The sequence below is a fragment of the Drosophila rhopaloa genome, unplaced genomic scaffold, assembly GCF_018152115.1.
Source record: "Drosophila rhopaloa isolate 14029-0021.01 unplaced genomic scaffold, ASM1815211v1 contig_184, whole genome shotgun sequence".
Classification (NCBI taxonomy): Eukaryota; Metazoa; Arthropoda; class Insecta; order Diptera; family Drosophilidae; genus Drosophila; species Drosophila rhopaloa.
In genome coordinates, this window is record NW_025335066.1 from 63,374 (window position 1) to 351,731 (window position 288,358).

A 288,358-nucleotide genomic window follows, 5' to 3' on the forward strand; every position below is an offset into this window, starting at 1 on the left:
TGTTCAGTTTTTTCTAGTAGTGTTATTGAATTACTCGAGGTCATATGTTGGTTATATTTTAATTTCTTCTTTAACGCAACGATTTATTCCACTTAACTTTCATCACACTTACACTCCCTGGGGAGTGAACCCGACTATGATAGGACTAGCTAGTTTCGTCTGCACGTCACCTCAGACTCATCAGCTATCTACGGGGATGGAAGCAGAGCGTCAGAAACTCCCCAATGTTACGATCAGATAAGCTTTTTGGCAATTGTGAGTTGCCAAAGTTCATTGGTTTTAACATAGGTGGAGTTCTGTCGTTAAAGCTTCTATCAGTGTGTGAAAGTTTTCAGTGTTTTGTCTGTTGAAAAACCCCTCGGTTTTTTTTTTTTTTTCGATATGCAGACTGGTAAATACAACAAATAGTTGAAGATTGTTTTTAATTGCTGAATTTAGGGCGAGTGGATCCCTTTTGTTTATGTTGGTTTTGTATCGACCTTGTAAACAATAATTGTAGTGTTATTGAATTACTCGAGGTCATACGTTGGTTATATTTTAATTTCTTCTATAACGCAACGATTTATTCCACTTAACTTTCATCACACTTACACTCCCTGGGGAGTGAACCCGACTATGATAGGACTAGCTAGTTTCGTCTGCACGTCACCTCAGACTCATCAGCTATCTACGGGGATGGAAGCAGAGCGTCAGAAACTCCCCAATGTTACGATCAGATAAGCTTTTTGGCAATTGTGAGTTGCCAAAGTTCATTGGTTTTAAAGGTGTTGTGTTAGTTCTATCAGTGTGTGAAAGTTTTCAGTGTTTTGTCTGTTGAAAAACCCCTCGGTTTTTTCGATATGCAGACTGGTAAATACAACAAATAGTTGAAGATTGTTTTTAATTGCTGAATTTAGGGCGAGTGGATTCCTTTTGTTTATGTTGGTTTTGTATCGACCTTGTAAACAATAACTGTAGTGTTATTGAATTACTCGAGGTCATACGTTGGTTATATTTTAATTTCTTCTATAACGCAACGATTTATTCCACTTAACTTTCATCACACTTACACTCCCTGGGGAGTGAACCTGACTATGATAGGACTAGCTAGTTTCGTCTGCACGTCACCTCAGACTCATCAGCTATCTACGGGGATGGAAGCAGAGCGTCAGAAACTCCACAATGTTACGATCAGATAAGCTTTTTGGCAATTGTGAGTTGCCAAAGTTCATTGGTTTTAACATAGGTGGAGTTCTGTCGTTAAAGCTTCTATCAGTGTGTGAAAGTTTTCAGTGTTTTGTCTGTTGAAAAACCCCTCGGTTTTTTTCGATTAACAACAATGATTCTTTAATGAAGAATTCGACCAGTGTTTGATGTCTTGTTTATTTGTATAAGTTTCAGATGGGTTGTAGGGGCTAGCAAGGCAGTGAATTTTTATGTGGGCTTTGATGCCACAGAATCTATAATTTTTATACCATTGCAGATGGTATTCAGTCAAAAGTTTGCAAAGTTTATATATTCTTGATAAGCATAAACAGGAGAGTCGATCTAGCCATGTCCGTCCGTCCGTCCGCCCGTCTGTCCGTTTCTACGCAACTAGTCCCTTAGTTTTATAGCTATCTGCTTGAAACTTTCACAAAAGTTGTTTCTTTTTACAGCAGGTAGTATATAAGTCGGTACGAGCTAGATCGGGCGACTATATCAAATAGGTCCAACAGGAACAATCCGAAAAAATTTCAAAAAAAATTTTTTTAATTTTTTTGTTTGTTTTTTGGTGTTTTGTAATATTTAAATATTATGGATTTACGGTTTTAATTAAATTAAAATCGGACAACAATATCATATAGCTGTAATAAAAACGATGGCAAAATGCAGCGCAAAATCGACATAGCAACATTGTTTTTGGTAATATAGACATAGAAATGGAAATGTAGTCGATTTGTAATAACTGCAAGGGTATATAAACTTCGGTTTGCCGAAGTTTGCTTCCTTTCTTGTTTTTCTATAATGCTGGGATGGGGGCTTGTGAGTTTATGTCTGAGGTGAATTAAAATAGAGCTTTGCGTTTTTTTTATTTTTATTTCTCGTACATGGTCTGCATGGCTATTTTTATACCCTTGTAGAGGGTATTATAATTTCAGTCAAAAGTCTGCATCGCAGTGAAGGAGACATTTTCGACCCTATAAAGTATATATATTCTTGATCAGCATCACCAGGTGAGTCGATCTAGCCATGTCCGTCTGTCTGTCCGTCCTTCTGTCCGTCCGTTTTTACGCAAACTAGTCCCTTTAGTTTTAAAGCTATCTTCTTGAAACTTTTCGAAAAGTTGTCTTTCTTTTGCAGGTTGTATATAATTAGGAACAACATAGGAACAATCGGAAATAAAATTCAAAAAAATTATAACTTTGTTGTTTTTATCTTTTTTTAATATTTAAATATTATGGAATTACAGTTTTAATTAAATTAAAATCGGACAAAAATTTCATATAGCTGCCATAGAAACGATGGCAAAATGAATCGCAAAATCGACATATCTTCATTGTTCTTAGTAATATAGGCATAGATATCGAAATGTAGTCGTTTTGTAATAACTGCAAGGGTATATAAACTTCGGCTTGCCGAAATTTGCTTCCTTTCTTGTTCTTAATATTTTTATTGTGTTAAGATAGTTGTCCCACCAAGGGACTTGTTTAAATGTTTTTGGGTGGTATTTCGGGATAGTTAGATCTGCGCTGTGCCATATTATAGAGTAGAGTTTAGCTGCTTCTTCGTTTATTTGTAGACTGGGTAGCCTATTATCAAAGAATTGTTTATCTATATTAAATTTTGGTTTAATTACGGGGGAGTAAATTGGTTCATTTTCAAAAAGATCAATCGAGATCGGGAAGTGGTCGTTTCCTGAAAGGTGACTGTCAATTGACCATTTGGAGTGTAGTTTTATTTGCGGAGAGGCGATAGAGGGATCGATGTGGGTGATTGTGTGGCTTGTAGTAAAGTGGGTGGGGGAGCCATTATTAAGTGTATTTGATAAAGACTGGTTTATAATTATAGTTTCCTCGTGGGTTATTGCTTTGTAACACCTCAACGGGGGACGTACTTGGACGTTCTGGACGACTTCAAAACCTATAGTTTCTGTAGTTTTATTGTTGTTTTTTTTTTTAGGATTTTTCGGACTTCTATTCCGTAGGTCGTTGAAGTAAACGACCCCTTTAGAAGCATTAAGAGTTTTGTGTTCTTTGGCTCTAACAGAATGTCGTGAAATATTTTTAATTTAAGGGGACCTCCTCATTCTCGGTTTCAAAAAATCGATTTGTTTTTTTATTTAATTTGAATGTTCCTTTAAGATTTAATGTGAAAACTTCAAATACTTTTAAAGATATAGCCGATTTATAGTGGAAGCGTCAGGCGACTGCGAGAGCTTCTCAAAACTTTAAACTCGTTTTTCTCGAAACAGTATTTTTACGACTGGCGTATGAGGTTACTCAAAAACTATTAATCCAGTTTTAATACGTTATTCTATACATATAAAGCTATGGCATGAACTAGGATAAATCAAATCGGTTAAGATCTTCTGTACTTTTCAACTTGATTTGTGAATGAAAAAAGGCGATTTTCAAAGATCCGCCATTTTGTTAATTTTTGTGCGAAATTAATAATCCTAGTTCATGCCAGAGCCAAACATGTACTCTTCCTAATCCCGTTGGAATTTTTGGTTTCAGATGTTCCGGTGAGCGGAAATCACATGCGACGCCGAAAAGCCAGCCTTATGAAAATAAACTGTCGCTTGGGGATTAAATCGGTCGCACGTCTTTGAAGCTCGTAGTGAAACTGTATTTTGAAGTTATTTTTCCATAACATTATTAATTAATTAGTAACATAATAAAATTCGTTGCTTTCAGTTATTTGGTTTTAAAATTATTTTTAAGTTTGTTTTGTATTTTTATTTTTTCTAACAAAAGTTCAAAACAACATTTTTAATATTTATGATCTTTTTAAAAAAATTAGTTATGTAACAAGAAAGGAAAGCTAACTTCGGGCGGAGCCGAAGTTGAAATACCCTTGCAGAATATTCTGTAAATTATATTCTCCAAAATTATTCATATGATGCATTCTTAACACTCATAAAAATCCCAACTTCCTAACTTTAAAAACACCAAAGCTATGGCATTTCCAATCGTTTAGTTATAGGGCAGCTATAGAATATAGTCGGCCGATCCATATGAAATTTGGTAGGTCGGATTAATTGGCCAAAAATAAAACCCATAGGAAATCCCAACTTTCTAACTTTACAAACACCAAAGTTATGGCATTTCCGATCAATCAGTTATATGGCAGCTATAGGATATAGTCGGCCGATCCTTATGAAATTTGGTAGGTCGGATTGATTGGCCAAATATAAAACCCATAGAAAATCCCAAATTCTAACTTTACAAACACCAAAGTTATGGCATTTCCGATCAATCAGTTATATAGCGGCTATAGGATATAGTCGCCCGATACTTATGAAATTTGGTAGGTCGAATAAATTGGCCAAATATAAAATCCATCAAATCCCTTACAACACCAAGTTATGGCATTTCCGATCAATCAGTTATATGACAGCTATAGGATATAGTCGGCCGATCTTATGATTTGGTAGTCGGTGTAAAACCCATAGAAATCTTACTTTAAAAGTTGGCATTTCCGATCGTTCGTATATGGCGCTTGATATGTCGGCCGATTGGCCATTCCGACTATATCTGCGTGCAAAGGAGAGGGTGTGCAAGTTTCATTCGATATCTTTAAACTGAGAGACTAGTTCGCGTAGAAACAGACAGACGGACAGACGGACGACGACGACGACGGACGCGGACATGGCTATATCACTCGGGGTGATCCTGATCGAATATATACTTTATAGGGTCGGGATGCTCCTTCACTTGACCTTTTGACAAATTATAATACCTCTGCAAGGGTATAAAAATAGGTGTTTTGTAATGGGACACGTCAAAAATTTGTAGTTACTAAAACAGCTTTAAAATGTGTTATTTCATTCTTTTTATACCCTTGCAGAGGGTATTATAATTTTGGTCAAAAGTGTGCAACGCAGTGAAGGAGACATCTCCGACCCTATAAAGTATATATATTCTTGATCAGGATCACCTCCTGAGTTGATATAGACATGTCCGTCTGTCCGTCTGTCTGTCCGTCTGTCCGTCTGTCCGTCTGTCTGTTTCTACGCAAACTAGTCTCTCAGTTTTGAAGCTATCGAGTTGAAACTTTGCACACACCCTTCTTTCCTTTGCACGCAGTATATATGTCGGAACGGCCGGGATCGGCCGACTATATCATATAGCTGCCATATAACTGATTGATCGGAAATGCCATAACTTTGGTGTTTGTAAAGTTAGGAAGTTGGAATTTTCTGTGGATTTTATATTTGGCCAATCAATCCGACCTATCAAATTTCATAAGGATCGGCCGACTATATCCTATAGCTGCCATATAACTGAACGATTGGAAATGCCATAACTTTTGTGTTTTTAAAGTTAGGAAGTTGGGATTTTTTATGAGTATTAAGAATGCATCATAAGAATAATTTTGGAGAATATAATTTACAGAATATTCTGCAAGGGTATATCAACTTCGGCTCCGCCCGAAGTTAGCTTTCCTTTCTTGTTTTTATACTATTATTATTATTATTATAATTTTGGTCAAAAGTGTGCAACGCAGTGAAGGAGACATCTCCGACCCTATGAAGTATATATATTCTTTATCAGGATCGCGTCCTGAGTTGATATAAGCATGTCCGCCTATCCGTCTGTCTGTCCGTCTGTCTGTTTCTACGCGAACTAGTCACTCAGTTTTAAAGAAATCGAATTGAAACTTTGCACACACCCTTCTTTCCTTTGCACGCAGTATATAAGTCGGAACGGGCAGGATCGGCCGACACGCTTTATTTGTTCTATCAACGACTGTGTAGCACTGTCAACGAGAACGTTGCCATCGCACGCACACATATGCAAATTAAATTACCGCTTAGCGACTTTGTTAAAAGAATATTTTATTTTTTACTTCACTTATTCACTAGTTTACACAACCTTTTTTAGTATTGAACTTATTATTTTACACTTCTCACAATACTCTATTTGTCAACTGATCTATTCGGATCCCAAAACTGAATGACTGCTCAAGGGACGATTATCTGATAAGCAAACCTCGGTTTATTTTTTTTTTTAATATTCAAGCACAGAAAACCGCCAAAGGCGGACCTGAATTCATTTATTCACCTTGTTACCAAGGGCAACCTCAGTCCATCGGAATAAATTGGATGATCAAATTATTAATTTGATTTTTGAAATTGATTAAACAGATTTTGGGCTTCGCTGGATGCTGACCGGATGTTAATGCTTACATTTGGGATACCCGGCTTAGTTTACAGTATAAGGCCAGCGGCGCAATTGTTTACAGCAGAAGGATCGCGGCGCAATTGGTATTGAATTAATGAATTCTTATTGGAGTGGGGAAGATAAATAAGAACTCTGGATTTAGTGGGAAGGCTGAGTAAGAAGTTCCAAGCTAGAAATTGTTTATAAATTTGGTAAAGAGCCTGGGTTCTTGAGTTTGGTAACTCCCCCCATCCTAAATTGAATCGTCCTGATTCATTGGAACTGATGGATAAAGCGAATTTAAATGAGTGGTTAACTCGACTACAATTTCATCTTTAATGGTATTTGCATTGTTGGATATAATATTTTCGGGTTCTGTTTCAATATGAGCTTTTCTTGGTTTACTTATTAGATATTTTTTGAATTTTAATAAAATCGTGATAAATAAAAATATATTAAAGTAAATATGATCAATATTAACGTTATTGGGATTTGTGTTTGTTTAATTTGAATGAAAGGGCTTATTATGTTAATGCTATCAAATGTAAGTTCCGAATCATTTGACATAAAATGTTCGGATAATAAGAAATTATTATATTGTTTAACAGTGATATATTCCAATATCTTATGGTCTACATTAGTGTAGGAAATATTATTTATTAAAGTAGCGATATTAAAAGTAATTAAAAATTACCCATTAAAATGAGTATCATTTACAGTATTATGACCATTTATAAAAATGGCTCCTTCTTGGATTACATCAATTTTTATACCCGTTACTCGTAGAGTAAAAGGGTATATTGTATTCGTGCAAAAGTATGTAACAGCTAGAAGGAAGCGTTTCCGACCCTATAAAGTATATATATTCTTGATCAGGATCACTAGCCGAGTCGATCTAGCCATGTCCGTCTGTCCGTCTCTCCGTCTGTCCGTCTGTCCGTCTGTCTGTCTGTCCGTATGAACGCTGAGATCTCGGAAACTATAAAAGCTAGAAGATTGACATTTTGCATGTAGATTTTAGAAGTTCCTACGCAGCGCAAGTTTGTTTCAAAATGGTGCCACGCCCCCTTTAACGCCCACAATCGCTTAGATACGATTTTAAAAATTTAAATATTTCGGAAAAGTAAAAATGCAGTTTTATTGTGTTTATCAATACCTATCGAAATGTAGAAGAAATTTTTCAAATCGGACCATTCGTTAAAAAATTATGCGTGATCAAAGTTTCTATCTCCATCTCCCTCGCACTCCCTTTACCTGAGTAACGGGTATCTGATAGTCGGGTGCCCCGACTATAGCGTTTTCTCTTGTTTTTATTATATTCTTTGCTTTTATTACATAGAGATTTTTCTCCATTTAGTAGTCTGGTAAAACAAGTGCTGTCTGGGCTTAAAGTGCCATAATTGTTAAATAATTCTGTCTTAAAATTAGAGATTACATAATACTTATTTTTACATGATTATCAATTAAGAGTTCTCCATCATGGTGTGAGATGGATCGTGCGTTATACACTTCACACCGGATTGTAATAATGGGGTATTTTATATATACTATAATTAACTCTTGGTGTATGGCGATTTTAAATTTGGAAATATCTAATATGTCTGTAATTACTAAAGGTTTTTGTTCGTGTGTAAAAAATTCCTGGATATCTTCAGTGCTTAAAATTTTCGTGTTGAAAACATCTATTTTTGCTAATGTAATTGTGTCCATTATATTCATAAGATCGTAAGTTAGCAAACGAAGGCGGTGTTTTCTAAGCGGGTATTCTTGTTTTGAAAATACTGATTGAAGATTTTTAGTTAGGGTTTTTATTTCTTTGAATAATTTTGAATTAATTACAAATTGATTGTTATTATTACGGATTAAATCATTAATATTATTACGAACTGTTATGAAGTCATCATGATCTGGCGTTCCTGCTATCCATTTCCAAAGTGTACCTAATTCGTTGATTCCCCTTTTAGCTCTATTGGGTGTAATTTGCGAGATTTTAATAATATATAAGTCATAGGAAATTTCCCACTGTGAATTCTGGTTGATTATATTTAAGTGAGTTGATTCGAGTTGAATTATATTTTTATATAGACTTAGATTAGTTATATGGAATAGGTCAGCGTAAGATTTATAAGTTAGAACATCTTTAGTATCCTTGTAAAGAAAAAATCATGGTTCGTATAGTCCATTATTTCGGAATTGGTGGCGACTATCATCAACAATACGTATATTATTGAATTCATTTTCTGCAATAGTACGGTTTCTTTTAGTTATGATAACCTTATTAGGTAGATTTTTCTTAAGTACTTGTCTCTAATATCGAGAATTAAGCTAATTTCTTTCCCCATGCTTGTTTTTCAAAAATGACTTCCCCTACGAGATAGTCCTTCTCCTTTCTGTCTTTGTTATGTCCCTCTAACATTTTATCTTGCGTAGTTTTTAAGAGTAGAGGAATAGTGCTCGATTTTATTATAAAGAATGTCAAAGGGTTTTTGGTTGGTTAATGAATGAATAGTATTATTATATTCTTGCGCGGCTCAATTTCGGTAAATTCGGTTAAATTAAATTGCTCTTTAAGGCAGCGGGCTAATTCTGTTAATGTCGAATGTGCCCCTTCGACTTGACCATTTGAGTTTCTGTGTCTCGGGTCTGCGTAATGTAAAGTTAAACCGCTTCTTTGTGCAAAAGATTTAAATTGAGCAGAAGTAAAGCTTGGCTAGAGGAAATTGTTGAAGTAATTCCATTACTTTATTTTCAATATTTAATTTATTTTGGATTTCTTTAACTACTAAAAATTATGAATAGGCGTCAATACAAGTTATAAAAATGAGACCTTGCGCATAATATATATCAAAATGTAAATTTTTGCCCTCTTTAGATGGAATTAGGGCTTCACCAATCGAAATTTTAATTGGGTGTCTGTTATATTTGTTTTTATTGCAAATATTACAGTTTTTAATATATTCTTTTAGTTTTGAAAATAATACAATCTACAGATTTGTTTGTAGTTTTCATCTAGTCCTCGGGGAGCTCAACTGCGTGTTTTTTCTATTATGATAGCCTTGTCTTCATTGTTTTCTACATCTTGAAGGAATGTCCTTGTGTAAAGGAATTTATTAACGAAGTTTTCTTTTAAAGGTTTTTGAATTATATACAAATCTTCAAGTGTGCAATGTATACCGACGGTGACATTTGGTTGTAAATATTCTCCTAGAACCAAAATTTCCGGACTGTCTTTCTCGATTATATGTCTGGTATTATTAAATACGTTAACAGGTTCAAGGACTGTGAACCTAGCCTTTGCTATTAATAATTGAATCATAACTGGTTTAGAGGTTTTTTTGTTTCTTCAATTACATTTTGGAAACTACTTTCTGCTGAGTGCAAAGTATTTTGATCAGACTAGGATGGTCTCTATTGGACAAATTGTTAATCTGTATTCGTGATAATGCGTCGGCAACTACGTTAGTTGCACCTGGTTTATATACGACCTTTCGAGTGAAACTTTCTATAAATGAATACCAGCGTTTCATTTCTATATTTATCCGAGATTGCAAAAGATAATGGTTGATGATCGGTATGGTAATTTCTCAAATTTTTCAGAGCCCACACTATTGCCAAAAGTTCCTTTTTGTTAGTTGCATAGACTTGTTCAGTTTTAGACAGGGTTTTTTAAATAAATGTTATTGGTTTACCTTCTTGAGATATTACCGCACCAATAGCGACGTCTGAAGCATCTGTGGTTAATGTATATTTTGAATTATAGTCTGGTTGGAACAGTTCTATTTGCGCAACGAGACTTTCTTTTAGCTCGTTAAAAGCTTTAATAGCTGGGTCATCCAGCTGAATAAACATTTTAATTGACATTCTTTTTGAGTAAATACTTCGATAGTGGTTTAGCCTTGAAGGCATAATTCGGAACAAATTTTCTATAATAGAAAGTAAGGCCGAAGAAACTTCTTAGTTCCCGAATATTTTTTGGAGGAGGATATTATATAATGGTGTCAATTTTTTCGGGGTCCGTCTTGATGACGTTATAGGTACAATGTATCCTAGAAAACTTGTTTCGCGTTTAAAAAACTTAGATTTCTCCAAAGATATCTTCATATTAGCTCTAAATAATATATCAATTATTTTAGTTAAATCGACATAATTCTTGGTGCATTGGTCAATCCAAATGCCATCCTTAAGAATTCATACTTCCCGTTATTTATGGAGAAAGAAGTATTTCCTACATCTGTTTCTTTCATAAAAATCTGATGAAACCCTGAATCTAAGTCTATGGTTGAAAAATACCTAGCCTTTCCCAAATTAGCTAGAATTAAAGACGGGTCTTGCATGGGATATCTGTCGGGTATCGTACTTTCGTTGAACTTTTTATAGTCAATAACTAGTCTTAATTTAGGACTTCCGTCCTCGTTTTGGCCTTTCTTTGGTACCACCAATACAGGATAACTGTAAGGACTGCGACTTGGTTATATTATTCCTTCTTTAAGCATTCTACTGATTTCCTTATTAACGAAATCGGCGACTGACAACGAGTACGAATATTCTTTTCCATATATGGGTCTGTCGTGAACTAAAAGATGTCCTCTTTTATATCTGTACGAAATGAGATTTACATGTTGATTTTCGAATGCTCAGTTTATACTTTCTTTAGTATTCGGTATCTCATATCGGAAATGTTTGTACTGATTTCACAATTGAGATTGTTTAGATTGTCAGTGACGGATACTTCAACTTCGGCGTGTTCATGATTTTTATATCCCAAACTATTATTAAAGACTGATAACTCAACGTCGGCGTGTTCAGGATTTTTGTATCCCAAACTTGTATTTTTGTCGGATAATTCTACGACGGAGCGTTTTGGATTTTTGAATCCTAAACTTGTATTCTTGTCGGATAATTCTACGCCGGCGCGTTCAGGATTTTTGAATCCCAAACTTGTTATGCTTTGATTTACTTCTTCAGAATCAGTTCTAATTTAGGCCTTTTCATCAAAGTATTTTTTTATAATAAATTTTTTCAATGGAAGAATGGTTTTTCTTCAGATAATGAAAGTTGGTTGCAAGAGCTTTCGCTATCATATATCAATTTTTCTTCTTTGTCCCCACATTTCGTTACCACTTTTTCGGTGTTAATTACAGCTCCGATTTTTTTCAATAGGTTGTAAACTATTAGTAAATCTGAATTTAACTGATCTATTTCACAGAATGTGTAACGCGTATCAAATATCGTTACCATGTGATAATATTTAATTATTAATATCCATTAACCGTATATACTCTTTTATATATAGGAAGTTCGTTATAAATGCCCGTTTTGATATAACATGAGGTTGCCCCTGTGTCAATTAAAATTTTAAGTTTTATATTTAGCTTACTATCATTTTGTATTATGTAGGGTAATCCTACTCCGGATTCTGGCCTAAAAAATGGTCCTCTTCGATGTTATTTAAACGCATTGTTTTATTAGCCGGTTGGTTAACTGTCCCTGTTGGTTGTCTTTTACTCTGTGGTTGATCTTGCTGAGTTGCGTGTGCCTATGGCTTTTTATATTGATTTCATTTATTCTGGTTATAATTAGTGTCGCTAAAATTTGTATAACCCTGATTATTCTTATATGTTCGCCTATTCTGAAATTGTATGGATTCGTCAACATCCATCGGTTCAGGTTTATTCTGTTGAGGTTTATTGGAATTCCATTGATTTTGAGTATATAGTTGGGGATAATATTATCTGCCCTGATTCCAATTTTGATTTTTATTTTGATTATAATTATATTTATTTTGATTATCATGTTGATTAAACCTCAAGTTGTTAGTATTCCTAAAATCACTATTATAGTTATTATAGTTATTTTGCCTGGGCTTATTATTTGAGTTATGTTGCCCATATAAGTTTGACTCATTAGTCTTTCGTTGTGATTTTATAAAATTGTTCGCGAATTGGGCCCTAAAATTATTGTACTATTACCATTGCGTTTGGTAAATCTGGTGGATTCATTGAAAATATTACATCTGAAATACGGCCGTTGTGAACACTCGTAGTGCTGTCTTTGTATGTTTTTCATTAAGTTCAGATGTAATTGGCATATTCCTTCCATGTGTTATAATGGTTTTCTTAATTAAGAAAGTTAATTTTTTATTTACCAAATTATAAAATTCCATAATCGACAGTTTCCCCTGACTTTTTACACTTAAGTCCTGCTCTAAAATATGTATTGGTCGCTTGTCACTAAAAAAAAATTCTAGTCTTACCATTATGGCAGCAAAATTCAATACGGTTCCATTATGAGTTAAGGCATCATTGGCATTGTGTATTTGCCTGGCTGCTAGAAGCCATTAATTTTTTTTTTTAAATATAAAACTATAATTAAACAGCTCAACAATTTTCTTCTTAGTTTTCTTGGAAATGGGATGTCTTCTTTGTGATTGATGATCCTGTTTGGAGTCGTCGTATAGCGAGGGATGGCCCTCAGCTCTTCCTTCAATTTATTTCTGTGTAGCGAGGGATTGCCCTCAGCTCTTCTTTTTTGTTGAATTTTTTATTTACCAAATTATAAAATTCCATAACCGATAGTTCCCCCTGGTCGCTTGTCACTAAAAACTAAATCTAGTCTTGCCATTAAGGCATCAAAATTCAATACGGAAAAATCCATTATGAGTTTAGGCATCATTGGCATTGCCTGTAAATTTATTTCGACGGATCGATAGTACCGAAAAGTATTTTTCACTTCCCCTTTTGTATTGTCCCTTTGCTATTGCCGCCGATTCTTTCCAACTAACATAACTATCTTCTTCGCCTTTATATTCTCGGACTGACTCAATGATTTCATAAGAAGTATCGCACTTTACGTTTGGATCAACATCTTCTACTTGATAATCCTCAATCTTCTTTATATTGTGATTTAATTGTGACTTTAAACTCGCGATCTCATTCTTCAAAGGACTCAATTCATTATTAACTATTTGTGCTAATAATCGCTTACATTAAATGCCTGTGTATTTGCCTGGCTGCTAGAAGCAGCAGAAGAAATTTTTTTTTTATATTTAAAACTATAATTAAACAGCTCAACAATTTTCTTCTTGGTTTTCTTGGAAATGGAATGTCTTCTTTGTGATTGATGATCCTGTTTGGAGTCGTCGTATAGCGAGTGATGGCCCTCAGCTCTTCCTTCAATTTATTTCTGTGTAGCGAGGGATTGCCCTCAGCTCTTCTTTTTTGTTGAATTTGTATTTGTTTTTTTATTTATATTGTTTAGTTTTTATTTATCCGTTTGATTTATTTATTTTTGTTTGATAATTGTTTAAGAGAGTAATAGTTTTTTGAGCAGTGTGTTTTTTTTTTGTTACGATCACTAATTAACTGGTTGTTGCAAGCAAAGGGGGAAAATTGGCGCAAATTCCCTTTTTGTTTTTGAAAACTGTTTTGTATTAAAATTTATTTCAGGAATTTTTTAAATAGCACCGCCCCAAGTTGGGCGCCAATTAATTTACCGCTTAGCGAATTTGTTAAAAAATTATTTTATTTTTTACTTCACTTATTCACTAGTTTACACAACCATTTTTAGTATCGAAGTTAGAACATCTTTAGTATCCTTGTAAAGAAAAAATCATGGTTCGTATAGTCCATTATTTCGGAATTGGTGGCGACTATCATCAACAATACGTATATTATTGAATTCATTTTCTGCAATAGTACGGTTTCTTTTAGTTATGATAACCTTATTAGGTAGATTTTTCTTAAGTACTTGTCTCTTATATCGAGAATTAAGCTAATTTCTTTCCCCATGCTTGTTTTTCAAAAATGACTTCCCCTACGAGATAGTCCTTCTCCTTTCTGTCTTTGTTATGTCCCTCTAACATTTTATCTTGCGTAGTTTTTAAGAGTAGAGGAATAGTGCTCGATTTTATTATAAAGAATGTCAAAGGGTTTTTGGTTGGTTAATGAATGAATAGTATTATTATATTCTTGCGCGGCTCAATTTCGGTAAATTCGGTTAAATTAAATTGCTCTTTAAGGCAGCGGGCTAATTCTGTTAATGTCGAATGTGCCCCTTCGACTTGACCATTTGAGTTTCTGTGTCTCGGGTCTGCGTAATGTAAAGTTAAACCGCTTCTTTGTGCAAAAGATTTAAATTGAGCAGAAGTAAAGCTTGGCTAGAGGAAATTGTTGAAGTAATTCCATTACTTTATTTTCAATATTTAATTTATTTTGGATTTCTTTAACTACTAAAAATTATGAATAGGCGTCAATACAAGTTATAAAAATGAGACCTTGCGCATAATATATATCAAAATGTAAATTTTTGCCCTCTTTAGATGGAATTAGGGCTTCACCAATCGAAATTTTAATTGGGTGTCTGTTATATTTGTTTTTATTGCAAATATTACAGTTTTTAATATATTCTTTTAGTTTTGAAAATAATACAATCTACAGATTTGTTTGTAGTTTTCATCTAGTCCTCGGGGAGCTCAACTGCGTGTTTTTTCTATTATGATAGCCTTGTCTTCGTTGTTTTCTACATCTTGAAGGAATGTCCTTGTGTAAAGGAATTTATTAACGAAGTTTTCTTTTAAAGGTTTTTGAATTATATACAAATCTTCAAGTGTGCAATGTATACCGACGGTGACATTTGGTTGTAAATATTCTCCTAGAACCAAAATTTCCGGACTGTCTTTCTCGATTATATGTCTGGTATTATTAAATACGTTAACAGGTTCAAGGACTGTGAACCTAGCCTTTGCTATTAATAATTGAATCATAACTGGTTTAGAGGTTTTTTTGTTTCTTCAATTACATTTTGGAAACTACTTTCTGCTGAGTGCAAAGTATTTTGATCAGACTAGGATGGTCTCTATTGGACAAATTGTTAATCTGTATTCGTGATAATGCGTCGGCAACTACGTTAGTTGCACCTGGTTTATATACGACCTTTCGAGTGAAACTTTCTATAAATGAATACCAGCGTTTCATTTCTATATTTATCCGAGATTGCAAAAGATAATGGTTGATGATCGGTATGGTAATTTCTCAAATTTTTCAGAGCCCACACTATTGCCAAAAGTTCCTTTTTGTTAGTTGCATAGACTTGTTCAGTTTTAGACAGGGTTTTTTAAATAAATGTTATTGGTTTACCTTCTTGAGATATTACCGCACCAATAGCGACGTCTGAAGCATCTGTGGTTAATGTATATTTTGAATTATAGTCTGGTTGGAACAGTTCTATTTGCGCAACGAGACTTTCTTTTAGCTCGTTAAAAGCTTTAATAGCTGGGTCATCCAGCTGAATAAACATTTTAATTGACATTCTTTTTGAGTAAATACTTCGATAGTGGTTTAGCCTTGAAGGCATAATTCGGAACAAATTTTCTATAATAGAAAGTAAGGCCGAAGAAACTTCTTAGTTCTCGAATATTTTTTGGAGGAGGATATTATATAATGGTGTCAATTTTTTCGGGGTCCGTCTTGATGACGTTATAGGTACAATGTATCCTAGAAAACTTGTTTCGCGTTTAAAAAACTTAGATTTCTCCAAAGATATCTTCATATTAGCTCTAAATAATATATCAATTATTTTAGTTAAATCGACATAATTCTTGGTGCATTGGTCAATCCAAATGCCATCCTTAAGAATTCATACTTCCCGTTATTTATGGAGAAAGAAGTATTTCCTACATCTGTTTCTTTCATAAAAATCTGATGAAACCCTGAATCTAAGTCTATGGTTGAAAAATACCTAGCCTTTCCCAAATTAGCTAGAATTAAAGACGGGTCTTGCATGGGATATCTGTCGGGTATCGTACTTTCGTTGAACTTTTTATAGTCAATAACTAGTCTTAATTTAGGAATTCCGTCCTCGTTTTGGCCTTTCTTTGGTACAACCAATACAGGATAACTGTAAGGACTGCGACTTGGTTATATTATTCCTTCTTTAAGCATTCTACTGATTTCCTTATTAACGAAATCGGCGACTGACAACGAGTACGAATATTCTTTTCCATATATGGGTCTGTCGTGAACTAAAAGATGTCCTCTTTTATATCTGTACGAAATGAGATTTACATGTTGATTTTCGAATGCTCAGTTTATACTTTCTTTAGTATTCGGTATCTCATATCGGAAATGTTTGTACTGATTTCACAATTGAGATTGTTTAGATTGTCAGTGACGGATACTTCAACTTCGGCGTGTTCATGATTTTTATATCCCAAACTATTATTAAAGACTGATAATTCAACGTCGGCGTGTTCAGGATTTTTGTATCCCAAACTTGTATTTTTGTCGGATAATTCTACGACGGAGCGTTTTGGATTTTTGAATCCTAAACTTGTATTCTTGTCGGATAATTCTACGCCGGCGCGTTCAGGATTTTTGAATCCCAAACTTGTTATGCTTTGATTTACTTCTTCAGAATCAGTTCTAATTTAGGCCTTTTCATCAAAGTATTTTTTTATAATAAATTTTTTCAATGGAAGAATGGTTTTTCTTCAGATAATGAAAGTTGGTTGCAAGAGCTTTCGCTATCATATATCAATTTTTCTTCTTTGTCCCCACATTTCGTTACCACTTTTTCGGTGTTAATTACAGCTCCGATTTTTTTCAATAGGTTGTAAACTATTAGTAAATCTGAATTTAACCCATCTATTTCACAGAATGTGTAACGCGTATCAAATATCGTTACCATGTGATAATATTTAATTATTAATATCCATTAACCGTATATACTCTTTTATATATAGGAAGTTCGTTATAAATGCCCGTTTTGATATAACATGAGGTTGCCCCTGTGTCAATTAAAATTTTAAGTTTTATATTTAGCTTACTATCATTTTGTATTATGTAGGGTAATCCTACTCCGGATTCTGGCCTAAAAAATGGTCCTCTTCGATGTTATTTAAACGCATTGTTTTATTAGCCGGTTGGTTAACTGTCCCTGTTGGTTGTCTTTTACTCTGTGGTTGATCTTGCTGAGTTGCGTGTGCCTATGGCTTTTTATATTGATTTCATTTATTCTGGTTATAATTAGTGTCGCTAAAATTTGTATAACCCTGATTATTCTTATATGTTCGCCTATTCTGAAATTGTATGGATTCGTCAACATCCATCGGTTCAGGTTTATTCTGTTGAGGTTTATTGGAATTCCATTGATTTTGAGTATATAGTTGGGGATAATATTATCTGCCCTGATTCCAATTTTGATTTTTATTTTGATTATAATTATATTTATTTTGATTATCATGTTGATTAAACCTCAAGTTGTTAGTATTCCTAAAATCACTATTATAGTTATTATAGTTATTTTGCCTGGGCTTATTATTTGAGTTATGTTGCCCATATAAGTTTGACTCATTAGTCTTTCGTTGTGATTTTATAAAATTGTTCGCGAATTGGGCCCTAAAATTATTGTACTAATACCATTGCGTTCGGTAAATCTGGTGGATTCATTGAAAATATTACATCTGAAATACGGCCGTTGTGAACACTCGTAGTGCTGTCTTTGTATGTTTTTCATTAAGTTCAGATGTAATTGGCATATTCCTTCCATGTGTCATAATGGTTTTATTAATTAAGAGAGTTAATTTTTTATCTACCAAATTATAAAATTCCATAACCGATAGTTCCCCCTGACTTATTACACTTAAGTCCTGCTCTAAAATATGTATTGGTCGCTTGTCACTAAAAACAAAATCTAGTCTTGCCATTATGGCATCAAAATTCAATACGGTTCCATTATGAGTTTAGGCATCATTGGCATTGTGTATTTGCCTGGCTGCTAGAAGCCATTAATTTTTTTTTTAAATATAAAACTATAATTAAACAGCTCAACAATTTTCTTCTTAGTTTTCTTGGAAATGGGATGTCTTCTTTGTGATTGATGATCCTGTTTGGAGTCGTCGTATAGCGAGGGATGGCCCTCAGCTCTTCCTTCAATTTATTTCTGTGTAGCGAGGGATTGCCCTCAGCTCTTCTTTTTGTTGAATTTTTTATTTACCAAATTATAAAATTCCATAACCGATAGTTCCCCCTGGTCGCTTGTCACTAAAAACTAAATCTAGTCTTGCCATTAAGGCATCAAAATTCAATACGGAAAAATCCATTATGAGTTTAGGCATCATTGGCATTGCCTGTAAATTTATTTCGACGGATCGATAGTACCGAAAAGTATTTTTCACTTCCCTTTTGTATTGTCCCTTTGCTATTGCTGCCGATTCTTTCCAACTAACATAACTATCTTCTTCGCCTTTATATTCTCGGACTGACTCAATGATTTCATAAGAAGTATCGCACTTTACGTTTGGATCAACATCTTCTACTTGATAATCCTCAATCTTCTTTATATTGTGATTTAATTGTGACTTTAAACTCGCGATCTCATTCTTCAAAGGACTCAATTCATTATTAACTATTTGTGCTAATAATCGCTTACATTAAATGCCTGTGTATTTGCCTGGCTGCTAGAAGCAGCAGAAGAAATTTTTTTTATATTTAAAACTATAATTAAACAGCTCAACAATTTTCTTCTTGGTTTTCTTGGAAATGGAATGTCTTCTTTGTGATTGATGATCCTGTTTGGAGTCGTCGTATAGCGAGTGATGGCCCTCAGCTCTTCCTTCAATTTATTTCTGTGTAGCGAGGGATTGCCCTCAGCTCTTCTTTTTTGTTGAATTTGTATTTGTTTTTTTATTTATATTGTTTAGTTTTTATTTATCCGTTTGATTTATTTATTTTTGTTTGATAATTGTTTAAGAGAGTAATAGTTTTTTGAGCAGTGTGTTTTTTTTTTGTTACGATCACTAATTAACTGGTTGTTGCAAGCAAAGGGGGAAAATTGGCGCAAATTCCCTTTTTGTTTTTGAAAACTGTTTTGTATTAAAATTTATTTCAGGAATTTTTTAAATAGCACCGCCCCAAGTTGGGCGCCAATTAATTTACCGCTTAGCGAATTTGTTAAAAAATTATTTTATTTTTTACTTCACTTATTCACTAGTTTACACAACCATTTTTAGTATCGAACTTATTATTTTTTACACTTCTCACAATACTCTATTTGTCAACTGATCTATTCGCATCCCAAAACGGACTGACTGCTCAAGGGCCGATTATCTGATAAGCAAACCTCGGTTTAAGAGAATCTAGGGACTCGTTAAGAATTGGATAAGAGGATTTGAAATCAATTAAACAGATTTTGGCCTCGCTGGATGCTGACCGGATGTTAATGTTTACATTTGGGAGACCCGGCTTAGTTTATAGTAGAAGGACCGCGGCGCAATTGGTATTGAATTAATGAATTATATAAATAAATAAGAACTCTGGATTTAGTGGGAAAGCTAAGTAAGAAGTTCCCAGCTAGAAATTGTTTATAAATTTGGTAAGGAGAAATATAATGAACTCAGTTTTTCCTTCGCGTCCCTAAAAAGGAGTCAAACAAAATACAACATTTATAAAAGTTAATTCTGATAAGTGTCACATATTGTATATATGAGGAAAAATATTCAGATTTAAGTGAAGCTTACGAATTGGATAGTATTATAAGAATTCTGTAATTAAGCTATATAATTAAAAATTCGTACCGTAAGTTTGATATAAAAAAAAAAACTTTATTTAATTTTTATTTAAACCGATACAATTTTGTTTTCTATTTGGAAGAACACCGACCTGATAGTTACAAGTCTCAAACTGAACTCGCTCTCTATTAGTCTGGAGTTTTTAATAACATGGAAATTTTCCATTGGTTTGTTGACAATTAGGTTTCGATTTCTCTGAGGGTGTCTTAAAGTAATGTGTACATGTGTATGTATGTGTGGGTGTGTAGACATTTACATAGAGGTTTGTGGTGCTATGGATATGTCACTCCCCCAACCTTTGAATTTGGCCTGTCCTCAGGTCGATAAATTTGGATACAACAAAATATTATCTTCTAAGTTTTTCGTAGGTTGATTTTTTCTTGGCTTTTTGGTGTTTTTTCCTTAGATTTTACATATTTTACAATTAGTTTTCTTGGTATATTTTTAAACTTATAGAATAGGTACAATAATATGCTTATGATTGTAATTACAAATGTAGTTGTGGTTATTATTTGGAATACATTACAATATTTTGTGTGTGCTTCTATAATTTCTTTTGTCTGAATATATGACAAGGGTTCTAATTTGGTTACATTATTATTTATGTAAATGCTTTGTGTGTATTCTAACATGGTATTTGAAAGTATGAATTCATATAGCTGCACTGAACAATTAAGTATTTTAATAAAATTATTATTTTAGGGATATTCCATGTCAATAAAATATTTGGTTCAATATGATTAATTTTGAGATTTTTATGGGTTTTAGTATATTTACAGCTTGTGGATTCTTGTTTAATTATTCCATTTATACATTCATCAAATACTATTTTTCCTATTTCTTTGTTATATACTTTTTCTTCGTGAAGGTAATATTTGTCAAATATATTTTCTGTTAGAATGGTATTATTGTCATCTGGATACGGAATGTTTAGGCCAGTGGCCCCCTGCATCGGGGCTGTTCACTGAGCTCTCCGAGCTTTCGCTCTCGCCCCTCTTGCGCTCCCTCGCTCGCTTCTCGCAACGTCCGCGCTCCAGAGTGCGAGCTTCGGGTTTCGCATCCGAATTCCTCGGACGGCCGCTGCCGATCTCCCGCCCTCGCTTCAGCGGAGTAAAGCGGGCGGGAGCGCGGTTTTAGTTTTAATTAGTCTCATGTATGCAGCTGAATAAAGCACACTGAATAATACCACGACGCCCCCGACTTCTTCATTTTTCTCGTCTTCCTTTGCGTTTGCGCCGTGGGAATTATTTCTGCCAACCAACTCTTTTTTGTGGAAGGATCGCCCCCCTACAACATTTTGGTCCTTCGAGCCGGATAAGGATATCCTTTTGCCATTCGACCAGCAGCTCTTGTGATTTTTCCGCAAAAAAAGATAAGTACGAGCATTTTCCGACTCCCTCTCGCTGCCGGTCTTTTGCAGTGGTTCGAACATTGAATTTCGTTCACACTGCAGTAAGATCAATTTTTTTCGTGTCAACTCCACGTCCGAGTTTTCCCGACCCAACGGCAGTCTAAAAATCTTACATTCCTTCAATTCCAAAAAAATTTCTATCCGTCTCCGCTTTGTGTGCGTCGCCATACTCCTTGCCGTTTTCCTTTTCGTTGCCCGTTGTACATCAACTTGCCAACGGTCAAGGCATATGTGCATCCAGACATACACATACACGCGCGTGACAACTTCTGTACATAGTGCAGTGCAATTCTGCCTCCAAAAAAAAAAATATACGACAAAAAGTGAAATTGTGTGGTGGAAAAAAAAATGGCATAACTAATATCAGCCACTCGGTGTGAAGTAATTTCGGGAGTTTCCCTGTTCGCCGTACAATCCGCCGCTGTCGAGATATTTTTTTGTCTTGTGTTTTTTTCTCTCCACATAATTTCATCTGTTCCGTCACTTCAAATACAGTCCACTCTTCGACGCTTTACTGTACCGATATACACTTACACACAAACGCATACATGCCCATATCTACATAGAACTATTTTCTGCCTCCACATACAGGAACATACACATATCCATAAACGCATGCATGCCCATATCTACATAAATATATTTTCTGCCTCCACATACAGGAACATAAAATAAAATAAATTCAAATCCACACGAGTGCGATTGTGATTGTTTTTTCTCCAAATTGCCGCAATTAACCGCCCCAACGGCTGTGTTATTATTGTTGCTGATTTTTTTCCCTTCTCTCTCTCTCCCGGGTCCCTCACGCATGCACTGCGCTGCCGACGGCATAACCCAGTGAACATTTCTCCCGAACCAAAGCCAAGGTTTTAATTCCACCGTTCCGGCTCCGCTCAAAAATAAGTATTTATAATTATAATTATTATTTAATTATAAAAATTATTAATTCATAATTATAATTACTATTTAATTATAAATATTATTTAATTATTTCCGGCAAAGTAATTAATTTATTTAATGTATTAATTAATTTATTTTTATTGCGTTTTTCCGGATTTTTTTTGCGATCAAAGATATTTTCCAAACCAAAAAAAAAAATAAATAAATAACTAAATACAATTAAATTATTTGGCAACAATAACTAAGGTAAAAAATTAAAATAAAAAAAAAAAACAGAAGTCAACAAAGGGAGTAACAAGATATACAAATATATAAACAAGATATATAATCAATACAGTTTCATCGATTTCCAAATATTTTCTTCCGATTCTTCTCGTTTTTTATGGCACTGTGCTTTCTACTCCGCACAAATTAACAGTGTGACCGTTCTCTGTGGCTTTTTTTTCTTTTGCGTGCGTTCATTTGCAGCGACGACCAACTCGTTGGCGACTCAGATCGCGCCGAGAGCTTAACGGTGAATATCCTCACGTTCTGAACGAAACGCCCCTTGCTCAGGTCAGTCGACAAGAGCTGATCCGCAGAGTTCGAGTCCGAGAATGCCCACGGGAGACGACAAGAAACCGAGGTCGATCCCATCTATCCGTTTGGACAGGTCCCAATCCGCGTCTCCGCGGCCGTCTCAATTAACGCCAAAGGCTGCCATTGCCATTCCAAGGGCAAAAAGCGACGAGTCCGTCGAGACTATCCCCGGTCCCCCGTCAAGGCTTTCTCGGTCGGTGTCCAAGATGGCTCAAACTGCGATAGACATCGCCCTCAAAAAGTTTATTGCCACAACAGACCGGGTTAGCCAATTTCAAGCGGATATTCATACTCCGAGCGCCGCTGAACCAGAACGACTTTCCCCTGGCATGTGCCAAGTCCATCGGGACCAAATCCGGGCCCTGTGGGAAAAGGTGGAGAAGAGCTATGAAAGTTGCTCCGATCTTCTTTCCGCATCCACCGACAGTACGGCCACCTCGACAGTGCTTGAATCCAAGTACAGTTACTGCTACTCCGTATATTCGAGATGTTTGGTCCAGCTTCAGGACATAATAGACAAGGCCGCCTCCCAGCCCACTCAGGCTTCTGTCAGTGTTCCAACACCCCGTCTACGGGCTGTCGTTTGCCACCAGTCGACACCGAAGTTTTCGCTGGTGATTACCTGCGTTGGCCCACCTTCAGAGATCTTTTTACCGCGATATACATCCACAACTCGCGTCTTACACCGGTAGAGAAGTTGTTCCACCTATTGTCCAAAACAAGTGGCGATGCGCACGCCATTGTTTCCAAAGCCCCGCTGACCAACGAAGGGTTTATCTCCGCGTGGCGAAGCCTCACCGACCGCTTCGAAAATCGGCGGTTATTAGTCAATAGCCAGTTGAAAATCCTCTTCAACATTCAGGCAGTACCCCAAGAGTCCGGAGCCGCTCTGAAAGAGCTGCAAGGCACAATCCAAAGTTGCCTGACAGCCTTAGAGATGTCCTCTATTCAAGTCGAGACTTGGGATTGTCTCCTGGTGTACATGGTTTCTTTAAAGCTTCCCAAAATCACGCTTTCGATGTGGGAGCAATCCATTCACAACAAGGCTGAGATTCCAACATGGAATGAGTTAGACTCGTTCTTGACAGAGCGTCATCGCACTCTGGAGGCTATCGATGACATCAGGCCTAGCAGTTCGGGTCAGTTTCCGCCAAGGTCGACACCTGCGAGCGCCCCAGCGCGTAGGCTTAATTCCTACGAGGCCACAGTGACTCCAGCCACAAGAGGGTGCGATCTCTGCTCCAGAGAGAATCATCCTGTTTGCTTATGTCCGCGCTTCCTTGAGATGGATGTAAATGGTCGCTCCGACTACATTAAGATAAAGCAGCTTTGCTTGAACTGTTTTGCACGAGGGCACCTGCAACCTCCTGCATTGCGGTAATCCATTCGCAGCCGCTCCAAGTCCGTCTGCGCAATCCAGGTCTCGACCCGCGCCTACTACAAGAGGCACGAGCGCCACAGAGGATCACTCTGATGTGCAAGTGTGTTTCGCTTCCGGCTCAAGAGCCGTCCTACTGGGCACAGCCCTCATTAACATTTGCCATCTAAGGTGCAATTTCCAGGCGCGAGCCCTGATCGACTCTGGTTCCGAGGCAACCTTTATTACGGAGAGACTTTTCAACCTCGTCAAACTTCCCTTCAAGACTATCCAAGCCCAAGTCTCTGGTCTTAATCAAACCGTTGCCGCTCAGTCCACGAAACTCTGTCATTTTTCTATTCGATCGCCTTCCAGACCCGGGCTGCATTTAGAAACTTCAGCTTACGTTCTTCCGCAGCTGGCCGGGAATCTGCCTTCGTATCCAGTCCCTCGAGATCTTCTTAAGGGAATTCCTGACATCCCCCTTGCGGATCCCAAGTTCTTCGAGAGCTCCCAAATCGATGTCTTGATAGGAGCCGACATTCTTCCGTCCATCCTCCTCGGCAACGCCAGGGCTAACATTTGCGGTTCACTTCTCGGCCAGGAAACCATTTTTGGATGGGTGTTGACAGGCCCCATATCTCCAGCGGCCCCCCGCAATGTGTCCGCCTTCTCCACTCGAGTTACCTGCGGACTCGACGACTCGTTGGATCATCTCCTTACCAAATTCTGGGAGGTGGAGGAAGTGCCCACACAGATAGTCCCCGAGTCTGATTCCGTCTGTGAACACAATTTTGTCCAGACTACAAGAAGGGACAATCGTGGCAAATACGTTGTGATGCTCCCCTTGCGCGATCCCGAGCATAGTGGTTCCGAGCTCGCATCTTCACGATCCTTTGCTCTGGCTCAATTTCTGCGTAACGAGCAGCGCCTAAAAAGAGATCCTCCCCTGAAGGCCCGGTATGACTCTGTGATCCAAGAATACCTCGATTTAGGTCACATGGCCGAGGTCCCTTTGACGAGCAGTTCCGCCACGTACTACCTTCCACATCACGCCGTTCTTAAGCCCGAGAGCACAACCACTAAAGTGCGGGTGGTTTTCAACGCCTCTAGCCCTTCCGCAAACGGGACCAGTCTGAATGACATACTTTACGCGGGCCCGGTCTTACAATCCGACCTCACGATTCAAATCCTGAAGTGGCGATACTTTAGGTTCGTTTTCAACGCCGACATCGAGAAGATGTATCGGCAAATTTGGGTAGACCCCAAGCATACTCCCTTGCAGCGTATTCTATTCCGCAATTCCGATGGGGAAATCCGCGACTACGAGTTGAAGACAGTCACCTTCGGGGTCAATTGTGCCCCGTTCCTAGCGATCCGTGTCCTGCAACAGCTCGCCGACGACGAAGAGTCGAGGTATCCGCAGGCGAGTCGGATTATCCGACAGTACATGTACGTCGACGACGTACTCGCGGGGGCAGACTTCAAAACCGAAGCGCAAGCGGCTATCCGCGAGCTCCAGGGGGCCCTGGATTCAGCAGGATTCCCTCTTAGAAAATGGACATCCAATAGCAAGGCGATTTTGGCCAACATCCAGAGTGACCATCTCCTTTGCGCGGACTTCCTTGAAATCGACGCAGAGAGCACGGCTAAAACTCTCGGAGTGCGGTGGAAGGCGACGTCTGACGAGTTTTTCTTCATTCCGCCCGAATTGACCTTGGGTTCAACGTTCACGAAGCGTCAAGTCCTATCCCAAATCGCCAAACTATTTGATCCAGCGGGCTGGCTCGCCCCCGGGCAAAGATGTTCATGCAGGACATTTGGCTCCAAAATCTAGGATGGGACGATGCCCTCCCTCGAGATTTTTGCCAAAGATGGGTTGACTTCCTGGAAAATTACTCCGCTCTCGATCAGATCCACATTCCCCGATGGGTCGCTTTCCGACCACATTTGAAAATTGAGCATCATGGGTTCTGCGACGCCTCGCAGAAGGCGTACGGCGCAGCCATCTACGTCCGAGTTGAGGCTGGGTCCGCGGTAATGGTGAACTTGCTCACGGCAAAGACGCGGGTGGCCCCAGTAAAAACGGTGTCGCTCCCGCGGCTCGAGTTGTGCGGAGCCTTGTTATTGTCCGAAATGGCCAACGCCGTTCTTCCGAAGATGCCCGGGCAGGCGTCCGCCCTGCACTGTTGGACGGACTCTACGATTGTTCTCGCCTGGTTGCATAAGCCAGCGGGCCACTGGACAACGTTCGTAACAAATCGTGTGACCAAGACCACCCAGCTCACCGAGGTGGAGAAATGGGCACACGTCCGCTCCGAGCATAACCCGGCAGATCTCGCTAGCCGGGGGTGGCGCTTCAAGACCTTGGACAGTCAGCTGTGGTGGCATGGTCCTGCCTGGCTGCAGTGGCCTCGCTGCGAGTGGCCCACACAAGGCTATGAACCCCCTGTGACTGAACTCGAGAACCCTGAAGACATTCTGAAGTGTTTTTCCACACTCGACAAGGCGTTGCGAGTCATCGCTTACGCTCATCGGTTCATCCAGCGCTCGCGAAAGCTCATGTCCCCGTTTGAGGATCCCTTGAAAGCTCCTGAAACTGCATCGGCCGAGCGGCTCCTGATTTCCGTCACGCAACGCAGGCACTTTGCCCTTGAGATTGGCTGCTTTAGCCAAAAACGGCCAGTGCCAGCATCCAGCCTTGTCCAAAACCTGAACCCGTTCATTGATTCCCAAGGGCTCATGAGAGCATGCGGCCGAGTCACGGCCTCCGAACTTCTCCAGTATGATGAACGGCATCCTGTCATCCTTCCATACGACTGCCATCTGTCTCGACTCCTCGTCCATTTTACGCATCGCATAACGCTGCACGGTGGCAATCAGCTGATGATCCGTCTGATCCGTTCCAAGTTCTGGATCCCGAGGGTGAGGAATTTGGTCAAGTCCGTCATATATTCATGCAAGGTCTGCATCATCCACAAAAAGAGGTTGCAAACGCAACTGATGGGAGACTTACCCAAAGAACGAACGTCCTTCTCGCGCCCTTTCACATATACCGGTGTGGACTATGCCGGTCCCTTTGACATCAAAAACTACACGGGACGAGCCTGTCTCATTACGAAAGGGTATGTGCTGGTGTTCGTGTGCTTCGCCACTAAGGCCATCCATTTAGAGCCTACTTCCGACCTTACGACTGAGAAGTTTCTCGCCGCCTTCGCCCGTTTCGTGTCCCGAAGAGGATGCCCCCGTCAAGTTCAGTCGGACAATGGGAAGACCTTTGTGGGTGCGGCTGCCTTACTCTCCCGCGAGTTTCTCCAAGCTCTCAAGGAAGCTGTGACAGGTGCCTATAGTCACCAGCAGCTGCTCTGGCAATTCATTCCTCCGGGAGCACCCCACATGGGAGGCTTGTGGGAAGCAGGTGTTAAGAGCTTCAAGACCCTGTTCTACAAGTCTACGGCGACGCGAAAATATACGTTCGAAGAGCTGTCCACGCTTCTAGCTAGGATCGAAGCATGCCTGAATTCGCGTCCGCTCGCGCCGATGTCCGAAGACCCCACTGACCTGTTGGCACTTACGCCTGGGCACTTTCTTGTTGGAGGGCCCCTCCTCGCCATGGTCGAACCCGAGATAAAGGGGGACACCACATCTATTATAAACCGCTGGCAGCACCTGAAGGCTCTTCATCAACAATTTCGTCTGCGATGGAAGGAGGAGTACCTCAAGGAACTCCATAAGCGGAATAAGTGGCGAACCCCTACAAGAAATCTCCGTGCCGGGGACATGGTGGTAGTCAAGGAAGACAACCTTCCGTCCAATGAGTGGCGATTAGGCAGAATCGACGCGGTGTTTCCAGGATCCGATGGCCATGTTCGTGTGGTCGACATCCGCACTGCACGGGGACTCATTAAGCGTCCCATAGCGAAGGTCGTCCTTCTTCCAATGGAAGAGTCCGCCTGCCCGCAATAACCAGTCGACCCTTCACTCCGGTGTTTCAATTCATCACTCCGATTCGTAGCGTCAATTAATAGTTCCAACCCGTAGTTCCAATTCGCAGTTCTTATCACTACTGATCCAAATTTTTTATTTTGTCCTATTCCGCCAATCAGATCTCACACGATGTCTCCACGTCCGCGCAGCGCCATCGCATTGGAACACAGACGAACTCGAGGTATGCAATCCTACCGTTGCCGAGTCTGTAGCGGGATCCATCCACTTCGGAAGTGTCGTCGGTTCCTCCGTCTGAGTGCCGAGAAGAGGCTCCGGGCTGTCCTTGCCAACCGGTACTGCCACCGCTGTTTGGCCCACGAGCACTCCGACGGAGCGTGTCGGCGAGGTGATCGCTGCAAAACGTGCGGCCAGGATCACCACACTCTTCTTCATCTCTCGGAACCACCGATGGCATCACGGCAGTCCCGCCCGGCAGCACGCCGGTCGCAGAGATCCGTTGCCACTCCACAACACTCCTCAGCCGCTCCTCGGCCCTCGTCCGCCACTCCCGGCACCCTTCAGCGCTCCTCGGCCCTCGTCCGCCACTCCACGGCATTCTTCAGCCGCTCCTCGGCCCTCGTCCGCCACCCCACGGCACTCATCCGACACTCCGCGGCAATTTTCTGCTACTCGTCGGGGTGCCACGCAGCCCGCGGTCGCCGCTCCGTCCTTAACGTCCCTCCTACAGCGGCACAGCATCAACCTCCTCCCGACGGCTTTGGTGCGGTTAGAGACCGGGAGTCGAGTCTTCGACACTGCGGCGCTCATCGACCCGTGTACGCCTATGAGCTGCATCGACGCTTCGCTAGCGTCGAGTTTCCGCTTGCCGACCACCAACGTGGGAGGCGAACAGATTTGTTCGGCAACCGTGGGGTCCAGAATCGACAGCGCTGTCCGGCTCGACGTAATTTTTAAAATAGAGCCTCACGTGCGCATCCGCACTCCAATCCGGGAGCTGAGCGACGCGGTAAGGACCCACTTCCGGGACATTACGCTGGCTGACGAGCGGTTCTATCTCCCCGCGACGATCTCCATCATCCTGGGCGCGGATATGTATCCGAGCGTGATGCGGCCGGGCTTCCTGAAAATTCAGGATGGACTGCCAGTAGCCCAGAGCACCGTGTTTGGGTGGGTCGTGTCCGGAGCCTGCCACCAGCCGTGAGAAGAGCAACCAGGCTATGTTGCAACCCGAGTAGTTGCAAGGGGGGCGGAATGTTTAGGTCAGTGGCCCACTGCATCGGCGCTGTTCACTGAGCTCTCCGAGCTTTCGCTCTCGCCCCTCTTGCGCTCCCTCGCTCGCTTCTCGCAACGTCCGCGCTCCAGAGTGCGAGCTTCGGGTTTCGCATCCGAACTCCTCGGACGGCCGCTGCCGATCTCCCGCTCTCGCTTCAGCGGAGTAAAGCGGGCGGGAGCGCGGTTTTTAGTTTTAATTAGTCTCATGTATGCAGCGGAATAAAGCACTTTGAATTACACCACACCGCCCCCGCCTTATTTTCTATTCGTCTCCATTTGCGTTTGCGCCGTGGGAATTTTCTTGTGCCAACCAAATCTTTTTGTGGAAGGATCGCCCCCTACAACATTTGATCCATTCGAGCCAGATAAGGATATCCTTCTGCCATTCGACCAGCAGCTCCTGTGATTTTTCCGCAAAAAAGATAAGGACGAGCATTTTCCGACTCCCGCTCGCTGCCGGTCTTTAGCAGTGGTTCAAACATTGAATTTCGTTCGCACTGCAGTAAGATTAATTTTTTCGTGTCAACTCCACGTCCGAGTTTTCCTGACACAACGGCAGTCGAAAAATCTTACATTCCTTCAATTCCAAAAAATTTCTATCCGTCTCCGCTTTGTGTGCGTCGCCATACTCCTTGCCGTTTTCCTTTTCGTTCCCCGTTGTACATCAACTTGCCAACGGTCAAGGCATACATATGTGCATCCAGACATACACATACACGCGCGTGACAACTTGTGTACATAGTGCAGTGCAATTCTGCCTCCAAAAAAAATACGACAAAAAGTGAAATTGTGTGGTGGAAAATAAAAAGGCATAACTAATATCAGCCACTCGGTGTGAAGTAAATTCGGGAGTTTCCCTGTTCGCCGTACAATCCGCCGCTGTCGAGATATTTTTTTGTCTTGTGTTTTTTTCTCTCCACATACGCTCTACTGTACCGATATACACTTACACATAAACGCATGCATGCCCATATCTACATAGAACTATTTTCTGCCTCCACATACAGGAACATACACATATCCATAAACGCATGCATGCCCATATCTACATAAATATATTTTCTGCCTCCACATACAGGAACATAAAATAAAATAAATTCAAATCCACACGGGTGCGACCGTGATTGTTTTTTCTCCAAATTGCCGCAATTAACCGCCCCAACGGCTGTGTTATTATTGTTGCTGATTTTTTTCTCTTTCTCTCTCTCCGCTCTACGTCCCTCACGCATGCATGCCCTATTATTTTTGCTGCCGACCGGCATAACACTAAGTGAACATTTCTCCCGAACCAAAGCCAAGGTTTTTAATTCCACCTATTCCGGCTCCGCTCAAAAATAAGTATTTATAATTATAATTATTATTTAATTATAAAAATTATTAATTCATAATTATAATTACTATTTAATTATAAATATTATTTAATTATTTCCAAAGGCAAAGTAATTAATTTATTTAATGGATTAATTAATTTATTTTTATTGCGTTTTTCCGGATTTTTTTGCAATCAAAGATATTTTCCAAACCAAAAAAAAAAAAATAAATAAATAACATTAATACAATAAAATTATTTGGCAACACTAACTAAGGTAAAAATTAAAATAAACAAAAAAACAGAAGTCAACAAGTAACAAGATATACAAATATATAAACAATCAATACATTTTCATCGATTTCCAAATATTTTCTTCCGATTCTTCTCGTTTTTATGGCACTGTGCTTTCTACTCCGCACAAATTAACAGTGTGACCGTTATCTGTGGTTTTTTTTTCGTTCGTTCATTTGCAGCGACGACCAACTCGTTGGCGACTCAGATCGCGCCGAGAGCTTAACGGTGAATATCCTCACGTTCCGAACGAAACGCCCCTTGCTCAGGTCAGTCGACAAGAGCTGATCCGCAAAGTTCGAGTCCGAGAATGCCCACGGGAGACGACAAGAAACCGAGGTCGATCCCATCTATCCGTTTGGACAGGTCCCAATCCGCGTCTCCGCGGCCGTCTCAATTAACACCAAAGGCTGCCATTGCCATTCCAAGGGCAAAAAGCGACGAGTCCGTCGAGACTATCTCCGGTCCCCCGTCAAGGCTTTCTCGGTCGGTGTCCAAGATGGCTCAAACTGCGATAGACATCGCCCTCAAAAAGTTTATTGCCACAACAGACCGGGTTAGCCAATTTCAAGCGGATATTCATACTCCGAGCGCCGCTGAACCAGAACGACTTTCCCCTGGCATGTGCCAAGTCCATCGGGACCAAATCCGGGCCTTGTGGGAAAAGGTGGAGAAGAGCTATGAAAGTTGCTCCGATCTTCTTTCCGCGTCCACCGACAGTACGGCCACCTCGACAGTGCTTGAATCCAAGTACAGTTACTGCTACTCCGTATATTCGAGATGTTTGGTCCAGCTTCAGGACATAATAGACAAGGCCGCCTCCCAGCCCATTCAGGCCGCTGTCAGTGTTCCAACACCGCCGTCTACGGGCTGTCGTTTGCCACCAGTCGACACCGAAGTTTTTGCTGGTGATTACCTGCGTTGGCCCACCTCAGAGATCTTTTTACCGGGATATACATCCACAACTCGCGTCTTACACCGGTAGAGAAGTTGTTCCACCTATTGTCCAAAACAAGTGGCGATGCGCACGCCATTGTTTCCAAAGCCCCGCTGACCAACGAAGGGCTTATCTCCGCGTGGCGAAGCCTCACCGACCGCTTCGAAAATCGGCGGTTATTAGTCAATAGCCAGTTGAAAATCCTCTTCAACATTCAGGCAGTACCCCAAGAGTCCGGAGCCGCTCTGAAAGAGCTGCAAGGCACAATCCAAAGTTGCCTGACAGCCTTAGAGATGTCCTCTTTTGAAGTCTCCTGGTGTACGTGGTTTCTTTAAAGCTTCCCAAAATCACGCTTTCGTTGTGGGAGCAATCCATTCACAACAAGGCTGAGATTCCAACATGGAATAAGTTAGACTCGTTCTTGACAGAGCGTCATCGCATTCTGGAGGCTATCGATGACATCAGGCCTAGCAGTTCGGGTCAGTTTCCGTCAAGGGCGACACCTGCGAGCGCCCCAGCGCGTAGGCTTAATTCCTACGAGGCCAGAGTGACTCCAGCCCCAAGAGGGTGCGTTCTCTGCTCCAGAGAGAATCATCCTGTTCGCTTATGCCCGCGCTTTCTTGAGATGGATGTAAATGGTCGCTCCGACTACATTAAGAAAAAGCAGCTTTGCCTGAACTGTTTTGCACGAGGACACCTGCAACGGGATTGCAGTAGCGCCCATAGCTGCTTCACGTGCCACAGCCGTCATCACACCCTCCTGCACCGCGGTAAACCATTCGCGGCCGCTCCAAGTCCGTCTGCGCCATCCAGGTCCCGACCCGCTCCTACTACAAGAGGCACGAGCCCCACAGAGGATCACTCTGATGTGCAAGTGTGCTTCGCTTCCGGCTCATGAGCCGTCTTACTGGGCACAGCCCTCATTAACATTTGCCATTTAGGGTGCAATTTCCAGGCGCGAGCCCTGATCGACTCTGGTTCCGAGGCAACCTTTATTACGGACTTTTCAACCTCGTCAAACTTCCATTCAAGACTATCCAGGCCCAAGTCTCTGGTCTTAATCAAACCGTTGCCGCTCAGTCCACGAAACTCTGTCATTTTTCTATTCGATCGCCTTCCAGACCCGGGCTGCATTTAGAAACTTCAGCTTATGTTCTTCCGCAGCTGGCCGGGAATCTGCCTTCGTATCCAGTCCCTCGAGATCTCCTTAAGGGGATTCCTGACATCCCCCTTGCGGATCCCAAGTTCTTCGAGAGCTCCCAAATCGATGTCTTGATAGGAGCCGACATTCTTCCGTCCATCCTCCTCGGCAACGCCAGGGCTAACATTTGCGGTTCACTTCTCGGCCAGGAAACCATTTTTGGATGGGTGTTGACAGGCCCCATATCTCCAGCGGCCCCCCGCAATTTGTCCGCCTTCTCCACTCGAGTTACCTGCGGACTCGACGACTCGTTGGATCATCTCCTTACCAAATTCTGGGAGGTGGAGGAAGTGGCCACACAGATATTCCCGGAGTCTGATTCCGTCTGTGAACACAATTTTGTCCAGACTACAAGAAGGGACAATCGTGGCAAATACGTTGTGATACTCCCCTTGCGCGATCCCGAGCATAGTGTTTCCGAGCTCGCATCTTCACGATCCTTTGCTCTGGCTCAATTTCTGTAAAGAGATCCTCCCCTGAAGGCCCGGTATGACTCTGTGCTCCAAGAATACCTCGACTTAGGTCACATGGCCGAGGTCTCTTTGACGAGCAGTTCCGCCACGTACTACCTTCCACATCACGCCGTTCTTAAGCCCGAGAGCACAACCACTAAAGTGCGGGTGGTTTTCAACGCCTCTAGCCTTACCGCAAACGGGACCAGTCTGAATGACATACTTTACGCGGGCCCGGTCTTACAATCCGACCTCACGATTCAAATCCTGAAGTGGCGATACTTTAGGTTCGTTTTCAACGCCGACATCGAGAAGATGTATCGGCAAATTTGGGTAGACCCCCAGCATACTCCCTTGCAGCGTATTCTATTCCGCAATTCCGGTGGGGAAATCCGCGACTACGAGTTGAAGACAGTCACCTTCGGGGTCAATTGTGCCCCGTTCCTAGCGATCCGTGTCCTGCAACAGCTCGCCGACGACGAAGAGTCGAGGTATCCGCAGGCGAGTCGGATTATCCGACAGTACATGTACGTCGACGACGTACTCGCGGGGGCAGACTCTAAAACCGAAGCGCAAGCGGCTATCCGCGAGCTCCAGGAGGCCCTCGATTCAGCAGGATTCCCCCTTAGAAAATGGACATCCAATAGCAAGGCGATTTTGGCCAACATCCAGAGTGAACATCTCCTTCGCGCGGACTTCCTTGAACTCGACGCAGAGAGCACGGCTAAAACTCTCGGAGTGCGATGGAAGGCGACGTCTGACGAGTTTTTCTTCATTCCGCCCGAACTGACCCTGGGTTCAACGTTCACAAAGCGTCAAGTCCTATCCCAAATCGCCAAACTATTTGATCCAGCGGGTTGGCTCGCCCCCTTCATAGTCCGGGCAAAGATGTTCATGCAGGACATTTGGCTCCAAAATCTAGGGTGGGACGATGACCTCCCTCGAGATTTTTGCCAAAGATGGGTTGACTTCCTGGAAAATTACTCCGCTCTTGATGAGATCCACATTCCCCGATGGGTCGCTTTCCGACCACATTTGAAAATTGAGCATCATGGGTTCTGCGAAGCCTCGCAGAAGGCGTACGGCGCAGCCATCTACGTCCGAGTTGAGGCTGGGTCCGCGGTAATGGTGAACTTGCTCACGGCAAAGACGCGGGTGGCCCCAGTAAAAACGGTGTCGCTCCCGCGGCTCGAGTTGTGCGAAGCCTTGTTATTGTCCGAAATGGCCAACGCCGTTCTTCCGAAGATGCCCGGGCAGGCGTCCGCCCTGCACTGTTGGACGGACTCTACGATTGCTCTCGCCTGGTTGCATAAGCCAGCGTGCCACTGGACAACGTTCGTGGCAAATCGTGTGACCAAGATCACCCAGCTCACCGAGTTGGAGAAATGGGCACACGTTCGCTCCGAGCATAACCCGGCAGATCTCGCTAGCCGGGGGGTGGCGCTTCAAGACCTTGCGGACAGCCAGCTGTGGTGGCATGGTCCTGCCTGGCGGCAGTGGCCTCGCTGCGAGTGGCCCACTCAAGGCTATGAACCCCCTGTGACTGAACTCGAGAAGCGAGCAGTCAAGGTCCATGTTGCGAAGGCACCCCCTGAAGACATTCTGGAGCGTTTATCCACACTCAACAAGGCGTTGTGAGTCCTCGCTTACGCTCATCGGTTCATCCAGCGTTCGCGAAAGCTCATGTCCCCGTTCGAGGATCCCTTGACAGCTCCTGAAATTACGTCGGCCGAGCGGCTCCTGATTTCCGTCACGCAACGCAGGCACTTTGCTTTTAAGATTGGCAGCTTAAGCCAAAAACGGCCAGTGCCAGCAGCCAGCCTTGTCCAAAACCTAAACCCGTTCATTGATTCCCAAGGGCTCATGAGAGCATGCGGCCGAGTCACGGCCTCCGAACTTCTCCAGTATGATGAACGGCATCCTGTCATCCTTCCATACGACTGCCATCTGTTTCGACTCCTCGTCCATTTTACGCATCGCATAACGCTGCACGGTGGCAATCAGCTGATGATCCGTCTGATCCTTTCCAAGTTCTGGATCCCGAGGGTGAGGAATTTGGTCAAGTCCGTTATATATTCATGCAAGGTCTGCATCATCCACAAAAAGAGGTTGCAAACGCAACTGATGGGAGACTTACCCAAAGAACGAACGTCCTTCTCGCGCCCTTTCACATATACCGGTGTGGACTATGCCGGTCCCTTTGACATCAAAAACTACACAAGACGAGCCTGTCTCATTACGAAAGGGTATGTGCTGGTGTTCGTGTGCTTCGCCACTAAGGCCATCCATTTAGAACCTACTTCCGACCTTACGACTGAGAAGTTTCTCGCCGCCTTCGCCCGTTTCGTGTCCCGAAGAGGATGCCGCCGTCAAGTTCAGTCGGACAATGGGAAGACCTTTGTGGGTGCGGCTGCCTTACTCTCCCGCGAGTTTCTCCAAGCTCTCAAGGAAGCTGTGACAGGTGCCTATAGTCACCAGCAGCTGCTCTGGCAATTCATTCCTCCGGGAGCACCCCACATGGGAGGTTTGTGGGAAGCAGGTGTTAAGAGCTTCAAGACCCTGTTCTACAAGTCTACGGCGACGCGGAAATATTCGTTCGAAGAGCTGTCCACGCTTCTAGCTAGGATCGAAGCATGCCTGAATTCGTGCCCGCTAGCGCCGATGTCCGAAGACCCCACTGACCTGCTGGCACTTACGCCTGGGCACTTTCTTGTTGGAGGGCCCCTCCTCGCCATGGTCGAACCCGAGATTAAGGGGGACACCACATCTATTATAAACCGCTGGCAGCACCTGAAGGCTCTTCATCAACAATTTCGTCAGCGATAGAAGGAGGAGTACCTCAAGGAACTCCATAAGCGGAATTAGTGGCGAACCCCTACAAGAAATCTCCGTGCCGGGGACATGGTGGTAGTCAAGGAAGACAACCTTCCGTCCAATGAGTGGCGATTAGGCAGAATTGACGCGGTGTTTCCAGGATCCGATGGCCATGTTCGTGTGGTCGACATCCGCACTGCACGGGGACTCATTAAGCGTCCCATAGCGAAGGTCGTCCTTCTTCCAACGGAAGAGTTCACCTGGCCGCAATAACCAGTCGACCTTTCACTCCGGTGTTTCAATTCATCACTCCGATTCGTAGCGTCAATTAATAGTTCCAACCCGTAGTTCCAATTCGCAGTTCTTATCACTACTGATCCAAATTTTTATTTTGTCCTCTTCCGCCAATCAGATCTCACACGATGTCTCCACGTCCGCGCAGCGCCATCGCATTGGAACACAGACGAACTCGAGGTATGCAATCCTACCGTTGCCGAGTCTGTAGCGGGATCCATCCACTTCGGAAGTGTCGTCGGTTCCTCCGTCTGAGTGCCGAGAAGAGGCTCCGGGCTGTCCTTGCCAACCGGTACTGCCACCGATGTTTGGCCCACGAGCACTCCGACGGAGCGTGTCGGCGAGGTGATCGCTACAAAACGTGCGGCCAGGATCACCACACTCTTCTTCATCTCTCGGAACCAACGATGGCATCACGGCAGTCCCGCCCGGCAGCACGCCGGTCGCAGAGGTCCGTTGCCACTCCTCAACACTCCTCAGCCGCTCCTCGGCCCTCGTCAGCCACTCCACGGCACCCTTCAGCAGCTCCTCTGTCCTCGTCCGCCACTCCACGGCATTCTTCAGCCGCTCCTCGGCCCTCGTCCGCCACTCCACGGCATTCTTTCGACACTCCGCGGCAATTTTCTGCTACTCGTCGGGGTGCCACGCAGCCCGCGGTCGCCGCTCCGTCCCTAACGTCCCTCCTACAGCGGCACAGCGTCAACCTCCTACCGACGGCTTTGGTGCGTTTGGAGACCGGGAGTCGAGTCTTCGACACTGCGGCGCTCATCGACCCGTGCACGCCTATGAGCTGCATCGACGCTTCGCTAGCGTCGAGTTTGCGCTTGCCGACCACCAACGTGCGAGGCGAGCAGATCTGTTCGGCAACCGTGGGGTCAAGAATCGACAGCGCTGTCCGGCTCGACGCAGTTTTTAAAATAGAGCCTCACGTGCGCATCCGCACTCCAATCCGGGAGCTGAGCGACGCGGTAAGGACCCACTTCCGGGACATTACGCTGGCTGATGAGCGGTTCTATCTCCCCGCGACGATCTCCATCATCCTGGGCGCGGATATGTAGCCGAGCGTGATGCGGCCGGGCTTCCTGAAACTTCAAGATGGACTGCCAGTAGCCCAGAGCACCGTGTTTGGGTGGGTCGTGTCCGGAGCCTGCCACCAGCCGTGAAAACCCGAGTAGTTGCAAGGGGGGACCGGAATGTTTAGGCCAGTGGCCCCCTGCATCGGGGCTGTTCACTGAGCTCTCCGAGCTTTCGCTCTCGCCCCTCTTGCGCTCCCTCGCTCGCTTCTCGCAACGTCCGCGCTCCAGAGTGCGAGCTTCGGGTTTCGCATCCGAACTCCTCGGACGGCCGCTGCCGATCTCCCGTTTTCGCTTCAGCGGAGTAAAGCGGGCGGGAGCGCGGTTTTAGTTTTAATTAGTCTCATGTATGCAGCTGAATAAAGCACACTGAATAATAGCACGACGCCCCCGACTTCTTCATTTTTCTCGTCTTCCTTTGCGTTTGCGCCGTGGGAATTATTTCTGCCAACCAACTCTTTTTTGTGGAAGGATCGCCCCCCTCCAACACGGAATTATTTCAAAAATTATTGCTTTCACCCAACTTCCCAAAACGTAAACAAAGAAACGCCCAAATTAACAGAATTATTCTATCTAGCGCAAACCTTTCCATCCCACAAACTTCACCAAATACCCATCCGTACAGGGTTCCATGGTGGAACAAACACCTCGATCAACTACGAAAACAAAAACAACTTGCTTGGAAAAAATTAAACCGAATAATTACAGTAGAAAATGTTATAGAATATAGACGCAAAAATGCCAAATTTAGGTTCGAACTAAAAAAAGTAAAAAAAGAAGCTTCCAACTCTTTCACCTCTACCATCCAACCCGCTACCCCTCATCCAAAATTTGGTCCAATATAAGACGCTTCTGCGGACTTAACCCAGTAAAGCAAATTCATGCTATCACAAACCCACAAAACAATGAGACAACATTAGCCAGCAACGAAATTGCTAACATATTTGCACGACACTTCTCAGACTTCTCCGGCGACTGGAACTTTTCAGAGGAGTTCCGAAACCACAAATACAAAAGAAACTTTCAATATTATACCCCCTCTGCAATAGCCCAAACCATAGAAAAAAACATAACATACTTAGAACTTACCTCAGCCCTACAAACATTAAAAGGACTGCCCCAGGACTAAACAGAATATCATACCAAATGATTAAAAATAGCTCCAATACAAAAAAAAAAACAGAATAACAAAACTCTTCAATGAAATATTTAACAATCACACACAAGCTTTCAAAACATCGATCTCATTACCCCTATTCAATGGAATTCCCCAAGGTTCGCCCATATCCGTAATACTATTCCTTATTGCCTTCAATAAACTATCAGACATTATAACTTTAAATAAAGAAATAAAATTTAATGCATACGCCGACGACTTCTTTCTTCTAATAAACTTTAATAAAAACAAAAATACAAACTTCAACCTAGACAACCTCTTTAACAATATAGGGAATTGGGGCTCTTACTCAGGGGCATCGCTATCCCTATGCAAATGCCAACACCTCCACATATGCAAAAAACACAATTGCGCTTGCAAGATAAGCTGCGGCAACACATAAATTCCTACCGCTACGTCATTAAAAATTCTAGGAATAACAATAAACAACAAATATAAATGGAACACCAATATAAATACACTTCTGCCTAAACTCCATAGTAAACTAAACATAATAAAATGCTTATCTAGTCCTAAATTTAACTGCAATTCATACACACTACTCAATGACGCCATAGCCAAACTAGACTACGGTCTGTTTCTATACGGACACTCTTCCAAAAGTATTTTAAACAAAGTAAAAACACCGTTTAACTCTGCAATCCGTCTAGCCCTCGGAGCCTACCGCCCTACTCCAATAAATAACTTACTCTACGAAGCAAATATTCCTCCACTAGAAATGAGACGAGACCTTCAAACTGCCAAACTATCTCAAAACTTAATTTTTTCTAAAAACACACCAATTCACAAGTTTATCAAGCATAAAAAAAACCAAAAGGAAAACACCACCAATAATAGACCAGACAATCAAACTAAGCCTAGCACTTAATCTACCTTACAAACCAATAAAACTTCACAAATTTAAACCTTCCTGGACACTCCCCAATCTAATAGACACATCACTCCGAACGTACAAGAAACATGAAACATCCCCAGAAACATACCGAAAACTGTTCGAACACACAAAGAATAAATTTAAACCACATAATCTCATATTCACCGACGGTTCAAAAATGAATGGCATAATAACGTAATCCATTACAACAGAAACAAACATTTTAAAATATGGCACACTGCCCCATTATTAATCTGTCCTTACCTCCGAAACAATCGCCATCCTAGAAGCAATCGAAATTATTAAAAACCAAACAGGCAAATTTATTATCTGTTCCGACTCCCTAGCAGCAATAGACTCAATACAGAACTCAAATAACAACAACTTCTACCTAAACAGAATCAGATCACTATTAACCCAATATGCCCCTAAAATAAAAATAATGTGGATTCCTGGTCATGAAGGATCAAGCCGCAAAGTCAGCAAACAATATGCCACTTATCTTCACCCCAAACATAAATAACGTAGACATAAAAAGATATCTTAAATATGAATATCCGATAAAACAAACGGAAAACATTATACATTGCAGTCGATGGTACCGATCAATTAATACGAATACCTCACACACGTGGGACTACTTAAAACAGTCCCACCAAAACTGGACCAGACTTGATTAAATAAAAATAATACGACTTCGACTAGGACACACAAACATAACTCACCAACACTATTTAGATCAAAATTTAACACCAATTTGTCCGTTTTGCCAAGGTGACATTTCAATAAATCATATCCTAAACTCGTGCCCATCACTCCTACAAACCAAACAAACCATATTTAGAAACACTAACTCCCTAAGCCTCCTTAGCAACCCTGACCCAGACAACATAAAAAAAATCCTACTTTTCCTTAAAAAAACAGAATTATACCACAACATTTAAAAAAAGTTCATAACAAACACAACAATCAACTAGCCAATTACTCAATGTTTACGCCGCTCTCCCCTCTTTTAAACTGCCCGCGCTTCCCTCGTAGCGAATGCCCACTCGCCCGCACTGGATGCTCGCGACTCCAGGCTCTCCCGCTCTCCCGCACTGGACGCTTGCGATTCCAGGCTCTCCCGCCTTCCCGCTCCCGGAATCTCTCCACTGCGCTTTGAAACGCAGCGCTCAATTAGGTTTAAGTTAGTCTTTCATTGTCTCAATAGTGAAATACATCGCCCGGCCGGTCCGCGCTATAAAACGAAAACCACATCGAGTTTTTTTCCTGCCTTTGCGCACCGCGATCGTCGAGTGTTTCTCTTCATCATCTATTCCACAGCTTGCCACCCGGCTACGTTCAACAGCCGCAACGCCCGCGAAGCTGCCCCCCAAGCGACGATCATCCCCGAAGCCCCATCTCTTCATTTTTTGGTCCATTCGAGCCAGATAAGTGCCAATTTATTAATTTTTTATTAACTGCCGGTCGACAGTCAGCCATTCGAAGAACATAATTCGTTTGACTTTCTGTACGATTTGTCTAAAATCCAAGTCCGATTTAATCCGACGACGGCAGTTAGTAAATTACAATTTCAATTCCGTCTTTTATTTCTTCGTTCTCTTTTAACGTGCGGCCATATTGCCTATTTTCTAATTCCTTTTCGTGTGCATATTGATGTACAAAATTCATATTCGCATTTGGCCGTACATCCACTAAATATACATCCACCATCAAATCGAAGAAAATAAAAAAATATAAATCCAAATTAAAGTGTGCAAATAAAAAGTCAAGCGTACAGTGAAAAATAAATTAATTTCAAAAAAATTCAGTGAACAGTGAAAAATAAATTAATTTCAAAATTGAGTTCCAATTAATTTTCCACAAAAAAGTGAAACAAAAATTAAGTGTTCCGCCAATTTCGGCCCACAAATATTTTTGATATTAATTTTTTATTGTACATCCGCTGTGACAATATTTGCTTACATTATTAAAAATCCAAATAAAGTCCACAATAAATCGAAAATTTACAACACATACCCGCCGGCAAAATTTACAATAAAATTTTCCGCCATATTGATTACATATATTACATTCATATTACATATATTACATCCATATTACATATATTACATATTTCATATATATATACATACATACATTTATACATATTTTTCTACATAACTACACCCCAATTCCGAAAGCTCAAGTATTTCCGTCGGCCATCCAATAAATATATATTAAATAAATTCCTAAAGCCGACGTGAAATAACTTTTGTGTCTCAGTGTGTTTTTCTTAGTTACATATTTTGGGCACTATCATTCCATACATCTACACATACACGCAAATTGCAGTACCGCAAAAAGCTCGATAATCCCGCGCATTCCAGCGTCACCAATACACAGCCCGCAAAAGTTCGGGCAGTTGTTTTTCAATCATCCCATAAATAAATTCCAACAAAATTAATAAACACCAAGTTCAACTCCAATAAAATTAAACAAATACTGAGAATTACTGCCAGTTCCAAAAAAGAAAAAAAAAAAAGGGGAGAAATATAAAATACTGTCGCCATCGCGGAACTAGTGGAATTAATTTATTAATTTATTGATTTTATTAATTTGTTTCTTCGGTTTCACATTTTTTTTTCCAAAAAAAAAAAAAAACGCCCTTTCCAGTATTTTTTTTTCTTATTTATTGAGCTTGGTAAATCTGCATATATGTCGATACTCAATTTTTTCTTTTGGGGATAAAAAAGAAAAATTCGAAAAAAATACCACCCGCATACCACTGAAAGGTATTATTTTTTGTTTCCGAATATTTTTAAAATAAAGAAAAACAAAACCAATAAACTCCAAACACTGCCGGGGACATCCAATCCCATCCTAATTCGGCCACCTACCCCCTATAAAATACTAAACGACAAATACCTCATCAAATACAGTATTTTTTCAGTATTTTTATTTTGTGGTATTTTTTTGGTATTTTTTTCCATTCTTGCTCCATCGTTCCACCAAAAGCCTGGGGAATATTTTAACCATAATTCAGCCACGCATATCGACTATTGTCGATACCCTATTTCCACCGGTCCATAAGTGGGTCCGTAATTGTTTCGCTGATTTTTTGTCCGAAATATCAGCGCGCACATTCCATCCTAACAACATCCTAGTTTGGTATGTCCGGGGAAAGTTCCAACAAACTATCCCCTGTTCCATCACCGAAAATACCAAAAATCACGGTAAGGACGCCCACACCTAAAAAGGTCAAGACGCCACCTCCCAAAAAGGCTCCTTCTTCCATCGAAAGAACCACGCGAGCCAGCACAAAAATGGTTGCAACGGCTGCCGACCTCGCTATGAGCCAGTTTATTGAAGTCTCGGATCGACTGTCCGAATTGGAATCGGGAATAAATATTCCCTCGGCGGTCCCTCCTACGTTATCCGTCCTCAATATTCGCCGAGACGAAATCCGAGAGGTATGGATCCGCATCAAAAAAGAATACGATGCCTGTACCGCATGCCTTGTAGCAGCCGGAGAAGGTGCAGCTGACAGCTTGCCAGTCCTCAAGGCTAAGTACGGGTATTGCTACACCGCGTACGAAAGGTGCGGCGCCCAGATAGCAGATATGATAGCGCAAACTCCGCAACTTCCGCAACCTTCCCCAACCTTCCCCAACGCCAGCTGATCCTTCTCAGACATACATTCCGTCAGGCTGCCGGCTTCCGCCGTGCGATACCGAAGTTTTTACCGGCGACTATATTTGTTGGCCAACCTTTAGGGATCTCTTCACGGCAATTTATATCAACAATCCCAGACTCACTCCTGTCGAAAAATTATTTCACCTTAATGCTAAAACGATATAGTTTCACAATATAGTTTCAAATTCACCCCTTACTAATGATGGCTTTCGATCAGCGTGGGATAACCTCACTGAGCATTTCGAAAACAAGCGATTGTTAGTAAACAGTCAATTAAAGATACTTTTCAATGTACCGTCCGTCACACAGGAGTCTGGGTCAGCTTTGAAAGAACTTCAAAGTACCATCCAGGGTTGCCTTACTGCACTAGAAATGTCCGGTATTCAGGTCGAAACTTGGGATTGCCTCTTGGTATATATGTGCTCGTCCAAACTCCCAAAGCTTACGCTTTCCCTATGGGAGCAGTCCCTCCATAACAAAGCCGAGATCCCTACGTGGCACGAGCTGAACGTTTTCCTAACGGAGCGTCACAGGACACTAGAAGCCATAGATGATGTTCGACCATCAGGTTCTAGTCAGACTCAGCCCAGGGCATCCACATTCAACTCGGCGTCTCGAAGAATAAATTCATACGAGACAAGGGTAGCACCTAGGCAACTTAGAGGGTGCGATCTCTGTAATAGAGAGAACCATCCTGTACGCACATGCGCCAAATTTCTCCAGATGACGGTCGACCAACGCATCGCATATATAAAAAGAAAACAGCTGTGTTTAAACTGCTTTGCGCGGACACATCAGTTGCGCGACTGCGAAAGCGCACATAACTGCTTCACGTGCCGCGGCCGCCATCACACGCTCCTACACCGAGGCAGCCCATCCCCAGCGCGCGCAAATCCAACGCCAACGCCCAGATCCAGACCAAATACTCTCGGTCCCTCGGCTGCCAGTGGCACGCAGTCAACGCTTCAGAATTATTTTGCGGCAGGCACTAGGTCAGTCCTCCTAGGCACCGCTATAATTAATATATGCCATCGAGGCTCCAATTTCCAAGCGCGAGCCTTAATAGACTCCGGATCTGAGGCGACCTTCATCACTGAGCGCCTTTTCAACCTGATTAAACTGCCGTTCCAGGTTATCCGAGCACAGGTCTCAGGACTTAATCAAACGGTCTCCGCTGAGACCAAAAAGATCTGTCAATTCACGATCCGTTCTCCGACCCGGCCTAGTTTGCAGTTAAACACCACTGCTTCCGCAACATTTCCTGCGAGACCTTCCCGAACTTCCGCTAGCGGATCCAAAGTTTTATGAGAGCGCACAAATAGATATTCTAATCGGGGCCGATATACTTCCATCCATTCTACTAAGCGGTACCCGAGCGAACATCTGTGGCTCGCTTCTCGGTCAAGAGACTATTTTCGGCTGGATTCTAACAGGACCAGTAGCAGCTCCGAGGCATGATCAAATATCATCCTTTTCCACGCAAGTTGCACACACGTATGAAGCGTCTCTCGATAAACTCCTCACCAAATTCTGGGAGGTGGAGGATCTGCCAGTAAAAGTGGCAAAAGATTCCGACGTGATTTGTGAGGACAATTTTCTTCGGACCACCACAAAAGACGAAACCGGCAGGTATGTCGTGAGTCTCCCTTTTCGAGATCCTGAGAGCATTAATTGCTCCCTGGGACATTCCAGATCCCAGGCGCTGGCTCAATTCTTAAGAAACGAGCAGCGGCTAAAAAGGGACAGTACGTTAAAAACCAAGTACGACTCAGTTATTCAAGAATATCTCGACCTCAATCACATGAGAGAAGTCCTTCCTACCCACGCAGTGTTAAAACCGGAGAGTACGACCACCAAACTTCGAGTGGTATTCAACGCCTCCAGCCCTTCAGACAATGGGGTCAGCTTAAATGATATCCTTCATGCTGGCCCGGTCCTACAGTCCGATCAAACCATCCAGATCCTGAAGTGGCGATATTTCCGATTTGTGTATAGTGCTGACATCGAGAAAATGTACCGGCAGATCTGGGTAGATCCGAAGCAGACAGCGTTCCAACGTATCTTATTCCGCGATAGGGAAGGGTACATTCGAGATTTTGAGCTAAAAACTGTTACGTTTGGGGTCAATTGTGCACCGTTCCTGGCAATTCGGGTACTGCAACAGCTGGCGACCGACGTGCAACTAACCCATCCGAGGGCGAGTAAAGTTATTCGTGGTTGCATGTATGTCGATGATGTCCTTTCGGGAGCTGACTCTGCAGAAGAGGCTCACCTCACCATTCGCGAGTTGCAGAGTGCCCTCGATTCGGCTGGTTTTCCATTAAGGAAATGGACCTCCAACCACAAAGAAGTTCTGGCTCATATCGGAACCGATCATCTTTTAAATGCCGATTTCCTCGAAATAGATACGGAAAGCACGGCGAAAACTCTCGGAGTCCGTTGGAAAGCAACATCCGATGAGTTTTTCTTCGCCCTCCCCGACCTATCCACCGAAGCTACACTCACAAAACGGCATGTTCTCTCCCAAATTGCGAAGCTGTTTGATCCAGCAGGCTGGCTCGCCCCTTTCGTGGTCTGTGCCAAGATTTTCATGCAGGAGATCTGGCTGCGTGATCTAGGGTGGGATGATGAACTTCCAATTGAACTGTGCCAAAAGTGGCGTGATTTCCTTAAAAGCTACTCAGTCCTAGATAAAGTCCGAATTCCCAGATGGGTTTCCTTCCGCCCAGAATTCCGAGTGGAACATCACGGATTCTGTGATGCCTCTCAAAAGGCGTACGGTTTTTTTTTATTTTTTTTTTTATTCATAAATTACATATATAGACAAAATAAATAAATATAGATATGATATCCAGGCTTGCGGGACTGCCGTGAAGCATTGCTTCGCAAGGCTGGCTGGCCTGTTTAGGACCTCTCGTTCCTTATGCGTTCCAGCCGCCTCAGTTCCGTCGTGACTTCCGCAGCCAGACTGCATACAGCTGTCCAGTTATCCTGACTCTCCAGCATACTAGGAACAAGTCCCTCCACTGTGATCGGGGTCCCCAGGATTTGTTCAGCTCTTCGGCGCTCTTCTCCGAACCTGACACATGTGGTTAGTGCGTGTTCGGCATTTTCCACTGTTCCGCAGGTATCGCAGATTTGGCTTATCTCGTGTCCGAAGCGATGTAAATACTCCTTAAAGCATCCATGTCCGCTCAGCACCTGTGTCAGATGGAACGTTAGTTCGCCGTGTGGTCTGTTTACCCAAGCCGCTATATTGGGGATGAGTCGGTGCGTCCACCGGACGGTTTCTGCCCTATCCCATCTTTGCTGCCAGTTTTCAAGGGACTTTGTTCTTGACCTTAGTTTTGCCAAGCGGTGGTCCGCCTGTGTGTCAGTTATTTTTTTTTGCTTCAAAGTTTCTTGTCAATGCGAGCTCGACTGGTGTTATACCACTGATGACCAGAATGGCCTCTGTAGCGACGAAGGTGGAGGCTACCCTAAGAGCTCCTATTCTGTAGTCCGACTCTATACCCTTTATGTAGCTCTTTTTTGTTGTCGCCTCGGCCCATATTGGTGCTGCATACATGATGGACGACTTTGCTACGTTAAACAGTAGCTTCCTGCTCGTGGATTTTGGGCCTCTATGGTTAAGCATCATTCGGGACACTGCCATCGTGACTCCGTGAGCCCTCTTATGAGTCGCCTGCAGGTGCTCCCTGTAGGACAGCCTGGTGTCCAGCATGACACCTAGGTATTTTATAGCCCTTTTCGTCTCCACTTGGGCTCCGCCCACAGTGATTCGTGCCGTTTCCACTTTTTTCCTGCTGCTGATGAGTACCGCCTCGGTTTTCTGCTCAGCCAGTTCAAGTCCTAGGATTTGTAGCCACTCACTTATCATGCTGATTGCTGCGTTTGTAGAGCTTTCTACCTCAGCTATGGACTTTTTGACCACTATGACCGCGACGTCGTCCGCGAAGCCAACAACGATTACGCCCTGCTGGAAGTTTAGTCGCAGGATACCATCGTACATGGTGTTCCACAATAATGGACCTAAGACGGACCTTGTGGCACTCCTCCTGTGATTTTGTAGCGTTGAGGTCCTTCGTCCGTGTCATAGTGGAGCCACCTGTCGCTCAGGTAGTCGCTAACGATCGCCTGCAAGTACTTTGGGATGTTCAGCATCCCGAGTGAGGCCATTATTCTGCTCCAGGATGCCGAGTTGAAGGCGTTTTTGATGTCCAGAGTTGCCACCAAACAGTATTGTTTGTTTCCTCCCAGCCACCTTTTGCCTTCTATGGCCTGCCTGGCTATGCGGTCCACGGCTTCTAGTGCATCTAGGGTTGAGCGAGCCTTTCTAAAGCCATACTGACTTTCTGAGAGCCCTCCGGCAACCTCTATTGCCTCTCCGAGTCTTGCACTGACAATACTTTCCAATATTTTGCCGGCCGTGTCTAGAAGGCAAATGGGCCTATAAGCCGACGGTTCATCCTTGTCTTTTCCTGGCTTTGGAATAAGCTCCAGCTTTTGCTGTTTCCACCGTTCTGGGAAGCAGGCTTGGGCCAGGCACTTAGTGTATGCACTGGCAAAGGTGCTCGGGTACATGCTGATGGCAAGTTTGAGTGCCCGATTTGGGATCCCATCTGGCCCTGGTGCCTTATTGTTTGGTACCTTCTGGGCTATGTTGACCAGCTCCTATAGGGTAACCGGCGGTATCTGGTGGTCCGGGACACCAAACGCTTCCGCTTGCCTCGTTTCCTGCGCTGGGAAAAGGTGCCTTATAATCTCTCCCAGTTTCTCGGAGCCTGTTGGGGTCACGTTTTTAACGGCGTTGGTTTTTTTCATTACCTCCTTGTAGGCCTTTCCCCACAAGTCGTTTTCTGCTTCATCGCAGAGTTGCAGGAAGCACCGCCTTTGCTGCTTTTTATTTTCCGCTTTAGGATCTTCCTCTTTTGGGTGAAAACTTCCATGAGTATATGGAAGGCTTCGGTTCCGCGGGCCCTATGGTAGGCTCTCCTAGCGCTTATGCATTCGCGGCGTGCCTCCTCGATCGCTTGGTTCCACCAGTAGACTGGCTTGCGCCCCTTGAAGCTTTTACTGCGCTGCATGCTGGCGTCGCAGGCTTCCTTGACCTTTGCCATCAATGCCCGTTCGTTTTCCGCTAATTCCATCCCTTCCAGGGCCGCTCTAAATGCTGGTATGTCGAGCGTATTTTCTTTGTAGTGTCCTCGAGTAATTGTCGGTGTGGCGGTTCTTCTCATGCGGATGGTGCTTATAATTGCACTATGGTCGCTCGCCGTGTAGGTCTCGCAAATTTCCCAGGTCGCCGTCGCCGCCAAGCTTGCGCTTAAGTAGGTGAGGTCGATTATGGACTGCGCTCCCGCTCTCCTAAATGTAGGGGTAGAACCCCTGTTTTGTAGGAGAACGTCCAGCGATGCGAACGTCTCAGTGACCACTCTTCCTCTGGCGTTTGTTGAGGCTGACTCCCACTCCGTTGACCACGCATTGAAGTCCCCGGCAACAATCGCAGGCGAGTGTGCTCTTATGTCGATTGCCAGGCTGTCTATCGTCTCGCTAAACTCCTCTAGTGTCCAGCTGGGTGGAAAGTAGCAGCTAAAAATCCAAAGGTCTTTTAGCTTCGCCCTTACGTAGCCTTTTGATGCTTTCACGCATGCTAGATGTTGGGCCGGTTGCCCACATGTCCAGATTGCTGCTTTTCCCAATTGATCCGTGACCCACGTGTTGGATCTAATTGCTTTATAGGGTTCGCTCAGAATTGCCAGGTCTATTTTGAGCTCGGAAATTGTTTGGGTGAGAAGGTCATGGGCCACCCTGCAGTGGTTGAGGTTTAGCTGCATGACCCTTAGCATCTTTGTTGAGATTTTACCGCCTCGACATACGCTGGGCATTTAAAGCTCCCAGACGCGTGGTTTGTTGGAAGATCTCTTTTCTGCGCGCAGAGTAGGCAATGTGGGTCCCTATTGCAGCTTCTGGCCTCGTGGTCTTTTCCACCACACTTGAAACATGCTCCGCGCAAATCCGTTTTTTCCGTGCAGTTCGACGAGATATGGCCGAACGCGAGACACTTATAGCAGCGTTTTGGCGAAAAAATGGGTTTAATCCGGCAGATCACCCATCCAATCCTTATTTTCCCCAAGTTTACCAGCTTTTTTTGTTCGCTGTGGGTGTTGGCAACATTAGTGTGGCTATCTGCAGGCCGTTTCTGGTGGCTCTCAGCGACTTTACGACCTCCTCCGAAAGAGGGGTATCGCCTAGCTTACTGTTTAGAGCCTCCACTATCTCCTCCTTGGTTGTGACTTCGTCTAAGTCCATGACCTCAAGTCTGGTTTGCTCGGTCAGGGCCCTTACAACTGCTTTAACCCCGAGAGCGTTTCCGACTGCCTTTTTAACCTCCTCCGCGCTGTGGTCTGGAGACTTCTTCAGCTGCAGCAAAAGATCTCCCTTGGCCGTCTTACGGATGGTCTGTACGTCCCCACTGACGTGTTTTAACGTGGAGTCTCCTTTAACGGCCTTGAGAAGTTCCGCGTAGGTAATCTCCCCGACTCTTGCAACCACGATGGCGTCTGGTCTGGCCCTGAGCTGCCTTTTGGAATTTCCCTTAGGGTTTCTGTCGGCTACTTGCTGGAAAACTTCGTGTCGCTTCTCATGTATCCGTTCCCGATGTACCCTCTTCATTGGTGGCGCCCTTTTTGGTGTCGCTACTATTCTTTCTTTTCCACACAGCTTGTCACGCTGTTCGGCTCTCGGTGTGGTTTGCGTGGCACTTTCCCTGCACTCCTTTCCTGTGGCTTCCTCCTGCTTGATGGAGGCCACTGCCGTTTTATGCAGCTCTACCAGCTCTGTTAGGAGATCGCGCATCGGCTGTTTGACGACCCTGTGGTCCTTAAACAGAAGGGGGAGGCCATTCACGGCGAGGCCTATTTTCGCAATAATGTCCTCCAGGGACGTGATTGCCTCCGCTTGTTTTGGCTGCTGTTCAACCTTATGCTGCGCCTGCACCGTTGGCGATCTGGCCATCGCTGTGCTTTTTGCGAAGGGGTTTGCCTGGTCCATTGGTCTTTCACCGTCCGCGACAGGGGTTCCCTCGCTGGTCTCAGATTTCTCCTAGACTTTCTAACGATGGGGGTTATACCGCCCCTTTTCGGTCCCCAGAGCCCCGTTTGCTGGGGCACCGCCTAAGCGGGGGGGTTGGAATTTGTCGGATCCTTGACTTGCTGCCCCTAATTCCCCTATCTAGACTAGTGTAGAAGATCGGCCTTTTGAACTCAACGCTTCGACCCTTTCAGAAGCTGACTGCTACGAGTTGAATATCTACTGGTTGAGCTCGGCCTAGAATTATGCAATTTTTCCTAGCTGATAGTAGCGGCTGGTTTCTGTTTCCGATTCTGGCTGTGGTTTGAGCGCTTTCCAGCACTATCGGAGTGATCAGCTGTTTGTCCAGTTGCCAAAAAAGGGAAACGCGCAGATCGCCCGCGGGAAAACTTTGTTTTTGTTTTCCCAGTGGAAAGAGAGCGGGAGAAAACAGAGTCTTGGTGACCCCTCTACCCTCGGTGGAGCACCAGTTTTAACTGATCTAAACGCTAAAATATGGTGTACTCAACGCACAGACCCACCCTGGTACGTACCGCCTCCTATGGGGATCACGCTGTTCACTTTGTTTACCTTTTCAGGGCTGTTTAAGGCTTTTTAATTGGAAAAACTCAGGAGGTAATTGAAAACACGTCTACACTCACTGACTACTACTAACTCGTCTCCAAAAGGCGTACGGTGCTGCGATCTATGTGCGCGTCGAGATGGGGCACACGACGCTAGTGCATCTTCTCACGGCCAAGACGCGCGTGGCGCCAGTAAAAACTGTGTCGCTTCCCAGACTAGAGCTGTGTGGAGCTCTATTGCTATCCGAGATGGCCGAATCCATCCTCCCCCATATGCCGATGCTGTCCTCGAAACTCCATTGTTGGACCGATTCCACGATTGTGCTTGCATGGCTAGCCAAACCAGCATGCCAGTGGACAACGTTCGTTGCCAATCGGGTAACAAAGATCACCCAGTCCACAGAGGCAGCCAATTGGTCGCATGTTCAATCCGAACACAATCCAGCTGACTTGGCCAGTCGGGGCGTGCCATTACAAGAACTGGTCGACAACTCCCTTTGGTGGCATGGGCCCACTTGGTTGCAAAAGCCACGAGATCAGTGGCCTGCCCAAAGCACCGATTTACAGGTGACCGAAGTGGAAAGGCGTCCTGTCAAGGCCCATGTTGCGTCCCGTCCGACAGAGGACATCCTTGATCGCTTTTCCAAGTTAAATAGAGCTTTACGGGTCCTTGCGTATGTCCACCGTTTTGTCCAGCGATGTAGGAAACAGTCGCCGATTCCGGAAGTCCATCTAGAAGCCCAAGAACTTGTCGCCGCTGAACGGCTCATGGTCATTAGCACTCAGCGCAGATATTTTGCTAACGAATATCGCTGCTTGAGTCAAAAGCGTCCTGTGTCCGCGGCAAGTTCCATCCTCTCCTTGAACCCTTTTCTAGATGAGAAAGGGCTTATAAGGGCGTGCGGCCGAATAACGGCCTCCGAAAATTTGCGATATGATGAACGACATCCTATAATCCTCCCGTACGAATGTGCACTCTCTCGACTACTGGTAAACTTTACGCATCACATAACGTTGCATGGAGGTAACCAGTTAGTCGTACGTCTCACCCGGTCAAGATATTGGGTTCCGAAAATAAAGAACTTGGTAAAGGCCGTTATTAACTCCTGCAAGGTCTGCGTTATCCATAAGAAGCGATTGCAAGTTCAGATGATGGGAAGTTTTCCGAAAGAGCGAGTCTCTTTTTCCCGGCCATTCACGTACACAGGGATGGACTACGCCGGCCCTTTCGACATAAAAAATTACACAGGCAGAGCTTGCCTAATTACAAAAGGGTATGTGTTGGTTTTCGTGTGTTTCTCTACAAAGGCCATCCATCTAGAGCCTACATCCGATCTGACGACCGAGAAATTTCTCGCCGCTTTCGCTCGGTTCGTATCCAGAAGAGGTTGTCCCCGTCAAGTGCAGTCCGACAATGGGAAAACCTTTGTCGGCGCTGCCACCCTGCTCTCCCGAGATTTTCTACAAGCCGTAAAAGAGTCTGTGACTGATGCGTATAGTCATCAGCAGCTCAACTGGCAATTCATTCCTCCGGGGGCACCCCATATGGGAGGCCTGTGGGAAGCGGGTGTCAAAAGCTTCAAAACCTTGTTTTACAAGTCCACCGCTACTCGAAAGTACACTTTTGAAGAACTTTCAACCCTCCTAGCGAAAATTGAAGCTTGTCTAAATTCCAGACCGCTATCTCCTATGTCTGAAGATCCCACTGATCTCTTAGCATTGACACCAGGGCATTTTCTAGTCGGCGGACATCTTCTGTCCATAGTGGAACCCGAATTAAAAGGGGAATCCAAGTCCATTGTAAATCGGTGGCAACACTTAAAGGCGCTCCATCAACAATTCCAAGCTCGATGGAAAGAGGAGTATCTCAAAGAGCTCCACAAGCGTAACAAGTGGCAGTCCCCGACCGCAAATCTCCGCGTTGGCGACATGGTAGTCGTCAAGGAGGACAATCTGCCCTCGAATGAGTGGCGCCTTGGCAGAATCGACTCTGTCTTTCCGGGGGCTGACGGCAATGTCCGTGTCGTCAGCATTCTCACGGCACGTAGGATTATCAAGCGCCCCGTGACCAAGGTGGTTCTTCTGCCAGGAGAACCCTCCAACCGTCTTCCTCAACCAACATCCTCCACATAATTCCCCAACAATCCTCGCCATCTAAGCATCTCAAATCATCTTTTTTTATCCATTACTCCCTACCAGATCACATCATGGTTCCTCGTCCACGCAGCGCTCAGGCATTGGAAAGCAGACGCACTCGAGATATACATTCCTACCGATGCCGAGTCTGCCGTGGAATCCATCCGCTTCGAAAGTGCCAGAGGTTCCTAAAGCTGAGCGCAGAGAAGCGGCTTCGAGCAGTGCTTATTAATAAGTACTGCTCAAATTGTCTCGCCCACGAGCACTCCGACGGGAGTTGTCGCAGTGGCGACAAATGCAAAACGTGCAACGGGAAGCACCACACGCTCCTCCATATGCACGAGCGTCCCCTGCCGTCGGCTAATCAACAGCGTTCGCGCCGGCAGACTCCGCCAACTCGCCAAGCGCTAGCCCCGGCAAGGCGCTCGGCATCCGCCGCTTCTCAGCAGCGCTTGCCTCTCCGCCGCGCTCAGCCTCCTCGGCACCGGCTCCGTCACTGGCGTCCATCCTTCAACGGCACAGCGTCAATGTCCTGCCGACGGCCATGATCACTTTGGAGACCGGGCTGAAGACCTTCGACACGGCCGCCCTCATCGACCCGTGTACGCCGACGAGCTGCATCGACGCATCATTGGCGTCCGCGTTCCGCTTGCCGACTACGACCGTCGGCGACGAGAGCATCTGCACGGCGACAATTCGGTCGAAGTGCGACAACGGCTTCAAGCTAGAGGTCGTCTTGAAAGTGGAGCCGAACGTCCGCATCCGCACCCCCATCCGAGAGCTCTCGGACACCGTGGTCGGCAAATACGGGGACCTCCCGTTGGCCGACAAACGCTTTTACTTGCCGGCAACCATATCTGTAGTCCTGGGTGCGGATGTCTACGCCAAGGTCATCCGACCGGGCTTCCATTTGGTCGACGAGGGACTCCCAGTGGCCCAGAAGACGGCATTCGGGTGGATCCTGTCCGGCGCCTGCAGTCAAGCCTAGACGACAGGAGTGGGCTTGTTTTTTTCTTTCGCAACGCTAGCGATTGCAAGGGGGGCGGAATGTTTACGCCGCTCTCCCCTCCTTTAAACTGCCCGCGCTTCCCTCGTAGCGAATGCCCACTCGCCCGCACTGGATGCTCGCGACTCCAGGCTCTCCCGCTCTCCCGCACTAGACGCTTGCGATTCCAGGCTCTCCCGCCTTCCCGCTCCCGACTCCTGGTTTGAAACGCAGCGCTCAATTAGGTTTAAGTTAGTCTTTCATTGTCTCAATAGTGAAATACATCGCCCGGCCGGTCCGCGCTATAAAACGAAAACCACATCGAGTTTTTTCCTGCCTTTCTCTTCATCATCTATTCCACAGCTTGCCACCCGGCTACGTTCAACAGCCGCAACGCCCGCGAAGCTGCCCCCCAAGCGACGATCATCTCCGAAGCCCCATCTCTTCACTCAATATTATATTAAGATACAGTACCATTGTAAACCAACATAGCCATAGGCCATGCAGACAGCTCTTTACTATCTAAGTTAGCTTAGTCTTGTAAACTACTCTATCTATTATAAATAAAATAAAATAATAATAATTTCAAAAATTGGTGCTTTCACGATTTTGCTAGGAATATGGGAAATTATTAAAATTTCATTCGTGTCTGTTTTGAGCCAAGTAGAAGTTTTAATTTTCAAAAGTTTCTCTGAATTAATTTTAGTTAAATCATCGTGTTTTAATAATTTAGGGTTAAATACACCAAGCCTGGTCAACTGCATTCCTAACTCAATATCTTCTATATATTCTGTAAAATGTTATAGGATAAATATTAAAACGTTAGCCTGTTCTTCCCTTTCATCATCTTCTTTAAATTTATTAATAATTCGATTCCATTATTTATTACATCAATGATCATATTTAAATCTGTGTTTTGTATACTATTCTCCGATAGGTTATTTTTTTTATGCTCTAACTCTTCCTTATCATCTTGATCTAATGTTCCAAATAAATATTTATAAGTTGAACCTATAATGTTAAATAATCCTCGCTTATTACGTTTACCTATTTTAATTCCATTTATTTCTCTTTTAAGTTTTTCAGCTAGATAACGGATTTGAATAATATCATTAAATTCATTTGCTTCTTTTAAAAGTTTTTCAAATAGTTGCTCTGTTTTAATTATATTAATACTTAAATAGTGATATTCGATATTCGTTGGAATATCTATGGATCCGGTTATAAATACAAGTTATCCATTCTGCGCTTTAATCTGATTTATTTCAATGTTTTGTCCCATTGCCATTTTAATTGTTGTTAATATTATATAAACTTCCTGCATACAAAAATATGTCAGCTGGTATTATATTTGTTGCATTATGCTTAGTTTTATGATTGTAAATATAAAGAATTAATTCAAATTTAGTATACATATTTTCTATGTCTGTGTCGCTTCCTCTTATTCTTTGTTTTTCGTTTACTGTTTTATGAAACCTTTCTATATCCGATATACCGTTTTTACTTGTTGTAACTTTAATTTAACCAATTATGTAGAGCTACACACATAAATGCCGAATCAATATATTATATATATTGATATATATTCAATATATCAATGCATGACAAGAATTGCTGGCTTCCTACCATATAAAAATCTATTACAAATTTTTCTCTTATATTTTGTATTTCTGGGGTAGTTTCGAAAGATAAGCTTGTGTCCCTATGTTCTGTTTTTTCAATTCCTGGGTGTAATAAATCTTTAGGTCTTTTTAATATATTTTTTTTTAACTCTGCGTACATAAGGATATCTTCTAATTTCTTGGTACATCTTACTACTTTTATTAAATGATTTGGATTGATTATTTCTACATGAGCTTGTTGGAATATAGGAAAACCTGAGTCATTGTGGAAGTATATTGCGCTCTTTTTTGTGCATAGATATTCTTTGATGATATCTTTTGCGATAGTATTTGTCATTTCTTTGTTAGTTAATTTGATTTTTAATTTATGAAAATAATGTTGTACATCTTTGATTTTATCGTTTCCTTTTCTAAATTCAATCTGTCTAGAAACTTATTCGTGCGTCTTCACAGAGAACGGTCGTGTTTTTGTTTTGCGCTCCGAATTTTCATTTTTCTTGTTGAAACCACCGGGGTTTACTTAAATCTCTTTAACGTTTCTACACCTTTAAGTGTTTTCTAACAACTTTCCGTTCACTTCGCGAGTGCATCGTGATTAACTTGTGTTTAGTAAACAAAAAGTTTTTATCATAATTTAATTCGGTGCTGGTTTGTTGTTATTGTGTTCCATTGCCCCTCTTTTCAGTATTTCTCTTCGTCGTTGAGCGCTGTTGGAACGGCACGCACTCCAACGGTCATATCTCTCAGAGTCATATCTCTCAAGTTCTTGAGCGCTTTCGATTTTTTTGTCCGCTATAGTGCACAGTGGTCCGCGGTCATTCATTAAAAAATTGCAAGAAAGTTATCTCGGCTGGACAGCAAAGTATTCCCTGCCAAACATGTGATAAAATTTATCACGCAAAGTGTCTTGGCTATTCTGGCCTGGTTCGTGATGCCATCGATAAAAGGAGTGGCCTACGCTACTACTGCGATGAATGCATTGTATACGAGAACCAGGCAATAACTATTAGGCGGCTCACAAAAAGGAGTGTTACGGAATTAATCCGGAACTGCCGTAAAAATACGGACCTGCTCGAGGCGCTTGAATCTCAGCTCACTAGCCGAATGCTAGCTGAGCCCGATTCCCCAAAGCGCAAAAAAGTCGCGGTCGGTGGGCATTCTATGGCAGGTGCTGTGCAACCTGCTGCCCGCGATTCGACTCCAGCTCAGCTGCCAATCTTAGGCGCCACTCAAATGGTACTAAGATCGGGGGCAAAAAGTGATTCGGTATCCGAAGTGGCTGGAATCGATGTGGCTCCACTAGGTACTTCCGCTCTGTCCGATCAAAATAAAGTAGTGGCCCCAACACCTCATGTAGACTTAACGTCCGGATTACCGGCCGATACTGGTAGTACAGATACAAATTCTGTAGTACCAAAAAGGGTTGCATCTGTTGTACCAAAAACGGTTACTTGTGTTCGGGTGCCCCAGCTAAAACATGTATTTGTTTCACGGCTCGCCCCAGACCTCTCATCATTGGATATTACGGCTTATATCCGTAACAAAATCCAAGTTGATGATTTTAAGGTCGAACAATTTAAATTTTCTTATGCTAGGAAAGTATCATCATTTAAGATTGGTATTCCTTGTGCTCTTTTTGCATCTGTGTGTTCCACCAGTTTCTGGCCCGAGGGCATATTTGTAAAAGAGTACGAAGCTAAGAGAAAAAAGAATAGTTCTGGGGAAATGGAAAATACCATTAAAGAACCATCCGCAGCGCCCTCCACATCCTCTTCTGTCCCAAAAAACTAGCCTCCTCTTTTCTTCTTTGCTATCAGAATACAAGAGGCTTACTTAGTAAGCTGACTAAATTGTATTCGGATAGTTTTTCTTTCCCATATAATATTATGGTATGTACAGAGACCTGGTTAAGGCCGGATATTCTTAGCTCCGAAATTCTCCCGGGTAAGTACACAATTTATAGGCTTGATCGTCAGTTCAGACGTGGAGGTGGAGTCCTGATTGCTGTCGACTCCACCTTTTCGTCTGAATTACTAACTTTCGAAGAATTTTATGACATCGAATTCCTAGGTATAAAATTATCGTTTCCCGGTAGTTTTGTATATATTACTTTTTCATATATCCCACCATCATCTGAGTTCCCTATTTCACAAATCACCTTTCCGTTATTCAGTCCATTTCCAAAAAACTGTCAGATAGAGATCAGTTAATAGTATTGGGTGATTTTAATATACCTAGTGCGAAATGGTCCCCTGATGAAAACTCTAACATTTTACTTCCTTTAGCGCAGCATGACTTTATTGACGGCTTGCTTGACATTGCGCTATCCCAAGTGAACCATGTTAAGAACTCCTTAGGACGTTTACTGGCCTTGTGTTTTGTTTCAAATTCAGAAGGCGTTTGCCTATCAAGAACGTCACCACTTACACAACCGGAAGATTCTTATCATCCAACTCTAGAGCTGACTGTAGACGCAAGAACAGAGCTGAATAAAAAATCCGAAAAGTCGGTTAAACGAATCCGCTGCTTCCGTAAGGCAAACTTTCATCTTTTAAATACTTTTATATCCGGCTATGACTGGTCCGAATTTTATTCATGCACTAACGTGGCTAAGGCCGTTAATATCTTTTATAATGCATTGAATTCCTTCTTTTATCTGTGTGTTCCGTTATACTATCCGTCAATTTTAAATAAACCTCCGTGGTTTAATAAAGAGTTGTCCCACCTAAAAAATATTAAGTCCAGACTTTTCAATAAATTTAAAATGTGCGGTTCACAATCTGCCTTCTCTCGGTACCTAAAGGCTCGGTCAAATTTTATCGTGCTTAACGCCAGGTGTTATAAAAGCTATTTGACTCGTTGTAGGGTCCAATTTTCACAAGATCCAAAACAGTTTTATAATTTTGTTAACACTAAGCGTAAATCAGCCTGCTACCCTGAATCACTATCATTTGAAAACTCTACGGCAAATTCTGATCAGACAATTGCCGATCTATTTGCCCAGTTTTTCCAGACAACATATTCTGTAACTTCCCGTCCAAATCCGTCTTATGCAAATGCCATACCCAAGTCGAACTTGATTTTTTGTCCGAGGTTAAGCGAAAGCTCCCTTCTTTTGGATCTCCATAAAGTTAAGCCTGTCTATTCACCGGGTCCGGACGGAGTTCCAGGCTGCGTGCTGAGGTACTGTGCTGAAACTCTGTGTATACCTATGTACAAATTGTTTACCTTGTCTTTAAAAACATCTCAGTTCCCACTTATTTGGAAGGAGTCATAAGAAAGGAAATAAATGCAATACAAGTAATTACAGAGGCATATCCAAATTATCCGCCATCCCAAAGCTTTTCGAAAACACTATTACACCCCATTTGCAACATCTTTGTAGATCGATTATATCTCCATGCCAACATGGATTTATAAGGCGAAGATCTACGACGACAAACCTCTTGGAGCTAACGTCTTTTGTAATAAATGGCTTTGGAAAGAACATGCAGACTGACGTAGTTTACACTGACTTTAGTAAAGCGTTTGATTCAGTAAATCACTCGCTACTTGTATTAAAGCTAGACTTATTAGGGTTTCCATGTGATCTTCTAACATGGATCTCAAGTTATCTGAGTGGTAGGACTCAACGAGTCCTCTTTAAAAACTCGATCTCTGATTTGATCCGAGTTACTTCAGGCGTCCCACAAGGAAGCCACCTTGGCCCACTTCTTTTTACTTTATTTATAAACGATCTCCCTCTAGTCTTGACAAAGTCGCGTGTCCTTATGTACGCAGATGACGTTAAGTTATGCCTGCAATATAACGAAATTTCTAGCAGTTCAGACTTACAATCTGACCTAAACGCTTTTCAAACATGGTGTTGTGAAAATCTTTTGGATTTAAATAGCGCTAAGTGCAAAGTAATGACATTTTTTCGGGTGAACCCACAATATGCAACGTATACTCTGGGTGGTTGCGCGTTGTCTAGAATTACGCATGTTGATGACCTTGGCGTCCTCCTTGACCCTAAACTTAAGTTTTGTGACCTTATTACTTCTATGGTGAATAAAGCCAGGGGAGTACTTGGATTTATTAAAAGGTGGTCAAAGGAATTCGATGATCCCTATGTTACAAAGACACTGTTTATTTCACTAGTCCGTCCAATCCTGGAGTACTGCTCTGCAGTTTGGAGTCCTCAGTATGGTGTACATATAGACCGGATAGAGTCTGTGCAAAAGAACTTTTATTATTTGCTCTTCGGGGCCTTAACTGGAATGCAAGCCTTATTTTACCATCCTACTCTAGTAGACTTCTCCTAATTAATCTACCATCCTTAGTAAACTGTAGAACGATGCTTGGCACAACTTTTATCTATAAACTTATTCACGGGGATGTGGAGAGTCCCGAGTTACTGGATCGCATAAGCTTCTCCGTGCCTAATAGAATTACCAGGAACTATGTTCCTCTTACATTAAATATTTGTAGATCTAACTTTGATATGCATGAACCGTTTAGAGTACTGTGTAACGACTATAATAGACTATACCACATTATTTCTACTACCAACTCTTTGCCAAGCCTAAAATCATTAATTTTATCTTACTTAGCACAAAATTAGTATTAGTATTAGTCTCGTACGTATTTCTAATCTTGTCTGTCCGCTTCTGCATTGTGCTTTTAACTTCTCGCAATCTCGTTTTTACGCCTATTAGGCTCCGCGCGTAACAAGCACTGCTTGGTGTCGTAAGCGCCACTTGTTTGCGCTGATCATAGTGCATCAACGTCCGAATAAAAAAATTATTAATTGGTCTTTCAGTTATTGAAATGTAATTTTGATTATCCTCGTGTGCGCTATGTACTGTTGCATCTACGCTGTTATGTAATAAGTTAAATTGCTTTTTCCATGTTCCTCCAATTCAATGAGTCCGATTTGGTTTCTTTTTGGATTTTTTTTATTTATTATTTTTATTTTATTTATATTTGGAGGAGAGCAGCCGTTGTTGCCGCTCTGAGCTCAAAAGAGTTTCTTTTTTCGCTTAATTTACTTAGGAGCTAAAAAGGTTGTGACGACCCAGCGTCACAAATAATAAAAGAGCATTCCAAAAACAACACACAATGATCTTTTATTCTCCCTACGCTACACCACTTTCAAAACACGCGCCAAAATCGCGCACTTTCAAAACGCGCGCCCAAAAACATTAAACCGGTCACACTAATATACCGATAGTCGACTACCATCGCTATATCTCGTGACCCGATAACGAGTTATCGAGATCGGGATTCTCGTCATCGACCACTCTGGGCACACTCAACGGGGCCTATATAAGCAGAGGCAAGACCCCAGATGAGTCACTTGCGTTCCGACGATCTTCGAGGAAACATCAGCAACAAGGTAAGTGTTCTGGTAGATAGTCTTGGTAGTAGTAGTGGATCCGTAAGAACGCGGTTTATAAATCGGTTCTACGACCTGGACAGGATCACTGGCGTCCCGGTGTGGTTTCCTAGAAATCAGCCCAGACCCAGTCGTGATCACTGAGGCGGCCCGGTTTTCGTAATACAGGCCCACCTCAGTGAGTTCCCCCAGAAGTCACGTTTCCGGCTCCCGACCCGGAAACGAAACGAATGTAGAAACGGCAGTTCGAACCTAACGATGCCCGGCAGACCGAAACTAACGATGCCCTACATTCCCGGATCCCACTAGAAACCAAGTAGATCTCTCCCAACGACCCAGAACACTTCGACCCGACGTACGCACGACGAAGCAGTTCATAACTCGGCCCATCCGCAGTGCCGATACTCGCAGCAAGCAGTCCATCACTCGGCCCATCCGCAGCGCCGACACTCGCAGCAAGCAGTTCATCACTCGGCCCATCCGCAGCGCCGACACTCACAGCAAGCAGTTCACCACTCGACCCATTCGCAGCGCCGACAGCAAGCAGTCCATCACTCGGCTCTTCCGAAGCGCCGGATCGACAGAACAAGCAGTCCCGACGCATCTACACACAACTACACGATTATACGATTACTTTGAAATACACGTCTCTAGTTTTACCCATCTGTGTCATTATTGGGGAAAGGGAGGTAAACCGATCTATAGAGGAATAAATATAAATATCTGTCACGAACCCTGACCACGGCGAGCTATACCGCCTCCCAAAACAGGGTCGTTACAGTGGCGCCCGAACAGATTAAAAACAAACAGATAGAAACCTCAAAATACCAACAAAGATCGTTTACCCTCTTCCTCAACACAGCAACACAGCAACATGGAAGACAAGCTGACTCGAAGCTGGATCAGCAATTGCAACAAGGCCCAACTGGAAATCTATCTGAGGGAATTCGACATCAAGCCAGAAACGCGGTGCGAGGACATGCGGAAACAAATGTCGGAGTTAATCAAGAGCGGTGCACACAGCGAAGAAACAACCAAACGTCTCCAAGACCTAGCACAGAAGCACGCGAGAACCCCATCACCAGCACCCGACGGAATGGAGAAAAACCAGAACTTGTTACAGATACCAGACAAACAAGAGACAAGCAACGGAAAACCCGCACCCGAGCCCAGAAAGACCGACAAAGTGGCCACAATGGGAGTAATACGAAGCTGGGGAGAATTTTACGACGGCACGGGCGACCCGACAGAATTCATTTCTAGAATGGAAGAGCTGGCAAAGGCCTATGGGATAGAGCTCGACATGAGCTATGGTAATTTTGCTCAGAGACTGTGCCCTGGACTGGTGGCACACCCATCCTACCCCAATGCCATCGTGGGAAAACTTTAAAAAGGAATTCCTGGGATACTACAGACCAACGGACCACGAAGAGAGAGCGATGGAAAACATAACACGCAGACACCAGGGTACAAACGAGCCAGCAAAAGACTACGCGCGGGAACTACGGAAGATTATGAGATTTACCACACTCACGGAAGGAAAAAAACTAGAGTGGGTCTACCGGAACAGTCGTGTGGAATTTAAAAAGTATGCTAAACGGGGAGAATGCCGAACCCTAGCAGAATACCTGCAGTTAGCAAAGGAATTCGAGGCCCTCCAGCCACAGGAACGCACAACACAACAAACACCGGAGAATCACTGGACACAACAGCAGCGACCGGGAAATTTCGGGAGACAACAGCAAACATCCGGAAATTTCGGGAGACAAACAAGAAACCAATGGAGACCCCAGGAACAACCACAAACACTGAACCGAGGAATCACAAGATCATTCAGCATGAATAATAGATGTTCAAGGTGCAAAGAAGAAGGACACATAGGACAGCAGTGCAACAACACACCAAGAATATATTGCTGGATATGCGGACATGATGGAATACGCACAATCCATTGCTGTCGCCGGAACGAAACGGCGGGAAACGCCAGAGGCCCATGGGATCAGAGCGGGCACCCAGGGCAAACACCACACCCGCAACAGCAATAAACTTCAATGGCCGACGACTAATTGCACAAGTGAATATAGGCAACACAAGAGTTCGCGGGGCCATAGACACGGGAGCAACAAGAAGTTTCATCGCCAGGAAGCTAGCCAACAACATTGCAAGGCATGGGATAAGGAAGCAAGTAACCGAAGCCATTAGACTAGCAGACGGGACAAACAGAACGGTCACAGAGGCACTGGAAGTACCAATACATCTCGGGAATCAACCAAGCACGATGACGCTGCTAATCCTCGAAGAAGTAATCGGCGACCTACTACTGGGGATAGACTTCTTGGAACAATGTAACGCGACACTACAATGCGGAGGCATCACAGCAAGAATGCACAGAAAAAAAAGAAACAAAAACAGAACACGGAAGAGTCACGGCATCGGATCACTAGCAACAGGCGATTTAACAGACGCAGAGATCCAAGAAACCCTCAAAAAGGAATTGGATATGATGAGTCAAATCAAGGGAGTTAGCCACATTGCCACGCATAAGATTTTTATGAAGCACGATCGCCCAATTAAACAGAGGTATTACCCTCGAAACCCGGCCATGCAAGCAATAATAAACAAACAAGTGGACGACCTCCTAGCTCAGGATCTCATCGAACCCTCACATTCCGCTTACAGCTCGCCAGTAGTAATCGTAGAAAAGAAAAACAAAGAATGGAGACTTTGTATAGACTACAGGCAGCTGAACGAGCACTCAGAACGAGACGCATACCCGGTACCCCGAATGGATCACATACTCAACCAACTACGGGAGGCCAAGTATATAAGTACACTCGACTAAAAAAGTGGCTACTGGCAAATACCAATGGATAAAGGGATGCACAGAGACATACAAAAACACGTACGAAGCTGCGAAACATGTCAACGGTATAAGACATCACAACAACAAGCAGCTGGGAAAATGTTGACACAGATCGCGAAAACACCCTGTGAAACCTTGTGCATAGACTTTGTGGGGCCACTACCGCGGTCTAGCCACGGTAATAACATGTTATTAGTAATGTTCGATAAATTCACGAAGTGGGTGGAGATAGCAGCCGTCCGGAAAGCAACCACGGAAATCGTATTAAAGGTCCTCAGGGAACAAATCATATCACGGTTTGGAACTCCAAAAAACCTAATCTCAGACAATGGAGTACAATTCACAAGCAACAAGTTCAAGGGACAACTACAGAAATGGGGGATTGCTCACCAACTAACAGCCCCATACACCCCTCAGGAAAACCCAGCAGAAAGGGCAAACCGCACGATAAAAACAATGATAGCCCAATTCTCAGGAACAGAGCACACAAGATGGGACGACTGGCTACCTGAAATCTCGCTAGCAATCAACAGTAGCAGATCGGAATCAACAGGGTATAGCCCGGCATATCTACTAAACGAACTAAAACCCCATGTAGAAAACCTCGACTAACAAACACGACCAACCCAAAAAAAAAAAAAGAGAGAAAAAAAAAAAACACACAACAAGCTAAAACTATACGCACATTTTTCAGAATGAACAACAAACTGAAAAAATCGCTCTCCAAATACCGAGAGAACCTCCAAAAGCTCAACCAGCAGCGGCGAAGAGTAATTATACTCGGAGCCGTGGACGTGGCAGGTCCAGCTGGTTGCAGGAAGCCAACCCAGGCTGCTCCGGTAGGCAGACAAGCGCCAGCCAGGAAACCAATTCCTACACCAACCACGGCAACAACACGGCAAACGATGGCGACACCAACAACCAGGGAAACGACCACGGCAACAACACGGCAAACGGTAACAACTCCAACAACCAGGAAAACGACCACGGCAACAACACGGCAAACGATGGCGACACCAACAACCAGGGAAACGACCACGGCAACAACACGGCAAACGGTAACAACTCCAACAACCAGAAAAACGACCACGGCAACAAAACGACAACCGATGACAACAACAACAACCAAGGAAACGACACGGCAAACAACGGACAACGAAGCACGACCCCTCACGCCCAGGACAACAACAGGAACAAAAAGGAACGAGCTGGCTGATTTCCAACGACCACAAACAAAATGGGTAACCCCGCGGCGGCTCTCTTCACTCGACCATCCCGGAGCAAAGCGGTTCAAAACATCAGAAGAAAGTGAAGAGAACTGGGAACCAAAACCGCGGGGATACGACAATCACATGAAAAGGGTGGAAGAAGCGGTCACACACATAAAGGCAACCTGGCGCAAAGGAAACAGAAGATCTAGATTGGTGGTCTCGGACAACCTCACGACCCGAATCCGGATCGGGAGAAATGGACACATCCAAAAAAACACCGGGGAGACACCAACGTCCTAAGCGGGGGGGGTGTGACGACCCAGCGTCACAAATAATAAAAGAGCATTCCAAAAACAACACACAATGATCTTTTATTCTCCCTACGCTACACCACTTTCAAAACACGCGCCAAAATCGCGCACTTTCAAAACGCGCGCCCAAAAACATTAAACCGGTCACACTAATATACCGATAGTCGACTACCATCGCTATATCTCGTGACCCGATAACGAGTTATCGAGATCGGGATTCTCGTCATCGACCACTCTGGGCACACTCAACGGGGCCTATATAAGCAGAGGCAAGACCCCAGATGAGTCACTTGCGTTCCGACGATCTTCGAGGAAACATCAGCAACAAGGTAAGTGTTCTGGTAGATAGTCTTGGTAGTAGGAGTGGATCCGTAAGAACGCGGTTTATAAATCGGTTCTACGACCTGGACAGGATCACTGGCGTCCCGGTGTGGTTTCCTAGAAATCAGCCCAGACCCAGTCGTGATCACTGAGGCGGCCCGGTTTTCGTAATACAGGCCCACCTCAGTGAGTTCCCCCAGAAGTCACGTTTCCGGCTCCCGACCCGGAAACGAAACGAATGTAGAAACGGCAGTTCGAACCTAACGATGCCCGGCAGACCGAAACTAACGATGCCCTACATTCCCGAATCCCACTAGAAACCAAGTAGATCTCTCCCAACGACCCAGAACACTTCGACCCGACGTACGCACGACGAAGCAGTTCATAACTCGGCCCATCCGCAGCGCCGATACTCGCAGCAAGCAGTCCATCACTCGGCCCATCCGCAGCGCCGACACTCGCAGCAAGCAGTTCATCACTCGGCCCATCCGCAGCGCCGACACTCACAGCAAGCAGTTCACCACTCGGCCCATTCGCAGCGCCGACAGCAAGCAGTCCATCACTCGGCTCTTCCGAAGCGCCGGATCGACAGAACAAGCAGTCCCGACGCATCTACACACAACTACACGATTATACGATTACTTTGAAATACACGTCTCTAGTTTTACCCATCTGTGTCATTATTGGGGAAAGGGAGGTAAACCGATCTATAGAGGAATAAATATAAATATCTGTCACGAACCCTGACCACGGCGAGCTATACCGCCTCCCAAAACAGGGTCGTTACAAGGTCTCAGTCTCGTAGCGGCGCTGCCAACAGCGGCAGCGGAGAGACGGCCTATATATTCTTAATATATGTAATTGTATATGCTCACTTAGTCTGGAGTGCGGAGGTATATGCACATACATGAGGTCCGCTCGTGTTGCACTTATGCTGACACATGCACTTTCAGCATGTGAGCCAAGGCACAGCGGGCGGTTCGTATTTCGGGCACTTAGGTTGATGACCGAGACCCTGAATTGTATAAACACTGCGACAAAGTGTTACAGTAGTTGCCCTCTTAGTACTCTTGGTACAGTGGGTGGTCGATATATATATTTCATATGTGTGCATACTACATCTCCCTCCTTTTGAAAAATAATGTAATATAATTGAGTTATTTTCTTTGAGAAAACTTTGAGAAAATTGATATTATTTAAAAAAAAATTTTTTTTGTTTTTAATTTGTTTTTTTATATTTTTTTTTTGTTATTATTATACCCGTTACTTGTAGAGTAAAAGGGTATATTGTATTCGTGCAAAGGTATGTAACAGCTAGAAGGAAGCGTTTCCGACCCTATAAAGTATATATATTCTTGATCAGGGTCACTAGCCGAGTCGATATAGCCATGTCCGTCTGTCCGTCTGTCTGTCTGTCCGTCTGTCCGTCTGTCTGTCCGTCCGTATGAACGCTGAGATCTCGGAAACTATAAAAGCTAGAAGATTGGCATTTTGCATGCAAATTCTAGGATTTCCTACGCAGCGCAAGTTTATTTCAAAAGGTGCCATGCCCCCTTTAACGCCCACAATCGCTTAAATACGATTTAAAAAATTTAAATATTTCGGAAAAGTAAAAATGCAGTTTTATTGTGTTTATCAATACCTATCGAAATGTAGAAGAAATTTTTCAAATCGGACCATTCGTTAAAAAGTTATGCGTGATCAAAGTTTCTATCTCCATCTCCCTCGCACTCCCTTTACCTGAGTAACGGGTATCTGATAGTCGGGGCACCCGACTATAGCGTTCTCTCTTGTTTTAGATATGGTTATCCTATATGCTCTTATATTATGTATGGCCATACGTAATATATTTATGAAATAAAAATTGATTATGAAATAAAGAGTTTTAATCTATCTTTATGTACTGTTTGTTTTTTATTTTTATTATTTATTATAGTTATGTTATCTCTATCTCCTATTTGTTCTACCTTATAAGGACCTGTATATTTGAAACCTAACTTATGTCCTGTTTCATTTTTCAATAAAACCCGATCTCCTATTTTTAAATCGAAATCTAAACTAGTTTTGTCGTAACTAATTTTTTGTTTTAAATTTTGATTCCTTAGCATAATCTTCTATATTATAAAGGGGTTTTATTTTATCTATGCTATTAAAATGTTTTGGTAGATTTGAAATTTTACCAAAAACTAGCTCATATGGACAATAGTCATGTGCCATAGATGGGGTTGTATTAAAACAATAGACGAAGTATCGCAGCCATACATCCCAATCTGTTTTGTCAACTGAGATGTATGAACGAATGAACTCATTGAGTGTTCTGTGGCTTCGCTCCACGGTACCTACAGTCTGGTGGTGGTGTGCAGTTGAAGTTATGTTTTTAATATGTAAGTATTTACATAGATCTCCAATAATTGAATTTTTATATTCTGTTCCCATGTCCGTAATGAACGTCTTCATTGGACCGTACTTTAGAATAAAATCTTCAAATATAGCTTTTGCTACTGTATTTGCACTTTTATTTGGTATAGGTATAGCTACTAGGTATTTAGTTAAATCGCAGATGAGTGTTACTGCGTATTCATTTCCATTATTAGATTTTGGAAGAGGACCAATAGTATCTACAATTACTATATCAAAAGCTCTTTGTGGAGTTTCGGTTATAGTTAGTGGGGTCTTAGTATGTTTAGTCGTTTTCGACTTTTGGTATTTAGGACATTTCTTTATGTACTCGTTTATGTCTTTGGGCATATTTTTCCAGTAATAGTGTCTCTGGACCTTGGCCAAGGTTTTTGTAGTGCCTGTATGACCACCTTGTATTGGATCATCATGGAATGTAGACAATATAGCTTCTTTTTCTTTATTATTATACCCGTTACTCGTAGAGTAAAAGGGTATATTGTATTCGTGCAAAAGTATGTAACAGCTAGAAGGAAGCGTTTCCGACCCTATAAAGTATATATATTCTTGATCAGGGTCACTAGCCGAGTCGATATAGCCATGTCCGTCTGTCCGTCTGTCCGTCTGTCTGTCCGTCTGTCTGTCTGTCCGTATGAACGCTGAGATCTCGGAAACTATAAAAGCTAGAAGATTGGCATTTTGCATGCAGATTCTAGGAGTTCCTACGCAGCGCAAGTTTGTTTCAAAAAGGTGCCATGCCCCCTTTAACGCCCACAATCGCTTATATACGATTTTAAAAATTTAAATATTTCGGAAAAGTAAAAATGCAGTTTTATTGAGTTTATCAATACCTATCGAAATGTAGAAGAAAATTTTCAAATGGGACCATTCGTTAAAAAGTTATGCGTGATCAAAATTTCTATCTCCATCTCCCTCGCACTCCCTTTACCTGAGAAACGGGTATCTGATAGTCGGGGCACCCGACTATAGCATTCTCTCTTGTTTCTTATTACGGTCACCGGGTTGAGTAGCGCTACTCTCAATGATTTCAATATATTATTGCCCATAATTTTAAAATTATCAATTGAAACATGTTCAAAGATATTTTCCCACGGTGCCACTTTGAGTTGGCTGACTTTGTGAATACCGGCCTGCTTTTCAAGCCTTTTAAAGAATCGACCTAAGTCAATGGTTCCATTAGTATACTAATCGCTAACATCATATCTTGCTGTAATTTTCTTTCCGTGCTTAAATAAATACATTTTATAATTTACATGCCAGGTCACTACTTTACGTACTTCATCATTATTAATGACTTCATATACGTTGGGCTTTGAAGCTTTTTCTAGAGATTGCTTATGCAATTCTATTTGTTCTTTTCCTGCGCAGGATTTTTGTCTTCTTTGGTTTCTGGTAGTGACTTTCAGAATTGTATTGTTTGTTTGTATATTTTTTAAGTCTGTGATGGTTATTCTAGAGAGCGCAACGGCTACATAATTATCTTTACCCTTTAGATACTCTACCGTAAAATTATATTCCTCCAATTCAAGTCTCATTCGTGTTAGTTTGGAACTGGGATTTACCATTAAAAATAAGTAGGTAACTGCTCTATGGTCTGTTTTGACAGTGAAGTGTCTACCATAAATATATGGTCTGAAGTGTGTTATTGCCCAATGAATGGATGCTAATTCTTGTTCTGTAGTGCTCTTGTTGCTTTCACCTTTTGTAAAGGATCTTGATGCGTATGCAACTGGAAGCTGTAGTCCATTTTTGTTTTGAGTTAGGACTGCTCTGTGATTATGCAAAATTCTTTGCTAAAATCTGGGTATTGCAACAGAGTAGGATTTATTAATGCTGATTTAAGATGTTCGAAGGCATTTTGACATTGTGCTGTCCATTCGAATTTTACATCTTTCTTACATAACCTTCTTATGTGACGGGAGTATTCAGCAAAATTCTTTATAAAACGTCTGTAATAATTGCAAAATGCAATGAATCTTCTAGCGCTGTCCGCATCATGTGGGACTGGATAATTTTGAATTACGTCGTATTTTTTGTCGTCAGGCAAGATTCCTTTATCTGTGCATTTATGTCCTAAGAAAGTGACTTCATGCATGAAAAATGAACATTTTTCAGGATGTAACTTTAGGTTGTGTTTCCAACATTTCTCGAAAACATCAGTTAAGTTCTTGAGCATATGTTTTTCGGAACAACCTATGACTATTAAGTCATCCATATAAAGAAATGCTTGCGAAGGTTCTAATCCAGAGAAAGCTATAGTCATCATACTCTGAAAAGAGTTTGGCGCTATTTTTAAACCGAATAGTAATCGCGCAAAGCGATACGAACCATTATTTGTTGAAAAGGATGTTATATCCCGTGAACTTGTTTCCAGTTTAATTTGATGAAAACCTGACATTAAGTCAAGGCATGAGAAATATTTTGCTCTACCTAGTTGATCTAAAATATCATCTATTCTAGGGAGTGGAAATTTATCAGACAAGAGTTTTTTATTAATTTGACGATAGTCAATTATTAATCGCCATTTTTTATTTTCCGAATTTGGAAGTGACTTTTTTGGTACTAACAAAAGTGGGCTATTATAAGGTGATACAGAGGATTCCACTATTTCATCATTGATGAGTTTTTGGACTTGTTTTTGAGTTTCCTATGAGGATTTCTATAATTTTTTATATATACGGGTTCATCATCAATTAATCTCAGCTTTTGTTTATAAAAGTTATTGGTAGTGATCGATTCTGTTTCTAGTCCGAATACATCACTATACTGGGTGCATAATGTTGTAAGTTGTTCATTGAATTGAGGCGGTTTCTAAGTCAGTTTTTACTACTTCGTAGTTTGAAAGTTGTTCATGATAAATATTTTTGATATAAACTACTTGATCTGTGTTTATGGTATTTAGTAATATGCATTTTGGACTGTTGCTATGGTATTTGCGATATAGATACTGTTTGGGGGAAGACAACAAAAATGCCACCCTTAGGTTATGTAATAATAACGCTTTCAATATTATAAGTTTATGTACGTGTCGTGTTTATTCTGCCAGTCGAATCTGCACTGCTGCAGCCGAAAGCCTGGCTTCATATTTTAATTTGGGTTTTACAATGTAGTCGCTGAATACGTAGCGCGACAGCTTAGCGAGATAAGGCAGATATAAAGAGGAGAGCGCAAGAGCGCTACAGGTTCAGCCATACACCTATGCGCACTAGACTAGTTTAGGCGGGCTGCTCCGAACATACTCCCCCCGTTGGAGGAAGTAGGGCTCCAACTAAATGGGAATCGATGGGCAGAACGGCTAACTTGGCGACGGCTCTCTTGACTAGACCCGTAGCTGTACGGACCATAGCTACTCTGACGACACCGTCCTCGCCTGGAACGACTCCTTGGATGCACCCCAGCTGCCATTTCAAGGGTGGAAGGTTGTCCTCCTTCAGCAACACGATGCTTCCGACCTTGATGTTGGATGTTTCGACGCGCCACTTACTCCTTTCTTGGAGCAAGGATAAGTACTCGCTGCTCCACCGCTTCCAGAATTGCTGCTGCATCTGTGTCACCCTTTGCCATCTGCTGAGGCGGCCTTCTCGGAGATGCGTGATATCAGGCTCAGGAAACCTTGTGTAGCTGGAGCCTTTCAGGAAATGGGCCGGCGTTAACACGTCAAGACTTTCAGCGTTTTCTGAAATTGGACAGAGTGGACGGGAGTTAAGAATGGCAGAAATCTCATAAGCGAGAGTTCTCAATTCATCGAGGCCCAAGATGGAAGCACCGACGACTCTATAAAAATGAAATTTGGCCGATTTAACAGCCGCCTCCCATAAACCACCGAAATGTGGGGCACGCGGAGGTATGAACTTCCAATCAATCCCATCAGCTAAGCAAGAGGAAGCTATCGCAGCCGTGTGGGGTTCGCTCAGAAATAGATTCTTCAGCTCGGTTAGCTCGCTCTTAGCGCCGACAAAATTCGTCGCATTGTCACTCCAAATAGTGCGCGGAGTGCCTCTCAGGCTGGTGAATCTTCTCAACGCTGCGATGAAAGAATCCGTTGTGAGATCCTGGACGACTTCCAAATGCGTGGCCTTCGTAGAGAAGCAGACAAAGACGGCTATGTAACACTTGTGAGGCGCCTTGTTGCGGGCCTCTGCCTTATGATAAAATGGTCCACAATAATCTACTCCCGTGGTATGAAATGCTGGGTTAGGCTGAACTCGATTGGCTGGCAGGCTGCCCATAACGTGCTCCCAAGTGACAGGCTTCATCCGAAAACATCTGACGCATTTGTTGATGACGGTAGCCACGAACTTTCGTCCTCCAATTGGCCAATACCTTTGCCTTAATGTGGCAAGTAACGCTTGCGATCCTGCGTGCAAGTATTTTATATGAAAATATACGATGATTGCCTTTGTAACTGGATGATCCTTGGGTAACAATATCGGATGCTGAGTATCGTAGTCCAGATTTGCATTCTGAAGTCTTCCACCAACGCGAAGTAATCCATCGGAGCCGATTATTGGTCTCAGCGAAATCAGCTTGCTCTTCTGTGGACACGGCCTGCCCTGGCTAAGACATCCATACTCCTTGGCTAAGTGAACCTGTTGGATGCTCCTCAGAAGAAGTACGGTCCCCGAATTGAGCTCCTCAACGGTAATACGGTTCCTTGAAGGTGAAGATTTTGCTCTGCAATTCGAAATGAACCGATAAATGTACGCAAATACACGCTGCAACTTATGAAAAGGGTTAAGGAATTTTCAGTTGATCGAAATGTCAGTGCAAACAGTTCCAACTAGCGCTGCGGAACGACGTTCTGGAAGATCCTTAACTGCATTTGGAAGAGAGGGCCATTTTGACGAGCTTTGCAGCAGGAATGGAGGCCCGTTAGCCCACAGGGAGTGCTCCAGCAATTCTCTCGGGGTACAGCCTCGCGATACGACATCCGCCGGATTTAAGCTTGTTGGAACATGGTGCCAAGTCATGCCTTTTGTCATCTCCTGAATTTTCGCGATTCTGTTGGATACAAATACGTTGAAATCCCTCGGAGGCTGCCGAATCCACGCCAGTACGATAGACGAGTCGGACCAGCAATAAAAGTCGCATTCGAAATCGATGGTTTCCTTGACGCTTACGATAAGCTCCGCCAATTAAAGCGCTGCCGACAACTCCAATCTTGGAATTGTCAAAGCCTTTAAAGGGGACACTCGACTTGGCGCAGAGCAAGTGGACCTTTGCTTCTCCATTGGCCTCCGACCGCAAGTATAAACACGCTCCATAAGCCGCTATGCTAGATCGCAGAATCCATGCAACTGGATGGAAGACTGAGGTTGCATTACGAATCGTGAAAATTTCAAGTTTTGGACGGTCGATAACTGAGAGGTCAACTCCCCCCATGACGAAAGAATAGGCTCTGGTAATGTGTCATCCCAATCCACGTTAGCATTCCATAGGGATTGCAAAAAGATCTTGGCCTTTGTGACGATCGGTGTTATAAAACCGAGCGGATCATAGAATTTGGCTATTGTTGAAAGTGCAATACGCTTGGTGACTCGATGATTTACAGATAATTGAGAAAAGTTGAACAGAAGTTGGTCAGAAGAAGGATCCCAGGCTAATCCCAGCGCCTTGGTAACAGCTGATCCGTCGTGAAATTGAATTAGCTTCTCCTTATCGCAGTCAGACTCTCCTTCGAGGGCGCGTCCATCATTAGAACACCATTTGCGGATTGGAAAATGGCCTCGCGACAATAGATCCTTCACCTGACGACGAATTTCCCTAACCTCTTCAATTGACTCGCCACCAGAGATTAAATCATCCACGTAGAAGTCCCTACGAACAATTTTTGCTCCAATTGGAAACGAATCCTCCTCATCATAAGAGAGCTGATGCATGGCTCTTATAGCCAGAAAGGCAGCTGGCTTGGTACCATAAGTCACCGTGTTCAATTTGTAAACACTCAACTCACACGCACGCAGCGGTACATCTTGCAGATGTCTCCACAGAGGGCAACTTTAAAAAATCGGAAGCGAAGTAGAATGTTAAAGATTTTTTGCTGAATTGTTGGCCCTGCAAGAAGCAAGTCGTTCAGAGAGCTGCCAGAAGTAGTTCTAGCAGACCCATCAAAGACGACCCGAAGCTTTGTGCTCGTACTTTCCTGCTTATGCACACAATGGTGGGGCAAGAAGAATTGTGGTAGTGTTGGATCCTTTGGTGCGAGAGACATGTGGCCTAAGTTGATGTATTACTGGAGAAAGGCCGAATACTGAGCTTTGAGAACAGGGTTTCTATCTAGCTTAGCTTCCAAACTCCTAAAACGACGACGAGCTAGGCAATAGGAATGAAAAAGTGGATAAGAGACGAACAGAGTATTGACCATTCCCAAGTCTAGTGCAGTTTTCCTTGAACAGTTGTTCGCATTGCAAGTCCTCAGGCAACAGTGCTGGCTTTGATGGATTACAATCCTCAATTTCCCAAAATCGCTTTACTATGGCAGCAAGTGCGTCATCCTCAGAATGATCCGTAGTATCCTTGACAATGGCGGCTAAGACAGACTTATGATTTGGAGTAGTCGACATCCCACCAGAAACGATCCAACCAAGTTTGGTGTTTTGGAGTGTTGGCAACATGCTATCCAAATGTATTTGCCCCATAGCAATTATTTCGAAAAACAGACCAGCGCCAATTAACAAGTCGATTCGTTGTGATTGGTTGAAATAAGGGTCAGCGAGCGAAATGTTTTGTGGAATCCTCCATCCTGATGTATTTATGTTGAAATTCGGCTGATAATCAGTGATACTGTGAGTCACAACAGCTGTGAATGACGCAAAAATATCCACTGATTTATCAGAGTTCATAGAGGACTCACCGATCCCAGAAATTAGTATATGCGAATGCCTATATTTCAAATTTAACTGGCTAGCTAGGCGCGTAGTTATAAAGTTCAATTGAGAAGCGGAATCTAAGATTGCTCGACAGGGCATAAATGAACCAACCCTATTTTTTACATAGACAATAGCAGTAGGCAGCAACACGTAATTTATTGGCACAGTATTTGAAGCATTTGGTGGAGGGTGCGATACCTGACGATCAAGTTGTAAGCATGACACCAGTGCTGATGAAGTAGATGGTGATGGCTGAGAGCTCGAGAGTGGGTCTGATGATGGAGGTGGTGCGGATGAGTCAGGGGTCATATGCAATAGTGAGTGGTGCTTCATGCGACAATATCTGCAATGAGTTGATTTGCATTGCTGCAAACTATGCCCCTTGCGCAAACAGTTTAGACAAAGGTGCATTTTCTTGGCTTCTCTAAATCGAAGATGAGGGCTCAAATTTAAAAATCTAGAGCACTTTGGCAAATAATGATCTCTCGCATCGCAAAATAGGCATTTTGGATGATTTAAGTTAGTAGAAGACGCAATGAGTGCACTTGGGTTATATTTATGCACATTTTTTCCCACCTGATGGCCTGGTGTTTGCGTTACCAAAGCTTGATCCAAATTTTCCATCATCCTGCATCTCCTCTCCAAAAACGACTCCATAGCAGTCCATGAAGATAACTCAGCGATTGGCAAATCCTCTTCCCATTTTTCCCGAGTCCGTTGATCCAGCTTGTGAACGACGATATGAATCAGTAATCCATCCAAAATTTGCTGAGTAGTGGCCAGCGTTTGGATTGCCCGAAGATGTGCGTTCATAGAATCGCTGAGCTCACGAAGACCCTTGGCAGATCCCTTCTCGACACCTTTTAAACCAAATATTGCTTGAACGTGTGCCTGAAAATGTAAAACTTTATTATCAAATCGATTTATGAGCAGATTCAAAGCCTTTTTATAATTGTCATTTGAAGGTTCGAGCGAGCGTATGGTCTCCAGAGCCACGCCGCCTAGACTAGACCGTAAATATTGCAGCTTTTCAATGTCGCTTAGCTCGTCATCATTTCCAATGGCCGCGGTGAACGTTGCGAGAAAGTCCGGCCACTCAGCATAAGATCCATGAAATCGAGCAATCTCCAGGTTCGGTAATCGAGGCTTCCGTGTCCGAAAAGAAAGATCAGAATGTTGGTTGATGTCTATAGATGTGGAGTTGGCAGCTGTGCTACCCAACAATTGCAATTCGCGCTGGGCCGCTAAGCCTCTATTGAGCTTCGCCTTCACATCCATAAAAACCTCCGAAAATTCCCATCGCCTATCACTCGAAGTCTCCTTTAAATCCAGCCGTTCCAGCGATGTCTGTGCGGAGTCAAACGACGAATTTAAGGAATTGACCCAGTCCAATCGCGCGAGAAGATCAGCTTCATCCAACTGATCTATAGACTCAGTTGTTAAATATAATTTCATCGCGTTTGTTTGCCTCAGAATTGATTGCACTTTGGCGCGAAAAAATTCTATTTCATTTGGCGCGTCATTTTGAGGCCGAACCGCGTTTTCTGGAGCAGCCATTTTTTAGTCGCACACAAAAAAAATAAAAGAAAAATGTCCGAACCGGTTAAGAGGGGCCGAACCTTTGCCGCGAAAAATGCGCGACACCAAGCGTCGTCGAAAACGCAACGGAACTTTGTTGTTGTTGTTCCGCCTTATAACAGCGGACTTGAAATTATGTATATGTATGCACTGCACTATGCACTTTTAGAATAGTTAAATGTTATTCTCCTTTTGTTTATAATTTGCAGCACAACACTGCTTTGATTTTTTCACAGCGCGAAATGTACAAAAAGATCAACAGCCTGCCGGCTTTTCACAGCGCGAAAAGTAAAACTTAAACGGCCAGCTGTGTGCACTTGTATGTAAGTCCGTGTGTTTGTGACCGAATGCCCGCAAACGACAGCGAAACCAAAAATATATTGTTTAAACGATATAAAACAATAATAAAACCGAGTTGCAGACGGCAAATAAAACAGCGATCACGTCGGGGTCACCAAAATGTTTGGGGGAAGACAACAAAAATGCCACCCTTAGGTTATGTAATAATAACGCTTTCAATATTATAAGTTTATGTACGTGTCGTGTTTATTCTGCCAGTCGAATCTGCACTGCTGCAGCCGAAAGCCTGGCTTCATATTTTAATTTGGGTTTTACAATGTAGTCGCTGAATACGTAGCGCGACAGCTTAGCGAGATAAGGCAGATATAAAGAGGAGAGCGCAAGAGCGCTACAGGTTCAGCCATACACCTATTGGCACTAGACTAGTTTAGGCGGGCTGCTCCGAACAGATACCATGCTGAATTTCTTGATTCGGAATTAATACACTGTCTTCTTCTGAATTTATTTCGATTTTTCGCGCGACTTGGGATCTTGCTGGCAGAATTATGGAGTTGTTGCCAGAACTGTATGTTATTTGAACATAAATTGGATATTTTAGGTTATTTGGGGTTATTATAAGCCAGTCTTCACACGGCTTGAAGTCTAATTGACAGTTGTATCTTTTGATAAAATCGATTCTTAGTATTCCATCAAATGGAATAGCGAATTGCATATTTACGATATGGAAATCATGTGGAATTATGTACTTAGAAGTTTGAATTTCAATAGAAGATAACCCTTTTGATTTGGTAACTTCCTGACTTATACCCTGTATGTTTATGATGTGATTATCTTGAATGTTTTGAAAATCATCGGAATTTTCCTTCAATATGGATATTCCGCACCTGTGTCTAGTAGGAAAACTAATTCCTTTCCTGATGCTACGTTCATGAAAGTGACGAATGTATTTTGACTGAGATTTAGAGTGTGAATTTTTATGTTGTTTACTGTCGTGTATCTAAAGGTGGTTGGGAGTTTCCCGAATTTGTTTGTGCTACCCTAACGTTGTTATTGTGGTTGTTGTTGTTTTCCCCACGGCTATTTCCGCCGTTGTTGTTTCCACCACGGTTGTTGTTTTTGTAATAACTGTTATTTTGGTTATTGTTATTTCTGTTATAACCATATTTTGATTATATCCGTTTTTCTGATAATATCTGGTATTGTTATAATTACCTCGATTATTACCTCTACCGCGATAATAGTTTTTATAATTATTACCGCGATAATTATTTCCACGTTGGGTGTACAATATGGAATTGGCATTGCCTGTCATTTCAGTACTACATTGTATGTACTTGGCGACAGCTTCGTTCATGGTTGCAAAATTGCCTGCTTCCAATATTGTTTTGAGGCGGCTATGCTCACAATTTTTGACCATTGTGGTGATGGCTTCCTTGGTACTGAATTTGTCAGAGTGTTCGGCCGATAGGCCTTCATCAATATACAAAGCTTCAAGGAGCTTTCGTAGGTTGTCAATTTCTGTGGTGAATTTTTCTGCAGTTTTACCCTTTTCGATTGTTTTTGCCATTTTGGCTTTAACCACGTCGGATGTTTCTCCGACTATAGTATCTTGCAGTTTTTTAATTATAGCTTCTATTGTGGTTTCGTTTTGGACTCTGTATAATGTCGATCCAATTATTTTGGATTTGATGACTTCTACAGCCAAAACCTCGAATGTACCTTTCGTAAGGTTAACCAACTTCAAAGCTGTTACGAATCTCTGAAGGTGTATCCTTTGTCCGTTAAACTCCGGGATGGCATTCGATATATCTTTAATGTATGTCCTTTGGGCAATTATCCCCTCAGCCATTGTGGTTGGATTTATTTCTACAATGCTGTTGTGAGAATCCGAGTCGGTCGATTCCTGGTCTGATAATTCAGATTGAATAAGGACTGCCGGAATAGTGAGGTTGTTTATATCTTTTTCCTCTATATCGGGATCTGTAGAGATAGGGTCGTCAGCCTCAGTTTGTACTGGTGGATCTGATGATTTAGACTCTTCTCTAGCTTCTATCTTCAACGGTGTGTTTAAGATAGTTGGTACTGAAATTGTTAAGTCGTACCTTTGCTTTATAGCTATAAGGTTATCCCGTAATTTATTTAAATATTTTGATACCTGAGACCTTTGTTTAGCCTATCTCTCTGATCGTGTATTAGTATACGCGCTGTATTGAAGCGGGTTACTAATATTTCGGCATGCTTGTTCACAGTGCTTTGCTGTGCTGGCCGCGGTCTTGATAGTGACTTATAAGATCTGTCAAAATCAATTTTTATATTATTTAGTTCTTTATATAATTCGTCCCATTCCATTATTTAATGGATTTTTTTTTTTATATTCTTGAAACCATCAATGAAATATGTCTTCCAAGTATCTTGTTATTGTTAATTTTAAATTTAAATTTTAGGGTCGGGACGGTGCTCAATACTATCGCCTTCTGAGTACTTGAGCAATGTATCAAGGGAGAAAAGTCTAAGTTGTACCTATTCATATACTCATATTCGAATTCATTTATGAGTAGAGGCTCAGCTCCTTTTTCTATTATTGATAATACCCTGTTCTGAAAGTTGGGTTCCCTATCAAGAGTAATTCTAATACACTCTGTAGTATTCATATTTATTTTTTATTTTTTATTTATTTATCTATTTTCATTGTACATTAGATAAGGTTATTGGATAATGTAATAGATTATTGGTTAAAATAGCATCTATATTCAATATATCAATATATGGACATACATATCTTGAACATCTTTTTGTAATTATTGTTGGCGCTTTATGTATTTTATATTTTGTCCAGATCATTAGCCTGGCTTTTATTTATGGCTCTCTTCGATATACATTTGTTATGAAACATATATGCCTTGTACAAAATAAATGCGCTCATAATAAAGACAATGATTGACAATAAAATGTTTGTTAAATCTGTATTCATAGTTTTGGTCTCTATTTTATTTATGACGTTTGCTGTGGAATCCACTTCTTTCACGTCTACTAAACCCATTTTGGGTGTTTTTCTTTTAGCTGCTATAGGATTTTTTATTTTAAGCATGTAACTTAATTTATAATTTATTTGCCATTTAGTTTGGCTCATGTAGTTAAAAAATTTGCCTTATTGGGCCTTACTTTTTTTTATACCCGTTACTCGTAGAGTAAAAGGGTATATTGTATTCGTGCAAAAGTATGTAACAGCTAGAAGGAAGCGTTTCCGACCCTATAAAGTATATATATTCTTGATCAGGGTCACTAGCCGAGTCGATATAGCCATGTCCGTCTGTCCGTCTGTCCGTCTGTTGAGAGATCTCGGAAACTATAAAAGCTAGAAGATTGGCATTTTGCATGCAGATTCTAGGAGTTCCTACGCAGCGCAAGTTTGTTTCAAAAAGGTGCCATGCCCCCTTTAACGCCCACAATCGCTTATATACGATTTTAAAAATTTAAATATTTCGGAAAAGTAAAAATGCAGTTTTATTGTGTTTATCAATACCTATCGAAATGTAGACGAAATTTTTCAAATCGGACCATTCGTTAAAAAGTTATGCGTGATCAAAGTTTCTATCTCCATCTCCCTCGCACTCCCTTTACCTGAGTAACAGGTATCTGATGGTCGGGGCACCCGACTATAGCGTTCTCTCTTGTTTTTAATTTGTTTTCAACATTCTATATAATTGTGTGAAAAATATATTTTTAACAATGTAAAAACCTGCCTAGTTTTTGTATGGTTTTCAGGCCACACGCTAATTGGGCAACTTTAAGTGCATGGTTAAAAAAAAATGCGCTCTATGAAGCGCTGTCGGCTCGCTGGTGCTCCTTCGCTGGCGTAAGGGGCGGCCGACCCCTCGCAATTGTTGTATCAGCTGCTGATGTCCTGGGCCTATGGGCTCAGGCGGTACCGGTGCTGGCTGCACAGGCTGAACTTCCTCGATGGTCTTCTATGTTGGGGCACCGGTGCTGGCTGCACAGGTGTACTCGCAATGGGGCGAGCACAGTGGTCCCTCGCAGTCGTTCGGGCACTTCTTCTTCAGCTTGGGAATATTGATATTTTCTGGTGGAGGCAGTTTTTGGTTAGGTTTGGCAATATTTTGAATTACAGGGTAGGTGGATGTGTGTGTGGCTGTGATTTGATTTTTTCGATCGGTTAGTAAACTTTTTATATGTTCAACTTCGTCATGTATTTTTACCGAGTTGTTCCAACTTAATTCGTTTCCGCTGTTCAGCAGCTTCATTAATTCAGCCCTTCTGGCTTTTTATCTTTTCACCACGCCACTACGTTTTGCACACATCACACTCTACTCACTGCGTTTTTTTTTTTAGTTGTTTCATCAGTTCCATCGGCTACTGCTGTTGTCCACCTTGTCCTGATTTTCCGAATTTGGGCTCGAACGTCACGGTCGCCATGTAATAAGTTAAATTGCTTTTTCCATGTTCCTCCAATTCAATGAGTCAATAATGCATCAGCTACATAATTTTCTTTTCCTGGCAAATATTTTATTTGATAATCGAATTCATTTAATTTAATTTTCCATCTTTGTAATTTCATGTTTGGTTCTTTTATGTTACTCAACCAAACTAAGGGTTTGTGATCACTTAAGATTTCGAAAGGTCTGCCAAACAAGTATGATCTGAAGTATTTTGGAGCCCATACGATAGCTAGAAGTTCTTTTTCTATTGTAGAATAATTTATTTCGTGTTCGTTTAATGTTCTACTCGCGTAACATATTGGCTTAGGTTTTTGTGATAGGACTGCTCCTATGGCTATATTGCTAGCATCTGTGGTTAAGGAAAATGTTTTATCAAAGTCGGGATATATTAACATGGGATCTGAAGTAATTAAGATTTTCATTTTTTCGAATGCTTCTACATATGCTTTTTCTTTAATATTAATTGAGGCTCCTTTCTTTAATTTCATGGTCATAGATTTAACTACGTTTGCAAAACTTGGTAAACATTTCCTATAAAATCCACATAGTCCTAAAAATGATTTTATCTCCTTTGGAGTTTTTGGTATAGGGAAATTTATAATGGCACTGATCTTTTTTGGATTTGGTTTTATACCTGTAGTGGTAACTACATGACCTAGAAATTCTGTTTCTTTTTTCAAGAATTCGCATTTATCTAATTGTAATTTTAAATTTGCATCGCGTAACTTTTCGAATACTTTCCTTAGTGATAAAATATGTTCTTCCAATGAATTGGAAAAAATTATTATATCATCTAAGTAAACTAAACAATCTTTATAAATTAATTCTTCTAATAAATTGTTCATACATCTTTGGAACGTAGCGGGAGCATTTTTGAGCCCGAATGGCATTCGTGTATATTCGTAATGGCCATTTTTTTGTTGAAAATGCTGCTTTAGCGATTGAATAGGGATCCATTTGAATTTGATGGAATCCTTTTGCTAAATCAATTGTTGTGAAATATTGACATCTTCCCAATTTGTCTAATATTTCATCCATTCAGGTATTGGAAATCTATCGTTAATGGTTATCTCATTTAAATTTTGGTAGTCTATTACTACTCTAAATTTAATTTTCCCTGAAGCATCGGCTTACTTAGGAACCATCCAGATGGGTGAACAGTAAGGAGATTTCGATTTACGAATTATTCCCTGTTCCATCATTTCATTCATTTGTTTATCGACTTCTTCGTCGATTTATTTATTTTTTGAAGTGAGATTGACCGAATTGGATTTTTCAATTGTCTACGCACGACGATTCGCACATAAGTTCTTTGGCGGATTTCACTTGTGTGTTCGAACATTTATTTTCTTACTAGTCAGGATATACTAATTGTGTAGTACAATCCCTAAGACCAGTTTAAAACAGACGTTTAACTTTCACTTGAAATCCTAGCGGCTGCGCCAATTAAATATTCCTACCGTAAGTTTGTTTGCTCATTTTGTGGCTCATCAATTTAGCCCGTTGCATTTTGCACAACATTTAAAATGAGCAAAACAGCGTTATAAATGATACTTGGTAACAGACTGCAAGTGATCTACGCGAACAACCAAATCGAACTAAACGTCTGCAGATATTTGCCAGCCTGCAGACAAAATATGAACAGCTATTGCCCAATATTGTCTAAATGGTAACTGTTCGCGCCAAGCGGCGCTTCCAGTTTCGGGTGAACCGGAACCATGATACAATAACATAAGGTAGTCTCGTGGCTGTCTAAACGTTCGGGTTTTGGTCAGTGCGTGTTCGTCTTTCGAAGGGAAAGGTTGTCTGCGGACGAATTTTTTAGGAAATTAACCCTTGAGCAACATGACATTTTGCAATGTGTGCCGCAAACACGTCGATGGCGTAAAGGCACCGAAATGTTTGGAAAAAAGAGCGCTGTGGGAGGAATCGGTGTGATACTTTTTTTTTTTTTAATTTCAAATTCAAAATTATTAAAAATTAAATTATAAAAAAAATTAAACTCCTTTTATTATGAAAGGCAAAAAAAAACCCCCTGAACCATCTAAGGGTTAATCCACACATTCTATTGTCGCTCTGCTCGCACTTACTAAACAGTTCCCATCTCACTCGCACTCATTGTTTTAATAGTAGGGTACCAAAATTTGCCGACGAGACCACCTTATGTTATTGTATCATGACCGGAACCCTGGAGTCCTAACAGTCGAGAGAACAGTTTTTTCCAGATCCTCGCATCTCGTTCTCTCGCACTGTTAAGTGTCTCCACTCCGCCCTCCAAGCGTTATCTTGAAACCTCCACCCCGAAGCATTAAGTTAGTTCTAATCTACCAGTGTACGAAGAAAGAGTGAAGTTCAACAAAAAAGTGAAATAAATTCTACGTAAAGTGAAGATAAAATAATTTTTCCTGGACTATACATATTTTATAAACATTTGGAGAGCCGCCCTACGTCATTTCATGATCCATCGACCGGATAATTCCAGAAGAGGAGAAGAAGTTCCAAGCACCAGCGTTCAACCGGCGGATTTTCCGAAATTTCTCTTCCATCATTCAAGATAAGTACGACCGTTCTTATTTATACTCATTTCTGCCGACCAGCCAGATATTTCCAATTTTTTAAATCCAATTTCTTATATCTGTCTGATCGGCCATTCCATTGTGCATACGATCGCCTTATTCCGGCTTCTTTTTCGTATTGCTATTTCCATCTTCATACGGTCGCCATTTTCCGGCTTCTTTCTTCATATTTTCCCATTTCCACATTCTTGTTCATACGGACATATAATCCAGATGCACACTCTTTAATGTACGTACATACATATGCCTGACCATCTCAACATATGTACGTAAGGAAACATACAAGTACCTTCATTCGCGGTACACCCTACAAAAATTTCTACAGCGACATTTACCATACAGTCCACATTATCTCCAATTTCCAAATTTATTACAGATTACAATTTTAAATTAAATCCAATTTCTTATATCTGTCTGATCGGCCATTCCATTGTGCATACGATCGCCATATTCCGGCTTCTTTTTCGTATTGCTATTTCCATCTTCATACGGTCGCCATTTTCCGTCTTCTTTCTTCACATTTTCCCATTTCCAAATTCTTGTTCATACGGACATATAATCCAGATGCACACTCTTTAATGTACGTACATACATATGCCTGATCATCTCAACATATGTACGTAAGGAAACATACAAGTACCTTCATTCGCGGTACACCCTACAAAAATTTCTACAGCGACATTTACCATACAGTCCACATTATCTTCAATTTGCAAATTTATCACAAATTATAATTTTAAATTACAATTTATACACATACATCACCGAGTTCCCACAAACACACATATCCATACGCCCAAACATACACACATATAACCCTAATGCATGCTTATTAATGTAAGTACATATCTATTTATCCATTTCAACATATGCACATAAAAAGTCGTAACGTAACGTAAGTCAACGTAAGCACGATAACCCACATACGTTCTTTCGCGGTACACCCTACAAACATTTCGAAATCGACATTTACAATACAGTCCACATAATTTATAATTTCCAAATATAAGAAGTACCATATACACACATATAATCCTGATGCATGCTGATTAATATACTAATATTAATATATGTATAATTATATTATACATATTACCAAAAATAACTCGATTCCACCGAACCCATTACCACGACACGCCTTGCCAGAATTTGCATGATATTTATTTCAGCAACACCGTCGGCTCACATCCATTAAATAAAAAATAAATAAATACATTTTTTTTTGTGCAAGCCGTGACGGTGCGCAATATATATTTTTTCAAATTCCTACAGCTCATTTTCGCAGCACAGCATCCAACTGCAAATATCTTGTAGAATATTATTTCCAAATCATCGTTATTTTCCTCGAAAACTTTGAAATTTGTACTAGTGTTCCGTTTCCACCTATTCCAAAAATAGACCGGAGCCGCAACGCTAATAGAAAACACAACCGGACCGCTTGCAAGCTATACCAAGGATACTTACCACTGCGATATATTAATTTTTTTGTTTTTTTAACAAAATTAAATTAATTCCATACGATTTTTGTCGCGTCGCTCCACCATACATTGACATTGTTGACATTCCGCTATTAGGAATTTCGAAATTTTGGGGCCGCACCTGTATCTTCCGGAAGTTATCGATTTCGTCGTCCTTTTTCTTTTCGAATCCAATCCGGTGATCCGCAACAGCGTGACCACATTCCAGGACAGACTTTTCCGGGCGGGTCTAATTTTTACAAAAACAGATAGGTTTGCCCAGTTGATCTGATTTCTGGAATGCCAGGAGACATAACGAAGCTAACAGTTCCGTCTGCAAATAAAACGCGATCGCTATCCGCATCTTCTCGCGCGCACACCTCAAGCCCACTAGCCCCAAAATCAATAACGAAGGCAAAGAGCGAAACTTCATTAGCCACCCAAGAAGGCGACAAGAAGTTGTCTATTCCTACGAGCAATCAGAAACAATTGTCTCTGAGTCCGCTCACGCCTAAAGTTAGGTCACAAATCCAGACCAAGTCCATAAAGTCGCTACCAACTCGTTCTCAGGCAAAAATGAGCAACGAAATTGCAATTGCAGCCCTCGCGCGGTTCATCACGGTGTCCGACCGTATGAGCCATTTCAGAGCGACGATTGAAACTCCAGGGCCGTCACCTCCGTCTGTCCACACCTGCAAAATCCGTCAGGAGCAAGTCCGCTCGCTATGGGACAAAGCCGAAAAAGAATTCGAAGCGTGTTTAGACACGATCTCCAGTATTACGACTGAAGGGGCGGAGGAGATTTTGGCAACTCTGCACCGCAAATACGAATACTGCTATTCGGTGTACGAAGAGCTGGCGGTTCAGCTCAGCGAGCTAATTGACCGAGCCAGTTCACAGCAACCGATGTCGAGCACCGACAATCAGTCCGCGTACATTCCGTCCGGGTGTCGGTTGCCTCCATGTGATACAGAGGTATTCGAGGGAGACTATCTCAAATGACCAACGTTCAGAGACCTTTTCACTGCCGTCTACGTCAACAACACACGGTTGACGCCGGTCGAGAAGTTATTCCATCTCAACGCGAAGACGAGCGGTGAGGCAAAGGCAATTGTTGCCAAGTCCCCGCTCACTAATGATGGTTTCGCTTCCGCTTGGGAGGCGCTTCGAGACCGTTTCGAAAACAAACGGCTTTTAGTGAACAGCCAGCTCAAGCTCCTATTTAACTTGAGTTCCGTTAATTCCGAAACTGGCCACTCCATAAAAGAGCTTCAAAGCACCATCCAAGAGTGCCTGACAGCATTAGCCCATTCCAAAATATCAACGGAAAATTGGGATTGCTTGCTGGTATACCTGTGCGCCAGTAAGTTGCCCAGGTTGACCCTGTCCCTGTGGGAACAATCCCTTACATCAAAGTCCGATATTCCTACATGGGATGAGATGAACGCGTTCCTTAGCGATAGGTATAGAACCTTAGAAGCCATTGAGGATATGAAGCAGAGTCTTGGTGGTCCGTCAACTTCCAAAAATCCCCAGGTTACGAAAAAGCTTCACTCCTTTGAAGCCAAGGTGAGTGTCAAACCAAAGAGGTGTGATTTGTGCTCTAAAGAGAGTCACCCAGTGCGGTTGTGCCCTCGCTTCATTCAGATGGCAATCGAGGCGCGGGAAAATTACATAAAAAAGAAGCAGTTATGTTTGAATTGCTTCGCGAGAGGCCATCAGCTCCGGGATTGTTCCAGTACGCACAGCTGTTTCGTGTGCCGAGGGAGACATCACACGCTTTTGCATCGAGGCACCCCTTTTTCCAACAATCCAAGTCCCTCTGGGAATGCGAGACCTAGAGCCTATCCTCCGGCGGGAGGCTCAGACATTCCAGATGAACATTCAAATGTACAAGTCTGTTTTGCCTCAGGCTCAAAGGCAGTTCTTTTGGGCACGGCAATGATTGATATCTGCCTCGGTACCCACTTCCGAGCACGCGCTCTGATTGACTCGGGATCGGAGGCGACGTTTATTACGGAGCGTCTTTTCAAGTTGGTCAATCTGCCGTTCCGCCCCATTCAAGCTCAAGTGTCTGGTTTAAATCAGACAGTTTCTGCCCAGTCAACACGGCTTTGCCATTTCTCCATTCGGTCTTCTACTAAGCCGCGCCTGCAGTTAGACACCGCAGCGTATGTTCTGCCAGAATTAGTAGGCAGATTACCCTCACATTCGATTCCGCAAGATGTCCTGAGAGATTTGCCAAACCTTCAATGGGCAGATCCCACATTTCTCCAGAGTTCCCAAATAGACGTTCTTATCGGAGCTGATATCCTTCCATCCGTGCTGCTGAGCGGCACAAAGACCAACATCTGCGGATCTCTTTTTGGGCAAGAGACCATCTTCGGGTGGGTGCTCACTGGTCCAGTCTCCATGTCCACAAGCAACCGAGTCTCAGCCTTTACGACTCAAGTTACGAAGCCAACTGAGGCGTCCTTAGACAAACTTCTTACGAAGTTTTTGGAGGTGGAAAATCTACCATCAAAAATGGTAAAAGAGTCCGATTCCGTCTGTGAAAGTAATTTTCTAAGAACCACAACGAGAGACGCGAGCGGGAAGTACATAGTGATCCAAGAATATTTGGATTTAGGCCATATGAGAGAGGTTTCGCCCACTCACAATTCTCCAAACTACTACCTCCCACATCATGCGGTAATAAAACCCGAAAGCACCACCACGAAACTGCGGGTGGTATTCAACGCTTCCAGCCCTTCAGCAAATGGGACTAGCTTGAACGACGTGCTTCATGCCGGTCCAGTCCTCCAATCTGACTTAACGATCCAGATTTTAAAGTGGCGCTATTTCAAGTATGTCTTTAGTGCGGACATCACTAAAATGTATAGGCAGATCTGGGTCAATCCAAAGCACACGCCCTTTCAAAGGATTCTATTCCGAAACAAGGAAGGTGACATTCGAGATTACGAGCTGAAAACCGTAACATTCGGTGTCAATTGCGCGCCCTATCTCGCCATCCGAGTGCTGCAACAGCTGGCTGATGACGTAGATCAGCAGTTTCCGAAAGCCAGTCACATAATCCGCAACTTCATGTATGTTGATGACGTTTTAGCAGGATCAAATTCTCAACAAGAAGCTCAACTTACCATCCAGGAGTTAGTAACCGCTTTGAATTCTGCCGGTTTTCCGCTTAGAAAGTGGACTTCCAACCACAAGGGTGTTTTAAAGGACATTCCACCAGAGCATTTTCTCCATGCTGAGTTCCTGAATATTGATGCCGAAAGCACAGCCAAAACTCTCGGCGTTCGCTGGAGAGCAACCGCCGATGAGTTCTACTTCGTGCCCCCAGAAATATCCGTCAAATCCTCCTATACAAAAAGAGAAGTTCTCTCCCAGATCGCAAAGCTATTCGATCCCGCTAGATGGCTTGCCCCGTTCATCGTCCGGACCAAAATTTTTATGCAGGAGATCTGGCTGCAAGAGTTAGGCTGGGATGACAACCTTCCCGCCGAAATGAGCCATAGATGGCAAATGTTCCTGCAAAGTTATTCCGATCTCGATCAAATCCGACTAATCTGCTTACGGCAAAGACTCGGGTGGCCCCTGTGAAAACCGTATCCCTCCCTCGACTCGAGCTATGGGGTGCCCTATTGCTGGAAGATATGGCATCCACCATTCTTCCAAATATGTTGTCAGACAGCTCTGAGATTTTCTGCTGGACAGATTCCACCATTGTCCTGGCATGGTTAAAAAAACCAGCCTGCTCCTGGACCACATTCGTAGCCAACCGCCTAACCAAAATAGCTCAAGCTACAAAGATTGAGAATTGGTCACATGTGCGATCAGAACACAATTCTGCCGACCTAGCTAGTCGCGGCGTGTCCCTGCAAGAGTTGGGCGATAGCACCCTCTGGTGGCATGGGCCCCAATGGCTACAACTGCCCAAACTTCAATGGCCGGAAACTTCGGATCCACACCCAGTCATTGAGTTAGAGCAGCGCGCGGTGAAGGTTCACTTCGTAAAGATCCCCGCTGATGATTTCCTTGAACGTTTCTCCAGACTAGACAAGGCATTACGAGTCCTAGCTTACGTCCAAAGGTTCCTAAATTGCTGTCGGAAGGCTCCGGTAAGTCCCGATAGGCAGCTCAGTAATCGGGAAATCCGGGAAGCTGAGAAAACCTACATAATACTTGCCCAGCGTGAAGAGTACGCGCTCAAGCTTCGATTGTTGCGAAGTAAAAGTTCCATACCCGCATCAAGCCAAATTGCGAATTTATATCCATTTATAGACCAACATGGCCTCTTAAGAGCATGTGGTCGCTTAACTGCCTCCAAGGTCCTGCAGTATGACGAGCGCCATCCTGTTATACTCTGCTTGTCCAATTCATGCACCAGATTACACTTCATGGCGGCAACCAATTGATAGTGCGCTTGGTGCGATCCAAATATTGGATTCCTAAAGTCAAGAATCTGGTAAAGGGAGTGGTAAATTCATGCAAGGTGTGCACCATTTATAAAAAAAGACTGCAAACCCAATTGATGGGCGATTTTCCGACTGATCGAGCCTCTTTTTCCAGGCCATTTACTTACACCGGCGTCGATTATGCCGGCCCCTTTGAAGTTAAAAACTACACAGGGAGAGCATGTCTCATCACTAAGGGATATGTTTGTGTGTTTGTGTGTTTTTCTACGAAGGCCATCCATTTGGAACCCACTTCCGACCTTACAACTGAGAAGTTGCTAGCAGCGTTTGCACGTTTTGTAGCTAGACGAGGTTGTCCTCAGCGGGTCCATTCCGACAACGGCAAAACCTTTGTTGGCGCCTCAAGTCTTCTTTCCCGTGACTTTACGCAAGCGCTAAAGGAGTCGGTGACTGATGCGTATAGCCATCAGGGACTTGTGTGGCGTTTCATACCCCCAGGAGCTCCTCATATGGGAGGCCTGTGGGAGGCAGGAGTAAAGAGTTTTAAAACTCTGTTTTACAAATCCACGTCCGCTCGCAAGTATACCTTCGAAGAGCTTTCCACGCTTCTTGCCAAGATTGAAGCCTGCCTTAATTCCAGACCGCTTTCTCCAATGTCAGAGGACCCGACAGACTTGCTGGCACTGACGCCAGGCCATTCTGTTTTCCGTTGCTTTCCACGGCGGAGCCTGAAATCAAAGGCGAAGCCAAGTCGATTATAAATCGATGGCAATATCTCAAGGCCCAGCATCAACAATTTAGTTCACGATGGAAAGAAGAGTATCTAAAGGAACTCCACAAGCGCAACAAGTGGCTAAGGCTATCCAGAAATCTGCAAGTCGACTTTATGGTAGTCGTTAAGGACGATAACTTGCCATCAAATAACTGGCGGCTCGGCAGAATCGTAGCTGCTATCCCAGGAGCTGATACTAGAGTACGCGTCGTAGATATTCTTACTTCTCGTGGAACTATCCGACGTCCGGTCCACAAAGTAGTTCTCCTTCCTATGGAGGCTAAGGCAACCTCCAAATCTCCACAATAATGCCTTCTGTTCCCGCTGTCCACCCCGTAAATATCACTAAAGCGACTCCTTTTCTGATTTGTTTGTTGTTTTGCTTTCTCTTTCAAGTAAAGGTTCAGAATGGCTCCTCGTCCTCGCCCACGCACTTCCCAGACCCTTGTCAGCAGATGTTCTCGAGGTATAAAATCCTACCGCTGCCGAGTCTTCCAGGGTATAAGTTAACACGGTCACCCGGCAACAGAGAAGTTGCCAAACTGATCACGCGTAGCCGGCATGAGAATAATGCAAAGCCAGCGACACCTGCGGATATTGCACAACGACGGTAGCAGAAGCCCAAGCTTCGGTCAGCGCTATCAACGGGCAATGCACTGCGACGCAACAGACGGCTACCCAACACCACACACGGGGCGCCGGGTCAGCACTTTCAGGGCATAGGGCTAGCTTTCATTATAAGAATTTATGTACTTAGTATTTAGTTGAATTTTGGAAATAAATCGTTACGGTCATCACCTCCCGAAACCTAAGTCTTCTCATTCGCGCAGTACCGCGCGTCTTAAGTAAAAACCTGAATAAGGAAATAATTAATTGGCGCCCAACGCGTTCGTAAGACCCTCGATCCGTTAAAATAAAAAATAAAATAAAAAACGCGTTCGTAAGACCCTCGATCCGTTAAAATAAAAAATAAAAAACGCGTTCGTAAGACCCTCGAACAGTTAAAAATAAAGACATTTTAAAAACCAATTCGCCAACTCCGTCGAACCGGCAGCAGCAATTAAAAGAAGGAAGATAACACGAGCATCAGCAGCAATTTAATTTTTCTACAATTAAATAAAAACCATGTAAGTGGAGTGTTCATTGATATTTTTCCCCGAACTTTTTTAAAATCAGAATATTTTTCAAAAAGTAATTTTGACAATTATAAAATAACGAAATAAATAAAAAAATTTCAAGAGTCTAAAAAATAAAAAAGGCACAAGCTCGGGAAATAATTTTTCAAAATTTTTATTTTTTCGACAAAGAAATTAAATACAGTGTGAACAAAATTCTTTGTTCTTTGTGTTAAAACATATGAGTGATAGTGAGATAGAAGAATTGTTAAAAGAATTCCGAAAGCTAAAAAGCGCGGATAATTTTCAAGTAGACCAAAACAACTTAAATATGGCAAAGACCAACGATTAATTAAAGGCCATTATAGAGGGCGCGGTTGCGAGCGCACTCGCCGCGCAGGAAAAAAATTTCGGACAAAAATTACAGGACGTTCAGAAGCGCCTAGGTGGTGTTAATATCGGTACACCAGAAGTTGAAACATACAGAGATGCAGATATCAGAATAGGTATTACATGTAATGAGACCTTAGATATTATGAAGTCCCTGCCGGACTTCGAGGGTAAAATGGACGTACGTCTCTGGAGAAAAGCGGCGCACACCGCATATAAAGTGTACGAAAAATACGATGGTAGTTCCAAACATTACCAAGCTTTAGGGATACTAAGAAAGAAAATAAAAAATTCAGCCGATATGGTTCTTTCGTCGTTCGACACACCTCTGAACTTTAGGGCCATAATAAACCGACTAGACTTCACATACGCGGATAAGCGGCCGGTATATTTAATAGAACAGGAGATGTCAACGCTCCGCCAAGGAAACATGACACTCTTACAGTACTATGACGAAGTAGAGAAAAAACTGACTCTGCTTATAAATAAGACAATTATGACCTACGACAACACCGTAGCTGCTCCACTGAACGAAAAATACAGAGCGGATGCGCTACGCGTTTTTATTTCTGGAACAAGAAAATCGCTAAGCGATGTTCTTTTTTCAGCAAGACCATCTGATCTTCCTTCCGCACTAGCGCTAGCACAGGAAGTAGAGGCTAACCATGAGCGATATATGTTCGCAAGTAATTTTGCCCGTAGCACGGAGGAAAAACTCCAAAGGTCCGAACAGACACAACTGGACAGAGAAAGAAACCCGGTAACAGAATCTAGATTCCACCCGGAGGGTAAAAACCCCCATTTTAATAAAAGGCCAAGACAGCCACTTAGACAAGATCCGGTACAGCCAATGGACGTCGATAGCTCATCTCGCTTTAGACAGCCAACTCAAAATCAACAAAGTGGTCCGTTTCAAAGACAGCCCCAAAACAGTCAATGGCAGACAAGTCCACAAAATTTCCAAGCGAACGCTTACAATAACCAGGGACTGGCAAGTAAAAGACCTAATAATAGTACCGCTAGGTACACAGGACCGAAACATCAAAGAATAAACCATTTAGCGTTAGACAACGATTTATCGAACGAAAACAATGACGAATACCCTACAGTAGCAGAGGAAGAAGTAGAAGATGTAGACGATGACCTTGTAGAATATGACGAAATAAATTTTTTAGGCATAACTCCCTGCTCCCATTCATAGAAAGGGATATCGCAGGGAGGAAAATCAAACTTTTGATAGACACAGGGGCTTCCAAAAATTATATCAAGCCTATGAAAGAATTAAAAAACATTATTTACGTAAATAAACCTTTTTCTGTAAACTCAATCCATGGTCACAACACCATAAATAAAAAATGTATGATGCACCTTTTTAACACAACTACAACATTTTTCTTACTACCGAACTTAACGACCTTTGACGGAATAATCGGACTAGACTTACTAAAAAAAACTGATGTCGTACTCGACCTAAAAGACAAGAAATTAATAACTAATAGCAGTGCAGAAGAAATTAAATTTTTAAAATGTGCAAATGTTAATTTTACAAAGGTTGAGGATATTGAGGTACCCCAGGAAATTTCAGAAAAATTCCAGTACATGTTGGCAAATCGCACAGGCGTATTCGCAGAGCCGAACGAGGCGCTGCCTTACAATACTTATATCATTGGTACTATCCGGACAGAGAACGAAGACCCAATATATTCAAAATTGTACCCATACCCGATGGGTGTGTCCGACTTTGTAAATAAAGAAACAAAAGCCATGTTACGAGACGGCATAATCCGACCATCTCGGTCTCCGTATAACAACCCTGTTTGGGTTGTAGATAAAAAGGGACCGATGAGCAGGGAAACACAAAAAAACGCCTAGTAATAGACTTCCGAAAACTTAACTTAAAGACAATAGACGACAAATACCCTATCCCGAATGTTGTTTTTATCCTGGCAAATTTAGGGAGGGCGAAACACTTTACCACATTGGATTTGAAGTCTGGTTTCCACCAGATACTTCTCGCCGAAAACGACAGAGAGAAAACAGCCTTCTCAGTAGGAAATGGGAAATATGAATTTTGCAGACTGCCCTTTGGATTGAAGAACGCGCCCAGCATTTTTCCAACCACACTATTTAATGTCAGATCATTCCTTGGATTAGCAAGTTACCATAGGTGTTTTATTAAGGACTTTGCATCTATTGCAAAACCTATAAGTGACATCCTAAAAGGCGAGAATGGCAAAGTAAGCGCAGGTCAATCTAAAAAAATACCCGTTAACTTTGATGAACATCAGCGCCAGGCATTTGAGAAGCTTAAGAGTGTTCTCGCGTCAGAAAACGTAATGTTATTATATCCAAATTATAAAAAAACCTTTGACTTAACGACGGACGCTTCGTCTTTCGGTTTGGGAGCAGTCTTATCACAGGACGGAAAACCCATAACCATGATATCACGAACTTTAAAAGACAGGGAACTAAATTTTGCAACAAACGAAAAAGAGTTGTTGGCAATTGTGTGGGCCTTAAAGAACCTCAGAAATTACCTATACGGCGAAAAAAATTTAAACATTTTTACTGACCACCAACCACTAACTTTCGCCGTCTCAGATCGCAATCCAAACGCAAAATTAAGCGCTGGAAAGCTTTCATTGACGAGCACAATGCACAAATTTTTTACAAGCCAGAAAAGAGAACTACGTTGCTGACGCGCTGTCCCGACAGCACATTCACTCGCTAGAAGAAGATGCGCAGTCAGATATTGCCACAATACATAGCGAATTATCACTAACCTACACCATCGAAAAAACGGACAAGCCGGTCAACTGCTTTCGGAACCAAATAATAATAGAAGAAAGCGGAATTGCTTCAGTTAGAACGGTCATTATGTTTGGTGAAAAGACTCGACATCTCTTACATTTCTCGGATAGAGAAACACTTATGCAGAAAATATGTGATGTGGTCAAGAAGGACGTAGTCAATGCAATTTTTTGCGAACTACCAGTACTGGCATTTATCCAACATAAATTAATAGAAACATTTCCGACAACCACTTTTCGTTACACAAACCGCATGGTGACCGACATCTTAGACAAAAACGATCAAAAAGAAATTACTGTGTCAGAACATAACAGGGCTCATAGAGCTGGACAGGAAAACGTGAAGCAGATCATGCAGGACTATTTTTTTCCCAAAATGACTCATATGGCAAATGAGGTCGTCGCAAATTGTAAAATTTGCCCGAAGGCAAAATATGATCGACACCCTCAGAAACAGATTCTCGGGGAAACACCTATTCCCTCATACACGGGCGAAATATTACATATTGACATATTTTCGACCGACAAAAAATACTTTCTTACTTGTGTAGATAAATTTTCAAAATTTTCAATTGTCCAACCAATTGCTTCCAGAACCAGACGTACAAACCGCGATCTTACAACTTATAAATTTCTATCGACGACCAAAAACAATTTATTGCGATAATGAGCCTTCTATAAAATCCGAAACAATTAAGTCCCTTTTAAGTAACCGGTTTAACGTACAAATCGTTAATGCACCGCCTCTTCATAGTACATCGAACGGACAAGTTCAAAGATTCCACAGTACACTGACAGAAATTGCACGATGCTTAAAAATTGAAAGAAATATTGAAGACACTGTTGAACTTATACTTCTCGCGGCTATAGAATACAATAGAACGATTCACTCAGTAACAAATAAAAGACCCATTGACATAATACACTCATCGACCATTGAGCTCAAGACAGAAATTAGGGATAAAGTCTTAAATGCCCAGAACATTCAACTACAAAGATTGAACAAAACAAGACAAGACAGAAATTTTCAGGTAGCAGACAAGGTTCTTGTGAAATCAAATAAGAGGTTGGGAAACAAACTTTCAGATTTGTTCTCCGAGGAAACCGTCGAAGCAGACTTAGGGACCACAGTCTTAATAAAAGGGAGGGTGGCCCATAAGGACAATTTGAGGTAATTACAATAAATCTTATTTTTCTTTTTATTTTTATCTTCGACACACTAGGATTTGGATGATTCTACTCCTCGCCGTACCAATAGCAGCTAAAATGACCGACTACACGACCTCAATTACATACCAATCATAGACGGGCATGTGACTATTTGGAGAGACTTCCAATACCTCAAACACTCAACCAACTTAACCATGTACTCGGAAATAGTTAAAGAAACAGAAGAAATGAGAAACCATTTCCCCCAGTCACATATGAGGCAGATATTAGACTCAGATTTACGACACATTAAGACTCTCATAGATACCGTAAATGTTCATCATAGACACGCTAGAAGCATAAATTTATTAGGCACCGCATTAAAAATCGTAGCCGGTAGTCCAGATTTTGATGACTTTGAGAACATTAAATTTAGGCAGAAAGAACTCATAGAATCAGAAAGTAGACAAATAAACATTAACACAAAGACCCAGGAACAAATAAACATCCTAACGAACACGGTAAACATTTTAGTAAAAAATGCAAAAGCAAAACAGATAAATACAGAAAATTTATATGAGAACTTGCTATCAAGAAATAGAATTATTATTTCCGAACTCGAGGCCTTAATGTTGTCGGTTACTCTTGCAAAAATTGGAATAATCAATCCCGCGATTTTAGACTCAAATGACTTACAAAATTTAATCAATAAACATTCCACAAATGTTACTATAACCGATCTAATGGAAGTAGCTCAAATTAAAGTTTTATTAAATAATAACTGTTTACACTTTATATTAAAATATCCTAAGCCCTACATAGCTTGTAAGAAAATAATCTTGCACCCCGTTGAACACAACGGCACTATTCTTAATTTTGCTGAAGGCGATAGTATAGCTGACTGCGGTAACAAAATCATGCCGATTGGAAACTGCAGCGCTGCCCTTACGACAACATTCTGCAGAGAACTGCCCTATGCAACATGCGCAAAACAACTCCACTCAGGAGGCAACGCACACTGTTCGACTCGCACCAGCCACCTCGAGCCACTAACAATCATCGATGACGGCGTTATTATTCTCAATGACGGAACAGCTACGGTCAATGGACAACTGGTAACTGGAACGTTCCTCGTTACATTCGACGAGGAGGTAAAAGTAAACAACACCTTATACCGAAACTTGAAGAGCTACGTAAAAAAATTCCCAGCACCCGCTGCATCAACGGTCCTTAACATTACAGACCATCAGGAAATACTGAGTTTACCATACTTACAGAAATTAAACATAGAAAACCTACGATACATTGGCGAAATGAAAAAGAGACTGGAAAACCGGCCTATAATATCTGGAGTGGCCGCGATCGCTTTCTTCGCCATCTGCTTTATCATTTTCAAGCTCTACCAAAGACGCCAGCGAGTTCGTCGCCAGCATGACCTTCAAGTTATTATTGACGGTTTCAAGAAGTCCGAGGACGTCCTTCATCTAAGCTGGGGAGGAGTTAACACGGTCACCCGGCAACAGAGAAGTTGCCAAACTGATCACGCGTAGCCGGCATGAGAATAATGCAAAGCCAGCGACACCTGCGGATATTGCACAACGACGGTAGCAGAAGCCCAAGCTTCGGTCAGCGCTATCAACGGGCAATGCACTGCGACGCAACCGACGGCTACCCAACACCACACACGGGGCGCCGGGTCAGCACTTTCAGGGCATAGGGCTAGCTTTTATTATAAGAATTTATGTACTTAGTATTTAGTTGAATTTTGGAAATAAATCGTGACGGTCATCACCTCCCGAAACCTAAGTCTTCTCATTCGCCCAGTACCGCGCGTCTTAAGTAAAAACCTGAATAAGGAAATAATTAATTTATACATCCGCTACGGAAATGCAACCGATTCCTGAGGCTCAGTTCAGAGAAGCGTCTCCGAGCAGTACTGGTGAACAAGTACTGCCACAATTGTTTGGCTCATCAGCACTCCGGAGGGAAATGTCTCAGTGGCGACGTTTGCAAAAAATGTGGACAGGAGCATCACACCTTGCTCCACATGCACGAGATGCCCGCGATAACTCGCCGATCGCCTTTCCAGCAACGTCGACAGTCGCCTTCCCCGCAACGCCACCAGTCGCCGGCCCCGCAACGTCGCCAGTCTCCGTCCCCGATTCGTCAGCAGTCACCACAGCAGCAGGCATCGGCATCGCAGTATCGATCGTCTGCCCCACCGTCTTTTGTGGCCCCATCCGTGACCTCGCTCCTGCAGCACAGGAGTATACATATTCTGCCGAAGGCCATTGTGGTCATCGACACAGGGGCCAACAGCTATGAGACGGGCGCCCTCATCGACCCGTGTACCCCCGTGAGCAGTATCGATAGCTCGCTGGCAGAAGCTTTTCGGCTGCAGACCACTCAAGTTGGAGACGAACGAGTGTCCTCAACGACCATCCGGTCGAGGTCGGGCGATTTTAACATGGATATGGTCCTGAAGATCGACAACAGCCTGCGAATCCGAACACCGATTCGTGCGCTGAGCGATGAGGTTCGGGCTAAATTCGATACCATCCGACTAGCCGATGACCAGTTCCATCGTCCAGCCACCATCTCCCTGGTGTTGGGATCCGACGTGTACCCGAAAGTGATCCAACCCTGGTTTCTAAACCTTCAAGATGGGCTGCCCGTCGCTCAGAGCACGGCGTTTGGATGAATCGTGTCGGGAGCCTGCCATCAGTCCTGATGTCCTGCTTCAAGGAACTCTTCCGCAGGGGGGGAGAATGTTCGCGCCAAGCGGCGCTTCCAGTTCCGGGTGAACCGGAACCCTGGAGTCCTAACAGTCGAGAGAACAGTTTTTTCCAGATCCTCGCATCTCGTTCTCTCGCACTGTTAAGTGTCTCCACTCCGCTCTCCAAGCGGCCTCTTGAAACCTCCACCCCGTAGCATTAAGTTAGTTCTAATCTACCAGTGTACGAAGAAAGAGTGAAGTTCAACAAAAAAGTGAAATAAATTCTACGTAAAGTGAAGATAAAATAATTTTTCCTGGACTATATTTTATAAACATTTGGAGAGCCGCCCTACGTCATTTCAGTAACAAATCAAGTATATTATACATGTATAAATGTTTGTTTTTTGTTTTATTATAATTTCATATTTTATTTCATTTTAATTGCTCCATGTTGTGAGTACGGTATGCGCCTAGGAAAGAGTGGAGCAACACCTAATGCTGCCATACGGATGGAGCACTAATTAATTAAAAGTATAAACTGCATTTTTTGAATTGGCGCCTTCCTGTTTAAAAGTTACCCGCCATTATTTTGTTAAATTTTCGTAGTGAATGTTCCAATTTCCACTGTCAAGAAGAAGAACTTAGAGTTGCACCAAAAAAAACATCGCCTAACTATCGCATAAAAAAGTCGTCAAATTTCGATGGGGAACAAACTGGGAATTTTCGGAACGGCAAAACCTTATGGACCATCCGTTCAACGGATGGTGGATGGAGCTCTGTGGGTAGAGGGCATTAGTCTATTAGGCTGGAGTTTTTAATTACATGGAAATTTTCCATTGGTTTGTTGACCATTAGGTTTCGATTTCTCTGAGGGTGTCTTAAAGTAATGTGTACGTGTGTATGTATGTGTGGATGTGTAGACACTTATGCCCTCTTCCCATAGAGTCCATCCGTCTGAAACGGTTGGGATTTTTGACAAATGTGAAACTCCGATTCCCACAGAGCACATCCACCATCCAGCTGATCTGAACAGCTGTGGCTCATTATTTTAGCCCGTTGCATTTTGCACAACATTTAAAATGAGCACAACAGCGTTATAAATGATACTTGGTAACAGACTGCAAGTGATCTACGCGAACAATCAAAACGAACTAATACGTCTGCAGATTTTTGCCAGCCTGCAGACAAAATATGAACAGCTATTGCCCAATATTGTCTAAATGGTAACAAATCAAGTTCATTATATATAAATGTTTGTTTTTTGTTTTATTATAATTTCATATTTTATTTCATTTTAAATGTTCTGCTTAATGTTGTGAGTAAGGTATGCGCCTAGGAAAGAGTGGAGCAACACCTAATGCTGCCACACGGATGGAGCAGTAATTAATTAATTATTACAAGTATAAACAGCATTTTTTGAATTGGCGCCTTCCTGTTCAAAAGTTACCCGCCATTATTTTTTTTAATTTTCGTAGTGAATGTTCCAATTTCCACTGTCAAGAAGAATAACTCAGAGTTGCACCAAAAAAACATCGCCTAATTATCGCATAAAAAAGTACGTCAAATTTGGATGGGGAACTAACTGGACCTTATGGACCATCCGTTCAACGGATGGTGGATGGAGCTCTGTGGGAAGAGGGCATTACATAATATATTATATATAATAATATATTATTTTATATATTATATATAATATGAGAATATTCAGAAATCATGTTCGGTTTAATTTTATTTTGTATTTTTAGTTTCATATTTTTATTTTTAATATTTTTTTCTTTAAATATAAATTTATATCACTAAATCATATTCATTAAGACACCGGAAACTATGTATTTATTTGTATTTTAAATTCCTTTTCCTTAAATATATGCATAATTAGTTTAGAAGTTAAATGTTATTGATCTAGCATTTTTTGGCTATTTTCAAAGAATTTTTAGCAATTTCTAGCAACTTTATTTTCAAAATCTAGCAATTTTTGCTTTGGTGTTCCTGGCAGCACTGGTGTGGTGTGATTTTTTCTAATGTTAATGGTTGCTTCCTTAAGCCTAGTATCCAGATCGACAAACGATTACGCTAGCGTAAAAACTTTAATCTTTCCAGTGTGCCCAAAATTTTAAGAGTTCATCAGATTTTACGGTCGTACTGTCAATCAGCTGGGTTTGTTGACAAGCAGTTAAAATTCAAATATCGTATTTGCGGGAAAGAGTCTTTAAAAGATATTATCAAATACCATGGCAAGACAAGTCTGACGCTGTACAAAGAAATTAAAAAATAATACAATTTAAATTTAACAGTTGTTTTTTTTAATTTACTGATAATTATTTGCTAATTTAAAGTTCATAGCTGCACTTTTATTGTGTTTTTTCGTACATTCTGGACCTAAAAAACATTTTGCTCTGACAAGAGGCACCCTAGATAGTATTAATGTTATTTTGTCCTCACATGTAAACACCTGCAATCGACTTTTGTGAGTTTTTTGAGTTTTTCCCTCCATTTCTTATAATGTTTAGTGAGAAGCGCACGCCAAAATATTAAATTTTTGTTATGGAACTGCATTTGGTCCTGGGACGGCGCCGGCTAGCTCCCGAATCCCCAGGGCGGAGTATCCCCAATATCCCTACAGTATCCACAACATAAACATCGATATACGCGCGTCTCACTTCACAAAAACTATCGCTCATCACTAACAATAGAGCTGGAAAATCATCGATGTTTACGTACATCGATGTTTCGTGTTTTCGAAAAACATCGATGTATCGATACATCGAACTTTTTTGGGTGTATTTAAAAAAAATTTTATTCTTTATAACATATTTTTTTTTACAAATTTTACAAACCAAAATTGTAAACAATGCAAACAATTATAATTGACTTAAAGGAAAGTAATGTGGGAAATCGTTTTGGTGGCTATCGATTGCATGTTGTACAAAGTAAATTATAATTGACTGGAAAAATGTGGTGTTTTGGTGGCTATCGATGACTTAGCCAAGCACGCCCACCCAACCAAGGCTGCCCCGGAGGATTCTGCGGAGGCATCACCCATAATCTGCTGGTCGAAGTCACTCCTCGCGACTAGGACAGCTCCATCTTCCCCATAGCGACAACTCACTCGCGCATTTCAGTCTTCATGTACATTTTAATTATCACCGTAAGTACTAAAGTTAACATAACTTGCTCTCCTAGTAATTAATTCATCTTTTCTTAGCCTTTACGACCAAACTTGGCCACCGTCTACAAATTTACGCGGTCAAAGCGGAAGATTACCTTCCTTTGGCAAAGGCTACAGGCGCTGCGGAAATAATGTTCCACCAGACATGTATTGGTGGGCACACACTAGGTATGTGTCAGGTCACCTAATCCTGAGGAGCTCCTAGGGAAAAGAAGGGACAGGCCAAACGGTAAGTATTACGCGCTGTAAACAATCCCGCCGAAAACTAATAATCGCGACCCTTTTTTACAGGTAACAATGAGGACAAGAATTGAGGTTGTCGGGTTTAAGTCCGGATAAATTTACAGGTCAACAGGTAAGTACATAAATTTAGTAATGTGCACAGTTAAATTAACATTAATAATTTCAGCCACTTCTGGGCTAGGCGCCGGCCTAAATATGCCCCGACTGCAGCGTACTCTGCCGGAGGCCAGCAGCAATAAGGGCCTGGAACACCCCGAGAAACGGTGGCGAAGGCGAGCCTGATGGCGGTGCCTCTCAACGCCGCGCGAAATGGGCAGCCAGTTACTCCAAGGCGACTTAACAGCCAGGAACGGACTCACCGGCGTATTTTAGACAGCGTTGGCGGCGTCCGAGGATGGCGAGTTATTGTGGTCCAAAATGTATCGCTTGGTTGAACGAAGGTGCGTATGGATATGGATGCCAATCTCCGAATTAAATATTCCAATTTAATTAGTCCAATTTAATCTTCCAATTTAAACTTCCAATTTAAATTTTCAGATCTAATTAGTCCAATTAAGTCTTCCAATTTAATCTCCCGGGGCCCTTTGTATTGGGACCCCGGTTGCCCTACGAATAATTATTTATAAATAAAATAAACTATTAAACCTAACACAAATTTTTCTAACACTCACTTTTTTTTTATATTTCGGCACAAACACTACTTCGACATTTTTATGTTCTGTCTGCTGGGACAATATGGCTGCGACTATATAAAAATTTGCCTATCATGCCTATATCTCGTCATATTCCCTTCGCCTCTCTCGAAATTGGGTCATTGGACATATCAAGGCCATCCTAGCCATACCCAGAGCGAACCGGGCTAGTTTAAATAGCTAGATAGCCAAGACATCAGCAGAAGGGGGCGCCACTCCAGTAGGAGTTGCCACCCTCCTACTTTATCAATAGCCCTACCAAAAACGAATACATCCTTCTTAATTCCTCCAGCCGATTCCAACTTGAAATGCAACATTTTTTAATCTTTTCGCTAGGGTTCACCCAAAGTTCATTTCCGCAGACTGGCAACGCTATGGAATTTTCTGGTATTTTTTTCGTCGATCTGTGGACCGACGTGAAAAAAAGACCCGTAGAAACGGACGGACAGAAGGACAGACAGACGAACGGAAGGACGGACGAACAGACGGACATGGCTAGATCGACTTTCCTGGTAATGATGATCAAGAATATATAAACTTTGCAAACTTTTGACTGAAACAATAATATCATCTGCAAGGGTATCAAAATTATAGATTCTGTGGCATCAAAGCCCACCTACAAATTCACTGCCTTACTAACCCCTACAACCCATCTAAAACTTATACAAATAAACAAGACATCTCAAACACTGGTCAAATTCTTCATTAAACAAGAAAGGAAAGCTAACTTCGGACGGAGCAGAAGTTGATATACCCTTGCAGAATATTCTGTAAATTATATTCTTCAAAATTATTCATATGATGTATTCTTAATACTCATAAAAAGTCCCAACTTCCTAACTTTAAAAACACCAAAGTTATGGCATTTCCAATCGTTCAGTTATATGGCAGCTATAGAATATAGTCGGCCGATCCTTATGAAATTTGATATGTCGGCCAAAACTAAAACCCATAGAAAATCCCAACTTCCTTACTTAACAAACACCAAAGTTATGGCATTTCCGATCAATCAGTTATATGGCGGCTCTAGGATATAGTCGGCCGATCCTTATGAAAATCCAAACTTCCTAACTTTACAATCACCAAAGTTATGGCATTTCCGCCCGATCCGGCTCGTTCCGATTTATATACTACCTGCAATAGAAAGACAACTTTTGGGAAAGTTTCAAGCAGATAGCTTTAAAACTGAGGGACTAGTTTGCGTAGAAACGGACGGACAGACGGGCGGACGGACGGACAGACAGACGGACGGACGGACAGACGGACGGACAGACGGACATGGCTAGATCGACTCTCCTGGTGATCCTGATCAAGAATATATATACTTTATAGGGTCGGAAATGTCTCCTTCACTGCGTTGCAAATTTTAACTGAAATTATAATACACTCTGCAAGGGTATAAAAATCATTGTGGTATTAGTGGAAACGAACACAGACCAAGCTGCTAAAGCCTAGTATCCAGATTGACGAAAACCGTACGCCAGTCATGAGAGAGAGCGAGAGGCAAAAAGCTGGTGTTCACTTTTCGTCGGGCCTTTTTTTCACAGATCGACGAAAAAATACCAGAAAATTCCAAAGCGTTGCCAGTCTGCGGAAATGAACTTTGGGTGAACCCTAGCGAAAAGATTAAAAAATTTAATCTATTGGCGTGCGCTTCTCACTGAACATTATAAGAAATGGAGGGAAAAACTCAAAAAAATCACAAAAGTCGACTGCAGGTGTTTACATGTGAGGACAAAATAACATTAATACTATCTGGGGTGCCTCTTGTCTGAGCAAAATGTTTTTTAGGTCCAAAATGTACGAAAAAAACACAATAAAAGTGCAGCTATGAACTTTAAATTAGCAAATAATTATCAGTAAATTAAAAAAAAACAAGAGAGAACGCTATAGTCGGTCGACTATCAGATACCCGTTACTCAGGTAAAGGGAGTGCGAGGGAGATGGAGATAGAAACTTTGATCACGCATAACTTTTTAACGAATGGTCCGATTTGAAAAATTTCTTCTACATTTCGATAGGTATTGATAAACACAATAAAACTGCATTTTTACTTTTCCGAAATATTTAAATTTTTAAAATCGTATATAAGCGATTGTGGGCGTTAAAGGGGGCGTGGCACCTTTTTGAAACAAACTTGCGCTGCGTAGGAACTCCTAGAATCTGCATGCAAAATGCCAATCTTCTAGCTTTTATAGTTTCCGAGATCTCAGCGTTCATACGGACGGACAGACAGACGGACAGACAGACAGACGGACAGACGGACAGACGGACATGGCTATATCGACTCGGCTAGTGACCCTGATCAAGAATATATATACTTTATAGGGTCGGAAACGCTTCCTTCTAGCTGTTACATACTTTTGCACGAATACAATATACCCTTTTACTCTACGAGTAACGGGTATAACAACTGTTAAATTTAAATTGTATTGTTTTTTAATTTCTTTGTACAGCGGCAGACTTGTCTTGCCAAGGTATTTGATAATATCTTTTAAAGACTCTTTCCCGCAAATACGATATTTGAATTTTAACTGCTTGTCAACAAACCTGATGAACTGTCAAAATTTTGGTCACACTGGAAAGATTAAAGTTTTACGCTAGCGTAATCGTTTGTCGATCTGGATACTAGGCTTATCTTCTTGAAACTTTCCCAAATGTTGTCTTTCTATTGCAGGTTGTATATAAGTCGGAACGATCTGGATCGGGTGACTATATCATATAGTTCCCATAGGGGCAATCGGAAAAAAATTTAAATAATATGGAATTGCGGTTTTAATTAAATTAAAATCGGACAACAATATCATATAGCTGCCATAGAAACGATGGCAAAATGCAGCGCAAAATCGACATAGCTTCATTGGTTTTATTAATATATCGATATCTATGCATCGAAATGTAGTCGTTTTGTAATAACTGCAAGGGTATATAAACTTTGGCTTGCCGAATTTTGCTTCCTTTCTAGTTTTTAATATTTTTACTGGGTTAAGATAGTTGTCCCACCAGGGGACTTGTTTAAATGTTTTTGGGTGGTATTTCGGGATAGATAGATGTGCGCTGTGCCGTATTATAGAGCAGAGACTAGCTGCTTCTTCGTTTATTTGTAAAGTAGTCTGTTATCAAAAAACTTTTATCTATATTAAATTTTGGTTTAATTACGGGGGAGTAAATTGGTTCGGTTTCAAAAAGATCAATCGAGATTGGGAAGTAGTCGTTTCCTGAAAGGTGACTGTAGTTTTATTTGCGGAGAGGCGATAGAGGGATCGATGTGGGTGATTGTGTGGCTTGTAGTAAAGTGGGTGGGGGAGCCATTATTAATAAAGACTGGTTTATAAATTTAAACAGTAGGTTTCCTCGTGGGTTATTGCTTTGTGAACCCCTGCTTTTATGACGACTGTTAAAGTCGCCTGTTATTAAGAGTGGGGTGTCAATTAAGTTCTAAGTGTCCTGTAATCCGTGTAAAGTGAATTTTTTGTTTGGTGGTATGTAGATAGAAATTGTGGTAAATTTAATTTTAGAATTCACAGTTACGGCTATTGAATCAAAGCTAATGTTACTAATTTGGGTTTGTTGTTGTTGCAATGAATTGTAAAGCTAAAGGGCTACTCCGCAATAGGGGTTGTTAGAATTGTGTGTGTGGTGAAGTTAATTGGGATGGGAGTATTGTTCGTAGAGTGAATATGAATGATGAATGATAAATGGATATAATTTTTGGTTATTATTTTTTTATAAGAATTTGCAGGTATTTATAATTATTGTGGTATCGATTAATGTTAAGTTGTAATATTTTTAGCATAAGGAAATTTAACTTAAAGCTAGATTAATTAATTAGTTATTCATAATATGAGGTCTAATTCCTAGTCGTTAGTCATTAGTTCGGATATCTTCTTGTTTTTTTCGTTTTCGTCTTTTGATTGATTTTTCTTAAGATTTTAAGGGGATTCCTAGTTTATTTGATTTAGCTGTGTATATTTTTAGTTTTGTTGTCACAGATTTCGGCGCGTGTGGTTTATTTAGATGTCAATGCAGTGGACATGGACACATGGGATCTTCCGAAGAGTCTTCGTAGGTGATGATTTGCCTTGAATTATGGATCGTTGTTGCCGAGCATGTATTTGAAGCTTTAGTTATGTGTGTTGTTGTTTCTGTAGTAGGTGGTGTGATGGCAGTGCATCTTTCAGAGAAAGGGAATTGGTAGGTCGATGTGATCGACTTTCTGAAGTGTTTTTGAAGGTCAGTTGTTTTAGTTTGATGAAGGCAGGACAAATCTGAGTCAGTTGTAACACCTCAACGAGGGACGTACTTGGACTTTCTGGACGACTTCATAACCTATCCATCATTTTTCAGGTAAGGTGATTGTTGCGAATGTCAGTAAGCCAGTTTCTGAGGTTTTATTGTTTTTTTTTCTAGGATTTTTCGGACTTCTATTCCGTAGGTCATTGAAGTAAACGACACCTTAGAAGCAGTAAGAGTTTTGTGTTCTTCGGCGCTAACTGAAAGTCGTGAAATTTTTTAATTTAAGGGGATAAATCAAATCGGTAAAGATCTTCTGCACGTTTCAACTTAATCTATGAATAAAAAAAGGCGATTAAAAAAAAAAAAGGTCCGCCAATTTGTTAATTTTTGTGCGAAATTAATAATCCTAGTTCATACCAAAGCCAAACATGTACTCTTCCTAATCCCGTTGAAATTTTTGGTTTCACATGTTCCAGTGAGCGGAAATCACATGCGACGCCGAAAAGTTTGTTTAACGACAAAAAACACAAAAAAAAAAGAAAAAATGATCTACAATTTTTCTTTTTTAAGACTTCAAATAAATAGATGCAAAGTTACAAGCCTAAAAAATAGTATATGTTCATTTACCAGCCTTATGAAAATAAACTGTCACTTGGGGATTAAATCGGTCACACGTCTTTGAAGCTCGGAGTGAAACTCTATTTTGAAGTTATTTTTCCATAACATTATTAATTAATTAGTAACATAATAAAATCGAAATCACGAGACAAATAAAATGTATTCGTTGTTTTCAGTTGTTTGGTTTTAAAATTATTTTCAAGTTTGTTTTGTATTTTTATTTTTTCTAACATATAGTCAAATATCCAAGTATAACTATTTGTATACCCTTAATTGTAACCTACATGTATAAGCTTAGCCTAAGAATAAATATAAGAAAGAAAGACATTACAATAAAAGCTCGGATCAAGTAGTCGCGTACAGACCGCACAAGTAACAGCTCGCTTTAAATAAATCATCTCTTTGAAACGATTTAAATGAGATTTAATAATTGGAACTTAATCTTTGCTAGCAATTAGACTTGTAACAACGATTCGATCGAAACCGGCAATTAAAATTGGCTAAGAACGCCTTTTTACCCAAATCGATACCCTCGAGAAAGTCAACTGACGGTGTCGCGTATAATGGGCCAAGCCGCGATCTAACTGGCGACGAGGATCCAAAAACCACCGATTTTGGAATTACATTTTTCAAATTACCACGTGTATTTAAGTGCACACGATATTGCGTAATGGTCTGAGACAAGCGGCTTGAAAACATTACACCAAGCTCCACATACGTCATCCTTATCAGCAAAAGATAAAGCTCTGTTTTTGCGCTCAACTTATTCACCGATTTTCGCTACGACGAGCCCTAGCAATTACCATCGTTGTCGACGTCATCACTTACGGTATCATCTATTTCGCATTATTTTGGACTTCGGAGAAGACGACGCTGGTCAAAAAAAAAAACTATTCTGAAAGGAAAAGTTTCCGCCTAGGAATACTGAATAATCTATCATTGTGTATTACTTTCTTTTCTCGATCCAGAAGTAATTGTTAATCTTAAGTAAGTTCTAGTTTTATTTTACATTTAAGTTAAGAAAAAAAAACTAGGCCTAAAAATGAATTCCGAAATAACTGTTTATTTAAATTGTACAAAAAAATCCAAGATTTTGATGGCTCAGATAAAAGCCAGCTTCCCGACTTTATAAATCAAATCAACTTATTAATGCCATCTTTTCAAGTGTTCGACGAGCAATCGAGACAAGTCCTCTTTAACTTTATAAAAAATAAATGTTGTGGACTAGTAAGACCCGTTTTGCATAGGTACGGAAACGTTACGTCCTGGGAAAGACGAAAAGAAATACTAATAAAACATTTTGGGGAAAAGGAAAGTAGTGACGAATTGATGGACGCATTAAAACTATGTAGAATAGAATCCACAATAGAGCATTATTACGACAAAATAAATGAAATTGCCAATAGACTGCACAATTGAATATTAACACATTCTGACGGGACGTATACCACTGAAGAAGTAAACAGAAGTATTTAGGGACAATCTTCCTGACCCAACGAAAACAATGATTTTTGCCAGAAACCCTCCATCATTGGACGACGAATAAAAAATTATTGAAGATGCCCGTCATCAAAGTTATACCTTGTATGGACCAATTCGAAAACAATTTAGCAACAAACCTCCTTTTAGAAAATTTTTGAGTAACGATAGTAACAATCGAAATGAAAGCACTCCAAATGGATACCATAATCAACCACAAGTAGAGGAAAATCCTGGCAGTTCCAATAGGCAAAATACAAATAGGTATGAAAATAGGGCCAGTTATAATAACAATTACGCCGCTAATCCATCTAGTAATTCTAGAATGTCCTATAACACTATCCAGCCTCAACAGGTAGCTAGCCGTAACACTCAAAATAATAATTCGGTAGGTCAAATGGACGTAGGTCATATTAATGCAAATTTTCAACTAGGGGACCAGCAAGACTACCCTATATAAAACTTCGATCAACTCAAAGAGACCTCCTATTCATTGTCGACACTGGAGCGGAATTCAGTATCATTAATGAAAACATATGCCACCCAAAATGGAAAACAAACATCGAAGTTCAAGTAAAAGCAATGGGAAACATTATTCAGATACATAAACTATGTAGATTTCCTTCATTTAAAGAATTTGAAACAAATAATTATTCGTGTGAGTTCTTGGAATACAACTTCCACGATATATTCGATGGCATAATAGAAGGAAACATATTAAATGATTCAGAACAGACAATTACTTTGAATAATATTAAACTAAACTTCTACACAAGGCACCCAAATACGTTAAATAGTCCGAAACTTAACACTAGCCATAGCGTGTCGTTAGAATATATAAATCCTATTTCTCAGAAACTACTCACTCCAGTTTTAAAACGGTTTGAAGGTATATTTTATAAAGAAGGAGATAATTTAACCTTTACGAGTGAAGTTAAACACAAAATTCATAGAAAAAATGATATTCCTATCTATTCGAAAACCTATAGGTATCCCTACGCCCATAATGACGAAGTAAACAAACAAATATCCGATATGCTTAAACAAGGAATAATAAGACATTCGAATAGTCCGTACAACAGTCCCTTATGGGTTGTCCAAAAGAAATTGGATAAATCAAATCAACCGAAATGGCGACTCGTTGTCGACTACAGAAAATTAAACTCGCAAACAATTGAAGATCGCTATCCTATTCCTAATATAGATGAGATATTTCAAAAGCTGGATGGATGTAAAATATTTTCTTCCTTAGACTTAGCAAAGGGTTTCTATCAAATTGAAATGAGCGAGAGCGATATCCAAAAGACGGCATTTTCAACTGCTAGCGGGCACTACGAATTCTTGCGTATGCCATTCGGTCTTCGAAATGCTCCCGCAACTTTCAACAGCTTATGAACCACTTACTCAGAAACTATATAGACCATTTTTGTATTGTATACATGGACGATATTCTTATATTTTCGAAAACAATCGAAGAACAAATTGAGCACCTTACCAAAATATTAAATTGCTTGGAGAATGCAAACTTAAAGCTTCCAATTGACAAATGTGAGTTTGCCAAAAGGGAAATAGAGTTTTTAGGGCACGTTCTAAATTCAGACGGTCTGAAACCCAGTAAAAAAAAAGTTGAGGCAATCGATAGGATTAAATTGCCAACAACGCAAAAACAAATAAAAAGTTTTCTGGCCATGACTAGCTACTTAAGGCGATACATAAAAGATTACTCTAAAATTGCAAAACATTTAATAAAATACCTGAAAAAAAATTCTAAAATTAATTCAAATGATTTAGAATTTATAGAATCTTTCGAAAAGCTAAAAGTCTTAATTAAAAGCGAAGCAATTGTAGCCTACCCTGACTTTTAAAAAACAGTTTACACTTATTACAGACGCTAGCAACCATGCCTTGGGAGCGGTGCTAATGCAGGATACCAAAGTAATATGTTATGCTAGCCGTACTTTAAAAACCCACGAACTGAACTATAGCACGATTGAAAAGGAACTTTTAGCTATTTTCTGGGGCGTCAAACATTTTCATTATTATTTATATGGGAGAAAGTTTTTAATAAAAACCGACCACCGCCCACTAGTATGGCTAAACAACTTAAAAGAACCCAATTTAAAGCTACAGAGATGAAAAATTCAACTAAATGAATATGATTTCGATATAGCCTTCATTAAAGGAAAAGAAAATGCTCTAGCAGACGGACTAAGTAGGATATCCACGCGAGCCACCAAAATCTTGTATAAACGAAAAATAAGACACATTATAGAAACAATAGGAAATAAGACCACCATTTTAGAATTAATGCAGGAAATCTTACCAGATAACGGCCTAGTAGCCATTTATTGCGAAGACGTTAATTTGTACGTGAAATTCCAGGAATGTTACAGACAATACTTCGCATGCAACGAAAACTTAAAACTAATAAGATCGTTTATTTTGCTAAAAGATGTAACAGATAAAGAACAAATTTAAAAAATAATAAATGAAGAAAATGTATTACTATCCGAATCTTTAGAAAAAAATTCAGAAATATGTTAATAATTGTAATATTTGTAACTTGGCCAAATATGATCGAAACCCCTTAAAATATAAGCTAAACATAACCGATATCCCTTCGCAACACAACGAGATAATCCATCTAGATATTTGGTTCCCCATGCGAAACATTATGTACCTTACTACAATAGACAAATTCACAAAATACGCTACTGCTTGTTATATCAAAGATAGATCTTGGGTTTCGTTGCTAAATGCTATACAAGAGAGAATCCAGTACTTAGGCAAGCCCAAGCTTATTATAACGGATAATGAATTTAATATAAATTGCATAAAACAGTTTCTTATAGATAATAATATAGAAATCCATTTCACGACACCGTATAAAAAAACAGGTCACTCAGATGTTGAGAGACTACACTTGACATTGAATGAGCACATCCGACTTTTTAATGCAGACGAGAAAAACAATGATACGATTCAAATCAAAGTATTTAAAGCAATGGTATGCTATAATAATACTATTCACTCTATTACAAAAATGAAACCAATCGATTTCCTAAACAACATCCTAAGAACAACAACAAAACATCGCAAAAAAAATCAAACATAATAAGGAACTCTTAAATTTAAAAAATAATAATATTAATAGGGAAAATTTTGAAAATGATTATGTTAAAAATTATAAAATTGGTAGGTCAAACCCTAAGTATAAGCTAGTTCAAAACTATCATCAAGATGGAAACTACCTAATATCAAATGAAGACGCAAACGCAAAAATATACAAAGACCAAGTCAAAAGAAAATACACATTCCAAAATTAAAATAAGTTTATAAGAGTTATACATGTAATTACAATTTATAAATTTCTACAATTAAGATTGCAGAAACTTGTCGTGGGGGAGTCACATAGCCAAGTATAACTATTTACTATAACTATAACTATTATACTATAACTATAGTATACCCTTAATTGTAACCTACATGTATAAGCTTAGCCTAAGAAAAAAGATAAGAAAGAAAGACATTACAATAAAAGCTCGGATCAAGTAGTCGTGTACAGACCGCACAAGCAACAGCTCGCTTTAAATAAAACATCTCTTTGAAACGATTTAAATGAGATTTCATAATTGGAACTTAATCTTTGCGGGACCTAACTAGCAATTAGACTTGTAACAACAACTCGATCGAAACCGGCAATTAAAACTGGCTAAGAACGCCTTTTTACCCAAATCGATACCCTCGAGAAAGTCAACTGACGGTGTCGCGTATAATGGGCCAAGCCGCGATCTAACTATATAGCAAAAGTTCAAAACAACATTTTTAATATTTATGATCTTTTTAAAAAAATTAAGCCGCAGCTATATAAAAATAGGTGTTTTGTAATGGGACTCGTCAAAAATTTGTAGTTACTTAAAGAGCTTAAAAATGTGTTATTTCATTCTTTTTTTTTAATTAGCATTATCTAACTTAACAAGAAAGGAAAGCTAACTTTGGGCGGAGCCGAAGTTGATATACCCTTGCAGAATACTCTGTAAATTATATTCTCCAAAATTATTCATATAATGCATTCTTAATACTCATAAAAAATCTTTAAAAACAGCAAAGTTATGGCATTTTCAATCGTTCAGTTATATGGCAGCTATAGGATATAGTCGGCCGATCCTTATGAAATTTGGTAGGTTTGATTGATTGGCCAAAAATAAAACCATAGAAAATCCCAAGTTTCTAACTTAACAAACACCAAAGTTATGGCATTTCCGATTAATCAGTTATATGGCGGCTATAGGATATAGTCGTCCGGTCCTTATGAAATTTGGTAGGTCGGATTGTTTGGCCGAATATAAAACCCATAGAACATCCCAACTTTCTAACTTTACAAACAGCAAAGTTATGGCATTTCCGATCATTTATAACAGTGATTATGGCAACTTGGTGTATAGTTCGATTTTCTATTTTATTGCCATATAACTGAACGATTAATGCTATAACTTTGTGTTCTTAAAGTTAGGATGTTGGGATTTTTTATGAGTATTAAGAATGCATCATATAAATAATTTTGGAGAATATAATTTACAGAGTATTTATAACTTTCGCCCGTTCTTGCCTTCTTGTTTTAAGAAATTTTTTTGAAAGTAATATGCGTTGAATACGAAGTTTGTCTAATAAAGACACATTTATGATTTTCTCTAACTCTTACCGAGTTAAATCTAAAACAAAACAAGAGAGAACGCTATAGTCGGGTGCCCCGACTATCAGATACCGTTACTAGGTAAGGAGTCGAGGAGATGGATAGAAACTTTGATCCATAACTTTTTAACGAATGGTCCATTTGAAATTTTTCTACTTTCGATAGGTATTGATAAACACAATAAAACTGCATTTTTACTTTTCCGAAATATTTAAATTTTTAAAATCGTATATAAGCGATTGTGGGCGTTAAAGGGGGCGTGGCACCTTTTTGAAACAAACTTGCGCTGCGTAGGAACTCCTAGAATCTGCATGCAAAATGCCAATCTTTTAGCTTTTATAGTTTCCGAGATCTCAGCGTTCATAGGGACGGACAGACGGACATGGCTATATCGACTCGGCTAGTGACCCTGATCAAGAATATATATACTTTATAGGGTCGGAAACGCTTCCTTCTAGCTGTTACATACTTTTGCACGAATACAATATACCCTTTTACTCTACGAGTAACGGGTATAAAAATACTAAACGAATAGTGGGCCCATCAACTTAACCGCTATGGTAGGCGGGCGGCAACACGTCAGAGTTATCAGTAGTGTCGTCGACACCCAAGCATTTATAATATGACACTTTTCACGCCATGACTGCCAGAAATGCAGGGATGTATGAATTTTTAATATTTTTGTTGTTTTCGTTACCAAATTACAACAAACAAAATTTTGGGACCCCTCAAGTTTTGATTAAAGAAAAGAAAGCTTTCTGAGTCTCATATAGCAGCCAATGATTTCAAAAGCTTTCAGTATTTTTAAAGTTATTTTTGTGTTGTTATAAGTAATAGAATTATTAGTTCTAAACTCTTTAATCTATGAAAATTTAGTAACATAAATCCATTTATATCCTAATAGCTAATCTAGGGCTTGATAAATTTTCTTTTAACAATGGTTTGAGTTTAAAGATAGACTAAATATTTTTATGACCAAATATTTGCCAAATGCTAGAAATCATGCGCGAAAAGTTATAGCAGCCTCAACGGATGGAAAAATCGATAAGTACTAACAGAGCACTTAATGCACTTCCGTGTTGATTATTATGGACGACGAACATTATGGAAACGTTTATAATGCGCTATTAAAAACATTCCGAATTTAACAGAACATAGGATAGCTACGACGCACAAAGGTAAGTTTAATGAGAATTAATATTCATTAATGGAATAAATGCAGTACAATTATATATACTTATATATATTGAAAAGAGAATATTTACGTACACTAAAACATGAATCAAAGTTCATTATTTATTGGCTAAATAAGAAATCTATTTTTTAGCTTTGCCATACATGGGATTTGTGGACTTAAAAACCTGTTGAAATAAATGTCAATACATAAAAGTTACTAACATGATTAAGTAGACTATTAGCAATACAATCGACAAAAATTGGGGTGTGGTTAATCAAAAAAGGTGACCTACATGGTCCGACATTTTTTCAAATTTTCCTGGTCTAAAATAACTTTAAGTGTTTAATATTGTTATGACAAAAATTGAATGAATTTTTAAGCAGAGGTTTGAAAAATCAAATAATCAAAGAAGAAAATGTACTGAATCTGTGCTGTGCTGTGCTGAAAGCGCGAAATATCCTTCAAAATAAAAAATTCTTAAAAACGAATATATACTGATTATTTATTTTTATTGAATTATTCCAGAATTTCCGACTTACAGTTTATCAAGTAATTGTTTGTCGTAGAAATTTCATTTTTTAATCTAAAAGTTTTAAACAAAAACAAGATTTTTTCAATTTTTTTGTAACATTGTTATAGTAGGCATTAGCTTAGCATTAGTATTATTCACAAAACAAGAAAGGAAAGCTAATTTCGGGCGGAGCCGAAGTTGATATACCCTTGCAGAATACTCTGTAAATTATATTCTCCAAAATTATTCATATGATATATAGGATATAGTTGGCTGATCCTTATGAAGTTTGGTAGGCGGGATTGATTGGATAAAAATAAAACCCATAGAAAATCCCAACTTCCTAACTTTACAAACACCAAAGTTATGGCTTTTCCGATCGTTCAGTTATATGACAGCTATATCATATAGTAGCCCGATCCGGCCCCTCCCGACTTATATACTACCTGCAATAGAAATACAACTTTTAGGAAAGTTTCAAGCAGATAGCCTTAAAACTGAGGGACTAGTTTGCGTAGAAACGGACGGACGGACGGACAGACGGACGGGCAGACGGACATGGCTAGATCGACTCTCCTGGTGATGCTGATCAAGAATATATATATATCGGGGGCTCGTTTGGTGACGGATTCATTTTTATTTAATTTCCTAAGCACAGCAAGTTCTGCTCGTGTCTATGCCGCAAATCGAACTGACCTCCGAGAACGCAGAGCTCAATTTTACCAATTCCTTCTTTGCTCCTGCCTCTGTTCTCACTCAGTTCGCGACATACGATCAGACCTCACTCAGTAGCAGACACTCAATTTCCGCTACTATGCTTCTTTCCCTTTAACTGCGCATTTACAATCCAAAGTTCCAAAATATGTCCCGCCTATGCGTCGCCTACTTTTAATGACGTTCTAGGAAATGCACTTAAGCGAACACACACTGACCTACAGAGAACATGTACCAGCTCTCCGACACGGCCTTCCTGACAAATCACACGTCCTCGTGTGCTATCATTAAATCACTCCATGTTCACACGTCAGTTGTTATTCATTTTTATTCTTTAAAACATTTCATTAACATTTCTTCAATTAAACATAATCTCATTAATTCATTTAGTTATTCTTTAATAACATTATTCTCTTTTTGTAAAATAAAACATTAGTGCATTTCCTTTGGCACATTTTAACAATTGTGTAATTCCTTTAACACATCTTACTATATAACATTAGTGTAGTTCCTTTAACACTTTTTAACATTTGTGTAGTTCCTTTAACACATTACAATAACATTAGTGTAGTTTCTTGATAACATTCTTTACATTACTTTTATTTCTTAACCATATTTAACAATTCATACTAACTTATGAACTTTATCAACTTGTGCATTTTCATTCACACCAAATTACCGACCCCCGCCATAGCAAGTCCTTCTGCTATGGTGCGGTCACCACTGACCCCCGCCATAACATGTCCATCTGTTATTGTGCGGTCATTAAATCCCCTCTTGGGATTCCAAAGCACCTACAGTGCCATCCATATCTTCATTTCCCACTTGGGAATCAGACTCAGCTCCTTTTGAGTCGTCGAATTCTTCATCAACTTCTTCACATATTTGTCTATTCGGCAATGCTCTCAAAAATTCATGCGCATACTTATATGTTCTCTTACTCATCTAGTAACTCAATGATTTCAAACGGACCTTTATGTTTTGGGTCAAGTTTTGTCTGGTGTCGCTCTTCCTTTCTCAACAATACATGGTCTCCAACGTTAAATTTAATTATTTTTGCTTTGTTCTTATCAAATCTACGTTTGTCGTAACGAGCATTAACTTCCATATTCTCCTTAGCTTGTTTTCTTACGGATTCTCTATTAATTAAATTATCCTCTTCTTCACCTATTGGCAATAGGCCGAAAGGTCTAGCTTCCCTACCGATAAGCATTTCTTATGGGCTGACCTTGGTGACTCGATTAGCTGTGGAATTCATTGCCAACTGTACTTCGGCCAATGCATCTTGCCACGATCTCTGACTTGTTTCGACAGCGGTCAACATACTTTTAAGTGTGCTCATAATACGTTCAACCTGGCCATTTGCCCTACTCGCGCCCGTTGCAATTAAGTGAAGCTCAATTTTTTTGGGAAGAACAAAAATCACGAAATCCTGAGCTGGCAAAGTTACGGCCCTGATCCGCTATAATTCGAGTAGCCACACCAAACAAACACACGACGGCTTTAAGGGCTTTAATAGAACTTTCTGTGTCAATATTTAAGATATGATGAAAATAAACAAATTTTGTGAACGCATCCACCAAAACAATTACATACTCCTTTAGGTCGTTCTTTCCACTCAACTTTGCAGTAATATCAATGTGCACTGTGTGCCACGGAATTTCGACCTTCTTAATCGGATGTAATTCCACCTGAATTTTCCCAACCGGTGGCTTGGCTAGTTTACAGGTAATGCAGTTTTCGACAAACCTTCGAACGTACTTCGACATATTTTCAAACCAATAAAACCCATATACCTTATCCAAGGTTTTTTCCCAACCTAAATGCATAATAGATTCGTGGACGTGATTAATCACTGCCCATCTAAATGCCCTAGGTATTACAGGTAAACACTTGTTTTTGCCGTTCCTTTGTATTTTTCGATATAAAACGCCTTTTCTCAATTCATAAGTTTTATCTAAATTTTCCGGCAATTCGTTATTTTTAAGCTTAGCTAATAAATCAGCTATTTCAGGGTCCCGCTGTTGCTCAGAAACTATCCAATTGTCAGTTACCTCAGTCAATTCAATTCGCTTTTCAACAATTTTCTCTATGCTCTTGCATTCTTTAATCATCGGATTCCTTGATAAAAAATCTACGTGTGCCATTCTTTCTCCTTTCGTGTACTGAATGTCAAAATCAAACGACTGTAGAAAAGCCCACCATCGATGCACCCTTGGTGAAAAATACGATTTTGTTCGACTAGCTTTTACCGAATTGCAATCAGTAAATACAACAAATTTACGCCCCTGTAAATAATGACCAAAATGTTTAATGGCATTGACGACTGCCAAAGTCTCAAGCTCCTATGTGTGGTATTTCGATTCAGCAGGTGACGTGAATTTACTAAAATATTCAACAACATGAGGCTTTTTGTCGATTCTATGAAGCAAAATGGCACCATAGCCAATTGCGCTGGCATCTGTATGAAGTTCAATCGAATGTTGAGGGTCGAATATGGTTAGCACAGGCTCCTGGGTTAAAACGGATATTATTTTCGAGCGAATTCTTTCATGCTCTAACAGCCAAACGAAATCTGAATTTTTCTTTGAAGTGAGCGAATACAGTGTTTTTAAAGTCTCAGAAAATTTTGGCACAAACTGCCGAAAGTAAGATGCTAGCCCTATAAATTGTCTTAATTGCGTAACCGTTTTTGGGGGTGGCAATTCTGTCAGCGCTTGAATTTTGCGTGGATTAGGGCGAATCTGTCCTTTGCTCACTTCAAACCATAGATATTCTATCCTAGTTTTAAGAAAGGAACACTTAGTTACATTGAATGAAAACCCAGCCTTGCTCAAAGTTTCTAGTACAATCTCCAATCGATCTAAGGCTTCATCCTTAGTTTCGGCCACAATCAAAACATCATCGATGTAAACGATGGCGTAAGTGTAAGCAAGACTTCCCAATGCTGCAATAATAGCGCGCTGAAACACGGACGGAGCGTTTTTTAAACCAAACGGCATAGTCAAAAATTCATATTGACCCTCGGGGGTGACAAAAGCGGTGCGCTCAATTGAATCTGTTTGTACCGGTATTTGGTAGAAGCCGCTGGCCATATCGAGACATGAGAAATAACTTGCCCCACGTAGCCTAGCAATCTGATCAGAAATCAAAGGCAAAGGATACTTGTCTGAGACTGTGTTCTCATTCAAAGCACGGTAATCTACACAAAGACGATCACTGCCATTTTTTTTTTAACGAGCATCATAGGACTAGCGAAAGGTGAACAACTGGGACGAATAATATTAGATTTAAGGAGCTCATCGATTTTAGAACGTACATGCACTTTCTCATCTTCGCTAAGTCTATATGGCCGGCGCTGCACTGTCTTTTGTAGATCTATTAACCTAATTTCCAAGTGCCCTGTTGTTACCCGAGTCTTTGGTATTCCCTCTATAAACCAATCAGAATAACGTTCCAGAATATTCCAGTCGCCATCGGAATCTACAAGGTTTTTATAATTGGCAAAATTTACGACATTCACTCTTTTAGTTTTGTAAATACTAAATTTTTCAGCGTCTATTGCTACACTAAAGCCCTGGCTTAATATTTCGAGACCAATCAAAACATCGTAATTTAGGTATTTGTCCATTACAACATGCAATAAAGTTTCTACGCAATACTGTTCAATATTTATATTAGAAAGGATTTGCATTGTACTATAGATAGAGTCGTTACAGATGCCATTTAGTTTCACAATATTGTTTAGTCGCTTTCCTTTAAACTTGTCTGCAACGCTTTCCTTTACCAACGAACATTCAGCTCCTGAGTCGAAGCAAAATGGAATTGACTCACCGGATACATTTATTATTCCCTTGGTCGGGGAAACAATGCAAATGTCCTCACGCTTCTCGAAGGAGATCTCATTTCCGCTGGTCCGGATTTTAGGACATGAACTAGCGTAATGCCCCAGTTCGACGCACTTAAAACATCGTATATTGGAGCGATCCTTCACTCCAGTATGCCTGCTCCCGCACAGAATTAAATTTCGGCAAAGCAACATGTACAGGCCTTGCATCTGCTACCGGCCTTGGATTCTGCATGGATTTGATAATGTCCATTAGATTCCGGTTCTGTGCTTCAAGAGCTGCGAGGATCTGGTTTGAATCTTGAACTCTAGGCTCAGCCGATCCCACTTCTGATATCGGGGGCTCGTTTGGTGACGGATTCATTTTTATTTAATTTCCTAAGCACAGCAAGTTCTGCTCGTGTCTATGCCGCAAATCGAACTGACCTCCGAGAACGCAGAGCTCAATTTTACCAATTCCTTCTTTGCTCCTGCCTCTGTTCTCACTCAGTTCGCGACATACGATCAGACCTCACTCAGTAGCAGACACTCAATTTCCGCTACTATGCTTCTTTCCCTTTAACTGCGCATTTACAATCCAAAGTTCCAAAATATGTCCCGCCTATGCGTCGCCTACTTTTAATGACGTTCTAGGAAATGCACTTAAGCGAACACACACTGACCTACAGAGAACATGTACCAGCTCTCCGACATATACTTTATAGGGTCGGAAATGTCTGAAATTATGGTACCTTCTGCAAGGGCATAAAAATACCGTATTTCAAAATAAATCATAACAAAAAACGTAAAAAATAAAAAATAAAACCAAAATTCGCTGTCAATTAATTGTTTGCAAAACGCAAGCACAAGGTTAATAACTATTGATAACTTAAAAACTAATTAAGTTTTTGGATTTCTATTTAGTGTGGTGTCTCTTAGCATCCAGTACAGCTAAATTTGTTTGTCATTATATCATTACAAATTCGGATCTCTACAACGCCTTTGGATAAAATACAAACCCATACCATTAAAAAAAGCTTGCCAAACTTAACTGTTGGTATTTTATTCTTCTGTTGCAAGGCTGTGTTTGGTTTTCTAGTAAAACATTATATTAGTTTTGTCATAAAAAATTATGTTCTTCCAGTACTTAGCCGGCTTGCTAGCGTGGGCAATAGAAAATTTAAGACGTCTTTCTATGTTGATAGCAGAAAGCATGGGATTCTTTCTGACTACATGTGATAAATACTTGGGTGTGAATATTGAAAAAAAGTTTACCCAGCCTCAAAAAATATCATTAAAAATGAATTACAATTTACAATTATTTAACCCCTAATAATAACTTTGTTATAGGCATGACCGCCTTGTAATACATGACATAGGTTAACCTTACTGTTAATTAAATCTAAAAAGCATATACTAGCTTGTAATGCTATTGTATCACAAAAAAATAGTTATTTTAGCGTGTAAGAATCCAACCAATCCAAGTTAACACTGAGAGGAATTCTAAGCCACTTTCCCATTGCCAGCTTTTATTTTAACTTTTAAAACTTTAGCAAATGTTAACGTCCAGGCCCATTCACCACTTTGGAGCTTGGTACTTGCTTTGCTTTGCTGTAAAAATTTCAATGCCTCAAAATCAATTTATGTTAGATTACAGTTTTAAAGACTTAAAATACGTTCATGCTTTCATATTTGTTTGTTGGTTTATGAATTATATGTTGTTCCTTATATGTTGTTCTGTGCTCTTTTATGTTACTTTTTGTCTGCTTTTATAATACGATTTTTAAGAAATCGTAGTTCGCTTTTATTTGTTGAATAAATTAAGAACTTATTACGTGGTCTAGAAAAGCATTGTCTTTTAAAATTCTTATATGTGGTTAGATATATTGATATATATTAAGAGTCTTATGCATCTATATGCTATACTTATTATAATTTTCTTTGGGTGATTTGATGAGTATAAAGATGAACAAGAGAGAACGCTATAGTCGAGTGCCGCGACTATTAGATACCCGTTACTCAGCTAAACAACTTTAGATTTTGCATTAACATAATGTGAATTAGAGTGACCACAGGAAAAAAGGACAAAAAGTTAAAATTATTAATTTGAATTCGGCGATCTCTTAGAGCTGGCAGCTTTACACCACGAACATCAGCACCAGCACTGCTTTAGCGCAGGCAGCCTGCACCAGCATACACACGTACCCCATTGTTTGACTCAGACCTCCAATTTGGCTAACTTGATTTAATTTGCATAGTTCTTGGGATATAGTTCGGTATTGACAAATGAAAACCATCGCAATTTCCTTTAATAGAAATCCTTATCGAGAATTAACGTTGACTCTGTTGAGCACCTTGGCCAGCTGTTCCAAAGTCATCCGTTAGATGGCGCTATTGTATTGCGCCATCTACCCAAATACATTGGTACCACGGGCCATTAAGGGCGGAAATGTAGGCGCTAGCCAGGCTTAAACGTTTAATGGGTTTTTGGGCGTTAGAGTGGGCGTGGCAAACTTTTATTAGGCCAATCTATATTTATTGACGAAACAAATACATATCAATTAAAATTTCATAATAGCATAAAAACTGTGGCCACAGCTTGTGGCTTGTGGGCGTCAGAGGAGGCGTGGCACCATTTTGAAACAAACTTGCGCTGCGTAGGAACTCCTAACATCTACATGCAAAATGCCAGTCTTCAGCTTTTATAGTTTCCGAGATCTCAGCGTTCATGCGGACAGACAGACGGACATGGCTAGATCGACTCGGCTAGTGATCCTGAACAAGAATATAAATACTTTATAGGGTCGGAAACGCTTCCTTCTACCTGTTACATACTTTTGCACGAATACAATATACCCTTTTACTCTACGAGTAACGGGTATAATTATACTGATGCCGTTCATTTTGTATACCGTTTCTATTTTTACGGTGTCCAAATATACTCAATAAAAAATATAATATTTTTATACCCTTGCAGAGGGTGATATAGAATTGGTCAGAAGTTTGTAACCCATTTAAGGTGCCATTTCCGCCCAAACAAATTAAATTTCGATTTTTTTTTTTGTGTACTCAAAAAAGTTTGAATAAAGATAGAAAGAAAATTTACAAATCGTAATTTGTTCTCTCCTCGTGAGAATGCTTATGCATAACATAGTTAGATCTTCAAATAGTAAATAGTTATTTTATAAAGACTCTATCCGGTCTATATGTACACCATACTGGGGACTCCAAACTGGTGAACAGTCTCCAGGATTCGACGGACTAGTGAAATGTATGTGACATAGGGATCATCATCATCGGAAATGCGATAACTTTGGTGTTTTTAAAGTTATGATTTTTATGAGTATTAAGAATGCATCATGTGAATAATTTTGAAGAATATAATTTAAAGAATATTCTGCAAGGGTATATCAACTTCAGCTCCGCCCGAAGTTAGTTTCCTTCCTTGTTTTTTTTTTTAAATTTTATAAATCATTTCTTCCGGTTTTGTTAACTTGCTTTTGATTCTGTCGCAAGCACGCTCAATTCTAGATAAGTAATAGTAATGCGTAGACAGAGTCCAAGCCGACGTGCTAGTGCCGGGCACTATAGCGTGCCCTGCCAACATAGGTCCTTGGAATCCTTTACAGTATTGAACTTTAGTCTAACGTTACAAGATACAGTGAATAAGCTGGCTTAACTTTTGGGAGATCTAAGAGAAGGGAGCTTTCTCTCTAGTTAGGATAAACTATTAAGTCTAACTTAGATATGTCATATGAATAAGATGGATTTGGACGGGATAAAGTTAAAAATGTTGTCTGAAAAATATTGGAAAATAGATAAGCAATGGACTGATCAGCATTTGCCGTGGAGTTTTCAAATGTTTACTTGAAATAGCGCAATGTCAAGAAAGCCGTCAATAAATTCGTGCTGCGCTAAGGGAAGTAAAATATTTAAGTTTTCGTCTAAGAACCAATTTCCACCATATATATTAAAGTGGGGTAGAGTATAGTTAATTTCCTGCAAAATTTGTAATTTTTTAGAAATTGTTATTGGCGATACGTATAATCTCAGTTCGATTTTTGTTTTTCTATTGAAAAGTAAGTAAGATATAGACAATCTTCGACTTTGAAATGGGCAACTTTTCAGGACAGCGTTTTAAAGTTTTGGACACCCAGAAATTGAATATAACAAGAAAGGAAAGCAAACTTCGGGCGGAGACGAAGTTGATATACCCTTGCAGAATATTCTGTAAGCTATGGCATTTCCAATCGTTCAGTTATATGGCAGCTATATGATATGAAATTTGGTAGGTCGAATTGATTGCCCAAAAACACGAGGGCAAACCGATAAGTACTTAGACTCACCTCCCGATGGCGTCTCTATCGCAAGAGAAATTTACATTCATACATTTTCGTAGACGGCTTACTGTCGAAATTTCAGCCGAATCGGGCTCGTAGTTTTGTTTTGACTGCGTGTGGAATCGGACATGTCCGCGGATTTTAGAAAATTGGAGAAAGAGCAATATCGGTCTGTGTTTTGGAAGGGAAATCGCGCAGCGAAATCAAAGAGCCCTTGGATGCTGTCTTCGGTGACTCTTCTCCTTCGATGGCGACCGTCGAAAATGGGTTTAACGAGTTTCAACTTGGTAGCACGTCGGTTTTTGATGAGCCACGCCCAGGTGCCCCGAAAACGGCTACCACGGAGGATAACGTGACAAAAAACCACGATCTCGTATTGGTAGACCTCCGATTGAAGATAAGTGAGATAGCTGAGACAGTAGGCATGTCAAAAGACCGCGTGGGTCATATCCTGCATGAAATTTTGGACATGAGAAAGCTTTTGGCGCCATGGGTACAGCGTTTGCTCACTCCGGACAACAAACGCAACCGTAAAACCACTTCAGAGCAGTGTTTAAGCCCAATCCAAAGGAGTTTCTGCGTCGTTTCGTGACCGTCGACGAAATATGAACAGTCGAAACAGTCTGCTCCGAAGAAGACGAAGACTGTCCCATCGTCCGGAAAGGTGATGGCCACCGTTTTTTGTGATTCACAAGGTGTGATCTACATCGACTACCTGGAGAAGGACAAAACGGTCACAGGGCTGTACTACGCCGAATTTGGCGAAGATAAAAGTGTTCTTCCATCATGACAGCGCACCGGCTCACACTTCCCCCCTCGCCAAGGCCAAATTGGTCGAATCGGGCTATGAACTGCTACCCCATCCACCATATTTTCCAGATTTGACTTCTTTTTGTTTTCAAACTTGAAAAAGTCACTCGCTGGACAGAAATTTCCGTCGAATTAGGGGGTCGTCGCCGCCACAGAGGCCTATTTTGCAGACCTCGAGAAAACGTATTTTTCAGAAGGGTTAAAGAAGTTGGAGCATCGCTGGGTCAAGTGTATCGAGCTAAAAGGAGATTATGTTGAGAAATAAATCGCCACTTTGATATCTTTGAAGCTGAGAGACTAGTTCGCGTAGAAACATACAGACGGACAGACGGACAGACAGACAGACAGACGGACAGACGGACAGACGGACATGCTTATATCAACTCAAGAATAGATATACTTTATAGATATAGATATACTTTATAGATGTAGATATACTTTATGACCAAAATTATAATACCCTCTGCAAGGCTATAAAAAGCGTTAACTTACCTACGTTTAACTACCCATAACTTCGAATGTTTTGCTCGGATCAATCTAAACTTTTAACGCAATATTCCTAAAATGTTGTGCATTCAAAAAAAAAAAAACAATGCCTATCCGCTCGAGGGGGGTATTCCAGGACCACCGAGGTTACGGTGACTTCGGAACACTAAGTCCTCTCGTGACGGAAAATTCGACGGGCTGGACCTTCGGGCGAGGCCGCAGCCGGAATCTGTCGTGTCGGCTAGAAGCAAATTTGATTAGTCAAAGTCGGAATGATCTGCCCTTCCCCTACGATGTGGGATTAGTGATAGTATATATGTATGTATGTGGTGTAAATAATTTACTGCTCCCAATTGCTGGTCATCGGTAACCTAAATCACTCGGGGGGAAAATGGAGTGCGTGGGGGGTAAAAATAATATATGTTAAACAGGCTTGTCGTTTTTTCATATATGTATGTACCGGCTCGAGGATCTTGTCTGGTGCACGGCTGTTCGTCGTCTCCTCGAGGTGCGTAATACCGTGGCTCCTGTGAACGACGACCTCTCATGTAGTCTTGAGGCTCGTCGCGTTCGTCGCTGTCGCTCGCAGTGCTGGAATCGTCCTCTACGTGCTACGTTGCCGAGGGTCGAACGGGTCGTCGCGTCTCGCTCCACATGCCCGCAGGCCGTGACCTACCCGTGCCCTCAGGCTCCTGGTCGTCGGAAGACTCTGCGCCGTCATATGCGTCCTCTTCATCTTGGCCGCCATCGTTGGGCGGTTTTAAACTTCTGACTCGACTCGCAGCGCTGAACGTAGCGTTTCGCGTCTCTTAACATGCCGGGCCAGAAATACCCCTGGGACAGTCGAAAACGGTCCTTCGGACCCCCAGATTTCCAGCCGTGGGCGCCTCGTGGCATTCTTGGAGGACTCGGATTCTACTCGGACTAGGGACGGACAGTTTCCACAGGAAATAGTCCTCGTCATCAGCTCTGTGTCCTAAGTTCCGGTAGAGTTGTCAATTTTCCACCATGTAATCCGAGAACTTCTCGGGGTTTTCTCTTATCTTAACTTGCATACCTTGGATCCATTTTCAGGGTGTCTCTACTTCGGCCATCTGTTACAAGACTTCACATGGTTTAGTTTGCCTCGGCGGTACCGCACGTCGAGTAGCTTTCGGGCTTTCGATGGAGTTCAACCACTTGAGGGCTAGGTGGCCGGTAACCACTTCGAACCGATATCCTTCCAAGTAGCACCGCATTTTCCTAATGGCCCATATAATGGCCAGACACTCTTTTTCTGCCGTCGTGTAATTCCCCTCCGTGGCCGTGAGTCGACGGCTGGCGTACGCGATGACTCTCTCCCGGCCTTCGATATCTTGCGACAAGACTGCTCCTGATCCCACGTCGCTAGCGTCAAATTGCAACACAAACGTCTTGTCGAAGTAGGGACATCCTAACACGGGGGCTGTGTTAAACCTCATTTTCACCTCTTTTAGCGCGTTCTGTTGTTCGTGGCTTCATGCCCACTTCCGACCCTCCTGACCATCACTTTCCCCGGGTCGGTCTGGACTCCTTCAGCACTAATTACGTGGCCTAGGTAAACTAATCTCCGCCTGAAGAACGCGCACTTCTTTGGGTTTACCTTCAGGTTCGCCCTCCACAGCCTACAAAAGACTTCGGCCAGGTTGGCCAAATGTTGTTCCTCCGTGGCACCTATAACGATGATATCGTCCATATAGGCGACGGCGAACGGCTCCATGACCGCGCCAATCACGCCAATATCGGGCTTAGCGTAGCCTTTCCAGGATGTGGTTGATCCTGACGGGGTAGGCGTCGGGCACTGAGTGAGCGTTCAATTGTCTATAATCAACGCACATGCACCTGTCACCCGTCTTCTTTTTGACCAACACTATGGGTGCGCTATGCGGACTCCGTGAAGATTCGATGGCGTCTTCGCGGAGTAGTTCGTCCACTTGGGTGTCGATCACGCTCGGCATTGACGGATTCTTTGAGTAGTACCTTTGTTTCAAGGGTTTATCGTCTCGCATTATACTCCGATGCTCCGCCACGTTTGATACACCTTGAAGCTCCTTGAAAGGCGCTAACTCACGGGTAATGAATTCCCGCTGGTCGGGTCTTAGGTTATCCTCTTCCGTCATTGATTCTCCACCCTCTGCTTCGTCGATTTCGTCTGGCCGAAAGTCCTCCAAAGCCCTTCCCGGCTCGTCGCACCTCCTGGTATCGTCCCCTCCGTGATAGTTATTTCGCTCTCCTGTTGACGTATGATCCGGTTGTGCGAGGGGACCTCACTCTGCTCTGTATACATAGTGTCCTTATCGTCGGATACCTGATTCCATAGAGCCGTCGCACTCCTTCCTTCGAGTACTTCCGGGCTCGTATCCTCTGACGACATCCGATCGATTTTACTTGGCCGCAGTCGGGGGTCTTCCGCCGACGGGCTCAATTTTACCTTTAGGGTGGCTTCTTCACACAGTATCCGTGATCCCATCGCCGCCAAGAAATCCATACCTTATATCACGCGATCCAACATGGTTGGCATCACCAAGAATGCCATCCACACTCGCGTGCCAGCTAATTCCACGCGAGTACGCCATAGCTTCTTCACCGCCAGGCTTGACCGATCAGCTAGGGGGGAGTAAGCAGAAGAGTGAGGGGATCCTCCGCCTCACTGCGCATGTAGGTTAGTGGATGAAGGTTAGAAAATCGTGATAGTTTATACATATGTATGTGGTGTAAATAATTTACCGCCCCCAATTGGATCGCCGGTCATCGGTAACCTGAATCACTCGGTGGGAAAAAGGAGTGCGTGGGGGGTAAAAATAATATATGTTAACCAGGCTTGTCGTTTTTTCATATATGTATGTATTTCACTTGTATTTATTCACAGTCACTTCCTGTTTAAATATCCTTTGGTCTCACTGCGCCGATTACACTTGTTCTCTAACCTTGTTCCCTACCGACCGCGCTTTTCTGTCCCGCGTGTTTTCGTTTTCATCGTACGCGTGCGCGACCGCCTACCTCGAGGTACCAGAGCAGAGAGCGAGTCCGGAAGCCGCCGTGTGATCCTCTCGTCCTCTCTGGTCTTTTCCTTGCCAGATAAGTTTAGTATTTTCTCTAGTTTTTCTAGTATTTTCCCCTATGGTTCCCACCACGGGCTGATGGTGCGGAACTAAACTTGACCTATTTCGGTTCTGTACCCGAAAATTCTATAGGTTCGCTTTCCAATTACTAAATAATAATCCTTCATTTCGTATCTCTTACATACAATGATTATAATGATGTTAAACTTAATAACTATTTATTGTGATGGCCAAACCGTCAGGCAGGATCATAATACTATTCTGTAAGCCTTTCCGAAAATTTAGGAAGAAAACTCAGAAGATTTGAAGACCGAGTCATCAAATTACTCTATAAGAAGTTTTTAGTGGACTAACCCAATCAGTATTTCACAGTTGTCTTGAATAGAGTCTTTAAAATTATGCAGAATTGACTAAAATTAGGTTCTACAGAAATCATTCGGGCCCCTATTTCGCAGGCAGACATCCAAGAATGGTGTAAGTCTGTATTTGCCTCGAATATATCTCGAATATATATTTTAGTATTCAGGTATGGATACGGGATGTTAAAATAAACAACACTTTTAAACTAAGCACTTAAAAGTAAGTAAAGTTATCGCACAAATATTATATCACCCAGCCGACCTAATAACTCTAATCACTGTAATTTCCAAACAAATCATTAAAAGCTTTAAAAAGATTAATGTTTTCAATGCTTAAAGCTCCGGGGAAGGTGTTAACTTTAAAAAATATGTGGAATATGTTTCGAAAACTGTCTAACTTTTAGTTAAATTGTGTTCACAGAAGAACAACAGTCGGTAAAGAACTGTATACCAAATGAACAATGCAAAATATTTAATGTATAAAGGCTGAAACAAAATATTGGTTGCTTAGACATATTCTACACTTACATACATAATTGATTGTTATTATTAAAAAAATGTAAAAACAAAAAAAAAAGAATATAATAATATACTTAATAAACATAAAAAAGTTTAATAAAATTGTGCAAAATAATTTTTTTTAGTTGACATAAAGATAAAAATTTTTCAATTAAAAAAAAAATTTATAAGAACATATGAGACGTTAATCCAGACTCAAACTCTTAAAGGTCAAAGAGTTATCTAGTATGGTATATGCCAATTAAAAATACCGATTTGGTTTAAAAGATGTGATGTGTTTGCAACCAACAGCCAACATTGACGCAAATGAAACTTTCAACTTTTGGGTGTGCCATTTAAGACTCTACTTTGTGAATCTGGCGAATAGATCCTTTTGGCCCAAAGTTCATTTATGGCTCGAACACTCGTTCAGATTAAATTTGTTTTGTAAGTCTTTCTTCAAGCGTTCTTAGAAAGGCGCTGCTGTTTGTTCATATAAGTAAGATTAAAAGTAGGCAAGCAGACATGTACAGTAACGAACTTAAATATTGGCACAGCATGCATGGTAAACTTCAAGACTTTAAAGACCTGGTCACTCTTCAAGTTCTATTTCCGGGGATCGTTCTCCAGCCCGAACTTTTTTATTTACTTTTCCAGCTCGTCGGCCAGCTCCATTAAGGTGTCCATCTTCGCCATGTATCCTCGAGAAATGAGGTCGACCTGAATGCTGTAGATGAAGACTCACCAGGGGTCCCACTTTTATGTTAGCTATGAACCACTTTACGGCTCTCCCTGTAGCAGATCTGGTATTGCTCGTGGGATTTAGTTTATGGCGAGACCGTATGTCACGACCAACCATTCTACATAGGAATTCCAGGTTCTTATCGTGTGACGGCTCCACCGAGATTTTTGGATGTTATGCAAGCCACCAGCCAGGTGTATCGAACTGCGTTTTGCCTTATCACCTATATTGCAAGTTCTCGGAGTTGGATCTGGACTTTATCGGCAAACTGTATCGCCTAGCATGCGTCCTTATCGCCAGACTTTAGTTCGATTTATCCATGAGCTAGCACCGTTGAATTTTAGCGTTGTGGCATCAGTCTTCAAGACTCGTCTCGATTTTGCGATCTTGATCCTTGTGCGCTTGACACTTGTCTTCACATGCACTCGCTTTGATTTTTGCACTCGTACCTGCTTGGAAGTCTGTTACCGTTCGACCTCGTTGCTGTTGACGTGTGAAGTCTCTCCACCTTGCGTGGGTCCCAGTTCCGTTTGTCAAGATCAAACATCTTGACAAAAATGGTGCCCAGTGACTTCGACTGTATAGGATCAAAACGATCTTTTAGAAGGTCCGCGATTATATGCTCCAGTAATCGAGGCTTTGCTCGAAAGCATACACTGCCTTGTTTGCCGTATATTGAACTTTAACGCTATTGCACTGAGGTGGTGAATATCAGCATATCAGTTTTAATCTTGAAAGCTTAATCTCTGAATCTATGAGTCGATTGACTCAGCAACAAAACTGTCTTTCGTAAGCCTTAATGCCTGATATTTCTGCAATGAGCCTAGATACGTGATGAGCTCCACCAAGTTGCAGCTTATTATGGTGAATATTGTCCAGCAACAAAACTGTCTTTCTGCAATGAGCCTAGATACGTGCTGAGCTCCACAAAGTTGAAGGTTATTGACAGTGTTTAAGGGAGCTAAACGAGATTTGAACAAAGTAACTGATAGTGTAGATTGTTTCGTCGCAGAATCCATAAATCATCACCGCTGCTGAAGAAAAATGTTCGATATCGTAATCACAAGGCCAAACAACCCAAGAGGATCACATAACCGCGTAATCGTAGACTGATGCGCCGAAAACTAAATTAAAAGATGGTCTGACCTCGGATCCCAGCCAAGACCTAGCTTTTTGGTTAAATCAGTTCCATCACCAAATTTCAAATAAGACTCTTGTCATCGTCAGGAGTTCTTTCTAGCCTCTAGCTAGAATTCGAGATATCTGCTTCGTAATGATTGTGGCCTCTACTTCGGACTTGGCGCCAGATATCAGATTATACCCTTAAAAGTCATGACGAAAGACCTCGGCTTAAAGTGGAAATGCTGTCTGCTCCAAGAATATCGACAGAAATACATATCAGCGGTTGGAACTAATGACATGTGTCCCAGATCAGTGTATTTCTTAACGGTCAGAATTTAAGACGCTGTTCCTGTTAGGACTCCTAGTGTATCGTAGGACACGATTCGCAAGAAGGTAGACGCGAGATATGAAAGTATAGGTAAAAGTCCGGGTAAAAAAATAAGATCAATTTGACGGGAGGCCCATACTCCAGAATCGAAAGACATAAATAGAGTCTTAGTGACATAGGGATCATCACCTCTGGCTTTATTAACCATGGGTGGATTAGAAAACTTTAAAATATATTTTCCTACGATATAAGTAAGATTTAAAGTAGGCGAGCAGACATGTACAGTGACGAAATTAATTATTGACACATCAAGCATGTTAAACCTTAAGTCTATTTTTATATTTATTATACCCGTTACTCGTAGAGTAAAAGGGTATATTGTATTCGTGCAAAAGTATGTAACAGCTAGAAGGAAGCGTTTCCGACCCTATAAAGTATATATATTCTTGATCAGGGTCACTAGCCGAGTCGATATAGCCATGTCCGTCTGTCTGTCCGTCTGTCCGTCTGTCTGTCCGTCTGTCTGTCCGTCTGTCTGTCCGTATGAACGCTGAGATCTCGGAAACTATAAAAGCTAGAAGATTGGCATTTTGCATGCAGATTCTAGGAGTTCCTACGCAGCGCAAGTTTGTTTCAAAAAAGTGCCACGCCCCCTTTAACGCCCACAATCGCTTATATACGATTTTAAAAATTTAAATATTTCGGAAAAGTAAAAATGCAGTTTTATTGTGTTTATCAATACCTATCGAAATGTAGAAGAACTTTTTCAAGTCGGACCATTCGTTAAAAAGTTATGCGTGATCAAAGTTTCTATCTCCATCTCCCTCGCACTCCCTTTACCTGAGTAACGGGTATCTGATAGTCGGGGCACCCGACTATAGCGTTCTCTCTTGTTTTTTTATTACATTAAAGTTAACAAATATCTGCCAACATAAACATAGTACCCGACTCACATCAAGTGGGAGAGGGCAAGGACAGGTGGGTTAGGATGTTTGTTACAATTAAATTAACAGAGCATTCAGAATATATAAAAAAATACAGTTCGTTATATTGCGAACATAAAACGCGAAATGTGTCATGTATAGGTCGAAAGTAACGAGTATACCTTACAGGGATGGAGAACCGTATTTGACCCAGTAGGTAGCTTGAATTTACAAGACCAGTTATTAATTTATGAAGGAACATGACACCGTGACAGGTTCGACAATCTTCGAGGGAGGGCAGTAGACGCAGTCTATCCACGTAATATGGTAGGTGACGATGTGTTTCCCAGTTTAAACCACGTAAAGCAAACAAAAGGAACTGTTTCTGTACCGATTCGATAAGGTCATGATGATTGATATATTGAGGACACCAAACACACGAGCAGTATTCAAGAATTGGACGAACCAAGGAAACATATAAGTGTTTCGTGGTATAGGGATCATCAAATTCCTTAGACCAACGTTTAACAAGGGCAAAAACCCCTTTAGCTTTACTAACAATAGTGCCAATGTGATCATATAAGTTTAAGTTGTGGTTGACTAACACTCCAAGGTCTGTTACGGAATTTATGCGTTCAAGATCATTCGGCCCAATAGAATATGAGGAGAAGTCTCTTCCGATAAAAGCACATAAATTTACATTTCGAGTTGTTTAAAAACAGCAAATTCTGGATGCACCAAGAATGAAGGTTGTTCAGATCGGTTTGCAAGAGATCATGGGAATTAAGGTTCGATAATGGCAAACAAAGTTTTACGTCGTCAGCATACATCATAACATAAGAAGAGAGAACTACTTGGGGGAAGTCATTTATGAAAATTCAAAACAGTAGGGGTCCTGGGTGGCTCCCTTGCGGAACACCAGAGTTCACATGAACAGAGTTTGAGATTGTGCTTTTGAAAGCTAGTCTCTGAGATTTTGTAAAACATCATCCTCACTAATTAAGGGCATGAAAATATAGTTGGAGTGAGGAAGAGGGTAGGGGTAGGATGAAGTGTTATCGTAACTAAAAGACGAGTACGTGGACTGGAAAAATTTTGCAAATAAATTCGCAATATCGGCGTCACTAGAGGCAGATGTCGTATCAAGGTGAAGGCAATATGGAAATTGTTGCGATTTTCGTTTCGAATTAACAAATGCGTAGAACTGCTTGAGGTTGTCTTGGAATTCTATTCTGCAACGGTTTAGGTAACTATTGTATCATTCGGAATTGTGGACTAAGAAATTTGAACGAGATATTAGAAACATCGAATGGTCAACTTGGAGCCCAGTTCTCTAAAATTTCTTAAAAAGTCTAGACATGGCATTTTTCAGAAAAGAGAGTCTACGAGAGAACCACGGGGGCTTACGCGGCGCGTTTGCAAAGGGAAATGAGGGAACAAACGTATCGAAAGCAGAATAGAGTATACCATAAAACTGTTCTACAATATGTAAGGGATCATCATTTGAATCCATAAAAGACCAGTCGAGTTCCAAAAAACGCCTATTTATTTCTGCGAATTTAGCTCTTCGGAAACAGCGAAAAGATGCTGTTTCGATTTTGGAACATGACTGTAATGGAGCTGAATCTTCTAAAGTAACCTCAAGTGTAGGATAGTGCATCTTCAGGATTGGATTTTATTGACTTTAATTTATCTAATATGCTGATATTGCTTGTCGTCTGTCCACTCTCTTTTTAAACTCCTCAGTCACAAAACGCATGTACCACGACGCCACTGCTTGACTGCCAGTACTCCTCCTTTAAGTCGAGGCTGCTGGCGCCCTCCCTTCTATATTTTTAGGATAGTACCGCTTTTTGACCTGCTGAGCCGTCATGGTGATGTATACTGCCACTTTAAATGTTTCTTTCCGGTCTTCCTGGATCTCCAAGACGTTCTTTAGGAACCCGTATTTATCCTCTTCCGCAAACCTCTCCTGCGTTTCAACGCTTGCCACAGACAGTCTTTCCTCCAGCTCCTCCACAGTGTCAGTTCCTTGCCGGCATTGACACGCTGTGACTTGAGCATTCCACTTCGGCTTCGATTCTGGTGAGGAAAGTCCATTCTACCACCAGTACGTCAATCAGTCCCGGAAGGACCAGCAACTCCATTGAAACTGTTCTCTTACCTTGCGTCGCCCTTGAGAACTGTGGCGGACAGTTGCATTTTTGACGCCTTCAGGTCGCCCAATTATTTCGATAAACAGCACCTTGCGATCCCTGGCCGGCCCTTGGAGGCTGGGGTTGCTGATTTCGGCACTTCTTAGCATAGTAGTCTGGGCCAGTATCTGCGGCAGGCCTGGACTGTGTTCCTCACATATCCGCTGTGATCATGTGCTGTTCCGTGCCTTGCGGCGTATGCCTTGGTGGTCCGTCAGTGTCTCCCTGACACCGCGATTGGCCCTGGCACCGGGTGGCTCTGCAAGTGCTATTTCTGGGGATTGTTCTCCAGCTCAAACTTTTTCTTTACTCTTTCGGTTCCTCAAAATCGTCTGCCAGCGCCATCATGGTGTCTAAGTGCTAACACTCGTAGTGATGAATGAACATTCGGCTTGCTGCTTTATCCTCTCCACAACTTCCTTTTCGACATACCCAGGGGTCGCATCAGGGTCTGCATATTAACCATAGAATCCTTGAAGCTTTCCCACCAGTTTAGGTCTCTTCCCTGTAGCAGCTCTGGTATTGTTCGGGTATCTATAGAAGACTGATGCGGCTATCACTAAATTGACCTCGGATCCCAGCCAAAACGTAGCTTTTTATGAAATCAGTTCCATCACCAAACTTCAAATAGAATTCGAGGTTCTGCTCCGTAATGATTATGGCCTCTACTTTGAATTTGGCTCCAGGTATCAGATCATACCCATAAAAGTCATGATGAAAGAACTCGGGTCCAAGTAGAAATGCTGCCTGCTCAAAGAATATCGACAGAAATACATATCAGCGGCCGTAACTAATGAAATGTGTCCCAATCAGTGTATTCCTTAACGGTTAGAATTAAAGACGCGCCTGCTGTTAGGACTCCTCCTATAAATCCAGATTGAACTGGAACTTGGTGTCAGCGATTTGTATGAAGCTTGGGACTTAATCTTCTTAACTTGAAGCTGGATTGTGAATCGGAAACACTTAATAACAAAAGTATTTGAGAGCCAGAATCGAGAACCACTCGGAAAGGAACGAATAATTAAGTTGTGGCACTCAAGCTTTCCTTTCCACGATTCACTTTGCACCACCTTTAGCTCAAGGATCACAGTATCGTCGACTATAAAATCTGTTTTGCAATAAGACCAAATAAATAGTATGTCAAGCTTGTCCAAAAACTTTTTAAACTTTTCTCGTAGCTCATTGATCAACTTCAACCAGCCATTAGCTCTACTCGTTTATCAAAAATTACATTACATGACAGAACAATGGCAAGCAAAGACTTGAAATTTGGCAACAGCGGTAAGATGAGCCGAAAAAGGAATTAGGCAAGCTAAGCAAGCTAAGCAATATGTGCATATAACAAAACTTTCAAGCAGTTGAAACTCAGTTGTAAATTTTTGAAAGAATTTTAAACATGGTGGCTTGTACCACGTGTTCGTCAGTTTCTAATGTATCGTGCTATTCTTTTAACTTAATGTTTTTAGTAGCTCTTTAAATGCAGGAAATTATTAATGAAGTTTCATCTCAGAAAAGAGAAATTATGTGAGTTTTACCTAGTTTCACATTAACATTTTTTATTTGTTCTTGTTCATACGAATTAAACCTTTTTATGCCATGAGGTAAAGTCCTAAAATTCTGAATCCTAAAAAAATGCCAAGCAATAACCTTTGTAAATGAAAGTAACAATAAAATGTGACCTCGTCAATTGGATTATTTTGACTTTGTATTTTAAATTTCAGAAAAAGAAATTATTTGCAAAACTACACATATGCCTTTTAAAAATATTGTATACCACCTTTTAATAAAACCAAGTACCCCTCCAGCTTTATGACGAAATATTTTTTTTATACCTTTGCAGAAAAAATTAAAATTTTGGTCAGAAGTTTGTAACGCAGTGAAGGAGACGTTTTCGACCCTATAGGAGAGTCGATACAGCCATGTCCGTCTGTCCGTCTGTCCGTCTGTTTCAATACCGTTTGCAAGCTCAGTTTAAAAACCGATCTGAAACTTTCACAGTCGTCCTAAAACATGTAAACGCAGATCAAGTTTGAAAATCGCCGAGGTCCGATCGTCTATATCCTATAGCTCCCATAGGAACAATCGGATATATGTTATTATGTTATTATTATTTATTTATCTTCCTAGCGCTAAAGTTAACAATTTAACTTAAAAATAAAGCACTAGTCACAAAACAAAGTTTACAATCTTACAGAAAGTTTTACTATTTGTAAGTTTTGATTATTATCCGTAGTACAATTTTGAATTCTTATCTATAGTTAGTTCTTGGATTTATAATTAGTTGTGTGTGGTTGTGGGTGTGGGTTAGTTATTTTTTAACATTAATAATAATTCTTTCCGAAACTGTCTAGCACTTCTTGTATTCTTTAAACTGTGTGGTAAATTATTCCAAAGCTTAACAGCCAATGCAAAGAAGTGATTTTCACTTGAGGAATAGTTGATTCTTGTGGGAATTATATTAATCGTTCTGGCTGATTGTGCAAAGTTGAGAAACGAAAACAAGTAATTTGGTTCCTTGGTCGTGACTATTTTGTGAAGGAGAATCAGTGTCCTAAATTCAACTAATGTGGAAAAGTCTAGTCCAAAGATTTGTTTAGCATGACTTGAAATTGAATCGTGTGGTAAAAGCTATTGACATACATTTTTTCAAATCGTATTTTTTTATGCATTCCTTGATCAAGGTAAAAGCGCGTGCTGATCGGACGTCAATATATTATAGCTCCCATAGGAACAATAGGGTGAAATCGGTCCAAATTTGATGTTTTTTAGATTATTTCCTTTTTCGGGATTAACTTAAGACGCGCTGTACTGCGCGAATGAGAAGACCTGGGTTTCGAGAGGCGATGACCGTCGCGATTTATTTCCAAAATTCAAACAAATACTAAGTACATAAATTCTTATAACGAAAGCTAGGCCTATGCCCTGAAAGTGCTGACCCGACGCCCCGTGTTTGGTGTTGGGTAGCCGTCGGTTGCATCGCAGTGCATTGTCCGCTGATAGTGCTGACCGAAGCTTGGGCTTCTGGTACCGTCGTTGTGCAATATCCGCAGGTGTCGCTGGCTTTGCATTATTCTCAGCTTGGCAACTTCTCTATTGCCGGGTGACCGTGTTAACTGCTCCCCCGCTTAGATGAAGGACGTCCTCGGACTTCTTGAAACAGTCAATAATAACTTGAAAGTCATGCTGGCGACGAACTCGCTGGCGTCTTTGGGAGAGCTTGAAAATGATAAAGCAGATGGCGAAGAAAGCGACCGTGGCCACTCCAGATATTAGAGGCCGGTTTACCAGTCTCTTTTTTATTTCGCCAATGTATCGTATGTTTTCCATGTTTAATTTCGGTAAGTATGGTAAACTCAGAATTTCCTGATGCTCTGTAATGTTTAGGACCGTTGATGCAGCGGGTGATGGTAATTTTTTTTACGTAGCTCTTCAAGTTTCGGTATAAGGTGTTGTTTACTTTTACCTCCTCGTCGAATGCAACGAGAAACGTTCCAGTTACCAGTTGTCTATTGACCGTAGCTGTTCCGTCATTGAGAATAATAACGCCGTCATCGATGATTGTTAGTGGCTCGAGGTGGCTGGTGCGAGTCGAACAGTGTGCGTTGCCTCCTGAGTGGAGTTGTTGTGCGCATGTTGTATAGGGCATTTCTCTGCAGAATGTTGTCGTAAGGGCAGCGCTGCAGTTTCCAATCGGCATGATTTTGTTACCGTCAGCTATACTATTGCCTTCAGCAAAATTAAGAATAGTGCCGTTGTGTTCAACGGGGTGCAAGATTATTTTCTTACAAGATATGTAGGGCTTATGATATTTTAATATAAAGTGTAAAAAATTATTTTTTAATAAAACTTTAATTTTAGCTACTTCCATTAAATCAGTTATAGTAACATTTGTGGAATGTTCATTGATTAAATTTTGTAAGCCATTTGAGTCTAAAATCCGATCTGTAACCGACAACATCAAGGCTTCGAGTTCGGAAATAATAATTTTATTTCATTGATAGCAAGTTCTCATATAAATTTTCTGTATTTATCCGTTTTGCTTTTGCATTTTTTATTAAATGTTTACCGTGTTCGTTAGGATGTTTATTTGTTCCTGGGTCTTTGTGTTAATATTTATTTGTCTATTTTCTAATTCTATGAGTTCTGTCTGCTTAAATTTAAGGTTCTCGATGTCATTAAAATCCAGAGTACCGGCTACGATTTTTAATGCGGTGCCTAATAAATGTATGCTTGCGTGTCTATGATGAACATTTACGGTATCTATGAGAGTAATAATGAGTCGTAAATAAAAAGAAAAATAAGATTTATTTTAATTACCTCAAATTGTCCTTATGGACCACCCTCCCTTTTATTAAGACTGTGGTCCCCAAGTCAGCTTCGACGGTTTCCTCGGTGTACAAATTTAAAAGTTTGTTTCTGTCTAAATTGTCAATCACCATGCGTTTTGTGTAACGAAATGTGGTTGTCGGAAATGTTTCTATTAATTTATGCTGGAGAAATGCCAGTACTGGCAGTTGGCAAAAAATTGCATTGACAACGTCTTTCTTGACCACATCGCATACTCTCTGTATAAGTGTTTCTCTATCCGAGAAATATAAGAGATGTCGAGTCTTTTCACCAAACATAATGACCGTTCTAACTGAAGCAGTTCCGCTTTCTTCTATAATGATTTGGTTTCGAAAGCAGTTGACCGGTTTGTCCGTTTTTTCGATGGTGCAGGTTAGTGATAATTCGTATTGTATTGTGGCAATATCTGACTGCGCATCTTCTTCTAGCGGGTGGTTGTGCGGTCGGGACAGCGCGTCAGTAACGTAGTTCTCCTTTGCTGGGAGGCAGGTAGTTATGCCTAAAAAATGTATTTCGTCATATTCTACAAGGTTATCGTCTACGTCTTCTACTTCTTCCTCTGCTACTGTAGGGTATTCGTCATTGTTTTCGTTTGATAAATCCTTGTCTAACGCCAAATAGTTTATTCTTTGGTGTTTCGGTCCTGTGTACCTTGCGCTACTATTATTGGGTCTTTTACTTGTCAGTCTCTGGTTATTGTAAGCGTTCGCTTGGAAACTTTGTGGACTTGTCTGGCACTGACTGTTTGGGGCTGTCTTTGAAACGGACCACTTTGTTGATTTTGAGTTGGTTGTCTAAAGCGAGATGAGCTATGGACGTCCATTGGCTGGACTGGATTCTGTCTAAGTGGCTGTCTTGGCATTTTATTAAAATGGGGTTTTTTTCCCTCCGGGTGAAATCTAAATTCTGTTGCTGGATTTCTTTCTCTGTCTAGTTGTCTTTGTTCGGACCTTTGGATTTTTTCCTCCGTGCTACGGGTAAAATTACTTGCGAACATATATCGCTCATGGCTAGCCTCTACTTCGTGTGCTAGCGCTAGAGCGGAAGGAAGATCAGATGGTCTTGCTGAAGAAAGAACATCGCTTAGCGATTTTCTTGTTCCAGAAATATAAACGCGTAGCGCATCCGCTCTGTATTTTTCGATCAGTGGAGCAGCTACGGTGTTGTCGTAGTTCATAATTGTCCTATTTATTAGCAGAGCCAATTTTTTCTCTACTTCGTCATAGTACTGCAAGAGTGTCATGTTTCCTTGCCGGAGCGTTGACATCTCTTGTTCTATTAAGTATACCGGTCGCTTGTCCGCGTATGTGAAGTCTAGTCGGTTTATTATGGCCCTAAAGTTCAGAGGTGTGTCGAACGACGAAAGAACCATATCGGCTGAACTTTTTCTTTTATTTCTTAGTATTCCTAAAGCTTGGTAATGTTTGGAACAACCATCGTATTTTTCGTACACTTTATATGCGGTGTGCGCCGCTTTTCTCAATGAGACGTACGTATCATTTTCACCCTCGAAGTCCGGCAGGGACTTCATAATATCTAAGGTCTCATTGCATGTAATACCTATTCTGATCTCTGCATCTCTATATGTTTCTACTTCTGGTGTACCGATATTAACACCACCTAGGCCCTTCTGAACGTCCTGTTCTTGCTCGAAATTTTTTTCCTGCGCGGCGAGTGCGCTCTCAACTGCGCCCTCTATAATGGCCTTTAATTGGTCGTTGGTCACTGCCATATTTATATTGTTTTGATTTACTTGAAAATTGTCCGCGCCTTTTAGCTTTCGGAATTCTTTTAACAATTCTTTTATCTGATTATCACTCATATGTTTTAACACAAAGAATTTTGTTCCCACTGTATTTAATTTCTTAGTCGAAAAAAATTTTCAAAATTATTTTCCGAGCTTGTGCTCTTTTTATTTCTGCTACTCTTGAAATATTTTTATAATCATATATTTATTTTTTTATTTTATAATTGCCAAAATTATTTTTTGAAAAAAAATTGTGATTTTAAAAAATTCGGGGAAAAATATCAATGAACACTAAACTTACATGGTTTTTATTAAATTGTAAAAAATTAAATTGCTGCTGATGCTGGTTATCTTCCGTTATTTAATTGTAAAAATTGCTGCTGATGCTCGTTATCTTCCTTCTTTTGGTTGCTGCTGCCGGTTCCTTGTGGTACGACGAAGTTGGCGAATTGGTTTTAGATTTTCTTTATTTTTAACTGTTCGAGGGTCTTACGAACGCGTTTTTTTTTTATTTTTATCTTAACGAAGGATCGAGGGTCTTACGAACGCGTTGGGTGCCAATTAATTAAATCCTTATTCGGGATTTACTTAAGACGCGCGTTACTGCGCAAATGAGAAGACTTGGGTTTCGAGAGGCGATGACCGTCGCGATTTATTACAAAAATTAAAACAAATACTAAGTACATAAATTCTTATAACGAAAGCTAGCCCTATGCCCTGAAAGTGCTGACCCGGCGCCCCGTGTCTGGTGTTGGGTAGCCGTCGGTTGCGTAGCAGTGCATTGCCCGCTGATAGCGCTGACCGAAGCTTGGGCTTCTGGTACCGTCGTTGTGCAATATCCGCAGGTGTCGCTGGCTTTGTATTATTCTCATGCCGGCTACGCGTGATCAGCTTTGCAACTTCTCTGTTGTTGGGTGACCGTGTTAACTTATAAGCTATTGACAAAGTTTTTCCAAGTCTTATTTATTTACGCATACCTTGATCAGTATGAAAGCGCTTGCCGATCGGACGTCTATATCTTATAGCTTCCGTAGGAAAAATTGTTAGGTTGCGAAAATATCCCTTTTTTTCCTATTTGTATATGACATTTTTGCAGTATAAAAGCTATTGACATGAAACTACGCAAATCTAATTTATTTATGTATAACTTATTTTTTTCGCTACTTTTTCAATTTTAGCAATTTCTGCAAAGTCTGCAAGGATATTAAAACTTCGGCTTGCCAAAGCTAGATTCCGTCCTCCTTTTTTTTTTTTTTTTTTTTTAATTACGGTATTTTTATTTATCGAATCTTCTCTCTTTGAGACAACTTATTCTTTTCACTACTTTTTTAATTTTAGCAATTTCGGCAAAGTCTGCAAGGGTATTAAAACTTCGGCTTGCCGAAGTTAGCTTCCGTCCTCGTTTGGTTTTTGTAATTACAGTATTTTTATTTATCGAATCTTCTCTCTTCGAGACTAACGACAAGTATTCAAATCTTAGCCTAATACATAAATTTATTTAGTTAAAATTAAGTTTTCTTGAAGAAAGGCCCTAGCTATTGTGGCTGGGTGGGGAGATCTCTTCGCCTGAGACGTGAATGGCTAGTGTTCCAGGTTCCTATTTGGATAAGCCTGTAGCTTGATCGTATACTTTGATTTTACATTGTCGATTTCGTCTTTTACAGATCCCACATTTAAATCTCTGTGAATGTTTTCATTCCGTATGTACCACGGTGCACCAGTTATAGTTCTCAGTATCTTTGATTGAGCTTGCTGTATTACTTCTAGGTTGCTAACGCATGCGTTTCCCGGAGCTCGGAGCCATATTTCCAAATTGGCTTGAGAACTGCATTGTACAGAAGTACCTTGTACTTCAATTTTAGCGGAGAACGGGCATTTATTAACCAATGTAATTTAAGTGTGTTCTTTTAGCTTCGATGTGCTTTCGCCAAGTAAGCCGTCTATCAAGGTGGACTCCAAGATATGTTACTTCAGTTGTTTGTGGAATATGAATGTTGTTCAGAGATAGTGGGGCGCAAGTTTGTCTGTTTAGGGTAAATTTGACGTGTTTACTCTTTTGCTCGTTAACCTTTATGCGCCAATCCGCTAGCCATTTCTCTAGAAGCCTGATATGAGCTGATAACTGTTGCGTTGTTCTTATGGGGCACTTAGATCGACTTAGAATGGCAGTATCATCAGCAAATGTTGAGGTTGTTGTAAGACTGGTTGTCGGAAGGTCTGCTGTGGTCCAAGCACGCTACCTTGAGGTACTCCAGGTTTAATTGGATGGTAATCGGAGAGAAAATCTTTACATCGCACTGCGAAACTTCTATGCTCAAAATATGACTCCAGTATTTTATGGGTGTTCTGTGGTAGGAAGGTATTAATTTTATAAATTAAGCCGTCCAGCCAAACGCGGTCGAAGGCCTGGGCGACATCCAGAAAGATTTTCAAATGTATTTCGTATCTTCGGTTATTCGGTTTACTTGTTCAATGGTTACGTGTTTCTCACGGAAACCAAATTGATGGTTTGGAATGGCATTATGGGACTGTAGGTGTTGCTTTATACGATTCAGGAGCGGCTTTTCAAATATCTTTGATAGGCACGGCAGGAGACTGATTGGCCTATATGATGAAGGCTGGGACTTGTCCTTTCCGGGTTTGTGGATCATAGCGATGACAGACTTTTTCCATTGTTGTGGATAATAGCCCAATTTCATCATGCTCTTGAATTGTGTAATGAGAAGGCTTTTTTTTGGCGCTTTTTTTTTTGAGCCCTTATCATTTTTATCACTTCTCTTGATTGAAATGTGATAGGCAGGGTAGGCTCTGGAAAGATGTTTGTTGGAAGCACAATGCTATTTGTATTTCTAGATGTGCGGCAAATACATTTGCCCTCTCCTCATTGCTGCGAGTTCATTCTCCTGTTTAGGTGTGTAATGGCGACTCACTTTCGATTGGTGGACATATTCCTGATTTAGCTTTATACAGTGGATATCGTTTGGGGAGAGATGCTGCAAATAGGATAATTGAGATTGATTAGATTCATCTTCTAAGGCTGTGCGTAGAAGATAGTTCGCTGTTTTAAGCCGCTCCTGCGAGGAAGGCGATCTATGGGCTTGCCACTTATTACGTAGCAGTTCGTTAATATGCCCAGAAGTCCGACAGTTGTTATCAGAATTACAAGCCGGTATAATAGGGGTGGAGTGTTGTGCAGCTAGTGACATAACAGACACTAGTTCTTCAACTGAGCTGTCAATCTCTTCTTTTTAGTACATGTTTGGCAAACCATCAATAGGGGTGCCCTCGTACATTCTGTGTTTAAGCCAATCTGTTTTACGGGAGGTTAGAACATATATGCGTTCTGTAAGCTGTGGATGATCGTATAGATGAAGTAAAATTGGCTGGTGATCCTATGACAGATCTGTTAAGTGGTCCACGTGAACATGATCTCTAGCCACTCTTCTTGTGACGGCAAAATCAATCAAGTCAGGCTTCTTATTAGGATCTGTTGTCCAATATGTAGGCTTACCAGGAGAAATAACAGCAAGCTTGTTTCTTGGTGTTATTATAGCGTTGTACAGCTGTCTTCCTTTGGGGTTGGTGAGAGAGAGAGATCCAGTGGGTGTGTTTTGCATTGGGTGGGTGCAGTGGGTGTGTTTTGCATCACCAGCCGCTGAAAAAGGGTCACCTAATAGGTCAAAGAACTGTACAAATTAATCTTCGAAAATGGAAAAGCGTAGAGGGCAGTATACAGCGGATAAGTTTAAGAAACCGCTTCTCGTATCGATGTGTATTGATGTAGCTTGTATACAGGCTGTTGCAAATGATGGCAACTCAAAGTGCCTGATGCGTTTCTTGATCAGTATGCCAGTACCACCATGAGCCTTGCCATCAGGATGATTTGTTTCATAAAATGTATGCCATTAAGGTGAAAATAGTTTTTGTTTGTTTGATGAGTCTCTGATATAAGCATGGAAGCCATCTAAGCAGATTTCTGTTTGATTAATAGCTCCAAAAGGAGATTTTGAGAGCGCATAAGTTCCTGCAGCGTTTGCTGTATTGCTACCATTGTGTTGGTTATAGTTACCAGCATTGCGTTGTATGTTGGCCAGTAGTTTCTGGATTCTGGTTCAATATTAGTTGTCAAACTGTATCAGCAGTGGTTTGCTGACCTGTCAGCTTAGCTGCTGAGGCATTAGTCCCTTTGTTATAACTTAACGCCTGTGCAAAAGAAACTCCCGGGGTCGTGGTCGATGGTATATATGGATACTTGTGCAGGATTTCGAGCTGCAATTATATGTTGGCCTAGTCGACTTCTTAACTCTTTATAGATAGGACAACCTCTGCAATTACTACATTTTTTGTAGGGCAGGCCTCAGTTGAATGTGCATCCCCGTAGGCAACGCAGACTGCGCGTAGAGTGCAGTAAATTTTCGTGTTTCCGTATTCCGGACAATTCATGCATTGCACAGGCCCATTCCGCTTATGGGGTACCTCAACGGTGATCCTCAATTGCAATAGATATTGAAGCTAATAGATTGGGTGAACTTCATTGTTTTTCAAGTGCATACTTTCCGGCTCCAACTCTACCTTGAACATTGGCTTTGGAACTTTGTTTTTATTTAATATATTCCTAACATGTTTGTGCAGTTTTGTCATCGCTAGTTTCTGGCGAGAGAGCCGTGAGATTAGGAAAAAACAGAATGGTTCGAGTTGGACACAAAAAGAAGAACTTGGAATTGGAAAGAAGACACCCGTGAATTTGATCCGCGAATCTAACTTGAATATAATAACAATATATTATATATAACACTATATTTTAGTATAAACCCCAATCTTTTTCATTGTTTGCCTCTTCAGTAAGACACAAACATATGGTGGCCCATGAGGGGAGCTGAAAGTCTGAACGTCGCCAGCATATAATATCTAATATGTGCGTTTAATTCATTCAAGACTATATTTATATTCTCCAACATAACCGTGCAAAATCCGGACACAATTAAACCAAAGTAAAATATTCTTATTCGGTGTCCAATTTCAACGATACAAAGGGAGAAGCAACTCGCAATATCGACAACCGCAAGATTTACCGCAAGTTCTAAACGACCGTTCTAACTCTGCGGCACGCGGCTATGTCACGGAAAACAGTGATTTATTTCCAGAAGCGACTTCATTTGAAGGCGAACTTTTTAGAGACACACACAAAGATGGTATGCACCGAGGGATTCGAGGAGACGCCTTATTATCTAAAAGATTTGGCCTCTGAGTTTAAAGAACGGTATTTGGAAGTATATTGCACTATCGACGAGAGCTACAAACAGATTCATGCACCGGAACCACCTCTCGTAACACCCCAGCCAGTGCATAAAGCAGAAGCGGCAATACGTGTTAATTTGCCCAAAATACCTGTACTTCTCGGGTAACATCATCGAATGGCCCGGGTTTTACGACGCATTCTCCCGGCTGATTCATGATAACCAACAATCTAGTGACAGTCAAAGATTTCATTTTCTAAAATATTCCCTTCCTGCAGGTCGAGATTGCGACTTCCAACAGATCCAGCTGACCGACGCCAATTACCAGGTGGCAAGGTCGACGCTCATTAAACGGTATAATAACCCACGCATCGTATTTGTACCCTACATAAGGAGAATTCGGAAGATCTACGATCTCTGCTGAGTACCGTAAACGCCTGCACGGGAGCACTTCAAAGAACCCACTCATTGGCTCGCTCACTATGTGTCTACAAAATTGCCGAAGGAGACGCATGCGGCTTGGGAACATTATCTCGGCAGCAACACAGAGGTGCCATCATTCCTCAAACTGGAGCAGTTCCGCCTCGTCACGATCGATACTATTGAAAAACCGAAACTCCTCGTTTGCGCAACAGGTTCGCCAGGACTCTTAAACTGTATCTTAACTGTTTGGGAACCTCACACACGCACAATGTGGTCAGCGTCACCATACGCTCTTGCACCACCCACAGCGTCCGCCACACACACAAGAAACTCAGTCTACACCTGTACCGAACGCCTCCGGCATCCAGCCTACATTGAACGCAGCACAAACTCCACAGTTCAGCAATTCCAGCATAAACTGTCTCACTGCAGTTTCTTCTAACGCACCAATACGGAGCATTTTACTAGCTCATGCAAAGGCATAGTTAGATCTACAATGATTTAAAATTAGGGGAATATAATTTCTAGTTAATCTACTTGGCACAGAAAAGTTTAGGCGACTTACCAAGTCGGGGGAGTCAATATCACCATGAATAATACCAGGCATCGTTCTAGGGTAGGCTAGGGAGGGTAAATTAATCAACAGAAGTCTACTAGAATAAGAAGGTAAGTTAAGATTTGCATCCCAGTTTAGGCGCCTTAAAGCAAAAAGAAGAAAGCTTTTTGGAATGATTCAATACGACCAATATGTATTCCGTATTGTGGACTCCAGACGGGAGACCCATACTCGAGACTCGGACGGACTAACGAAATAAATAAAGTTTTAGTTATATAAGGATCATCGAATTCTCCCTGGCACTCCCCTGGCTTTATTAACCATGGACGAAATGTGGTTTGAAAATTTTAGTTTAGGGTCCAAGAGAACGCCAAGATCGTTTACAAAAGCTTTTTTATCCAAAGAGCTGCCACTTAATGTATAAGTTGCTTATATCGGATTGACCCGATAAAAAGTCATCAGCTTGCACTTGGATGCGTTTAAATTTAGTAAATTATCTCGGCAACAGTTTTGAAAATTATCTAGATCGCATTGCAAGTCTAAATGGCTGGAAATGTCCTTATACTGCAGGCACAACTTAACATCATCTGCGTACATAAGTACGCGAGAATGACTTATAATTGAGGGAAGATCGTTAATAAATAATGTAAAAAGTAACGGACCCAGATGGCTCCCTTGTGGGACACCGGAGGTAACACGGAGAATTTCAGAAATTGAATTTTTAACAAGAAAGAACGCTATAGTCGGGTGCCCCGACTATCAGATACCCGTTACTCAGGTAAAGGGAGTGCGAGGGAGATGGAGATAGAAACTTTGATCACGCATAACTTTTTAACGAATGGTCCGATTTGAAAAATTTCTTCTACATTTCGATAGGTATTGATAAGCACAATAAAACTGCATTTTTACTTTTCCGAAATATTAAAATTTTTAAAATCGTATATTAGCGATTGTGGGCGTTAAAGAGGGCGTGGCACCTTTTTGAAACAAACTTGCGCTGCGTAGGAACTCCTAGAATCTGCATGCAAAATGCCAATCTTCTAGCTTTTATAGTTTCCGAGATCTCAGCGTTCATACGGACAGACAGACAGACGGACAGACAGACGGACAGACAGACGGACAGACAGACGGACAGACGGACAGACAGACAGACGGACATGGCTAGATCGACTCGGCTAGTGATCCTGATCAAGAATGTATATACTTTATAGGGTCGGAAACGCTTCCTTCTAGCTGTTACATACTTTTGCACGAATACAATATACCCTTTTACTCTACGAGTAACGGGTATAAAAAGGACCCTTTGTGACCTGCCATTCAGATAACTTGAAAGCAGATCAACTGGAAAACCTAGAAGGTCAAGTTTTTGAATAAGAAGTAAGTGATTTACAGAGTCAAATGCTTTACTAAAGTCAGTGTAAATGACGTCTGTTTAAAACTACTATTGAAGTCTTTTATCACAAATGTATTGAGCTCTAGAAGGTTTGTGATTGTGGATCTACGTTTAATAAATCCGTGTTGACTCGGAGAAATGATTGATCTACGAGGGTGCTGCAAATGAGGAGTAATGATTTTTTCAAATAGCTTAGGAATAGCTGACAACTTAGAAATACCTCGGTAGTTACTGGCTTCTAACTTGTTACCTTTTTTTAAAAGAGGAATAACAAATGATTCCTTCCAAATATGTGGGATTTGGGAAGTTTCTAGAGATAAGGTAAACAACTTGTGAAGAGGTTTGCACAGGGCCTTAGCGCAATACCTAAGCACGCACCCAGGAATACCATCGGGCCCTGGCGAATAAACAGGCTTAATACGAAGAAGATCCAAAAGAAGAGAGCTTTCTGTTAAAGTGGGACAGAATATGAGGTTTGACTTGGACATGGTGTAAGAATAAAGCTGTGATGAATAATCTAAAGTAGAGTAATTCGTTTGAAAAAATTGGGCAAATAAATCGGCTATTGCCTGATCTGTGGTTGCCGTCATGTTTTCGAACGACAGCGAGGAAGGAAAAGAATTAGATTTACGCTTGGTGTTAACGAAATTATAAAACTGTTTCGGGTCCTGAGAGAACAGGAACTTACAACGGTTTAAGTAACTATTATAACACTGAGCATTAAGCACGGTAAATCTTGACCGGGCACTTAAATATCTAGTAAACACAGATTGAGAACCGGTATTGTTATATATCCTAAAAAGTCTGGACTTTACATTTCTTAAGTGTGTCAACTCTTTGCTAAACCAAGATGATTTATTGGAAATTGACGGATAGTACCACGGAACACAGGAATTAAAAAATGAGTTTATTGTAGTGTAAAAAACATTAACTGCATCGGACATATTATTGCATAAGTAAAGATCAGACCAATTAAAGCCAGAAATAAAATTATTAAGCCTCAGAAAGTCTGCCTTGCGAAAACAAAGTATTCGTTTGGATTTTTCTGATTTTTCTTCTATAACTCTACCCGTATCAAATGAAAGTTCGATTGTTGGGTGATATGGATCTTCAGGTTGCGTGAGTGGTGCTCTGGTACTCTGGACAGAAACACACCTTCAGGATTCGATACAAAACACAAATCAAGTAGGCGACCTAATGAATTTCGAACATGGTTTACTTGAGATAGAGATATGTCAAGCAGGCCATCAATAAAATCATGTTGTGCTATAGGTAGTAAGACATTCGATCCATCCTCAGTGGACCAAGTAACTCCAGGTATATTAAAATCACCTAGAACTATCAACTGATCCCTATCGGAAAGCTTATTTGCAACAGACTTAATAACGGATAGGTGATTTAAATAATCAGGAAGTTCAGACAACGGCGGAATATAAGAGCAAGTTATGTATGTAGAGCTACCAGGAAGCGACAACTTTACATCAAAAAATAATTCCTCAGACGGGAGGTTTGAATCAATTCCAATTAAGACTCCACCTCCCCGTCTAAGGGGACGGTCATACCTATATATTGTGTACTTACCTGGAAACTTAGGAGCTAAAGATCTTCGGCTTTAACCCGGTTTCTGTAAACACATTAATATGAGGAAAGGCTATCGGAATACAATTTAGTGAGCTGGCTACGCAAACCTCTTGCATTCTGATAGGAAAGAAGTAGGTTAGAAGTTAGTTTTTTTTAAATTGGTACACTGGTTTGGCCTCGACTAGGAAGTTTTACTCCCACGGGCCCCTTCTTCTTTATCTTAGCCTCGAACTCTTTTACAACCATATTATCCGGCCAAAAGTCGCCCGAGCATATGGCTTCAAAAAGCTCATTAGGGACAGTTATCTTGAAAGATGAAATGTCTCTAGCATAAGAAAACTTAAACTTTTCCACCTTTACACTATTACAATCGGCTTTAAGAGGAGCATTTCTCGCCGTTGAGCTGGTACGATGGGTATAGGAAAATAATACATGGCCAACGAGCCCATTCCAGTATTTTACTGGACGGATGCAACGATCTTCTTACATTGGATAAACGGGGATCCAAACCGTTGGAAAACATTCGTGGCGAACAGGGTGGCATATATCCATGCACACTCAAACCCACACCAATGGAGAGCACCGTGAGCACCAACGAAAATCCTGCCGATCTTGCCACACGCGGGAGAAGTCCCAAGGAGCTTTCCACATCGTCCCTGTGGTGGAAGGGTCCCGCTCGGTTAAGTCTCTACGACAATGATTGGCCTACCAATTCAATTCAAATTCAACCTTTAGCCGTCTTATCTGCATAACCGCCTATATTCTCAGGTTTAGTATAAACTCGCGGCACAAGGCTGATCGATTTAATGGTCATTTAAAATTAAGAGAACTCAATGACGCCCTACTGTGCATAGTTCGATTGGCTCAAGCTGAACCGTTTAAAGCGGACCTAAAGGCAATTCACTCTTCCAAACCACTTCCGAAGCTAAGCAAACTCCGAAATCTAAACCCATTTATCAAAGATAACGTTATTCGCGTCCGTGGCCGCTTAAGTCACGCGTATTTATCGTTAAATCGTAAACATCCGATAATCTTACCAGCACAACAATCATTCACAGATCTTGTCATTAAGGATGCACATCATGCCACGCTTCATGGAGGAGTTTACGATTTTGGATTGTAAACGGACGGATAATGCTAGGATGCATGCAATGTTTCCGTGCTTGCCCAACAGCTGGCAAGCAACTCATGGGGAATTTACCAACACATCGAATCAACCCGCCATGTCGTCCCTTTTGGGCTACCGGCATCGACTACACTGGAGCCATTGAACTCAAGGCTGCCCCACTGAGAGAAACAACAACGTATAAGGGTTATATCGCCATATTCATCTGTTTGGCGTCCAAGGCTGTCCACCTGGAGGTAGTCACCGGACTCACATCGGATAATTTTCTTTGGGCACTGGATCGGTTCATAGGACGACGCGAACTATGTCGTCACATATATAGCGATAATGGCAACAATTTTGTGGGCGCAGACAAAGCACTCCGGAATGAGCACTCAAGGCAGCGGGACAACGAGAACACCGCCGCAGCGATCGCCCCGATCGCCAAATTTTGGAGGAACGGAGAACGGTTCGAGATGGACACAAAAGAAGAACTTGGAATTGTAAAGAAGACTCTCGTGAATTTGATCAGCGAATATAACTTGAATTGTATCCTAAGTGCCCAATATATAACAATCTTTTTCATTGTTTGCCTTTTCAGTCAAACACAAACAATGTTTGACGTTAAAGCCCTTTTCTTTAAGTACAGCTATAATCTCATGGATAGGGACGGTTGCTTCAATACCTTTTATAACTACTTGTAATCCTTTGCTACTTTTTAGTTGGTAGGTGTAGTAGTTTATTTTTCCGTTATCGAGGTGTTTGGCCATTGATCGGTAATCTTTCTCGTCGTTCACTTGTATTTTGTTTCGTTGATGTTACCCCTTTTTATGGGCTTACTTTTTATTGATTACTTGTCAGCGCATTGTTTCCAATTTTCTTGCTTACTTTTGATGCATTTTTTTTTTAGCTGCTTGTGGGCTTAGTTTTCTTTTTATTTGCACATATCGATCGATTCCTGTTTGTATTAATGATCCGTTAACATTTTTTATATTTCTGGGTTGGGTAAGGGCTAGCTTGTCAGTAAGAGCTGACGAAACAGAAACTGCAGTTGATGTGGTTGTTGTGGTGGTGTCTGATGTCGTTAGTGTCGAAGTCACCGTTTTGAACTAGGGCATTGTCGTTGTTGTAATGAGCAGATCGTTGGTTATGTTGTAGGCGTAGGGGGACCGGGGACGGGCATTGGGCACTCCCCGGCTGTTTTTGTGATGTGCCGCTTGGACATAATAAGCCGGGAGAGAGCTAGCGTACTCTCTCCGTATTCGCTTGCAGTTGTTGCCGGTTCTGTTAACTCTTTCGCTCTTATGGAAAAGTAAGTGTTATTTCTGATTGACGTGAGCCGACGTTTGTCTTGTTGTTGCTGCCGAGTCTTGCTCATTATAGCTTACGCTCTTACACGTTGCCATTATTTGATTATCACTTATCTTAGTAATTAGAAGACTTTGTAATTTATCATTTCCAAAGCACATGAGAACAAGTACCCATGCGTACACTCTGAGTGTCTTTTCGCGAAATAGAATTCGGCTATTTGTGGTGTATTTTTAGTTTCACTTCTGACGAAATATGATCATACAAAATGTTGGTTTGGGTCCAACAGGACGCCAAAGTTTAGGGATAGCAGACATCAGATATAATTTTTCAACTAATGCCTCTAACTTGTTACCCTTTTTGTAAAAATTAATTAAATATGATTACTTCCAATAATGGAAAAGTTGGGAAATTCCTAAAAATAACGTAAACAATTTAAGAAGGGCTTTGTACAAAGCTTTTAACGTTGTGTGTTTGTCCTGTAGGGTTTCAAAAGTATAAGGCTTTGCCGTGCAATCGACTCCAAGATTTATTGGAGCATCCGCACCTACTAAAAGCCGAAGCCGTCTTTGAGATCGATCACTGGTTCTAGAATGTTATCCTTTTTCGTTGTAATCTTGTTACAGGACTCTCGCCAATCTCTGACTCAAATAAGTTATCTGTGCGTGCTGCTTCCTACTCTTTCCCGTGCTGTTTCTCAGGACCCCCATTGACGGGTACTCCTTCCGCTTCCTGTGCTCTGCATTCCCTCATAGGCCGATCTCATTCTTAGCGTCTCCTTTTCCTCGGGTCCACTGTTCACGGCGTTTCCGCTTGATTTCCTGTGCCGATTGCTTTCCAGTCATACAGCTAATTTTATAGTTATAGCTCTGTCCCTGCGTTAGGAAATTGGCGAGTATGGTGTGAGTTCGGTACTCTTGAGTTCATGGCTAACATGATTTCCGGCGATTTCTCGTCCCATCATCTCTGATTCCCTATCATCAAACTGTACTTCACTATCTGTAATAAATACCTTTGGAGCCCCGAACCTCGCTATTATTCGCTCTCTGAACGCCTTTTAAAATAACTCGGCTGTTGCTGCGTGTAGGAGTGCTCCCTCCGTCCATGTATTAAATCGGTCGATTAGTACCAGCAGTATTTGGTTTCCATGTATCGACCTTTGCACTGGACTGATGGTATCTGGGTCAGCATTTGCCAGCTACCTACAACTGATTGGGTTAATACATCGTGAACGGCTTTTACAGTGTCTAGGTGGGCGAGTCGTCGTTCTCATTGATGACGGTTTCCCTTGCGGTTTTTGGCACACAAATTGCAAGCTACCAAGATATCATTTCGCCTTCAATTAAATAGTCCACGAATTTTTGTGGCAGTGTTTTGATCTTTTTTGTATGTTGTAGATCCAATAGCAGCTCTCAATATCTATTGTTCTCCTGAATGTCTCGGAGCGAGGCTGTGTTGACAACGCATCTGTTAATATAATTTTTGTACGCAATCTCTAGGTCATACTGCTGCAACTGCAATGCCCACTTCAATCACCACCTTAAGTTGTACCGATCGATATTGTTGAAGCTGCTAATATACTGCACTTGTAGGAGTTAGTCCAGAATATAGTTGATCATTAGCATCTGAAAAGCATTCTTTTTATACTCAGCGGAGCTCTGCCCAAAACCCACGCACAGCCTTCCCTTTTGAGTGCCCATATCTGGCCACTGTTCGAAATTTTCGTAGATCTCACATTGTACATTTTTTGTATGATCGGCTTGTCGTCCTTATCCGCTGGATTGACTTGCTTACCAAACCCGCTGAGGCTCCCGTGTTCGGCGGTAAGTGTGCTCTGACCAGCTCTTTTTATTCCTTTGCAATTGGCATCAAATATTCCAAGTTATTGCACTTGATTGTTTTGTAACCTTTGCGTTATTAGGTGGGCTTGAGTAAGGATTTCTTTTGCCTTGTCTTTCTTTGCGTTGTGCCCAGTATTCTTCCTTTTTGGGGTTTTTATCCTTATTTTTACCATTTCTATGGATTTGTATACTTCCTCAATCAGAAATATGCCGATTTGGGCGCCATTAAAATTATATGGCTAGCTCAGTAGATTTTATGCTCGTCCCACCAAATTTATTATAAACGTGATTGATCAAAGCAAACAAAAGATTTTTCGCGCTCGGTTATTGATCTCTGCCGGCACAGATCTTGCTGGCCGATCTGTGCTCGTCATAGCAGCACCCTGCAGTTTCATTCCCTTCTTAATCCGGGACAATGTTCACGGTTTACCGTATGTCCTCTAAGACCTCTGCGCACGGCACCACACATTACAAGCACAGTACCGTTAATCCTTGGCGTCCTATTATAACCGGGTCCAATAACCACATTTTACAGTAAGCCTTGGGTACCTTCATTTGACCAGCAACCGGTCACCTCTTTTTTCTGTACCTTCTGCCCATAAACGAGCTTTACACAACAACATCCCAAAAAAGAGGACTTTCGGCTAAAGTAGGACAGAAATTAGGAAAACAGTTTATTGCCTGACATGTGGCTGCCGTCATCTTTTCAAACAATAACGAAGAAAGATAAGAAATAGATTTAAGATAAATAAATAAAATCCCTATTTTGCTATAGGTAGTACGACTTTGGATTTATCTCATGTGAACCACTTAACCCCAGGTAAATTGAAATCTCATAAACTACTAAATGATCTCGGTCGGAATAAAATAAAACTAGATATATAAATTACCTTTTAATTTAAAACATTAAATAGTAAGCCCATCAAAATTTTAAACATAGGTAAACAATGGGCAACAAAAGTAAAGCATCATATAACGCTCTACTGTATCAAACCAATTCAGAAATTTTGTAAATCTTACCAAAATCTATTTCCGGATTTTTTCCTTTATATATTCGAATTCTACTCCATTGACGATATCCAAGCTGAACGGAATCGCACTACGCCTCTTTGAGACAATTTACCAGACGATGATTGACATCAAAAACTTAGATCTTCTAACATAACGCAGCTAGAGCCAGTTGGGAATTATAGCATTGCATAAGGGGTAAGCTTTTAACATCTAAGCATCTCCTTTGTATCTTATTGTCGGAATTTCTTTAGCTTAGACTTAATCAGAGTTTCCATTGCAAATGGAGCAAATTAATGCATAATTTTGGATGTATTAGGTAACCAGTCAGGCGTGTTTACCAAAAGGTAGCCAAAACCAGTTGGGAATTGTTAACTTATTTAAGGTATTTTAAAGCCAAAAAAAACCTAACTGTCTGCTTTTTTAAAAGAAAAAACCGCTTAATACAGCTTAAGTATAATTTTGTCTTATGTTTTTAGAACGCTTAATTCTCAAAACAAATTTTTTCTTCCATGTTGAAAGAGGAACCAAGTTGCAGTCTCCAGTTTGGTAAACATATAGACCGGATAGAGTGTGTGTAAAAAAACTTTTTACTATTACTATACATCTTACTCTAGTAAACTTCTTTTAATTAAGCCTATTTGTTTATTTTATACTTACGACCAAAATTTTCTACTCCATGAGACGCGTCGCAAAGTAGGGCCGAAGCTCACATTTCCCTTTTTAGCTGTAGCTTTCGAGTCGAAATTTGGTCCCAGCTGGTGTAGATGTGATTGGAACGATCAGACTGTAAAGTGTCTAAAGTAGGAAAAGACGCCCTGGAGTCTATGGTCATATGTATGACTTCACGGCTTATGATACGAATTCCTATTTACCTTTTGTACAACTCTTACAAATTAGCTTATTCGCTAATCGTTAATAACCGCTTGACTGAGTTAATCACTACAAAATCAAATTGTATAGATGGGTAACAGGGGGTTTAGATATTAGCACTTAGGTAAAGGTTTTACTGTCCAACGTACTAACTGTTTAATCCTACTATTTTAAGCTGGGTGCGACCGTTCTGGTTATCGCAAATATTGTTGAATATTCAGCTACATCTCTTAGCTCACTATCGCTAAGAGATGTGAGAGTTTCAATTCAAATCAATTCAGTTGGTCACAACACTATGTGCACATAAAAAGAAAATTAAGAAAATTTAACTAAGAAAACTTACGCATCCAAAGTAAAGAAAGCAATTAAAATGATTGCGCCAAATAATGAAAAAACAAGAGAGAACGTCATAGTCGAATGCCCCGACTATCAGATACCCGTTACTCAGGTAAAGGGAGTGCGAGGGAGACGGAGATAGAAACTTTGATCACGCATAACTTTTTAACGAATGGTCCGATTTGAAAAATTTCGATAGGTATTGATAAACACAATAAAACTGCATTTTTACTTTTCCGAAATATTTAAATTTTTAAAATCGTATATTAGCGATTGTGGGCGTTAAAGGGGGCGTGGCACCTTTTTGAAACAAACTTGCGCTGCGTAGGAACTTCTAAAATCTACATGCAAAATGCCAATCTTCTAGCTTTTATAGTTTCCGAGATCTCAGCGTTCATACGGACAGACAGACAGACAGACGGACAGACGGACATGGCTAGATCGACTCGGCTAGTGATCCTGAACAAGAATATATATACTTTATAGGGTCGGAAACGCTTCCTTTTACCTGTTACATACTTTTGCACGAATACAATATACCCTTTTACTCTACGAGTAACGGGTATAAAAAGATTCTATGATCTAAGAGACCCAAACGATGATTATTGAACTGCTTAAACACACAAGGCAAATTTTGATAAATTGGTTTTAAAAATAACTAATTTAAGTGTGGAAAGATTCTTTGCCATTGACATTTAAAGAAACTACTGCAGAAATAAGGCAGCCCAACACACCTCCGAAAATACATCCCAATTGCTTAGTAGAATAGAATCAATATCGCTAGCTATAACGAACACAACGGTAGCGACAAAAAAAACGGAATAAAGCACCTAATCGAACAAAAATTATTTAGATGCTTTTCTAAATACGAGCTCTTGCAGTTCCAAGATCAGCATGACATTGACGCAATGCTCATATCAGAGACTCACCCAACAAACAACATATATTTTCGACTAGTCATCATGATGGTAAGGCTCATGGATTGTAGCGTGTAACGTTCGTAAAGTACTGTGAATGATTCCAAGGATCTGTATTGGCGGGGTACGCTATAGGGTCCGGCACTAGCTCGTCGGCTTGGGTGGTGGAGGTCTTGTCCGTACAGATCTGGACACTTTCCATGTATTACTATTATTGGAATCAGAATTGAGCTAGCATGCATAGCATAGCATAGTTTTAAAAAGCAAGAAGGAAGTTAACAGAGGGGATAATGTGAAGTAAAAATGGGAGAGATTTGGTATTTGCAAAGCCTTGGATGCAATTGGGCAGCCATATTGCTCACCCTACCTATGACCACCTGCCGCTAGAACATAACTCTGTTGGTCCCCTTTATACCCCATGACCGTCGAGACATCAGCTGAGTTCAGTAGATTGTTTGTTTAAGCTTCCCTTTTAATTCAGATAATTTGGGTCCCTTATTTTTTTCTAATTAAAAATGCTTTCAAAAATAGTAATTATTACCAAATTAATTTTGCTTATTATTCTTTTTCGCTATGAATTTCACTAATTAAATTTATGTTTAGTTTATGAAATTTACAAAAAAAAATTATATAAATTTTCAAAGGAGAGCTGCTGCAACATGTGTGAGCATAGTGCTTGTAGTTAAGTCAAAATATTCGGGGTAATAATAATTATTATAATTTTATTCATCATATCCATCGGCGAAAGATCGATCTCCCGGCGTGGTGGGCTGAAAAAGAATTCTAGGATGTTGTGTAACAATCCCAAGTTTAGTAAAGACTCACTTTCACACGGTTATTTTAAATAAACGTTTGGCCTATTGTAACGTGCAACCTTATGTTGCACAGTATTGGACACAGATCTGACCTTGCGGGGCACGCTATAGTATCCGGCTCTAACTCGTCGGCTTTGGGGGTGGAGGTCTTGCTAATTCAGATCTAGTACTTGCCTATTATTATTAATCGAAAATTGAGCGTGCTTGCAACGACGAACGAAATTATATCGTAGACAATGGAGAGAAACCGGGAGAAGGTAAATTGATTCCAGTAGAAAGATAGATTAAACTAAGAGAAGGAAACAGGAAAAGGAAAATTCAGTAAACGAGACGCCGATGTTGGTACGCCTGTAGCTCGCCCTACCTAAGATCACTGGATCCGATTTATAATTCGCGTGATCCCTTTAGATACCCTCTTGCATTATAAACAAATGTCCCCAAACTCCAAAAAGCTTTTATCCCCCAATACTGTAAAATTGCAGACGCAGCTCAAACCTAGATCGCTCTCTTGCTCAGTGCTCTCATTTTGGACACTCTCAATTTATCAATAAAGTTCTTTCTCCCAATCGAAGGTTTGATAAGCGCCAGCTTAGTTTTTAAGTTTGAGTTTTAAGTTGAATCTTGTAAGGAGTAGACCTATCTCTCCCAGTTCGCGTTTACACTATTTTGATAAATAAAAATTATATTTTTTTCAAAGTGCTAAATCCCGAATTTGTTATTGGCGCAGCCGGTAGGATATAACTTTTATACGGTTATATCCTTAAAGAACCCAAACGTCGTTCGTCCCAGTGCAATTATAAACCAGCTATCGCAGTGTCGGTTTGTGTCGCTAATATACGAACGGAAACCTCAATTTGTGCAACACGCTATCGAAGCTCAGGTTGCGAGGTTTTTAAAACATAAATCTTGACCCGTGTGACTGTCAAGTAACTAAAACAAATTTTTTGCAAAAACCCGTTTTTTTGTAAAAGCTAGTGCCTTTGTTCGTAACACAAGGGTTACTAAAAAATAAAACACCTTAGTTCTCCCCCACCAGTGGTAAGAGACAAGGTATAACAAATTTAAATCAAATTCATAATACAAAACTTTTAAAATTGTGAAAAATTTATAAAACTAAATAAAATACCAAAAATGGCAGAACCAGTGATATTATTGTCAGAAAACCATCTAAATCAAGCCCTGAACCAAATCAGGCAAGTGCCGCAATTTGGAGGCAACACGCTCGAACTCAGCCCGTTTATCAGGAGGATAGACTTCATCCTGGAGTTGTACCCCACAACATGTATACGCCAGTCAAGCGTATTCTTCAGTGCGATTGAAATGCAGCTTCACGGAGATGCCCAGAGGATATCTCAATTATCAACAGCCAGATGCTGGAGGGATTTAAGGAACGCCCTCATCAACGAATATAAAACCCAGACGCCCTGCGAAGAACTACTAAGACGTCTGTATAACACCCCCTTTCCTGGGTGTATACGTAAGTTCGTTGAGGACATTGAGTCCAAATCTTTTGTAATATTAAATAAATTAGCCTTAGAAAATAACGCTTCAAATACAATTTTATACACAAATGCTCTTAATAATACAGTTAAAGATGTTATTATGAAAAAATTGCCAGACAGACTTTTTATGACATTGGCTAGGTATGATATTACTAATGCTAATAAACTAAAATGTGTAGCACAACAAGAAGGTTGTTATGAAACATTTTATTCAGATCGAACAAAGAATTCACAAAGTCAAAACCAAGATAAGAGAAATTATCAACCCCAACAAAATACTAATAAACAACAAAACTATAATTCCCAAAACCAATACAGACAGCAGAATAATATTTCCCCAAATCAATATAAGCAACAGGCAAGTACATCTCAAGGCCCACATAAGCCTAATTATAATAAAAATAACAACGAAACTTTTTATGAAAACCACCCATTATATCAAGCAACAAAACAAGAATTCCAACAAAAATTAAATTATAATCAGGTTAGGAACCCTATAAATTATCAATCACAACAAAATGGGGCTAATGCTCCTAATCGACCAATAAAAAGAAATCGCAAAAGTACGAGTGGCCATATGAAAATGGATACCGAAAATTTTCATCAACAAGCCTCGGACACCGAACAGGAAATAGAAACCCTTACATACGAATCATCATGAATAACCAAGAGTTCCGATGTGTTGTAGACACAGGCTCTTCTATTAATTTAATTAAAGAAAATTACTTTAATTTTCCAACCAAAAATACACCCCTTAAAGTTCATACCATAAATGGTAATATTCAGTTAAATACATCCGTGTCTTACCATGCAAGTAAGCTTTGTCCGACCAAACAAACATTTTGGGTCCATAATTTTTCCGATAGATATGATATGCTCATAGGAAGAGAATATCTCGAAGCTTGTAACGCAATTATTAATTATAAATCAAAAACAGTTAATTTAAACGGTTATCAATTCGGAATGAGATTTAATTATAACGATTTCGAATATAAACAAGGAGAAGCAGAAATTGATTGCTGCGATCCCCCATTTTCAACAGATACACCTTTTAATTTTGCAATAAATAATGACTTGCAAGAAACCAATAAGTTTAGATTAGAACACCTTAATGACGAGGAAAAAGATAATCTTAAGAAAATTTTATATGAATTTAGCGACATACAGTACAAAGAAAGTGACAATTTGACTTTCACTAGTACTATCAAGCATGTCATTCATACAAAAAATGAGCAACCGGTTTACAAAAAACCATACAAATATCCTCAAGCTTACGACCAAGAAGTCGATTCGCAAATGAGAGATATGATAAAACAGGGAATAATTCGAAAGTCAAATTCCCCTTATTGCTCACCCATTTGGATAGTACCAAAGAAAGGTGATGCATCTGGAACAAAAAAGTTCCGTATCGTAATTGACTATCGTAATTTAAATGAAATTACGGTAGACGACAAATACCCTATCCCGGTCATGGATGAAATATTGGACAAACTTGGTAGATGCCAATATTTTACCACTATTGACCTTGCAAAAGGTTTTCACCAAATACAAATGGATGAAAATTCTATTCCAAAGACAGCTTTTTCCACCAAAAATGGCCATTACGAATATACTCGAATGCCCTTTGGATTGAAAAATGCCCCTGCTACCTTTCAAAGGTGCATGAACAATCTCTTAGAAGATTTGATCTACAAGGATTGTTTGGTCTACATGGACGATATTATCGTGTACTCCACTTCATTGGAGGAACATGTATTATCTTTGCGAAAGGTATTTGAAAAATTACGAGAAGCTAATCTCAAGCTTCAACTCGACAAATGCGAGTTTATGAAAAAGGAAACAGAATTCCTTGGACATATTATAACAACAACTGGTATAAAACCAAATCCTCTTAAAATAGAAGCAATACAAAATTTCCCTATACCCAAATCCCCAAAACAAATAAAATCCTTTTTAGGTCTTTGTGGATTTTATAGGAAATTTATCCCAAACTTTGCTAAAATAGAAAAACCAATGACAGCAAAGCTTAAAAAAGGCGTAACTTTAAATATAAAAGATAATGATTATGTACAAGCGTTTGAAAAACTTAAACTTTTAATAATGTCCGATCCAATACTTATATACCCAAATTTCGAAAAACCATTTTCATTAACAACAGATGCAAGTAATATTGCTATAGGAGCAGTATTATCGCAAAATCATAAACCAATCTGTTATGCCAGCAGAACTCTTAATGAACACGAAATTAATTATTCGGCAATAGAAAAAGAACTTTTAGCTATTGTCTGGGCCACCAAATATTTCAGGTCCTATCTTTTTGGCAGAAAATTTCTGATCCTAAGTGATCACAGGCCTCTAGTATGGCTCCTAATATGAAATTACAACGCTGGAAAATCAAACTAAATGAGTTTGATTATGAAATAAAATATTTGCCCGGTAAAGAAAACCATGTGGCAGACGCCTTATCTAGAATAAGAATAGAGGAAGCCTATTTAGGAGAGACTTCCAGTAATTCAAATACAATAACAACAATAGCTACAGTGCATAGTGCACCAGAAGATAACCAAAACCACATTTCAATAACAGAAAGACCACTGAATTATTATAACAGACAATTAGAATTTATAAGAGGAGACTTAAATGAAGTCGAAGTAATAAATTATTTTCATAAAACAAAAATCATAATAACATATAAAGAGATGACAATAGAATACGCAAAACAATTAATAATTGAATACTTTTCTAATAAGAAAAGCGTAATATACTTTCCATTTGAAATAGATTTTTTAATTTTTCAAAAGGCATACGTTGAAATTATTTCCCCAGATAACTTAACTAAAACAATGAAAACTAATAGTAAATTAATAGATATTAACACTTACGCAGAATTCAAAGAAATTATTATTAAAACACACAGAGAACTATTACATCCAGGAATAGAAAAACAAACAGCACTTTTTAAAGAAAAATATTATTTTCCCGATCACCAAAAATTAATTCAAAATTTTATTAATGAATGCGAAGTATGCAACATCGCAAAAACAGAACACAGAAATACTAAATTAGAATTCGAAATAACCCCAGAAATTTTTAATCCAAGAGAAAAATATGTCATTGATTTTTATATGATAGATAATAAACAATTTTTATCTTGTATAGACATTTATTCAAAATTTGCCACCTTAATAGAAGTCAACAGTCGAGATTGGTTAGAAGCAAAAAGAGCATTAACTAAAGTTTTTAATGAAATGGGTAAACCAAACCAAATCAAAGCAGACAAAGATTCAGCTTTCATGTGTGCAGCATTGCAACTTTGGTTAAAATCCGAAGATGTTCTTATTGATATAACAACAAGCAAAAATGGAATTTCTGACGTTGAGAGATTTCATAAAACAGTAAATGAAAAGTTAAGAATCATAAACAGTGAAACAGACATAGAAAATAAGCTAACAAAATTTGAAACTATTCTTTATGTCTATAATCATAAAACAAAACATAACACGACAGGCAGAACTCCTGCAGATATTTTTATTTTCGCTGGAACTCCAAAATATAATACACAGTCAAATAAAATCAATAAAATAGAAAAATTAAATGAATCACGAAATAAATTTGAATTTGATACTAGATATCGACAAGCCCCACTAGTAAAATCAAAAACGACTAATCCGTTTAAAAAGACAGGAAAAATCACAAAATTAGATGATAATCATTACGAAGAAGTTAACAGAGGAAGAAAAATAATACATTATAAGTCTAAATATAAGAAAACAAAGAAAATTAACGAAAATAAATACGATAATTCCAGATGCACGCCAAATGAAAACCAAACCTAACTTGTTGATCAACACTATCAAAATCTTATTAATTTTAATACACTTTACAAAACTTACCAATGGCCAAAATTTGGAAATCAATCCCGTTCAAGCAAAAAACGGTTATTTAATATTTAAAACAGGAACCTTGGACTTACCAACTAATTACGAATATCATTGTTTAACCGTCAACTTAACCAAAACTGAACTAACGTATACTAATTTAATTAAACAATCAGAAGAATTTTCAGGTTTAAAACAAATTATATACTTAACAGAGAAATTAAACAGAGAAATGAATGGAATTAGAATTGCAAAACGTAGCAAAAGAGGTCTTATAAATTTCATAGGCACAACATACAAATATCTATTTGGAACATTAGATGAACAAGATAAAGAAGAATTAATAAATAAAATTGAAAATTTAGAACAAAACACAATTCAAGTTAATGAACTTAATAAAGTAATAGATGCGGTAAACAAAGGTATTGAAACAATAAATCATTTAAGCTTGGTAAATGATGTAGACGAAAGGCTAGCATTACTTATTTTTAATCTACAAGAATTTACTGAATATATAGAGGACATAGAACTAGGAATGCAACTTACTAGACTAGGCATTTTTAACCCTAAATTACTTAAGCATGATACTTTAACACAAGTTAATTCAGAAAATTTATTAATAATAAAAACCTCTACTTGGTTACAAGCCAATACTAATCAAATATTGATAATTTCTCATGTCCCAAAAGACATTATAAAAACTTCAATATTCAAAATTTTGCCTTACCCAAATGAATTTAATGACATATTAACAGAACCTTTAGAAGACAAATATTATTTTCAAAATAATCAAATATTTTCATTTAACACAAAAGAAAGAGTTACAAATAAATGCATTATAGGAATATTAAACCAAGCCAATGCCGAATGTAAATACACAAAAATGTATAAAAAATATGAAACAAATTATATAGAGCCAAATATTATAATTACTTGGAACTTACCGAAAACTATTTTAAACCAAACATGTATAAATCAAGCAATAGTTGTCGAAGGAAATAAAATCGTAAAAGCGTTTAATTGTTCTGTACAAATTGAAGAAATCTTAATAACAAATACTATAATGGATTACACACAAACTATTTATGTTAACAACAATGTAACAATGATAGAACCACTGTCAATAATTGAGCAAAAGATATAATAAGAATACATACAAGAAATAATAACACATTTCAAATTATAATACTTACTATTTTAATTGTAATAATTATAATTTTAAGTATTTACTTCATCTATAAATTTAAGAGTATTCCGAGAAACATTGTAATTAAATATCAAAACAAAAACAATACTAAGAACCCAGAAAATAAAACAGAATTAAACAATATTGCACCAAATGAAAATACCCTACAATTAAACGAAAATACTACACAAACTAATATACCCACTCACATATAATACCCTAATATATCCGCCTGAGGACAGGCTCTTTTCTAATGGATGGGGAAGTAACATACCCACACCCACATATCTACCACATAAAAGTAACATACACACACCCACATATCTACCGCATAAACATATTTACATTACGCATTTGTCACACCCAAAATCATCGGCTCCCAAGAGTCGCCAATTAATATAAACATCCTCTTGAGTTATAAACAAATGAAAGAACCCCAAATTGTCGGCTCCCACGACTGACCAATTTATGTAAACATCCTCTTGCATTATAAACAAATGTCCCCAAACTCCAAAAAGCTTTTATCCCCCAATACTGTAAAATTGCAGACGCAGCTCAAACCTAGATCGCTCTCTTGCTCAGTGCTCTCATTTTGGACACTCTCAATTTATCAATAAAGTTCTTTCTCCCAATCGAAGGTTTGATAAGCGCCAGCTTAGTTTTTAAGTTTGAGTTTTAAGTTGAATCTTGTAAGGAGTAGACCTATCTCTCCCAGTTCGCGTTTACACTATTTTGATAAATAAAAATTATATTTTTTTCAAAGTGCTAAATCCCGAATTTGTTATTATATATATTTTCCATTATTTGGTTCTAAAGGTTGTATTTTTTTTTTAGTGTATTCATTTAATTTTATTTCCTCACTAGTATTATTATTTAATTATTTATTATTTTTAACTATTCTTCTAATAATGAATCTCGTTCGGCTTTAGGACAACAAATGTTTTAATAATGTTCATAAAAAAAAATCTCCAATTTAATTTGCTTTTAACATGTTCTCTTTAACTTTTGTTTAACTATTTTATTAATCAATAAATTCGAATGCCGAGTATAAATTAACCAAAGAATAAAAATTGTTTTGTAGTGACTCACTTTGTATTCTCCACGACGAAAGATCGATCTCCCGAGCGGTGTCTGTAAAAGAATAGCGACTCTGGATCGCAATGGGTTAAATACATACAGAGCATTCACATGTTTTAGCCAACAACTATTTTCTTAATTAACAATTTCCTAAAACCGACCTGTTCCTATATTTCCTGTTACTAAAATAATTTTATTTTATTTAATATTTAATTTAATTTAATTTCAAGCTTTTCTCTCAGTGCATAAGTCTGCGCATATTTTATGACTCTGGCCAATCTAGCAGTCATCTGGGGTGTGTTAAATGTTAAAGAAATTCTAACACTGTGCAAATTTATATTCTTTTAGAATAATTAGGAAGCTGCGAATCCATGAGTTATTTGTCGTAGCACGGCTATTCATTATTTGCGGCGATGGCAGACGTCAGCTGCGGATTCACTTTCTGGCTCTCCCTAACCCCGTTGGGTAATTTTCCATTGCACGTGATCGAGCCTTAACACTAGCGTTTTGGCCAAGTTAAACTTGGGCCGACTGATCGGGACTCCTGGGGGACTACATATTCACTGTGCACGAAATAACTAGATAGATGCTGCTGCTCTTGTTTGTTGCCTAATTAATTGCTGCTGCTCTTAACTACAGAGGGGGAGCCGGCTGAGGCGGTTACAAAAAGAGCGGCTTTTCTGTCCGCTAAGATTAACTGAACACTCAGAGAACTCTAGGCCTTAGATTGCGATGTGAAGCTACTGGTGCTTGGTTGTCCGCTGAGGGTGCTCCCGTGGACGCGGAGGGTGCTCCCGTGGACACGGTGGGCGACCGCGTGGCTGCCGGAGGGTGCTCCTGGGGACGCGGAGGGTGCTCCCGTGGACACGGTGGGCGACCGCGTGACTTCAAGTACGGCGGAAAAGGGGTGCTCCCGTAGACACTGTGGGTATCCGGTGTTCGCTGGGCGCGTCCCTCGATGCACTTGCCGCAGCCGCAGGTGGTCAATGGGGCTCTCTGATCCAATAGGGTTTAAGAAAATGCCTGGATTGATTGCCGACAATATAAACATATATCCCACTTGATTTATATAACTTTTCCGCCTACCTTTTTGGGGACTTAGCGTGCTGCACTCGATTTTTAAAACTTGTTTCACTTTTTGGACTTAGCCTGCCGCACTCGAATTAAACGCGTGTGATCGCTTTGAAAACTTTAAAAGAAAAGAACGTGTCCGGAATTCGGATGTGGGTCTGTAAAGTTGGCTGCGGTGCGGAAGCCGAGCTTTGTATTGCGACTCTGTTGCAGCTGACTTATGCCAGCTGATCTAATGCAGCTGCAGCTGAGGTCCACCAATTTTGGCAACGCTAAAGCTAAGTGCATATGTACCTATGTATTTATAGAGCCTACTTTCAGGATCACTACATATATACGTGGTCGTACAAACGCTTCAGGCGCTGTTACAAAACCCCCCGCCGAAATCCAGCTAGGGTATTTGTACCAGATACCCTAGATGGATACCGCCTGAAGCTTGGTCACTGGCGAATATCCTTAGCATGATAAGTGCCTAACAACCGACCCTGTGGATCTTCCAATTCGTAATAGCAGTTACCCAACTTCTTACGCACTCGGGCTTTGACAAATGAAGGGCCAAACTTTGCGTTGTATCCAGTTTGGAAGCAACTCTGCTTAAAATTACGTCGAAACACCTCTTGACCGGCTTTGAAAGATACTACCTTGGACCGAAGGTTGTATCGCTTTTCATTTTCATCATGCATCTTCTGCATCCGCTTCTTAGCTTCAGTATGAACAATTTCGAAAGAGTCCGGACGGTTAAATAATACGGAACGATCGTTGAGCAAGTTAAGCTTTCTAAGCAGAGAATATGTTGCACCCGATGTGACCATATGTTGACCATAGACCATGTAGTAAGGTGACGTTCCGATACTATAATGCACTGAGGAACGCAAAGCGCAACTAATCCTACTCAAATTCTCGTCCCAGTCCTTTTGGTCTGAACGTACATAAGCCCTGATTCCTGAGATAACAGAGCGGTTAACGCGTTCTGAAGCGTTAGCTTGAGGAGCATGCACCGCTGTTAATACGTGCGTTACTCCGTACTGTTGCATTAGTTTCTTAAAACCTACAGCACGAAACTGGGAGCCGTTATCTGACACAATGGTCTCTGGCACGCCGTATGTCATAAAAAGTTCACTCTCAAGATAGTTTACTACCACAGCGGTATTTATCTTCTTAACCGGCTTCAGGAATACATATTTCGAAAAGTGATCAAGCACTATAAAAATGCCAACATTTCCGCTTCGAGAGCGCGGATAGGGTCCGAGGAAATCAATAAAAAGTCTCTGGAAGAACCGTTGTGTCTCCGGAGCTTTTCCTAAAGGCGGACGTAGAGAACAATTCGGCGACTTGGTGGATTTGCACACTTCGCAAGCATTGACATACACTTTTACATCTTTTACTAATCCGGGCCAGTAGTAGTAGCGCCTAAGTCTCTCAATAGTTTTATGTATCCCGCCGTTCGAGCATAAGGAACTGTCATGAGCGCGAACAAGGACATCTGGGATCATTTCTTTGGGTACCCACAGCTTCCATGCGTACTCGTCATGAAGGGTTTCTCCCGTCAGATGTTCTGCCTTTCTATATAAATACCCACCATCGACTTTCAAATCCGGGAAATTGGCCTCGTTAGCGCTGACACTATCGACTAATCCCTTGTATCCAGCAGACTTGAAATGATCGGAGTTTAAATCGACAAGTAACCCATCTTGTAGATCTATAGCAGCAAGCTCATCTTCGTTGACTCGAGACAGTGAATCGGGAACTACGTTTAATGAACCCTTGCGGTGATCGATACGAAACTTGAAAGGTTGTAAAGCAATCGCCCATCGACCCAGTCGGGAATTTAAGTCGCGATCGGCCATAAGCCACTTAAGAGAAGCGTGATCGGTGACAATTTGAAAGCTGTGACCTTCGACGTAAGCTCGGAAATGTTTAAGAGCAACAATTGCTGCCAAACACTCTTGTTCCGTGACAGTGTAATTTTTCTGAGCCTTGTTCAACTTTTTCGACACGAAAGCAATCGGACGCTCGTCTCCTTCTTCAGAAACCTGAACCAAAACTGCTCCTACCCCGCTCTTGCTGGCATCACAATGTATTGAGAAGGGCTTAGAAAAATCTGGATTGCAAAGTACAGGCGCTTCCGTTAAACACTTCTTTAATTCTTGAAAAGCTATTATTGCTTCAGGAGTCAGACTAAATTTACGCTTTATCGTCATCAGGTCTGTTAAAGGGGCTGATAGAGCTGCAAAATTGGGAACGAACTTTCTATACCAGCCACAGAGTCCCATAAAGCTTCTTAGTCCACGGAGGGTTTTCGGAATCGGAAAATCTGTGATAGCCGCCACTTTTTCTGGATCTGTGCGTATTCCGCCATCACCAATACCCGTACCCGTCTCATGCAAAAATGGCTTTTGCTAACGTTGATTGTTAAGCCTGCTCTTTTGATGTGCACAGCCAACTCTCTGAGCACCTCCAAATGCGTCTCGAAGCTTGAAGAAACCACCAGTAAGTCGTCTAAATAAACGAAAACTTCATTGCGGTAATGCGGAGGTACCACCTTGTCCATCAGTCTAGACATGGTACTCGTCGCATTGCAAAGGCCGAATGGCATCACCTTAAATTGGTAAAGCGGCCTTCCGGGGACAGTAAAGGCCGTTTTGTCGCGAGAGTTGACTTCTAACGGCACCTGCCAATAGGCATCTTTCAAATCTAAGCTAGTAATAAACTCTGCCTTCTGAAGTCGACTCAAAATCCCGTTTATCTGCGGCAAGGGGTAAGCGTCTTTTTCTGTGAAGCTATTTACCTTTCGGCAGTCAAGACAAATTCGGACTTTACCGGGCTTGCTTACCATAACTATTGGCGAAGACCAAGCACGACTCCTCTATAACGCCTAACTGTATCATTCCGTCTATTTCGGTATACATAGCCTTTTCTACGGCCGGCGAAACCGGAAAATGACGTTGTTTTATGGGTTTTGCACTACCCACGTCTATTGAGTGTGTGATTAAATTAGTCTTCCCAAGACCTTCCTGCGTGAAAGATGGAAAACAATTGATAACTTCCGAAAGTTTTTTCCTCTGGCCTTCAGATAATACATGGGTATCGACACTACTGCTGTCAATGGCTTTGGCTTTGGCTTCAGCTAACTCTACTTCTTCAATCGCTAGACTTTTGGGAAGAAGGTCGTAGTGCTTCCAGAAATCTATTCCCAGGTATAAGTCGTGTTTCAAAGAAGGCACAATGTAAATAGGTAAACATTTCCTAACATTTGCGTATTCTATTTCAACCTTGATCCGCCCTACTACTCGCTGAGGACTTCCATCAGCCGTCACAGCATTACTTTCCATCGCTCTAAAAGGCACATTTCCGGCCTTTACTTCGGCTGCTAAACTCCCACCTACACAACTAATAGACGCCCCTGAATCGAGTAAGCCGTATACAGTCCGATCCAACAGCCGAACTGGTATAACTGGTCGAGGATCCCGAGCTGCGTAAGGATTAGCACAAATGTATTCTAGGCCGAGTTCGCAACGCTTCACGGTTTGCCAGAAGCTTTTCATACGCCTTGAACTACGCGATTTGCGCTTTTGTAAGTCAGGTAAATAATTGTATTTATGAACAGCTGGTGTTTTTCTTAATTTATGAATTTTGTGATGGAGCAGAGAACTATTATTACTAATTAACACATCTAAAGAACTGGGATTATCGCCTTTAAACAACGTTCTTCTCACTCCAACGTTGTCACTTGATTTCGTAAGGCACTCAAAGGCGTCGATCTGAACGGCGATCTCGACGTGCCGGCTTTGGAGTTTTTTGCGCACTTAGCACAACTTGGCTTATATGTGTTGGGGGCTCCACAACCATAACAGAAAACTCTCCTTTCGGACAAACAGTCCTGGTATCTGTGGCCCTCTTTCCGACAGTTCCAACACACGAGTGAAAACGCTTCTATTTCTAACTCCGTCTCAGCTTCTTGCTCGCTTCGCTTCCCAGAATCTTGAACTATTTCTGGCTGGTTTTTGCATACCCGTGTATCTTCTTGACTTCATCCAAGAAGACCTCGCGTCTTCTGCAAGTTTCTCTTAGCTCCTGAACAGTTCTGATTTCTACGTTAAGGATTTCATGCCTAATCTCTGGGCGTAAATTATTCTTTAGGACTCGTACAAGCTTACGAGCAGACCATGGAACTTCTAATTGATCTACCAATCCCGATATGCTATCGTAAAAGCTGTCGAAAGATTCACTGGTCTTCTGCTTCCTATTTCTAATGAGCTCTTCAACATCTACGTCGTCCCTTTCTTCCCGAAATTGTGTACGTAAGGCTGAACACAACAAATCCCATTGAACTCTACTCACGGACTTGTGGTAGCGCCAATAGAACTCATAGGCTTTACCTTCGAAAAGAACACTGGCATTTCTGCACAGTATTGCGAAGTTTCCCTCCAATGTCTGGTGTGTAAGTGCCTCAACTCTATATATAAAGTTGTCTACTGACACTCCGACTCCAGAGTACTTCAACTTCCACCCATTGAGGATCTGCACAACCTTATCCGGTCGGTTATTCAAATCGGATCCAATGCTCCTGTGAGAGATGGGTGATCCAGCATTGTTTGCTGCTAAGTTATCGTTTTGGTTGCTTAACTCTCTTTCGTAAGGTCTGTAACCTTCTGTAGCTCGTGAAGGCGAAGTAGATCTTATCCCGCTATTATCATTTTCATTAGATGGCGTTACTGTCAATCGTCGAAAGCTTTCTTCTACCGAACTCTGAACTAACTCTACAAGTTTCTCAGAAAGAGTCGTGAGCAATCTTCGCTCCATATGTAACCAATTACTGGGCCCTCTCTCTATACTTTTACTTCCCCGGGCCTTCTCTGCGGCTGAGGGTTGGGCCAAGCCTTCTTCTAAGACTGGACCTTTAGCACGCGTTTTTGGACCAGCTGGCCTACAAGGCACTAGGCAAACGGGACACTTATCGTTCCCCTTGAAATGAGTCTCAATACATTTCTTGTGATACTCGTGTTGACATGAAGTAGTATACGAGTCCGCTGCACCTTTTATTTCCCTCTCGCACAATGGGCATACTCGTGCCGAAGCGCCTAATGGAGAGTGTATCATTTTAGAAAAAAGAGCAACTGACGATCGAATAAAGACAACCCTATAAATTGATACTAAACGCGTACTTTATTGCGTTTAACCAAAGCGAAAAAGATAACTGATCTATAATCACAAAAATACTGATTGAACTCTGCACTTGATGTCTAGCGTGTCGTAGGGTATTAATAATTATTGTTTACTGAAATTCTCTTCGTTGAGATTTAGATTTGAGAGGTTTTAGCAAGATAGCAAAAGATGATTGAAGATATTTTGAAGATATTCTAATGAATTATTCCGGACAGAACGCCGTTCACAATAAACACTGTCTGTATTCCGGTTTTCTTCACATCAAGAAAACTTCATACGAAAACAAAAGAAAAATAACAACTTTCCCTAACTTTGAGTGGCTATGACCCTCTCGCAAGACAGGTCGAATATTTTCCAAATCTCTCAGTTTTGGGAAAATTTTACTAGAAGTTGTGTAAGACTAACTGTGTGTTAATTGCTCGTGGCCAGTAGATCGACAAAAGTTCCTTACTGTTTTCCGCAAACAATTTAAGTTCAAATAAAATAGCTCTAACAAAGTAAGTAAAAGAGGGTCTAATGTTTTTACCGCCTGTTTTTTTAGCTCTGGTCAATGAGAAACACTGAAATTGTACCCCTCTTGCACTCCAAAACATAAGCAGATTGCACGGTGAAAATCAACTGATTCGACATAAAAGCATTAAGGAAATAAGGAAAAGAAAGGAAATTCTGGAATTTATTTACGATGAGTCTTATCGAGTGCAAAAAGTTACACCCATTAAGGCCCCACGTTGGGCGCCATTCTTTTTAATAATAATAATTAATTATAACTGTAACGTGCAACCTTATGTTGCACAGTATTGGACACAGATCTGACCTTGCGGGGCACGCTATAGTATCCGGCTCTAGCTCGTCGGCTTTGGGGGTGGAGGTCTTGCTAATTCAGATCTGGTACTTGCCTATTATTATTAATCGAAAATTGAGCGTGCTTGCGACGACGAACGAAATTATATCGTAGACAATGGAGAGAAACCGGGAGAAGGTAAATTGATTCCAGTAGAAAGATAGATTAAACTAAGAGAAGGAAACAGGAAAAGGAAAATTCAGTAAACGAGACGCCGATGTTGGTACGCCTGTAGCCCGCCCTACCTAAGATCACTGGATCCGATTTATAATTCGCGTGATCCCTTTAGATACCCTTACGACCGCATAATCATCAGCAGAGTTCTAGTCAAATAACTACTCCATAATTTCGTTCAAATTCATTTTTAATAATCTAAATTAAATTCTATGCCTAAGTTGTCAGAGCAACATTGAGTGTGCAAAGGCTTAAGTGAAATACAAACGCAAACGTTAATAATAAAAGGGAATAAGAACTTCATGAAGATAAAGATAGTAGTATAAGGTAATCTTAAATTTTAATAAGGGCTTAATATATATAAAATATTTAAAAATTTCATTGTTTGTTCCATAGATAAGTTTTACTTAATATACAAAATATATATATATTTTCCATTATTTGGTTCTAAAGGTTGTATTTTTTTTTTAGTGTATTCATTTAATTTTATTTCCTCACTAGTATTATTATTTAATTATTTATTATTTTTAACTGTTCTTCTAATAATGAATCGCGTTCGGCTTTAGGACAACAAATGTTTTAATAATGTTCTTAAAAAATCTCCAATTTAATTCGCTTTCAACATGTTCTCTTTAACTTTTGTTTAACTATTTTATTAATCAATAAATTCGAATGCCGAGTATAAATTAACCAAAGAATAAAAATTGTTTTGTAGTGACTCACTTTGTATTCTCCACGACGAAAGATCGATCTCCCGAGCGGTGTCTGTAAAAGAATAGCGACTCTGGATCGCAATGGGTTAAATACATACAGAGCATTCACATGTTTTAGCCAACAACTATTTTCTTAATTAACAATTTCCTAAAACCGAACCGTTACATGATTTCAATTTTATTCTTTCATTCGGTTCTACCTGTTCCTATATTTCCTGTTACTACAATTTTTTTTTTTTTATTTAACTTTGCTTTTATTTATTGAATCTTCTCTTAATTTTGAGACTAACAATAAGTTTACGAATCTTAACATTAAAATTTAACTAACAGTATAATAAGACTGCATTCTGGTTGCGCGTGCCTCAAGTCGGTCGCTGGGTGGGTAAGTCATTGCGACGAAGACGTGATTGGTTGATCAACCTTGTAAGACCTCTCGCCAGGTGGTTAGGGTGCAACGGTAGCTTGGTAAAGTACTTTTCCTTCTGTTCTGCGATCACTTCTTTGACTGGTAGAATGTTTAAGTCGCGATGTATGGTTTCGTTGCGAACGTACCACGGTGCCCCGGTGATTGTTCTCAAGATCTTCGACTGAGCTCGCTGGACTATGTCAATATTGCTATTGCTGGCATTCCCCCATAACTGAGAGCCGTACATCCATATAGGTTTTAGTACCGAGTTATACAGCAGGACTTTATATTCAAGACTAAGGGGAGACCGAGCGTTGATAAGCCAATGAAGGCTACTGGCTTTTAGCTTTAGGTGTGTTCTTTTGGCTTCAATGTGCCGGCGCCATGTGGTTCTTCTGTCGAGGTGTACTCCTAGATATGTCACTTCGTTTGCTTGCGGGAGTAGAGTATGGTTTAACATGAGCGGCGGGCAGTTTTGCCTGTTCAGGGGGAACGTAACGTGCTTGCATTTTTGTTCGTTCACTTTAATTCGCCAATCTGATAGCCACTTTTCTACATCGACCAGATGAAGAGCGAGCTGCGCAATTGCTTGCATCGGGCATTTTGAGCGGCTGAGAATGGCTGTATCATCAGCAAACGTAGATGTTGTTAGTCGTGTGCTTGTTGGGATGTCTGCTGTGTAGAGGACATATAATGTTGGCCCAAGCACGCTTCCTTGAGGAACTCCAGCTCCAATAGTGAAATCGTCAGTTATAGCAGTGTTGCATCGAACAGCAAATTTTCTGTCGTAGAGGTAAGACTCTAGAAGCTTATGGGTGTTGTAGGGGAGCATTGTCTTGATCTTGAACATTAGACCTTCTAGCCAAACTCTATCAAATGCTTGAGAGTCGTCTAAAAATATGGCAGTACAGTACTCTCGTTTTTCGAACGCGTTCCGAATTTCTGATGTTATCCGGTTGACCTGCTCAATTGTTCCGTGCTTTTCACGAAACCCAAATTGATGTGACGGAATTCCTTGCCTGGATTCTTAGGTATGTGTTTATCCGAATCAATACGCATTTTTCAAAGAGTTTAGATAAGAAAGGAGTAGGCTTATAGGTCTATACGACGTGGAATTGTGTGGTTTTCTGGCTTTGCTATCATTATTATAATCGACTTTTTCCATCTCACTGAAATGGCCAAGTTTTGCGATGGCATTAAAAAGCTGGGTTTGTGCAAACGGCGCAATATGGGAGCTCAATGATCATTTTGGGAGTTATGAGGTCGCAGCCCGGGGATTTTTTCGGATTCAGCTGATTTTTGATGATGTTAACGGCAAGGTCGGCAAGGTGAACGCACTAGTGGCAGGATTTGGTTGGAAGACATTTTTAAGGTGGTTGGCAAACGTGCTGGCTCTGTCTGCATCGCTGCGCGCCCAGCCGCCTGTGGGGTTTCTAATAGGCATCACGGTTACTTTCGGTGAGCTTAGAGTAGGGTGAGCTCTCCATAGTGAGTGTTTTGTGCTAGATGTTGACAATTGCTCTATGTAGCGTCGGTGGACATGTGCTTCTTCTTGCTGTAAAGCTTTTGTGAGTTGACGTGAGGCATATTTGAAGCTTTGCCTAGCAGATGGTGATCTGTGGAGTTGCCACTCTCGACGTAAGCGTCGCTTTTCGAGGACGAGCTGTTCTATTTGTAGATTTGTCTTCTTTTGGTTGCTTTGTGTACTTGTAGTTTGGGGTGTTGAAACTCGAGCTGCAGAGACGAGTACAGACTCCAGTGTATTAACAAATCTGTCTACGTTGGCTTCATCGTTGAGATGAGGACTTAGCTCAATGTGTGAGCTAATGTATTTCTTGTACTTAACCCAATTGGTTTTCTGAGATGTCAATTTAAACGATTGCTCCAATGCGCCTGGATGTCGGAGAAGAATAAACAGGACAGGCGAGTGATCCGATGAAAGATCCGAGAGGCATTCGGCGCTTATCAGATTTTTAGAAATGTTTTTGGTAATTGCAAAGTCTATTAAATCGGGTAGTTTCCTTGGGTCTGCCGGCCAGTATGTTGGTCTGCCAGGAGAAACATAGTCCAGCTTGTTCTTGGCTTTTATAACTGCATTATAGAGCTGTTTTCCTTTTGGAGTCACGAGACGTGATCCCCAGTGTGTGTGCTTGGCGTTATAGTCCCCTGCTGCTATGAAGTGGTCTCCTAGTGAGTTGAAAAACTGCATAAACTCATCTTCAGCTATGGTGAAGCGAGGGGGGCAGTATACGGCGGCTAGTGTAAGTTGGTTGCCAGTATTTGTTTGTATATTTATAGATGTGGCCTGTAGATAATTTTTAGCAAATTTGTTATGATAGTGGTGCTTAATACGGCTTCTGATTAGAATTCCAGTCCCACCATGTGCTTTACCATCTGGATGATTTGTTCCGTAAAATGAGTAACCTCGTAGTTGAAAATTGTATTTATTTGTAAGGTGTGTTTCTGAAAGCAGCATTACGTCGATATGGTTGTCGAGTAGGAATTGAGCTAACTCAAGTTTATGCTGTGAGACGCCGTTAGCGTTCCACGTAGATATCCTTAGGGAAGTCATTATTTGGATTGTTGTGAAACCAGCATTTGAATCAGTAGATTTTGGTTTCGCATTAAATCTTGCATAGTTGTGCGCATAAACGACATAAACTCCGTAAGGCTTTGCTGCAGGCTGTATATCATATCTTCGAAGTTGCTTTTTGACTGCTCCGGGAATTGTTGCTGCTGAGCCGTGTTCGGTTCTTGGTATGCTGATTGCAGAAATGAACTTTTTGAGACAGGGTTAGCCAGTCCTGATTTTAAAGCGCTTGCGTAAGTCACATTTTTATCAGAGTTTAAGGGTCCTAGTGAGGATCTGGCTGCAGTCGAGAAGAAGACTTCAGGGTTTGTTCTGGAAGCTGTCATCTGTTTATTTTGGGTGCGGGCGGCAGTTCCTCTCTGGTGGATGCGACTTTTCAGCTCCTTGTAAACAGGGCAGCCTCTGTAGTTAGCAGTGTGATTGCCACCGCAGTTGCCGCACTTTTTCGAGTTGCAGTCATCTTTGCTCGTTGGGCAGTGTGCGGAGTCATGAAGATCTCCACAAACTACACACACCGGGCGCAGTTTACAGTATGACCTTGTATGGCCATATTCTTGGCAGTTCGCACATTGTACCGGGCCATTGCGTTTGTGCGGTTCCTCAACTGTAATTCTGCGGTGCAGCAGGAACTGAAGATTGTAAATGGGGTGCACTTCGTATTTCTTTAGGGGCTTATTTTCTGGTTCGAGCTCAACCTTAAAGAGTGGCTTTCTATCCCTGTTAAGGATGTTGAAGACTGTCTTAGCGTTAAATCCCTTCTCTTGAAGCGCCTTTGTTATCTCTGCAGGCGTTACGTCGGACTCTATGCCCTTAAGTACGACTTGCAGGCCCTTGCTACTTTTTAGCTGATAAGTGTAAAAGTTCTTTTTATTCTCGGAAAGATATTTCGATAATACTCTGTAATTATCTTCAGACTTCATTTGAACCTTTGTTTCCTGGATGTTTCCCTTTACTAGAGGTATTATGTGGAAGTTATCCTTTCCAATAAGCTCGATAATTTTGGTGACAAGAACATTGGAACTTTTTTCTCGAATATAAATAGGCGGAGGTTTTGGCTTCCTTTTCTCGACTTCAGTGGATTCGGCCGCCTCAACGTCATAGGCGTCTTCCAAGATTTTAAATCGGTTTGAGTTCGTGGGCGTTTCTATTCCAGCTAGGCTAGCATTGTTACGGGTTATTTTGCGTTGAGAATTTAGAGGGCTCAGCTTCCTTTTGATTTGGATGTATCGATCCATACCAGTCTGCACAGCCGGCTTAGTACATTCATTGGTTTTGTTCTGTTTTTCTGGCAGCGCAGTGGCAGACGTATTAATATTTGCGCTGCTAGCTGATGATGTCATTAAACGAGCAGTCGATACGGTTGCAGTTGTTGTTGTAGTTACAGTTGACGTTGTTAAAGAAATTGCGGTGCTAGTTACTGCTGATGAGCTTAGGTTATTGCATACCTGCATTGAGGCACATTCAGCGCTCTTTGGCCGCAGAGACGTCGATGGTAGCGAGGGGGAGCAAGAACGCGCTCTCTCGCTCGATACGTTTAAGAACTCGGTCAAGTTGGGGGTAATTGCCCGCGCTTGATCAGAGCTTGCATTATTTTCGGTTGCTTTAAAAGAGAAGTACGCGTTATTTCTTTGTACTGAGAGCCGTCTCTCGTCTTGCTCACGTTGACGTTGTGTACGAACGTCGTTCAGACTCATTGTATTCGTGGTAAAGTTAATTAGAGTTTTAAGTGTTAAGTTTTATATTAATTAAATGACCAATCAATATAAACATTCGCGATTTCATCGCAGAAAGCGTCTTTTCGCGTTATAGTAGATTTATTAAAACGGTCACTGCACTTTTGTGATTTTATTGAATATTTTTTCCCGGAGCACAATAAATACACGTCTGCATGCGACGACGGTTTAATATTACTACTGTTACTAAAATAATTTTATTTTATTTAATATTTAATTTAATTTAATTTCAAGCTTTTCTCTCAGTGCATAAGTCTGCGCATATTTTATGACTCTGGCCAATCTAGCAGTCATCTGGGGTGTGTTAAATGTTAAAGAAATTCTAACACTGTGCAAATTTATATTCTTTTAGAATAATTAGGAAGCTGCGAATCCATGAGTTATTTGTCGTAGCACGGCTATTCATTATTTGCGGCGATGGCAGACCTCAGCTGCGGATTCACTTTCTGGCTCTCCCTAACCCCGTTGGGTAATTTTCCATTGCACGTGATCGAGCCTTAACACTAGCGTTTTGGCCAAGTTAAACTTGGGCCGACTGATCGGGACTCCTGGGGGACTACATATTCACTGTGCACGAAATAACTAGATGATGGTGCTGCTCTTGTTTGTTGCCTAATTAATTGCTGCTGCTCTTAACTACAGAGGGGGAGCCGGCTGAGGCGGTTACAAAAAGAGCGGCTTTTCTGTCCGCTTAGATTAACTGAACACTCAGAGAACACGCCTTAGATTGCGATGTGAAGCTGCTGGTGCTTGGATGTCCGCTGAGGGACACTGTGGGTATCCGGTGTTCGCTGGGCGCGTCCCTCGAGCACTTGCCGCAGCCGCAGGTGGTCAATGGGGCTCTCTGATCCAATAGGATTTAAGAAAATGCCTGGATTGATTGCCGACAATATAAACATATATCCCACTTGATTTATAGAACTTTTCCGCCTACCTTTTTGGGGACTTAGCGTGCTGCACTCGATTTTTAAAACTTGTTTCACTTTTTGGACTTAGCCTGCCGCACTCGAATTAAACGCGTGTGATCGCTTTGAAAATTTTAAAAGAAAAGAACGTGTCCGAAATTCGGATGTGGGTCTGTAAAGTTGGCTGCGGTGCGGAAGCCGAGCTTTGTATTGCGACTCTGTTGCAGCTGACTTATGCCAGCTGATCTAATGCAGCTGCATCTGAGGTCCACCAATTTTGGCAACGCTAAAGCTAAGTGCATATGTACCTATGTATTTATAGAGCCTACTTTCAGGATCACTACATATATACGTGGTCGTACAAACGCTTCAGGCGCTGTTACAAAACCCCCCGCCGAAATCCAGCTAGGGTATTTGTACCAGATACCCTAGATGGATACCGCCTGAAGCTTGGTCACTGGCGAATATCCTTAGCATGATAAGTGCCTAACAACCGACCCTGTGGATCTTCCAATTCGTAATAGCAGTTACCCAACTTCTTACGCACTCGGGCTTTGACAAATGAAGGGCCAAACTTTGCGTTGTATCCAGTTTGGAAGCAACTCTGCTTAAAATTACGTCGAAACACCTCTTGACCGGCTTTGAAAGATACTACCTTGGACCGAAGGTTGTATCGCTTTTCATTTTCATCATGCATCTTCTGCATCCGCTTCTTAGCTTCAGTATGAACAATTTCGAAAGAGTCCGGACGGTTAAATAATACGGAACGATCGTTGAGCAAGTTAAGCTTTCTAAGCAGAGAATATGTTGCACCCGATGTGACCATATGTTGACCATAGATCATGTAGTAAGGTGACGTTCCGATACTATAATGCACTGAGGAACGCAAAGCGCAACTAATCCTACTCAAATTCTCGTCCCAGTCCTTTTGGTCTGAACGTACATAAGCCCTGATTCCTGAGATAACAGAGCGGTTAACGCGTTCTGAAGCGTTAGCTTGAGGAGCATGCACCGCTGTTAATACGTGCGTTACTCCGTACTGTTGCATTAGTTTCTTAAAACCTACAGCACGAAACTGGGAGCCGTTATCTGACACAATGGTCTCTGGCACGCCGTATGTCATAAAAAGTTCACTCTCAAGATAGTTTACTACCACAGCGGTATTTATCTTCTTAACCGGCTTCAGGAATACATATTTCGAAAAGTGATCAAGCACTATAAAAATGCCAACATTTCCGCTTCGAGAGCGTGGATAGAATCCGAGGAAATCAATAAAAAGTCTCTGGAAGAACCGTTGTGTCTCCGGAGCTTTTCCTAAAGGCGGACGTAGAGAACAATTCGGCGACTTGGTGGATTTGCACACTTCGCAAGCATTGACATACACTTTTACATCTTTTACTAATCCGGGCCAGTAGTAGTAGCGCCTAAGTCTCTCAATAGTTTTATGTATCCCGCCGTGCGAGCATAAGGAACTGTCATGAGCGCGAACAAGGACATCTGGGATCATTTCTTTGGGTACCCACAGCTTCCATGCGTACTCGTCATGAAGGGTTTCTCCCGTCAGATGTTCTGCCTTTCTATATAAATACCCACCATCGACTTTCAAATCCGGGAAATTGGCCTCGTTAGCGCTGACACTATCGACTAATCCCTTGTATCCAGCAGACTTGAAATGATCGGAGTTTAAATCGACAAGTAACCCATCTTGTAGATCTATAGCAGCAAGCTCATCTTCGTTGACTCGAGACAGTGAATCGGGAACTACGTTTAATGAACCCTTGCGGTGATCGATACGAAACTTGAAAGGTTGTAAAGCAATCGCCCATCGACCCAGTCGGGAATTTAAGTCGCGATCGGCCATAAGCCACTTAAGAGAAGCGTGATCGGTGACAATTTGAAAGCTGTGACCTTCGACGTAAGCTCGGAAATGTTTAAGAGCAACAATTGCTGCCAAACACTCTTGTTCCGTGACAGTGTAATTTTTCTGAGCCTTGTTCAACTTTTTCGACACGAAAGCAATCGGACGCTCGTCTCCTTCTTCAGAAACCTGAACCAAAACTGCTCCTACCCCGCTCTTGCTGGCATCACAATGTATTGAGAAGGGCTTAGAAAAATCTGGATTGCAAAGTACAGGCGCTTCCGTTAAACACTTCTTTAATTCTTGAAAAGCTATTATTGCTTCAGGAGTCAGACTAAATTTACGCTTTATCGTCATCAGGTCTGTTAAAGGGGCTGATAGAGCTGCAAAATTGGGAACGAACTTTCTATACCAGCCACAGAGTCCCATAAAGCTTCTTAGTCCACGGAGGGTTTTCGGAATCGGAAAATCTGTGATAGCCGCCACTTTTTCTGGATCTGTGCGTATTCCGCCATCACCAATACCCGTACCCGTCTCATGCAAAAATGGCTTTTGCTAACGTTGATTGTTAAGCCTGCTCTTTTGATGTGCACAGCCAACTCTCTGAGCACCTCCAAATGCGTCTCGAAGCTTGAAGAAACCACCAGTAAGTCGTCTAAATAAACGAAAACTTCATTTCGGTAATGCGGAGGTACCACTTTGTCCATCAGTCTAGACATGGTACTCGTCGCATTGCAAAGACCGACTGGCATCACTTTAAATTGGTAAAGCGGCCTTCCGGGGACAGTAAAGGCCGTTTTGTCGCGAGAGTTGACTTCTAACGGCACCTGCCAATAGGCATCCTTCAAATCTAAGCTAGTAATAAACTCTGCCTTCTGAAGTCGACTCAAAATCCCGTTTATCTGCGGCAAGGGGTAAGCGTCTTTTTCTGTGAAGCTATTTACCTTTCGGCAGTCAAGACAAATTCGGACTTTACCGGGCTTGCTTACCATAACTATTGGCGAAGACCAAGCACTTTGCGACTCCTCTATAACGCCTAACTGTATCATTCTGTCTATTTCGGTATACATAGCCTTTTCTACGGTTCTGCACTACCCACGTCTATTGAGTGTGTGATTAAATTAGTCTTCCCAAGAACTTCCTGCGTGAAAGATGTAAAACAATTGATAACTTCCGAAAGTTTTTTCCTCTGGCCTTCAGATAATACATGGGTATCGACACTACTGCTGTCAATGGCTTTGGCTTTGGCTTCAGCTAACTCTACTTCTTCAATCGCTAGACTTTTGGGAAGAAGGTCGTAGTGCTTCCAGAAATCTATTCCCAGGTATAAGTCGTGTTTCAAAGAAGGCACAATGTAAATAGGTAAACATTTCCTAACATTTGCGTATTCTATTTCAACCTTGATCCGCCCTACTACTCGCTGAGGACTTCCATCAGCCGTCACAGCATTACTTTCCATCGCTCTAAAAGGCACATTTCCGGCCTTTACTTCGGCTGCTAAACTCCCACCTACACAACTAATAGACGCCCCTGAATCGAGTAAGCCGTATACAGTCCGATCCAACAGCCGAACTGGTATAACTGGTCGAGGATCCCGAGCTGCGTAAGGATTAGCACAAATGTATTCTAGGCCGAGTTCGCAACGCTTCACGGTTTGCCAGAAGCTTTTCATACGCCTTGAACTACGCGATTTGCGCTTTTGTAAGTCAGGTAAATAATTGTATTTATGAACAGCTGGTGTTTTTCTTAATTTATGAATTTTGTGATGGAGCAGAGAACTATTATTACTAATTAACACATCTAAAGAACTGGGATTATCGCCTTTAAACAACGTACTTCTCACTCCAACGTTGTCACTTGATTTCGTAAGGCACTCAAAGGCGTCGATCTGAACGGCGATCTCGACGTGCCGGCTTTGGAGTTTTTTGCGCACTTAGCACAACTTGGCTTATATGTGTTGGGGCTCCACAACCATAACAGAAAACTCTCCTTTCGGACAAACAGTCCTGGCATCTGTGGCCCTCTTTCCGACAGTTCCAACACACGAGTGAAAACGCTTCTATTTCTAACTCCGTCTCAGCTTCTTGCTCGCTTCGCTTCCCAGAATCTTGAACTATTTCTGAGATTTCTCGCCTGAATGGGCTGGTTTTTCCATACCCGTGTATCTTCTTGACTTCATCCAAGAAGACCTCGCGTCTTCTGCAAGTTTCTCTTAGCTCCTGAACAGTTCTGATTTCTACGTTAAGGATTTCATGCCTAATCTCTGGGCGTAAATTATTCTTTAGGACTCGTACAAGCTTACGAGCAGACCATGGAACTTCTAATTGATCTACCAATCCCGATATGCTATCGTAAAAGCTGTCGAAAGATTCACTGGTCTTCTGCTTCCTATTTCTAATGAGCTCTTCAACATCTACGTCGTCCCTTTCTTCCCGAAATTGTGTACGTAAGGCTGAACACAACAAATCCCATTGAACTCTACTCACGGACTTGTGGTAGCGCCAATAGAACTCATAGGCTTTACCTTCGAAAAGAACACTGGCATTTCTGCACAGTATTGCGAAGTTTCCCTCCAATGTCTGGTGTGTAAGTGCCTCAACTCTATATATAAAGTTGTCTACTGACACTCCGACTCCAGAGTACTTCAACTTCCACCCATTGAGGATCTGCACAACCTTATCCGGTCGGTTATTCAAATCGGATCCAATGCTCCTGTGAGAGATGGGTGATCCAGCATTGTTTGCTGCTAAGTTATCGTTTTGGTTGCTTAACTCTCTTTCGTAAGGTCTGTAACCTTCTGTAGCGCGTGAAGGCGAAGTAGATCTTATCCCGCTATTATCATTTTCATTAGATGGCGTTACTGTCAATCGTCGAAAGCTTTCTTCTACCGAACTCTGAACTAACTCTACAAGTTTCTCAGAAAGAGTCGTGAGCAATCTTCGCTCCATATGTAACCAATTACTGGGCCCTCTCTCTATACTTTTACTTCCCCGGGCCTTCTCTGCGGCTGAGGGTTGGGCCAAGCCTTCTTCTAAGACTGGACCTTTAGCACGCGTTTTTGGACCAGCTGGCCTACAAGGCACTAGGCAAACGGGACACTTATCGTTCCCCTTGAAATGAGTCTCAATACGTTTCTTGTGATACTCGTGTTGACATGAAGTAGTATACGAGTTCGCTGCGCCTTTTATTTCCCTCTCGCACAACGGGCATACTGGTGCCGAAGCGCCTAATGGAGAGTGTATCATTTTAGAAAAATGAGCAACTGACGATCGAATAAAGACAACCCTATAAATTGATACTAAACGCGTACTTTATTGCGTTTAACTAAAGCGAAAAAGATAACTGATCTATAATCACAAAAATACTGATTGAACTCTGCACTTGATGTCTAGCGTGTCGTAGGGTATTAATAAATATTGTTTACTGAAATTCTCTTCGTTGAGATTTAGATTTGAGAGGTTTTAGCAAGATAACAAAAGATGATTGAAGATATTTTGAAGATATTCTAATGAATTATTCCGGACAGAACGCCGTTCACAATAAACACTGTCTGTATTCCGGCGCCATTCTTTTTAATAATAATAATTAATTATAACTGTAACGTGCAACCTTATGTTGCACAGTATTGGACACAGATCTGACCTTGCGGGGCACGCTATAGTATCCGGCTCTAGCTCGTCGGCTTTGGGGGTGGAGGTCTTGCTAATTCAGATCTGGTACTTGCCTATTATTATTAATCGAAAATTGAGCGTGCTTGCGACGACGAACGAAATTATATCGTAGACAATGGAGAGAAACCGGGAGAAGGTAAATTGATTCCAGTAGAAAGATAGATTAAACTAAGAGAAGGAAACAGGAAAAGGAAAATTCAGTAAACGAGACGCCGATGTTGGTACGCCTGTAGCCCGCCCTACCTAAGATCACTGGATCCGATTTATAATTCGCGTGATCCCTTTAGATACCCTTACGACCGCATAATCATCAGCAGAGTTCTAGTCAAATAACTACTCCATAATTTCGTTCAAATTCATTTTTAATAATCTAAATTAAATTCTATGCCTAAGTTGTCAGAGCAACATTGAGTGTGCAAAGGCTTAAGTGAAATACAAACGCAAACGTTAATAATAAAAGGGAATAAGAACTTCATGAAGATAAAGATAGTAGTATAAGGTAATCTTAAATTTTAATAAGGGCTTAATATATATAAAATATTTAAAAATTTCATTGTTTGTTCCATAGATAAGTTTTACTTAATATACAAAATATATATATATTTTCCATTATTTGGTTCTAAAGGTTGTATTTTTTTTTTAGTGTATTCATTTAATTTTATTTCCTCACTAATATTATTATTTAATTATTTATTATTTTTAACTGTTCTTCTAATAATGAATCGCGTTCGGCTTTAGGACAACAAATGTTTTAATAATGTTCATAAAAAAAAATCTCCAATTTAATTCGCTTTTAACATGTTCTCTTTAACTTTTGTTTCACTATTTTATTAATCAATAAATTCGAATGCCGAGTATAAATTAACCAAAGAATAAAAATTGTTTTGTAGTGACTCACTTTGTATTCTCCACGACGAAAGATCGATCTCCCGAGCGGTGTCTGTAAAAGAATAGCGACTCTGGATCGCAATGGGTTAAATACATACAGAGCATTCACATGTTTTAGCCAACAACTATTTTCTTAATTAACAATTTCCTAAAACCGAACCGTTACATGATTTCAATTTTATTCTTTCATTCGGTTCTACCTGTTCCTATATTTCCTGTTACTAAAATTTTTTTTTTTTATTTAACTTTGCTTTTATTTATTGAATCTTCTCTTAATTTTGAGACTAACAATAAGTTTACGAATCTTAACATTAAAATTTAACTAACAGTATAATAAGACTGCATTCTGGTTGCGCGTGCCTCAAGTCGGTCGCTGGGTGGGTAAGTCATTGCGACGAAGGCGTGATTGGTTGATCAACCTTGTAAGACCTCTCGCCAGGTGGTTAGGGTGCAACGGTAGCTTGGTAAAGTACTTTTCCTTCTGTTCTGCGATCACTTCTTTGACTGGTAGAATGTTTAAGTCGCGATGTATGGTTTCGTTGCGAACGTACCACGGTGCCCCGGTGATTGTTCTCAAGATCTTCGACTGAGCTCGCTGGACTATGTCAATATTGCTATTGCTGGCATTCCCCCATAACTGAGAGCCGTACATCCATATAGGTTTTAGTACCGAGTTATACAGCAGGACTTTATATTCAAGACTAAGGGGAGACCGAGCGTTGATAAGCCAATGAAGGCTACTGCCTTTTAGCTTTAGGTGTGTTCTTTTGGCTTCAATGTGCCGGCGCCATGTGAGTCTTCTGTCGAGGTGTACTCCTAGATATGTCACTTCGTTTGCTTGCGGGAGTAGAGTATGGTTTAACATGAGCGGCGGGCAGTTTTGCCTGTTCAGGGTGAACGTAACGTGCTTGCATTTTTGTTCGTTCACTTTAATTCGCCAATCTGATAGCCACTTTTCTACATCGACCAGATGAAGAGCGAGCTGCGCAATTGCTTGCATCGGGCATTTTGAGCGGCTGAGAATGGCTGTATCATCAGCAAACGTAGATGTTGTTAGTCGTGTGCTTGTTGGGATGTCTGCTGTGTAGAGGACATATAATGTTGGCCCAAGCACGCTTCCTTGAGGAACTCCAGCTCCAATAGTGAAATCGTCAGTTATAGCAGTGTTGCATCGAACAGCAAATTTTCTGTCGTAGAGGTAAGACTCTAGAAGCTTATGGGTGTTGTAGGGGAGCATTGTCTTGATCTTGAACATTAGACCTTCTAGCCAAACTCTATCAAATGCTTGAGAGACGTCTAAAAATATGGCAGTACAGTACTCTCGTTTTTCGAACGCGTTCCGAATTTCTGATGTTATCCGGTTGACCTGCTCAATTGTTCCGTGCTTTTCACGAAACCCAAATTGATGTGACGGAATTCCTTCCTGGATTCTTAGGTATGTGTTTATCCGAATCAATACGCATTTTTCAAAGAGTTTAGATAAGCATGAGAGTAGGCTTATAGGTCTATACGACGTGGGAATTGTGTGGTCTTTTCCTGGCTTTGCTATCATTATTATAATCGACCTTTTCCATCTCACTGGAAAGTGGCCAAGTTTTGCGATGGCATTAAAAAGCTGGGTGATAGTGCAAACGGCGCAATATGGGAGCTCAATGATCATTTTGGGAGTTATGAGGTCGCAGCCCGGGGATTTTTTCGGATTCAGCTGATTTTTGATGATGTTAACGGCAAGGTCGGCAAGGTGAACGCACTAGTGGCAGGATTTGGTTGGAAGACATTTTTAAGGTGGTTGGCAAACGTGCTGGCTCTGTCTGCATCGCTGCGCGCCCAGCCGCCTGTGGGGTTTCTAATAGGCATCACGGTTACTTTCGGTGAGCTTAGAGTAGGGTGAGCTCTCCATAGTGAGTGTTTTGTGCTAGATGTTGACAATTGCTCTATGTAGCGTCGGTGGACATGTGCTTCTTCTTGCTGTAAAGCTTTTGTGAGTTGACGTGAGGCATATTTGAAGCTTTGCCTAGCAGATGGTGATCTGTGGAGTTGCCACTCTCGACGTAAGCGTCGGTTTTCGAGGACGAGCTGTTCTATTTGTAGATTTGTCTTCTTTTGGTTGCTTTGTGTACTTGTAGTTTGGGGTGTTGAAACTCGAGCTGCAGAGACGAGTACAGACTCCAGTGTATTAACAAATCTGTCTACGTTGGCTTCATCGTTGAGATGAGGACTTAGCTCAATGTGTGAGCTAATGTATTTCTTGTACTTAACCCAATTGGTTTTCTGAGATGTCAATTTAAACGATTGCTCCAATGCGCCTGGATGTCGGAGAAGAATAAACAGGACAGGCGAGTGATCCGATGAAAGATCCGAGAGGCATTCGGCGCTTATCAGATTTTTAGAAATGTTTTTGGTAATTGCAAAGTCTATTAAATCGGGTAGTTTCCTTGGGTCTGCCGGCCAGTATGTTGGTCTGCCAGGAGAAACATAGTCCAGCTTGTTCTTGGCTTTTATAACTGCATTATAGAGCTGTTTTCCTTTTGGAGTCACGAGACGTGATCCCCAGTGTGTGTGCTTGGCGTTGTAGTCCCCTGCTGCTATGAAGTGGTCTCCTAGTGAGTTGAAAAACTGCATAAACTCATCTTCAGCTATGGTGAAGCGAGGGGGCAGTATACGGCGGCTAGTGTAAGTTGGTTGCCAGTATTTGTTTGTATATTTATAGATGTGGCCTGTAGATAATTTTTAGCAAATTTGTTATGATAGTGGTGCTTAATACGGCTTCTGATTAGAATTCCAGTCCCACCATGTGCTTTACCATCTGGATGATTTGTTCCGTAAAATGAGTAACCTCGTAGTTGAAAATTGTATTTATTTGTAAGGTGTGTTTCTGAAAGCAGCATTACGTCGATATGGTTGTCGAGTAGGAATTGAGCTAACTCAAGTTTATGCTGTGAGACGCCGTTAGCGTTCCACGTAGATATCCTTAGGGAAGTCATTATTTGGATTGTTGTGAAACCAGCATTTGAATCAGTAGATTTTGGTTTCGCATTAAATCTTGCATAGTTGTGCGCATAAACGACATAAACTCCGTAAGGCTTTGCTGCAGGCTGTATATCATATCTTCGAAGTTGCTTTTTGACTGCTCCGGGAATTGTTGCTGCTGAGCCGTGTTCGGTTCTTGGTATGCTGATTGCAGAAATGAACTTTTTGAGACAGGGTTAGCCAGTCCTGATTTTAAAGCGCTTGCGTAAGTCACATTTTTATCAGAGTTTAAGGGTCCTAGTGAGGATCTGGCTGCAGTCGAGAAGAAGACTTCAGGGTTTGTTCTGGAAGCTGTCATCTGTTTATTTTGGGTGCGGGCGGCAGTTCCTCTCTGGTGGATGCGACTTTTCAGCTCCTTGTAAACAGGGCAGCCTCTGTAGTTAGCAGTGTGATTGCCACCGCAGTTGCCGCACTTTTTCGAGTTGCAGTCATCTTTGCTCGTTGGGCAGTGTGCGGAGTCATGAAGATCTCCACAAACAACACACACCGGGCGCAGTTTACAGTATGACCTTGTATGGCCATATTCTTGGCAGTTCGCACATTGTACCGGGCCATTGCGTTTGTGCGGTTCCTCAACTGTAATTCTGCGGTGCAGCAGGAACTGAAGATTGTAAATGGGGTGCACTTCGTATTTCTTTAGGGGCTTATTTTCTGGTTCGAGCTCAACCTTAAAGAGTGGCTGCGGCTTTCTATCCCTGTTAAGGATGTTGAAGACTGTCTTAGCGTTAAATCCCTTCTCTTGAAGCGCCTTTGTTATCTCTGCAGGCGTTACGTCGGACTCTATGCCCTTAAGTACGACTTGCAGGCCCTTGCTACTTTTTAGCTGATAAGTGTAAAAGTTCTTTTTATTCTCGGAAAGATATTTCGATAATACTCTGTAATTATCTTCAGACTTCATTTGAACCTTTGTTTCCTGGATGTTGCCCTTTACTAGAGGTATTATGTGGAAGTTATCCTTTCCAATAAGCTCGATAATTTTGTTGACAAGAACATTGGAACTTTTTTCTCGAATATAAATAGGCGGAGGTTTTGGCTTCCTTTTCTTGACTTCAGTGGATTCGGCCGCCTCAACGTCATAGGCGTCTTCCAAGATTTTAAATCGGTTTGAGTTCGTGGGCGTTTCTATTCCAGCTAGGCTAGCATTGTAACGGGTTATTTTGCGTTGAGAATTTAGAGGGCTCAGCTTCCTTTTGATTTGGATGTAGCGATCCATACCAGTCTGCACAGCCGGCTTAGCACATTCATTGGTTTTGTTCTGTTTTTCTGGCAGCGCAGTGGCAGACGTATTAATATTTGCGCTGCTAGCTGATGATGTCATTAAACGAGCAGTCGATACGGTTGCAGTTGTTGTTGTAGTTACAGTTGACGTTGTTAAAGAAATTGCGGTGCTAGTTACTGCTGATGAGCTTAGGTTATTGCATACCTGCATTGAGGCACATTCAGCGCTCTTTGGCCGCAGAGACGTCGATGGTAGCGAGGGGGAGCAAGAACGCGCTCTCTCGCTCGATACGTTTAAGAACTCGGTCAAGTTGGGGGTAATTGCCCGCGCTTGATCAGAGCTTGCATTATTTTCGGTTGCTTTAAAAGAGAAGTACGCGTTATTTCTTTGTACTGAGAGCCGTCTCTCGTCTTGCTCACGTTGACGTTGTGTACGAACGTCGTTCAGACTCATTGTATTCGTGGTAAAGTTAATTAGAGTTTTAAGTGTTAAGTTTTATATTAATTAAATGACCAATCAATATAAACATTCGCGATTTCATCGCAGAAAGCGTCTTTTCGCGTTATAGTAGATTTATTAAAACGGTCACTGCACTTTTGTGATTTTATTGAATATTTTTTCCCGGAGCACAATAAATACACGTCTGCATGCGACGACGGTTTAATATTACTACTGTTACTAAAAATAATTTTATTTTATTTAATATTTAATTTAATTTAATTTCAAGCTTTTCTCGCAGTGCATAAGTCTGCGCATATTTTATGGCTCTGGCCAATCTAGCAGTTATCTGGGGTGTGTTAAATGTCAAAGAAATTCTAACACTGTGCGAATTTATACTCCTTTAAAAATAATTAAGAAGCAGCGAATCCATGAGTTATTTGTCGTAGCACGGCTGCTCACTGTTTGCGAGTGTATCGGTGATGGCAAACCTCAGCTGCGGGTTCACTTTCAGGCTCTCCCTAACCCCGTTGGGTAATTTTCCATTGTACGTGATCGAACCTTAACACTCGCGCTTTGGCCAAGTTAAACTTGGGCCGACTGATCGGGACTCCTGGGGGACTACATATTCACTGTGCACGAAATAACTAGATGATGGTGCTGCTCTTGTTTGTTGCCTAATTAATTGCTGCTGCTCTTAACTACAGAGGGGGAGCCGGCTGAGGCGGTTACAAAAAGAGCGGCTTTTCTGTCCGCTTAGATTAACTGAACACTCAGAGAACACGCCTTAGATTGCGATGTGAAGCTGCTGGTGCTTGGATGTCCGCTGAGGGACACTGTGGGTATCCGGTGTTCGCTGGGCGCGTCCCTCGATGCACTTGCCGCAGCCGCAGGTGGTCAATGGGGCTCTCTGATCCAATAGGATTTAAGAAAATGCCTGGATTGATTGCCGACAATATAAACATATATCCCACTTGATTTATAGAACTTTTCCGCCTACCTTTTTGGGGACTTAGCGTGCTGCACTCGATTTTTAAAACTTGTTTCACTTTTTGGACTTAGCCTGCCGCACTCGAATTAAACGCGTGTGATCGCTTTGAAAATTTTAAAAGAAAAGAACGTGTCCGAAATTCGGATGTGGGTCTGTAAAGTTGGCTGCGGTGCGGAAGCCGAGCTTTGTATTGCGACTCTGTTGCAGCTGACTTATGCCAGCTGATCTAATGCAGCTGCATCTGAGGTCCACCAATTTTGGCAACGCTAAAGCTAAGTGCATATGTACCTATGTATTTATAGAGCCTACTTTCAGGATCACTACATATACGAGGTGTGTTCAAAAAGTAAGGTGACTTTTCAAATTTCGCGGGCAACATATTTTCGATTATCGATTTTTTTGTTTTGTTATATTGGTACACTCTTCCCTAACATCTGTACCAAGTTTCAATGGAACATCCTCTTTTGTTTGGTTGTGAGAGGCGTAAAGTTACAAGTTATTTTGCGAGCTCGGCGATTTTTTGCTATCGAAAAATATGGATCAAAGGATTTGCATCAAATTTTGTGTAAAAAATAAAATTAAGTGCTCTGAAACACTTGAAATGTTGACAGTGGCATACGGTGAAACTGTTCTGAGTAAAAAAAATGTGTACAAGTGGTACAAACTCTTCCAAGATGGCCGGGAAGATGCCAATGACCAGCCTCGCTCTGGACGCCCAAGCACGTCAACAACTGATGAAAACGTTCAAGCAGTGACGAAAATTGTTTTGGAAAATCGTCGAATCACTATCAGAGAAGTTGCTGAAGATGTCGGTATATCGCTTGGCTCGTGCCATGAAATTTTTTCAAACGTTTTGGGTATGAGTCGTGTGTCAGCGAAGTTTGTTCCGAAGTTGCTGAATTTTGACCAAAAGAACCGTCGCATGAGCATCGCTCAAGAGCTGTTGAATGACGTCAACGACGACCCAGATTTACTCAAAAGGGTCATAACTGGTGACGAATCATGGGTATATGGTTATGATATCGAAACCAAAGCCCAATCGTCCCAATGGAAGAGCCCAGGCGAGCCAAGACCGAAAAAAGCACGCCAAGTTCGATCAAATGTCAAAGTTTTGATCACTGTTTTCTTCGATTACCATGGCGTGGTGCATCAGGAGTTCTTACCATATGGTCGTACGGTCAATAAACAGTATTATCTGGAAGTTATGCGCCGTTTGCGAGAAGCAATACGAAAGAAACGTCCAGAATTGTGGAAAAACAATTCATGGCTTTTGCATCACGATAATGCCCCTGCTCACTCATCTTTGCTTGTGAGAGATTTTTTGGCCAAAAACAACACCACAATAATGCCTCAGCCACCATATTCACCGGATTTGGCCCCATGTGACTTTTTCTTGTTCCCAAAACTGAAGAGACCTATGAAAGGACGGAGATTTGCAACGATTGAAGAGATAAAGACTGCATCGCTGCAAGAGCTCAAGGCTATACCGAAAAGTGCTTATGGGAAGTGCTTTGAGGATTGGAAAAACCGTTGGCATAAGTGTATTGTATCTGAGGGGGATTACTTTGAAGGGGACAACATAAATATTGATAAATAAATTTTTTTCTTGAAAATACAAAGTCACCTTACTTTTTGAACACACCTCGTATACGAGGTCGTACAAACGCTTCAGGCGCTGTTACACTATTTTAACCGATAGTTTAGACGCGTGTCACCATTAGATATTAAAAATTTAAATTATAATAGGTTTCAAGAAAAATTTTTAAACATTATATTAAGCAGCAAAAGTAAATGGGGTTATTATTCTCAATAATAGAGAAAGTCTGCGATCAAAAAATCCATAAAGCCAAAAAGTACTGCGGTGCCTATCAAAAATATTCAAAAAGCTGCTCCTGAATTGTATTAAGCAACACCAAAGAGTTGGTTGTATTAATAATATGGTATAGTCTATTATAGTAATTACAAAATACTCTGAAATGTTCTTGCATATCATAGTTAGGTCTACAATGGTTTTTTGGGGTATGTTAATTCGCTGCAAAATCGTTAATTTCTGACGATTGTTTTTTGACGAATCTGTTAGTCTTAGTTCAGTTTTGGTTTTCTCATGTAATAATACAACATTTAAACAATATGTCTGAAAATGTTCATCCCAAAACATTGAAAAGTAAGTGAGATATAGGCAATCAAAAAGTGCCCTTGCGGTGTGCATCGTAACTGGTCCCAGAATCATCTGAAATTCGAGCAGTGAGATATAGGCAATCAAAAAGTGCCCTTGCGGTGTGCATCGTAACTGGTCCCAGAATCATCTGAAATTCGAGCATCTCGGGTGTTATAGCGTTGATTTCAGCACGAAAGTTTGCCTTAGGCTCGTCAATAGTTTAAGGCTAGTTGGTGTAAACCTTGCTTTTTAGATAACTCCACAAAAAAAGTCCGGGGGTTAAATCAGGTGATCTGGGTGGCCAGTCAATATCGCCTCTTTTTGACACCGGGCGACGATACGACACTGTTGGGTCCTGAGAAACACGCTCTCTCACTGCTTCAGTCAATTCATTGGAACGTCTTGGTCTCTGGTAAACGGCACGTTAAGTAGGAACGACTGTTTTCCATGTAAAGTGCCACTACTTCGGCGCGTTGTTTCGGTGTGAAGCGATCCATGGCAAAAATTGTACTGAATTGACGTTTCATAAACATATATGATGCAATAAATCGGTTGGTAAATGTGATAGTTCTTCAGCGTTTTCATACCGACCTGAGGAATTTAGTAAAGAAGTACTGTGCAAAATTTCAAACCGATTCGTCTAGTAGATTTGCAGATTCGTGTACACCAACTTTGAAAATTACATCTTTTTGTGAAAAAACGCGCTAATTTTTTGCAAACAAATATTGATAACGTCGGAAGTTTTACTCAATTCAATCTAAAATTTTAACACAATATTCCCAAAAGGTTGTGTATTCAAAAAAACAAAATACAATGGATTGGCCGGTCAAATGAAATGAATAAAGTCATTGTGACTTAGTGATCATTAAACTCCTCTTTCAACAGGGAAGTATATGGTCAGAAAACTTAAGTTTTAGGTCCATAAGGGCGCCAAGGTCATTGTTAAGCCGCGTAGATCATGATCACTAAAACAAAACTCCAACCATGATTCGTTTAAATTGTAATAACTGGTGTAATCCAATACATTTAACCGTAAATAAAAAATACATTTCCTCTTTTTACATATTCTGTTAGCATAAGTATTTGTGTACTGTTATTTTTGTTAAGAAAAAAAGTCTCGGTTTCATCATCAGAGGCTGTGGCCGTGTCTTCAGATCCTCATTTGCGCAACACACAAACTTCGCAATCCCACTGGTTACAAGTGCTAGTCGCGACGACCAATTTGCAGACTGTATGTATCCTGTGATCCAACCCGTATCTCCAACCACTATAGGATCAACCATTTATAGTCCAACGCGAACCGTTGTACATTTGTGATAAACAGTAATGAACATTAATGATTTAAGTCAACGCTTTACCAACCAGCATATACGTGACATATTGTGGGCTTACCCGAAAAAGTGTCATCACCAAATAAATATCACAACACCATGTTTAACAAGAAAGAAAAGCTTACTTCGGGCGGTGCCGAAGTTGATATACCCTTGCAGAATATTCTGTAAATTATATTCTCCAAAACTATTCATGTGATGCATTCTTAATACTCATAAAAAATCCCAACTTCCTAACTTTAAAAACGACAAAGTTATGGCATTTCCAATGGTTCAGTTATATGGCAGCTATAGGATATAGTCGACCGATCCCGACCGTTCCGACTTATATACTGCGTGCAAAGGAAGGAAGGGTGTGTGCAAAGTTTCAATTTGATATCTTTAAAACTGAGAGACTAGTTCGCGTAGAAACAGACAGACAGACAGAGAGACGGACAGACGCACAGACGAACATGCTTATATCAACTCAGGACGCGATTCTGATCAAGAATATATATACTTTATAGGGTCGGAGATATCTCCTTCACTGCTTTGCACACTTTTGACCAAAATTATAATACCCTCTCAAGGGTATAAAAAGCAATTATATGCGATTGAACTGAGACAAATTTCGTCATCTGCGTACATCAGGGCACGCGACTCTGTCAAGACTAAAATACGCATGAAGCATCTCAGATCACATTAGACATTAAACTTTTAAAGAGGACTCGTTGAGTCCTACCACTTAGAGAACAATAGGCAGCTAGGACCAATTGGGAATTCTAGAATCGCTTGATCAGTAAACATTGAAAATCTGAGAATGCCTTTTGTGTGCTATTGTCGGCTTGTATATCTTTATCAAAGTTATCTTTTGCAATAAGTAATCACTCTGGCGTGTTTTTATACCCTTGCAGAGGGTATTATAATTTCAGTCACTGCAACGCAGTGAAGGAGACATTTCCGACCCTATAAAGTATATATATTCTTGATCAGCATCACAAGGAGAGTCGATCTAGCTATGTCCGTCTGTCCGTCCGTCTGTCCGTCCGTCTGTCCGTCCATCCGTCCGTCCGTCCGTTTCTACGCAAACTAGTCCCTCAGTTTTAAAGCTACCTGCTTGAAACATTCCCAAAAGTTGTCTTTCTATTTCAGGTACTAAGTCGGAACGAGCCGGATCGGGCTACTGTATCATATAGCTGCCATATAACTGAACGATCGGAAATGCCATTACATTAGTGTTTTTAAAGTTAAGAAGTTGAAATTTTCTATGGTATTTATTTTTGGCTAATCAGTCTGACCTACCACATTTCGTAAGGATCGGACGACTATATCCTATAGCCACGATATATCTGATTGATCGGAAATGCCATAACTTTGGTGTTTTTAAAGTTAGGAAGTTGGAATTTTTTATGAGTATTAAGAATGCATCATATAAATAATTTTGGAGAATATAATTTACAGAATATTCTGCAAGGGTATATCAACTTCGGCTTCGCCCGAAGTTAGCTTTCCTTTCTTGTTTTTTTCTTGTTTGACCTTGGTAGAGGAAATCTTTGAAATTGCAGGTCAAATGACGGCTTAGATTTGAATTATATCTATTACGCAACATTATGCCAACATAACACTGAAATATAAGCTAGATATATAATAGAAATTCAAATCATGGCGTGTAAGAAACCACACGTAAAGTCAAAATGAAACAAAAAGAAACGGCAAATTTCTGAACGTTGCTCACATAAAGGTAAAAATAGGCAACTAAACTTTTCTCTTTGAAATTTTAATGCCTATTTAGTTATGGTATCGAATGGCTATAAAAGCCATCTGAGTTAGACCATTTGATTTCGAATTTTGTTTTGTTTTCAAAATGGTTAATGGTTATGATTATGATGATATAACTCCTCTCTTGCACCATTTAGGATCGTTTTCTCGTCCTTACTTTAATTTTCCAGTAAATGGGCCTTCACTAACAAATGTTTTCAACGTTAGGTTGGCAACTTATATTCAACAAGGTGCTTACCAGCGGGATATACCCTGTCTCCCTTGTAACTCTTGTAAGTTTTTCCATGTTTTAACATTGCAAAAATTTACCACAAATATAATTTTTAAGGTTTGAAAAATGCATTCAGTAGGCATACACTCTGCAATGGCTATTAAGCGGCAAAGAAAACGGCGAGATGAACAAAAAAGAGCACGAGAAAGGCGCTACAGCACACAAAGCTCTGAGAGTGGCGAAACATTTCATTCTCCAACAGGATCTGTGAGACGCAAATATCACCATCCCCATCACGCGGCTAATTCTGGTAGAGGAATGCTTGACAGCCAGGTTTAAATTTTAAAACATTAATATAAATATAAAAGGCTTTAATTTATCCTTTAAATATATAGGTTGTTACAAGTATTGGAATGTTGCACATTGGTATTGTGTTCGTTGTGTTTGGAGTTTTCTTATGCGGGGCTGGTATTATTCCAGATGAAACTATGTCCTGGAATGTATTTAGTAAGTAATCATTTTCTAATACCTATACTTAATGGGTTTCAGTTCATCGAAAAAAAGGTTCTAGCTCAGCCTGGTGGAATGAAGTTACTTGCACCGGCTTATTTTCCCTTGCATTGGGTTTATTTTTACTAATTTTAAACTGTCTTATAAGTCGGAAAGAGGAGGAGGACCTTGAGGACTACGTGCAGCGTCAGCTGACTAGATCTCGTTCAGGTAATATCTTATTTACAAAGAATTTTTCCTAAAATAAATCGATCTTATTCAGGACACCGCCTTGAGCGAGATGTTGAAACCGGTGTGTTAACCACGCGTCATGCTCGTAAGGCTGTTGCCTTAAAAAAAAACGGACGTAACAGCCATCCAGCAGATGTAGCCATCGTAAATTGCGGCCCTACCGAAACTATTTGCAATGGACCGATAGTTGGACGTAATGGTAATATAAATACCAATAACTCAGTAAAAACAGTAATTAAAAATGTTTTTAGGTTTCAACAGCTCTGGTGATGTTATTCTCGAAAAAATTGTGGAGGAAGACACCCCTTATTTAAATGACCGCAGTTCTGGAATATCTCCGATCGAAATAGAAAATGATACAAAACGGCTGTTAAGGAGGGAATCTATAAACGATTCAATCAATATAACACAAATATAAAATATTATATTTTAAATATAATGTAATATTTGTTGTTTTTTATATCTGCGTAGCTTTAAAAAGAATATATAATTAGCAGCAACATATTTTCAAAATCATATTACATTCTTACTGTTACATTTTAAGCGATAAAATAATGTTGAAAACTGCGTAATTTTTTCGAGAAAAATGTACGTATATGTAAGCGGCATTAATTAGCTAAGCAAAGGTTTAATTTGTTATATCACGAAAAGTAACTTTAATGAAAACTCGGAACAATCGTGCGCATTGTCAAATACCTTTTATGCCCTAAACCAGAAAATGGAAAATAATACCTAATAATAATTATTTAAGAAAAATACTCATTTAAGGAATCCCCTTTTTGACTGATACGTATCCTTTGGGGCTTACATTTTACATTCTATTATATACTATTGTATACTTACTTTTTAAAAAACATAAAAATAATAATTCTTAATACACTGCTCTAAATTATTTTTATTAAATTTTGCTTATAAAATAAATTGTTTATTTAATAATACATTAAGGATTTCATTTAAGAGAACATTTTTATGGCCCGGTCTTTAAGAGTCAATCAGCTTAAATTTGTCTCGCAGACAAATAAAATTATATCAATATACAAATAATGGCATTTCGTAATATATATTCATTGAGATATATCGCATTACTATCCTTTGCAGAGGGGGTTCCAATTTGGTAAGTTGTTTGTACGGCAGTAAAGAAGATATGATCGACCTTATAAAGTAAATAAAAGTCACCATCACTGGGCTAATTCATAAATTCATGTTCCTCTGTACGTATGTATTTCACCTGGAAAACTCTGACTAGAAACTTCCGCAATCGTCATTTTATATATATCCATATCATAAAACTGCATTGAAAAAGTGGGAAAAAAAATCCACTTTGGAAAGCTTAATCAGGCATATTTCCATCATCATCACCAAAAATTCATCACTGCTGATGATTAATCGATGAATTTTCATACAAATTTAATTTAGTTAATCAGTGTAAAATTCATCACATTTTAATCATTAATTCATCACTTTTTTAATCAGTAATTCCTCACCCTTTAATCAGTAATTCATCACTCTTTAATCAGTAATTCATCACTTTTTTATCAGTAATACAGCATTTACAGATGAAAAAGCTATGCATTACCGATAAAAGAGTGATGAATTCATTGCACTTGCATCAGTAATTCATCACATTTTCATCAGTAATTCATAAAACTTTTATCACTAATTCTTTTTCAGCCCATTTCCATCAGTATTTCATCGCTTTTTCATCGCTGTTTCACCGCATTTTCATCAGTAAATAAACACATAATTTATCAATATTTCCATTTATTTAATTAAATATTCTTCTTACATTTAATGGTTATTATAAATTATTATAATTCTAAGTATTAATCTTAATTCAATATACATATGTACGTTTTCAGTTGTCTCGGAGGTGTTGAGGATGTTTAAGGTTTCGGTGCTCTTGGGCACCTTTTTTGACTTCGTGCTTTACGTGCTGTCATTGTTTAAATTTACCTAAAAAATGAAACCTTTCATTCAAAACGATCATAACGTATGTTATTTTAAAACGTATATCAATAAAATAATATAATTAATAAGTATCGACTTAAATATTTATTACAAAAACAAAAATTATGTTATTTTAATTTCAAAGGTGTACAGTAGACGTTGTGATTTTTATAGGTTGTCCTCCACCACCCAGCTCATCTTATGGGGAAAGAGACAGAGTAAGAGACTGAGATGGAAATTTTTCTGCGTTTCCTACGATCGGTGACTGAGAATTTCGGCTCTGCCTGAGTCGCATTCTGCCCTGCCGACTTTGCCTTTGGCTCTGCCGGCGTCGTAGTCCGCTGCTGATGAAAGGGCGATACATTTTTGTAGTGATGAATTTCAAAACTGCAGGGTCCATTAATGCAGAGTGCATTGGCCTTACACACATAAACAAAAGAGTGGTCTCGCAGTTACAAAAAGAGGGCAAATCCAAAAAAAGGAAATGCCGGGCCACAATTTCATCTCCCCTAAAAAGATTATAAAATTGCCGAGCTGAGCAGTATATTTTTTAACCATTATATTAACCAGCAAAAGTAAATGAGCCTATTATTATCAATAATAGAGAAAGGGTTCTTCCATGTCATAGTTAGGTCTACAATGGTTTTTGGGGGTATGTTAATTCGCTGCAAAATCGTTAATTTTTGACGCTAGTTTTTGACGAATCGGTTAGTCTTAGTTCAGTTTTTATTTTCTCATGTAATAATACAACATTTAAACAATATGTCTGAAAATTTTCATCCCAAAACATTGAAAAGTGAGTGAGATAGATATAGGCAATCAAAAAGTGCGCTGGCGGTGTGCTGGTCCCAGAAACATGTGAAATGAAAATTTTCCCAGGTAACGCTGTCGAGTTTTTATTTTTTAATTTATTTTTTCGAATTTGGAACCTCAACTTTTAATTTAAAAATGACTCTTTCTTTTCGTTTCCCATTACCTTTCCGAGCATCTCGGGTGTTATAGCGTTGATCTCAGCAAGTCTGAACTGCGGGAAATTTCGTCATCTGCGTACATCAGGACTCGCGACTCTGTCAAGACTAAAATACCCATGAATCATCTCAGATCACATTAGAGATTAAACTTTTAAAGAGGACTCGTTGAGTCCTACCACTTAGAGAACAATATGCAGCTAGGACCAATTGGGAATTCTAGATTCGCATGATCAGTAAACATTGAAAATCTGAGAATGCCTTTTGTGTGCTATTGTCGGCTTGTATATCTTTATCAAAGTTATCTTTTGCAATAAGTAATCAATCTGGCGTTTTTTTTTCTTGTTTAACCTTGGTAGAGGAAATCTTTGAAATTGCAGGTGAAATGACGGCTTAGATTTGAATTAGATCTATTACTATAGCTAGATATATAATAGAAATTCAAAATGAAACAAAAAGAAACGGCAAATTTCTGAACGTGACTCACATAAGGGTAAAAATGGGCAACCACTGCTGCCAACTTTTGCCCAGCAAAAAAAGCTGTTTTTGACGGGAAGAATTCAGAAAAAAGCTAAAAATATTATCAAAAAAATCCAATAAAAAGCTAAAGAAAAATGTATAAAAAAAACGAAAAAATATCAAATTAATAACAATTTATTAAGGTAATTTTTGCTTAAAATATTTCCATAATTTTGTCAATATCTTCTTGGTCGTCCTTATTTGCGTATGACATATTAGTGCCTATCATGCGCAGATATTTTACAGGCACTTCATAGTCGACGCAGCATTTTCGAATCCTTCTCAATCCGTATCTGTATATTAAAATAGAAAATGAATACAGTATATCTTTTGTTTGTAAATAACACTTTACCTTATGCTTAGAATGCTGTTAGTCGTGCTGAGGCCTATCGAATTCCTTAATTTGGATTTAATTAGGTTAACCTGGCTAAAAAACCCTTTCTATTTCCGCGTTTGACCAGGGCAAACATAATATTTGGATGGCCACAGTTGCCAACCCAAAAAATCTTCGGTTTCCACCAGAATCTTTAAATTGGAGCACCTCAAACCAAAATTTGTTTGTGTCGCTGATGTTTTCCCACTTGATCGAATTAATGTTATTGTATTGGCGTTCAATTTCTGCAATATTCTTACATTCCAGGAACTCTAAAATTTCTGTGATGCTTTTAATTTCTTAATTTCTAAAAATGCCAGAATTCCCGCTTTTAACAATTCCCGCAATTCACAAATTTTTCGCGCAGTTAGTCTTCAAAAAAAGCCAGTTTTGACGGGAAAAATCCAAATTGGCAGCACTGTGGGCAACTAAACTTTTCTCTTTGAAATTTTAATGCCTATTTAGTTATGGTATCAAGTCGAGTCGAATGGCTATAAAAGCCATCTGAGTTAGACCATTTGATTTTGAATTTTGTTTTGTTTTCAAAATGGTTAATGGTTATGATTATGATGATATAACTCCTCTCCTGCACCATTTAGGATCGTTTTCTCGTCCTTACTTTAATTTTCCAGTAAATGGGCCTTCACTAACAAATGTTTTCAACGTTAGGTTGGCAACTTATATTCAACAAGGTGCTTACCAGCGGGATATACCCTGTCTCCCTTGTAACTCTTGTAAGTTTTTACATGTTTTAACATTGCAAAAATATACCACAAATATAATTTTTAAGGTTTGAAAAATGCATTCAGTAGGCTCTGCAATGGCTATTAAGCGGCAAAGAAAACGGCGAGATGAACAAAAAAGAGCACGAGAAAGGCGCTACAGCACACAAAGCTCTGAGAGTGGCGAAACATTTCATTCTCCAACAGGATCTGTGAGACGCAAATATCACCATCCCCATCACGCGGCTAATTCTGGTAGAGGAATGCTTGACAGACAGGTTTAAATTTTAAAACATTAATATAAATATAAAAGGCTTTAATTTATCCTTTAAATATATAGGTTGTTACAAGTATTGGAATGTTGCACATTGGTATTGTGTTCGTTGTGTTTGGAGTTTTCTTATGCGGGGCTGGTATTATTCCAGATGAAACTATGTCCTGGAATGTATTTAGTAAGTAATCATTTTCTAATACCTATACTTAATGGGTTTCAGTTCATCGAAAAAAAGGTTCTAGCTCAGCCTGGTGGAATGAAGTTACTTGCACCGGCTTATTTTCCCTTGGATTGGGTTTATTTTTACTAATTTTAAACTGTCTTATAAGTCGGAAAGAGGAGGAGGACCTTGAGGACTACGTGCAGCGTCAGCTGACTAGATCTCGTTCAGGTAATATCTTATTTACAAAGAATTTTTCCTAAAATAAATCGATCTTATTCAGGACACCGCCTTGAGCGAGATGTTGAAACCGGTGTGTTAACCACGCGTCATGCTCGTAAGGCTGTTGCCTTAAAAAAAAACGGACGTAACAGCCATCCAGCAGATGTAGCCATCGTAAATTGCGGCCCTACCGAAACTATTTGCAATGGACCGATAGTTGGACGTAATGGTAATATAAATACCAATAACTCAGTAAAAACAGTAATTAAAAATAGAGCTGTTGAAGCTCTGGTGATGTTATTCTCGAAAAAATTGTGGAGGAAGACACCCCTTATTTAAATGACCGCAGTTCTGGAATATCTCCGATCGAAATAGAAAATGATACAAAACGGATGTTAAGGAGGGATTCTATAAACGATTCAATCAATATAACATAAATATAAAATATTATATTTTAAATATAATGTAATATTTGTTGTTTTTTATATCTGCGTAGCTTTAAAAAGAATATATAATTAGCAACATATTTTCAAAATCATATTACATTCTTACTGTTACATTTTAAGCGATGAAATAATGTTGAAAACTGCGTAATTTTTTCGAGAACAATGTACGTATATGTAAGCTGCAACATTCGTTAGCTAAGCAAAGGTTTAATTTGTTATATCACGAAAAGTGACTTTAATGAAAACTCGGAACAATCGTGCGCATTGTCAAATACCTTTTATGCCCTAAACCAGAAATGGAAAATAATACCTAATAATAATTATTTAAGAAAAATACTCATTTAAGGAATCCCCTTTTTGACTGATACGTATCCTTTGGGGCTTACATTTTACATTCTATTATATACTATTGTATACTTTCTTTTTAAAAAACATAAAAATAATAATTCTTAATACACTGCTCTAAATTATTTTTATTAAATTTTGCTTATAAAATAAATTGTTTATTTAATAATACATTAAGGATTTCATTTAAGAGAACATTTTTATGGCCGGCCTTTAAGAGTCAATAAGCTTAAATTTGTCTCGCAGACAAATAAAATTATATCAATATACAAATAATGGCATTTCGTAATATATATTCATTGAGATATATCGCATTACTATCCTTTGCAGAGGGGGTTCCAATTTGGTAAGTTGTTTGTACGGCAGTAAAGAAGATATGGTCGACCCTATAAAGTAAATAAAAGTCACCATCACTGGGCTAATTCATAAATTCATGTTCTTCTGTACGTATGTATTTCTCCTGGAAAACTCTGACTTAAAACTTCCGCAATGGTCATTTTATATATATCCATATCATAAAACTGCATTGAAAAAGTGGGAAAAAAATTCACTGTGGAAAGCTTAATCAGGCATATGTCCATCATCATCACCAAAAATTCATCACTGCTGATGATTAATCGATGAATTTTCATACAAATTTAATTTAGTTAATCAGTGTAAAATTCATCACATTTTAATCATTAATTCATCACTTTTTTAATCAGTAATTCCTCACCCTTTAATCAGTAATTCATCACTCTTTAATCAGTAATTCATCACTTTTTAATCAGTAATACAGCATTTACAGATGAAAAAGCTATGCATTACCGATAAAAGAGTGATGAATTCATTGCACTTGCATCAGTAATTCATCACATTTTCATCAGTAATTCATCAAACTTTCATCACTAATTCTTCCTATTTTCATCAGTAATTCATAGCTTTTTCAGCCCATTTCCATCAGTATTTCATCGCTTTTTCATCGCTGTTTCACCGCATTTTCATCAGTAAATAAACACATAATTTATCAATATTTCCATTTATTTAATTAAATATTCTTCTTACATTTAATGGTTATTATAAATTATTATAATTCTAAGTATTAATCTTAATTCAATATACATATGTACGTTTTCAGTTGTCTCGGAGGTGTTGAGGATGTTTAAGGTTTCGGTGCTCTTGGGCACCTTTTTTTGACTTCGTGCTTTATGTGCTGTCATTGTTTAAATTTACCTAAAAAATGAATCCATTTCATTCAAAACGATCATAACGTATGTTATTTTAAAACGTATATCAATAAAATAATATAATTAATAAGTATCGACTTAAATATTTATTACAAAAACAAAAATTATGTTATTTTAATTTCAAAGGTGTACAGTAGACTTTGTGATTTTTATAGGTTGTCCTCCACCACCCAGCTCATCTTATGGGGAAAGAGACAGAGTAAGAGACTGAGATGGAAATTTTTCTGCGTTTCCTACGATCGGCGACTGAGAATTTCGGCTCTGCCTGCGTCGCATTCTGCCCTGCCGACTTTGCCTTTGGCTCTGCCGGCGTCGTAGTCCGCTGCTGATGAAAGGGCGATACATTTTTGTAGTGATGAATTTCGGAACTGCAGGGTCCATTAATGCAGAGTGCATTGGCCTTACACACACAAACAAAAGAGTGGTCTCGGAGTTACAAAAAGAGGGCAAATCCAAAAAAAGGAAATGCCGGGCCACAATTTCATCTCCCCTAAAAAGATTATAAAATTGCCGAGCTGAGCAGTATATTTTTTAACCATTATATTAACCAGCAAAAGTAAATGAGCCTATTATTATCAATAATAGAGAAAGGGTTCTTCCATGTCATAGTTAGGTCTACAATGGTTTTTGGGGTATGTTAATTCGCTGCAAAATCGTTAATTTTTGACGCTAGTTTTTGACGAATCGGTTAGTCTTAGTTCAGTTTTTATTTTCTCATGTAATAATACAACATTTAAACAATATGTCTGAAAATTTTCATCCCAAAACATTGAAAAGTGAGTGAGATAGATATAGGCAATCAAAAAGTGCGCTGGCGGTGTGCTGGTCCCAGAAACATGTGAAATGAAAATTTTCCCAGGTAACGCTGTCGAGTTTTTATTTTTTAATTTATTTTTTCGAATTTGGAAAGTCAATAACCTCAACTTTCGCCCAAAAACTGAGACATTTGTTGTTGTAAAAATAGTACAGGGTCCTCCATTTTTTATGACGGTATGTAAGCATTAATATCTTTGATAAAAAACAAATGATTTCTATTAGTGATGTAATTTTATTCAGTTTGGTTCCTTCCAATTTTTCTGGACTAGTTTTTGAAAACTACAACAATTATGTGGCCACCCTAGTTACCAATTTAAAAATGACTCTTTCTTTTCGTTTCCCATTACCTTTCCGAGCATCTCGGGTGTGATAGCGTTGATTTCAGCAAGTCTGAACTGCGGGAAATTTCGTCATCTGCGTACATCAGGACTCGCGACTCTGTCAAGACTAAAATACCCATGAATCATCTCAGATCACATTAGAGATTAAACTTTTAAAGAGGACTCGTTGAGTCCTACCACTTAGAGAACAATATGCAGCTAGGACCAATTGGGAATTCTAGATTCGCATGATCAGTAAACATTGAAAATCTGAGAATGCCTTTTGTGTGCTATTGTCGGCTTGTATATCTTTATCAAAGTTATCTTTTGCAATAAGTAATCAATCTGGCGTGTTTTTTTTTCTTGTTTAACCTTGGTAGAGGAAATCTTTGAAATTGCAGGTGAAATGACGGCTTAGATTTGAATTAGATCTATTACTATAGCTAGATATATAATAGAAATTCAAAATGAAACAAAAAGAAACGGCAAATTTCTGAACGTGACTCACATAAGGGTAAAAATGGGCAACCACTGCTGCCAACTTTTGCCCAGCAACAAAAGCTGTTTTTGACGGGAAGAATTCAGAAAAAAGCTAAAAATATTATCAAAAAAATCCAATAAAAAACTAAAGAAAAATGTATAAAAAACGAAAAAATATCAAATTAATAACAATTTATTAAGGTAATTTTTGCTTAAAATATTTCCATAATTTTATCAATATCTTCTTGGTCGTCCTTATTTGCGTATGACATATTAGTGCCTATCATGCGCAGATATTTTACAGGCACTTCATAGTCGACGCAGCATTTTCCAATCCTTCGCAATCCGTAACTGTATATTTTTTTTTTTTTTTTTTTTTTTTTTCGCGCGGAGTCCCACGGCCCACTTACCCGCCCAACCGACCGAGGGGCGCAGCCGTGTATCGTACAACACGATTCGCGATAGGATAGACGCGAGATAGGAAAATAAAGGTAAAGGTCCGGGGAAAAAAGTAATAGTTAGATCAATTTTGTGCCAATGAAGCAAGTATTAATCGTTTTAGGAGCGGCAGAGAGTCAAGATTTGATATTACAGGAAAAAGTCTATTATAGTCAGAACATAATACTCTGAAAGGCTCATGCAAGGCATAGTTAGATCTACAATGATTTAAAATTAGGGGAATATAATTTCTAGTTAATCTACTTGGCACAGAAAAGTTTAGCCGACTTAACAAGTCGGGGCAGTCAATATCACCAAGTATAAGGTTATAAATAAAGATAGTACCAAGCATCGTTCTACGGTTGGCTAGGGATGGTAAATTAATCAAAAGAAGTCTACTAGAATAAGAAGGTAAGATAAGATTTGCATCCCAGTTTAGGCGCCGTAAAGCAAAAAGAAGGAAGTTTTTTTGTACAGATTCAATACGACCAATATGTATTCCATATTGTGGACTCCAGACGGGAGACCCATACTCCAGAATCGGACGGACTAGCGAAATAAATAAAGTTTTAGTCAAATAAGGATCATCGAATTCTTTTGACCACCTTTTAATAAATCCAAGCACTCCTCTGGCTTTATTAACCATGGACGAAATGTGATTAGAAAATTTTAGTTTAGGGTCCAAGAGAACGCCAAGATCGTTTACAAGAGTTATTCTATCTAAAGAGCTGCCACTTAACGTGTAAGTCGCGTATATCGGATTGGCCCGATAAAAAGTCATCAGCTTGCACTTGGAGCCGTTTAAATTTAGTAAATTATCTCGGCACCAGTTTTGAAAATTATCTAGATCGGATTGCAAGTCTAAATGGCCGGAAATGTCCTTATACTGCAGGCACAACTTAACATCATCTGCGTACATAAGTACGCGAGAATGACTTATAATTGAGGGAAGATCGTTAATAAATAATGTAAAAAGTAACGGACCCAGATGGCTCCCTTGTGGGACACCGGAGGTAACACGGAGAATTTCAGAAATTGAATTTTTAAAAAGGACCCTTTGTGACCTGCCATTTAGATAACTTGAAATCCATTTAAGCAGATCAACTGGAAAACCTAAAAGGTCAAGTTTATGAATAAGAAGTAAGTGATTTACAGAGTCAAATGCTTTACTAAAGTCAGTGTAAATGACATCTGTTTGAAAACTACTATTGAAGCCTTTTATCACAAATGTAGTGAGCTCTAGAAGGTTTGTAATTGTGGATCTACGTTTAATAAATCCGTGTTGACACGGAGAAATAATTGATCTGCAAAAGTGCTGCAAATGAGGAGTAATAATTTTTTCAAAAAGCTTAGGAATAGCTGACAACTTAGAAATACCTCTGTAGTTACTGGCTTCTAACTTGTTACCTTTTTTGAAAAGAGGAATAACAAATGATTCCTTCCAAATATTTGGGAATTGGGACGTTTCTAGAGATAAGGTAAACAACTTGTGAAGAGGTTTGCACAGGGCCTTAGCGCAATACCTAAGCACGCACCCAGGAATACCATCGGGCCCTGGCGAATAAACAGGCTTAATACGAAGAAGATCCAAAAGAAGAGAGCTTTCTGTTAAAGTGGGACAGAATATGAGGTTTGACTTGGGCATGGTGTAAGAATAAGGCTGAGATGAATAATCTAAAGTAGAGTAAGTCGTTTGAAAAAATTGGGCAAATATATCGGCTATTGCCTGATCTGTGGTTCCCGTCATGTTTTCGAACGACAGCGAGGAAGGAAAAGAATCAGATTTACGCTTGGTGTTAACAAAATTATAAAACTGTTTCGGGTCCTGAGAGAACTGGACCTTACAACGGTTTAAGTAACTATTATAACACTGAGCATTAAGCACGGTAAATCTTGACCGAGCACTTAGATATCTAGTAAAAACAGATTGAGAACCGGTATTTTTATATTTCCTAAAAAGTCTGGACTTTACATTTCTTAAGTGTGTCAACTCTTTGCTAAACCAAGGTGATTTAATGGAAGTTGACGGATAGTACCACGGAACACAGGAATTAAAAAATGAGTTTATTGCAGTATAAAAAACATTAACTGCATCGGACATATTATTGCATAAGTAAAGATCAGACCAATTAAAGCCAGAAATAAAATTATTAAGCCTCAGAAAGTCTGCCTTGCGAAAACAATGTATTCGTTTGGATTTTTCTGATTTTTCTTCTATAACTCTACCCGTATCAAATGAAAGTTCGATTGTTGGGTGATATGGATCTTCAGGTTGCGTGAGTGGTGCTACTCTGGACAGAAACACACCTTCAGGATTCGATACAAAACACAAATCAAGTAGGCGACCTAATGAATTTCGAACATGGTTTACTTGAGATAGAGATATGTCAAGCAGGCCATCAATAAAATCATGTTGTGCTATAGGTAGTAAGACATTCGATCCATCCTCAGTGGACCAAGTAACTCCAGGTATATTAAAATCACCTAGAACTATCAACTGATCCCTATCGGAAAGCTTATTTGCAACGGACTTAATAACGGATAGGTGATTTAAATAATCAGGAAGTTCAGACAACGGCGGAATATAAGAGCAAGTTATGTATATAAAGTTACCAGGAAGCGATAACTTTACACAAATAAATTCAATGGTATTGAATTCATCAAAAAATAACTCCTCAGACGGGAAGTTTGAATCAACTCCAATTAAGACTCCACCTCCCCGTCTAGAGGGACGGTCATACCTATATATTTTGTACTTACCTGGAAAAACTTCGGAGCTAAAGATCTCCGGCTTTAACCAGGTTTCTGTGAACACAATAATATGAGATGCAAAGGAAAGGCTATCAGAATACAATTTAGTGAGTTTGCTACGCAAACCTCTTGCGTTCTGATAGGAAAGAAGGAGGTTAGAAGTTAGTTTTTTGAAATTGGTACACTGGTTTGGCCTCGACTAGGAAGTTTTACTCCTACGGGCCCCTTCTTCTTTATCTTAGCCTCGAACTCTTTTACAACCATATTATCCGGCCAAAAGTCGCCCGAGCATATGGCTTCAAAAAGCTCGTTAGGGACAGTTATCTTGAAAGATGAAATGTCTCTAGCATAAGAAAACTTAAACTTTTCCACCTTTACACTATTACAATCGGGTTAGTTTTGTCTTGTATATAAGACAATACATCAGAAGATGTTTGATCAGGGGAAAGCCGAGAAACGAAAATTTGTTTCTTTAGTGGAACCACTAAAAGGGATTTTGGTGGAGCAGACATTGTTTCTGCAAAACCAACTTGAGCCGGTTGTTCGGACTCAGTAGTCCCTTGTGGTGGGGATACTACATTCTGAGAGATAGGTGGATCCACTAATTGTGAAACCACTACGGACAAATCGGAATTCTTAGAAGTCCCTGGTTGCATGCATTCTGTAACGGATTGTTCGGATACCGAATCTTTTTAGCTGCTGATCTTAGCAACATTTGAGGGTTTGCTGAAATCAGCTGCTGATCCGCCGGAATGCTCTGTTGTTCTTTTGATTTCGGTTGCGGGGTGTTCCCCTTTTGCTCCTTACCACCAGCGGCCTTTTTGCGCTTAGGGGACTCTTCTAATAGCTTACGACTATTAAACTGCGAGTCCAGCGCAGATAGGAGATCATCAGCTCGGCGAAAACTATCTCTAGCCACTCCGAAACAGCTAATCAGTCCCATCAGGCCGCCTTTAGTTTGGCGCATGAACGATTTCATCTCGTTCGCAACCTCGACACAAGCGTCACAACAAAACTGCAAATTGGGCCCCTTTGAAAGGTCATCACTTGTCCGGCCAGTAAAACCGGCGCACTTGGTGTGCACCATATTTTCACACAGCCAGCAAGTCATATTAGACTGGTCAGCCCTGATTACGAGGCTGCATTTTTTGCAGAAGCAGACTAAATTTTTATTATTCATTTTATTTATTTACCACTGTACCAAGAAAGCGAAATTGAAATTTATAAGCGAGCAGTTATAAGTACCGCAAGAGCGCAGAAACTGCACGCTTAGAACTTTCAAAAGCAAAGAGAGCGGGAGCGTAAATAAGTTAAAGTGCATGCACAAAAGAGAAACAGCGTGGATATAAATAGGATAGAAAACACAGATAAGAATTACGAAAAACTAAAACAATTTATTAGTATCAATACAAAGTGCACTCGCGAAGCGAACGGAGTTTAAATTTATGTTTAAATAACCGAAAGAAAATTTAATGTTGTTTTTATAAAACCCACCGATGGGAATAAACGAAAACAAAATACAAAATTCGAAGCGCAGAAAAAAAACACGACCGTTCACTTTGAAAGTCAAAGACGATATAGAAAGAAAATGAATACAGTATATCTTTTGTTTGTAAATAACACTTTACCTTATGCTTGCAATGTTGTTAGTCGTGCTGAGGCCTATCGAATTCCTTAATTTGGATTTAATAATATTTGAATGGCCACAGTTGCCAACCTAAAAAATCTTCGGTTTCCACCAGAATCTTTAAATTGGAGCACCTCAAACCAAAATTTGTTTGTGTCGCTGATGTTTTCCCACTTGATCGAATTAATGTTATTCTATTGGCGTTCAATTTCTGCAATATTCTTACATTCCAGGAACTCTAAAATTTCTGTGATGCTTTTAATTTCTTAATTTCTAAAAATGCCAGAATTCCCGCTTTTCACAATTCCCGCAATTCACAAATTTTTCCCGCAGTTAGTCTTCAAAAAAAGCCCGTTTTGACGGGAAAAATCCAAATTGGCAGCACTGTGGGCAACTAAACTTTTCTCTTTGAAATTTTAATGCCGATTTAGTTATGGTATCAAGTCGAGTCGAATGGCTATAAAAGCCATCTGAGTTAGACCATTTGATTTTGAATTTTGTTTTGTTTTCAAAATGGTTAATGGTTATGATTATGATGATATAACTCCTCTCCTGCACCATTTTGGATCGTTTTCTCGTCCTTACCTTAATTTTCCAGTAAATGGGCCTTCACTAACAAATGATTATTGTGATAATTTTTATCGTTAGGTTGGCAACTTATATTCAACAAGGTGCTTACCAGCGGGATATACCCTATCTCTCTTGTAACTCTTGTAAGTTTTTCCATGTTTTAATATTGCAAAAATATACCACAAATATAATTTTTAAGGTTTGAAAAATGCATTCAGTAGGCATACACTCTGCAATGGCTATTAAGCGGCAAATAAAATGGCGAGATGAACAAAAAAGAGCACGAGAAAGGCGCTACAGCACACAAAGCTCTGAGAGTGGCGAATCATTCATTTCATTCTCCAACAGGATCTGTGAGACGCAAATATCACCATGCCCATCACGCGGCTAATTCTGGTAGAGGAATGCTTGACAGCCAGGTTTCAATTTTAAATCATTAATATATAAATATAAAAGGCTTTAATTTATCCTTTAAATATATAGGTTCTTACAAGTATTGGAATGTTGCATATTGGTATTGTGTTCGTTGTGTTTGGAGTTTTCTTATGCGGGGCTGGTATTATTCCAGGTGAAACTATGTCCTGAATGTATTTAGTAAGTAATCATTTTCTAATATCTATACCTAATGGGTTTCAGTTCATAGAAAAAAAGGTTCTAGCTCAGCCTGGTGGAATGAAGTTACTTGCACCGGCTTATTTTCCCTTGGATTGGGTTTTTTTTTTTTACTAATTTTAAACTGTCTTATAAGTCAGAAAGAGGAGGAGGATCTTGAGGACTACGTGCAGCGTCAGCTGACTAGATCTTGTTCTTATTTACAAAGAATTTTTCCTAAAATAAATCGATCTTATTATAAAAAAACGGACGTAACAGCCATCCAGCTGATATAGCCATCGTAAATTACGGCCCTACCGAAACTATTTGCAATGGACCGATAGTTGGACGTATTGGTAATATAAATACCAATAACTCAGTAAAAACAGTAATTAAAAATGTTTTTAGGTTTCAACAGCTCTGGTGATGTTATTCTCGAAAAAATTGTGGAGGAGGACACCCCTTATTTAAATGACCGCAGTTCTGGAATATCTCCGATCGAAATAGAAAATGATACGAAACGGCTGTTAAGGAGGGAATCTATAAACGATTCAATCAATATAACACAAATATAAAATATTATATTTTAAATATAATATAATATTTTTTTTTTTATATATCTGCGTAGCTTTAAAAAGAATATATAATAAAATAATGTTGAAAACTGCGTAATTTTTCGTGAAAAATGTACGTATATGTATGCTGCAACATTCGTTAGCTAAGCAAAGGTTTAATTTGTTATATCACGGTAACTTTAATGAACAATCGTGCGCATTGTCAAATACCTTTTATGGCCCAAACCAGAAATGGAAATAATACCTAATAATAATTACTTAAGAAAAATACTCATTTAAAGAATCCCCTCTTTGACTGATACTTATCCTTTGGGGCTTACATTTTTCATTTTATTATATACTATTGTATACTTTGTGACGCTCCAGAGCGCACAATATAAGTAAGTTAACATTAGGAAATATAAAGTATAATAATAAGCTTAGGTTAAGAGAAAAACATGAAGTTAAGATAATAAAAGCATGAAGCGAAAGTCAAATAGTCAGGCGAGCGCGCCAAAAGGAAGAGCTGGGAACACTGACCACCGACTACCTGGCCACACGCGCTAGGTCGCATGGCACGGGATTTTGCCGGCCACACTAATCGGGGCCCACGGGTATAAAAAGGGCACCTGTTCTCCCTCCAACTCACTCTGCAACCTACAGCGATCGGAGAAGGTGAGCCTTACGCTTGGGTGTGAGCAACCTCTCTGGGAGTTGATTGTGAAGTCTCTTTGTTAGGATAGGGTCTAGTACCCCGTCCAAATACATTGTAGTTAGCTAGCCTTCCCTTCCTCCCTTTACCCATTCCCAGAAAGAGCGACCGTCATCAGTGACAGACGATCTTGGGGATTCCACCACCCACTCCCGACTTCGAGGGACGAAGCCGCCATCAGTGGCAGTCGTCTCCAATCTCGAGCCAAGACTCGGTTTACCGCGTCGATCACCCGTTTGGGTCCCACTCGGCTCGCTGGGCTAACCTTCGCAGACCCACAATGGGGTGCGAGTCGTCTCATAACCTGGAAGACCTCAGTGGTCTACAAACTTTCTCACATACCCTTGAAGGTCCTCCTTGAAGTGACCTCCAAGATTCTCTCTCATCACATGGAAGACCTAAGTGGACTCCACACCTTCTCTCACATACCCTGGAAGACCTAAGTGGCCTCCAAGCTTCTCTCACACCCTGGCAGACCTCAGTGGTCTCGGGACGTACCTACCTAGACGTAAGGGGAAACATATCCTGGCCTTACTGAGACAGACATTATCAGCATTCGTAAGGAACCCAGACCACACAGAGAAGATCCGTTGGAGGCGAGGAGAACTAACGGAGAAACTCAAGAAGGAGAAAGGGTCGACGGAACAAAGCAAAACACCGACAGAGGAACTCAACACAAACCGGATCGACTTACTGGTGAAGCAAATCAAAACACCAACGCGGTCAGACGTAAAGACACCAGACATGACGGACAAAAAGAAACGGAAAATAGAGGTGTAAATTGGATTTAATTAGGTTAACCTGGCTAAAAACCCTTTCTATTTCCGCGTTTGACCAGGGCAAACATAATATTTGGATGGCCACAGTTGCCAACCCAAAAAATCTTCGGTTTCCACCAGAATCTTTAAATTGGAGCACCTCAAACCAAAATTTGTTTGTGTCGCTGATGTTTTCCCACTTGATCGAATTAATGTTATTGTATTGGCGTTCAATTTCTGCAATATTCTTACATTCCAGGAACTCTAAAATTTCTGTGATGCTTTTAATTTCTTAATTTCTAAAAATGCCAGAATTCCCGCTTTTCACAATTCCCGCAATTCACAAATTTTTCCCGCAGTTAGTCTTAAAAAAAAGCCAGTTTTGACGGGAAAAATCCAAATTGGCAGCACTGTGGGCAACTAAACTTTTCTCTTTGAAATTTTAATGCCTATTTAGTTATGGTATCAAGTCGAGTCGAATGGCTATAAAAGCCATCTGAGTTAGACCATTTGATTTTGAATTTTGTTTTGTTTTCAAAATGGTTAATGGTTATGATTATGATGATATAACTCCTCTCCTGCACCATTTTGGATCGTTTTCTCGTCCTTACCTTAATTTTCCAGTAAATGGGCCTTCACTAACAAATGATTATTGTGATAATTTTTATCGTTAGGTTGGCAACTTATATTCAACAAGGTGCTTACCAGCGGGATATACCCTATCTCTCTTGTAACTCTTGTAAGTTTTTCCATGTTTTAATATTGCAAAAATATACCACAAATATAATTTTTAAGGTTTGAAAAATGCATTCAGTAGGCATACACTCTGCAATGGCTATTAAGCGGCAAATAAAATGGCGAGATGAACAAAAAAGAGCACGAGAAAGGCGCTACAGCACACAAAGCTCTGAGAGTGGCGAATCATTCATTTCATTCTCCAACAGGATCTGTGAGACGCAAATATCACCATGCCCATCACGCGGCTAATTCTGGTAGAGGAATGCTTGACAGCCAGGTTTCAATTTTAAATCATTAATATATAAATATAAAAGGCTTTAATTTATCCTTTAAATATATAGGTTTTTACAAGTATTGGAATGTTGCATATTGGTATTGTGTTCGTTGTGTTTGGAGTTTTCTTATGCGGGGCTGGTATTATTCCAGGTGAAACTATGTCCTGAATGTATTTAGTAAGTAATCATTTTCTAATATCTATACCTAATGGGTTTCAGTTCATAGAAAAAAAGGTTCTAGCTCAGCCTGGTGGAATGAAGTTACTTGCACCGGCTTATTTTCCCTTGGATTGGGAAAACCTTTACCACAATATGCCGTGGTAAAGGTTAAGCGCGCATCCGACTCCAGCTCCTCGATCACAAGCCGTTCGAGGTTAAGTCGAGAGCTATCGAAATCAGAGTACATGCGCTCGATTAAATCCAACCGCACCTGCAACTCACTTTCGTCGAATTTGGCCAACTGCTTCTCTGTTAGAAATAAATTTAGGGCAGCCAGCTGGCGTACCATAGAATTTGCCTTTGCCCGATAAAACTCCTCGCCGTCTGGAGCGTGAGGCGCGAGCTCAGGTTTTTTCGTATGTTTGGTTGACATTTTGAGTTTTTATTTAAAGTCTGTAGGGTATTCGAAAGTCACCGCACGAAATTTGCACTGCACCTGCACTTGGGCCAGCGAAAACCAAAGACGGAATTTGAGGGTAATGACGGAATCGAAAACAAAGGGCAACGACATCTGCCTGGCGCGCGAAGTTGTATAACACTTGCCGTTATGCAAAAGGTTCAGACTGTACAGCAGCCGATTCTAACTGTACACTGTATGTATGTATGTCGGTATGTGCGAATACCGTGCGAAGCGATGCGAAAAGGTTTGTGTGTGTGTGTGGCCCTGCCGCGGCACGTGCAAGGGGCGCTTAGAATTATTAAAACGATATTTAATAATTGCTTCACTTTAACACAAGTTCACGATCACGTCGGGGTCACCAATGTTTAGAGGCGGTATTAATGTATGCCACCTTTTTTGCGAATGTTTAACGAATTTTAAACTATGCGGTGTGTGAACGGTGTTAAAAGAAAAAGCCGAGAGTATGGTTCGATTTCAAATATATATGTTTTATTGCTGGAAGCGAGAGCGAACGAACTGCTTCGTACCAGCGATCAAAAGCGAATGCAAAAATGAGAGTGCGCAGGTCCGAGAGATCAGCGAGCGCAGTCGCTTATCTCGGCTTATCTCACCCACGCATGCAGATAGATAAATGAGAAGCTTTTGTTTACATTGTTGTTGTCAGTGATGCTGACCAAAATAGAAAACAATAAATGGTTTTGAAATGATTTTAAATTGATTTCTGCGGCTGCTCCTGACAGGGGGTTATCTTTTTTTTCCAAAAATTTGTTCAAATGATATTTTTTTTCTGTAAATGACACTTTGTTGGAAATTTTATAACGAATTCAACGAGGTATGCCATTCCAACATTCGACCACTATTTCCCAGGGTTTTGATTAAAATACCGAAAATTGAGGTGACTTTCTTCGGATTTTGGCGTTGTTATAAAGGAGAGGGTCATCATATTTTCCAAATATTTGTTCAAATGATAGTTTTTTTCTGTAAATGACTCTTTGTTGGAAATTTTGTAACGAATTCAACGAGGTGTGCCATTCCAACATTCGACCACTATTTCCCAGGGTTTTGATTAAAATACCGAAAATCGAGGTGACTTTCTTCGGATTTTGGCGTTGTTATAAAGGAGAGGGTCAATTATTTTCCAAAAATTTGTTCAAATGATAGTTTTTTTCTGTGAATGACACTTTGTTGGAAATTTTGTAACGAATTCAACGAGGTATGCCATTCCAACATTCGACCAATATTTCCCAGGGTTTTTATTAAAATACCGAAAATCGAGGTGATTTTCTTCGGATTTTGGCGTTGTCATAAGGGTGGGGGTTATCTTTGTTTTCCAAAAATTTGTTCAAAATAAAATTTTTCTCTGTAAATTACACTTTGTTGGAAATTTTTTAACGAATTCAACGAGGTATGCCATTCCAACATTCGACCACTATTTCCCAGGGTTTTGATTAAAATACCGAAAATTGAGGTGACTTTCTTCGGATTTTGGCGTTGTTATAAGGGAGTGGGTCATCATATTTTCCAAAAAATTGTTCAAATGATAGTTTTTTTCCGTTAATGACTCTTTGTTGGAAATTTTGTAACGAATTCAACGAGGTGTGCCATTCCAACATTCGACCACTATTTCCCAGGGTTTTGATTAGAATACGGAAAATTGAGGTGATTTTCTTCGGATTTTGGCGTTGTTATAAAGGAGAGGGACAACATTTTTTTCAACAATTTTTGTTCAAATGATATTTTTTTTCTGTAAATGCCACTTTGTTGGAAATATGGTAACAAATTCAAGAAGGTATGCCATTCCAACACCGACCACTATTTCCCAGGGTTTTGATTAAAAACCTGAAAAATCGATGCGATTTTCTCCGGATTTGGGCCTTGTCATAAGGGTGGGGGTCATGGTTTTTTTTCGAAAAATTTTCTCAAATGATATTTTATTTTTGTAAATTCCACTTTGTTGGAAATAAAAGGTGGTCATAAAGGTGGGGGTATTGTTTTTTTTCACATAAATTTTTCAAATGGAACTTTTTTTCTGTAAATGTTACTTTGTTGGAAATTTTGTAACGAATCCAACGAGGTATGCCATTCCAACATTCGACCACTATTTCCCAGGGTTTTGATTAAAATATCAAAAATCGAGGTGATTTTCTTCGGATTCTGGCGTTGTCATAAGAATGGGAGTCATCTTTTTTTTCCAAAAATTTGTTCAAATGATATTTTTTTTCTGTTAATGACACTTTGTTGTAAATTTTATAACGAATTCAACGAGGTATCCCATTCCAACATTCGACCACTATTTCCCAGGGTTTTGATTAAAATACCGAAAATCGAGGTGACTTTCTTCGGATTTTGGCGTTGTTATAAAGGAGAGGGTCATCATATTTTCCAAAAATTTGTTCAAATGATAGTTTTTTTCTGTTAATGAAACTTTGTTGGAAATTTTGTAACGAATTCAACGAGGAATGCCATTCCAACATTCGACCAATATTTCCCAGGGTTTTGATTAAAATACCGAAAATCGAGGTGATTTTTTATTTTGGGTAAAAGGGGGTCAAAGATATTTTTTCTGTAAATGACACTTTGTTGGAAATTTTATAAATCAACGAGTTATTTTAAAAAATTTTTTTTAAAAAAAAAAAAAAAGGTGATTTTTTTATTTTAATGATTTTTTTAAATGACACTTTGGCGGAAACTTTATAACGAATTAAACGAGGTATGCCATTCAAAAATTAAAAATTTCCAGGGGTTTAATTAAAATACCGAAAATGGGGGTTATCTTTTTTCCAAAAATTAGTTCAAATGATATTTTTTTCTGTAAATGACACTTTGTTGGAAATTTTATAACGAATTCAACGAGGTATGCCATTCCAACATTCGACCACTATTTCCCAGGGTTTTGATTAAAATACCGAAAATTGAGGTGACTTTCTTCGGATTTGGGCGTTGTTATAAAGGAGAGGGTCAATTATTTTCCAAAAATTTGTTCAAATGATAGTTTTTTTCTGTTAATGACACTTTGTTGGAAATTTTGTAACGAATTCAACGAGGTATGCCATTCCAACATTCGACGAATATTTCCCAGGGTTTTGATTAAAATACCGAAAATCGATGTCACTTTCTTCGGATTTTGGCGTTGTTATAAAGGAGAGGGTCAATTATTTTCCAAAAATTTGTTCAAATGATAGTTTTTTTCTGTTAATGACACTTTGTTGGAAATTTTGTAACGAATTCAACGAGGTATGCCATTCCAACATTCGACCAATATTCCCCAGGGTTTTGATTAAAATACCGAAAATCGAAATGATTTTCTTCGGATTTTGGCGTTGTCATAAGGGTGGGGGTTATCTTTGTTTTCCATAAATTTGTTGAAATGATATTTTTTTTCTGTAAATGACACTTTGTTGGAAATTTTTTAACGAATTCAACGAGGTATGGCATTCCAACATTCGATTACTATTTCCCCAGGTTTTAATTAAAATACCGAAAATTGAGGTGACTTTCTTCGGATTTTGGCGTTGTTATAAGGGAGTAGGTCATCATATTTTCCAAAAAATTGTTCAAATGATAGTTTTTTTCCGTTAATGACACTTTGTTGGAAATTTTGTAACGAATTCAACGAGGTATGCCATTCCAACATTCGACCAATATTTCCCAGGGTTTTTATTAAAATACCGAAAATCGAGGTGATTTTCTTCGGATTTTGGCGTTGTCATAAGGGTGGGGGTTATCTTTGTTTTCCAAAAATTTGTTCAAATGATATTTTTTTTCTGTAAATGACACTTTGTTGGAAATTTTTAACGAATTCAACGAGGTATGCCATTCCAACATTCGACCACTATTTCCCAGGGTTTTGATTAAAATACCGAAAATTGAGGTGACTTTCTTCGGATTTTGGCGTTGTTATAAGGGAGTGGGTCATCATATTTTCCAAAAAATTGTTCAAATGATAGTTTTTTTCCGTTAATGACTCTTTGTTGGAAATTTTGTAACGAATTCAACGAGGTGTGCCATTCCAACATTCGACCACTATTTCCCAGGGTTTTGATTAGAATACGGAAAATTGAGGTGATTTTCTACGGATTTTGGCGTTGTTATAAAGGAGAGGGACAACATTTTTTTCAAAAATTTTTGTTCAAATGATATTTTTTTTCTGTAAATGCCACTTTGTTGGAAATATGGTAACAAATTCAAGAAGGTATGCCATTCCAACACCGACCACTATTTCCCAGGGTTTTGATTAAAAACCTGAAAAATGGATGCGATTTTCTCCGGATTTGGGCCTTGTCATAAGGGTGGGGGTCATGGTTTTTTTTCGAAAAAGTTTCTCAAATGATATTTTATTTTTGTAAATTCCACTTTGTTGGAAATAAAAGGTGGTCATAAAGGTGGGGGTATTGTTTTTTTTCACATAAATTTTTCAAATGGAACTTTTTTTCTGTAAATGTTACTTTGTTGGAAATTTTGTAACGAATCCAACGAGGTATGCCATTCCAACATTCGACCACTATTTCCCAGGGTTTTGATTAAAATATCAAAAATCGAGGTGATTTTCTTCGGATTCTGGCGTTGTCATAAGAATGGGGGTCATCTTTTTTTTCCAAAAATTTGTTCAAATGATAGTTTTTTTCTGTTAATGAAACTTTGTTGGAAATTTTGTAACGAATTCAACGAGGAATGCCATTCCAACATTCGACCAATATTTCCCAGGGTTTTGATTAAAATACCGAAAATCGAGGTGATTTTCTTCGGATTTTGGCGCTGTCATAAGGTTGGGGGTCATCTTTGTTTTCCAAAAATTTATTCAAAGATATTTTTTTCTGTAAATGACACTTTGTTGAAAATTTTATAACGAATTCAACGAGTTATGTCTTTCCAACATTCGACCACTATTTCCCAGGGTTTTGATTAAAATACCGAAAATCGAGGTGACTTCATATTTTCCAAAAATTTGTTCAAATGATAGTTTTTTCCTCTAAATGACACTTTGTTGGAAATTTTATAACGAATTCAACGAGGTATGCCATTCCAACATTCGACCAATATTTCCCAGGGTTTTAATTAAAATACCGAAAATCGAGGTGATTTTCTTCGGATTTTGGCGTTGTCATAAGAGTGGGGGTTATCTTTTTTTCCAAAAATTAGTTCAAATGATATTTTTTTTCTGTAAATGACACTTTGTTGGAAATTTTATAACGAATTCAACGAGGTATGCCATTCCAACATTCGACCACTATTTCCCAGGGTTTTGATTAAAATACCGAAAATTGAGGTGACTTTCTTCGGATTTGGGCGTTGTTATAAAGGAGAGGGTCAATTATTTTCCAAAAATTTGTTCAAATGATAGTTTTTTTCTGTTAATGACACTTTGTTGGAAATTTTGTAACGAATTCAACGAGGTATGCCATTCCAACATTCGACGAATATTTCCCAGGGTTTTGATTAAAATACCGAAAATCGAGGTCACTTTCTTCGGATTTTGGCGTTGTTATAAAGGAGAGGGTCAATTATTTTCCAAAAATTTGTTCAAATGATAGTTTTTTTCTGTTAATGACACTTTGTTGGAAATTTTGTAACGAATTCAACGAGGTATGCCATTCCAACATTCGACCAATATTCCCCAGGGTTTTGATTAAAATACCGAAAATCGAAATGATTTTCTTCGGATTTTGGCGTTGTCATAAGGGTGGGGGTTATCTTTGTTTTCCATAAATTTGTTGAAATGATATTTTTTTTCTGTAAATGACACTTTGTTGGAAATTTTTTAACGAATTCAACGAGGTATGCCATTCCAACATTCGACCACTATTTCCCAGGGTTTTAATTAAAATACCGAAATTGAGGTGACTTTCTTCGGATTTTGGCGTTGTTATAAGGGAGTGGGTCATCATATTTTCCAAAAAATTGTTCAAATGATAGTTTTTTTCCGTTAATGACACTTTGTTGGAAATTTTGTAACGAATTCAACGAGGTATGCCATTCCAACATTCGACCAATATTTCCCAGGGTTTTGATTAAAATATCAAAAATCGAGGTGATTTTCTTCGGATTCTGGCGTTGTCATAAGGAGTGGGGGTCATCTTTTTTTTCAAAAATTTGTTCAAATGATATTTTTTTTCTGTAAATGACACTTTGTTGGAAATTTTATAACGAATTCAACGAGGTATGCCATTCCAACATTCGACCACTATTTCCCAGGGTTTTGATTAAAATACCGAAAATTGAGGTGACTTTCTTCGGATTTTGGCGTTGTTATAAAGGAGAGGGTCATCATATTTTCCAAAAATTTGTTCAAATGATAGTTTTTTTCTGTAAATGACTCTTTGTTGGAAATTTTGTAACGAATTCAACGAGGTGTGCCATTCCAACATTCGACCACTATTTCCCAGGGTTTTGATTAAAATATCAAAAATCGAGGTGATTTTCTTCGGATTCTGGCGTTGTCATAAGAGTGGGGGTCATCTTTTTTTTCCAAAAATTTGTTCAAATGATATTTTTTTCTGTAAATGACACTTTGTTGGAAATTTTATAACGAATTCAACGAGGTATGCCATTCCAACATTCGACCACTATTTCCCAGGGTTTTGATTAAAATACCGAAAATCGAGGTGATTTTCTTCGGATTTTGGCGTTGTTATAAAGGAGAGGGTCATCATATTTTCCAAAAATTTGTTCAAATGATAGTTTTTTTCTATAAATGACACTTTGTTGGAAATTTTTTAACGAAGTCAACGAGGTATGCCATTCCAACATTCGACCACTATTTCCCAGGGTTTTGATTAAAATACCGAAAATTGAGGTGACTTTCTTCGAATTTTAGCGTTGTTATAAGGGAGAGGGTTATCATATTTTCCAAAAATTTGCTCAAATGATATTTTTTTTCTGTAAATGACACTTTGTTGGAAATTTTGTAACGAATTCAACGAGGTATGCCATTCCAACACCGACCACTATTTCCCAGGGTTTCGATTTTCTCCGGACTTGGGCCTTGTCATAAGGGTGGGGGTCATGGTTTTTTTCGAAAAAGTTTCTCAAATGATATTTTATTTTTTAAATGCCACTTTGTTGGAAATAAAAGGTGGTCATAAAGGTGGGGGTATTGTTTTTTTTCAAATAATTTTTTCAAATTGAACTTTTTTTCTGTAAATGTTACTTTGTTGGAAATTTTGTAATGAATTCAACGAGGTATGCCTTTCCAACATTCGACCACTATTTCCCAGGGTTTTGATTAAAATACCGAAAATTGAGGTGACTTTCTTCGGATTTTGGCGTTGTTATAAAGGACAGGGTCATCATATTTTTCAAAAATTTGTTCAAATGATAGTTTTTTTCTGTAAATGACACTTTGTTGGAAATTTTGTAACGAATTCAACGAGCTATGCCATTCCAACATTCGACCAATATTTCCCAGGGTTTTGATTAAAATACCGAAAATCGAGGTGATTTTCTTCGGATTTTGGCGTTGTTGTAAAGGAGAGGCCTTGTCATTATGGTGGGGGTCATGGTTTTTTTTTTTCAAATAATTTAAATAATTTAAATACATTTTGTAACGAATTCAACGAGGTATGCAATTCCAACATCCGACCACTATTTCCCAGGGCTTTGATTAAAAACCGAAAAATCGATGTTATTTTCTCCGGACTTGGGCCTTGTCATAAGGGTGGGGATTTTTTTAAATGATATTTTATTTTTTTTAATGCCGCTTTGTTGGAAATTTTGTAACAAATTCGACGAGGTATGCCATTACAACATTCGACCACTATTTGCCAGGGTTTTGATTAAAACACCAAAATCAATGTGATTTTCTTCGGATTTTGGCGTTGTCATAAGGGTGGGGGTCATCATTTTTTTTCAAAAATATTTTTAAATGATTTTTTTTCTGTAAATGACTCTTTGTTGGAAATTTTGTAACGATTTCAACGAGGTATGCCATTCCAACATTCGACCACTTTTCCCAGGGTTTTGATTAAAATACTGAAAATCGAGGTGACTTTCTTCGGATTTTGGCGTTGTTATAAGGGTGGGGGTCATATTTGTTTTCCAAAAATTTATTCAAATGATATTTTTTTTCTGTAAATGACACTTTGTTGGAAATTTTATAACGAATTCAACGAGGTATGCCTTTCCAACATTCGACCACTATTTCCCAGGGTTTTGATTAAAATACCGAAAATCGAGGTGACTTTCTTCGGATTTTGGCGTTGTTATAAGGGTGGGGGTCATTTTTGTTTTCCAAAAATTTATTCAAATGATATTTATACCCGTTACTCGTAGAGTAAAATGGTATATTGTATTCGTGCAAAAGTATGTAACAGGTAGAAGGAAGCGTTTCCGACCCAATAAAGTATATATGTATATTCTTGTTCAGGATCACTAGCCGAGTCGATCTAGCTATGTCCGTCTGTCTGTCCGTCTGTCTGTCCGTCTGTCTGTCCGTCTGTCTGTCTGTCTGTCTGTCTGTCCGTCTGTATGAACGCTGAGATCTCGGAAACTATAAAAGCTAGAAGATTGGCATTTTGCATGTAGATTTTAGGAGTTCCTACGCAGCGCAAGTATGTTTTTTAAAATGGTGCCACGCCCCCTCTGACGCCCACAAGCCACAAGCTGTGGCCACAGTTTTGTTGCTATTATGAAAATTTTTATTGATATGTATTTGTTTCGTCAATACCTATCAATTGGCCTAATAAAAGTTTGCCACGCCCACTCTAACGCCCAAAAACCCATTAAACGCTTAAGCCTGGCTAGCGCCTACATTTCCGCCTTTCATGGCCCGTGGTACCAATGTTTTGGTGTAGATGGCGCAATACAATAGCGCCAACTAATGGATGACTTTGGAACTGCTGGCCAAGGTGCTAATTCGAGCGGCGAAAAACATACAAGAAGGCATATTTATATAAAGTTGTTTAGCTGAGTAACGGGTATCTAATAGTCGAGAAACTCGACTAAAGCGTTCTCTCTTGTTTTTTTCTGTAAATGACACTTTGTTGGAAATTGTTTAACGAATTCAACGAGGTATGCCATTCCAACATTAGACCACTATTTCCCAGGGTTTTGATTAAAATACCGAAAATTGAGGTGACTTTCTTCGAATTTTGGCGTTGTTATAAAGGAGAGGGTCATCAAATTTTTCAAAAATTTGTTCAAATGCAAGTTTTTTTCTGTAAATGACACTTTGTTGGAAATTTTGTAACGAATTCAACGAGCTATGCCATTCCAACATTCGACCACTATTTCCCAGGGTTTTGATTAAAATACCGAAAATCGAGGTGATTTTCTTCGGATTTTGGCGTTGTTGTAAAGGAGAGGCCTTGTCATTATGGTGGGGGTCATGGTTTTTTTTTTTCAAATAATTTAAATAATTTAAATACATTTTGTAACGAATTCAACGAGGTATGCAATTCCAACATCCGACCACTATTTCCCAGGGCTTTGATTAAAAACTGAAAAATCGATGTTATTTTCTCCGGATTTGGGCCTTGTCATAAGGGTGGGGATTTTTTTAAATGATATTTTATTTTTTTTAATGCCGTTTTGTTGGAAATTTTGTAACAAATTCGACGAGGTATGCCATTACAACATTCGACCACTATTTGCCAGGGTTTTGATTAAAACACCAAAATCAATGTGATTTTCTTCGGATTTTGGCGTTGTCATAAGGGTGGGGGTCATCATTTTTTTTCAAATATTTTTTTAAATGATTTTTTTTCTGTAAATGACTCTTTGTTGGAAATTTTGTAACGATTTCAACGAGGTATGCCATTCCAACATTCGACCACTTTTCCCAGGGTTTTGATTAAAATACTGAAAATCGAGGTGACTTTCTTCGGATTTTGGCGTTGTTATAAGGGTGGGGGTCATCTTTGTTTTCCAAAAATTTATTCAAATGATATTTTTTTTCTGTAAATGACACTTTGTTGGAAATTTTATAACGAATTCAACGAGGTATGCCTTTCCAACATTCGACCACTATTTCCCAGGGTTTTGATTAAAATACCGAAAATCGAGGTGACTTTCTTCGGATTTTGGCGTTGTTATAAGGGTGGGGGTCATTTTTGTTTTCCAAAAATTTATTCAAATAATATTTATACCCGTTACTCGTAGAGTAAAATGGTATATTGTATTCGTGCAAAAGTATGTAACAGGTAGAAGGAAGCGTTTCCGACCCAATAAAGTATATATGTATATTCTTGTTCAGGATCACTAGCCGAGTCGATCTAGCTATGTCCGTCTGTCCGTCTGTCTGTCCGTCTGTCTGTCCGTCTGTCTGTCCGTCTGTCTGTCCGTCTGTCTGTCTGTCCGTATGAACGCTGAGATCTCGGAAACTATAAAAGCTAGAAGATTGGCATTTTGCATGTAGATTTTAGGAGTTCCTACGCAGCGCAAGTTTGTTTCAAAATGGTGCCACGCCCCCTCTGACGCCCACAAGCCACAAGCTGTGGCCACAGTTTTGATGATATTATGAAAATTTTAATTGGTATGTATTCGTTTCGTCAATACCTATCAATTGGCCTAATATAAGTTTGCCACGCCCACTCTAACGCCCAAAAACCCATTAAACGCGTAAGCCTGGCTAGCGCCTACATTTACGCCTTTCATGGCCCGTGGTACCAATGTTTTGGTGTAGATGGCGCAATACAATAGCGCCATCTAATGGATGACTTTGAAACTGCTGGCCAAGGTGCTAATTCGAGCGGCGAAAAACATACAAGAGGGCATATTTATATTAAGTTGTTTAGCTGAGTAACGGGTATCTAATAGTCGAGGCACTCGACTATAGCGTCTCTCTCTTTTTTTTTTGTAAATGACACTTTGTTGGAAATTTTGTAAGGAATTCATCGAGGTATACCATTCCAACATTCGACCACTATTTCCCAGGGTTTTGATTAAAATACCGAAAATCGAGGTGACTTTCTTCGGATTTTGGAGAGGGTCATCATATTTTCCAAAAATTTGTTCAAATGATATTTTTTTTCTGTAAATGACACTTTGTTGGAAATTTTGTAACGAATTCAAAGAGGTATGCCATTCCCACATTCCACCATTAAAATACCGAAAATCGAGGTGACTTTCTTCGGATTTTGGCGTTGTTATAAAGGAAAGGGTCATCATTTTTTTCCAAAAATTTGTTCAAATGATATTTTTTTCTGTAAATGACACTTTGTTGGAAATTTTGTAACGAATTCAACGAGGTATGCCATTCCAACATTCGACCACTATTTCCCAGGGTTTTGATTAGAATACCGAAAGTGATTTTCTTCGGATTTTGGCGTTGTTATAAGGGTGGGTCTTTGTTTTCCAAAAATTTATTTAAATGATTTTTATACCCGTTACTCGTAGAGTAAAAGGGTATATTGTATTCGTGCAAAAGTATGTAACAGGTAGAAGGAAGCGTTTCCGACCCTATAAAGTATATATATTCTTGTTCAGGATCACTAGCCGAGTCCGTCTAGCTCTGTCCGTCTGTGTCTGTCCGTCCGTCTGTCTGTCCGTCTGTCTGTCTGTCCGTATGAACGCTGAGATCTCGGAAACTATAAAAGCTAGAAGATTGGCATTTTGCATGTAGATTTTAGGAGTTCCTACGCAGCGCAAGTTTGTTTCAAAATGGTGCCACGCCCCCTCTGACGCCCACAAGCCACAAGCTGTGGCCACAGTTTTGTTGCTATTATGAAAATTTTTTATTGATATGTATTTGTTTCGTCAATACCTATCAATTGGCCTAATAAAAGTTTGCCACGCCCACTCTAACGCCCAAAAACCCATTAAACGCTTAAGCCTGGCTAGCGCCTACATTTCCGCCTTTCATGGCCCGTGGTACCAATGTTTTGGTGTAGATGGCGCAATACAATAGCGCCAACTAATGGATGACTTTGGAACTGCTGGCCAAGGTGCTAATTCGAGCGGCGAAAAACATACAAGAAGGCATATTTATATAAAGTTGTTTAGCTGAGTAACGGGTATCTAATAGTCGAGAAACTCGACTAAAGCGTTCTCTCTTGTTTTTTTCTGTAAATGACACTTTGTTGGAAATTTTTTAACGAATACAACGAGGTATGCCATTCTAACATTAGACCACTATTTCCCATGGTTTTGATTAAAATACCGAAAATTGAGGTGACTTTCTTCGAATTTTGGCGTTGTTATAAAGGGGAGGGTCATCAAATTTTCCAAAAATTTGTTCAAATGATATTTTTTTGCTGTAAATGACACTTTGTTGGAAATTTTGTAACGAATTCAACGAGGTATGCCATTCCAACATTCGACCACTATTTCCCAGGGTTTTGAATAAAATACCGAAAATCGTGGTGATTTTCTTCGGATTTTGGCGTTGTCATAAGGGTGGGGGTCAACGTTGTTTTCCAAAAATTTATTCAAATAATATTTTTTTTCTGTAAATGACTCTTTGTTGGAAATTTTATAACGAATTCAACGAGGTATGCCTTTCCAACATTCGACCACTATTTCCCAGGGTTTTGATTAAAATACCGAAAATTGAGGTGACTTTCTTCGGATTTTGGCGTTGTTATAAAGGAGAGGGTCATCATATTTTCCAAAAATTTGTTCAAATTATAGTTTTTTTCTGTAAATGACACTTTGTTGGAAATTTTTTAACGAATTCAACGAGGTATGCCATTCCAACATTCGACCACTATTTCCCAGGGTTTTGATTAAAATACCGAAAATTGAGGTGACTTTCTTCGGATTTTGGCGTTGTTGTAAAGGAGAGGCCTTGTCATTAGGGTGGGGGTCATGGTTTTTTTTCAAATAATTTAAATAATTTAAATACATTTTGTGACGAATTCAACGAGGTATGCAATTCCAACATCCGACCACTATTTTCCAGGGCTTTGATTAAAATACCGAAAATTGAGGTGACTTTCTTCGAATTTTGGCGTTGTTATAAAGGGGAGGGTCATCAAATTTTCCAAAAATTTGTTCAAATGATATTTTTTTTCTGTAAATGACTCTTCGTTGGAAATTTTATAACGAATTCAACGAGGTATGCCTTTCCAACATTCGACCACTATTTCCCAGGGTTTTGATTAAAATACCGAAAATTGAGGTGACTTTCTTCGGATTTTGGCGTTGTTGTAAAGGAGAGGCCTTGTCATTAGGGTGGGGGTCATGGTTTTTTTTTCAAATAATTTAAATAATTTAAATACATTTTGTGACGAATTCAACGAGGTATGCAATTCCAACATCCGACCACTATTTTCCAGGGCTTTGATTAAAAACTGAAAAATCGATGTTATTTTCTCCGGATTTGGGCCTTGTCATAAGGGTGGGGATTTTTTTAAATGATATTTTATTTTTTTTAATGCCGTTTTGTTGGAAATTTTGTAACAAATTCGACGAGGTATGCCATTACAACATTCGACCACTATTTGCCAGGGTTTTGATTAAAACACCAAAATCAATGTGATTTTCTTCGGATTTTGGCGTTGTCATAAGGGTGGGGGTCATCATTTTTTTTCAAATATTTTTTAAATGATTTTTTTTCTGTAAATGACTCTTTGTTGGAAATTTTGTAACGATTTCAACGAGGTATGCCATTCCAACATTCGACCACTTTTCCCAGGGTTTTGATTAAAATACTGAAAATCGAGGTGACTTTCTTCGGATTTTGGCGTTGTTATAAGGGTGGGGGTCATCTTTGTTTTCCAAAAATTTATTCAAATGATATTTTTTTTCTGTAAATGACACTTTGTTGGAAATTTTATAACGAATTCAACGAGGTATGCCTTTCCAACATTCGACCACTATTTCCCAGGGTTTTGATTAAAATACCGAAAATCGAGGTGACTTTCTTCGGATTTTGGCGTTGTTATAAGGGTGGGGGTCATTTTTGTTTTCCAAAAATTTATTCAAATAATATTTATACCCGTTACTCGTAGAGTAAAATGGTATATTGTATTCGTGCAAAAGTATGTAACAGGTAGAAGGAAGCGTTTCCGACCCAATAAAGTATATATGTATATTCTTGTTCAGGATCACTAGCCGAGTCGATCTAGCTATGTCCGTCTGTCCGTCTGTCTGTCCGTCTGTCTGTCCGTCTGTCTGTCCGTCTGTCTGTCCGTCTGTCTGTCTGTCCGTATGAACGCTGAGATCTCGGAAACTATAAAAGCTAGAAGATTGGCATTTTGCATGTAGATTTTAGGAGTTCCTACGCAGCGCAAGTTTGTTTCAAAATGGTGCCACGCCCCCTCTGACGCCCACAAGCCACAAGCTGTGGCCACAGTTTTGATGATATTATGAAAATTTTAATTGGTATGTATTCGTTTCGTCAATACCTATCAATTGGCTTAATATAAGTTTGCCACGCCCACTCTAACGCCCAAAAACCCATTAAACGCGTAAGCCTGGCTAGCGCCTACATTTACGCCTTTCATGGCCCGTGGTACCAATGTTTTGGTGTAGATGGCGCAATACAATAGCGCCATCTAATGGATGACTTTGAAACTGCTGGCCAAGGTGCTAATTCGAGCGGCGAAAAACATACAAGAGGGCATATTTATATTAAGTTGTTTAGCTGAGTAACGGGTATCTAATAGTCGAGGCACTCGACTATAGCGTTCTCTCTTGTTTTTTTCTGTAAATGACACTTTGTTGGAAATTGTTTAACGAATTCAACGAGGTATGCCATTCCAACATTAGACCACTATTTCCCAGGGTTTTGATTAAAATACCGAAAATTGAGGTGACTTTCTTCGAATTTTGGCGTTGTTATAAAGGAGAGGGTCATCATATTTTCCAAAAATTTGTTCAAATGATATTTTTTTTCTGTAAATGACACTTTGTTGGAAATTTTGTAACGAATTCAACGAGGTATGCCATTCCAACATTCGACCACTATTTCCCAGGGTTTTGATTAGAATACCGAAAATCGAGGTGATTTTCTTCGGATTTTGGCGTTGTTATAAGGGTGTGGGTCATCTTTGTTTTCCAAAAATTTATTCAAATGATATTTATACCCGTTACTCGTAGAGTAAAAGGGTATATTGTATTCGTGCAAAAGTATGTAACAGGTAGAAGGAAGCGTTTCCGACCCAATAAAGTATATATGTATATTCTTGTTCAGGATCACTAGCCGAGTCGATCTAGCTATGTCCGTCTGTGCTTCTCTCCGTCTGTCCGTCTGTCTGTCTGTCCGTATGAACGCTGAGATCTCGGAAACTATAAAAGCTAGAAGATTGGCATTTTGCATGTAGATTTTAGGAGTTCCTACGCAGCGCAAGTTAGTTTCAAAATGGTGCCACGCCCCCTCTGACGCCCACAAGCCACAAGCTGTGGCCACAGTTTTGATGATATTATGAAAATTTTAATTGGTATGTATTCGTTTCGTCAATACCTATCAATTGGCCTAATATAAGTTTGCCACGCCCACTCTAACGCCCAAAAACCCATTAAACGCTTAAGCCTGGCTAGCGCCTACATTTCCGCCTTTCATGGCCCGTGGTACCAATGTTTTGGTGTAGATGGCGCAATACAATAGCGCCAACTAATGGATGACTTTGGAACTGCTGGCCAAGGTGCTAATTCGAGCGGCGAAAAACATACAAGAAGGCATATTTATATAAAGTTGTTTAGCTGAGTAACGGGTATCTAATAGTCGAGAAACTCGACTAAAGCGTTCTCTCTTGTTTTTTTCTGTAAATGACACTTTGTTGGAAATTGTTTAACGAATTCAACGAGGTATGCCATTCCAACATTAGACCACTATTTCCCAGGGTTTTGATTAAAATACCGAAAATTGAGGTGACTTTCTTCGGATTTTGGCGTTGTTATAAAGGAGAGGGTCATCATATTTTCCAAAAATTTGTTCAAATGATATTTTTTTTCTGTAAATGACACTTTGTTGGAAATTTTGTAACGAATTCAACGAGGTATGCCATTCCAACATTCGACCACTATTTCTCAGGGTTTTGATTAAAATACCGAAAATCGAGGTGATTTTCTTCGGATTTTGGCGTTGTTATAAGGGTGGGGGTCATCTTTGTTTTCCAAAAATTTATTCAAATGATATTTATACCCGTTACTCGTAGAGTAAAATGGTATATTGTATTCGTGCAAAAGTAAGTAACAGGTAGAAGGAAGCGTTTCCGACCCAATAAAGTATATATGTATATTCTTGTTCAGGATCACTAGCAGAGGCGATCTAGCTATGTCCGTCTGTCCGTCTGTCTGTCTGTCTGTCCGTCTGTCTGTCCGTCTGTCTGTCCGTCTGTCTGTCCGTCTGTCTGTCCGTCTGTCTGTCCGTCTGTCTGTCCGTCTGTCTGTCCGTCTGTCTGTCCGTCTGTCTGTCCGTCTGTCTGTCCGTCTGTCTGTCCGTCTGTCTGTCCGTCTGTCTGTCCGTCTGTCTGTCTGTCCGTATGAACGCTGAGATCTCGGAAACTATAAAAGCTAGAAGATTGGCATTTTGCATGTAGATTTTAGGAGTTCCTACGCAGCGCAAGTTTGTTTCAAAATGGTGCCACGCCCCCTCTGACGCCCACAAGCCACAAGCTGTGGCCACAGTTTTGTTGCTATTATGAAAATTTTTTATTGATATGTATTTGTTTCGTCAATACCTATCAATTGGCCTAATAAAAGTTTGCCACGCCCACTCTAACGCCCAAAAACCCATTAAACGCTTAAGCCTGGCTAGCGCCTACATTTCCGCCTTTCATGGCCCGTGGTACCAATGTTTTGGTGTAGATGGCGCAATACAATAGCGCCAACTAATGGATGACTTTGGAACTGCTGGCCAAGGTGCTAATTCGAGCGGCGAAAAACATACAAGAAGGCATATTTATATAAAGTTGTTTAGCTGAGTAACGGGTATCTAATAGTCGAGAAACTCGACTAAAGCGTTCTCTCTTGTTTTTTTCTGTAAATGACACTTTGTTGGAAATTTTTTAACGAATACAACGAGGTATGCCATTCTAACATTAGACCACTATTTCCCATGGTTTTGATTAAAATACCGAAAATTGAGGTGACTTTCTTCGAATTTTGGCGTTGTTATAAAGGAGAGGGTCATCAAATTTTCCAAAAATTTGTTCAAATGATAGTTTTTTTCTGTAAATGACACTTTGTTGGAAATTTTGTGACGAATTCAACGAGGTATGCCATTCCAACATTCGACCACTATTTCCCAGGGTTTTGAATAAAATACCGAAAATCGTGGTGATTTTCTTCGGATTTTGGCGTTGTCATAAGGGTGGGGGTCAACGTTGTTTTCCAAAAATTTATTCAAATAATATTTTTTTTCTGTAAATGACTCTTTGTTGGAAATTTTATAACGAATTCAACGAGGTATGCCTTTCCAACATTCGACCACTATTTCCCAGGGTTTTGATTAAAATACCGAAAATTGAGGTGACTTTCTTCGGATTTTGGCGTTGTTATAAAGGAGAGGGTCATCATATTTTCCAAAAATTTGTTCAAATGATATGTTTTTTCTGTAAATGACACTTTGTTGGAAATTTTTTAACGAATTCAACGAGGTATGCCATTCCAACATTCGACCACTATTTCCCAGGGTTTTGATTAAAATACCGAAAATTGAGGTGACTTTCTTCGGATTTTGGCGTTGTTGTAAAGGAGAGGCCTTGTCATTAGGGTGGGGGTCATGGTTTTTTTCAAATAATTTAAATAATTTAAATACATTTTGTGACGAATTCAACGAGGTATGCAATTCCAACATCCGACCACTATTTCCCAGGGTTTTGATTAAAAACCGAAAAATCGATGTTATTTTCTCCGGATTTGGGCCTTGTCATAAGGGTGGGGATTTTTTTAAATGATATTTTATTTTTTTTAATGCCGCTTTGTTGGAAATTTTGTATTAAATTCGACGAGCTATGCCATTACAACATTCGACCACAATTGCCAGGGTTTTGATTAAAACACCAAAAATCAATGTGATTTTCTTTGGATTTTGGCGTTGTCATAAGGGTGGGGGTCATCATTTTTTTCCAAAAATTTTTTTAAATGATTTTTTTTCTGTAAATGACACTTTGTTGGAAATTTTGTAACGATTTCAACGAGGTATGCCATTCCAACATTCGACCACTTTTCCCAGGGTTTTGATTAAAATACCGAAAATCGAGGAGATTTTCTTCGGATTTTGGCGTTGTCATAAGGGTGGGGGTCATCTTTGTTTTCCAAAAATTTATTCAAATGATATTTTTTTTCTGTAAATGACACTTTGTTGGAAATTTTATAACGAATTCAACGAGGTATGCCTTTCCAACATTCGACCACTATTTCCCAGGGTTTTGATTAAAATACCGAAAATCGAGGTGACTTTCTTCGGATTTTGGCGTTGTTATAAAGGAGAGGGTCATCATATTTTCCAAAAATTTGTTCAAATGATAGTTTTTTTCTGTAAATGACACTTTGTTGGAAATTTTTTAACGAATTCAACGAGGTATGCCATTCCAACATTCGACCACTATTTCCCAGGGTTTTGATTAAAATACCGAAAATTGAGGTGACTTTCTTCGGATTTTGGCGTTGTTATAAAGGAGAGGGTCATCATATTTTCCAAAAATTTGTTCAAATGATATTTTTTTTCTGTAAATGACACTTTGTTGGAAATTTTGTAACGAATTCAACGAGGTATGCCATTCCAACATTCGACCACTATTTCCCAGGGTTTTGATTAGAATACCGAAAATCGAGGTGATTTTCTTCGGATTTTGGCGTTGTTATAAGGGTGTGGGTCATCTTTGTTTTCCAAAAATTTATTCAAATGATATTTATACCCGTTACTCGTAGAGTAAAAGGGTATATTGTATTCGTGCAAAAGTATGTAACAGGTAGAAGGAAGCGTTTCCGACCCAATAAAGTATATATGTATATTCTTGTTCAGGATCACTAGCCGAGTCGATCTAGCTATGTCCGTCTGTGCTTCTCTCCGTCTGTCCGTCTGTCTGTCTGTCCGTATGAACGCTGAGATCTCGGAAACTATAAAAGCTAGAAGATTGGCATTTTGCATGTAGATTTTAGGAGTTCCTACGCAGCGCAAGTTAGTTTCAAAATGGTGCCACGCCCCCTCTGACGCCCACAAGCCACAAGCTGTGGCCACAGTTTTGATGATATTATGAAAATTTTTTATTGATATGTATTTGTTTCGTCAATACCTATCAATTGGCCTAATAAAAGTTTGCCACGCCCACTCTAACGCCCAAAAACCCATTAAACGCTTAAGCCTGGCTAGCGCCTACATTTACGCCTTTCATGGCCCGTGGTACCAATGTTTTGGTGTAGATGGCGCAATACAATAGCGCCATCTAATGGATGACTTTGAAACTGCTGGCCAAGGTGCTAATTCGAGCGGCGAAAAACATACAAGAGGGCATATTTATATTAAGTTGTTTAGCTGAGTAACGGGTATCTAATAGTCGAGGCACTCGACTATAGCGTTCTCTCTTGTTTTTTTCTGTAAATGACACTTTGTTGGAAATTGTTTAACGAATTCAACGAGGTATGCCATTCCAACATTAGACCCTTCCGGGTTTTGATTAAAATACCGAAAATTGAGGTGACTTTCTTCGAATTTTGGCGTTGTTATAAAGGAGAGGGTCATCATATTTTCCAAAAATTTGTTCAAATGATAGTTTTTTTCTGTAAATGACACTTTGTTGGAAATTTTGTAACGAATTCAACGAGGTATGCCATTCTTCGGATTTTGGCGTTGTCATAAGGGTGGGGGTCATCTTTTTTTTCCAAAAATTTGTTCAAATGATATTTTTTTTCTGTAAGAAATTCGACCACTATTTCCCAGGGTTTTGATTAAAATACCGAAAATCGAGGTGATTTTCTTCGGATTTTGGCGTTGTTATAAGGAGGAGGGTCATCATATTTTTCAAAAATTTGTTCAAATGATATTTTTTTTCTGTAACAGCCACTTTGTTGGAAATTTTGTAACGAAATCAACGATGTATGCCATTCCAACATTCGACCACTATTTCCCAGGGTTTTTATTAGAATACCGAAAATCGAGGTGAGTTTCTGCGGATTTTGGCGTTGTTATAAAGGAGAAGGACAAAATTTTTTTCAAAAATTTTTGTTCAAATGATATTTTTTTTGTGTAAATGCCACTTTGTTGGAAATTTGGTAACAAATTCAAGGAGGAATGCCATTCCAACACCGACCACTATTTCGAAATCAACGAGGTATGACATTCCAACATTCGACCACTATTTCCCAGGGTTTTGATTAGAATACCGAAAATCAAGGTGATTTTCTTCGGATTTTGGCGTTGTTATAAAGGAGAAGGACAAAATTTTTTTCAAAAAATTTTGTTCAAATGATATTTTCTTTGTGTAAATGCCACTTTGTTGGAAATTTGGTAACAAATTCAAGGAGGTATGCCATTCCAACACCGACCACTATTTCCCAGGGTTTTGATTAAAAACCTGAAAAATCTATGCGATTTTCTCCGGATTTGAGCCTTGTTATAAGGGTGGAGGTCATGGTTTTTTTTCGAAAAAGTTTCTCAAATGATATTTTATTTTTGTGAATGCCACTTTGTTGGAAATAAAAGGTGGTCATAAAGGTTGGGGTATTGTTTTTTTTTTTTTAATAAATTTTTCAAATGGATCTTTTTTTCTGTAAATGTTACTTTGTTGGAAATTTTTTAACGAATTCAACGAGGTATGCCATTCCAACATTCGACCACTATTTCCCAGGGCTTTGATTAAAAACCGAAAAATCGATGTGATTTTCTCCGGAGTTGGGCCTTGACAGAAAAATGGGGTCATTATTTTATTAAAAAAAAAAATTTTTAAATGATATTTTATTTTTTTTAATGCCGCTTTGTTGGAAATTTTGTAACAAATTCGGAATTCCAACATTTGACCCAGGGTTTTGATTAAAATACCAACAACTGAAGTGATTTTCTTCGGAATTTGGCGTTGTTATTAGAGTGGAGGTCATCATATTTTTCCAACAATTTGTTCAATTTGTTGTTTTCTGTAAATGACACTTTGTTGGAAATTTTGTAACGAATTCAACGAGGTATGCCATTCCACCATTCGACCACTATTTCCCAGGGTTTTGATTAGAATACAAAAAATCGGATTTTGGCGTTGTCATAAGGGTAGTGGTCATCTTTTTTTTCAAACATTTTTTTTGGAAATTTGATTTTTTTTCTGTAAATGGCTCTCTGTTGGAAATTTTGTAACAAATTCGACGAGGTATGCCATTCCAACATTTGACCACTATTTCCCAGGGTTTTGATTAAAATACCGAAAATTGAGGTGATTTTCTTCGGATTTTTGCGTTGTTATTAGGGCGGGGGTCATCATATTTTTCCAAAAATTTGTTTAAATGATATTGTTTTTTTCTGTAATTGACACTTTTTTGGAAATTTTGTAACGAATTCAACGAGGTATGCCATTACAACATTCGACCACTATTTGCCAGGGTTTTGATTAAAACCCCAAAAATCAATGTGATTTTCTTCAGATTTTGGCGTTGTCATAAGGGTGGGGGTCATCATTTTTTTCCAAAAATTTTTTTAAATGATTTTTTTTCTGTAAATGACTCTTTGTTGGAAATTTTGTAACGATTTCAACGAGGTATGCCATTCCAACATTCGACCACTTTTGCCAGGGTTTTGATTAAAATACCGAAAATCGATGTAATTTTCTTCAGATTTTATCGTTGTCAAACATTTTGTTTCAAAAATTTGTTCAAGTGATATTTTTTTTCTGTAACTGCCACTTTGTTGGAAAATTTGTAACGAATTCAACGAGGTATGCCATTCCAACATTCGACCACTATTTCCCAGGGTTTTGATTAAAATACCGAAAATCGAGGTGATTTTCTTCGGATTTTGGCGTTGTTATAAAGGAGAAAGACAACATTTTTTTCAAAAATTTTTGTTCAAATAATATTTTTTTTCTGTAAATGCCACTTTGTTGGAAATTTGGTAACAAAAAAAGGTGGTCATAAAGGTAGGGGTATTGGTTTTTTTCAAATAATTTTTTCAAATGGAACTTTTTTTCTGTAAATGTTACTCTGTTGGAAATTTTGTAACGAATTCAACGAGGTATGCCATTCCAACATTAGACAACTATTTCCCAGGGTTTTGATTAAAATACCGAAAATCGAGGTGATTTTCTTCGGATTTTGGCGTTGTCATTAGGGAGGGGGTCATCTTTTTTTTCCAAAAATTTATTCAAATGATATTTTTTTTCTGTAAATGACACTTTTTTGGAAATTTTATAACGAATTCAACGAGGTATGCCTTTCCAACATTCGACCACTATTTCCCAGGGTTTTGATTAAAATACCGAAAATCGAGGTGACTTTCTTCGGATTTTGGCGTTGTTACAAAGGAGAGGGTCATCACATTTTGCAAAAATTTGTTCAAATTTTTTTTCTGTAAATGACACATTGTTGGAAATTTTGTAACGAATTCAACGAGGTATGCCATTACAAAATTCGACCACTATTTGCCAGGGTTTTGATTAAAACACCAAAAATCATTGTGATTTTCTTCGGATTTTGGCGTTGTCATACAGGTGGGGGTCATCATTTTTTTCCAAAAAATTTTTTAAATGATTTTTTTTTTTGTAAATGACTTATTGTTGGAAATTTTGTAACGATTTCAACGAGGTATGCCATTCCAACATTCGACCACTATTTCCCAGGGTTTTGATTAAAATACCGAAAATCGAGGTGACTTTCTTCGGATTTTGGCGTTGTTACAAAAGAGAGGGTCATCATATTTTGCAAAAATTTGTTCAAATGATATTTTTTTTCTGTAAATGACACTTTGTTGGAAATTTTTTAACGAATTCAACGAGGTATGCCATTCCAACATTCGACCACTACTTCGAAGGGTTTTGATTAGAATACCGAAAATCGAGGTGATTTTCTTCGGATTTTGGCGTTGTTATAAAGGAGAGGCCTTGTCATAAGGGTGGAGGTCATGGTTTTTTTTCAAATAATTTTTTTTTTCTGTAAATACCACTTTGTTCGAAATTTTGTAACGAGTTCAACGAGGTATGCAATTCCAACATCCGACCACTATTTCCCAGGGCTTTGATTAAAAACCGAAAAATCGATGGGAATTTCTCCGGATTTGGGCCTTGTCATAAGGATGGGGGTCATTATTTTATTTTAAAAAAAATTTTTAATGATATTTTTTTTTTTAATGCCGCTTTGTTGGAAATTTTGTAACAAATTCGAAATTGGAATGGCATATCCAACATTTGACCACTATTTCCCAGGGTTTTGATTAAAATACCAACAACTGAGGTGATTTTCTTCAGATTTTGGCGTTGTTATTAGGGTGGGGGTCATCATATTTTTCCAACAATTTGTTCAAATGATATTGTTTTTTTATGTGAATGACACTTTGTTGGAAATTTTGTAACGAACTCAACGAGGTATGCCATTACAACATTCGACCACTATTTCCCAGGGTTTTGATTAAAAACCTGAAAAATCGATTCGATTTTCTCCGGATTTGGTCCTTGTCATAAGGGTGGGGGTCATGGTTTTTTTTCGAAAAAGTTTCTCAAATTATATTTTATTTTTGTAAATGCCACTTTGTTGGAAATAAAAGGTAAAGGGATATTGTTTTTTTTCAAATAAATATTTCAAATGGAACTTTTTTTCTGTAAATGTTACTTTGTTGGAAATTTTGTAACGAATTCAACGAGGTATGCCATTCCAACATTCGACCACTATTTCCCAGGGTTTTGACTAAAATATCAAAAATCGAGGTGATTTTCTTCGGATTTTGGCGTTGTAATTACGGTGGGGGTCATCATATTTTTCAAAAAATTTTTTCAAATGACATTGTTTTTTTCTGTAAATGCCACTTTGTTCGAAATTTTGTAACGAGTTCAACGAGGTATGCAATTCCAACATCCGACCACTATTTCCCAAGGTTTTGATTAAAAACCGAAAAATCGAGGTGATTTTCTCCGGATTTGGGCCTTGTCATAAGGGTGGGGGTCATTATTTTATTTTAAAAAAAAATTTTTTAATGATATTTTATTTTTTTTAATGCCGCTTTGTTGGAAATTTTTTAACAAATTCGACGAGGTATGCCATTACAACATTCGAGCACTATTTGCCAGGGTTTTGATTAAAACACCGAAAATGGATGTAATTTTCTTCGGATTTTATCGTTGTCATAAGGTGGGTCATCATTTGTTTCAAAAATTTTTTTAAATGATTTTTTTCTGTAAATGCCACTTTGTTGGAAAATTTTGTAACGAATTCAAGGAGGTATGCCATTCCAACATTCGACCACTATTTCCCAGGGTTTTGATTAAAATACCAAAAATGGATGTGATTTTCTTCGGATTTTAGCGTTGTCAAACAGTTTGGTTCAAAAATTTTTTCAAGTGATTTTTTTAAATTTTTTTCTGTAAATGACACTTTGTTGGAAATTTTGTAACGAATTCAACGAGGTATGCCATTCCAACATTCGACCACTATTTCCCAGGGTTTTGATTAAAATACCGAAAATCGAGGTGATTTTCTTCGGATTTTGGCGTTGTCATAAGGGTGGGGGTCATTTTTTTTCAAAAATTTGTTCAAATGATATTTTTTTCTGTAAATGCCACTTTGTTGGAAAATTTGTAACGAATTCAACGAGGTATGCCATTCCAACATTCGACCACTATTTCCCAGGGTTTTGATTAAAATACCAAAAATCGAGGTGATTTTCTTCGGATTTTGGCGTTGTCATAAGGGTGGGGGTCATCTTTTATTTCCAAAAATTTGTTCAAATGATATTTTTTTTCTGTAAATGACACTTTGTTGGAAATTTTGTAAAGAATTCAACGAGGTATGCAATTCCAACATTCGACCACTATTTCCCAGGGTTTTGATTAAAAACCTGAAAAATCGATGCGATTTTTTCCGGATTTGGGCCTTGTCATAAGGGTGTGGATCATGGTTTTTTTTCGAAAAAGTTTCTCAAATGACATTTTATTTTTGTAAATGCCACTTTGTTGGAAATAGAAGGTGGTTATAAAGGTGGGGGTATTGTTTTTTTTCGAATAAATTTTTCAAATGGAATTTTTTTTCTGTAAATGTTACTTTGTTGGAAATTTTTTAACGAATTCAACGAGGTATGCCATTATAACATTCGACCACTATTTCCCAGGGTTTTGATTAAAATATCAAAAATCGAGGTGATTTTCTTCGGATTTTGGCGTTGTCATAAGAGTGGGGGTCATCTTTTTTTCCAAAAATTTGTTCAAATGATATTTTTTTCTGTAAATGACACTTTGTTGGAAATTTTATAACGAATTCAACGAGGTATGCCATTCCAACATTCGACCACTATTTCCCAGGGTTTTGATTAAAATATTAAAAATCGAGGTGATTTTCTTCGGATTTTGGCGTTGTCATAAGAGTGGGGGTCATCTTTTTTTTCCAAAAATTTTTTCAAATGATATTTTTTTCTCTAAATGACACTTTGTTGGAAATTTTGTAACGAATTCAACGAGGTATGCCATTCCAACATTCGACCACTATTTTCCAGGGTTTTGATTAAAATACCGAAAATCGAGGTGATTTTCTTCAGATTTTGGCGTTGTCATAAGGGTGGGGGTCAATTTTCTATTTCCAAAAATTTGTTCAAATGATATTTTTTTCTGTAAGGAATTCAGCGAGGTATGCCATTCCAACATTCGACCACTATTTCCCAGGGTTTTGATTAGAATACCGAAAATTGAGGTGATTTTCTTCGGATTTGGGCGTTGTTATAAAGGAGAAGGACAACATTTTTTTCAAAAATTTTTGTTCAAATGATATTTTTTTTCAGTAAATGCCACTTTGTTGGAAATTTGGTAACAAATTCAAGGAGGTATGCCATTCCAACACCGACCACTATTTCCCAGGGTTTGGATTAAAAACCTGAAAAATCGATGCGATTTTCTCCGGATTTGGGTCTTGTCATAAGGGTGGGGGTCATGGTTTTTTTTCGAAAAAGTTTCTCAAATGATATTTTATTTATGTAAAAGCCACTTTGTTGGAAATAAAAGGTGGTCATAAAGGTGGGGGTATTGTTTTTTTCAATTAATTTTTTTGAAATGGAACTTTTTTTCTGTAAATGTTACTTTGTTGGAAATTTTTTAACGAATTCAACGAGGTATGCCATTCCAACATACGACCACTATTTCCCAGGGCTATGATTAAAATACCAAAAATCGAGGTGATTTTCATCGGATTTTGGCGTTGTCATAAGGGTGGGGGTCATCTTTTTTTTCCAAAAATTTTTTCAAAAGATATTTTTTTTTGTAAGTGACACTTTGTTGGAAATTTTTTAACGAATTCAACGAGGTATGCCATTCCAACATTCGACCACTATTTCCCAGGGTTTTGATTAAAAAACCGAAAATTGAGGTGACTTTCTTCGGATTATGGCGTTGTTATAAGGAAGAGGGTCATCAAATTTTCCAAAAAATTGTTCAAATGATATTTTTTTTCTGTAAATGACGCTTTGTTGGAAATTTTGTAACGAATTCAACGAGGTATGCCATTCCAACATTCGACCACTATTTCCCAGGGTTTTGATTAGAATACCGAAAATCGAGGTGATTTTCTTCGGATTTTGGCGTTGTTATAAAGGAGAAGGACAACATTTTTTTCAAAAATTTTTGTTCAAATGATATTTTTTTTCTGTAAATGACACTTCGGTGGAAATTTTGTAACGAATTCAACGAGGTATGCCATTCCAACAGTCGACCACTATTTTCCAGGGTTTTGATAAAAATACCGAAAATCGAGGTGATTTTCTTCGGATTTTTTTTTGAATTTTTTAACGAATTCAACGAGGTATGCCATTCCAACATTCGACCACTATTTCCCAGGGTTTTGATTAAAATACCGAAAATCGAGGTGATTTTCTTCGGATTTTGGGTTGTTATAAGGAGAGGAACATTTTTCAAAAATTTTGTTCAAATGATATTTTTTTGTAAATGACACTTCGGTGGAAATTTTGTAACGAATTCAACGAGGTATGCCATTCCAACAAGTTGACCACTATTGCCCAGGGTTTTGATTAAAATACCGAAAATTGAGGTGACTTTCTTCGGATTTTGGCGTTGTTATAAGAGAGAGGGTCATCATATTTTCCAAAAATTTGTTCAAATGATATTTTTTTTCTGTAAATGACACTTTGTTGGAAATTTTGTAACGAATTCAACGAGGTATGCCATTCCAACACCGATCATTATTTCCCAGGGTTTTGATTAAAAACCTGAAAAATCGATGCGATTTTCTCCGGACTTGGGCCTTGTCATAAGGGTGGGGGTCATGGTTTTTTTTTTCGAAAAAGGTTCTCAAATGATATTTAATTTTTGTAAATGCCACTTTGTTGGAAATAAAAGATGGTCATAAAGGTGGGGGTATTGTTTTTTTTCAAATAAAGTTTTCAAATGAAACTTTTTTTCTGTAAATGTTACTTTCTTGGAAATTTTGTAACGAATTCAACGAGGTATGCCATTCCAACATTCGACCAATATTTCCCAGGGTTTTGATTAAAATACCAAAAACCGAGGTGACTTTCTTCGGATTTTGGCGTTGTTACAAAGGAGAAGGTCATCATATTTTGCAAAAATTTGTTCAAATGTTTTTTTTTCTGTAAAAGACACTTTGTTGGAAATTTTGTAACGAATTCAACGAGGTATGCCATTCCAACATTCGACCACTATTTCCCAGGGTTTTGATTAAAATACCAAAAACCGAGGTGACTTTCTTCGGATTTTGGCGTTGTTACAAAGGAGAGGGTCATCATATTTTGCAAAAATTTGTTCAAATGTTATTTTTTTTCTGTAAAAGACACTTTGTTGGAAATTTTGTAACGAATTCAACGAGGTATGCCATTCCAACATTCGACCACTATTTCCCAGGGTTTTGATTAGAATACCGAAAATCGAGGTGATTTTCTTCGGATTTTGGCGTTGTTATAAAGGAGAAGGACAACCTTTTTCTTCAAAAATTTTTGTTCAAATGATATTTTTTTTCTGTAAATGACACTTCGGTGGAAATTTTGTAACGAATTCAACGAGGTATGCCATTCCAACAATTGACCACTATTTCCCAGGGTTTTGATTAAAATACCGAAAATTGAGGTGACTTTCTTCGGATTTTGGCGTTGTTATAAGAGAGAGGGTCATCATATTTTCTAAAAATTTGTTCAAATGATATTTTTTTTCTGTAAATGACACTTTGTTGGAAATTTTGTAACGAATTCAACGAGGTATGCCATTCCAACACCGACCACTATTTCCCAGGGTTTTGATTAAAAACCTGAAAAATCGATGCGATTTTCTCCGGACTTGGGCCTTGTCATAAGGGTGGGGGTCATGGTTTTTTTTTTCGAAAAAGGTTCTCAAATGATATTTAATTTTTGTAAATGCCACTTTGTTGGAAATAAAAGATGGTCATAAAGGTGGGGGTATTGTTTTTTTCAAATAAAGTTTTCAAATGAAACTTTTTTTCTGTAAATGTTACTTTGTTGGAAATTTTGTAACGAATTCAACGAGGTATGCCATTCCAACATTCGACCAATATTTCCCAGGGTTTTGATTAAAATATCAAAAATCGAGGTGATTTTCTTCGGATTTTGGCGTTGTTACAAAGGAGAAGGTCATCATATTTTGCAAAAATTTGTTCAAATGTTATTTTTTTTCTGTAAAAGACACTTTGTTGGAAATTTTGTAACGAATTCAACGAGGTATGCCATTCCAACATTCGACCACTATTTCCCAGGGTTTTGATTAAAATACCAAAAACCGAGGTGACTTTCTTCGGATTTTGGCGTTGTTACAAAGGAGAAGGTCATCATTATTTTGCAAAAATTTGTTCAAATGTTATTTTTTTTCTGTAAAAGACACTTTGTTGGAAATTTTGTAACGAATTCAACGAGGTATGCCATTCCAACATTCGACCACTATTTCCCAGGGTTTTGATTAAAATACCAAAAACCGAGGTGACTTTCTTCGGATTTTGGCGTTGTTACAAAGGAGAGGGTCATCATATTTTGCAAAAATTTGTTCAAATGTTATTTTTTTTCTGTAAAAGACACTTTGTTGGAAATTTTGTAACGAATTCAACGAGGTATGCCATTCCAACATTCGACCACTATTTCCCAGGGTTTTGATTAGAATACCGAAAATCGAGGTGATTTTCTTCGGATTTTGGCGTTGTTATAAAGGAGAAGGACAACCTTTTTCTTCAAAAATTTTTGTTCAAATGATATTTTTTTCTGTAAATGACACTTTGTTGGAAATTTTGTAACGAATTCAACGAGGTATGCCATTCCAACAGTCGACCACTATTTTCCAGGGTTTTGATTAAAATACCGAAAATCGAGGTGATTTTCTTTGGATTTTTTTTTTGAATTTTTTAACGAATTCAACGAGGTATGCCATTCCAACAATTGACCACTATTTCCCAGGGTTTTGATTAAAATACCGAAAATTGAGGTGACTTTCTTCGGATTTTGGCGTTGTTATAAGAGAGAGGGTCATCATATTTTCCAAAAATTTGTTCAAATGATATTTTTTTTCTGTAAATGACACTTTGTTGGAAATTTTGTAACGAATTCAACGAGGTATGCCATTCCAACACCGACCACTATTTCCCAGGGTTTTGATTAAAAACCTGAAAAATCGATGCGATTTTCTCCGGACTTGGGCCTTGTCATAAGGGTGGGGGTCATGGTTTTTTTTTTCGAAAAAGGTTCTCAAATGATATTTAATTTTTGTAAATGCCACTTTGTTGGAAATAAAAGATGGTCATAAAGGTGGGGGTATTGTTTTTTTTCAAATAAAGGTGATAGAGGTGATTTTCTTCGGATTTTGGCGTTGTTATAAAGGAGAAGGACAACCTTTTTCTTCAAAAATTTTTGTTCAAATGATATTTTTTTCTGTAAATGACACTTTGTTGGAAATTTTGTAACGAATTCAACGAGGTATGCCATTCCAACAGTCGACCACTATTTTCCAGGGTTTTGATTAAAATACCGAAAATCGAGGTGATTTTCTTTGGATTTTTTTTTTGAATTTTTTAACGAATTCAACGAGGTATGCCATTCCAACAATTGACCACTATTTCCCAGGGTTTTGATTAAAATACCGAAAATTGAGGTGACTTTCTTCGGATTTTGGCGTTGTTATAAGAGAGAGGGTCATCATATTTTTCAAAAATTTGTTCAAATGATATTTTTTTTCTGTAAATGACACTTTGTTGGAAATTTTGTAACGAATTCAACGAGGTATGCCATTCCAACACCGACCACTATTTCCCAGGGTTTTGATTAAAAACCTGAAAAATCGATGCGATTTTCTTCGGACTTGGGCCTTGTCATAAGGGTGGGGGTCATGGTTTTTTTTTTCGAAAAAGGTTCTCAAATGATATTTAATTTTTGTAAATGCCACTTTGTTGGAAATAAAAGATGGTCATAAAGGTGGGGGTATTGTTTTTTTTCAAATAAAGTTTTCAAATGAAACTTTTTTTCTGTAAATGTTACTTTGTTGGAAATTTTGTAACGAATTCAACGAGGTATGCCATTCCAACATTCGACCAATATTTCCCAGGGTTTTGATTAAAATATCAAAAATCGAGGTGATTTTCTTCGGATTTTGGCGTTGTTACAAAGGAGAGGGTCATCATATTTTGCAAAAATTTGTTCAAATGTTATTTTTTTTCTGTAAAAGACACTTTGTTGGAAATTTTGTAACGAATTCAACGAGGTATGCCATTCCAACATTCGACCACTATTTCCCAGGGTTTTGATTAAAATACCAAAAACCGAGGTGACTTTCTTCGGATTTTGGCGTTGTTACAAAGGAGAAGGTCATCATATTTTGCAAAAATTTGTTCAAATGTTATTTTTTTTCTGTAAAAGACACTTTGTTGGAAATTTTGTAACGAATTCAACGAGGTATGCCATTCCAACATTCGACCACTATTTCCCAGGGTTTTGATTAAAATACCAAAAACCGAGGTGACTTTCTTCGGATTTTGGCGTTGTTACAAAGGAGAGGGTCATCATATTTTGCAAAAATTTGTTCAAATGTTATTTTTTTCTGTAAAAGACACTTTGTTGGAAATTTTGTAACGAATTCAACGAGGTATGCCATTCCAACATTCGACTACTATTTCCCAGGGTTTTGATTAAAATACCGAAAATCGAGGTGATTTTCTTCGGATTTTGGCGTTGTCATTAGGGAGGGGGTCATCTTTTTTTTCCAAAAATTTATTCAAATGATATTTTTTTTCTGTAAATGACACTTTGTTGGAAATTTTTTAACGAATTCAACGAGGTATGCCATTCCAACATTCGACCACTATTTCCCAGGGTTTTGATTAAAATACCGAAAAACGAGGCGACTTTCTTCGGATTTTGGCGTTGTTATAAAGGAGAGGGTCATCATATTTTTCCAAAAATTTGTTCAAAAAATATTTTTTTTTCTGTAAATGACACTTTGTTGGAAATTTTGTAACGAATTCAACGAGGTATGCCATTCCAACATTCGACCACTATTTCCCAGTGTTTTGATTAGAATACCGAAAATCGAGGTGATTTTCTTCGGATTTTGGCGTTGTTATAAAGAAGAGACCTTGTCATAAGGTTGGTTTTTTGTCAAATAATTTTTTTTTTCTGTAAATACCACTTTGTTCGAAATTTTGTAACGAGTTCAACGAGGTATGCAATTCCAACATCCGACCACTATTTCCCAGGGCTTTGATTAAAAACCGAAAAATCGATGTGATTTTCTCCGTATTTGGGCCTTGTCATAAGGATGGGGGTCATTATTTTATTTAAAAAAAAATGTTTAAATGATATTTTATTTTTTTTAATGCCGCTTTGTTGGAAATTTTGTAACAAATTCGAAATTGGAATGGCATATCCAACATTTGACCACTATTTCCCAGGGTTTTGATTAAAATACCAACAACTGAGATGATTTACTTCGGATTTTGGCGTTGTTATTAGGGTGGGGGTCATCATATTTTTCCAACAATTTGTTCAAATGATATTTTTTTTTTCTGTAAATGACACTTTGTTGGAAATTTTGTAACGAATTCAACGAGGTATGCCATTACAACATTCGAACACTATTTGACAGGGTTTTGATTAAAACACCAAAAATCAATGTGACTTTCTTCGGATTTTGGCGTTGTCATAAGGGTGGGGGTCATCATTTTTTTTCCAAAAATTTTTTTTAATGATTTTTTTTCTGTAAATGACTCTTTGTTGGAAATTTTGTAACGATTTCAACGAGGTATGCCATTCCAACATTCGACCACTTTTCCCAGGGTTTTGATTAAAATACCGAAAATGGATGTAATTTTCTTCGGATTTTATCGTTGTCAAACATTTTGTTTCAAAAATTTGTTCAAGTGATATTTTTTTCTGTAACTGCCACTTTGTTGGAAAATTTGTAACGAATTCATCGAGGTATGCCATTCCAACATTCGACCACTATTTCCCAGGGTTTTGATTAAAATACCAAAAATCGAGGTGATTTTATTCGGATTTTGGCGTTGTCATAAGGGTGGGGGTCATCTTTTTTTCCAAAAATTTGTTCAAATGATATTTTTTTTCTGTAAATGACACTTTGTTGGAAAATTTGTAACGAATTCAACGAGGTCTGCCATTCCAACATTCGACCACTATTTCCCACGGTTTTGATTAAAATACCAAAAATCGAGGTGATTTTCTTCAGATTTTGGCGTTGTCATAAGGGTGGGGGTCATCTTTCTATTTCCAAAAATTTGTTCAAATGATATTTTTTTTCTGTAAATGACACTTTGTTGGAAATTTTGTAAAGAATTCAACGAGGTATGCAATTCCAACACCGACCACTATTTCCCAGGGTTTTGATTAAAATACCAAAAATTGAGGTGATTTTCTTCGGATTTTGGCGTTGTCATAAGGGTGGGGTCATCTTTTTTTGAAAAATTTGTTCAAATGATATTTTTTTTGTGTAAATGCCACTTTGTTGGAAATTTGGTAACAAATTCAAGGAGGTATGCCATTCCAACACCGACCACTATTTCTCAGGGTTTTGATTAAAAACCTGAAAAATCGTTGCGATTTTCTCCGGATTTGGGTCTTGTCATAAGGGTGGGGGTCATGTTTTTTTTTCGAAAAAGTTTCTCAAATGATTTTTATTTTTGTAAATGCCACTTTGTTGGAAATAAAAGGTGGTCATAAAGGTAGGGGGAATTGTTTTTGTTCGCGCACTTTGCGGTCTTTAATTTGTTGAACAGTGTAAGGCGGGAGCGGGAGCGCAATAAAGATTTAATCGCTCTCGCGAATTCGCCCCTCTCTCGCCCCCTTCGTTAAGTTAGGCTTAAGCGTTTAAATATTGAAATTAAAAGTTAGTTGTTATATGAACATCATTGAGCAAACTCCCTTTCGTCGCCTCGTCGCCAAAAAATAAATTCTTCCCTGCAGTCACAAGTTTCGCGTTTAATACAAAACAGTGTTAATTTTCATGGTGACCCCGACGTGATTTGCAGTGGAACTCGAGTGTTATTTTTGGTGAAACAAACAAAATTAAAACTAAATAAATCTCGCCGGCTTTTAAAACAGTAAAGTTGTTGTTGCCTCTGCTTGTCGCCAGTTCCTGCCTACAGACTTTAATTCGTCGTTGCTGCCGCTGGACAATTTGACCGCTGCAGTTCGTTAACTGCAGAAGTTGTTGTTGCCGCTGCTTGTCGCCAATTGCTGCCTACGAAGGAAGGCATATGGATTCGAAGAGGGAAGTTGCCGACGGATGTGTGTCGTCCCCCCAGGTATAGAGTGCTAAAAGTTGAAAGTTAATCTGTGGCGTGTCATAAATTGTGTTTTTGGCCCATCTTTCAACTTTTTGCATTCGTGTGAAAAATGCGGTAGATAGCGAGCATTCTAACCAAGAAATAAATAAAACTTGCATGTACTAACGATTATAATTCTGATATATACAACCATACATATTTACATATTTCGAATTATACATACATACATAAGTGAATCGCTTTGGACCAAAATCAAATAAATATTTGTCGGCATCCTGGTTTTTTTTTTAAATAAAATTCCCCCATTTCTCGTCGTAGTGAACACCAATTATAGCTTTGCAAAAAATTAAAAAGGTAAAAGTTGAGAATTGTGAAAAGTTATAATTCCAGAATTAAATCCCCGGCAAATTTTCTGCCGCGCATTTTTTTCAAATTTCCCTCGCTTTTCGCCATTTCCCGCGCTTTTAAGCGTCAGGTTTATATATTCGTTGCCCTTAGTTAACGGTCAGTGCATCATTCTCCGTAAGCATTGCGTTGAGCACCGCCAGCCGTACACACATACACACACACACAGACAACGCAGCCCGTTCTTTCGAGTTCTCTTTCGTCGTTTTCGTTTTCGATCGCTGGAACGGTGCAAGCGTTGCCGCTGCCTAAACGTTTCTTCGTTTTTTGGTGTTTGAGCTTGGCGTGTGCTCCCCTACACTACGTGCGCTCGGCATATTATAATTATTGAATTATTAAAATAAATTAGGATTCCATAAATTAATTCCTTAATTCAATTTTAATAACTCCCCTTCACTGTTTGCGTTCAGCTTATTCCTCTCGTTGGTTATTATTATTTAAATTTAATAAATTAAAAAAAAAAAAATTTTTTTGTACACACTTACATACATTAAAAAAAAAAAAAAACTAAAATAAATAAAATTTAAAAATCTTCGATACCAAAAAAAAAAAAAATGCCAAAATCAGAAAGTAACAGCCAGGAAATCGAAGAGTTGCAAAACCAACGAGATGGATATATGAGGAGTATAGCGCGAACGCAAAGATATTTAAATGAGGATCGATTCTCCTTAAATACGGTTGAGTTAGAATGTCGATTAGAAATCCTAAATACGCACATCGAAAATGCTTCGCTTATACAAAATGAAATTGAAGCGAAAGATGGAGATGATGAGTACCGCGAAGAGTTCGAAGAGACTGCGATAATAGCAAAATCGTTGCTAATTTCCCTAATTGAGGAAACAAAGCGTAAGAGCGTTGACAATTCCGCTCCGCCGGCAACGCGCACACCCCAATGCCGTTTGCCGAGCGTCGCTCTTCCAACCTTCAGCGAAAAACATTCCGAATTAAAAAATTTTATAAGCCTTTTCGAAACTTTTGTTGACAAAGATGACACGCTGCACGATATCGAAAAATTCAACCATCTAATATCGTGTTTGGCTGGAGACGCGCTAGGAACAGTCAGGGCATTCCAAGTTACCGCGGATAATTATCCAAAAGCTCTGGCTAGCCTAAGGCGGGTGTACGATAATGATTGTTTCATTTTCTTTGACAATATACCGATACTGTTTAATCTGCCAAAGATTTCCCAGCCATCAGCTACCGCCTTGAGAAACCTGATCGACACAGTCACAGCGCTGTACGATTCTCTTTTGTCCATTGGGGATGACAAACGTATTACGAATGCCATCCTCATCCATCTAGTAATGGGCAAAGTCGATGCAGGAACTAAAAGAAAATGGGAAGAACAATTAGATTATACCTCGCTTCCTCTTTGGAGCGAGTGTGAGTCGGCCCTGAACAAGCGCTATCAGCATATGGTAGCCGAAGAAGCGTGTAAGCCAAAAATTGTTATGCAAAGAATAATCGAAACACGAGTTTTTCGTTTGTTGCTGCCATGGACGACCGCGAAGTATGTGTGTTTTGCAACTCAGCAGAACATCAAGTAGGAAATTGCACTGCTTTTGCTGCCCTAACAGTTCAGCAAAGATTCGATTTCGCAAAAAAGGCTCCCTTGTGCACTAACTGCCTCCGTAAGGGCCACACGGTAAAAAGATGCAAATCGAAGAGATGCAGGGTGTGTAAGTCCTCACACCACACATTGCTGCACATTTATTCGCCATCAAATCTCGCGTTGCCACCTCCTCCTCAGCCCACGCTCTTGCAGAATACTGAATCCACTTCGCATGTTTTGCATGCGACTGCATCGGATAGAGTTATTCTTGCCACAGCCATCGTGAGCGTCCAAACAAAAAGTGGCGAAATAATTTTGGCTCGAGCGTTGCTCGATTCTGGTTCACAAGTAAATTTTGTGACCGACGAGCTCGCTCAGAGACTTCAGATTAAGAGAGAGGACGTGTGTTTGAGCTTGCGGGGCATTGGTGGAACTAATGCTCAAGCAACCAAGAAAATACACACGTTAGTAAAGTCGCGAGTGGGTAGCAGTCAATTGTCCGAATTTTACATTTTAAAAAAATATTTCTGGTTATCATCCGGATCAAACGGTGAACACCTGCGGCTGGAATGTGCCTGAAAATATTCAATTGGCAGATCCATTATTTTTCAAGCCCCAAAAAATAGACATGCTTATAGGCGCAGACTCGTTCTTTGAACTATTGTTAGTCGGCAAGATAAAGCAAGGGCCTGAGTTTCCCATTTTGCAGAAAACAGTTCTCGGCTGGATAGTGTCAGGGAGATGTGCCTCAGAAAAAATAAGAAATGCTGAAAAGTTGGTACATCTCAGCTGCCAGGAGGAAGTGTTGGAGTCAATAGACACAACCCTGCAGAAATTTTGGTCTGTAGAGCTCTTGCCGCCCAAGGCCAAGGTCCATACTACTGAGCAGCAACTTTGTGAGCAACACTTTGAGAAAAATACTCAAAGATTGTCGTCCGGGAGATTTTCGGTTCGTCTGCCGTTCAAATCTGACCCAAACACTCTTGGTTCATCATATGAAGTTACGAAACGTAGATTTTTGTCGCTTGAAAGAAAATTATTCAAAGATCCTTCTTTAAAAAAGATGTATCTGGAATTCATGGAAGAATATGAAGCCATGGGCTACATGTCTTCCAATAACAATAAAATTCCAGACAGTTCGCACTATTTCATTCCGCACCAATGCGTGCTGCGACCTCAAAGCACCTCGACAAAGTTGAGAGTGGTATTCGACGCCTCGAGCCGTACATCGACGCAGGTCGCGTTGAATGACATCTTGATGGTTGGCCCCACCATTCAAGAGGAGCTGTATTCGACCCTGCTTCGGTTCAGACTGCACAAGTTTGCGCTCGCAGCAGACGTAAAAAAGATGTATCGTCAAGTAATGGTTGACGAAGCTGACCGAAACTTTCAGCTCATAGTGTGGAGACGAGATCCATCTGAGTCTCTAAAAATCTTCAAGCTGAACACCGGGACTTATGGAACTTCGCCAGCACCCTATCTGGCGATGAGGACCTGTTAAGCCTTCGAGACGAAGTTTCTCAGGTATTGCAAGAGGCAGGATTTGAATTGGCAAAGTGGTTTTCATGCCGCTAACGGCAGACTCAGACGTAACTAAAACCCTTGGCGTGGTTTGGTTGCCGGGTAAAGATTACTTTCAATTTCGGTTGGATGACTCTTTCCTGGATCTTCGTGCGACAAAACGAAACATACTGTCCGTGACTGCCCGACTTTTCGATCCGCTTGGCCTATTGTGTCCTCTAGTGACTAGGGCAAAAATGTTGTTGCAGGAACTGTGGCTTCGAAAGTTAGACTGGGACGAGTCGCTGCCGATTCAACTGCAGACATCTTGGGAAGCTTTCAAGAGAACGCTGTTGCAGCTGCCCAAGATCAATGGTATCGCGATTCGTTCATACAGACGCCAAAGTCCCGGCAGAAATACATGGTTTCGCTGACGCTTCCATGCGAGCATATGGAGCGTGCATCTACGTTCGCCTAGTACCGCTGAAGGTTTAAAAGTATCTTTATTGACAGCAAAATCCAAAGAAGCTCCCCTCAAGACGAAAACTTTGCCTCGCCTTGAGTTGTGCGCAGCTCACCTTCTTGCGGATCTTTATAATGGTGTAAGACCATTGCTTAATTTTCCGATTACAAAAGTGTTCCCCTGGACGGATTCGGAGATCACTTTGCATTGGATCAAAACGCATCCTTCGTCGTTGTCAGTTTTTGTCTCAAACCGAGTTGCGGAGATTCAAGAGTGGTCGGAAAAAGCAAACTGAAGACATGTTCCCACAAAAGTAAACCCAGCGGACATCGTGTCACGGGGATGTAACGTTGAGGAACTTACAGCTTCCATTTGGTTCGCTGGGCCGTCGTTTTTGCTCGATGCAGAAAAAGATTGGCCTGTAAATCGACACTTCGAAGTACCTGCTGATGTCGTGTCGATGGAATTACGCAAATCAGCATTGGCGCTTGTGGTAATTCCAGAGCCCAATTATGTGCTTTAGAAAATAGAATCCTTGTCGTCGCACATAAGGCTTCTAAGGGTTTTCGTGTGGGTCTTACGGTTTATTCAAAGGTGTAAAAAAGTGTCGCAGCCCTTTGGAAAAAGTATAACACCAAGAAAGCTGAATTTTGCGTTCGAGAAAATAGTGGATTGATCCAATCTCACGAGTTCAGTGACGACATAGGTAAAATTCGGAAAAATAAACCGGTAGCAACGAATATACAAAAACTAAGCCCTTTTCTCCAGGAGAAAAAAATAGATTGGTGTTCCGCGACATTGCTGCGAGTTGGGGGTCGGTTATTGAATGCTCCTATCCCGTACGAAGCCAAATTCCCGTTGTTGTTGTCGAAAGGCTCACAATTTGTTAAAACGTACGTGTCCTACCTGCACGTTACAAATTGTGATGCTGGCCCTCGAGCTCTTGTAAGTCTGTTGCGAGAAAAGATATGGTTGGTTAATCCGTAGGAAGTTTGCCGCAGAACAGTTCGTTCTTGCATTCGTTGCTTTCGGTGCAAGCCGCAAATCATGGGGAACTTGCCATCAGACAGACTTCGAGCTCTCCGCCCTTTTAATATCTGTGGTGTTTATTTTTGTGTCCCATTTAACACTACGTATCGTATCCGTGGTAAGCCAAATCATACGTGGCATTGTTTGTATGTTTTGCGTCCAAAGCGGTCCACTTAGAGTTAGTGTCTGACCTCACCACTGATGCGATTTTGTTGGCATTCCAAAGGTTCGTGAGTCGACGCGGGATTCCGGAGAAGGTGTGGTGCAACAACGCGACGAACTTCGTCGGAGCCGATCGCCACATGAGAGAGTTCCGGGCCCGTCTGGAAGAGCAGGGGGCGGTATCTTAACATTCGCATCAAGAAAAGGATGCAAGTTTGCGTTCATACCGCCAGAGCACCTCACTTCGGCGGACTTTGGGAGGCAGGTGTGAAGTCTGCAAAGCACCTGTTCCTTCGGACGGTCGGCGAAGACATCCTGACTGCTCGGAACTCTCCTCACCAGCGTGGAGGCCGTTCTCAACTCCAGGCCCCAGACGGCGGTCCTTCAGAGGGGGCGGTGTTCGCGCACTTTGCGTTCTTTAATTTGTTGAACAGTGTAAGCGGGAGCGCAATAAAGATTTAATCGCTCTCGCGAATTCGCCCCGTCTCTCGCCACCTTCGTTAAGTTAGGCTTAAGCGTTTATATATTGAAATTAAAAGTTAGTTGTTATATGAACATCATTGAGCAAACTCCCTTTCGTCGCCTCGTCGCCAAAAAATAAATTCTTCCCTGCAGTCACAAGTTTCGCGTTTAATAAAAAACAGTGTTAATTTTCAGTTTTTTTTCAAATAAATTTTTCAAATGGAACTTTTTTTCTGTAAATGTTACTTTGTTGGAAATTTTGTAACGAATTCAACGAGGTATGCCATTCCAACATTTGACCACTATTTCCCAGGGTTTTGATTAAAATACCGAAAATCGAGGTGATTTTCTTCGGATTTTGGCGTTGTCATAAGGGTAGGGGTCATCTTTTTTTTCCAAAAATTTGTTAAAATTATATTTTTTGTCTGTAAATGACACTTTGTTGGAAATTTTGTAACGAATTCAACGAGGTATGCCATTCCAACATTCGACCACTATTTCCCATGGTTTTGATTAGAATACCGAAAATCGAGGTGATTTTCTTCGGATTTTGGCGTTGTTATAAAGGAGAAAAACTACATTTTTTTAAAAAAATTTTGTTCAAACGATATTTTTTTTCTGTAAATGCCACTTTGTTGGAAATTTGGTAACAAATTCAAGGAGGTATGCCATTCCAACACCGACCACTATTTCCCAGGGTTTTGATTAAAAACCTGAAAAATCGATGTGATTTTCTCAGGATTTGGGCCTTGTCATAAGGGTGGGGGTCATGGTTTTTTTTCGAAAAAGTTTATTTTATTTTTGTAAATGCCACTTTGTTGGAAATAAAAGGTGGTCATAAAGGTGGGGGTATTGTTTTTTTTTCAAAAAAATTTTTCAAATGGAACTTTTTTTCTGTAAATGCCACTTTGTTGGAAATTTTGTAACGAATTCAACGAGGTATGCCATTTCATCATTCGACCACTATTTCCCAGCGTTTTGATTAAAATACCGAATATCGAGGTGATTTTCTTCGAATTTTGGTGTTGTCATTAAGGTGGGGTCATCATTTTTTTCATTTTTTTTTTTTTTTGTATTTAATTTGGCTTTTATTTATTGAATCTTCTCTTAATTTTGAGACTAACAATAAGTTTACGAATCTTAACATTAAAATTTAACTAACAATATAATAAGACTGGATTCTGGTTGCGCGTGCCTCAAGTCGGTCGCTGGGTGGGTAAGTCATTGCGACGGAGGCGTAATTGGTTGATCAACCTTGTAAGACCTTTCGCCAGGTGGTTAGGGTGAACGATAGCTTGGTAAAGTACTTTTCCTACTGTTTTGCGATCACATCTTTGACTGGTTGAATGTTTAAGTCGCGATGTATGTTTTCGTTGCGAACGTACCACGGTGCCCCGGTTATAGTTCTCAAGATCTTCGACTGAGCTCGCTATGTCAATATTGCTATCGCTGGCATTCCCCCATAACTGGGAGCCGTACATCCATATAGGTTTTAGTACCGAGTTATACAGCAGGTCCTTATATTCAAGACTAAGGGGAGACCGGGCGTTGATAAGCCAATGAAGGCTACTGGCTTTTAGCTTTAGGTGTGTTCTTTTGGCTTCAATGTGCCGGCGCCATGTGAGTCTTCTGTCGAGGTGTACTCCTAGATATGTCACTTCGTTTGCTTGCGGGAGTAGAGTATGGTTTAACATAAGCGGCGGGCAGTTTTGCCTGTTCAGGGTGAACGTAACGTGCTTGCATTTTTGTTCGCTCACTTTAATTCGCCAATCTGATAGCCACTTTTCAACATCGACCAGATGAGAAGAGCTAGCTGCGCAGTTGCTTGCATCGCGCATTTTGAGCGGCAGAGAATGGGTGTATCATCAGCAAACGTAGATGTTGTTAGTCGTGTGCTTGTTGGGATGTCTGCTGTATAGAGGACATATAATGTTGGCCCGAGCACTCTTCCTTGAGGAACTCCAGCTTCAATAGTGAAATCGTCAGTTATAGCAGTGTTGCATCGAACAGCAAATTTTCTGTCGTAGAGGTAAGACTCTAAAAGCTTATGGGTGTTGTAGGGGAGCATTGTCTTGATCTTGTACATTAGACCTTCAAGCCAAACTCTATCAAATGCTTGAGAGACATCTAAAAATATGGCAGTACAGTACTCTCGTTTTTCGAACGCGTTCCGAATTTCTGATGTTATCCGGTTGTCTTGCTCAATTGTTCCGTGCTTTTCACGAAACCCAAATTGATGTGACGGAATTCCTTCCTGGATTCTTAGGTATGTGTTTATCCGAGTCAATACGCATTTTTCAAAGAGTTTAGATAAGCATGAGAGTAAGCTTATAGGTCTATACGACGTGGGAATTGTGTGGTCTTTTCCCGGCTTTGCTATCATTATTATAATCGACTTTTTCCATCTCACTGGAAAGTGGCCAAGTTTTGCAATGGCATTAAAAAGCTGGGTGATAGTGCAAACGGCGCAATATGGGAGCTCAATGATCATTTTGGGAGTTATGAAGTCGCAGCCCGGGTATTTTTTCGGATTCAGCTTATTTTTGATGATGTTTCGTTTGGGCGGAACTCAATTGGTTCATGTTGAAGCTGAGGCTCATCTGATAAAGTCGGCAAGGTGAACGCACTAGTGGCAGGATTTGGTTGGAAGACATTTTTAAGGTGGTTGGCAAACGTGCTGGCTCTGTCTGCATCGCTACGCGCCCAGCCGCCTGTGGGATTTCTTATAGGCATCACGGTTACTTTCGGTGAGCTTAGAGTAGGGTGAGCTCTCCATATTGAGTGTTTTGTACTAGATGTTGACAATTGCTCTATGTAGCGTCGGTGGACATGTGCGTCTTCTTGCCATAAAGCTTTTGTGAGTTGACGTGAGGCATATTTTAAGCTTTGTCTAGCAGATGGCGATCTGTGGATTTGCCACTCTCGACGTAAGCGTCGCTTTTCGAGGACGAGCTGTTCTATTTGTAGATTTGTCTTCTTTTGGTTGCTTTGCGTACTTGTAGCTTGGGGTGTTGAAACTCGAGCTGCAGAGACGAGTACAGACTCTAGTGTATTAACAAATCTGTCTACGTTTGCTTCATCGTTGAGATGAGGACTTAGCTCAATGTGTAAGCTAACGTATTTCTTGTACTTAACCCAATTGGTTTTCTGTGATGTCAATTTAAACGATTGCTCCAATGCGCCTGGATGTCGGAGTAGAATAAACACGACAGGCGAGTGATCCGATGAAAGATCCGATAGGCATTCGGCGCTTATCAGATTTTTAGGAATGTTTTTGGTAATTGCAAAGTCTATTAGATCGGGTAGTTTCCTTGGGTCTGCTGGCCAGTATGTCGGTCTGCCAGGGGAAACATAGTTTAGCTTGTTCTTGGCTTTTATAACTGCATTATAGAGTTGTTTTCCTTTTGGAGTCACGAGACGTGATCCCCAGTGTGTGTGCTTGGCGTTGTAGTCCCCTGCTGCTATGAAGTGGTCTCCTAGTGAGTTGAAAAACTGCATAAACTCATCTTCAGCTATGGTGAAGCGAAAGGGGCAGTATACGGCGGCTAGTGTAAGTTGGTTGCCAGTATTTGATTGTATATTTATAGATGTGGCCTGTAGGTAATTTTTAGCAAATTTGTTATGATAGTGGTGCTTAATACGGCTTCTGATTAGAATTCCAGTCCCACCATGTGCTTTACCATCTGGATGATTTGTTCCGTAAAATGAATAACCTCGTAGTTGAAAATTGTATTTGTTTGTAAGGTGTGTTTCTGAAAGCAGCATTACGTCGATATGGTTGTCGAGTAGGAATTGAGCTAACTCAAGTTTATGCTGTGAGACGCCGTTAGCGTTCCACGTAGATATCCTTAGGGAAGTCATTATTTGGATTGTTGTGAAACCAGCATTTAAATCAATAGATTTTGGTTTCGCATTAAATCTTGCATAGTTGTGCGCATAAACGACATAAACTCCGTAAGGCTTTGCTGCAGGCTGTATATCATATCTTCGAAGTTGCTTTTTGACTGCTCCAGGAATTGTTGCTGCTGAGCCGTGTTCGGTTCTTGGTATGCTGATTGCAGAAATGAGCTTTTTGAGACAGGATTGGCCAGTCCTGATTTTAAAGCGCTTGCGTAAGTCACATTTTTATCAGAGTTTAAGGGTCCTAGTAAGGATCTGGCTGCAGTCGAGAAGAAGACTTCAGGATTTGATCTGGAAGATGTCATCTGTTTATTTTGGGTGCGGGCGGCAGTTCCTCTCTGGTGGATGCGACTTTTCAGCTCCTTATAAACTGGGCAGCCTCTGTAGTTAGCAGTGTGATTGCCACCGCAGTTGCCGCACTTTTTCGAGTTGCAGTCTTCTTTGCTCGCTGGGCAGTGTGCGGAGTCATGAAGATCTCCACAAACTACACACACCGGGCGCAGTTTACAGTATGACCTTGTATGGCCATATACTTGGCAGTTCACACATTGTACCGGGCCATTGCGTTTGTGCGGTTCCTCAACTGTAATTCTGCGGTGCAGCGGGAACTGAAGATTGTAAATGGGGTGCACTTCGTATTTCTTTAGGGGCTTATTTTAAACTTGTTCAAATGATATTTTTTTCTGTAAATGCCACTTTGTTGGGAATTTTGTAACGAATTCGACGAGGTATGCCATTCCAACATTCGACCACTATTTCCCAGGGTTTTGATTAAAATACCGAAAATCGAGGTGATTTTCTTCGGATTTTGGCGTTGTCATTAAGGTGGGGGTCTTCTTTTTTTTTTTTAATTTTTTTCTGTAAATGACACTTTGTTGGAAAATTTGTAACGAATTCAACGAGGTATGCCATTCCAACATTCGACCACTTTTCCCAGGGTTTTGATTAAAATACCGAAAATCGAGGTGATTTTCTTCGGATTTTGGCGTTGTCATTAAGGTGGGGGTCATCATTTTTTTTACAAAAATTTGTTCAAATGATATTTTTTCTGTAAATGACACTATTTTTTGAAAATTTTTAACGAATTCAAGGAGGTATGCCATTCCAACATTCGACCACTATTTCCTAGGGTTTTAATTAAAATAACAAAAATCGAGGTGATTTTCTTCGGATTTTGGCGTTGTCATAAGGGGTAGGTCATCATTTTTTTCAAAAAAAACTTGTTCAAATGATATTTTTTTCTGTAAATGACACTTTGTTGGGAATTTTGTAACGAATTCGACGAGGTATGCCATTCCAAAAATACCGAAAATCGAGGTGATTTTTGCTGCAGGTATGTTACACGCTGCCAGCCATCCAAGAGTTGTAGTTGAGCTTGGTTGGATCGGGCTCAATGATAGTAGTAGAAGGGCCACCAAAAAGTAGGTGGGCAGGAGTCAAAACATCAAGATCATCTGGATTCTCTGAAATGGATAGCAAGGGGCGAGAATTAATGATTGACGCAATCTGACAAACCAAAGTGCGAAGCTCATCAAAACTAGGCGTTTGGCGGCCAACAGAGCGGTAGAAATGGTGTTTGGCCGTCTTGACTGCTGCCTCCCACAATCCGCCAAAGTGTGGTGAGCGAGGCCAGTCGATTCCCTCCGCCAAGCAAGCTTGATGAACAGACTGCATATGAGAATCGCTAAGCAGCAGCCGCTTAAAATCCGTCAACTCATTTTTTGCTCCTACAAATTTGGTAGCATTGTCCGACCAAATTTGACTAGGCTTTCCACGTGTAGAAATGAATCTTTTCAAAGCACTTAAAAACGAAGCAGTTGTTAGATCCTTGACAAGCTCTAAGTGCACAGCCTTGCTTGTAAACCAGATGAACACGGATACGTAGCACTTGATGGGATACCTGGTGCGAACTTCTGATTTGTAAAAGAAAGGTCCACAATAGTCGACGCCAGAAACAGCAAAGGCCCGTACGCACTCCAAACGTTCCTTCGGAAGATTAGCCATGATTGGTTCCATAAATTTGGGCCTGGCCCGGAAGCACTCCACACAGCCTTTCACTACATTTGAGACCGTTCGCAGTCCTCCAATAGGCCAGTATTGTAGTCGGATGCTTGCATGCAGATTCATCTTATGGAAGTGCATGATGAGCGCTAAGGTGAGTGGGTGACGACGTGGAACTATTATAGGATGGCGAGCCTCATACGCAAGTGTTGAATTTTCGAGGCGTCCACCAACTCGAGCGAAGCAATTGAACTTGATTTCTTAACAATGCTATTTGAACAAAGCTCCTTTATATCTTCCCATAAATGAGCCAATTGGACGCCTCGCCAGATCATATATGTCCCACGTTGCACATCAGATACCTCGAGACCACGATGCCACAAGCGGTGAGCAAATTTGTAAATGTACGCGAACACGCGCTGCATGGAAGGGAACGAGTTGCCATACTTGGATCTAACGGTAACATCAATGTGAGGAGACTTGACCATCAGCACCTGTTTACGTAACTCGAGGTTCGGATCGCCATAATGCAGACGCGTAGGCCAATCCTTGCGACCACCAAGTAAGACTGGTGGACCATGAAACCAGATCTCAGAAAGCGCCTGTAGATCCGGAGTAGAGCCCCTGGACAAAACGTCGGCAAGATTCAGTGCAGTCGGAATATGATGCCATTCCATATTAGCAGTCAATTCCTGTATAGAAGGCACTCGGTTGAATTTGAAAGGCTCATTACCGATCCAGGATAGCGCCACAGAGGAATCACACCAGCAGTGAAAAGGACTTTTGAACATACCCATTTTCATAACTTCATTCATCAGCTTGGCTAGTAGCAGGGCGCCACATAACTCCAGCTTAGGTACAGATAACGTTTTGAGAGGCGCTACTCGGGATTTGGAGCATAAGAGATGGCTGCTGGCTGGAGAAGTGCCCCTAGACAGCACATATATGCAAGCCCCGTAAGCTTCCTCGCTGGCATCGCAGAAAGCATGAATTTCAACATCAGTTTTTGAAAGAAGTAAAAATCTTGGGAATGATATGCGTTGGACGCTCTGAAAACTGATGCACATTTCAATCCAGTAGGTGTTACGGGCCAAGGGCAAACTTTCATCCCAATCCAATTTATCCTTGCAGAGTTGTTGAAGAAACAGCTTGCCCTTTGTGATTACTGGACCAAGAAGGCCTAGCGGGTCATAGAAACGAGCAAAGGTGGCCAGAACAGATCGTCTGCAGGCCTTGGAGCCCGGATCTAGAGACGATAAAGAAAACAGCAGCTCGTCTGTTGCCGGATCCCATGCAAGACCAAGAGTTTTGGTTATATCGCTGCCATCGCCGAACTTAAAATACTTCTCCTTGTCATCATCTGACACATCCTTTAAAACCTCGGGGTGGCTGGTGCACCACTTTCGTAACTTGAAGTCACCTCGAGCAAGTATTTCAGTGGTCTGTCGCTTTTTCTCAATAGCCTCACCAACAGAGCTTCCACCGGAGATGAAATCATCGACATAGAAATCTTGTTGCAGAGCAACTGAGCCAGCAGGGAAGGAATCCCTCTCGTCAATGGCCAGCTGGTGCATTGTTCGAACGGAAAGGAATGAGGCAGGCTTGCTTCCGTAGGTCACTGTATCCAGTTTGTAAACTTCGAGCTCTTTGTCCGGTTCGTCTCGCCATAAAATGCATTGCAAGTAGTTATCGGGTTCACTCACCCTTACGCACCGATACATCTTGCAAATGTCTCCAGTCAGGGCCACCTGATAAGTACGAAATTTTATCAAAATGTTAAACAGCCTTGGCTGTATAACGGGCCCAGCCATAAGGACATCATTAAGAGACGACCCGGATGAGGCTAAAGCCGATCCATTGAAAACTACGCGAAGCTTGGTTGTTGTGCTATCCTCCTTTAGCAGGAACATCAGGACGTAGATGGAGCAGCGTGTGGAGTTTTCCACCGCATGTGGGGCAATGGCCGGAGTTGCACGTTCGAGTGTGGTCCCCCTTCTTTAGGCAATTGAAGTACAAGGAAAGTCTTTTTATTTCTCTTTGCCGTAGACTAGGAGACAGACCGGCGAAGGAGCTACAGGAGTATATTCCATGACCAGGAGTATCACAAAAAGCGCAGCTAGTCTGGCTGACCTGGGCACCAAGTAACGTCCGTCTGGCAGGCCTTGGAGCTGAATGGTCATGGGCCATGTTGGAAGCCAAGGCATGCTGAACGCTCTCCAGTTTCTGGCATTGCCCTTCAAGGTACGAGAGCAAATCCTCCTCGATTGGAATCCTATCCGTTGACAAACCTTCCTCCCAGTTAGCTTGGGTTGCTGCATCCAATTTTTGAACAATCATGTATGCAACCATGCAGCCTGAGATTTGTTTTAAATCTCCCAAGGCCTGAAGCGCTCGCATATGCCCAATAATTTTGTCCGAAAAATGCCGCAATGCCACAGAAGACGCAGACTCGAGCCTCTTGAGCCCAAGAATTTCACTGATGTGTGCCTGGAAAACAAGCCGTTTATTATTAAAGCGCTTATTTAGGATTTCTAGTGCCGCACGATAATTGGCACCAGATATTTCTAATGATCGAACCGACTCCAGCGCAGCTCCAGCTAAGCATGACCGCAAATGTTGAAGCTTTTCTATGTCAGCCAAGTAGGGGTCCTTATCTAACACCGAGGTAAATATGGAGAGGAAGTCAGAGTATTCGGTGTATTCACTGGAGAATGTAGGCAGTTTTACTTCGGGCAGGCGAGTTCTATGCCCTCGATCAACCATGACAGTTGACTGATCCAGGCTGGGATCAAGGTGCATAGTGGAAGATGTTGGCATTCGAAGCTGACAGTTGTCAAGTTGCAGCCTTAGCCGTGACTTGACCGTTACCATGAGCATTTCAAAATTGTCGCTAAGCTCACTGCCGATTTCCGAATAGTCTAGCTCCTCCAGCGCATTGTGGGCAAGCCTGAAGGAGGCTTGAGTATGCTCAAGAAGTTCTAGCCGAACTGTCAACTCCGCGGACCCAAACAGGCAAATCGCGTCTTTAGCTAGCGAAATATCCAGGCGCTTTAAGCTATTGTACACCGATTTGGCTTTGCACTTCAAAAACCGCACTTTATTTTCTCTGGCAACGGACCGTAGGTGTTGAGAGGCGGGCACAGACTGAGTAGTCCAATTAATAGAGAGATAAGGGGAGCCGCTTAGAAATGAGTGATTCTGATTCTCTCTTTAGTTGGAGTCGTTTGCCGCTGCGCTCAACAGAGAGGGTCAACATTTTTTTCAAAAATTTTGGTTCAAATGACACTTTGTTGGAAATTTTGCAACGAATTCAACGAGGTATGCAATTCCAACATCCGACCTCTTTTTTTCAGGGTTTTGATTAAAAACCGAAAAATCGATGTGATTTTCTCCGGATTTGGGCCTTCTCTTAAGGGTGGGGGTCATGGTTTTATTTTCAAAAACAAATTTTAAATGATATTTTATTTTTTTTAATGCCGCTTTGTTGGAAATTTTGTAACAAAATCGACGAGGTATGCCATTCCAACATTTGACCACTATTTTCCAGGGTTTTGATTAAAATACCGAAAATTGAGGTGATTTTCTTCGGATTTTGGCGTTGTTATTAGGGTGGGGGTCATCATATTTTTCCAAAAATTTGTTCAAATGATATTGTTTTTTTCTGTAAATGACACTTTGTTGGAAATCTTGTAACGAATTCAACGAGGTATGCCATTACAACATTCGACCACTATTTCCCAGGGTTTTGATTAAAATACCGAAAATCGAGGTGATTTTCTTCGGATTTTGGCGTTGTCATCAAGGTGGGGGTCTTCATTTTTTCAAATTTTTTTTCAACTGATATTTTTTGTTTCTGTAAATGACACTTTGTTGAAAATTTTGTAACGAATTCAATGAGGTATGCCTTTGATTAAAATACCGAATATCGAGGTGATTTTCTTCGGATTTTGGCGTTGTCATCAAGGTGGGGGTCTTCATTTTTTTTCAAAATTTTCAACATCAGTTTTTGAAAGAAGTAAAAATCTTGGGAATGATATGCGTTGGACGCTCTGAAAACTGATGCACATTTCAATCCAGTAGGTGTTACGGGCCAAGGGCAAACTTTCATCCCAATCCAATTTATCCTTGCAGAGTTGTTGAAGAAACAGCTTGCCCTTTGTGATTACTGGACCAAGAAGGCCTAGCGGGTCATAGAAACGAGCAAAGGTGGCCAGAACAGATCGTCTGCAGGCCTTGGAGCCCGGATCTAGAGACGATAAAGAAAACAGCAGCTCGTCTGTTGCCGGATCCCATGCAAGACCAAGAGTTTTGGTTATATCGCTGCCATCGCCGAACTTAAAATACTTCTCCTTGTCATCATCTGACACATCCTTTAAAACCTCGGGGTGGCTGGTGCACCACTTTCGTAACTTGAAGTCACCTCGAGCAAGTATTTCAGTGGTCTGTCGCTTTTTCTCAATAGCCTCACCAACAGAGCTTCCACCGGAGATGAAATCATCGACATAGAAATCTTGTTGCAGAGCAACTGAGCCAGCAGGGAAGGAATCCCTCTCGTCAATGGCCAGCTGGTGCATTGTTCGAACGGAAAGGAATGAGGCAGGCTTGCTTCCGTAGGTCACTGTATCCAGTTTGTAAACTTCGAGCTCTTTGTCCGGTTCGTCTCGCCATAAAATGCATTGCAAGTAGTTATCGGGTTCACTCACCCTTACGCACCGATACATCTTGCAAATGTCTCCAGTCAGGGCCACCTGATAAGTACGAAATTTTATCAAAATGTTAAACAGCCTTGGCTGTATAACGGGCCCAGCCATAAGGACATCATTAAGAGACGACCCGGATGAGGCTAAAGCCGATCCATTGAAAACTACGCGAAGCTTGGTTGTTGTGCTATCCTCCTTTAGCAGGAACATCAGGACGTAGATGGAGCAGCGTGTGGAGTTTTCCACCGCATGTGGGGCAATGGCCGGAGTTGCACGTTCGAGTGTGGTCCCCCTTCTTTAGGCAATTGAAGTACAAGGAAAGTCTTTTTATTTCTCTTTGCCGTAGACTAGGAGACAGACCGGCGAAGGAGCTACAGGAGTATATTCCATGACCAGGAGTATCACAAAAAGCGCAGCTAGTCTGGCTGACCTGGGCACCAAGTAACGTCCGTCTGGCAGGCCTTGGAGCTGAATGGTCATGGGCCATGTTGGAAGCCAAGGCATGCTGAACGCTCTCCAGTTTCTGGCATTGCCCTTCAAGGTACGAGAGCAAATCCTCCTCGATTGGAATCCTATCCGTTGACAAACCTTCCTCCCAGTTAGCTTGGGTTGCTGCATCCAATTTTTGAACAATCATGTATGCAACCATGCAGCCTGAGATTTGTTTTAAATCTCCCAAGGCCTGAAGCGCTCGCATATGCCCAATAATTTTGTCCGAAAAATGCCGCAATGCCACAGAAGACGCAGACTCGAGCCTCTTGAGCCCAAGAATTTCACTGATGTGTGCCTGGAAAACAAGCCGTTTATTATTAAAGCGCTTATTTAGGATTTCTAGTGCCGCACGATAATTGGCACCAGATATTTCTAATGATCGAACCGACTCCAGCGCAGCTCCAGCTAAGCATGACCGCAAATGTTGAAGCTTTTCTATGTCAGCCAAGTAGGGGTCCTTATCTAACACCGAGGTAAATATGGAGAGGAAGTCAGAGTATTCGGTGTATTCACTGGAGAATGTAGGCAGTTTTACTTCGGGCAGGCGAGTTCTATGCCCTCGATCAACCATGACAGTTGACTGATCCAGGCTGGGATCAAGGTGCATAGTGGAAGATGTTGGCATTCGAAGCTGACAGTTGTCAAGTTGCAGCCTTAGCCGTGACTTGACCGTTACCATGAGCATTTCAAAATTGTCGCTAAGCTCACTGCCGATTTCCGAATAGTCTAGCTCCTCCAGCGCATTGTGGGCAAGCCTGAAGGAGGCTTGAGTATGCTCAAGAAGTTCTAGCCGAACTGTCAACTCCGCGGACCCAAACAGGCAAATCGCGTCTTTAGCTAGCGAAATATCCAGGCGCTTTAAGCTATTGTACACCGATTTGGCTTTGCACTTCAAAAACCGCACTTTATTTTCTCTGGCAACGGACCGTAGGTGTTGAGAGGCGGGCACAGACTGAGTAGTCCAATTAATAGAGAGATAAGGGGAGCCGCTTAGAAATGAGTGATTCTGATTCTCTCTTTAGTTGGCGTCGTTTGCCGCTGCGCTCAACAGAGAGGGTCAACATTTTTTCAAAAATTTTGGTTCAAATGACACTTTGTTGGAAATTTTGCAACGAATTCAACGAGGTATGCAATTCCAACATCCGACCTCTTTTTTCAGGGTTTTGATTAAAAACCGAAAAATCGATGTGATTTTCTCCGGATTTGGGCCTTCTCTTAAGGGTGGGGGTCATGGTTTTATTTTCAAAAACAAATTTTAAATGATATTTTATTTTTTTTAATGCCGCTTTGTTGGAAATTTTGTAACAAAATCGACGAGGTATGCCATTCCAACATTTGACCACTATTTTCCAGGGTTTTGATTAAAATACCGAAAATTGAGGTGATTTTCTTCGGATTTTGGCGTTGTTATTAGGGTGGGGGTCATCATATTTTTCCAAAAATTTGTTCAAATGATATTGTTTTTTTCTGTAAATGACACTTTGTTGGAAATCTTGTAACGAATTCAACGAGGTATGCCATTACAACATTCGACCACTATTTCCCAGGGTTTTGATTAAAATACCGAAAATCGAGGTGATTTTCTTCGGATTTTGGCGTTGTCATCAAGGTGGGGGTCTTCATTTTTTCAAATTTTTTTTCAACTGATATTTTTTGTTTCTGTAAATGACACTTTGTTGAAAATTTTGTAACGAATTCAATGAGGTATGCCTTTGATTAAAATACCGAATATCGAGGTGATTTTCTTCGGATTTTGGCGTTGTCATCAAGGTGGGGGTCTTCATTTTTTTTCAAAATTTTTTTCAACTGATATTTTTTGTTTCTGTATATGACACTTTGTTGAAAATTTTGTAACGAATTCAACGAGGTATGCAATTCCAACATCCGACCACTATTTCCCAGGGTTTTGATTAAAAACCGAAAAATCGATGTGATTTTCTCCGGATTTGGGCCTTGTCTTAAGGGTGGGGGTCATGGTTTTATTTTCAAAAACAAATTTTAAATTATATTTTATTTTTTTTAATGCCGCTTTGTTGAAAATTTTGTAACAAATTCGACGACGTATGCCATTCCAACATTCGACCACTTTTCCCAAGGTTTTGATTAAAATACCGAAAATCGAAGTAATTTTTTTCGGATTTTGGCGTTGTCATAAGGGTGGAGGTCATAATTTTTTTGCAAAAAATTGTTTATATGATAGTTTTTTTCTGTAAAAGACACTTTGTTGGAACATTTGTAACGAATTCAACGAGGTATGCCATTCCAACATTCGACCACTATTTCCCATGGTTTTGATTAAAATAACAAAAATCGAGGTGATTTTCTTTGGATTTTGACGTTGTCATTAAGGAGAGATTCAACATTTTTTTCAAAAAAAATTTTTTCAAATGATTTTTTTTTCTGTAAAGGACACTTTGTTGGAAATTTTGAAACGACTTCAACGAGGTATGCTATTCAAACATTCGACCACTATTTCCCAGGGTTTTGATTAAAAAACCAAAAATCGATGTGATTTTCTTCGGATTTTGGCGTTGTCATAAGGGTGGGGGTCATCTTTTTATACCCTTGCAGAGGGTATTATAATTTTGGTCAAAAGTGTGCAACGCAGTGAAGGAGACATCTCCGACCCTATAAAGTATATATATTCTTGATCAGGATCACCTCCTGAGTTGATATAGCCATGTCCGTCTGTCCGTCTGTCCGTCTGTCTGTTTCTACGCAAACTAGTCTCTCAGTTTTAAAGCTATCGGATTGAAACTTTGCACACACCCTTCTTTCCTTTGCACGCAGTATATAAGTCGGAACGGCCGGGATCGGCCGACTATATCCTATAGCTGCCATATAACTGATTGATCGGAAATGCCATAACTTTCGTGTTTGTAAAGTTAGGAAGTTGGGATTTTCTATGGGTTTTATATTTGGCCAATCAATCCGACCTACCAAATTTCATAAGGATCGGCCGACTATATCCTATAGCTGCCATATAACTGATTGATCGGAAATGCCATAACTTTGGTGTTTGTAAAGTTAGAAAGTTGGGATTTTCTATGGGTTTTATATTTGGCCAATCAATCCGACCTACCAAATTTCATAAGGATCGGCCGACTATATCCTATAGCTGCCATATAACTGATTGATCGGAAATGCCATAACTTTGGTGTTTGTAAAGTTAGAAGTTGGGATTTTCTTTATATTTGGCCATCTCCATTTCTAAGGATGCTTTATATAACTGATTGATCGGAAATGCCATAACTTTGGTGTTTGTTAAGTTAGAAAGTTGGGATTTTCTATGGATTTTATTTTTGGCCAATCAATCCGACCTACCAAATTTCATAAGGATCGGCCGACTATATCCTATAGCTGCCATATAACTGATTGATCGGAAATGCCATAACTTTGGTGTTTGTAAAGTTAGGAAGTTGGGATTTTCTGTGGGTGTTATATTTGGCCAATCAATCCGACCTACCAAATTTCATAAGAATCGGCGGACTATATCCTATAGCTACCATATAACTGAACGATTGGAAATGCCATAACTTTGTTGTTGTTAAAGCTAGGAAGTTCGGATTTTTTATGAGTATTAAGAATGCATCATATGAATAATTTTGGAGAATATAATTTACAGAGTATTCTGCAAGGGTATATCAACTTCGGCTCCGCCCGAAGTTAGCTTTCCTTTCTAGTTATACCCTTGCAGAGGGTATTATAATTTTGGTCAAAAGTGTGCAACGCAGTGAAGGAGACATCTCCGACCCTATAAAGTATATATATTCATATTAAGGATCACCTCCTGAGTTGATATAGCCATGTCCGTCTGTCCGTCTGTCTGTCCGTCTGTCTGTCCGTCTGTCTGTCCGTCTGTCTGTCCGTCTGTCTGTCCGTCTGTCTGTCCGTCTGTCTGTCCGTCTGTCTGTCCGTCTGTCTGTCCGTCTGTCTGTCCGTCTGTCTGTTTCTACGCAAACTAGTCTCTCAGTTTTAAAGATATCGAACTGAAACTTTGCACACACCCTTCTTTCCTTTGCACGCAGTATATATGTCGGAACGGCCGGGATCGGCTGATTGATCGAAAATGCCATAACTTTGATGTTTGTAAAGTTAGGAAGTTGGGATTTTCTATGGGTTTTATTTTTGGCCAATCTATCCGACCTACTAAATTTCATAAGGATCGGCCGACTATATCCTATAGCTGCCATATAACTGAACGATTGGAAATGCCATAACTTTGGTGTTTTTAAAGTTAGGAAGTTGGGATTTTTTATGAGTATTAAGATTGCATCATATGAATAATTTTGGAGAATATAATGTACATAATATTCTGCAAGGGTATATCAACTTCGGCTCCTCCCGAAGTTAGCTTTCCTTTCTAGTTTTTCCAAAAATTTGTTCAAATGATATTTTTTTCTGTAAATGAATTGGACATTTTGTAACGAATTCAACGAGGTATGCCAGTGCATCATTCGACCACTATTTCCCAGGGTTTTGATTAAAACACCAAAAATCGAGATGATTTTCTTCGGATTTTGGCGTTGTCATAAGGGTGGGGGTCATCTTTTTTTTTTCCAAAAATTTGTTCAAATGATATTTTTTCTGTAATAACACTTTATTGAAAATTTTGTAACGAATTCAACGAGGTATGCCACTGCAACATTCGACCACTATTTCCCAGGGTTTTGATTAAAATACCGAAAATCGATGTGATTTTCTTCGGATTTTGGCGTTGTCAAAAATTTTTTTTTCAAAAATTTGTTCAAAAGATATTTTTTTCTGTAAATTCCACTTTGTTGGAAAATTTGTAACGAATTCAACGAGGTATGCCATTCCACCACTATTTCCCAGGGTTTTGATTAAAATACCGAAAATCGATGTGATTTTCTTCGGATTTTGGCGTTGTCAAAAATTTTTTTTTCAAAAATTTGTTCAAAAGATATTTTTTTTTTGTAAATTCCACTTTGTTGGAAAATTTGTAACGAATTCAACGAGGTATGCCATTCCACCACTATTTCCCAGGGTTTTGATTAAAATACCGAAAATCGATGTGATTTTCTTCGGATTTTGGCGTTGTCAAAAATTTTTTTTCCAAAAATTTGTTCAAATGATGTTGTTTTTTTCTGTAAATGACACTTTGTTGGAAATTTTGTAACGAATTCAACGAGGTATGCCATTCCAACATTCGACCACTATTTCCCAGGGTTTTGATTAAAACACCTAAAATCGATGTGATTTTCTTCGGATTTTGGCGTTGTCATAAGGGTGGGGGTCATCATATTTTTCCAAAAATTTGTTCAAATGATATTGTTTTTTTCTGTAAATGACACTTTGTTGGAAAATTTGCAACGAATTCAACGAGGTATGCCATTCCAACATTCGACCACTATTTCCCATGGTTTTGATTAAAATAACAAAAATCGAGGTGATTTTCTTTGGATTTTGACGTTGTCATTAAGGAGAGATTCAACATTTTTTTCAAAAAAAATTTTTTCAAATGATTTTTTTTTCTGTAAAGGACACTTTGTTGGAAATTTTGAAACGACTTCAACGAGGTATGCTATTCAAACATTCGACCACTATTTCCCAGGGTTTTGATTAAAAAACCAAAAATCGATGTGATTTTCTTCGGATTTTGGCGTTGTCATAAGGGTGGGGGTCATCTTTTTATATCCTTGCAGAGGGTATTATAATTTTGGTCAAAAGTGTGCAACGCAGTGAAGGAGACATCTCCGACCCTATAAAGTATATGTATTCTTGATCAGGATCACCTCCTGAGTTGATATAGCCATGTCCGTCTGTCCGTCTGTCTGTCCGTCTGTCTGTCCGTCTGTCTGTCCGTTTCTGTCTGTGTCCGTCTGTCTGTCCGTCTTTGTCTGTCCGTCTGTCTGTCCGTCTTCGTCTGTCTGTCCGTCTGTCTGTCCGTCTGTCTGTCCGTCTGTCTGTCCGTCTGTCTGTTTCTACGCAAACTAGTCTCTCAGTTTTAAAGATATCGAACTGAAACTTTGCACACACCCTTCTTTCCTTTGCACGCAGTATATATGTCGGAACGGGATCGGCCGACTATATCCTATAGCTACCATATAACTGATTGATCGAAAATGCCATAACTTTGATGTTTGTAAAGTTAGGAAGTTGGGATTTTCTATGGGTTTTATTTTTGGCCAATCTATCCGACCTACTAAATTTCATAAGGATCGGCCGACTATATCCTCTAGCTGCCATATAACTGAACGATTGGAAATGCCATAACTTTGGTGTTTTTAAAGTTAGGAAGTTGGGATTTTTTATGAGTATTAAGATTGCATCATATGAATAATTTTGGAGAATATAATGTACATAATATTCTGCAAGGGTATATCAACTTCGGCTCCGCCCGAAGTTAGCTTTCCTTTCTTGTTTTTCCAAAAATTTGTTCAAATGATATTTTTTTCTGTAAATGACACTTTATTGGACATTTTGTAACGAATTCAACGAGGTATGCCAGTGCATCATTCGACCACTATTTCCCAGGGTTTTGATTAAAACACCAAAAATCGAGATGATTTTCTTCGGATTTTGGCGTTGTCATAAGGGTGGGGGTCATCTTTTTTTTTCCAAAAATTTGTTCAAATGATATTTTTTCTGTAATAACACTTTATTGAAAATTTTGTAACGAATTCAACGAGGTATGCCATTGCAACATTCGACCACTATTTCCCAGGGTTTTGATTAAAATACCGAAAATCGATGTGATTTTCTTCGGATTTTGGCGTTGTCAAAAATTTTTTTTTAAAAAATTTGTTCAAAAGATATTTTTTTTCTGTAAATTTCACTTTGTTGGAAAATTTGTAACGAATTCAACGAGGTATGCCATTCCACCACTATTTCCCAGGGTTTTAATTAAAATACCGAAAATCGATGTGATTTTCTTCGGATTTTGGCGTTGTCAAAAAGTTTTTTTTCAAAAATTTGTTCAAATGATATTTTTTTTCTGTAAATGCCACTTTGTTGGAAAATTTGTAACGAATTCAACGAGGTATGCCATTCCAATATTCGACCACTATTTACCAGGGTTTTGATTAAAATACCGAAAATCGCGGTGATTTTCTTCGGATTTTTGCGTCGTCATCAAGGTGGGGGTCTTCATTTTTTTTCAAAAATTTTTTCAACTGATATTTATACCCGTTACTCGTAGAGTAAAAGGGTATATTGTATTCGTGCAAAAGTATGTAACAGCTAGAAGGAAGCGTTTCCGACCCTATAAAGTATATATATTCTTGATCAGGGTCACCAGCCGAGTCGATATAGCCATGTCCGTCTGTCCGTCTGTCTGTCCGTCTGTCTGTCCGTATGAACGCTGAGATCTCGGAAACTATAAAAGCTAAAAGATTGACATTTTGCATGTAGATTTTAGGAGTTCCTACGCAGCGCAAGTTTGTTTCAAAAAGGTGCCACGCCCCCTTTAACGCCCACAATCGCTTATATACGATTTTAAAAATTTAAATATTTCGGAAAAGTAAAAATGCAGTTTTATTGTGTTTATCAATACCTATCGAAATGTAGAAGAAATTTTTTCAAATCGGACCATTCGTTAAAAATTTATGCGTTATCAAAGTTTCTATTCCATCTCCCTCGCACTCTTCCCTTTACCTGATTTTTTTTTGTAACGGTTTATATGATAGTCGGGGCACCCGACTATAGCGTTCTCTCTTGTTTTTTTCTGTAAATGACACTTTGTTGGAAATTTTGTAAGGAATTCAACGAGGTATGCCATTCCAACATTCGACCACTATTTCTCAGGGTTTTAATTAAAATACCGAAAATCGATGTGATTTTTTTCGGGTTTTGGCGTTGTCATATAGGTGGAGGTCATCATTTTTTTCCAAAAATTTTTTCAAATGATATTGTTTTTTTCTGTAAATGACACTTTGTTGGAAAATTTGTAACGAATTCAACGAGGTATGCCATTCAAACATTCGACCACTATTTCCCAGGGTTTTCATTAAAAAACCAAAAATCGAGATGATTTTCAAATTATATTTTTTTCAAAATTTGTTCAAAAGACTTTTTTTCTGTAAATTCCACTTTGTTGGAAAATTTGTAACGAATTCAACGAGGTATGCTATTCAAACTTTCGACCACTATTTCCCAGGGTTTTGATTAAAAAACCGAAAATCGAGGTGATTTTCTTCGGATTTTGGGCCTTGTCATAAGGGTGGGGTTTTATTTTTTTCAAAAAAATTTGTTCAAATGATAAATTTTTTTCTGTAAATGACACTTTGTTGGAAATTTTGTAACGCATTCAACGAGGTATGCCATTCCAACATTCGACAACTATTTCCCAGGGTTTTGATTAAAATACCAAGAATCGAGGTGATTTTCTTCGGATTTTGGCCTTGTTATAAAGGAGAGAGTCATCATATTTTCCAAAAATTTGTTCAAATGATGTTGTTTTTTTCGGTAAATGACACTTTGTTGGAAATTTTGTAACGAATTCAACGAGGTATGCCATTCCAACATTCGACCACTATTTCCCAGGGTTTTGATTAAAACACCTAAAATCGATGTGATTTTCTTCGGATTTTGGCGTTGTCATAAGGGTGGGGGTCATCATATTTTTCCAAAAATTTGTTCAAATGATATTGTTTTTTTCTGTAAATGACACTTTGTTGGAAAATTTGTAACGAATTCAACGAGGTATGCCATTCCAACATTCGACCACTATTTCCCATGGTTTTGATTAAAATAACAAAAATCGAGGTGATTTTCTTTGGATTTTGACGTTGTCAATAAGGAGAGATTCAACATTTTTTTCAAAAAGAATTTTTTCAAATGATTTTTTTTTCTGTAAAGGACACTTTGTTGGAAATTTTGAAACGACTTCAACGAGGTATGCTATTCAAACATTCGACCACTATTTCCCAGGGTTTTTATTAAAAAACCAAAAATCGATGTGATTTTCTTCGGATTTTGGCGTTGTCATAAGGGTGGGGGTCATCTTTTTATACCCTTGCAGAGGGTATTATAATTTTGGTCAAAAGTGTGCAACGCAGTGAAGGAGACATCTCCGACCCTATAAAGTATATATATTCTTGATCAGGATCACCTCCTGAGTTGATATAGCCATGTCCGTCTGTCCGTCTGTCTGTCCGTCTGTCTTTTTCTACGCAAACTAGTCTCTCAGTTTTAAAGATATCGAACTGAAACTTTGCACACACCCTTCTTTCCTTTGCACGCAGTATATATGTCGGAACGGCCGGGATCGGCCGACTATATCCTATAGCTACCATATAACTGATTGATCGAAAATGCAATAACTTTGATGTTTGTAAAGTTAGGAAGTTGGGATTTTCTATGGTTTTTATTTTTCAATCTATCCGACCTACTAAATTTCATAAGGATCGGCCGACTATATCCTATAGCTGCCATATAACTGAACGATTGGAAATGCCATAACTTTGGTGTTTTTAAAGTTAGGAAGTTGGGATTTTTTATGAGTATTAAGATTGCATCATATGAATAATTTTGGAGAATATAATGTACATAATATTCTGCAAGGGTATATCAACTTCGGCTCCGCCCGAAGTTAGCTTTCCTTTCTTGTTTTTCCAAAAATTTGTTCAAATGATATTTTTTTCTGTAAATGACACTTTATTGGACATTTTGTAACGAATTCAACGAGGTATGCCAGTGCATCATTCGACCACTATTTCCCAGGGTTTTGATTAAAATACCGAAAATCGAGGTGATTTTCTTCGGATTTTGGCGTTGTTATAAAGGAGAGGGTCATCATTTTTTTCCAAAAAATTGTTCAAATGATATTTTTTTCTGTAAAGGACACTTTGTTGGAAATTTTATAACAAATTCAACAAGGTATGCTATTCAAACATTCGACCACTATTTCCCAGGGCTTTGATTAAAACACCAAAAATCAATGTGATTTTCTTCGGATTTTGGCGTTGTCATAAGGGTGGGGTCATCATTTGTTTCCAAAAAATTGTTTATATGATATTTTTTTCTGTAAATGACACTTTGTTGGAAAATTTGTAACGAATTCAACGAGGTATGCCATTCCAACATTCGACCACTATTTCCCATGGTTTTGATTAAAATACCAAAAATCAAGGTGATTTTCTTTGGATTTTTGCTTGTCGTCATTTTTTTCAAAAAATTTTTTCAAATGTTTTTTTCCTGTAAAGGACACTTTGTTGGAAATTTTGAAACGACTTCAACGAGGTATGCTGTTTAAACATTCGACCACTATTTCCCAGGGTTTTGATTAAAAAACCGACAAATCGATGTGATTTTCTTCGGATTTTGGCGTTGTCATAAGGGTGGGGTCATCTTTTTTTCAAAAATTTTTTCAAATGATATTTTTTTCCTGAAAGTGACTCTTTGTTGGAAATTTTGTAACTAATTCAACGAGGTATAACATTCCAACATTCGACCACTATTTCCCAGGGTTTTGATTAAAACACCAAAAATCGAGATGATTTTCTTCGGATTTTGGCGTTGTCATAAGGGTGGGGGTCATCTTTTTTTTCCAAAAATTTGTTCAAATGATATTTTTTCTGTAAAAACACTTTATTGAAAATCTTGTAACGAATTCAACGAGGTATGCCATTGCAACATTCGACCACTATTTCCCAGGGTTTTGATTAAAATACCGAAAATCGATGTGATTTTCTTCGGATTTTGGCGTTGTCAAAATTTTTTTTTCAAAAATTTCTTCAAAAGAAATTTTTTTACTGTAAATTCCACTTTGTTGGAAAATTTGTAACGAATTCAACGAGGTATGCCATTCCACCACTATTTCCCAGGGTTTTGATTAAAATACCGAAAATCGATGTGATTTTCTTCGGATTTTGGCGTTGTCAAAAATTTTTTTTTCAAAAATTTGTTCAAATGATATTTTTTTTCTGTAAATGCCACTTTGTTGGAAAATTTGTAACGAATTCAACGAGGTATGCCATTCCAATATTCGACCACTATTTACCAGGGTTTTGATTAAAATACCGAAAATCGCGGTGATTTTCTTCGGATTTTTGCGTCGTCATCAAGGTGGGGGTCTTCATTTTTTTCAAAAATTTTTTCAACTGATATTTTTTTCTGTAAATGACACTTTGTTGGAAATTTTGTAAGGAATTCAACGAGGTATGCCATTCCAACATTCGACCACTATTTCCCAGGGTTTTGATTAAAATACCGAAAATCGATGTGATTTTTATCGGGTTTTGGCGTTGTCATAAGGGTGGAGGTCATCATTTTTTTCGAAAAATTTTTTCAACTGATATTTTTTTTCTGTAAATGACACTTTGTTGGAAATTTTGTAACGACTTCAACGAGGTATGCTATTCAAACATTCGACCACTATTTCCCAGGGTTTTGATTAAAAAACCAAAAATCGAGATGATTTTCAAATTATATTTTTTTCTGTAAAGAACACTTTGTTGGAAATTTTGTAACGAATTCAACAAGGTATGCTATTCAAACTTTCGACCACTATTTCCCAGGGTTTTGATTAAAAAACCGACAAATCGAGGTGATTTTCTCTGGATTTGGGCCTTGTCATAAGGGTGGGGGTCATGGTTTTTTTTTGAAAAAAAATTTCAAATTAAATTTTTTTCTGTAAATGACACTTTGTTGAAAATTTTGTAACGCATTCAACGAGGTATGCCATTCCAACATTCGACAACTATTTCCCAGGGTTTTGATTAAAATACCAAGAATCGAGGTGATTTTCTTCGGATTTTTGCCTTGTTATAAAGGGGAGAGTCATCATATTTTCCAAAAATTTGTTCAAATGATGTTGTTTTTTTCTGTAAATGACACTTTGTTGGAAATTTTGTAACGAATTCAACGAGGTATGCCATTCCAACATTCGACCACTATTTCCCAGGGTTTTGATTAAAATACCGAAAATCGATGTGATTTTTTTCGGGTTTTGGCGTTGTCATAAGGGTGGAGGTCATCATTTTTTTCCAAAAATTTTTTCAACTGATATTTTTTTTCTGTAAATGACACTTTGTTGGAAATTTTGAAACGACTTCAACGAGGTATGCTATTCAAACATTCGACCACTATTTCCCAGGGTTTTGATTAAAAAACCAAAAATCGAGATGATTTTCAAATTATATTTTATTCTGTAAAGAACACTTTGTTGGAAATTTTGTAACGAATTCAACAAGGTATGCTATTCAAACTTTCGACCACTATTTCCCAGGGTTTCGATTAAAAAAACGACAAATCGAGGTGATTTTCTCTGGATTTGGGCCGTGTCATAAGGGTGGGGGTCATGGTTTTTTTTTGAAAAAAAATTTCAAATTAAATTTTTTTTCTGTAAATGACACTTTGTTGAAAATTTTGTAACGCATTCAACGAGGTATGCCATTCCAACATTCGACAACTATTTCCCAGGGTTTTGATTAAAATACCAAGAATCGAGGTGATTTTCTTCGGATTTTGGCCTTGTTATAAAGGAGAGAGTCATCATATTTTCCAAAAATTTGTTCAAATGATGTTGTTTTTTTCGGTAAATGACACTTTGTTGGAAATTTTGTAACGAATTCAACGAGGTATGCCATTCCAACATTCGACCACTATTTCCCAGGGTTTTGATTAAAACACCTAAAATCGATGTGATTTTCTTCGGATTTTGGCGTTGTCATAAGGGTGGGGGTCATCATATTTTTCCAAAAATTTGTTCAAATGATATTGTTTTTTTCTGTAAATGACACTTTGTTGGAAAATTTGTAACGAATTCAACGAGGTATGCCATTCCAACATTCGACCACTATTTCCCATGGTTTTGATTAAAATAACAAAAATCGAGGTGATTTTCTTTGGATTTTGACGTTGTCAATAAGGAGAGATTCAACATTTTTTCAAAAGAATTTTTTCAAATGATTTTTTTTCTGTAAAGGACACTTTGTTGGAAATTTTGAAACGACTTCAACGAGGTATGCTATTCAAACATTCGACCACTATTTCCCAGGGTTTTTATTAAAAAACCAAAAATCGATGTGATTTTCTTCGGATTTTGGCGTTGTCATAAGGGTGGGGGTCATCTTTTTATACCCTTGCAGAGGGTATTATAATTTTGGTCAAAAGTGTGCAACGCAGAGAAGGAGACATCTCCGACCCTATAAAGTATATATATTCTTGATCAGGATCACCTCCTGAGTTGATATAGCCATGTCTGTCTGTCCGTCTGTCTGTCCGTCTGTCTTTTTCTACGCAAACTAGTCTCTCAGTTTTAAAGATATCGAACTGAAACTTTGCACACACCCTTCTTTCCTTTGCACGCAGTATATATGTCGGAACGGCCGGGATCGGCCGACTATATCCTATAGCTACCATATAACTGATTGATCGAAAATGCAATAACTTTGATGTTTGTAAAGTTAGGAAGTTGGGATTTTCTATGGTTTTTATTTTTCAATCTATCCGACCTACTAAATTTCATAAGGATCGGCCGACTATATCCTATAGCTGCCATATAACTGAACGATTGGAAATGCCATAACTTTGGTGTTTTTAAAGTTAGGAAGTTGGTATTTTTTATGAGTATTAAGATTGCATCATATGAATAATTTTGGAGAATATAATGTACATAATATTCTGCAAGGGTATATCAACTTCGGCTCCGCCCGAAGTTAGCTTTCCTTTCTTGTTTTTCCAAAAATTTGTTCAAATGATATTTTTTTCTGTAAATGACACTTTATTGGACATTTTGTAACGAATTCAACGAGGTATGCCAGTGCATCATTCGACCACTATTTCCCAGGGTTTTGATTAAAATACCGAAAATCGAGGTGATTTTCTTCGGATTTTGGCGTTGTTATAAAGGTGAGGGTCATCTTTTTTTTCCAAAAATTTGTTCAAATGATATTTTTTTCTGTAAAGGACACTTTGTTGGAAATTTTATAACAATTTCACCAAGGTATGCTATTCAAACATTCGACCACTATTTCCCAGGGCTTTGATTAAAACACCAAAAATCGATGTGATTTTCTTCGGATTTTGGCGTTGTCATAAGGGTGGAGGTCATCATTTGTTTCCAAAAAATTGTTTATATGATAGTTTTTTTCTGTAAATGACACTTTGTTGGAAAATTTGTAACGAATTCAACGAGGTATGCCATTCCAACATTCGACCACTATTTCCCATGGTTTTGATTAAAATACCAAAAATCAAGGTGATTTTCTTTGGATTTTTGCGTCATTTTTTTCAAAAAATTTTTTTTCAAATGTTTTTTTTCCTGTAAAGGACACTTTGTTGGAAATTTTGAAACGACTTCAACGAGGTATGCTGTTTAAACATTCGACCACTATTTCCCAGGGTTTTGATTAAAAAACCGACAAATCGATGTGATTTTCTTCGGATTTTGGCGTTGTCATAAGGGTGGGGGTCATCTTTTTTTTCCAAAAATTTTTTCAAATGATATTTTTTCCTGAAAGTGACTCTTTGTTGGAAATTTTGTAACTAATTCAACGAGGTATAACATTCCAACATTCGACCACTATTTCCCAGGGTTTTGATTAAAACACCAAAAATCGAGATGATTTTCTTCGGATTTTGGCGTTGTCATAAGGGTGGGGGTCATCTTTTTTTTCCAAAAATTTGTTCAAATGATATTTTTTCTGTAAAAACACTTTATTGAAAATCTTGTAACGAATTCAACGAGGTATGCCATTGCAACATTCGACCACTATTTCCCAGGGTTTTGATTAAAATACCGAAAATCGATGTGATTTTCTTCGGATTTTGGCGTTGTCAAAAATTTTTTTTTCAAAAATTTCTTCAAAAGAAATTTTTTTACTGTAAATTCCACTTTGTTGGAAAATTTGTAACGAATTCAACGAGGTATGCCATTCCACCACTATTTCCCAGGGTTTTGATTAAAATACCGAAAATCGATGTGATTTTCTTCGGATTTTGGCGTTGTCAAAAATTTTTTTTTCAAAAATTTGTTCAAATGATATTTTTTTTCTGTAAATGCCACTTTGTTGGAAAATTTGTAACGAATTCAACGAGGTATGCCATTCCAATATTCGACCACTATTTACAAGGGTTTTGATTAAAATACCGAAAATCGCGGTGATTTTCTTCGGATTTTTGCGTCGTCATCAAGGTGGGGGTCTTCATTTTTTTTCAAAAATTTTTTCAACTGATATTTTTTTCTGTAAATGACACTTTGTTGGAAATTTTGTAAGGAATTCAACGAGGTATGCCATTCCAACATTCGACCACTATTTCCCAGGGTTTTGATTAAAATACCAAAAATCGAGGTGTATCGTTTTTTGTCATAGGATTTTTTTTCAAAAATTTTTTCAACTGATATTTTTTTTTCTGTAAAGGACACTTTGTTGGAAATTTTGTAACGAATTCAACGAGGTATGCTATTCAAACTTTCGACCACTATTTCCCAGGGTTTCGATTAAAAAACCGACAAATCGAGGTGATTTTCTCTGGATTTGGGCCTTGTCATAAGGGTGGGGGTCATGGTTTTTTTTTGAAAAAAAATTTCAAATTAAATTTTTTTTCTGTAAATGACACTTTGTTGAAAATTTTGTAACGCATTCAACGAGGTATGCCATTCCAACATTCGACCACTATTTCCCAGGGTTTTGATTAAAATACCGAAAATCGATGTGATTTTTTTCGGGTTTTGGCGTTGTCATAAGGGTGGAGGTCATCATTTTTTTCCAAAAATTTTTTCAACTGATATTTTTTTTCTGTAAATGACACTTTGTTGGAAATTTTGAAACGACTTCAACGAGGTATGCTATTCAAACATTCGACCACTATTTCCCAGGGTTTTGATTAAAAAACCAAAAATCGAGATGATTTTCAAATTATATTTTATTCTGTAAAGAACACTTTGTTGGAAATTTTGTAACGAATTCAACAAGGTATGCTATTCAAACTTTCGACCACTATTTCCCAGGGTTTCGATTAAAAAAACGACAAATCGAGGTGATTTTCTCTGGATTTGGGCCGTGTCATAAGGGTGGGGGTCATGTTTTTTTTTGAAAAAAAATTTCAAATTAAATTTTTTTCTGTAAATGACACTTTGTTGAAAATTTTGTAACGCATTCAACGAGGTATGCCATTCCAACATTCGACAACTATTTCCCAGGGTTTTGATTAAAATACCAAGAATCGAGGTGATTTTCTTCGGATTTTGGCCTTGTTATAAAGGAGAGAGTCATCATATTTTCCAAAAATTTGTTCAAATGATGTTGTTTTTTTCGGTAAATGACACTTTGTTGGAAATTTTGTAACGAATTCAACGAGGTATGCCATTCCAACATTCGACCACTATTTCCCAGGGTTTTGATTAAAACACCTAAAATCGATGTGATTTTCTTCGGATTTTGGCGTTGTCATAAGGGTGGGGGTCATCTTTTATTTGCAGGGGTATTAAATTTTGTCAGAAGGAACATCTTTGACCTTATAAATGATATTGATTTTTTAGTTCTGTAAATGTCACTTTGTCTTTTTCTACGCAAACTAGTCTCTCAGTTTTAAAGACATCGAACTGAAACTTTGCACACCCTTCTTTCCTTTGCACGCAGTATATATGTCGGAACGGCCGGGATCGCCGACTATATCCTATAGCTACCATATAGTTGATTGATCGAAAATGCAATAACTTTGATGTTTGTAAAGTTAGGAAGTTGGGATTTTCTATGGTTTTTATTTTTCAATCTATCCGACCTACTAAATTTCATAAGGATCGGCCGACTATATCCTATAGCTGCCATATAACTGAACGATTGGAAATGCCATAACTTTGGTGTTTTTAAAGTTAGGAAGGTTGGGATTTTTATGGAGTATTAAGATTGCATCATATGAATAATTTTGGAGAATATAATGTACATAATATTCTGCAAGGGTATATCAACTTCGGCTCCGCCCGAAGTTAGCTTTCCTTTCTTGTTTTTCCAAAAATTTGTTCAAATGATATTTTTTTCTGTAAATGACACTTTATTGGACATTTTTTTAACGAATTCAACGAGGTATGCCAGTGCATCATTCGACCACTATTTCCCAGGGTTTTGATTAAAATACCGAAAATCGAGTTGATTTTCTTCGGATTTTGGCGTTGTCATAAGGGTGGAGGTCATCATTTGTTTCCAAAAAATTGTTTATATGATAGTTTTTTTCTGTAAATGACACTTTGTTGGAAAATTTGTAACGAATTCAACGAGGTATGCCATTCCAACATTCGACCACTATTTCCCATGGTTTTGATTAAAATACCAAAAATCAAGGTGATTTTCTTTGGATTTTGACGTTGTCATAAGGGTGGAGGTCATCATTTGTTTCCAAAAAATTGTTTATATGATAGTTTTTTTCTGTAAATGACACTTTGTTGGAAAATTTGTAACGAATTCAACGAGGTATGCCATTCCAACATTCGACCACTATTTCCCATGGTTTTGATTAAAATACCAAAAATCAAGGTGATTTTCTTTGGATTTTGACGTTGTCATAAAAGAGAGAGTCAACATTTTTTTCAAAAAATTTTTTTTCAAATGTTTTTTTTCCTGTAAAGGACACTTTGTTGGAAATTTTGAAACGACTTCAACGAGGTATGCTATTTAAACATTCGACCACTATTTCCCAGGGTTTTGATTAAAAAACCGACAAATCGATGTGATTTTCTTCGGATTTTGGCGTTGTCATAAAGGTGGGGGTCATCTTTTTTTTCCAAAAATTTTTTCAAATGATATTTTTTTCTGAAAGTGACTCTTTGTTGGAAATTTTGTAACGAATTCAACGAGGTATAACATTCCAACATTCGACCACTATTTCCCAGGGTTTTGATTAAAACACCAAAAATCGAGATGATTTTCTTCGGATTTTGGCGTTGTCATAAGGGTGGGGGTCATCTTTTTTTTCCAAAAATTGGTTCAAATGATATTTTTTCTGTAAAAACACTGAAAATTTTGTAACGAATTCAACGAGGTATGCCATTGCAACATTCGACCACTATTTCCCAGGGTTTTGATTAAAATACCGAAAATCGATGTGATTTTCTTCGGATTTTGGCGTTGTCAAAAATTTTTTTTTCAAAAATTTGTTCAAAAGGGTTTGTTTAGAGGAGGCATTAATTTATGCCACCTTTTTTGCGAATGTTTAACGAATTTTAAACTATGCGGTGTGTGAACGGTGTTAAAAGAAAAAGCCGAGAGTATGGTTCGATTTCAAATATGTATGTTTTATTGCTGGAAGCGAGAGCGAACGAACTGCTTCGTACCAGCGATCAAAAGCGAATGCAAAAATGAGAGTGCGCAGGTCCGAGAGATCAGCGAGCGCAGTCGCTTATCTCGGCTTATCTCACCCACGCATGCAGATAGATAAATGAGAAGCTTTTGTTTACATTGTTGTTGTCAGTGATGCTGACCAAAATAGAAAACAATAAATGGTTTTGAAATGATTTTAAATTGATTTCTGCGGCTGCTCCCGACATGCTCCCCCGTTGGAAGAGTCATGCTTCCAAGTGAAGTGGTTTCAAGGGGCAGTACCGCCAGCTTCCTCATTGCCCGCTTGCATAGTCCAGAGTCGGTTCGGATGACTGCAACTCGTTCGACGCCATCCTCTCCGGAGATGGTGCTCTCGATCCTGCCGAGGCGCCACCGCAAAGGGGGTATGTTGTCCTCCTTGATGAGGACCATGCTTCCTGCCTGTATGTTGCTCACAGGAAGGCGCCATTTGGTCCGCTCCTGCAGCAGCGAAAGGTAGTCGGCGCTCCATTTGCGCCAGAAGGTTTGCTGCATTTGGCATACACGCTGCCACCGGCTCAAGCGGTCGATGTTCAGATGGGTGACATCAGGCTCATCCATTGCGGTGAATGTAGATCCAATGAGAAAGTGTGCAGGCGTAAGAACACTAATATCATCTGGGTTTTCTGAAATGGGACAGAGCGGCCGTGAGTTTAAAATTGCGGAAATTTCACAAACTAAAGTACGCAGTTCATGAAATGTGAGAATCGATTTTCCAACAACACGGATGAAATGATATTTTGCGGATTTGACCGCGGCCTCCCACAGGCCACCAAAGTGCGGGGAACGAGGTGGGATGAAATTCCACCGGATCTCCATCGACGTAAGGGAATTCCATAGTTCAATGTTTTGAGGATCGCTCAGAAACAGCTGCCGAAGCTCAACAAGCTCGTTTTTGGCTCCCACGAAGTTCGTTGCGTTGTCTGACCAAATCGTTTGAGGCTTTCCCCTCAGGCTTATAAAACGCTTCAGGGCTGCTATGAAAGATTGCGTTGAAAGGTCTTCGACAACTTCCAAGTGTGTAGCCTTGCTGACGAAGCAAACGAATATGGCTATGTAGCATTTCGTAGGGGGCCTGTTTCTGACCTCTGACTTCGAATAAAAGGGGCCACAAAAGTCCACTCCAGAGATGACGAATGGGCGATTCGGTTGCACTCGGTCCTCCGGAAGCGGCGCCATGATGTGTTCGACTAGCTTGGGCTTTAATCTGAAACATTGAATGCACTTGTTGATGACAGCAGAAACCGTTTTTCGCCCTCCAATGGGCCAGAATCTCTGTCGTAAAGCTGCTAACAAGCTCTGTGCTCCTGCATGAAGGAACTTGCGATGAAAATGATCAATGATAGCTGATGTTATGTGATGAGACTTGGGAAGAATTATAGGGTGCTTGGCATCGAAATCCAGCTGCGAATTATGAAGGCGTCCGCCGACGCGCATTAGACCTCCTGCATCTATAAATGGGTTTAAGGATAGAAGTTTACTCCTCGGCGACAGCTTCATCTTCATGGTTAGTGCCTTGCGATCTTCGGCGAAATGCACGCGCTGAATCCCTTTAATGAGTAGATGAGTACCACCTTTGATTTCCTCGACTGTAAGCTCTCCTTTATGCCGTACTCGATCCTTGCTGACCCTTTGAAGGAACCGATATATATATCCGAAGACTCTCTGCATTCTCCCAAACGAGTTTCCAAACTTGCAACTTTGCGAGATGTCTATTTCCTGCGACAGCACCAATGCGCTGCGTCGACGCTCAGGAAGTTCCTTGACAGGGGGTGCGTCATCGGGCCATGTAGAAGAATCAGTGAGTAAGAACTGCGGTCCTTCACTCCAAAGCTTTGATCCCACCAGCTCAATAGGGGTACATCCACGAGATAAGATATCTGCCGGATTCTGTCGTGACGGTACGTGCCTCCAAGTCATTCCCTTAGTTCTCTCCTGTATCTGCGAAATCCTGTTCGAAACGAAAATGTTAAAGTCCGAAGGAGGTTGACGGATCCAAGCCAAAACTATTGTCGAATCTGACCAACAATGAAAAGAGCAAGATCGAGGTGCAATTTGTGCCACTTGAGAGACAAGTTCGGACAGTAAAAGAGCGGCAGATAACTCCAACTTCGGAATCGTGAGGGTCTTCAAGGGTGCGACTCTTGACTTTGAGCAAAGTAGGTTCGAAGAAACTATGCCTTGGTTCTCTGATCGAACGTAAATGCAAGCTCCGTAAGCTGCCATGCTTGCATCGCAAAATCCATGTATTTCGCACGATGAGTTATGCTGTAGAACAAAGCGTGGAAATTTCAAGCAAGCAACTGTGGCGATCTGCGACATGTGCTCCAACCAAGCGGAATGTAAAGATTGCGGCAGAGACTCATCCCAGTCGAGTTTATCCTTCCATAAGACCTGCATGAAAATTTTAAGTTTGGTTATGATCGGTGCTATTAATCCAAGGGGATCGTAAAACCTAGCGATAGCCGACAGAATGCTGCGCTTAGTTGCGGGTTTTTCAGTCCATTCGTTTGAGAAGCTGAAAAGCAAGCTATCCGATAGCGTGTCCCAAGATAAACCTAACGCCTTTGTAACGTCAGTTCCGTCGTGGAACTTTAAAGTTTTCTCCCGATCCGAGTCATCCACTCCTTCTAGCGCCGCAGGTTCGTTGGAACACCATTTGCGAATTGGGAAATGTCCTCTTTCCAAGAGCGCCTTGATTTGTTGACGAATTTCAACGACCTCCTCAATGGTGTCTCCTCCTGCGATTAAATCATCGACGTAGAAATTTGTGCGTATGATTTTAGCTGCTACTGGAAACTCCGCTTCTTCATCGTAAGACAGCTGCTGCATTGCACGAATTGCCAAAAAAGCAGCAGGCTTCGTGCCATAGGTTACGGTGTCGGACGAGTAAACTTGTACCTCGTCTTCTGGCCGATCGCGCCACAAAATACATTGTAGAGACTGATGGGGATGTGTAACCCGAACGCAGCGATACATTTTG

At 39.9% G+C, this 288,358-nt stretch overlaps 6 protein-coding genes, 1 long non-coding RNA gene and 2 pseudogenes across 11 annotated transcripts; 8 read left to right on the top strand and 1 right to left on the bottom strand.

Moving 5' to 3' along the window:
* Positions 1-43,247: 43,247 nt before the first annotated feature.
* Positions 43,248-52,875, top strand: LOC123037614 (annotated as a pseudogene).
* An 8,106-nt stretch (positions 52,876-60,981) lies between these two features.
* LOC123037610 (histidine-rich glycoprotein-like) lies at positions 60,982-63,335 on the top strand. 2 transcript variants are annotated; one of them, XM_044459245.1, is made up of 2 exons: positions 60,982-61,253; positions 61,563-63,335. In XM_044459245.1, exons 1-2 carry the CDS (start codon positions 61,206-61,208, stop codon positions 61,890-61,892), a joined length of 378 nt encoding a protein of 125 aa, XP_044315180.1. In that variant the 5' UTR covers positions 60,982-61,205; the 3' UTR covers positions 61,893-63,335. The 2 variants fall into 2 exon arrangements, with proteins under 2 accessions (XP_044315180.1, XP_044315179.1); XM_044459244.1 differs by having other exon boundaries at positions 61,563-63,332.
* Positions 63,336-63,531: 196 nt separating this feature from the next.
* Positions 63,532-65,332, top strand: LOC123037608 (putative uncharacterized protein DDB_G0286901). The gene is made up of 3 exons (XM_044459242.1): positions 63,532-63,833; positions 63,933-64,073; positions 64,918-65,332. The coding sequence occupies exons 1-3, from the start codon at positions 63,532-63,534 to the stop codon at positions 65,330-65,332; spliced, it is 858 nt and encodes a 285-aa protein (XP_044315177.1).
* Positions 65,333-65,667: 335 nt separating this feature from the next.
* On the top strand, positions 65,668-66,738 carry LOC123037613 (histidine-rich glycoprotein-like). The gene is made up of 2 exons (XM_044459247.1): positions 65,668-65,967; positions 66,277-66,738. The coding sequence occupies exons 1-2, from the start codon at positions 65,920-65,922 to the stop codon at positions 66,604-66,606; spliced, it is 378 nt and encodes a 125-aa protein (XP_044315182.1). The 5' UTR covers positions 65,668-65,919; the 3' UTR covers positions 66,607-66,738.
* Positions 66,739-101,925: 35,187 nt separating this feature from the next.
* LOC108047343 lies at positions 101,926-103,408 on the top strand. 2 transcript variants are annotated; one of them, XR_006417578.1, is made up of 5 exons: positions 101,926-102,132; positions 102,190-102,382; positions 102,445-102,508; positions 102,563-102,836; positions 102,934-103,408. It is a non-coding gene; the product is annotated as an uncharacterized LOC108047343 (long non-coding RNA). The 2 variants fall into 2 exon arrangements; XR_006417577.1 differs by having other exon boundaries at positions 102,563-103,408.
* Positions 103,409-114,946: 11,538 nt separating this feature from the next.
* Positions 114,947-199,186, top strand: LOC108037921. Of its 3 annotated transcripts, none has more exons than XM_044459250.1 (7): positions 114,947-115,292; positions 197,504-197,568; positions 197,625-197,840; positions 197,903-198,014; positions 198,072-198,227; positions 198,280-198,447; positions 198,510-198,607. In XM_044459250.1, the coding sequence occupies exons 3-7, from the start codon at positions 197,634-197,636 to the stop codon at positions 198,560-198,562; spliced, it is 696 nt and encodes a 231-aa protein (XP_044315185.1). In that variant the 5' UTR covers positions 114,947-115,292; positions 197,504-197,568; positions 197,625-197,633; the 3' UTR covers positions 198,563-198,607. The 3 variants fall into 3 exon arrangements, with proteins under 3 accessions (XP_044315185.1, XP_044315183.1, XP_044315184.1); XM_044459248.1 differs by having other exon boundaries at positions 114,950-115,292; positions 198,500-199,186; XM_044459249.1 differs by lacking the exon at positions 114,947-115,292 and adding an exon at positions 155,895-155,969 and having other exon boundaries at positions 198,500-199,186.
* A 3,504-nt stretch (positions 199,187-202,690) lies between these two features.
* Positions 202,691-213,618, top strand: LOC123037611 (annotated as a pseudogene).
* On the top strand, positions 203,122-203,817 carry LOC123037612. The gene is made up of 4 exons (XM_044459246.1): positions 203,122-203,229; positions 203,287-203,442; positions 203,495-203,662; positions 203,720-203,817. Exons 1-4 carry the CDS (start codon positions 203,136-203,138, stop codon positions 203,770-203,772), a joined length of 471 nt encoding a protein of 156 aa, XP_044315181.1. The 5' UTR covers positions 203,122-203,135; the 3' UTR covers positions 203,773-203,817.
* Positions 213,619-261,260: 47,642 nt separating the features above from the next.
* LOC123037609 lies at positions 261,261-262,049 on the bottom strand. Its single transcript, XM_044459243.1, has one exon. It carries the CDS (start codon positions 262,047-262,049, stop codon positions 261,261-261,263), a length of 789 nt encoding a protein of 262 aa, XP_044315178.1.
* Between the last annotated feature and the right edge of the window lie 26,309 nt (positions 262,050-288,358).

Excerpts from the sequence above, each read along its gene's own strand:
- LOC123037610 (XM_044459244.1), top strand. The coding sequence starts at position 62,128 with ATGGAAGACAAGCTGACTCGAAGCTGGATCAGCAATTGCAACAAGGCC.
- LOC123037608 (XM_044459242.1), top strand. The coding sequence starts at position 63,532 with ATGACGCTGCTAATCCTCGAAGAAGTAATCGGCGACCTACTACTGGGG. Across the intron at positions 63,834-63,932 it reads GATCGCCCAATTAAACAGAG|CTCGCCAGTAGTAATCGTAG; the intron begins GTATTACCCTCG and ends TTCCGCTTACAG. Across the intron at positions 64,074-64,917 it reads AACCAACTACGGGAGGCCAA|GTCCAGCTGGTTGCAGGAAG; the intron begins GTATATAAGTAC and ends TGGACGTGGCAG.
- LOC108037921 (XM_044459248.1), top strand. The coding sequence starts at position 197,634 with ATGCATTCAGTAGGCATACACTCTGCAATGGCTATTAAGCGGCAAAGA. Across the intron at positions 198,015-198,071 it reads TATGTCCTGGAATGTATTTA|GTTCTAGCTCAGCCTGGTGG; the intron begins GTAAGTAATCAT and ends ATCGAAAAAAAG. Across the intron at positions 198,228-198,279 it reads GCTGACTAGATCTCGTTCAG|GACACCGCCTTGAGCGAGAT; the intron begins GTAATATCTTAT and ends GATCTTATTCAG.
- LOC123037609 (XM_044459243.1), bottom strand. The coding sequence starts at position 262,049 with ATGAATCTGCATGCAAGCATCCGACTACAATACTGGCCTATTGGAGGA.
- LOC123037612 (XM_044459246.1), top strand. The coding sequence starts at position 203,136 with ATGTTGCACATTGGTATTGTGTTCGTTGTGTTTGGAGTTTTCTTATGC. Across the intron at positions 203,230-203,286 it reads TATGTCCTGGAATGTATTTA|GTTCTAGCTCAGCCTGGTGG; the intron begins GTAAGTAATCAT and ends ATCGAAAAAAAG. Across the intron at positions 203,663-203,719 it reads ACCGATAGTTGGACGTAATG|CTCTGGTGATGTTATTCTCG; the intron begins GTAATATAAATA and ends GAGCTGTTGAAG.
- LOC123037613 (XM_044459247.1), top strand. The coding sequence starts at position 65,920 with ATGAGTCACTTGCGTTCCGACGATCTTCGAGGAAACATCAGCAACAAG. Across the intron at positions 65,968-66,276 it reads GAGGAAACATCAGCAACAAG|AAACCAAGTAGATCTCTCCC; the intron begins GTAAGTGTTCTG and ends GAATCCCACTAG.